Consider the following 284,500-nt stretch of genomic DNA (forward strand, 5'->3'; position numbering starts at 1 on the left):
TTCAGGCTTGAAGACTCCATAATTCCTTTCCAATAACCTATTCAATTACAAACTACCACCCCCAAGAGGCAAAATAATGCATAGGTTCAGTAGGAATAACACCCATTCAAATATTTGGCAAAATGTTGCTGTTTATCTGCAGGGACATGATAAGAACATGGAGCTTCATGATACCGCCCTGCTTTGGTGTAAGTTTGAAAATTTCCCTAGTAAAATGTAAAAGAAAGATTTTCTTGAAGAAGTTTCCAAATTGCCACTTGAATCACTCTGAAACTATAATTGTTTCTCCTACCTCTTACCTCTTACTATCTCCAAAACATGTCACTTTACCCCAACTCATATTCTCTATTCTGACCAGCAAAATTGTTTACCTTCCCATGTAAATGACGCAATTGACTTCTCTGTAGAGTTTACACACACTCTTTCCCATTTGCATGGCATACTGCCCAGTTTCCTGTCCAATGAATCGAACTAGTTTTATCCTGAACACTGTGGCTGTTTCTTCCATAAAGGGTTTTAACTGGGTCCTATGGATTGAGTCTATCTCTGTGCAACCACATTGCAGAAGGAGGTGCCCAGGGTTTCTATGACAGCCTTTTAGTTCTTTGTTTTTCCAATGCGGTTGGTTCCACCTTTACAAGTCTTAAGCACCTCAAGAACAAGAACAAAGATGTTTTCCACTTCCTCAATAGTTTGCCACAAAATCAAATGCAATGTCTTTTGCAATGTGAGCCCTCAGGACATGTGAATCAAAAAGTATTTTTTATGTTTGAAGATCTTAAAACGTCTATGACTTCTCTAGGAAACCAATGTGACAAATTTCATATCATTAAGATAGGGCATAAGTGATGTTGGGGGTCTGATGCCTAGACAGCTTAGATGAGAAAGGACCTTTTCTGACTTCACCCTTCTTTTCGCTTTAAGTGTGGGTATTGATTTTTGGTCCTCTCTTATTACAGCAGTCATCCCTTGTTCCTTCCTTTTGTCTCCCACTGATGTTGCAGCCACTTTAATAGCTGTTAACAGAGAAAAGGAGGGAAATATCTAACATAAGCTACTAACACCTTGGAGCTGCTTAAAAAGTATTTGTTAAGCAAAGAATTGAATTACCATCACCACTGCTCCAGCCAAAGATCATTTTTTTTCTTTGAGGCAAAGTAAGAGGCTTGTGAAACGGCATTGAGAGGTAAAGTCATGTTTTATGTGTTGATTATAGAGAGAAAAACATTCTCTTGAGGGGGCAGGAAGCAGTAGACATATTTTTTAAAAAGGAAAGAAAGAAAACTGCTCCTTCTCAAGGTTCCTGCTTCCTGCTTCATACCTAGTCAACTGGAAAAGCAACATTTCTGATGAACCCTGAAATCTCTAAGACTTTGATCCTAGAAACCCAGGCAGAAAGGACCAGACTAGAACAGTACCAAGAGACTATTCAAGTAAAAAACTCTGACGCTAACATTTTTGGTATTAAAAAATGTATATATTTCTGTAATTTTTCTTTTAATTAAGCAGGAAGGAAGGAAAGAGACAGAAGAAGGAAAGAGCAGATGGAGAAAGAAACAAGGAAAGGATTAAATGAAAGAGAAAGAAATAACCAAAAAGCAATAAAGAGAAATTGGCTTCCTCGTTAAACAGAAAAAGAAAGAGAGACAAAAAGAGAGAGAGAGGAAAAGAAACGAACAAACGAACGAATGGAGGGAAGGAGGGAGGGTTGTGTTTTGGATAAAGGAAGAAAGGAAGGAAGACAGAAAGAAAAAGAAAGAAAGAAGGAAGGAGGGAAGGTAGGAAGGAAAGAAAATCTGCTTGAGTGATGATTTAAGGTTTAATTAATTAAATAATTTTAAAAATTATGTTCATGTGGCTCCACCTATAGGCAGAAAGATTGTATTCCAGATTCTCAGTCACTGAAGCCATTCAAGGTGCTGTTGGTTTCTGGCTATTGGTTCCTGACCGTTCGTTTCTGGAGCGGAGCTGAGACGGTTATATTCTTCCGGGAAAATGTGTTCCACTCTGCCCTGAATAATGAGATGAACCACTTAGCTTATAAATATTGGAGATCTGCAAAAATCACTATTGATTTTATTTTAAGAGCTACATTAAAGAACGTTGCATTATTGAGACACGGTAATAAAAGTGTAACAAGACCATAGCCCCTGGAGGCCATATCAAGATACAATTTTTGTTATGATTGCTTTGGTGTCCATTTTCAACTGAGCTGAAAATAACCAATAATTATAAATATTTACTACAAAATTGTATCTTTTATAGAATGATGATCTGATGAAGCCATTTTTTTACTAGTTAATCCTTTGAGTAGGGCAGAATTAAAACAGCAGCTAGATTTCAAATGGATACTTGTCAAAACCAAGACACAAAAAGAGATCATTGTGCTAATTTGAATGCAAATTAGTGGCTGGGGTTCAGGTACCACATTGACATGGAGCTAAAGAATTTGCAATTCAAGAATCAATCCCTCTTAGAGTTGCAAGAGAAGGCCTGAAATGTTTTTCTCTCATTTCTGCCTCTGAAAATTATGAAACATTATCTCATGTAAATTACAGCCTTTCCATCAGGTTTCCCTGATTTTCAGACTCAAGAAGTAACATTTTTCGAGTCTATATTCCTATCACACTTTAGCTATGTTTTATGATCCTTTTAATATTTATGTGTGATAATTATTGAATTTATATCCATACTGTGATCTCCTCATGGGCAAGAGCCATACATTCTTATTTCTATACTGTCCCATGTTTTCACTGGGATGAAGAAGAGTATAATTAACTAACTGTATGTTGTAAAAACACATAGTGCCTAGCATAGCATTTTAAAATCCCAAATAAGTGTTTGGGATAAATGAATTGAATTAAACAGCTACTGATGAATGAAGAAACAAACCCATGAAGGATTGGATTCAGCAAAGTTCAAATACAAAGGGATTTAAGACTCCTGGAAAGCAACATAGGTCAAAGCAATATTGTATAAACTAAGTAGAACTCAGGGTTTAAGGAACAGAGCGAAAGTGTGACAAAAGTAGGTTTGGGTCTATTCAAAGAGTAGGTCAGATTTGAGCCAGGATGTGAGTGCTCTGGGCCAGTAGGCACATTCTTTTGCTCAAGCACCACACAGTATGACCCCATCTTTTTGTCATAAACCTAAAACTGCTCTAAAAAATAAAGTCTTAAAAAAAAAGCCGCTCTCTACCACTGAGTGAGTCGGTAGTATAGTGGCAGTCTGCTTTAGTCTTGGATCAACACTTGGAGTCAAAATATTTCCTCTTGGTATCTAATAAATATCTCCATATTAACAGGTCTCAAACCAAACTCTTGATTTCCCATGCCTCAAATCTGTTTCTCTTCTATTTTTCTTATCAGTAAATTATATCACCATAGACTCAGTTGCTCAAACCTGAAATCTACAGATCCTCTCTTCCTCTTGCTCTCTTTTTCTGATTAATCCTCAGGTCCTGCTAGTTCTTATCTCCAAATCCATCTACTTCTATTTCCACTACCATCATCTCAGTCCGGGCTACCATCATCTTATGCCCGAACAAATGTCGTCTTCTCCTAACTGGTCTCCCAACTTTCAGTTTGTCCATCTCCAGTGTATTTATTGTTTATATAAATCAGTTATCTTTCTCAAATTAAATCATATTTGTCATTCTCCTGCTTAAAATTTTTCAGCGTTTTCCAAAGACGCTAGAGTACAATCTGGACTTCTTGAAATGTGGCCTATATTTTTGTTCTTTGAGTATGTCGAGCCCTTTCCCCATCCTAAGCTTCTTCATTTACCTAGAGCACTTCCTCCAAAATGTTGTATATATGTCTCTCCTTGTTTTTGGCTTTCAAGTCTTCAGTTAGTTCATTAACAAAGTGGATAATAAACTCATGTTTTGCGTTTTCCTCTTTGCTTGTTTGTTCATGCTGTTGTTCAGACTCTCTGGGGTGGGGAAGCGGGGAAAGGGGAGGGACAGAGAGGGAGGGAGAGAAATTTACAGGAATTAGCTCATGTAATTATAGGGGCTGGCAAGTTTGAATGAGGTATGACAGGTCAGAAAGCTGGAAAATCAGGCCGATTTCCTACGTTACAGTCTTGTGGCAGAATTCCTTCTTCTTCAGGAAATCTCAGCTTTTGCTTTTAAGCCCTTCAACTGACTGGAGGAGGCCCACCCATGTTATCAAGAGTAATTTCTCTTAAAATCAACTGATTGTAAAAGTTAATCCCATCGACAAAATACCCTTGCACAAGCATCTTGACTAGTGTTTGACCTAATAACTGGGCACCACAGCCTAGCCTAGCTGACACATATGATTAGCTATGATATCTACCTTTTCTCAGACTCTGGTTTTAGAAGAACCCAGGCTCAGACTGTGGTCACAGATATAAAGAGAAACCAACTATCCTGGGTTATGTGATTTTTCTCCAGAAACAGGAGGTCAGGGAATTGGCAAATGAGAATATGGAATGTCTACTTGAATATTGAGGACATCAGGGATAAATTTTAACTATATTGAAAGACAGAATAAATATTAGATAAGAGCATCGGCTCTGACACTAGACTACAAGGGATCACACGTCAGCTTTGCCAGTTACAAGCTGTGAGACCTGAAACAAGGGGCTAACTTTGGTCTGAATGTTTTTTTCTTTTCAAAATGGGGATAATAGTGAAACCCTCATGGGGTTTTGTGGGGACTGCATCAAAATATGTTAAATGCTTATGAGAGTATCTGTTATATACCAAGTGCTACATGTGTTTTCTGTGACAGTAATGATAAGAATGAACATGATGGTGATGACGATGATGATAATTATGAGTAGAGTAAAGATGGAAAAGGGCAGAGCAATTCAGAAGATAAAGTTTTCAATGAATAAGGCCAGGAGATGGTAGCCTTGTGGAAGCCTTGTGGAAGCCTTGTGAATTACACAGCCAAATGGTATGAGCCTGAGAGGAGCTGGGACTTCTGAGGAAGAAATGAGAAATCTTTAAGTTATATTTTTTAAGGGGAGGCAGGGAAAACACAGGTGTTCACTCGTGTTTCCTAGAAAACAGATCCTGAGAAAATACCTTAGGGTTGAGGTGAATAGGAATGTGAGATATGTTGAAATTAGTCCTGATTATTTTTCAGAAAGACAGATATTAGATCAAATCCTTAGCATAAAGATTTCAGAATGATTGCTCTTATTCAAAGAGCAATCTTATTCTAATTGTTCTGTGGCAATTAGAGAAGGTAAAGATATGGGATAGGATGGTACGGAACAGGACGTCAGTGTTGGGGGGGGGGTGTGTATATGTGAGAGAGAGAAAGAGAAATCCGCATATATGGTAACATAAAGTAATGACTCTCTCCTCATTTGTCTCAAGTAATTGGTTACTGTCATTATTATATTTTAAAAATAAAATTGAAATAATTTTATTTTCGATTTAAATCTTGACTTTTTCACTAACATTATGTTCTGATAATTTCACTATGTTATTAAATGTTCTTTAAATTTATGATTTTATTGGGGATGCAATGTTATATTACACCAATATTTCATAATATCTTTAAACAATTTAGATATTTTCCCATTTTAAATCTTATAATTGACGAAAAATAAATTCCATTGTTTAAATTCTGATCACATTTACAGAATAATTTTCTTCAATTCTAGTTTAAATTGTTTCCAATGTTTTGGGTTGAAAAGTATTTTGTCATTTTTATTGAATTTTGATTATTAGGCAGATTGGGATTTTGCTTCATAGACTTAATTGATAATTCATATTTCTTTTTGTGAATTTGTGTCTTTTGCTTATTCAGTTGGAGCGTTAAGAGTATTTCTTATTGATATGAAAGAGCTGTTTGTATGTTGATTATATTAACATACCATCTGTTGGATGCATTGTGAATATTCATTCTCAGGCTGTGTTTTTCTTTTGAATATCCTCTATGAAGTCTTGATACCAATATTTCAATTATCCATCCCAATTTAGTGATATTTTTATTTGCTAATTTGTCACTTTCATGTTTGGTACACCCTCCTCTATCCTGTGAGAGTAAAGGCAGAAGTAATTTTGAAAGATGAGTAAAGATAATTTTTAAGATATATTTTAAAGGTATCATGATTAGAAGAGTGTGATAATTTTACAAGAAAAAACAAATAGATCAATGAAATACAATAGAGAGGTCAGAAAAAGGACTCATTGACTGGCATTTTAAATAAGTGGGGAAAATGTGAAGTATTCAAAAAACTGATTATCTTTGTGGGAAAAAAGAGATTCATACTTAGTTTAGTATTCAAAAACAAATTCCAGGTGGAAACAATACCCAAATGGCAATAACAAAAAAAGATCCAAATTATAAGAAGAAATCACAGTGAAATTTATCGTAGCCCTAAGGCAGAAAAATTTTCCTAAACAGGGACAAAAATAAATGCATTAAAGAAGGGATTGATATTTGCCTCAAAATTTAGAACTTGGATATAGAAAAAAGACAAACTATAAATTGCCATATTTTCTCTCTCAGCTTTTACTTTTTCTTTGTAGCTTTCTATTGGATTAATCTAGTGTTCCTTTTCATTTTTCTTTAAGTTTTTAAAGATGAATGTTCTATTTTTTATCTTCTAGTAACTAATCTTAAATATTTGACATATACATTTAAAATCATTTAAACAAAATCTTACTTATCACTAGCTTTATTCAGCTCCCATGCTGATTAAATCTAAGTTTACTTCTCCCTTATCATTTAAAGCTAATTTTTAATCAAAGTGTACTTAGATTTACTAACCTCATTTACTGATTTATTTGCTTATGATTCATTCTTGCATCTCAGTATTTACTATTAATTTTTATTCTTGGTAGACTACATCTATTACTAACCCTTTCAGAGAGGATCAATGGATCATAAACTTTATAAATCCTTACATGTCTAAAATTATTTACCTAGCTAATATTGGTTAGCTGGGTATAGAATTCTATTCAAGATTATTTTATCTTAATAATGTGAAGATATTCCTACTTTGTCTTCTTGAATACAGTATTACTGATATCTCTCATTCCTTTGTGGTTGTTTTTCTTCTCTATATAAAGTTTCTCATCAGAAGTTAATTTCTTTCCATTATTTTCTTAGGTTTCACTTTGTTGTTTCTAGTTATGGGTGTTTGTTCTCACGTTTGCATTTTAATCTTGCTTGGCAATTAGAGGACCCTTTAATCTTAGGAGTTAGGTATTTCTCCATTTTTGAAAAACTCTTGGCCGTATGTCTTCAAATATTTTCTTCCCTTCATTCTCTCTATTTTTTCCTTCTGGAATTTCTTTTAGCTGCGTGATAGGATTCTGGACCTATTCTTGACCTTTAATTTTTCTTTAATGTTTTCAGTGTTTTTGGACATATTCAGGGAAGTTTCTCAACTGAGTTTTCCAGCACATTTTTTTAGTCCCTCCAGTGAGTTTTTTAAATTAAAATACACTTTTTAATCTCTAGAATTCTTAATTTGTTCTTCTTCATAAGCACTTGTTCTTTATCATAATGTTTGGTTCTTGCTTTGTGAAGTAAATTTTGGGAAGAAGTTACTTCCTTTGACTCTCCAAGATTATTAAATATATCACTTTAAAATTCTTCTTAGGTTGCATTATTATCTCTACTTCCTTGGTTATAGCTTCTTTTGGTGGTTGAGTTTGTTGTGTTTCTGTAAAGATGTTGGTATTACTTAGCTGTTTTGTGATTCCTGATTGTTCGCAGAGGAATTCTTTCCACATCTTGTGATGGAATTTCTCTTCGTGAAGTGTCTTCACATTTGTGCAGATACTAACCTTGAAGACGGGTTAACAGTAGACTTGTCTGCTAGGCAGAGGAGCCTCAGAATTTGCTTCTAAGCATCACAGCCCTAGTTCCAGCTTCGTGACAATAAGGCAGCAGACTCCATGGTGGTGTTCAGTTTGCTTTACCCTTTTAGAAATGTCTCTCCAGTTCTGGTTCATCAAGAGTTCTCTTACTTGTTTTGGAGTGTGGCTAAGAATTTCTTCATCAAAAAATATAGAGAGAGCTGGTCTGGTGGTGTAATGTTTAAGTTTGCAAGCTCCATTTGGCTCATTAGTTTGGATCCCAGGCATGGACCTGTGCACCGCTTATCAAGCCATGCTGTGGCAGGTGTCTCACATATAAAGTAGAGGAAGATGGGCACAGATATTTACTCAGGGCTAATCTTCCTATAAAAGAAAAAAAAAATATATATATATATATACAAAATTTTAATGAGTTTTCTGTGGAGGGAGATACTTTATGATATTTTCCATCTGACATCTGGAACTTGAGAAGAATTGCTTAGATTTCTATTTTTATAGAAGATTTTATCAGAAATAAGAATTATATTTAACATATATCCTTTCAGCAACAGTTGAGGTGCATATTATTTCATCCTCGGTTAAACTGACATGACATATTATATCAGCGCTCTCCAAAGAGATGTATGAGCACCTCAGTAGCTGTTTTCCTGCTTTATGTTGAAGAATATTGCTATGGTTCTTGTGGGGTGCTTCCTTATTTTTTGTTTTGTTTTGTTTTCTGCTTCCTCATTCTTCTTTGAAGTGAGGTCCACTGAAATATGGTTAAATAATTTGTATAATATGAGTGGATTTCCCTACATCTATTTTTCTCTCCAATTGATTGCTGGAAAGATATTTCCATGACCTTAATATTTTATTCAGACCTTAGTCTGAAGAGCTGATTGGTATGTAAAACACTTAGTTAAATTTTTAGTATTCATTTGTCATATATCGACGTTTTTTCCTCTAAATTTTCTGGCTTCTCCTGTTGGGTCATTTCTCTTTGTGTAGGGAAATATATTCATGGAAAATTTGAAATTGCTCATTATGTTTCAATTGAGTAATGCAGCATTTTTTTCTTAAGAAAAATTGTGGACTATTTTTGACATGGACCACATCTGTTGGTCTATGGGTTCTAGATTTACTGATGGTATATTTATTCACAACTGTCTCTGAAATACTAGATTTCTGTATGGATAGGCCTGAAATAAATGTGGAAAATATGGTACTAATTAAGTACCTAGAATATTGTCCTAACACTACACGACATAAAGCTTCGTAGCAATTTCTTTATAAGCAGAAATGGCTTTATTGCTTCAGCAATAATCAGCAAAAGTTCCATATCTCTGAGGGAGGCATGGAGAAAGGCACTGAAATCTCTTACCATTGTCCTGCTTGACTCTGTTATTTGATTTCATTGATAGTGTTTTAACTGCTACAGCTGCTAATACGCAATACCAAAAGCACTGTAGAACTCAAACACAAAACTTTTCTCTGCTTTTGTAAATTTCCATTTTGCTTTCACTTTGATAAATGTGCACACGTGATCACATGCCCATGTCATAAAAATAACCATTCTCCTTTTCCTTGACAGATATGTCTGTTGAGATGCCTCTCTCTTGTATTTTTTTCAAAGATTTCAAGAACTAGCCAAGGGTTACTTAAAATGATCTTTAAGAAACTTTCTAAAATATGATTTAATAAGTTATATCTAAGCAACTAAAGAAGGAATGTCCAATTCAGGCTTTTTTAAAAACCTTTTAAATCTCAAATATCATAATATGCTATTAGAAGAGCTGTTGGTTAACTATTCAAGTTACCCATGGTTCTTCACGCTGCTGGATCAACATTTATAAACTAATGGGCACAGTGTCTGCGTCTGTGCATTTAGAAAGATGTTTTCTGTTTTTAGAAAGACAGAAGTGGGGTTCTACTTCTCTATGTGTAAGCCGAGTTTATATTCTACCCATGGTTCTTCACCACAAAATGGGGAAGAAAAATGAGATAATGTCTGTAAGGGTGTTAAATGTCTATTAACTTACTGTCCCATCTGTATAGAAAAGATCACTAGGCATGCAAGATAAAACACAAATTTGTTTTTAAATTAATAAGACAAGAGAGCAAGGAGACAGACTATTCACTTCTGTTCATTTAGTCATTCATTAATTCATTCAAAATGTCATTGAAAGCTCACCATATCCCAGCATTGCGTAAGGTGGGGAATTGCAAAGTTGAAAATGGTATAGTCTTTTAAGGAATATACCATCTAGCAAGGGAAACAGATACGGGCACAGAGAAGTGTAACAGTGCACACGTGGTCATGAAGGCTAAAAGTGACTGTCAAGGGTATAGGATAGGAAAATCTCAGTGTAAGAAGGGAAGAGGAAGTAGAAATTTGTAGTAACTAACTTTTATTTTTGTAAAGCTATTGGTAATATTCTATAGCATTTACAAACTGCTCTAAGAAAAAATTTTAAGGTTATATCAGCATTACAATATCAGAGTCTGTTAGTGTTTTTCTTAATTAATCCTAATTAATTTTTCGTAACTAACATATAAAATTTGTAAAAAGTAATTTAAGTACATAACGTTAGCTGAGCAAAATGTGAATCTCTGATTCCATGTCTCCCAACCGCCACTGCTCTGTCACTCCTCAGAGGTCCCCATCGTTAATGGGGTTGCATGCGTTCTTGCAGTCTTCTTCTATGAATTGACACACGTACTCAAGTAAATTAAATACATATTTCAGAGACAAATGTGAGGCAATGTTATTCAACTTGCTTTTTTCAATTAAAATTATTTCTTAGAAATTTCTGCATCATTTCATGTGAGTATGCTTCTTTTTTAAACGACTAATTACTATTACATAGAATTCCACAGCATAATTTATCTTTGGAATGGGGTATGAGTGCCTGAGCACCCAGGCCTGCTCATAGACTTTCCAGGAACATGTGGGAATGGAGGAAAGAATTGATTTCCCGATCTTCAACTTTCAAATGAACTTTTCACTAAAATTGCTTTGCCTGAGCGTGTTCCTGTGGTCTGATCGGTCTCCTTTCCTCCTACCACTTTCACAGTCACTCAATCATCATTCTCCTATTTAACAGCAACAAAATATACCTGTCATCAATCCTTATTATTTTTGTTGTTATTGCCATTGAGTGGATTCTGACTCCTAGCAACCCAGGGTGCAGCAGAGCAGAACACTGCCAGGACTTTTTGTGGCATCCTCTCAGCTTCCGGTGCTATATCAGACAATTCTCCATTGCTATTCATAGGATTTTCATGGCCAATTTTTTGGGAACTGGTGGCTAGTTCTTCCTTCCTAATCTGTCTAGTCCGGAAGCTCTGCTGAAACCTGTCCACAGTGGGTGACCCTGCTGATATTAGAAATACCAGTGGCATAGCTTTCAGCATCACAGCAACACACAGCTGCCACAGTGTGACAACTGACAGATAGGTGGTATGTTTTCCTGACTGAGAAACAAACCTGGTCAGTGAGAGCCAGAATATTACCCACTAGATCACCAGGTCTGGCTCCCTATTATTTACTATAATGCAATTACTCAAGATATAAAAGATTTTGAGGTACAAATCAAAACACAGTGGGAGAATGCGTAGTTTCTGGGGGAAAAGGACAGGAAGAATAAGGCACAGGAAGTTTTAACATATTGAGAGGTAACTGATTTCATTTGAGCAATTGGAATGCATAGAATCGGAGTTCAGAAGTGAGATATTTGTCCTTGGAACAGGTGTTTATACATCTATTTGAATTGAAAGTGAGGTCAAATATTTTTGACACAGATATATGAACTATCTTTGCTATTGGATTATATGGCAGACATTTTCCACAAATTGAGTGAGTAAAATCTACAGCACCTAGATTTGGATGAAAATATATTTAAAGCATGTACACAATATGGAAAACATCAAAAATCATATCTTTTGCAATAAAACATTGTGATTAAAATAAAGTTGATGTCATATTTCTCAAAATTCTTTTGAGGACTACTTTAGCAAAAATTTTAAAGATCCTTGTCTTATAATACTCTCCTGTTGATGGACCTCCATCATTCCTTCAAGCAGCAAATACTGATCACCTACTGTGTGCCAGACAACTATTTTAAGAGCTGGAGGTACATCGGTGAAAAATAATAAACAAAATCATCCAACTAACCTAACAAAAAACCAAGTCAAAAAAAATCCAGTTGGAGGAGGCAGAAAATAAATATACACATTCATAAAACATAAAATATACACTACGTCAGAGGGTAATGATGAGGTGTGCAATTTTAAATAGGCTGGTGAGGAAAGGGTCAATAGGAGACGGCATCTGAATGAAGGCTTGAAACAGGTGAGGGAACAAGCAATGAACTTCAGGCAAGGGGAACAATAAGGGCATGGGCCCTATGCCAAGGTTTTGTCTCAGAAAGTTTAAAGATTTGAAAGGATAGTAGGGTACCTTAAGCAGAGTGAGCCAGGAGAGGGTATTGATAGGTGAAGTGAGAAAGGTAAAGGGAGGGAGCAATGGGAGGAGAGAAGTGAGGAGTGAAAATTACGTTAAGCTTTAAAAGTTATTGTAAAAATGCTCACTTTTACTATGAGGGAGATGGAATGCCAGTGTAGAATCCTCACCAGGATAGACACCAGATCTGACTTTGATTTTACAAGAATCATTCTAACTGCTAATGAAAGCAGACCACAGGGGGATGCAGGTGGAAGTCAAGTCGGGAGACCAGTTAAGAGGCTGTTTCTGTCATTCAGGTAAGAGATGACCGTAGCTTAGGCCAGAGCAGTAAGAGTGGAGGAGGTGAGAGACGATTGCATTCTTCATCTATCTTGAAAGTCCAGCCAATAATAGAGCTGTAGGAGTTGCTGACAAGTTGGATGGAGGATATGAGAGAAAGTGATTTCAAATATAACTTGTAGGATTTTGGCCTGATCTACTGCAATGGTGAAGTTTCTGTTTACTGAGATCTAGAAGATGAAGGTGAGAACGGGTTTGGAAGAGAAGATCAAAAGTTTGTTTTTCAGGCCGGCCCAGTGGCCAAGTGAAGTTTGCATGCCCCGCTTTGGCAGCCCAGGGTTTCACCAGTTGGGATCCTGGGTGTGGAGATGGCACTGCTCCTCAGGCCATGCTGAGGCGGCATCCCACATAGCACAAGCAGAAGGACCTACAACTAGAATATACAACTATGTACTGGGGAGCTTTGGGGAGAAGAAGAAGAAAAAAGAAAGAAAATTGGCAACAGATGTTAACTCAGAGCCAATGTTAAAAAAAAGGAAAAAAAGTTTATTTTTCAAATTACGTGTGAGACGCGTATAAGATGTAGAAAAGGAGGTGTCAACAGCAGGTAGATACATGAGTCTGGAGGTCAGAGGAGGAATCTGATCTAGAAATATACATTGTCAAGTGGAGAGCAGCGGGTGTGAAATCAGGGCACCAAGAGACCCGAGGAGGTTATCAAGAAAGTGAATATAGATGGAGAAGAGATCTGAGGGCTGAGTCCTAGGGAACTGCTACATGAGGAGGTGGGGGAGATGAGGAGGGACCCAGGAAGAAGATCCAGGCTGAGCTGCCATTGAGGGAAGGAGAAAGCCGGGAGAGCGTGATGTTTCGGAAAATAAGTGAAGAAAGTTATTTGCCTTTATCGTGTTTCCCATTTTTCACTCTTATTTTCAAAAATGAAGCAACGAACACATATCTTTGTGCATATGTAAATATTTCCTGAGGACTGATTCCAGAAGTAGAATTGCTATGTCAAAAATATGTGTGTTTAAAACTTTTATAGATTCTGCCAAACTGCCTTCCAAAACTCCTTCACCAATTTATCACTCTTCAAGAGTGTTTGAGAGTGCCTGTTTCTCCACGTTATTACACAGTCTTGATATTCTCAAACTTAAGAAAAAATATAAAAATATCTTATTCTGATTTTAATTTGCATTCTTCTGATCAGTGTTAAGTTTGAGCTTCTTTCTAACGGTTTATTGGCCATTTGTATTTCTTCAAGTGAATCCTGGTCCAAATCATTTGCCCGTATTCTATTGTCTTGTTTTCTTATTGACGTGTAGGTATAGAAACACTTTTATGTTCTGAATGTAATTTCCAGTCTGTCACTTCCTATTTAACTTTGTTTATGGTGACTTTCATCACAGAGAAATTGAAATTTTTTTTTTTTAATTGATCACATGTCCCTTTATTCATCGATGCACACATGCAGGGAGAGGGGAGTCAGAAGGAGGAAATCAGGAGGCTTGAACTCCCTTGGAAGGGCTTGTGGTGTTTTCATTGTCTTAAGGAGAGTTGACGGACCAGCTCCGTGGCCAAGTGGTTGAGTTCGCGCCCTCTGCTTCGGTGGCCTGGGGCTTGCCGGTTCAGATCCTGGGTGCAGACGTGGCACCACTCATTGGGCCAGGCTGGGGTGGTGTCCCATATAGCACGACCAGAAGTACCTGCACCTGGAGTGTACAGCTGTGTCCTGGGGAGCGCTTTGGGGAGAAGAAGAAAAGAAAAAAAGGAAAAGGAAGATTGGCAACAGATGTTAGCTCAGGTACCAATCTTAAAAAAAAAAAAAGATTAAAAAAAGAAAAATTTGGGAGCTGGAAATATTTGAGTGGTCAAAGTTATAAGGAGATGGCTGGGAAGGTGACTGAAAAATAGAAAGTAGAAAAAAATAAGCCAAATCTCCACTTACTGACAGTGACTAAACCTGAATGATACTGGAGAAAAAAAATAAAATCATAACAAAGAAGCAGGAAAAAGAAAAAAGATACTGCCCATACTGGTCTCTTAGATCTACCACATGGGCAGCCGCTAATCTGTTTTTTGGCGCTGTGGTATTTCCTGCTCCAGGAATGCATATAAATGGAATTATATAGTATGTTGCCTTTCGTGTCTTTTTTTCTTTCATTCAACACAATGTTGAAACGCATCCATGTTGTGTATATCTTGTGTTCCTTCCTTTTTATGGCTGAAAAGCATTCTCGTGTGTGGGAATCATTACAAATCATTCCACCACGTGACTTTTTGTGTCTGGGTCCTCTCACTGACAAGATCTTGGTGGTGATGAAGAGCAGAAGGAATTAGCGCTGATGCTCGTGGAAAGAACTTGGGATTCCAGAGTGGGAGAGAGGCAGTATATGTTAGGGTCTCGGCAGCAGCCGAAATGAACTATTTTGTGGCCAACAAAGTGGTCTGTGTCAGCATTAAAATTGGGGCACAGGCGGAGCTGGAAGGCAGGCGCTGGATGCTCTGTATAAACCAGGGATGCGGGGAGGGCCCCGCGAGGGGATCTGGGAGGTGTATCCGCGCCTGTCTTGGAAGAGCTGGCCTTGCCTCCTGCCTCAGCTAATTGCTGCTGTTGAGCCTCTTGTTGTTTTTGCTGAATAGGCTTGTATTTGGCTCTCTTGAGTTTTGCTCTGTGGTTCTTGAACCAAACCTTCACGACTGTTGGATGTATCTCCATTTTTGAGGCCATTTCTCTCTGAAGGCTGGAGGTCGGGTATGGGTTCTCATTGAACAGGAGCCGCAAATCCGCCAGTTGTTTCTGAGTGAATATGGTTCTTTTCCTTTGTGGATACTTCTGGGGCTTTCCTTTAGGAAGATCCCCTGGGTCAGACATTGTGGATGTGTTCCTATGCTCTGGTCCAGTGACCGAGAAATTGAAAATTTTTATGTAGTCAAGGGTGTCAGATCTTTTCTTGATGACTCTGGCTGGGGTTGTGTTTTGCTTAGACTTTCCCAACCATATGGTTATAAAAATCATCCTGCGTTTTCTCCTTAACGTTTTTACGGTTTTCGTTTTTACATTTACCTCTCGAAGCCATAAGGAATTTGTACTGGTATATGGCTTGAAGTTGAAAAGAACTATTTTTTCCCAAATGCATAACACATTTTGGCAACACCATTCATTGAATACTTGCTCTCCTTTTTCCCTACCAGTTTGTGAAATGTCACTTTAATCCAGCTGAATTTCAATATTTGTAATGATTCTCTTTCTGGCCTCTGTGTGCTATTCAGTTGGCCTACATATCTATTTCTGCATAATTTTACATCTTTTAATGATTATTATCTTAAGATTTTTTACATCTTAAGTCCTTTTATGTTAGCTCTTTTTTTTGGTTATTGTTTCACATTTTCTATTTAATTTAAATATCAGAACCAATTTTTAATGTTCCAAACAAATATACAAACAATATACCAACAAATATACCCTTTTGGAATTTTGCCTGGGATTTTATTGAATTTACAGCTTAATTTAGGAAGAGTATGCATATTTATAATAATGAATCTTCCTTCAATAAGCACAGTCTACTTTTTCATTCTTCTGTGTTGCTTGGTAGGTTATATAATTTTCTTCATAAATGTCTGGTTCATTTCTTGTTAGACTTATTTCTAATTAATTTATGATTTTTCCTAGAATTTTATGAAAAGGAATATTTTGAAAAGGTGCCCAATCTCAACTTTAAGGGAAAGGCCTACTTCAGATTTTGATATTTCCAGCTCTAGTGACTGGCCATCAATATTCACATAGCGTGTACAATAATTAAAATGTGTCTTGGAGCAAATTTTACTTTGTTTTTTTTTTTTTTTTCCCCAGCCAGGTACTTGTCCTGTTACAGTTGATAGCATAATAAGACAGACCACTAGATGGCAGAATAAGCCATCTTTCCTCGACTTGAGTACGCAGTTTTAGACAAGAAACTGATTCACAGCTCTGCTAAGAACAAATTATTTTATAGTCCACAACACACCAGTATACACTGGCAATAACATTGATCTGAAAGAAAGTCGATATAAAATAAATCAATGATCTCTGACTCCAAAACAATTGTCATAAATTATGCTTTATTAAAGTCCTCATATAAACATATGTTTTTTGTTCTTTCTCTAATTCCTCTTCCTTACTGCACTGCATAACTGTAGCATTCAATTTTTTTATCTTCTACTTTTTTCTGTTATTTTTGTTTTTCTCCCTCTAAAAAACTTGTCTACTTCAGGATTTCAACTATCATCTCTGTAACCAGAACCCCCAAACTGCATTGATGACTCTGAACTCACTTTCATCCTCAAGGCTCATATTCTTAATAATGGACCAACATGTCCCATAGGCTCCCTGAGTAATTCTCTTCCTCTAGGGCACATCGGTTGCTAGCATTTATCTCCCCCGGGGATCTCTTGGCCAACACTTTTCAAGCAAAAAGTTGTATCCCATTAATGGGTTGTGAAACCAATTTAGTTAATTCTATCCAGCAATATAAAAAATGAAATGTAATGTAGTGGAAAAATGGCAGAGTGCAATGTCCATAGTAAGAGCAAATATTCCTTCCATGAGATATCTGTGTCAGCTAAATGGATGCATCTCTATGAATATTGCTCTGGGTTGTCATAAAAATGTATTTTTTACTGTGGGTCACAGCTAAAAGAGTTTGAAGAAGAAACAAGAAATCGTGCTGGAATCTCTCAGACTCCATCTTACCTAATATAATACAGGATCTCAAGGCTTCGCTCTCTGAAATACACCATGTCACTTCATCCACTATCTTCTCAGTCTTTGCACAAATATTGAACTCCTACACTACATTTCTAGGTGGATGGAACCGTAAATCTACCTAGAGGTCTCCCTAATGTCTTAGAAGTCCTAGCATCTCTATAGGTGCTTAGGAACGTCAAGTTCTCTCATCTCACCAACCGTAATTAGCTTCAGAGTTCCTCCATGCTGTCTTCTAAGCCCTGCCTTGGGCCATATCTTTGCCTGACTTTTAGCAAAAGCGAATCTAACCCTTTCCATGCTAAAATCCCATTGGATGTCCATTTATATGTCTTACCATCACTTAAAATGAATGCGTTTGAATCTTAACTCATTTTTTTTGTCTGAAATCAGCTCCTATCTTGATTTTTATGGTGTTATCAATTTCACCTATTACTTAGGCTCGAGATCTTAAAATGAGTATTAGATTAGACGTTTAAGAGCATTAAATTTCGACTCAGAAGAACCTGCCTTTGAGTATCAGCTTTACCACTTTTCCTCTGTGTGTTTTTATGCAAGTTACTTAGCATTTCTAATTCTCAGACTTTCTCATCTATAAAATGCAAATGAGGATAAGCCTACATCAAAGAGTCATTGAGAAAATTAATGATGTAACAATTTCAAAGCACTTAAGACATTGTCCAAGAAATAGGAAGACCACAAAATATGTGAATCATTGTTTTGAATAGTCAGAGAGGTAACACCAGCAACAATTCTGAAAGAAATCAACAGAATTTGCTGAGCTTTTCACTCACTTTGGTATCATCTGGATTCTTTTGAGTTTTTAACCTCCAGAGTACCACTGCTAGTTCTAGAAAGGATTTTAGGCCATCTAATCTTATTGCTTCATTTGCTAGATGAGTAAACTGAGGCACAGAAAGGAAACTATCTTTCCCAAGTTCCCACAGCAAGTTAATAACTGCAATGGAACTACATTCCCGCTATCTTAGCACAACACAAGATCGTTTTTTTTCTTGCTCCTCCTCCTTCCCCTTTTCCTCTCCCCCCCTCCTCTCCCCTTCTCTCCCTCCCTTTACTCTACCAGGCAGCTTTCCAAAGCTGGAGTCAGATGATCATTGGCCAAGAGGGACCCTCCAGAGAAGACAGAAAGCCAGCAGGCAAAGTTAAGACACAGCATCTGTTAATGTTTTATTCTCATGTTAAACACCAGCTAGAGACTTAGGAAGAGCTCTCTGGGGTGGCCCGAGTTGTGCAGCTCACGTGTGACACATGCATCCACTCTGGCCTTTGAAACTGGAGCACGGATGGGCATCGAGGGGGAAATGCAATAGTCGACAGTTAAACAAAAGGCAAATCTGTGGTGTCAATGAGAAATTGGGCCTCTCTTCTGAGCAATCACATTGTGGAATCTAACTGGCCCCGCTTCTCCATATGTCACTGGCACCCGTGTTCAATAAATATTTAGTCCTTGCATTCGTTAAGTATTTAGGTATTCCTAAATACTTAACAAATTAAATATTTAAGTATTTTCATTACCTATTTTTTCAAAGTATTTCATATTTACTTGTATTTATGTCTATTATTTTAATTACGTGACCCTAAGTAATATGTTAAAAAATGTTTTTATGCATAACAATTGTTTATTAAGTAATTATTTCTGTTCATTTAAAAATTTATGTTCTTGTAATTGCATTCATCTTTTAACTGAAGTATGTTTTGTTTATTTAACCAGCTCCCTTCTCAGATTTTCTTTTAGAAAAATATCAACATCTGGTAAAAAGATGTTTGTAAAAAAAGAAAAAAGTAGAGTTGACATCATCTTTAAATTTTGTTTTCTATTTTAAAATAATCAACAAATTGTCATACTTTTAATTGATTTTGAATGAATAGATAAAACCGGAACCATCTTTTTGAGAATTTTTAATATTATTAGGAACTAAAATTTGTCTGACCCAGGGAAGTGGAATTAATTTTATCTAAAAATGTCAGTCACTCATTCATTCAATTCATTGTTTCTTGAGCATTCCCTACTTTCCAGGTCCATGCTAGCACATTTCTTGCTGTATTACTTGTTACAAAAGGGCTTCAGAGTAGGTATTATTGGCCCCATATTCCAGATGAGTAAACTGACTGACATTTAAAGAGGCCCAAGTCACATAACTAGTGAGAGGCCAGGCTGGGATTGAAATCCACAGTATTTTGAGCTTCTTTTCTTGTCCCGTGAAGTCTCAATAAACTTATAATATTTAACATTTATTTAGCAGTGGTAATGTGCTAGATGTCATTATAGATATTGTCTGTTTTTCTCACACTGCCTAGTACACGGGTAGATATTATAGCAATCAGAAACAGAACCTCAGAAAGTCCAAATTTACTTAGTGCAGAGAGAGAACGCTATTTGAATCTCACTCAGATTCTAACTCTTATACTTTCTAGAGATTCTTAATCAGAGATGTGGGGATAGAATTCAAGGGATCTATCAATGTAGATCAGAAAATATTGTCATTTTCATACGAATCTTTATCTAAAACAGCATTTTCTTCAACTATGAATGATGACAAAAAATCACAGAAGTACTGGAGGTTCAAGACAGCCAATGGTGTCCGGTGTCCAGCATATAAAAAAGATTAAGATTCCAAAACTTCCATGCTCCCTCTCAAAAACGTCACTAAATTCCTACCATGTGCCAGTACTGGATTTCATAAATCAACAGAAAAAATTACCCCTAGTGAGCTCAGAGGTTGTGACGGAAATGGACGTGTGCACATTAAATATGTATACAGCATTTAAAGGCCATAATGGAGGTGGTGAGACCACAGATAAAATCACCAGTTTTACCCCAGACAACTCCTCAGGCACAAAGGCAACCAGGAGACAGTTCTTGAAAGAAGAGCTACTTGAGTTATATCCTTAGGAAGAATAGCAAATCACCTTACAACAACAATTCAGGGAATGAGTGAGAAATCTTGGCAAAAAGAACAACTTCTGCAAAAGCACTAAAACTCGAGAGGCAAGGTGCATTAGGAGAACTCAAAACAGTGCAGGAGGTGGGCTGCGAGGTGCATGTGAGGCCAGGTCATGAAGATGTCTCTGCCGCAATATAGTGCCGAGGTCCTGGAAGTAACCACCTCTCAGGAGAATGAGCAGCATGTTTCACAAATAAGTGATCAGGGCTGATCTCTACACACCTCATTTTCCCCTGCCTATCAGGCTGCTTTGCCTCAAACTGCCTTCAGTATCCGGTGCTTGATTTCTCAGAGGTGCAGAGAGAGTGGAGGTTGACGAGGTGCCCCTCAGGCTGAGAAGGAGCCTCTTAGTGTGGGGTCCTGGGCTCTGGAGTTTTAACCAGATGTTCCGACAGAGCCCCAGTTTGTTTTCCTTCTGAGTGTAGTTCTCACTTTATCCCGTTCACTCAGACGTACAGCTGGGAACAGAGGCTGGAAATCAGAGGGCTTGCATGGGTTCTAGGAGACATGAAAGGAGGGAGATGAAAGCGTTGGCACTCCAAATCTTGACTTCTGTTCCAGAGATTAAGTGCAGAACTCCCCACACTGCTGGAGAGTCCCAGCTTCAGCTGGAAAAAATAAATGACGTTTTCCAAAACGTTTGAGCAGCACTCGTACGACTAAATTTGCCTTAAGATGGGCTTGGGTACCAAGAGGGGCTAGAGATAAAATTTATTGCAATAACAGCCCTTCGTGTGTCAAGCCCTATGCTAAACATTTTACAAACATTAGCTCATTTTTTCCTGGCGGCAATCCCATGAGGTAGGGATTACGTCTCCTATTTTACAGATTAGAAAGCTGTGTTTATCGGGGTTAAGCAGTTTCTCAGACTTCATCCTACGGTCCACCAGTTTTAAGAGCCAAGAATTATACCCAGGTCTGGCTGACTCAAAACTCATGCTCTATAAAGAGGAAGTTTTATGTAGTGGCAAGAGCACTTTTTAAGGGGTCATTCTGGATCTAACTTCTCACTCTACCATTTAATTTGCTACAAAATCTGGGTTAAGTCATCCACTCTCTCTGTCTCTTGGTTTCCATATATGAAAAATGAGATTAATAATAATTTGATTTGCTGCAGATATTGGTTGTGGAAATCAAGTGAATTCACGTATATAAAAGCGTTTTTGATGTCAAATTCTATTTAAAAGGATTTACATGTTTTTATTTCTTTCAAAGCTTAAGATTTTTGGTCTATAAATTTGGGATAATATTGGTCCTGCACAGCTCACATGGATGTTGGAAGAAATAACCAAGATGCTCTATGAGGAAATACTTTATAAACTGTAAAGTATTGTACAAATGAGGTAATGTGTAAGCCATCACCTTATAATTCTAATGGGCTGTAAAGGATTATAGTGATTACTGTCAGTTCCTCTGAGACTAATAACATGTATCACTAGTTAACATTCTTTCACTTTATTAGGTTCCTTCTATTGCTGTGGCATATATTTTCCAAGTAACTTGGCATGGAACTTTCTCCTATCCCATTTTCCCCCTCCCAGCCCCTCTGCCACTATAAAACAAGATGACGCCATTATGAAACTAGCAGCATGTTCTTTGAATGACCTGCCCAAGTCAGAGCCTCATGCATTACATATCCGAAGAGCTGCACATGCATTAATACTATAAAAGAGGTTTTGTGAGAGAGACAAATACAAACACCATGAGGTCACTTCTTCCAGAGTATAACAGGATGCAGACTCTTGGAAGAAAATAGTATAAATGTCCTTTTGGAAAATTTTGTCTCTGAGACGGAACACATTATAAATTTTTCCAGAGCTCTCCAACATACAGTACATCAAACAGTGTGCCTTTTCTTTTCTTTCCTTTATTTCTCTCTCTCTCTCTCTAAGTAGTTCTATTTTCAGAGAAAAGAGGAAAAGCTGGGAGGAGCTTTCAGTTACTAATGATTTCCAACATCAATTTCTGCTCTTAGGGTCCCAGTCTGTTTGCAGAGAGCAGTGTAATCAGTCCAGAATCAAGATCCCAATCCCACTTTCCCAGCTGGGTGAATAATTCAGTTTTTCAGCCATCTTCCTCCTCCAAAGAGGATAGTATGACATGCAGTTACATAAACACTGAGGTGGAAATCAGGAGACCTGGGCTCTATTAAATAAAATTAACTGTAGCATGACAAAATAACTACTTTTTTTTTTTTTTTTTTGCTGAGGAAGATTTGCCCTGAACTAATGTCCATGCCAATCTTCCTCTACTTTTTTTTAGTATGTAGGCTGCCAGCACAGCATGGCCACTAACAGAGCAGTGTAGGTCCGTGCCCAGGAACCAAACCCAGGCAGCCGAAGCTGAGCAAGCCAAATTTAACCACTAGGCCACTGGGGCTGGCCCCAAAGTAACTACTTTTAATGATGTCCTGTAAGTCCCCGGCACCACTTGGCAGAAGTTCAGTAAACAGTTGTTGAATGATGAATATATATATATATATAATAGTATATATATTTTATATACTCAGTATTTATATAGTCAGTACCATGCTCAATATGGTATTTTATATACTCAGTAGCCAGTTGGCAAAGTTTTAGTGGAGGCATTCTTCTTATTGTACTTCTAGACTTCTGGTAGTGCTGGCTGTAGTGTGCAACTTGTTCTTAGAACAAAAGGATGACTCCAGAAGAGGTGTAAGAGCTCTCAGTTGAACTAGGTCTGTTGCCTCCATTACACTATGCTGCCTCCTACAGTGAGTGAATTGCCCTCTCTGAGCCTCAGTTTCCCCATCTATAAATGAAGTAATTAGACTAGATAATCCCTAAGATCACTTCAGGCTCCATGGGTCTACTTCTATAATGCAGTACATAACAATGTCAGAACCCTAGACTTAGGAAGAATTTTCAGTAAATACTCAAAGCTAAGACCCCAGCCCAAGAAGAATGATATCAAACACACAAGAAGTTATACAGTCTCTTCATACAGACAGTAGTGCCATAATTTCCTTTGATGTCTTATTCAAGAGTTTGACTACTTGATTATCTGTTGACTCCACATCCAGAAACACCAAGTGGCTAGTTGGCATCTTTTACTCTCATCCCATACCCTAGGTAATTAATTGTAGTTTACTAAAAGCCTCAAAGATTGCAACTGTTGATTGCCAGTCTTTTCTTTAGACCACTGGTTTTCATTCATGACTGTGCATTAATGCCATCTGTTCAGCTTTTAAAACATAAGGTTGTCTAGGCCCTGTTCTCTGAGATTCTGATTTAATTGGGGTGGAGTCCAACCATCATGTCTTTTAAGCTATTCAGATGATTCTACTATGTAATCAGGGTTGAGAACTATTGCCTAGAGCAGCGTCTCTTAAGTTGTAATTTGTAAATGAACCACCTGGGGATCTTGATCAAATGAAGATTCTGATTCAGCAGGTCTTCGGCCAGGTCTGAGATTCTATATTTCTTTTTTTTTTGGTAAGGAAGATTGCCCCTGAGCTAACATCTATGGCAATCTCCCTCTATTTTATGTGGGGGATGCCACAACAGCATGGCTCAATGAGTGGTGTGTAGGTCTGCTCCCAGGATCTAAACCCGCATATCCCAGACTGCTGAAGCAGAGTACACAAATGTAACCACTATGCCATGAGGCTGGCCCCTAGATTCTATATTTCTAATAAACTCCCAGGTGATGTTGATGCTCTGACCTTTGCCACTGGAAGTGTGGTCCATGGACCAGCAACATCAGCATCAGCTGGGAGGTTGTTAGGGTGAAAATTAATAAACAGAAGCATCATTTAAAATGGAATCTGGAGGCCAGACGGGAGAGCTCTCATGCCCTGTGACAATGGCAGAGCCCAATGGGACAAAGAAAGACTTCTTCTTGCCCAGCAAGAGCTCAGCCAACAACACTGTCAGAACTCAGCCAATGAAAAGCCACTACACTTGGGACTTTCAGTGCCTCCAGTGGGCTCTGTTTACAGTAGCCCTCTCAACTTGCTCTCCCTCTCTGTAAAATAGTTTCTTCTCCCCTTGTTGTCAGAAGTTGCACGTGGCTCACCATGGTTGCAGATCCTGAACTGCAATTCTTCATTGATCCTGAATAAACCCATCTTTGATGGAGAAATAACTGGCTATCTATTTGTTTACAATCAATATCAGAAGGCGGAATCTGAGGCCCCACCCCACAGCTACTGTTTTAGTCAGCATTCTCCAGAGAAACAGAACCAATAGGAGATATATACATATAAAGAGATTTGTTATAAGAAAGTGGCTCATGCCATTATGGAGACTAAGTCCCAAGATATGCAGTGGACAAGCTGGAGATCTATGAGAGCCATTGGTGTAGTTCCAGTCTAAGTCTGAAGGGCTGAGAACCAGAAAAGCTGAAGATATAATTGAGGTCTCAATGCTAGCAGGCTTGAGATTCAGAAGAGCCAATGTTTCTGTTCAAGTCAGAAGGTGGGAAAAAAACCAACATCCCAGTTCAAGGCAGCCAGGCTGGAGGAATTCCTGTGTTCTAAGGAGGGTCAGTCTTCTTGGTCCTTTGCAGCCTTCAAGTGTTGGATGGAGCCTACTCACATTAGGCAGGGCAATCTACTTTACTCAGTCTATGGATTCAAATGTTAATCTCATGCAGAAACACTCTCACAGACACATCCAGGACAATGTTCAACCAAATGCCTGAGCACCCCATGGCCCAGTCAAGGTGACCCATAAAATTAACCATTATCCCTACTGAATCCAAAAATATGTTTTAATGTATTATATGTATATATAGATTTAAAACACAAATTAAAGTATGAGAAGCACTGCACTACAATAATGATTCTCAAACTTTTTGGTCTGTTGACCCCTTTACACTCGGAAAAGTTATCGAGAATCCCAAAGTGCTTTTGTTTATTTGGGTTATATCTACTGATATTTCCTATATTAGAAATGAAAACCAAGGGCTTTCAAAATTATTTATTTATTAATTACTTTTAAGTAACAATAACAAATCCATTATATATTAACAAAAATAACATATTTTCATTAAAAATAACCATAGTTTTAAAGAACAAAAAATTGTAAGGAGAGAGGCATTTTATACATTTTTGCAAACCTCTTTAATGCCTGGTTTATAGAAAGCAGCTTGATACTCATACTTGCTTCTCAATTTAATATCTTGTATTATCGAACGTCATGTAGACTCTGGAAAACTCCATTTTACTCTCATAAGACAATGAGTGAAAAAGGCAAATATCTTAATATTATTGTAAAAATGACTTTAACCTTGAATATCCCCTGAAAATGTCTCCAGAACCTCCAGGGGTCCCAGGACCATCCTTTGAGATTGCTGTTCTAGAGACAATCTAGAGAATCTATATAACTCCTTCCAAAACAGTCGATGTAGGGTCTCACCAGAAAACTTGCCACAATTCTGCTGAAATTTGGGGCAATTACAGCACTTTCTAGAGGATGCCACCCGTTTTGTCCACCAACAAGTTATGCAGTACTGCCAACAGTTTCAAAGACGAATGATTAGAATGCCAGTTTGAAAGTCTACTAATGCCTTGCTGTACACCAAGGTTTCTCGGCCTCAGCACTATTGATACCTTGGGTGAACAATTCTTTGTTATGGGAGCTGTCCTGTGCATTGTAAGATGTTTAGCAGCATCCTTGTCCTCTACCTACTAGATGCTAAACCCTCTTCCCATTGTGACAACGAAAAATGTCTCCAGACATCACCAAATGTCCTCTAGAAGACAAAATTATGCTTAAGTGAGAAGGACTGCTATAGACTAAGGAAAGCATTGAGAGTGGCGAGGGTAGGAGACAAGGGTTCTGGCTCTGACTGGGTCTTTTGCGTGGATGGTGGTACCTTTAACTGGAATAGAGAATAAAGGGGGAAGAAATGTCTTGAGAGGAAAGACAATGAATTCAAGTTTGTGGTGTTGATTCTGAAATATCCAAGGGCTCTCTCTGCAAGGTTAGAACATGGATAGAGTTATCAGAGGAACGCTACCAAAAGACTAGAAGCAGAGTTACTGCAGAATCACACTGTGACTCTGAGACCACGTCATGGAATTGGATGTCAGAAAGAAATTCTTTTCGTTTGTTTATTTTGTTCCAAGCACTTCATAAGATCTCTTATAAATAGCTGTTATTCTAGCTAGTATGACTCTTTTACTGATGAGAAACTGTAGACCGAGAGAAGTTGAGTAAATATCCAAAGTCAGAAACCTCCTAAATGGCTAAGTTTGGTCTGACTCTAGAGTCTAAGGGTTTTCTATAACCTTTTTCTTTTTTTCTTTCCTTTTCTTTTTTCTCTGTTTTCTTTGTTTAATTTATTAAATATTAATGACTACCACGCACGAGGAGATATGTATGGTGCTGGTACACATTAAAGGATACAGTGTTTGGCCTTTATGGAGCTTTCAATCTAACAGCAAAGAGAGAAAATTTGAAAAGGAATAAAAAAATGTGTTAACTGCTATTATCAAGAAATCACAGTGCCACAGGATCCCATGACAAGGCCATTTATTCCAGTCTTGAAAGGGAAAGTCAGAAAAGGTTCTGTATGGGAAGTGACATTTAATCTAAGATCTTAATAATGGATAAGAATTAGGAAAAGAGGAAGGCAAAGAATGTTTTAGGCAGAGGAAATACTATGTGTGAAGGACGCCTCTCTCTATTTCTTGCTGTTCTTAAATGTCTAAATTCTTTTATTTTCTGTAATCTTTTATCCCAATGATATTTATATTAGTTTGTTAATATATAATCTCATTAGACCACATAAATATGTGACCATATTTACTGAAAGAATCTTTCTGTGAGTTTCAATTAAATCGTGCCAAGAGAGGCAATATGGCACGGTGAGGCTTTGAAGACTAGATTCAAATCCCAGACCTGTAACTTTCTAGAAGTGAAACATTCAGTAAGGTATTTCCCTCCTGAATTTTCTTGTTTTTTCACTTACAAAATGTCAACGGGCTATTGTAAAGACCATGTAAAATAATATATATGGAGATGATTATGCAAATGTAGGCTTTTACTAGCAACTGGACTATTCTGCCAGGTCAAAGACTTGGCATGAGTAGAGTCACGAAATGTGAACAGAAATGGCATGTTTGAAAAAAAGGAATTTGTATTAGCTGGACCTTTGAGATCTGATACAAGGGACTGAAAAGCAAGTTTAAGCAGCATGGTGGTGGATCTTAAATACCACAGCGAGGAGTTTACCGAATTTAGTAGGCAATTCATCCCATGTAAATTGTCACTCTTCATTGCTTGACGCCAGAGCAAAAGCCAATACTCTCAGGGGAATTCTATAGCATCTGGCAACATCTATGAAGCTTTTATAAGTAACAATATATTATATGTTGTCACTTTCACAACCAGTTCAGAAGCAGCTTAAATATTTCTTCAGTTTCCAAGTACAGATGGTCCCTGACTTACGATGTTTTGACTTAACGATTTTTCAACTTTACGGTGTTGCAAAAGCGACATGCATTCTGTAGAAACTCTGCTTTGAATTTTGAATTTTGATCTTTTCCTGGGCAAGCAATATGCTGTAGGATACTGTCTCACGAGGCTGGGCAGCAGCTCCCAGTCAACCATGCAATCATGAGGGTAAATAGCTGATACACTTACAACCATTCTGTACCCACATAATCATAGTTTGTCACATTCAGCACAGTATTCAATAAATTACATGAGATATTCAATACTTTATTATAAAATAGGCTTTGTGTTAGATGATTTTGCCCAACTGTAGGCTAATGTAAGTTTTCTGAGCACATTTAAGGTAGGTTAGGCTAAGCTATGATGTTTAGTAGGTTAAGTGTATTAAATATATTTTCAGCTTATGATATTTTCAATGTATGATGGATCTATCAGGATGTAACCCCCACATAAGTCAGGAAAGATGTGTATGCCTGATTTGAAGTTGGGCTCCAGAAAGCTGCTTAGTACATGCAATGACATTTCTAGGATATAGAAGAGAAATATAAATATTAGGCTAAATTTAGAAAGATCTCAGGGCTTGCCAGACTATGATATATAGTTGTCCAGCCAAGAATCTTGTGGGTGCACAGGGAGCGTGAGAAGGTCATAACAACAAGAGAGATGCCTCAAGGACCAGAATGTGGCCTTGGTGAAGTTGCACTGATGTAGGACAGGACCTTGATGTGAAAATGGGTGAGGATCTTGCGAAAGCAACTGTGAATCAAGGGTCTGTGGAGAGAGGACTCCTACAGGCCCTTGAGTGTTCTGGTCTCAGACACAGATAGAGGGTCCACTGAGAAGACCTCTTGAAAACATGTATAATCCAGGCAGGAAACATTGCCAAGGGTTCTGGAGTAGATCTTCTCCTGGAGACCAGGAAGCCATCTGGTGTTATACAAAGAGCTTGGGTCCTAGAGGCAGAAGATGTGGTTCTGAGGCCCAGTTAGGAACTGTTAGCTGAAATCTTCTATAAGTCACTTCACCACTCTGAGACTCGATTTCATTATCTGTAAAATAGAATAAAGTTAGAGCCTTGTTCATAAGATTGTTGTTAGAAATAAACAATATTACATTTTAAAAAACTTTTATAAAATTTAAAGTATTATATAAAAGATAATACATAAAATATAAGTATCAGACCAAAGAACTCAGTAAAAAATGTTATTAAGAAAAGGAAATGATTAATTTTGTTTTACCATTTTTTTTCTCCTTGATGAGGGAGACTGGCCCTGAGCTGACGTCCGTTGCCAATCTTACTTTTTTTGCTTGAGGAAGATGGTCCCTGAACCAACAGCTGTGCCAGTCTTCCTCTATCTTGTATGTGGGATGCTGCCAAAGTATGCCTTGATGAGTAGTATGTTAAGTCCACGCCCAGGATCCAAACCTGTGAACTCCGAGCCACCAAAGTGGAGTGTGCGAACTTAACCACTATGCCACCCGGCCAGCCCCTGTTTTATGTTTTTAACACTATACATGTATTTGTGGTATTTGGAGCACATTGGTTTTTCTTAGGCTCTAAGCTACTCAAATTTTTATCTTAAATACCTATAACTTCTTTTTAATAAAATTAAAAGAAAATCCCCATTTGAAAAGCAAGGTAGATCTCAAAAACATAATTTACTAATTTTTAAAAAAGAAAAAAGCATAAGTTAATGGCATCACACTAACGTTCAGATTGACCCAAACATGGAGTTAAAAATGCCCAATGTATGGTTTTTACATAAAGTGTGGTTTAGAATTTGGGATTCTGTTGCCAGTGAGAGAAAGGAAGAGCCTAGAGAGTATTTAAAATTAACTTAAAAAGGTCTTTCATCCCAGGGATGTATACACATTGCTTCACCTCCTTCATTGTGAAACTTCTGAAATTGGGGCCAAAATAATTTCCATCTAAAAGCCAAATGTCTTGAAGTGAATTTCCCAAGACAAATGGTATGAAAGACTTTTTAAAGTTTTACATGCATAGTCACCCTGCTCCCTAGAAAGATCTGACTATTTTAAATTTGCACTAGTAGTCCTAGAGAATGTCCATTTCATCACTTCTTTGCCAACATGGGGTATTAAAATTTTTCTTTAAAATTTAAAAATCTGCTATAGTATAAACAGTATCTTACTATTATATTTTGTATTTCTTTGAAAAATAGTGAAATTGAGTTTTGGTCCTAAGAATTTTGCTCAATATTTTGATTAAAACTGCTCGATCAATGGTTATCACATTCTTCATTTATAAGATATTTACAAATATTTCCCTACCCCTTTGCAAATGATGTGAAAATGTCTTTTCTTGCATCCTGAGTATAACATATTTTTCAACCTTCACTTCAGATTTTCAAAGGAAAATCTTATAAGCAAAAATGATTTAATTTATTTTATCAATAGGTATTTGAATAAAATTTGGATGAACATTTAAAAAAAATAGCTTACAAGAAATAAGAAAGGAGAGAATTAGACTATCTGTGGAATGAATTAATGTCTATGGTAGGTAGGGCAAAGGTAAAGATAGATGGAAAGCTAAAGCTGGATTCAAAAGTCGGAACTCTTTTTAAACCAAGATAGAGATAAAATAATTTACAAGAAGCAGAATTAAGAAAATACAAAAAGCAGAATTAGGAAAAAAATAAAACTGACCATATACAATTCATTCCATATGGCCTAAACCAATAAAAGAAAGGTACAATACTCCAGTAGTGGATTGCAGGCCTTTCCTCCTTTCCTGATCTTGTGCCATGCCACTTTCCATCCTGCACTGAACCCTTGATTTCATCCCCATCACGTGGCCTTCCTTCTGCCCTTGGACTTGGCTTGGGTACCAGGATTCCTTGGCTTTGAACCTTGTTGACCACTGAAGACTTTGACTCATATTCCTCTTTCCAGTTCATTGCTCTTGGATTCCTTGTGTCATATCCTCTGGGTCATAACATTGCCCTTATTTCAGACCACAGTGTCCATGAGCAGCTCTTACACTGGGGTGTTACAAGGGCATACTTGGATAGTTCGAGTAAGAGAGGTAATGATGGGTAATGGTATGGGCCTTGTTGATGGAAAAGATTAGAATCTTGCATCTTTCTTTTCGGTCGTACTCATACGTATAGATAACAACGATTCAACATAAATAATTAACTCATAATCCACAAGCATGACCCTGTGTCTTTATTATATGCTACTCCAAATGCAAAAAAAGGTTTTCAACCACCTATTTACTAAACCCCATCCTTTAAGATATAGCTCTAATATTTCCTCACTTAGGAAACCTTTCTTGATTTGCCAAGGCCATTAGTTGTTTTGTTCTTTGTCCTTCTGTAGTCATTTGAAGAAATGAACAGTAAATGCCAGGTTGTTTTGTAATGTTTCCAAAATATGCATCTCCCCAGCCATGCTATGCATTCCCTCTGCTTCACCAAACCTAGCAAACTGCAAAGTACACAGTAAGTCCTAAGTAAATCCTTCCTAAATAAATGTTTAGTCATGTCAGTGAGGAATGCAAAGCAAGAACTATAACCTGCTTTCCATAGAATTGATGAAGTAATTGAGGCTTAAGAGACAAGGAGCCCTGCCCAAGAGTTAGCCAACTAGGTAATATCAAAGCTGGGACTAAGGTTCAAATTATCTGAAAATAATCATGGGAGTTTTTTCCCTTCAAAATATCATCTTCGAATTGAAATGAGATAATAGAACACTTAAACAGGATAGTCATAAAGAACTGGTGGCCAAAAGCTTAGACATGAAGCAGTAGTGCATGCAAAGTGTCCTGGGTTTCTAATCCAAAAGCAAAAGTTTCTAAGGTTAAGGTTTTTTTTTTTTTTTTTTGGTGAGGAAGATTGGCCCTGAGCTAACATCTGTTGCCAATCTTCCTCTTTTTTTTCCCTCCTGAAAGCCCCCCAGTACATAGTTTTATCCCCTAGTTGTATGTCCTTCTAGTTCTTCTATGTGGGATGCTGCCTCAGCATGGCTTGATGAGCAGTACTAGGTCCGTGCCCAGGGTTCCAACTGGTGAACCCCAAGCCACTGAAATTAAGCATGAGAATTTAATCACTCAGCCATGGGGCTGATCCCAAAAGGTTAACATTTTACTTGCTTTTAATTACATAAGAGGAAATATTATAATCTCCCTGATCTTATGCTGAGGGATGGAGTAGTAAACACTCAGTTTATAAAACTCAGGACTTGTGGCTTCAAAGAAGTTCCAGACTTACTGGTAAAACGTTTTACAGATTAGGATTCTCTTTGTTGTTGTTTTGTTTTTAAAGGCTGTTGTTCTGTATTTATGGCCATATTTTTGTACAATATTTTATATTTAAGTGAAAATGCCTTAGGGCAGCTGTGCAAAGTAGATTAATATAATATTTCTCTCGCTTCACAAATTAAAAAACGAAAATACAGAGGTTATAGAGAAACTCAGGGGTAGTCTTTGGCCTTCAGACTTTTCCTTGGCTCACTGAACTGGATGATGAGACAAAGAGCTGTCTTATGGCTAAGCCTCCTCTTCAATCCAGGGTGCTCAGCAGACCGTGTTCTGTGCAGTGGAGCATATTGATTCAGAAATATCTGTGAAACATTCAGAACAGTGCTGGTGGTCTCACAGTGTGCCTTTGAAGAGCAACAGATTTCCAGCTTTCAAAAGACATCCCATATTGAGATTAAAGCTTCATCATCGCTCTCTCTCAACTAGTGCTGCCCAGCCCCCGATTCCCCCATCCCAATGCAATTCTTAAATTCCCTGTCTCAGTGAATCCATAACCACGGCTTGTCCCAAGACCGAATTTAGGTACCATCTTAGACCTGTTTACCACCCCACATCCAATAGTACATCAAGCCTGTTGCTTCTTAACACTTAACCTCTTGAAGCCATCCTTTCTTCCTTTCCCATCGTGACTTGGTTCAGGTCGCAATACTTCCATTGGGCCTCTCTGCCTCCAGTCTTGCCCCATTCCAATCAGTCATACACAGTTGAGCCAGATGAGTCTTCTAAAACAGAAATTAGACTGTGGCTACTTCGATGATTCAAACCCCTTCATTTCTTTCTGGCTAACTCTCACCTCCTCTAACTCTCACCTCCTCTCCTCCCCCGACTCATGCTAATTTCATTCTTTAGGGTAAAGTTCAAACGCTTTAATATAGCCTTGGAGGCCTTCATGATTTGTCCTTGTGTCTCAACACCCTCATACTTCCTCACCCCTTTTTGTTCTCTATGCTCCATCCAGTCCCATGAAGCCACCTTGTTGCTGTTCCCACCTTGTTTTCTGGCCCATGCAAATGCAATTTCCTTTACTTGAAACATCCTTTTACCTTATTCCCCACTCCATCCCTTTTCCTTGCACCCTTAGCCTGGATAACTCCTACTTGTGCTCCTGGCCTCAGCCAACATACCAATTCCTTCAAGAAGCCTCCCTGAGCCCTTGAAGCTGGATTACGGCCCGTGTGTGGGTCTGGTTGACAGCTGGTGTTTACTCCTAGTTAATACAAACGGCATGGTTTTGAAATCACACATTTATTGTGTGTTTCCTTTATTATACTGTCAGCAATTCGAGTACAAAGACTGTGCCTTTTAATTCCCTAATGCCACAATTATTAGCATAATGATTACATATGGTAGGCCCCTAGTAAACAATAGTTGAAAGAATAGATGATCTAATTAGTGAATAAAGGATTGGTATGATGGAGGTCTCTGTAAATTAAAGTTGTATCATCTAAGAGGATGAGCATACTAACACCTCTCTCACCTTTGCCTCACACATCAACATTTTAGTATAGGGGAGCTTGATCACATAATGTATCCTTGGCAAGTGTTTGTTTTTGCTCTTTTTCCTTGGACGAAGAGCTAAAGACAACAGTGGAGCTATGATAAGCAAAGAAGCTCAGAAAATTTCTTGGCATTTGTCTCAACTCTCTCAATGCTCAGGCTTTGTTCTGGCTTTTTCTTTAGATTTTATCAACTAGCGAAATCCCTGGCCAAAGTGTTTTGGCACTGGTTAAATAACCGCATTTTTATTAAATGAAAAATGAGTCAGAGTCTATAAATTAGATTCTGGTAATGATTTAGGGACATGCTGCTCAAACTTTAGCATGTATAAGAATTTTGGAGAAGTCCGGAAATTCCTTAGTCCCCACCCTCAAAGATACTTGAGACATGTCTCAAGAGTTTGCATTTCTAATAAGCTCCCAGGTGAAGCTGAATGGTGTGGTTCCAGTTCACAGACCATTGCCTAACTCTGGTTAGGCAACAATCACCAGTTATTTATTGAGAGCTTGCCATATGAGAGACACAATGGCTAGAGAAATATCCTACCAAAAGGGGATCCAATCATCACAAATACTTAGAGTGCCTACTGAGCCACAAAGTGCTGGCTTATACACCAGGATTCAGACATAAATAAGAAAAATTTGTACATGCTTTTGTTTTCCATGGAAAAAAAAGATTTTTTTTAAAAGGGAAAGACATTAATAGTTTCTCAGAAAACTGACAGCAATTCCTGATAGCAATTTGCATGGTTATAGGGATGGACTGAGAATGGAGATGGAGAGACTGGCGAGGAGGTGCTTACTGTCACTCCAGCAAATAGTAATAGGAGCATAAAGTGGGGAGTAACGGTAAAGTTGCAATTTTAATACAAATACATAGCCCCGTTCAGGCACAGCAAGAGAACCCCTGGGACTTTCTTACTCCTCAGGAATGTTTAAGGCCCGGACTTATAAACCAATTTCTTGGCTCTTTCTTCATGTTGAAATAAAGGGAGAAATCAAGTCTGTTTTGTCTATTAATGTATTTATAGCATGTAATAAAGTTCCTGGCATACAGTAGGTGCTAAACAAATATATGGAGAGATCGATCGCCAAGCTGGAAAGTATCATCTAAGCTTATCCTTTCATTATTTGTTCATAAATAGGGAAACTGAGACCAAACAAGAGGAATTGACTAAACTCATACATCTGGTTACTAGTAAAACTAAGACTAGAACCCACGTATCCTGACTTCCAGTCCAGTGTTTTTTTAACATGACACCAAGCACCAATCAGGCTTCTATTAAGATTGTTATTGTGTTAGGGCTAATGAGCCACTTCTGCACGACCTCATTGTTTTCTGTTTGTCTGCCACATGCTGGGGTCTAGCAGATAGCAACTCATTTCAGTCATCTTCTTCCAGCCATTGGCATCCTTGACTAAGATAATACAAGGCGTTTTTCTCCAATCTGTATCCCACTTCAAATGGTTTGTTTTTCTCTACTCCATATTCCACTACAAGTCAATTGCAGCTTAATTTCACAAGCCTCTCAAATGGAGAAAAAGTGATTTAACGATTTCTAACTGCTGAGAGATAGTAAATCCTCAAGCCACATCTTCCGTTCAAAAAAAAAAGTATCACGTGGAAAATGCAGCAGGGTCTCTTGGCCAAACCTTGTAAAATGTCTCAGTTATGAATGGTCCTGGCCATGTCCCCAGTAAAGCATCTCAATAAACCTGTTGTCTTGGCTTCAAAATGTGTGTTCTGGAGAGAACAAAAAGGAGGAAACAGTAGTACTGGAACTCCCAAAGGGAAATTGGCCAGGTTCTTAGCATTTGCAGTTCTCCATCTGTGCAATGCCTTGGTGTTAAATATGCTTCACAGTCATACAGAGTTTCTTGTGTCTAAGATAAGAAAGAACATTGGATTATAATTCCAAAGTCAGAGATGTTGGTCACTACTCACCATTATTGGAGTGTGTAGGCTCAAATCAGCTTTAATTTTCCAGTTTCATTTCCTCATATGTTAAAGGAAACAGTAATATCTTACCGATTCATTAAGAGTATTTGGGGGCCAGCCCCAGTGGCCTAGTGGTAAAGTGCATCGGTAGCTTGAGTTCTGTTCCTGGGAGCGAACCTATACCACTCATCTGTCAGTGACCATGCTGTGGCAGAGGCTCACATACAAAAAGACGAAGATTGGAAATAGATGTTAGCTCAGGCTGAATCTTCCCATAAAAAAAAAAATAGAAAAAAAAGAAGTACTTTGGGAGAAAAACGTGTATTGAAGTACTTGGAAATTTCTGACACAGTCATGTGTTTAAACAGTTATTAAGAAAAATCAATATCCACCTGGATCATTTCTATATGGTTTTATAACCATAATGTAGGGCATAAAGGTGGACAGTCTTTGTTAACAATGTTGTTACTGCACAAAAATGGAGTTCTCCTATCCAGTGCACACAAAAAAAGGCCAATTAATTATGGCATCAGCTTTTAGGAAAAGAAAACAGCTTTATTGCTAGATCGGTCTGCAAGGAGACAGGGTGATGTGCCCACAGATCTGTCTTCCAGGTTCAGGATTTGGGGTGAAATTTAAGAGATTGGGGAGAAGAGGCTGGCATGCAGAAATGTTGGGGGCTTCAAGCATTTATGTTAAGGTTCTAAACATTTAGAGGTAAAATTCTAAACATTTATGGTAAGGTTTTAAACATTTATGGTAAGGTTTTAAATATTTATGGTTAGGTGGGGAAAGAATTTTAGCACTGGATCTTCTTGGATGACAGACCCCTTGCTTCTGATAAGAGTCTGACTTTTAAGTTCTGGTCATTTCCTGGTCCTTTGGTTCTGTAAGGAGGAGAACCTTTGGATCTGTGGTCATTTCAGGTCAAGATTTCTTCTTCTGCACATGCTCTGGATATGTATCTCTGCAAATTTTCTGAAAGAAAATTCTTAATCACTCTGTTGATAAGAGACAGGGTCTGTTTGGACTGGCTCTAGTGGGCTTGTGATTACAACATGTCCAAGGCTTCTTAGCATCACCAACTCATATGTTTATTTCCTTCTAGTATAGGTGTTTAGTGCTATAAAATTCCCTTTAAATATTGCTTTGGTGGCATCTTGCAAATTTTGAGGATCTTTTGTTTTCATTCACTTCAGTATACTTTCTAATTTCCTCTATGCAATCTTTTTTGACTCATATAGGCTATTTAGAAGTGAGTTAGTTTCCAAATATGAAGGACTTTTCCAGATAGCTTTCATTGATTAATATCAAATTTAATTCCATTGTGGACAGAGAACATACACTGTAAGACCTGAATCCTTTTAAATTTGTTGATATTTGTCTTATGACCCAGAATATAGTCTATCTTGGTAAATTTTCTGTGTACACTTAAAAATAATGTGCATTCTGTCCTTGTTAGGTAGAGTGTACCATAAATGGCAATTAGATCAAGTAGGTTGATAGTGTTGTTTAAGTCTTTGCTAGCTTTCTGTCTACTTATTCTACAATTATTGAAATAGAGATATTAAAATCTTCAACCAAACATGAATTTGTCTATTTTTCCTTGTATTTCTATCAGTTTTTTCTTCTTTCATTTTATAGCTCTGTTTTTAGGTGCATAAATATATAGAATTGTTATGTCCTCTTGATTAATTGAGCCCTTTATCTTTATGAAATGACCCTCATTTTCCCTGGTAATATTCTTTGCTCTGAAATCTACTTTGTCTGATGTTTATACAGCCATTACAACTTTATTCAGATTAAGTATTAGTTGTTATAACTTTTTCTATTTTATTTTTCCTATGTCTTGATATTTAAAGTGGGTTTCTTTAAGGCAGCATATAGTTGACAGGATTTTTTTTATCCAATTTGACAATCTCTGCCTTTTAATTGATATGTTTAAACTATTTGCATTTAATGTGATTGCTGATATGTTTAGGTTTAAATTGTCCATTTTGTGTTTTGTTTCCTATTTGTCTCCTCTCTTCTTTCTTCTCTTCCTTCCATTTTTTCTGCCTTCTTCTTTTGGTATTTATCATGATTCCATTTTATCTCCTTTGTTGGCTTATTAGCTACAACTCTTCGTTTTATTATTTCAAAAGTTTCTTTTCCTTATCACAGTCTATATCTCCTGGTGATATTATGCCACTTTATATATAAGAACTTTACAAGAGTTTATCTTCCATTTCTCCTCTCCTGGCCTCTATGTTATTGTTGTCATGCACATTACTTATACATATATTATAAACACCAAGCTATGTTAGTACTATTTTTGTTTAAACAGCAAATTATTTTTAAATAGACTCAAGAGTTAATTTTACGAAATCATATGTATTTACCTGGCATAGTTACCATTTCTAGGCTCCTTAATTCCTTTCTTTTCATTTGGTATCACCTTTCTCTCTGCCTGAAGGATTCCTTCAACATTCCTTGGGCTAGCGGGCTGACAATGAATTCTTCAGTCTTTTGTATGTTTCAAAAGCCAAAAAGACTTTATTTTGCCTTCATTTTGAAAGATATTTTCACTGGGTATAGAAGTTTAGATTGACAATGCTTTTGTCTGTAGATTCTTACAAGATATTGCATCATTGTTTTCCCTTTGCATTGTCCCCTACAAGAAATTTTCTGTTATATTTCTTTGTTCCTCTTTACATAGCCTGTCTTTTTTCTCTGGATTTTTAGAAAATTTTCTTTTTATTACTGGTTTTGAGCAATTCTATTATTATATGTCTTGGGATAACTGTCTTCATGATTCTTATGTTTGAAGTTAACTGAGTTTATTGAACCTATAAGTTTATAGTTTTCATCAAATTTGATAAAGTTTGGTTATTATTTCTGAAAATATTATCTTTTATCCTTTCTATTCTCGTTACATGTAAATTCAGTGCCCTGATATTTTCCTACAGCTCACTGATGCTTTGTCAATTATTTTTAGTCTTTTTTCTTTTTGCATTTCATTTTGATAGTCTCTATTCTTATGCCTTCAATTCACTAATCTTTCCTTCTGCTGTATCTTATCTCTTATTAATCTAGATAATGTATTTTTCATCTCAGAAATTGTAATTTTTATCCCTAGAAATTCAATTTTGGTTTTTAAAAAATATCTTCCATGTTTCCACCTGATATAACCAACATTTTCTCTAGCTTTTTGAACACATAAAGTACAATTATGATAACTATTTTAATGTCCTTTCTAATAATTCTAAAATCTGTGTGAGTTCTGCGTTGGTTTTGCTGATGAGTTTTGCTCTCATGGTGGAGCGTATTTTCCATTCCAGGTAATTTTTGATGAGATGCCAGACATTGTGAATTTTACATTGTTGAATGCTTGTTATGGATTGAATTACCTTACCCCTCCCCAACTAAATATTTTGAAGTCCTAGCCCCTACTACCTCAGAATATGACCTTATTTGGAAAAAATATTTACAGAGGCAATCAAGTTAAAATGAGGTTATTAGAGTGGGCCTTAATACAATGTGACTGGTGTCCTTATAAAAAGAGGAAATTTGGACACAGAAGAAAGACACTGTGAAGATGGACAAGAAGAAGACAATATGAAGATGGAAGATTGGAGTGATACATCTGCAAGACAAGGAACATACAAGGCTACCAGAAGTGAAGAGAGAGGCATGGAATAGTTTCTTCTCTAGAACCTTCAAAGGGAGTATGGGGGGCCAACCCAGTGGCACAGTGGTTAAGTTCACACATTCTGCTTCAGTGGCCTGGGATTCGCTAGTTTGGAGCCTGGGTGTGGACATGGCACCACTTGTCAAGCCATGTTGTGGTAGGCATCCCACATATAAAGTAGAGGAAGACGGGCATGGATGTTAGCTCAGGGTCAGTCAGCCTCAGCAAAAAGAGGAGGATTGGTGGCAGATGTTAGCTCAGGGCTGATTTTCCTCAAAAAAAAAAAAAAGGAGTATGACCCTGCTGACACTTCGATTTCAGACTCTGGCTTCTAGAACTGTGAGACAATAAATTTCTGTTGTTTTAAGCCACATAGTTTTTGATACTTTGTTATGGCAGCTCTAGGAAATGAATAAAGTGCTGGATATTTTTGTATTCTTATAAAGATTCTTGAGCTTTGTTCTGGATGCTGTTAAGCTGCTTGTAAACTGTTTCATTCTTTTGAGTCTTGCTTTTAAGCTTTTCTAAGACAGAGTAGAGCAGTATTTATTCTGGGGCTAATTTTTCCCTACTACTCAGATAAGAACCTTCTTCAGGGCATTCGACCCAATGATCTGTAAATAAGGAGTTTTCCTAGTCTGGCTGTGTAGGAAGACGCGCTCTTCTTGACCTTCTGTGACCTCCAAGTACTGTTATTGCTAATTCTTTCAGGTGGCTCTTTCTCTGGCCTCAGGTAGCTTTCTCATAACTGTTCATTTATCAATACTCTGTTGCATACTTGAGAGAGACTCTTTGCAGATCTCTGTGTACAGCTGTCAGCTCTCTGGCATGCTGCCATGTGAACACTAGCTGCCTATGTCTTCCCAGACCTTCAGTTTGGTCTCCACAATAACTGAGTCTCTGGGCTGCTCCTGTGTCACAGCCTGGGAACTCTCTCAGGCAGTAAGCTGGGGCAATTGGCGTGCTTGTTTGCTGCTTCTCTCAGGGATTGCTCCCTTTGTTGCCCAATGGCCAGAGTGTTAAAAACCATTGTTTCACATTTTTTGTCATTTTGCCTAGATTTTCAGTTATTTCAGATGTGTATGGTATGGGGAGGCAAAGTAAATCCAGCCCCTTAACTCCACTGGCCAAGAAGCAAAATGCAATCTTTGCTTTAGTATGATTATCCAAGTTTATTTTCCTTATTGAATTTTAAAAACTTTCTTTCAACTTTATAATTCAGTATTGGATATGTCATACACAAGAACTATTCAAATGCTTTTGAAATTGCCTGATATGTTGTACTGAGTTACATAATTGAATGATCAAATCATTACTCTATTACATGTACTGACTTGTTGATAGAAAAATGTAGAAGGAACAGTTTTTTCTTCAAGCCACTGGGTCAAAGGCAGTTTTGCACACTGTTTCACCTGGAAGCTCAAGACTTGTCAAGGCAAGGTGAAGTAGATATGCTAAGACACGATCTCATATGTTGGGATATATAAGACATGAATATCCACTCACTAGGTAGCGAATGTACCACATAGTACATAGCAAGATGTACTTGCTATTGTAGTGTTGCTACAGATTTATGCCACTAAACACAAATGTTATGACACATTCTATTTTGCAAAGTTCCTAACCAAATTTTAAGGAAGGATGATGTTTATAATTGTATACCCTGCAATATTAAGCTTATTTCTATAGAGATTTCCTTTTGATCAGATGTTGATGAGAACTTAAATGAATGTTTATAGATCACACATATGATGTTTGGAAGATTTTCCTGCTCACTGTCTCCCGGATCAATGCATACCAAACCTTGTTTGCCTTCCACTACCATAAATTTTGTGTGCTGGGTGTTATCACAGCGGCCTCTGGCCCAGCATCTTCTTGACACATTGCTGGATGGGTGGACAGAATGGCTGTAGGACTATTCCTGAAAATTATTCCTAGGAGAATGTTAGCCCTAGCCTATTTTTTTAAAAAAAGCTTTTAATTTAGAAATAACTTTAAACTTACAGAGAAGTTTCAAAAACAAAAATGGTTGAAGAACAATTGCATATATCCTTTTCCTAGATTCCCCTATTATTAATATTTTACCTCATTTTCTTTATTATTTTCCATGCTTTTTTCCTCCAATTATTTACTTGCTTCTTTATTATCATGTGGACTCATGAATTTCTATTTATTCAATTCTTTATAATTAATTACCGGATTTCATTATTTTGGTCATATTGTCCCATATGTGGTCATTGGGAGCCTCTTCATGCTGGCTCCTGTGTCCTTCTACATGCCCCTATACTTTTTTGAGCATTTTACTTTCTGGACTAACAAGTTGTTCAGCAGTCTCACCTTGACCTGCACCAACACTTGTACCATCCGTAACTTTAGGAGACCTGATTCCTGTCAGTAGAGACAGTATCAGAGACCAAGATCTGGATGCTAGGTGTGCTCATTGCTACTGGAGTGTAGCATTTCAGTACTTTTAACTTCAGTAATTGCATGCCACAATAATATATTCCAATAAACCCAAACTAAATGTGTCCCCAACTCAACTTCCCTGTGGCAACTTCAAGGTCACACTTTATGGAAGTGTGACAAAAGGAAGTGGAAGTGAAAAGAAAAAGAAAATTTTGTAAAGTTTTTAACAACATAAGACCATAGGGTTGCAATGCAAGGGCCACTCCCAGGCCTCAAGAAGAGTCTGTAGAAAGTTTACCTTCATTAGCTCCATGGTAAATATGCCTTGGTCTGCTGAAAAGTTGATTTTATCCCTCGTTATATGGAGGAGGAAGGTGTCAAGAACAAGAAGCTTTTGAAAAATCAACAAAATTAGGCTAATAAATTGGGATTTTGTGAAAGTTTTTTTGTTCCACATTTGTGAATTTCTTTAAGCAATTCAGCAGCTTCTTATTGTTCACCATCTTGACTTTTCTCAATGGGTCACTTTTCATCCCAGTGTTTTATTGACTCTTGTGTGTTAAATTACTAAGAGAAGACAGATGGCTTGAAATTATTTCATATCAACCCCATTAAGTAAAAATATGTTTTTCTGGCGTTTCTGGTGTCAAGAGCACAGGCTTTGGGACCAAACAGGGCTTTGAATAACTGTTGAATAACTATAGCTAATTGGAAGTAAGTAGCTCAAGGCCTAGGATACCTGGCTAAGACGTCCATCACTTTGCCCTCTACAGCCTTCAAGGTGATAGGTGTTGCCATTGTTATGGAACTAGAAGAGAATCCATTCTTCTGTAACAGGAAGGTATTGGCTGTTGGAATCAAGTGGTCCCTAGTTTAATTCAGGATGAAGCAGGTTTATTCTTGCTTCCCTAGGATTCCGTGTACATTAAAATAATTAACACACAGCTAAAAATGACTGTAAATTGCTAACATTCTGCTAAGAAAGTATTATAATCCAAGAATCTTATATATAAAGTAAATCTATTTAATAGTTTGGGCAATTTGAAATAATTTATAGAATTTTTCCTATGAGAAATTACAAAATAGATTAGAAAAACCCCACCTAGAAATTGATATTTTTATCATTAAAATATCAATGCATTGATAAATTAGAAACCAACTGAATATTTATACCATATATAATTTTATAATTTTATGAACATACGTTAAAATGCGCACAATATTGTTAACTCAATTATTCTCATCTAGCAATCAGTAACATGTAGACCAAGATAAAATTTAAGATCTAGAGAGTTTGACTGTATTATCTAAGAGTTTGCACATTTTCAACATACGGATTTATCTACGGAGATTTTTTTTTTATCTTCTTCTGTGAGTTCTTTGTGACACATCAAAATTATCAAGGTTAGTTAGGTAGTCTATTCCATAAGGAAAATTTACTTAGGGAGGCAAAAATAAGTGTCATCAGTTTGAATATCAGTCTGCATCCAGAAGAAAAAACACGCACAAATCACATGGACTTGCTATGTTTTGAACTCCTAGATAAAGTTAAACATTAAAATGGTTACATTCAACTTAATTATTTAGCAAAGCTAATACTTCTAATTTTTAAAATAAAGATATAAAACCTACATTAAAAGTTTTCATAGCCTTTCTTCTCTGTCAAAACAGTTTCTGAGGAAAATGTCAAAGAACCCAACTCTTAAGTGTTTTGGAATTTATATAAAAGTGAAACATTTTTTAAATCAATTTGAACTCTGGTGGTAATTCACACAGATGTCTGAATTGCACGGGTGTCTTCTAAGAACTCCTTATATCCTCATTCAGAGTTACTAGCAGAGGCAGCACACTCTCCTACCAAGGGTGTTGGGTTATGCGTCATAGATCATGACATCAGATCCTTACCCCGGTACCAACAGTCTCTGTGATCTTGAGTCAGTTCTCCTCCAGGAGTCTCAGAAATATTATGTATAGAATGAGAGAAGTCAACTATGTTAGTGCCGCTCATTATATGACCCTCAGTCTAGTGCCAATTCTGAAAATTTTTGTTGCTGGTCTGAGATGAGATGAGCACAGAAATTGAGAGCAAAGGTTCAAAAACATTGCACAACATTTGACTCAGTAATTTTATTTTTTATGGAGATCTGCTAAAACACAGGACCTATATTTTGTCTATATTTTTTCTAGTAATTCATTTCAATTTTATTTTTCTAAAAGTACCAATATTTGAAAGATGAGTGGTAGGGTGAAATAACCAAAAACCTGTCTTTTCCACAGAAACACAGGACCAAATGATCCCTAAAGAACTTTTTTTGTTCTAATATTTCTGCCATTTTATGATTCTAAGAAGGTTCTTTATAAAAACAGCAATTGTCCAACTTTCACTTCCCTCTAAACTAAGCAATTTATAAGAGCACAGGAAAACACAGCTTTCGCCAAAGTTCTTGTTGTTTGCCAACCAATTTTGATTATGAAAAGCTGTCTGGGTTAGTCATGTAGTAGCTAATTTGGACTTGTCCAGACAAAATCAGAAAAGGAATTATGAGGCTCGCTTAGTAGAAAGCGATGAATAGAACATGTGCTATGTTTCCAGTTGTTTCAGGAGAAAACTGTCTTTAATTCTAATTCAGGAAGCAGTGCCAAAGTTCCAAAGGAATCTACTCGTTAGTGTTTAATGCAGAAATAGTAGAAAGATATTCTTGACTAAATATGAGACCTTGATGCTCACGTGCGTTAGCATTCAGGAAACTAAAAATAAACCTATAGATATTTATACACTTATGGTGCCTACTCTGAAGTCCATAAAAAATAATCTTATAACTAGAAATAGTGTGTAGACTTCTAGTCGCCTCAGGTATTATTTAACAGGAAAGTCACCAGACTGGAAACCAGAAGACAATTCTAACTATTTCTGCCAATGATACTTCATCACTTACCTCTCCCAAAGACAGGGGAAACATATGTTAAATGAGGAAATTAAACAGATAAATCTAAAGTCCTCCATTTCTAATGATCTGTGTTCCACAATAGTCTTATTTTGAGCTTCTAAAAGGGAACATTTTATCCTCATTTTTATGAGGCATTAGCAAGTGGTTGACCTATAAGCCATTAGAAAACCAGCGATTGTTTAATATAACAACAAAAAAATAGTTTAGTGATTCTAGTTTTAAATATTTCTAAACTTTGAAGCTCAAAATAAACATTCCTAAAAGTAGTCCATTTGGGGGAGTAATGGTGATGTTACTAACCAGTTCTCACAGCTTGCCTGCTCTTTCTCACAGTAAAAATGAGTTTGGGCTGATCCGGTTATATTTCCTCACTTCTTTCCTTTTTGTTATCAACAGTTTGGACCCACTCAGACAGGGGGTAAAAATGGAGCAAAACCACCTATGCTGGAAAAGAGGATTTACCCCCAACTTGGATCTGTTGAGCAAGGTGCTTGATATCATTGGACAAAAACTCTGGGTCTTGGAATAGAAGGTGCTGGAATGTGTTTTTTCCTACCATTCTGATTACTGCTATTACTCTCTGAATGATGACATCCTTTCTAGAAAATTCTGAAGGGGACCTATATCACGATCCTCAAATATTGAAATTAAGAAAGCAATAATGACAACATTCATTCGTTTTATATAAATTTATCCTTTTAAATGGTTTATTCTATCTCTTTATTGGAAAGAACTACGAGGGCTTTTAACACATTTTCAAATTGGCAAATGTCTGTAAACTGTCTGCATCAGAATTCCTTGGTGAAAATTTTAGAAAATATAGATTCCTTCACTCTGCAATCTCTTTCTCTCAATTTTTTAGATTTTTATTCAGTAGAATCAAGAACTGGGGTCTAGAAATCTGTATTTTTAAAAAGCTACCCAAATTATACTGAGATCACTGGTTTATGGAACCTCTAATCTAGTCCAACCACTCATCTGCAGATTGAAGTCCTTATGAGACCCACTCGCCAATGGATGTTCAGTATGAAGTGGGCCTTTACCTCTGCTTGAATACTTCTACTGATGGAGAATGCTTGTGTATTTAGCACTGGGTCTGTTAGAGAGTAGATGCTCAGCAAACGTGTGACAAATGACTGAATACACCAAGGAAGGAAGGAAGAAAGGAAGGAAGAAAGCTAAGAAGGGAGAAAGGAAAGAAGGAAGGAAAGGAGAAAGGGAGAAAGGATTAATGGAATAGAATGAAACTATCTCAAACCAGACTGAACCATCTTTGGGTTTGGACACCTCTTTGTGTGTTAGGGGGTTCTTTTTGCGGGGAGTACTCCATAATTTTCACTCATTATTCCTACCAAACGCAAAAAATACTTTAAAAATGAATGACGTAAAATTTTGCTTTTTCAAATACTGCTTTTGTATGACTTATCATGCCAAAACATCATAAAGAAATATGCACATTTTACAGAAGAGGAAACGGAGGCTTCTCAAAGAGATTAAAATATATTGCCCAACATCATATATAATCAGAGAGTAGTAGGTAGTCACATACTGAGCACAGCTAAGATCAGAAGACTAGTGCTCTCTCCACTAATAATTAGAAGTAATGTACACCTAGTGTTTACTACATAACAGGCAGTTTTTTAAGGTTTTTACTTATTAACTCCATGAATCTTCAAGGTAACCCCATGAGATGAAGGCACCATTATTATTCCTCCCTTTACCTGTCAAAAAATTGAGACACAATGAGGTTAATTATCTTTCCAGATGTCACTCAACAGCTAGTGAGTGACCTACTCTATATTATTAACTTCTGAGCATACTATGTTGTTTCCCAAAACACACTTATGTTGCCTGAGATGTACGGATAAGAACGTGTTGAAAAGACAGTCAACTAAACTATAATTAGCAATAAAATCCTAGCTATTATATTAGCATTTGTTAATATCTCTTTCTTAACTGCTTTCAATTCTCTTAAGACTATTTTGCCATTCTCCATCACCTGATATTCTGGTCAAGGACAATTAACACAGAATGATTCTTCTGTCAAGTACTGACTATATGGGGAATTTGGACATTTAGTTCTAGTTAATAAATATATAACTGCTCCTTTGCTCTCTGGAAACCAAGAACATATTACATCAGTGATCTATTGCTGCATAACAAATTACTCACAAAAATAGTGGCTTAAAATAATGATAACTTTTATTTTTCATGATCCTGTGATTGAGTGGGTGGTTATTGTGCCCATCTCATCTGGGCTCACTTTGTAGCTATATGCAGCTGGCAGGATAGTTAGCATATAGACAGCTGAAACAGCGGCGATGCTTGGCCCCTCTTTCCGCATGGTCATTCCTTCCAGGCTTCTTTACACCATGGTAAAGGATTACAAGAAGTGAGCCCCAGTGCATGATCCTTTTTCAAGTCTCTGCTTTGTCATATTTGCTGTTTTCTTATTGCCCAAGAAAGGCACATGGAACCCAGAGTTAACGTGGCAGAGGACAACACGAGGGCACAGTTACCTAGAGGCAGTATTCAGGGGGGCCTATTATTGTAATAGTCCCTGTGAAAATTCCTGTCCCTCCTATGTGCAAATTATACTCAACCATCCCTAGATCCCCAAATATCATACAAACACATCAGGCTCAAAGTTAAATCTTGTGATCTGCATCAGTTTTGGAAATGAATGAAGCTTGTCAGTAGTGGATGAAGCTCTAATCCAGGGAGTTATTAAAAAAGAGAAGCTATCCAACAATATAATTACAAGGCTGGGAAAACAGCTATAGACACCCAAGTGAAAATGGAGATGTACGGGGAGCCACATAGCAATCATTGGAAATCTGAAATCCAACTAGCACATGATGTCAGAACACTGTATTCCAAGCAGGGAATTTTTCTTATTTAAATTTCTTTCTTTATTTTTAGTTTTTTGGTGAGGAAGATTTACCCTGAGCTAACATTTGTTGCCAGTCTTCCTCTTTTTTTGCTTTAGGAAGCTTGGCCCTAAGCTAACATCTGTGCCAATCCTCTTCTATTTTGTGTATGTGGGAAGCCTCCACAGCATGGCTGAGTGGAGCAGGTCTGTGCCTGGGATACCAACCTGTGAACCTGGTCCATTAGAAGTAGAGCGTGAGGAACTTTAACCACTCTGCCATGGGGCCAGCCCTTAAACTAAATTTCTTAATCCAATGCTTTCAATCCCATCAAAGCTGTTCTTTAATCCACTATTTCTCTCTTTCTCAGTTCCACTCTCTAAGATTTCTTTCCTTCTCATCAAAAAATGGCCCATGTTGGAGCCAGTCCACTGGTGTAGTGGTTAAGTTTGCATGCTCTGCCTCGGTGGCCTGGGGTTCACCAGTTCGGATCCCAGGCATGGACCTACACACCACTCATCAAGCCATGCTGTGGTGGCATCTGACATACAAAGTAGAGGAAGATTGGCACAGATGTTAGCTCAGGGCCAATCTTCCTCAAGCAAAAAAAAGAGGCCTATGTTTACAGCTGAGAATTTTCTCAGCCTATTACCTGCCTATGGAAATTTAGAGGCTCAAAGGCATTTTTATTTTTTGAACTCCATCAGTCTCTCTTAATCAAAGCTGGTGGTGTTTTTCTCTGTACAAGTCTCTTAAACTTTATGCATTTCCCATGAAACTAATTGGACATCATTGCCTACCCAAAAAGCCACATCTACAAATTTTTTTTAAAAAGTCTCTATTTTCATTTACATATGAAGCTGCTATAGAACAATGCCCTTCATAAACTTAGAATCCCTTTTGTCTAACCAAGAAGGTACTGAAAACCAAATGTATGTTGAAAAGGAACAATCAACTCTTGTAATGATATTTCTAAGTTAAATAATATAAAGACAGAGAACTGAGGATTGAATTTGGTTTCTGAAGCTCGTTGGTGGCTTGACGAGTCATTTCAGGGGAGAGGTGGAATGGGTTCCTGGTTAGAGTATATTTAGGAGAAGCAGGAGGAAAGAGGTTAGGACACTGAGTATAGACTAATTTCTGAAAAGCAGAAAACATGGGATCTATAAAGATTTCTTTGCTGTTGTCGTAAGATAAAACATATTATGGCAGGTCTCTGTTGATAGGGATAATTAGGCAGAAAGTATAAAATTTATAACGTAGGAGTAAAGTCCTTGAGAAGTTAAGACGAAATGGGATTCAGTGCACAAGTGGAAATTCTGACTTTAAATAGAAATAGGGATAGTTCATCACTTTAACAGAAAGGATGAATATGGATTCTGATGCAGCTCAGCTGTAGTCTGTTGGAAGGAGGATGGCAAAGCTCTACTTTGATGGTTTCTTTTTTTTCAGGTGAATATGGAAAGCAAAGTCGTATGCATCAGTAAAGAGGTAAGAGAGATTTTCAGACACCAGAAAAGGTGTAATATAGGTGTCTGAAGAGAGGAGAAGGGCGTATTGATTCATGTCATGTAGTTGGACTGCTCAGTAGCCCTGAGGTCACATCTGAGATTTATGTTGCAAATGTAAAGGGAGTCTGTGGTACAGTTATCTGTTCTTCTCCAGTCATGTTTGACTCCTCAGGTGCTGACACGGAGTAATCAGAAAGTTGCTTTTTACCCACAAAGATCAATGGAAAGAAAGAGGTATAGAGAAGTTCGGACAGATGCATTGGTTTGTGAGGCAGGACAACAGTCAACAGTACTGTAGCCAGATGAGGAGGAGATCAGTAAGTGAGAAAGTAAAACCACCATCTCACCCCCCGCTTCTATCACACCCTCAACCACTGTAACCTACTCATAATAACATCATTCTTGATATTAAAAATGAAACCAAAAAAATTACTTACAAACATAAAACTTTGAAATTCAAGGTCGGTGCTAGAAAGCAACAGCATTTTTTTCTTGGTTGATTATACTGAGTAGAATAGTACCTTGAACTAGTATGTACTGAACACCTCCTCTGCTCTAAGATCTCTAACATGAGTCTTCTCCTTTAAGTGACCACCATAAACATTTTTATAAGTTGTCATTGTGTCTCTGATTTTAATTATAAATAAATTTAAGATCTTAGGAGGGAAATAATGTTTCCAAAGTTTCACAGCTAGTAAAAGACCTTTATCAAAACTTTTTCTACACTGTCCCCCATTTCCCAAGTCTAGAGCTGAAAGCCCTTGGCAAGATTAAGAATATTTGTTTTGAAACAGCATTTAGGTTACCCGTTCCAAATTCCTTCTTCACCAGTGAAGCACAGATCTTTTTGAATTCCCTAACAAAACTCTGAGGTGGAAGATGGGTAAGAACTTCAACTTCATCATAAGAGAAAGGAAGATTCTCTGATTGGGCCAGATATTAGAAACAGAAACAAGAACATAAAAATAGTCCAAAGAAGCAGCCAAACACATAAATTGCCCCTGAAGGAGTTTTCCAGAAAGCCTGAGAAGGCCAGAGTCCACCCACACACTGATGGAAGAGTCACCTGGTGCCAAGCTCTCAGATCTTTTTGGATCAGTTGAATTACACCCGTCTTCATCTGGTTGGGCCTTGAACACTACTGCTCTGTGCCTAATCCTCTGTAGATTGGGGACCACATTTGGATCATCACTCCCCTCAAAGGCTAGAAGGCATACAGGAATGTTTTTGAGACACTTCAAAAACATTACACTCCCTAGCTTGAATTAGTGGAAGAGATTTGAAGAAGGACACTGAATCAGCAAGTTATGCCAAGCTACTGAGTAATATGGTTATCATATTTCATGTTCCCAGACCAAAAAGCAATTAGTTGAGAGAAATAAAAATTTATTTTCAGAGGAAAGCCCTGGAACCCAGAGAGGTGAAGTAACTTTATAAATAGCTCATGGGATGAAAGAATGTAACTAAGTCAAGCTCAAAGACCTCTGACATCCAGAGCAGGCTCCTTTCTACAGTGTGGGGAGAGTAGGGTGGGGGCCAAAGAAAGAATTCTGTCTCAGCCAGAATGTTACTCCAACAAGTACCAATATCACTCAAACAAGTGCTTTCAGGGTCTTTGATGGTTTACTGCAAATTCTCAATTTTCCTGTGGAGGAGCCAGTCTGTGTTACTCCTTCACCCAAGGTGACCCACCCTTTGGCAGGTTTGCCAGAATCTTGAGGGTGCAGTTACAAAGGGCTCCTGTTTACAGTAGAACCATTCAAGAAAGCTAGTTTTGCTTCACAAATAAATAAAACTCTTCACCTTTAGAGTGTTGATTATATATTTATTTATTCTTTAAATGAGAAATAGCCAACAGAAAGCTTTCTTTCCTGAATGAAGAGCAACTTTGTGTTCTACTTTTCCAGTTATTTTGAGCCTGGGGTTACCACAAGCAGGCTAAACCTTCCAGCTGTGACCTTCAGTTGACCTCTGAAGTTTCGAGGCTATAATATTTGTAGTGGCTGACATGGAAATGACTCCATCTAAATATTGTTCATCATCTAGTAATGTATGATCTATTATCTACTACTATTTAATTATCTATTATTTATTACTTGGATTCTTACAATCCTTCTTCCAGATTAACATCAATTCAATCCATCTTCCAAATCACCAAAAGCATTATTTTACCAAAATGTGCTCTCATACCCCAAACTTCTGAATATGGCATTCTATACTTTTCCCTAATTAGCCTCAATTTCTAGGACCCTTACCTCTACAACCCATATGATACAATCACACAGTACTAAGTGTTGTTATTAAAAATATCTTCACGCTTTATATCTCTATGCCTTTTTACTCATGTGGTTCCCCCTTCCTGAACACCATTTCTTCCTTTACCTGCTATACAAACTACTTTTCCTAGTGGCCAATCTAAAATGTTCTGTTCACATTGTAGTTTTTTTACTCCTCCTCCTTAACAAAAATTATCTTCTTTTATGTGTTTCCATAAAAGTTTATGCTTACCTTTACAATTGTGTGTGTGTTTTCTTTAGAACTGTGTGTGTACTCTTTAAATTTTGTGAGCTCCGTGGGAGCATGGACTAAATCTTGCTGTCCTTGGCATCCTCAATGCCCTATGTGGTACTTGATAAATCGAATTAATAAAATTTACCAAATATTGTGAACAGTATCTTGTGATTGAGCTTTACGCTGTTAGTATATTTACTTTTGGTTGGTTTGTTTTCAGATGGGTCAAACCAAAAGAAAATATAAACAACATTCATGAGCCTACCAAACTTATAATAACATGTCATATAAGCTTCAGACTTTTAGAAATAAAATATTACACATCAAGTTGTGACCATTCCAAACCTCAATTCTCTCTCCAGAGGCAACTGTTCTCATAGATTTGGTGCATATGCAACCTATATTTTTATATCTTTTCTAAATGTATGTATGTATGTACGTATCAATAAGTGCAATGTATTACTCTTCTATATGTTTTTAAAAGTATGTAAACACTACCACACTGCATGTATCCTTTTTCAACTTGCTTTTTCCCTTATTATATATAGATGTCAATTCTTATAATCTAAGTTATTTATTTTAATTGACATATGGTATTCCCTCATATAAATGTTATCATAATTAATTTATCATTCTTCAACCAGTGGGACTATTTCTAGTTCTTTGCTTTACAATTCACATTTTAAGGAGCTTCCTTGTAAATGTCTTTTTGTGTACATATGTAAGAATTTCTCTAGGAGATATGCCTAGAAGTGGAGATGTTAGGTCATTTTCTGAGGCCAAATTGCTTTTCAAGGGGATTTTGTAAACTAGCAGTATATGACATAGTTATGTCTTTATAATCTTGCCACACCAGCATTTGCCTTATTATTATTATTATTATTAGTCTATATTGTGGCTACTTATCTTCCCTTCTAATTTTCCTGGCCCATAAGTAGTAACTCCATGGATCTGGTGCTACCAGATTCCCCCTGAGAACAATGACTCTCCGAGGTATTATTTATTCATTTGGTATCAACAAGTTTCGTTTCTGTTTTTTGTCTGGGTAACATTGGGGAAAACACTGAAGGATTGTCCCTTCTCATTTTCTGCAACTAATCCTCTTCTCCCTGCTTGCCATGGTTGGTCATTGTATATGATCCTTACAGTTCTACCCTTGTCAGGTAGCCCGACATCAAAGCACCCCCAGCAGCTATCCTTAGACCGGATTCTTTTTCTTCTCTGCTAATGTGACCAGATTCTGATGCTCTCCCTAGTGCCTTATTTCCAGTTCCTACTCAGCTTGCCCTCCCTCACCAAGAATGCCATGGGATACTAGTCTAAATTCCTGCCAAACCCTTTCTCTGCCCTAACAGGCCTCTAGCCATTCTCCCACTTCTCGATTCCCCTGATGTTTCCCACAGCCTTTTCCTGACCATGATCTGGCACTGTCACACTGATTAGCTGATTCATCATCTTTTCCGTGTCTGTTCCTTGGAGCCTCTGGGCCATGGCCCAGGAACAGCAAGAGTCCCTCTGCTGCCTCCACCCACTTTTAGTCATCAACAGCAGCCATGGCACCTGGTGCATCCAGCCTACACAGACTCCTGACACACTCATGTCCTGGCAGTTTAAACCCCTATGACTTCCAGGGGTGTTGGCCTTTTAACACCTGGATGAAAAATGTGGGCAGAGTGCACATACTGTGGTTCATCTCAGACCAGGCACTCCCTAGAGATGATAAATACCTAATAGACAAGTTTCCAGTTACCCGCCACACCCATGGTCCCTGGAAGAAGCAATCTTATATTTCACATGTCCCAGCTGCCACCTCCACCACCACAAATGGCTATCTCATCAATATGGCAAAATCACTGGGGTGGTCAGATATATATGACTTATGTAGCCTGGTTTCAAAAGATGATCTAGGTGATTGGTTTACTACCCTAGCTAAACATTAGAATCACCTGGGAAAATTTACCAATGCCCAAACACCTCCCTTAAAGACACATATTTAATGTCCCAATGTGGGATGAGGTATATTTTTTAATGCCCTCCCTCCTCCAAGTGATTCTACTAACAGCCAGCATTGAGAATTGAGAACAGAAAACCATCTAAAACACAGAGCTTACTGTCTAAATTAACATGACTTTAGGAAACTGTAGCCCAGAAAGATGAGGTTCCAAACGACTTTATTGTTTGTTTCAAGAATCATCCCCAAAATCCATTTTTTAAACAACAGACTACTAAACTAGCTCTCCTTACTCCTTCTTAGCACAATAGGTAACTTCAGTGGGCTCATCAGAAGACAGTTAATTCAAGACTCTTAGGAACCCTTGATTCTCCATGTCCACCAACTCTAAAGCGTTATGTCACAAACTTGTCCAATCTCAAATTGGCTCCAGCATTGAAAGACTTACCTTAAACTAGACCTATAAAACCTCATATATAACTCCCCCTAGCCATCCCTGTCTTTCGATATGCTATTAAGACTATCAAGATATTGGTTTTCCTTATTGCATTAAGCAATAAACTCTGCTTTCCTTAATAAACAGATTATCTTAGTAGTATTTCCAGGGGGTTGACAGCAGATAGAAGTAATTTGGGTGAATCTAATTGTCCTTCTGATCTAAGAGACCCTGAGACTGTTGCTAGCTGAAGGTAGGTGCCAGACCTAAGATGTCGTGATGTTTAGCCAGGGATCAAGGTCCTACTGGATTATGTGCACGATGAAAAAACTGAGGAATCTGGATAATAAAGAGGAGAATGGAGCAAAATTATGCAGAGAGAAAGAGCAGTGGGAAAAATGGTGTGGCCATGGAGACGTCAGCACCTGGCATGCTGCTGTCTGTGGGGCTTGAGTGTAGTACTTCATTTCCTCACTTGGAGATCCGGTTGAGTGCCTTGCTATTGTGACAGGACAGGGAAACTGCCTTTGCTTTGGGCTTTTATGTATTTACTTATTTTTGCTGCTTTATCAAGAAGCCCTATTGTCAGCTGTTGATGTGTCAAGAAGGAAATAAATCACTCTCCCTTCCCCACAGATGGCAAAGAGCAGCTGTTGTGTTCTAGTGATTTGACCTCATACATTCAATGTGGGTATAAGTTGTATTTTGTGTTGCTAAGTCATGAGGCTCCATCTGATTGTCCATTAAACTCTTTCTGATTAGTGTTTAAGCCCATGCAGGATAAAAAAACTGACGGAGAACTTCTGAAAAAGAAAACCTGAAGAAGAAGGGTCATGAAAGCAAAAAGGGGGTAAGATGTTTTGTGGGCTCCATCCTTTGGAGTGGCCTATGGCGGGTGGGGGTCAATGGTCCTAGAGAAGGACCATTCAAGTTCTGCTTTTGACAGAGCTGACTCAGCACCTTGACTAGCTTTTGGTCACTTAGGAAAATCTGCCCTTGTATAAAGGAGAACGTGGTCCTGCCTATACTTCAAAATCTATTGCTAGAATAATCTTATTGCTATAGGGTGTGTAGAAATTTCTGAGACACTTAATAAAGATTGGCCTTAAGCTTTAAAATAACTCTGGGAAGTAAATATACTCACTCTAATTCACCAATAATTAAACAGATGTCCCATTTTATAACTACAGCTGAACTTGAATAACTTGCCCAAAGTCAGATGGCAAAGTATAGGCAGAATGAGTCTAACCCATTCCACATTCCCCATATTAACATCTGGACTTTTCCAAGGCTGTTTATCTTACCAGGACTGAAGTAAGCAGGAAAATAGTTCCACAAGAGAACACATGCAAAGTTCCAGCATAGCTTTCACAGCAGTTCTTAAAACCATGCTAGGGAGAGGAATTCATGGAGAATTATGAAGGTTAATACCACTTTATTTTTCACAGCTCAAAACATTCCCAAAAGTGACGTATGTGATGGAATTAAATAAATGGAGCATTTTGGCTTAAAAAGAAAAAACAAATAAAAAAGCAAAAAACTTCTTCACTATTATTTTTTTCTTAAAGATTACTAATGTTGTTAGCAGCTGCCTTCTACAACTGTAGAAAGTATCCATTTGAGAAAAATTAAACTGTTTTTGAATGTCAAGGAAATCAATTTTTTTGTTTGGGTGCCTTTCAGTCCCAATTAACCTTATGCTATTATTTTTATTTTACTTTATTTTTTTTGCTGAGGAAGATTAGCCCTGAGCTAACATCTGTTGCCAATCTTCCTCTGCTTTATATGTTGGTCGCTGCCACAGTGTGGCTGACGAGTGGTGTACGTCCGTAGCTGGGATCCGAACCTGTGAATCTGGGCCACAGAAGAGGAGTGCATTGAACTTTAACCACTACTCCAAGGGGCTGGCCCCAACTTATATTATTTTTAAAGAATTAATTTAATACTAAAACGTCTTTGTGAATTAAAAGAAAAAATAATGTAATTGTACTATGTTTAACTCTATATTTATTGCAGTCTTTTATGCATAGTCATTATAAGTACAAAGTAGTTATAATTAAAAATTATATCTAATTTTATCACACTGTTCAATGTTAACAGTCAACAGTTTCATCATCTAGCTAATCTGATCAGTAATGAATTTCCATTTTCTCTCTTTGAGGTTTAGAGATTAACAAACATCTAAAATTACCCAATAGCAATGGGGAACAATGGCTATCTCCATTTTTCAGACTGATAGTCTTTATTTTTATTTATTTATTTTTTAATGAGGTCACATTGGTCTACTACATTATATAAATTTCAGGTGTATATCATTATATTTCGACTTCTGTATAGACTACATCATGTTCACCAACAAAAATCTAGTTGCCATTAGACTGATATTCTTTAAATAAATTACCCAAATGGGAAGATTACCAAGATATTTGCTCTCCCTCCTGAACACAGCCCAGTATCATTAAACATCTAGTAGAATGCAATGCTTCCTTAGTCTGTTTTTGTTACAAATTCTTATGGCTTTAATAGGAAAACATTGGCACAGTCCTGTGTAAGCTGTGCATATTTCTGTGCTCTTTGAGAGCTTTCAGAGGTTTTTTTGCTATTCTGACTTTAATCACTCATTCACCTACCTCAGCAAAGTGGATCATCTGCTGACGCTATCAAGCAAATGGATCTATTTATTTCTGAGTGTCTAGCCATCTTATCTGTCCTGTCCATTTGTTCATCCATCAAATATGCTTGGGAAACAAAAACAAATAGATCAAAGTTCCTGGCTTGAAGGGGTAAAGGGAAAGACAGACATAAAAACACAATTTGTAGGAATATGATACATGAATTTGAAACCACAAAGAGACAGAACTCACCTGAGGCAGTTTGGGAACACAGAGAAAGGCATGCTGAACACTGACAGGCTAAATTAAGAAGAGTTTGTTAGGGAAATGTCAGTTGGGTTGAATTTTTTTTTAGTTCCTTATTTTTTTTGAGGTGCAATTGACATATAACATCATGTCAGGTTCAGGTGTACAGCAAAATGACTCAATATTTTCAAATTGCAAAATGATCACAATTTAAGTCTAGTTAACATCCACCACCATATATCCTTACAAAATGTTTTTTCTTGTGATGAGATCTTTTAAGATCTACTCTCTTAGCAGCTTTCAAATATGCAATACAGTAGTACTAACTACTGTCACCATGCTGTACATTATAACCCCATGAGTGATTGATCTTATAACTGGAAGTTTGAAATATAAATAATAACAACTAACATTTACAAAGTTCTTACTACAAGCCAGACATGTTTTAAGCCTATACAATGTATTAACTCATTTAATCATCACAACAACCCTATGAATTAAGTACTATTATTATCCCATTACCTCATTTAATCCTCCTTTTAAACGTGGGGAAATTGCAGAATGGTTAAATAATTAGCCGTGTGTCACTTGGTCAGGTAACACAGGAAATTAGAATGGAACTTTCCCTGATTCATTTTCACCGAGGGGCCAATAAGAGAAATATTAGTCACCAAAGTGTAAAACAAACCCCTTCCTATCAGTACATTGTTTTCCGGTGAAATGATACCTGGACTATGGACTCTCTCAGACAGATCAAGAATAAAAACAGAGGCTGGAGGAGAAGGTGTGGTCAGGGGATTTGCAGTAAGTTGTCTCTGGAAACAGGTTATGCTCTAAATCTTCCTCCCATCCATTTAGGGAAGGGAGGCTGGTAACTCCTTACCCCAAACAGGGAGATGGTTTCAAGGCAGTAACTGTAGGAACTTTGAAATGTGTTCTCAAAAATTGAGTGACACCAAGTGCTGTGCCTGTGTCTGTCCTGAGAAAGCTTTATCAGGCCGTAAACTAGGAATTCTGAGGACAAAAGCAGGCCCGGCTCTAGGGGAAGAGCCTGAAGACAGCTTCTGCATTGGATTCTGTCACTCCCTGCTGGCTAGGGGATGCTTGAATTTTTCCAAAGGTCAGGTAAGGGTCATACGAGAGAAAGCCAGCAAAGGGTCTTCTTGGTCCTGTCTAAAAGGGTTGTCTGGAGAAGGGAGGGGCAAGAAGACCTCACAGAAAGAGATTGTCTGTGTAATTTTGATAACCAGGTGCCGAGGAAAGAATTACAAAGAGCCCCCTGGAATAGAGGTGTCCAGGAAATTGAAGTGAGAAATCCAGCAAAAAACCTCCACAGAACTCACAAAACTTCACCAAGAGAAAGATTCGGCTCTTGTCGTTCCTATCTATGGAGCAGAAATGTCTTACCCTTTATCTTTCCTTCTTTTCCTGCTTAGACTCTGGGAGAGAAAACAGCTAGTGAGTGGGTGAAAAAGAAAGCAGGAAGGGAGCAGAGGGCAGAAGGGCCTCGCCACCTTCAGCCCACTCCCTTTCCCACTGCAGGCCTCCAGCCTCAAGTAGACCCAAACTTGGCCTGGGAAGAAGTTAACTGCTATGTCAGGTTCAGGAATTTGGCTAGGATTTTGGACAGAACATTATATTGTCTAAACTCAGATTGTCTTAAAGTAACCAGAAGACTATAGCCTAAGAATTGAAGCCAAAGGGTCTGTGGGTACATCACCCAGGGCCTGGGAAGACTTACTGTCACTGATTAAAAGTTAAAGGACAGTGGGACATGCACAAACACATTTCATTGGTGTCATGAGTTCAACATATGAGTTATACTAGTAGAAATTAAAGTCATAGTTTCTAACTCTCTTGGTCCCTCAAAAAAAGATAAATCTCCAGATGTTCTCTAGAGCATCATTAATTGTTAGCTAAAGATGAATTTCTATGTTTCGATAAGCCTGGCTTTTCTATGTAAAAACGCTTTTTATTGGAAAAGAAATATTGAACAGTGAACTAAGATTAGAATAATTTCAGTTAAGCTTCTTGTCACACATCTTGGTAACATACTTACCATTTCATCTGTGAAGTAGGATAAAAATCCTGCCTTGCCCAGCCTACAGAACTATTTTGAAGAGCAAATGACAATGAAATTTGGTAGTTTACACAACAGAATGATGTGTGTGTGTGCATATGTACAAACATGGATAGAACTTAAAACATAATATTGAATTTAAAAAAACAAGGCAGAATAATATGTACAGGATAAAATTATATAGAATTTAAAATAGCTCCCCCACATATCACAAACGAATACTATATATCGTCATGAGGAGATATGTGTATACACATGTATGTAAATGCATTTGAGACACACATGTGAATGTGAGTCGGGGAAACAGCTCAAGGGGACTTCAATTTTAGGCAGAGGATATTTATTTTTTTTAATAAAAAGGGAAGAATGTTAACAGTTATTAATACCAGGTTGTGAAAACTCAGAAATTCATGTTATTCTTTGTACATTTTTGCATTTCTTCGAGACTTTATTTTTATAAAATCCCAAAGCACAGATACACACATGAAGAGAAAATTAGAAAAAGATGTGACAGCACTGGGCAAATTGTAAAAAGCTATATAAACCTAAGATAATGTTCCAACTGTATCATAACCTTTAATTTTGAGATTTAAACAGTGTCTAAGGCTATTTTTACATTCTATTATAATAAATGACAAATAATAACAAATACCCTGAAATGTATGCTTAAGTGAGTCAACAATTGCTGGATGAAAAGTATTTAGTTAGAAAGTCTAACAAATGGTCTGTGATTTTGTCGAGTCTGGGAATCTGGGCCATGCAAATATTAGTCCAAATTTTGAAGCGTGGGCCTCTATTTTGAATAGCTCTTTTCTGAGCTAAAATAATTGAAAGGATCTCAAATTTTAAAATTAAATAGCATGCACTTTTTTGCTTATAATAATAGTACGTGATTTGTGGAAGATTTATAAAACATGAGTTGAAGTTTTAAAAAATTGAAAGAACCCATAATTTTACTTTCCAGAGAAAATCATTTCCTTCAAGTATTTTTTTTAATATAAATAAACTGTTGGTATTATTGCTTCATGTATGCTTATGTGTTTTGCTCTTACCTCAACTCCAGCATCTGCCATCCAATTTCCTTGATGGTATCCCAACATATGTCAACACCATTGTTTATCTTATACTCTCCTATTCATGAATATACAGGCTGTTTTCAATTTCTTACTATTAGGTATACACTCTGATGGATATCCCTACTTATAAATATTTCTGCATGTTACTACTTTTCCTTAGAATAAATTCTGAAAGGTATTATTATTAGATCAAAGATAGAATCTTTCTAAGACACTACATATATACTGACAAATTGCCTTCCTTCCCAAAATTAAAATCCAAGTCCATAATCCTTTATCCTCAGAATCATGTATGTTTGGAATTTAGAAAACTTTGAGTTTTACAAATATAATATGCTGCATTTACCATATATTAAGTAATATCCTTCTTTATGTGTGGGGAAACATATCCAACCAAACGCATTAAAATTTCCTTAGAAGAATGTATTAATATTGTAAGTAGAATAAATAAAAACTATGAATAGCTTCATATCAGTTCAAGTCTGGTTTCACTACCGAATCAGCTGCGAAAAACCTTTGACCTTTGGAAGTGTGGTTAAAGGATTCCCTATCCATACCAATTTGTAGTCCTTCTCATCCCATAGTGAATGAGAATAGTAACTCATAGAATTTTAAGCCATTATTCTTTTTAAATTTTGCCAATTTGATGAGTGAAAATGGAATATTTCAAAAATCTTAACTTTTTTTATATGTTATTCATTTGTATTTTCTTTCTTTTGGCATCTCTATTATGTCTTTTGCTCTTTTACAGTTGAAGCAAATCATCTTATTTATTTATAAGAACTCTTTGTTAAAGTTAATAGTCCTTTGGATGTAATATATGTTGAAATTTTTTGAAGGTTGATTATTTATATTTAATTTTAATATTTAAAAAATCTATGCATGATCATCTCAATAGATGCAGAGAAAGCATTTAAGAAGATCCAACAGCCATTTATGATAAAAACTCTGAACAAAATGGGCATAGAAGGGAACTACCTCAACATAATAAAGGCCATATATGACAAACCCACAGCCAACATCATACTCAATGGGCAAAAACTGAGCGCCATCCCCTTGAAAACAGGAATCAGACAAGGATGCCCTCTATCACCACTCTTATCTGACGTAGTACTGGAGGTCCTGGCCAGAACAATCAGACGAGAAAAAGGAATAAAAAAGGAATCCAAATAGGGAGGGAAGAAGTGAAACTCTCACTGTTTGCAGATGACATGATCTTATATATAGAAAACCCCAAAGAATCCATGGAAAACTCTTAGAAGTAATCAACATCTACAGCAAAGTTGCAGGGTATAAAATCAATTTGCATAAATCAGTAGCATTTCTATATTCTAATAACGAACTAACAGAAAAAGAACTGAAGAACACAATACCATTCACAATCGCGACAAAAAGAATAAAACACCTCGTGGTAAATTTAACTAAGGAAGTGAAGGACCTATATAATGAAAATTGCAAGGCCTTTCTGAGAGAATTGGACGACGACATAAGGAGATGGAAAGACATTCCATGTACATGGATTGGAAGAGTAAACATAGTTAAAATGTCCGTTCTACCTAAAGCAATCTACAGATTCAATGCTATCCCAATCAGAATCCCAATGACATTCTTTATAGAATTAGAACAAAGAATCCTAAAATTCATATTGGGCAACAAAAGACCCTGAATTGCTAAAGGAATCCTGAGAGAAAAGAACAAAACGGAAGGCATCACAATCCCTAAATTCAAAACATACTACAAAGCTACAGTAATCAAAACAGCATAGTACTGGTACAAAAACAGGTGCACAGGTCAATGGAACAGAATTGAAAGCCCAGAAATAAAACCACACATCTATGGACAGCTTATCTTCGACAAAGGAGCTGAGGGCATACAATGGAGAAAAGAAAGTCTTTTCAACAAATGGTGCTGGTAAAACTGGAAAGCCATATGTAAAAGAATGAAAATCGACCATTCTTTTTCACCATTCACCAAAATAAACTCAAAATGGATCAAAGACCTAAAGGTGAGACCTGAAACCATAAGGCTTCTAGAAGAAAACGTAGGCAGCAAACTCTTTGACATCAGTATTAAAAGGATCTTTTCAGACACCATGTCTTCTCAGAGAAGGGAAACAATAGAAAGAATAAACAAATGGGACTTCATCAGACTAAAGAGCTTCTTCAAGGCAAATGAAAACAGGATTGAAATGAAAAAACAACCCACAAACTGGGAAAAAATATTTGCAAGTCAAATATCTGACAAAGGCTTAATATCCATAATATATAAAGAACTCACACAGCTCAACAACAAAAAATCAAACAACCCGATCAAAAAATGGGCTGGAGACATGAACAGACATTTCTCCAAAGAAGATATACGGATGGCCAATAGGCACATGAAAAGATGCTCATCATGGCTGATCATCAGGGAAATGCAAATCAAAACTACACTAAGATATCACCTTACACCCATTAGAATGACAAAAATACCTAAAACTAATAGTAACGAATGTTGGAGAGGTTGTGGAGGAAAAGGAACCCTCATACACTGCTGGTGGGAATGCAAACTGGTGCAGCCACTATGGAAAACAGTATGGAGATTCCTCAAAAAATTAAAAATAGAACTACCATACGATCCGGCCATTCCACTACTGGGTATCTATCCAAAGAGCTTGAAGTCAGCAATCCCAAAAGTCCTATGCACCCCAATGTTCATTGCAGCATTATTTACAATAGCCAAGACGTGGAAGCAACCTAAGTGCCCATCAACAGATGAATGGATAAAGACGATGTGGTACATATATACAATGGAATACTACTCAGCTGCAAAACAGAACAAAATCATTCCATTTGCAATAACATGGATGGACCTTGAGGGAATTATGTTAAGTGAAATAAGCCAGTTAGAGAAGGATAATCTCTGTATGACTCCACTCATATGAGGAATTTAAAAATGTGGACAAAGACAACAGATTAGTGGCTACCAGGGGAAAAAGAGGTGGGGGGTCACAAAGGGTGAAGTGGTGCACCTACAACACGACTGACAAACATTAATGTACAACTGAAATTTCACAAGATTGTAACCTATCATTAAGTCAATAAAAAAAATTTTGAAAAAAACAATCTATGCAGCTAAATCTATTAATCCCTTACTTTGTAACTTAGTTATTTGCTTTTATGTTTTAGAAATCCCTCCCCCACTCATAGATCAAAGACTGACTTTTCTTTTTCTGTTACCCTATGGCTACAGACTTTACATCTAACTTTGATTCTGCTGAAATTTTATTTGGTATATGTTTAATAAAAGTGAGGCATTTTATTTTCTTATTTCCTCTGTTAAAAATGGAGCCATTTCAGAGGAGCTTTGGAATTCAGTCTTGAGCTGTATTGGTATGTGTGTAAACCACAGCCCTCAGGTGCTTTGATTTTTAATCAGCTTGATGGAAAAAGAATGTTTAATAACAAAATTTGAATATGCAGATGTAAAATATTTGCTAATGTAAAATTCTCACAATTTGGGATCAATTACAAATATTTTTTACCTTATCAATTCATATTATACTTTATGTTTTGCACAGATTTCATTCAGCTAAGTAGGGATAGTAATAAAAATCCCAACTCAACTCAAAATGCCAAAAATCAATGTTGAACCTCTCCTTCTAGCACCTACTCTCAACTTGCCCTAATTTTGGTGTTTTCTATTATTATTAATATCATCTGACTTAGGTTGAGTTTTCCTAGAAACAGACTCTGAATCAAGGATGTGAGCGCAAGCAGCATATTTGGGAGGTGGTTCCAGGAAGAACTGGAAGGGAAGTAGAGAAGGGAAACAGAAAGGGGAAGGAAGCCAAGTAAAGAATGTGTTGTGGAGCATATTACTGCTGTGGGCAATGGAGGCTCAATTCCACCAGAGAAATCTCACGGAATGTAGAACATACCTTTTTATTTTTATCACAGCCAAGGACTAACTTTGCTCCTCTTTCCATTCCCACATCCTAGTTTTGTCCATAGTACCATTTACTCAGACAATTGCAGTTTCCATCTCACTGATCTCCCCTCGTCCAGGGGTACAGGGGCTCCCTACCTAATACAATTGTTTCTCTTGCCCCAGTCTTACCTTTTGAATGTACGATTGTCATGTGCAGAAAAGCTTCAATAGATTGTTGTTCTCTATAAACAGAATCTAAACCTTGGGACTCAATGATCTCCAAAAATTGCTGTCATCCCTCCTTTTCAGCTATATCTTTCTGCTTCTCATAACACATGCTCCAGGAAAACTAGGCTCCTTCCTGTTTCCAAAATATGCACCTTGTTTTCCAAACACGTGCATCCTATCATAGTCTTTTCTCTCCCTGGAATGCTGTTCTCTCTCACCATAGCACTGTGTTGAAGTCCTACCTTATCCTACAAAGTTCAAATCAAATAATACCTCTTCCGTGAAGTTCTCTGACCACTTCCAAGTCAGAAGTAATATGTTATTTTGAAATTTCTTATAACACAAGTCACCTATTACTTTGAATTCTGTTTAATGTCCCCTAGATTGTTTGTTTCTGTGACCTCTAGATTGCTCTCCTTGAGGACAGGCTCTGTTATCTATTCTTATATGCTTCATTAAATTAAGCAAGACCCTTGCACGTAACAAACACTTAGAGATATGTGTTAAATCCATGTAATTATTATGAATCTTAACAGAAAGAAAAGAATTCAGAAATGACAAGAGTTGTTTTCAAATATCTGAGAGTTCAAGTGAACGGATTTAACTTTTTTAAATTGTTTTCACAGGGGATGATGAAAACAAATTGATGGAAGTTGCAGGGGCCATGAAAGTTGAAAAAGAGGCTTTCTCTAAGTTTTTCAGGGTTTGTATCAGCCAAATAATTATCTTTCTATTTCCTTCATTTACTCATTCACTGATTCAATTAATTAGTCAACTGACAGTATGTCAAGCACTGTTCTAGTTGCTGGGTACACAGTGGTAAACAAAACACCTGATTCTTGCCTTTATGGAGCTTATAATTTATTAAAGGAGAAAGACAAAATCCAAACACAAGTGGGGCTGGCCCGGTGATGCAGAGGTTGAGTTCACACGTTCAGCTCCCGCAGCCCAGGGTTTGCCCGTTTGGATCCCAGGTGTGGACCTACGCACCACCACTTGTCAAGCCATGCGGTGGCAGGCATCCCACATATAAAGCAGAGGAAGATGGGCACAGACGTTGGCTCAGGGCAAGACTTCTTCAGCAAAAAAAAGAGGAGGATTGGCGGCAGATGTTAGCTCAGGGCTAACCTTCCTCAGAAAACAAAACAAAACACAAGTAATTACATACATTGTAGTCAGTGCCATGAAGAAAAATGACAATGTACTGTGCAATAGATTATCACAAGGATTTAGTATTAATAGGGTAAGAACAATCCATCTGAGAAAGTAACATTTAGGTTGGTACCTGAAAGGTGGATAAGAATTCCAAAAAGAGAGACTATCATGTGGAAAGGATCTGAGATGTGAAAAATATCTGGGCAAGCTTAAGAAAATGAAAGGTGTCGAGTAAAAGTAAAGAGTAATAAGCAGGAAGAAATGTTCAAGGGATAAGTCTGGGTTTGGCACTGGCTAGATTATGCATTACCTGGTAGAAAAATTAAAGATTGCGTATTTTATCTCAACTGCAGTGGGAAATCATTGAAGAATATTAAGCTGGGGAATGACACGATCATATTTATGATATTTTAATAGGTCATTTTGGCTGTTGTATGGAGAACAAATTGGAGGGGACAAGAATGGAAGCTGGGAGACCAGAAAGAAGGCTTTGCAGTTAACCGAGTGAGAGATTATGGTGCTTTGCTCTAAGTGGTTGCCTTGATTAGAGAGAAAGGGGATGGATTAGAGATATATTTTTAATTTTGAATAGAGAAGGCTGAGAGATTAGTTATTGAGTACAAGGAAAAGTAGACCTCAAAAATAATTTTAAGTTTTTTGGCTGGAGCAACCAGGTGGATCTTGGTGGGTTTAATGATGTGGGGAAGACTAGAGGAGGACAAACGAGATTGAAGGGAGAAACTCGAGATAAAGTCACACTCCCTCTTGTCTCTGGTGTTCCAAGAGCAATTCGGTTGGATCTAACTAGTGACTCTGTCTTTGTTGTCTCAAGTTTTTTCAACTTGCCTTTTGGATGTAAAATTATTGTTCAGAGTCCCTCCCTGATCCCTCATTGACTTTCTACGGTTTAGATCCATCTTTAGACTCGAGATCTGCTGGATTCAGATTCAGATCTGCTGATCATAGTAGCTCCGTTTGTTTTCTTGGTCATCTTGACCTGTATCCTAGAAGCAAATAACATCCTCTTCCATAGAAATCTGAGGACACCACAGATGCAATGGAAAGTAAAAACAAAAGCAAATTATAAAGTCTTGTTCAGATGAATAATATTGATCTTTTCAACTTTGGACCCTTGAGAAATTTTCTACATGTTTTCTTTGTCCTCAGGAATGTCTTCTTCCCAGATCCTGCCTAGACTTTTTTGAGGATGTGTTGGTTAGAAGTGTGGCATATTTGAAATGAAGGCTTTTCAAAGTTTCAAAGCTTCAGTAATATTTTTTTCTACCACATTATATGCAAATAAAATACACGAACTCTGGCTGAAGTGAGAGCAGAAGTTCTAAAAGGCTTCAGAGACTCTAAGGCACCTCTAAGAATCTCATAGATTACAGTCTAACAATAATTTGAAGGAAATCAGCAAGGAAGAGTTCCAAACTCCCTCGTGATAAAGTCATTCTCCCAAGAAAAAAGCTTTGTCTACAAAAGCGTGATTTTCATGCTAGTTCAGCCAATCAATGACTGTATGCTTGTATGTTAACAAGTCACTTTCCAAACTAGGCCTGGAGGTCATCAGCTGAATCAAGGATCTGCACTAGATGATAAAAAGTTCTCTCATCCTAGAACATCCTTTGAGTTTAACTATTCAAGCTTGTCTCTGTTTAAGATTCATGCTCATGAGAAACTCTTCAACTTTCCCTTTGAAATGCAAGCCAGTGTGCAGTTGTAGTGTGAAGGGAAAGTAGTGGGAAGTTTGGATAAGCATGGTGGTAGGAGGCTGTGTGATTCGGCTAACCATCATCAGAAAGCTAGTGACCAAATCTCATTCATTGACTTAGTTCCTGGCTCACTGTGGGATTAGGATAAGACAAATCCTTGGGTTCTGATCTGTTTCATTATCAAGAAAATTGGAGAAGTTTTGATCTATACTCATGGGAAAAAGAACAGAGATTATGAATAAATACATAATTTGGCCTCATTGTTCTGTTCTGAAAATGTCAGATGACAGACCCTCTTAAGAGGAATGTCAGTGAAGAAAAATGAAAAAAGGAAAAATTTATCTCTGGCTTTTAATGTCCTTAAGTCTTGTCAGAAAACCTGAGTCAATTACAGCAAATCTTCCAAGGAAAGGGTTATGTTTTGCCAATTAAAATGAGGCAGCAAGTATAATACAAGGATAAGCTCCTGTTTTCATCTGTTTTTTTCTGTTATCCTTCAATAATACAGAAACAGATCCCCAGAGAATTTCAAATTTTGTTTGTTAGAATCTGAGGTCTGGCAGTCTTTCAGATGCAGAGTTAGACTTGTTTTCTTGTGGGTATATCAGGAATGAAATGAGGGGAAAAAATAAAGGAAAGGGACATTCAACAGTAACTCATATGTCCCCAAATTTGCAAATCAGTTTGGTTAAGTTTCTCTCTTAAAGGGCAGCAACATCTCCAGAAAGTGAATTATACTGGTTTTAATAAAATTGTTTCTCTCCCAGCTGAAGTTTTCAATAATGAGGTAGATCTGATGGGGTTGTGGAAAAAGAGGAGGGTCCTATTATTTTGGAGTATCCATTCCTTGGGTGTGAGTGACCACATTATCTTCGGTTTGCAAAAAGCAGTGCTAGCGGGTGAGCAAGATTTAGAATTTCCTCTGCTTTGCAATACAACTTAAAGCCTTGTGTAGGGAATGCCCAGGACACCAGATCAGCTTGGGAGATAGCATTTATCATCTTACATGTGTAGAAGGGCTTTGAAAATGATCAAGTACTAAGAAAATTAAAGTAATGTTATTTTTTAAAAAACAGTGATTATTATTATATATAAAATGATTATTCATGAATCAAAAGGAAAGCCTCTGACTCCTTAGAAAATTGGCTTCAGTCACTGCAATATTTTTAGAGTGATTCTTTATCTTTGGAAAGTGCACTTGACTCCAGGAAACATCTAAACGTCATCTGAAGTTGATTCTGGAAAATAAGTTAACAAAGAGCTGTTTTGGTAACAATTTAGTTTTTATTATAAAATAATATGCAAAATTTCTCTACAGGTCCTTCCCAAAGCACTGGTATCACAAATGAGATCAGCATATGGCTCCCAGGCTGTCTACTTTGAAGGAAGTTGACTATACAATTTCTTCTATGTTTCTTCTACGTTTATTTTAACAAATCAACTTACGATTACATTTTGTGTGGTAGAACCCGAGGCCTGGCAGTCTTTCAGATGCAGAATGCCAAGTTAGTGACCCATGTTTTCTAGTGGGTATACTGGGACTGAAGTGGGAAAAAACAGAAATTTATTTATACAACTTGCAAAGGATTTTATTTATATGACTTGTAACTTACTTTCTCATGAAAGTAAGAGCAAGAAGTTGTCTAAAATGTTTCTAAGCACATATATGTATATTTTTACAGTATCTTAAAAGTAACGATTAAAATTACACAATGTTATAAACCATTATGATCACAATAAAATCACAGGAAAAAAACATTTGAAAGTGGTTTGGAGATTAAGTTAATTTTTAAATAGAAATTGTCCCATCCCCTAAATGTAAATTGGCTCAAATTGGTTTACTACTTACATTCTGAATTCTTTCAAAGGGTAAGGTGGTAAGGGGGTCAGGTTCAATGGAAGAGAGGAGTTAAGATATTGGCTTGGCCAATTATTTATTGTTTTTTCAGTTGAGCCACTTCATCACTGCATTTGGGTCTCACTTTCTCCACTTATCAAGGCGGGTGGGAAAGTATGGTAACTGTAATTCTAATCATTCTTTTCCCTAAATTCTGGATTTTCTTTATGATTCTTTCCTGTGGGTAAAGGCAGAGAGACAGAAGGAGAATACACAAACTGGACAGACTGAAGCGGGAAGGTTCCCCAGGGAGCTGGGGCATCTGGATCAATTCCGCAGTGCCTGGAATTGTTTCTATGCTGCCACTTGCCTCAAAACAATAATGACAGTCTCCAGCTCTACTGGCTGAGGCTGGCTGATATTTCTAGACAAAACCAACAAGCTCTGAGTAAGCTGAAACTGTTAATGACCCCAGAGGGAACGTGAAAATTTGCTTGAGAACCAAAGTCTCACTTAATCCCAGAGATAGATGTAGTGAGAGGAGGAGAAATGCTTGGGGGGACCACCAGGAATTTGGTAACATTATATTGTTAAAATGAAAGAGTCCGAGGATACTTAGAGCTGGAAAGGATCTCAGAAGTCTAATTCCACACCTTCCTTTAATGATGGGAATAAAGGAGGCTCAGAGGGAAGTGACTTGCCTAAGGCATCACAACTAGTTTTGGCAGAGCCAGAACCAGATCTGAGGGATTCTGATCTCCTGTCCAGGGTTATTTTATGTGCTTGTCTATTTTGAAATACAAATTCATTTCATTCACTCATCCAAATACCATTTTCTAGAACACAGACACAGTGTTGAGATTTAGTAAATCTCTTTCTGCCCAAGAGGTTAAGAGGATGATGATGATGAGTTTACCTTTTTGAAAAAGTTTCCATTTGAGCAGTCTGCACATGGTCAGCTACTGCTAATGAAAGGTAATTTGGAAGTGGACACAGCAGGAGTGGGCTGCTGTTTGGGGCAGCATGGTTGAAGAAACCACAGGCAGACACCATGCCAGGCTGCTGAGGAACAGGTGGCCACGTAAATCAGGAAGCTGGAATCGATTTTCAGGGGAGACAAAATGAGTCTTGAAGTCAGAATCTAAAGTTTCCAGGTATGATGAGTGACAAGGTCTCCAGCAGAGCCACAATCGTGAGTTTTATGGGTTCTGCCAACGTTTTTGTTTGAATGAATTCCTCAACATCACTATGATAAGCAAAATATTTCATTTTAAAGACATATATTTTTGGTACTTTAGCGCTGATAATTTTATTTTGATCACTAAGGTTTATTGAACCGTTGGAAAATTTCTGTGGAGGACACTTTTCTTTATTCAAAAGGAAAACAAAACTGTTTCTCTTTCCTCCCAGCCTTTTTCTCTCATACAAATATATAGATTCAGTTGGCTCTTCATCTAATTTCCTTTTATTCTTCAGTTGATATTAAATCATATGAGCTATTAATCTTTGTGTCTACAAGTCAGATTTTGGTAAAAGATGAGGCACTGGTGTTTTATATATATTTAAAATTAAAAATTATATATTATACCATTTTATTACCTTGAAAGCAATTTATCCTAGGTTTGCCACTGACAAGGCTGTTAGTTAACGAGATGCTTGATTTCTGGGGCCAGAAGGATTATAATCTCCTTGAGACTTGGAAGTGCCTCATCCTCCAGCAGGTTAGGTGGGCTGCTAGTACCTATCGGACACTAGAGCACAGAATAGGGGAGGAGGCTCAACAGTCCTGGCAGAGGCACATCTAGATGCTATCCAAAGGGCAAGGATGTCAGTGTGCAGGGTACCACAGGTCTGACCATTCATAATGTGGATGTTGTTGGAGATGTCCAAAAAGAGGGAAATGGTGATAAGAATAGACAAAGCAGACTAGAATAATGAGAGAGGCAGGCGCCTAGCACTAGAATTCAGGGGGTCTTAGTAACTGAGGCTTTATTGCCCTAACATTTGACTCTTTTTACTTCCCTGTGATGCCATCAGAAGATGAATCTGAAGGCTACCAGAAGGCTGAAGAGGTTGGCTAGAATAAAGCCTCTGCTGGAAGGTGCTGAAAGGAATTCTTGTCTGGAGACCCTAACAGGAGAAGGAAGAGATCTTTGGTAAAGTGGGCTCTGAATTCAGAGTCAAGTCTTGACTCCCTAACCATTTGCTCTGTGAACCTTTTAAAAAAATTTTTTCTACTCAAATTTGTTTGTGAAATTTGTATAACAATATATCCTTAATTTCTCCCCAATGCCCAAACCCAAGGATCAAATAAAATCACAAAATGTTTCCAGCTCAGAATCCTCACTTAGTGTTAGTTGAAACTGAACGAAGATGAAAGTTTAATGCTATGAGGGAATTTAAGGTAAATTCTCCACCAGCCAAGTAATATCTTTATATTTCTTCTTGTGCTTTCTATACCTGGTTTTCCATCTAGGTCCCCCCAAAAATGTGGAAATTGCAGCAGCCTATGTTTTTGCTGGAAATGGGTACCAGATACGATTCATTTTGAAGTGGTCTTCTTCATTGTTTCCCCATGAAGCTGAGGCTGGAGAGATGAGAACATCAATGGCACTGCTGTAGTCTGGACAGGCCCCAGTGCAGAGTATCAGCATGGGGGCCAGCCAGAAGCAGGGTAGACCAGATGTAAAAGGAAGGTACAAACAACTGGTTAGAAACACTTTGGTGGGCCAGACTTAGGGACACAGAATCAGCAAGCAAGGGAATGAAAATCAGCCAGATGCCCAATAGCAAAGCAACCAGGATCAGGGGTGGCTATAAGATGAGACAGAGGGTGTCACAGCAGAGAGGTGAAGCTCCGTCCCAAGGAAGCTGTCAGCAAGAACTAGGTGCTGGTTCAGGCAGGTTACTGATGTTAGTGATGTTTGCCAGCTGGGAACAGGGGCTTAATTTAGGAACAATTTCAGTTAGAGAGAGCAGGCTCAAGGCAGGGGCCACATTTCAGGGGAAGAGGAGTGATAATTATTCTACTTAGATAAGTAGAATGTTGGAGGAGCGCTCCTGTTTTCCTTATGTGTGTCTTGATGAGGGACCTTCTAGAGTAATGCTGCAAAGGTTCCCTAGCTTGGCCTGAGAGTAGGCAGGTAAGTTTGGCTGGAGGGTGTGGGTGGAAGAAATACTAATAGAAAGACCATTTACTGCATATTAAAACCCATATTCTCTAAACCTGCTTTTCAGCAATAAAGGTAATGTTTGGGTACTTATTATTGATTCCATTTCTAGACCTACTCAAGTGGTTCTAAAACTGAAGTTGAAAAAAAAGTGATTAATTATCAACCCTAATATTCCCAAACAGGAGAAGACAAGGGTTCAGTTTCTAAACCAGAGTTCAAGGGCAGAGCAGGCCAGTAGGACAACAGCGGAGCTGACTTTGCTGTGGAAGAAAGCCTTGTACTACTGGGTGACTAGGGCCAGACTCAGTCTTGATAGCTTACAGCAGGGCTGAGCCTGAAATGTGGGGCTGGGGAGGCCCTGCTATGAAGAATTCAGAGATGGAGATGGGAAGAGGGATTCAAAGATAGGTGGGGCATGAGGGTAATCTCAGACTGATGGATCATCCCTGCGTACAGAGCAATTTTCTCTCCTGGGATTTCTGATAGGTAAGGTTTTTCTTTGCATCCTTGCACAGCGACCTGGCATCTCTTATGTGGAATGAATTAAGACCTATTTACTCTCATGGTCGTGACTGGTTCTACATGCTTTCTGTCACCTATCAAGTTGAGTTCACAGTCATGTTAGACTGTGATCATCTGTCCAATACATATGGTTTTACACACCCACATATCCCTTGGCCATATTTATTCTGCAAAAAATTCTATGAGTCTATGACTCTAGCAGAATGAGGAACATAAAACAAAGTCAGTGACGAAAGAAAAAAATGTGGTCAAAATTCAAAGCAGAATTTTGACAGGTGCTATGAAGACAGGTTAGGCCTAGAAAGAGGCAGGCTAGTGCAATGGGAAAAGCACTAAAAAGGCTTCAGTCTTGGCCCTGTAATTTGCAAACTGACCTTTGGCCAAGTCTTTTCTCTTTTATAAGCCTCGGCTTTCTCACTGGTGATATGACAGTACTAACGCTTTACTCAAAGAGACCCTTGCAAGTTAAATGACTAAACGTTTGTAAAAAAAACAAAAGCTAGCATAATACCCAACACATAGGATATTCTCAATTCTCTGGATTTCAATCTGAATAGTGTTTTTTAGCTTAAAGTATTTTGGAAATACTTAGCATTCTTTATTTCACTTTTTTTCTTGTTCAGCTAAAATCTGAGGCTCCCAAGGAATGACGTTAGAATGCCTCCATGACAGGGGTGTGGGGACACGATGTTTGCAGAGTTTTGTTTGATTTGGAATTTTAAAGCTCAGTAAGGAATTAAGGTAAGTGCAAGGATAGAGCTATTAAGGAAATTGAAAAGGAACAGAAAGTTCTGGAATGTGGCAGCTCCTATTTGATTTTAAATGTAAGTTAAATATTAATTTTTCTAAAAAAACCTTCTCCAGGGAGTCCTTTTTCTCTCTCTCTCTTATGTTGACAGATTGCTGGTGGCTTGCCTTTCACACTAATTTATTTGGAGGGAAAAAAAAGTCTGCAGATGATTCTATCTGCGTAACAAAAAAAGTCTTCAAAACAGCTCCCTTGTCGCCAGCATCAACAGCAGCTGAACAGGGCTGGGCTCTTGCATAGTGAGAATTATTCCTTTCATTTCAAACAAATCAAAGATGTCCTAGGCAAGCAAGAGCCCTGGTTACACGTGATCAAAATAAACTAGTATTAGACTTGCCTATCGAAAGTAACGATTAAGTCTACCGCTGAAGTCTGAGTACACTTTTTATTGTTCCATAAGGATTTTGCAGGAAAGAGAGAAGTCAGCTTTCAAAAAGCTAAGCTAATACGGGGAAAACAAGAAGCATCTGAAGATCTTCTCTTCTCTGAATTCTTTCCTGCTGGAGGTTCCCTCAAGCAAATAGGTGCGATGATGCTGTTGACTTGTAAACAGAAGTCAAAAGGAAATTCAAGCTTCTGTTATGATTTATTCCAAATATAATAAAAAAGGGAGTGATTGAATCCCTTTTAAAACTTTTGGATGGATTCTCTTGTGTTTTGGCTATTCTCTGAATCTGTAAGGAATGGGGAACAAAAGTGAAATTGCAGGCTCTCAGTTCATACCTATCTTAGCAGACATTTCAACATCTTATGCTTCCAATGTCTTCTTTTCTCAAATCATCATTTCTTTCTTTCTTACTTTCAGGCATTTTTGTTTTCTTTCCCTTTTAAAAAAATTCACAAAGCTACTATGGTCCAGTGCTCCATGACATTTAGCGCACATGCTTTATATTTTGATACATAAAATTAAGTATATATTCTTGCCACTGCTTATCTATGTGAGCTGTGGGCCTCAATTTCCTCATTTGTAAAATACGGGAATTGGACAAGACTTGCAGTGCTCAAATTATGTTCTATCGCAGGGTTCCTCAATTTGGGCACTGTTGATACTATAGGCTGGATAATTCTTTGCTGTGGGAGGCTGTCCTGTGCATTGAGGGATAGTTGACACCATCCCCAGCCTCCATCTATTAGATACCAGCAGAATGTCTGTACTCCGCTCTTCAAGTTGTGACAAACAACGAAGTCTCCAGACATTGTCAGACGTCTCCCGGGGGTGAATTACTAATTGAAGCAGTGGTTCTCAAACTTTGTTGAGTATCAGAATCCTTAGGGGAACCTGATAAAAACATAAAGGCCCAGACTTGGTCCTACTTCAAAAGCCAGGGCCTCTGTTTTTGTTTATTAGTTTTTTCATACACAATAAAGTTTGAGAACCACTGTTTATAAGGAATTGTATTGATGAAGAGGTTCTCAAAGTATGATTCTTACACCAAGAGCCTGAGCATCACCAAGGAACTTGTTAGGAATGCACATTTTGGGGCTACATCCCAGACTTAGTGAATCAGAAACTCTGAGCTGGGATCCAGTTGTCTAAGAAATGGCCCAGATAAAGAAGAAGGGCATTCCTGGTATACCCAGCAAGATGTTCAGGAGTACGAGAGACCCAAGGAAGACTGTCACTCTCAACACAGAGTTGACATCATTGGGCACAGCATTGTCTGGAATCAACTTCTCCACCCTGTATGGCTCTTATCATAATATAGTCATAAACTTTTGTTCTGATCCAGCCTTAAAAAGCAGATCAGATTGGGGCTGGCCCCATGGCCGAGTGGTTAAGTTCGCGCGCTCCGCTGCAGGTGGCCCAGTGTTTCGTTAGTTCGAATCCTGGGTGCGGACATGGCACTGCTCATCAGACCACGCTGAGGCAGCGTCCCACATGCCACAACTAGAAGAACCCACAACGAAGAATACACAACTATGTACCGGGGGGGCTTTGGGGAGATAAAGGAAAAAATAAAATCTTAAAAAAAAAAAAAAAAAGCAGATCAGATTGTCCTTCTTGGGGAGGTGAGATCTGAGGGATGGTACATCTGACTCATGAATTCTCCATAGCACCTGGAGCCCTGACTCATAGATTTATCCTTTGGGCTGTGGCATTGACTCTACATGAGTGGTTCTCAATCTTGGCTTCATATTAGAAGCACTTAGACAACTTTAAAAAGTCTCAATGCTCAGGCCATACCCAAGACCAATTAAGTCAGAACCTCTCAGAGTGAGAGCCAGATATCAGTATTTTTACCTTCTCAGGTGATTCCAATGATCAAGCAAATTTAAGATGTCAACTGAATGCTTTCTGCAAAGTCAGAGGGACATAAGGTAGTAGGACATGTAGAAGATTTGAAAGCACATGGCAAGTTTGAGGATGAGCGGGAATTCTGGTGTGGATACAGCCTGTGAGCTTTCACTCTGTGCCAATGCCAATTCTTCCCCTAAGTTTCCAGGATCCTTCCATCAGAAGCCATCTTTGCAGGCTCTGTATTTCCATAGCACTTTGAATCTAATCTAACACCTACCACATTCTACCTTGTATTATAGTTCTGTACATCATATTTGTCTTCTATACAACATTGTGAACTCCCAGGGATAAAGACCCTGGCTTATTCATCTCTTCTATCCCCCAGAATACCTACTTTGAGAGTAAGTATCCAAAGATAAGAATTTAATTGACATATATTAAACGATATGAAAATGTCACGGAATATACCACAGCATCCTGGCACTTTGTCCTTACTCCTACAGCAGGACTTCCTAGCCTAGTAGGCTTCAAAACCTTCCACAAGTGGATTGATAACTCTGGACCCCAAAGTCTTTATCTGAAAATAGAGACAATCCCCAGAGGAAAAATCTGGGAAGAGACCCAAGTGCAAATTCTGGAACACTGAACATCCAAGGCATTCAGTACACAGTCAGCCCTAAACTAGAGCTTTTCCATCAGTGGTATGAGCCAAATGAGTGAGGTTTGCTGGAGAAAAATAATAAGAGCATGATTCTTTGGTGTCCCTTTGAGTTATACAGCCAGGGCTGTTCACAGTCAGAGTGGTCAAACCCAACAAAATGAATGAAGGAATGAGAAGGAAACTCTGGCAGCCTCTTCGATGTAGTGGTGATTCCATACAAAAGCCTTCATTGGGAACTTCATATCAACTAGACGATACATGTGGTTCTTCCCAATTCCCCTTCCTTCTCGCTCACCATCTCAGTGGCCAGGGAGACTTTGGTGAAATTGCCACAGGCAATAGGAGACCACAGGAATGCCTCCAGGAGGCAGGCTGGAGTCGAGGGTCCAGTGTGTAAGCTCTCAGGAATCCTTGGGAGAGCGTGGAGCCAAGGAATAGGAAAGAGGGAACACCTTGGCTCAAAATGTATTTTTGAGAGAGGAGATGCAGAGGAACAGGAAAGCCTCCAGCTAGTCCATTGAAGTCTGGCAGCCATTTCTGTCAGCTTTCCCATTCCTAGATTGATGCTTACTGCTTAAGTCCTGGGGGTACTGGATTTATTAAATGGCCTCGTTGTTCAACTCTTACAATAAGAATTTATATCTGAAAACCATTGGACGTGTTGGAACGTTTGGCTGTTGTAGATGAGGAAACTGAGGCTCAAGTTGCACAGGGTCACATGGTTGGCAAACCGAGGGAGGCAGAACTGTAAGAAGAGTCGCTCCTTCCTCCAACACTTCTCTGGGTCCTATAATACCGCTGTCTGCACAGAAAGGCGGGCTATTTATTGCTCCTCGCAAGTGCCTACCCCCTGTTCCAATGCACAGACCCACACCCATACAAAGTAGGATGAGAAGGCAAGGGAGAGACCATCCCCGAGGGAGGGAACAATAAGCTTTGACTCCATAGCTCAGGCGTGAGTCCTTCCTTTGCCTTTTCGCAGTTCTGTAAACTTGGACTAAGCACTTTTCTCCTCAAGCTTCCGTAGCTGAGCTGATCGGCCCTCCAGTGCTTTCCTCACAGCCTGATTGAGCTTCAGCGCTTCCTCTGAAGGTGAAGGGCTCTGCAAACTGCGAGGTCATGGACGAAATCTAGAAAATGACTAGGGCCCTAACCCCACTAAGCTGGATTTTCTTTCTCTCTCAAAAAGGAGTAATCATATCCACTCTACAACCTAGAGGGATCCCCACGTGCAAAGCTCTACGCCCCCCGTGGCCTCCAGCGGCGCTCGCTCTCTGGCTGGCTCGTGGGTGTGCAGCCCTTGGCAGCCCGGCGGCTGCGGTCGGGAGCCTGCAGGGCGCGCGCTGAGCGCCAGCGAGCGGCTCGCGGAGCCCTGGCAGCAGGAGGAGCGTGTGAGCTGTGGGCGTCCCTTTAAGAGCGGCCGGCGGACCCGGCCTCCGCCTCTCAGTGCGCGGAGCGCGCGGTCACCTGAGGCTCGCAGGGCAGCCGGATCGCGGCGGGGCTGGCGCTCTCGCCCACGGAGGTGGCAGACGGGGCCCGGCCGCCAGGTGCCCGGAGCCTACTGGGAGCGTGGCCGTCCCGCGCTTCTCCCGGCGGAGGATGCGGGAGCGCATCTGGGCGCCGCTGCCGCTGCTGCTGCTGCTGCTGCTACCGCAGCCGCTGTGGGGCGGGCCCCCGGCGCTGGAGCCCGGGCCTCTGCAGCCCTTCGACCTGCTCTACGCCAGCGGCGTGGCCGCCTACTACAGCGGGGATTACGAGCTAGCCGTGCGCGACCTGGAAGCGGCGCTGCGCAGCCACCGGCGCCTGCAGGAGATCCGCGCCCGCTGCGCCCGCCACTGCGCCGCGCGTCGCCCGCTCGCGCCCCCCGGCGCCGGGCCCGGGGCCGAGCTGCCCTTTTTCCGCGCCGTGCTCGAGCGGGCGCACTGCTACCGCAGCTGCGAGTCCCAGCGCCTCGGGGGACCCGCGTCCCGCCACCGCGTCAGCGAGGATGTGCGCAGCGACTTCCAGCGCAGAGTGCCCTACAACTACCTGCAGCGGGCCTACATCAAGGTACCCCGAGCGCACACCTAAGGCTCCCTGGGGTCCCGGGATGCTCTCTGCAGCCCTCACCACCGCTCCTGTCTCCTTGCCTTCGCTCTGCTCGTTAGCCTTTCAGATCGGGTCTCCTTTATCGTTTCTGCCTCGTGTTTGTAGATCTAGATATCTGGTGGCCCGAGCTCTGTAACTAACACTAGATGACCCTGGGCAAGCCGTTAGCTCTTTCTGCAGCAGCTTCTCTCTCAAACAGAAGACTGTACCGAAAAGATGATGTTTAAAGTACCCGTTCGGCACTAATTTCTGAGACCTTGGAGGAACTGAGTCCAGTATAAGGTCTTCTCTTGCTTCAGTTCTTGGTCTAGCCTCACCCGCATTTCTCTTCCGCTTCCACTCCCTCATCCTCCCTATACCCTGCCTACAAAAAAGTAAAGATCAAAGGTGAAAGAGAAGGTATGTGTGGAAGAAGTGACTGTGTGAGGCAATCTCGCTAAAAGTATCTACCCAAAGCGCTGACCTTTTCTCCTCTGATAGAAGGCATCCAATTTCTGGAGGTGAGCTTTGGACCAGGTTAGTCGACTTCAGACACCCAGTACTCTCCTTCTCATTTTATTTTTGTGTATTCAGATTGCCTGAAGTTAGTGTCAGGAGTGTATATTGGCGTTTTCCCGACTTCCACAATTTGAAGATCTATCTGGACGCATCAGCAGATTAGCCTGTGTTCCTCAATTCCCCCCCCTCTCACTTGCCCATGGTGCTCTGAACTTACACTTTCTTCCCCCTCTGCCTTTCTATGTCAGTATATCAATGTCTCTTCTACAGCTGTTGGAGAAGTAGCTGCTTTGGGAGTTGGTTGGTAGTGCCAGCCAACAGAGCAGGCTGCATTTCTGGAGTGGCGAAAAGACACAGCATGTGCAGATGTCCAGATGCCTTCTGCGGCTCATCCCACAAGGTCTTTGCCCTCACAGGTGCTAGGGCTCTCTGGAGATTTGTGGTTGTTGATAGAGTTCAAGAAATCATAGCTGAGACAAACTCTTAACTCCCAGTGCTGGGGCTAGGGTGCTGGAGTTCACTAGACTAGTATCTTGGGCAAGAAATAAGGAGAAAGCCTGAATCCTTTCCAGAATGTGTCTTCTACTTGCTTGTGCCTCCTCATGGATTTGCTAAGGCATGTATTAAGTGTAAATCATATTTCTTTTAAATGAGTGGCACAGTTTTTGGTGGTCTTGCAGAAATCAGTCAATAGTAGGCAGAAAGGGAACCTTGAGTACCTGACAGATGTCCTAAGCTGGTTCCCAGAGGAGAGCGTGAGTAGTTGAGTTTGGTTCCTGTAGCACAGTTTTCCTGGGCGTCTCAGATGTCAGGTTGGCAGTCCTGCTGATAGTTCTGTCTCACATCTTGGGTAGATTTTCCTTTCTTAGGTCTGGAGAAGGAATGCATATTCATGTTCAGTCCTATAAAAATAAATAACCATGAGGTAGCTCTCAAAATGTGGGTTTCTTTGTGTAATTAAGCTCACTTCAATGTCAATGTTAATGTTTATTAGTCATTCTCCTGCTCCTGTCCCCTGGTTGGAGGTCAAAGAAGGTGAAGCTGTTGGTTTAACATACCTCAAATTTTTGCAGTGAATTGATTACAGGAATTCGTCACTCCTAGGCACCTCTGTGGGTGAACTACTGGGTGTGGTCAGATGAACGGATGGAGTTTAAAAAGTCCTTTCAAAAATATGTGAATTCATGTGCTAATTTCTGTTTTACCAGCAGTGTTTCTGAGAGCAGAACAAGTCTTGCATCTTCTCCCTATTCACCTCTCTTCCAACAGGCGAAGTTTTTTGATCTAGGTAGGATAATCTCTTAAGGGGGAAGTATTGTTATCCCTTTGGAAATTCATTTTTGGTGGTTGGAGTTTGCAGGAGTGTCTTTGTGAACAACTGTTAAGATACATCGTGGTTCCTCCCTCCTTTTCCCCACGAACTCCACAATTTTAGTCTCTGCTTGGCTTCCTGGTAGTTTTACTCATAAACACACGCACACACAGGCTTGCAGACTCCATCCTTTAAAAGCAAAACAAAACTCTCACATAATAACAAAGCATCCTCGGTCTCTGACAGGTGTGGATGTTAAAGTGTTCATTACCTGATGCTAGAATGAGGAGTTCCCTGTGTGGGCCTGGATATGATATTGTCCTTTGTGTTGTTGAGTTACTTTTGACGTCAGTGATCCAGTTTGTACTTGAGCAGGATAATCCTGGGCCAGATTGAATTTGTTGAGGACTTTGCAGCCAGGATTTGAGAATTGTGCATCCTCTAATACAATCAGCACTAGCAGGCTTCCTAGAGATAAGGGGCTACAGTTATTCTCAGCTCAGGGTTTACAAACTGTAGAAGCTCTCGGGAGATGCTGCTCCTCCACCCGCTCCTGGTTAGTGAGCCACTGATGGAAGCGCATCCTTTATGTTGATGTGTTGGAGGGGAAGAAGGATTGAGAATTACGAAATCCAAGTCCTAGTGAGTTCAATTTCTCATTTCACAGATGAGGGAAGGGAGATCCGGAGAGGGACAAGGGCTTGCCCAGTGTCACATATTTAGAGGCAGAACCAACTTGATTAGATAAGATGAGCTTAGGGAGTTAGAAGTCTGGGCTCTGCCTACTTGCCCCTGCCTGTGTGTGCCCACTGCCCCACGGGGTTACCTCGGGTCTCAGGGAAGGCTGCAGTCCTCAGGGCTATCCTTATGCCAGATTTGGACAGCTCCAGGTTTGAGCAGGTCCTTGTCCTGTGGGGTAATAGACACTCACTACATTTATCTGAAGATATGTTCTGTAGAATCTTCCTTAAGGACTGGTGTGTTGAAAATTCATCTGGACAGCTATGGGGCTGTATTCTACTTAGCTCCTACCCATACTTTTTTGTTTAAAGGCAGGACGAGACTCTTCAAACTTTGATTTTTATCATTTAGGATTGTAGACTTAACTCATGATTCACAACCTAAAACCTAAGATAGAGTTCTATCGGAGTATTCTTTGCTTAGAACCTTCAGTGGTTTCCCCTTGCTACCATATAAAGCCAAATAGTTTAATGCTTCATCCACAGCCTGGCTCCCCTTTCACCTTCCCACCCTATCTTCCCCCACTCTGCCAGCTTGCAGCCAAAGGGAACAATGGATGCTTGGTCTCATGAGGCTGACTCTTTTGCACATCTGGGCTTTGTTTATTTTTCTTTGGGGGGCATGCAGGCTCTGGAATGGGGTAGATCTGGGGTTGAACTTTAGCTCTTCGATCTCTAGCTGTGTGACTATAAGCAAATTAAACTTTCTGAGCTTTAGTTTCCCCATCCGCAAAATGGGGAAATAGCAGGACCTACCTGATTGGTTTAGATTAGGTTTAAGAGAGCCTTTACATAAAGTGCCCAGGACAGGGCCTATTTCTCAATAAACACTGGAGATGTGTTTCTTCTTACTATTAGTCACAATAATAGATTTTTCCTCCTGCTTCTGTCACATTCAAATGTTAGCTATACTAACACAAATACACCTATTTCTGTGAGGCCCTCTTTCACTCCCTCTGCAGCTGCCAACAGTCCATCATTTCTCCCGCCTCTGAATGCCCACAGCAAGGAATTCGTTCCTCTCACATCATATTTCATTTTTAACCTTGTTTCGGAGAAATTCATATATTTGCCTATCACTTGTTTGGGCTCCTTGAAATCAAGAACTGTCTTAGTCATTTTTGCATCTCCTAAAGTAAGAGTTTCCAGATCTGGATGATTATTAGATAGATGATTATTACTAATCATCTGGAGCATTAAAAAGTATGATTTAAAATTAGAGATTTAGGTTCACTATGTCTGAGTTGGGTCCTCAGCTTCTATATTCCCCTGAAATAGCTAAAACAGGGGGCAGTAGCAGTAAATGCTCAGTATATGTTTGTTGAGTGAATAATAAGTTGGTTCTTTGTGTAGGAAGTATTGGGGAGAAAGATTTCTGTGTGGTGGCAGGACGTTTCCCACATTAGGTATTTGATTTCCTGCCTGGTCAGTTGGGGGAGAAAGTTGCAGAAGGACTGTAGATTGCCTGACTTCTCACTTTTTTCTACTTGCAAGTTCTGGCTAATGTTGCAAACCTCCTTTCCCTTCTCCACCTTTTTTCCTAATTTAATTCTTATTATGGAAAATGATGCTTCAGAAAATCCTTGACACATTGTACCTGCTTTCTGTACATTTGTTGAATTTAAACAAACGTAAGAGAGTTTTTTCTTCTTATCTGTGTGTTTTATAATCAGGAATACTCTGGCAGTATCTGTTTTTGTCCCACTGTTCCCAGCCATTTAAGGAAAAAAAAAACCCAAAAAACTAGTGCTGTTTATTTTCTTTTCCTTAAAATGAGCTTGCCCCTGTGTGTTTTGTTTCTGAGTTGGTGCTTTGTGCCATTTGACCTTTGTTTTTCTTCTCAAGAGTAAACGGGGAGAAACGGAAATGTAATTAAGTTAGGCATCCTTCTCCCCGCTAGTCATCCCCCTAAACTCCCATTTTCTTGACCATAATCTATTTTATTAGTGGTTTCTAGAAAAAAAAAAAAGGGTAAGTTCAAGGAATTTTCTCTCTCTTCTTCTGCTTTATCAACTTCTTTCTCTTTCTAGAATGAATGCCTGAACAAAAATAAAATTGAAATCCTAGGCCACAACTGCATGATATAGATCCTGTTAGTTCAGAGTAAAACCTCTCCCCAATCCCGTATTTAAATTTTTTTACCTGTGTGTAGGCTATGTACATTTTGTCTCCAAATTGTTTCAAATAAGAAGTTGATTTTATGTCTTGAAATAGTTGTTCTGACATTGTCCTTGTGGTTATTTCCTCAGCGGATGAGGCTTTTTTTTTTCTTCCTACAGTTGGGCCTTTTTTTGTGCTTGAATCATCAAAATCCACTGGTCACTGTCTTTCCGTTCCACTCCTTAGGAAGGAAACCTGGGAGATTCGTTGTCTAGCCAGCTCTTAGGTCCTGTGTGCTAAGGAGTTAGAATCTCAATTGTTTCCTCATAGGAGGTTGTCCATTTGAAGGCCCTGTCAGCTCTCTTTATCAGTCATCCATTTCCACTACAAACAGTAAGTGCCACAGAGGCTTAAAATTCAATTAGATGAGGATAGCAACTGCTTACAAGTTTTCTCCTATCTCAGTCTGGTGAATCAGGAATTCCCTTCAGGTTTTAATAAAGGAAAGTAATGAACTGCTTGTCTCTCTTCACAGGTCCCATCTCTGAGAATCAAATGTGTTCTGTCACTAATTAATCATTTGCTCACTGATAAACTCCAAAGGGATAGCTATGAGGAATTCTTTTGGGAATGTTTGATAAAATGTCAGCTTGCTTTATGGGTCAGGCTTGAAAAATTCTGAAAGGTGGATGGGTTCACCTAACATTAAAATTTATCAGATTTGGTATAATAATGATTCTTTTGTATGGCTAAGGAATTGAGTCAACTGTGGATTTCTTAGAATCATAGATCTTAGAGCTGGAAGGTGCTCCAAGAGAGCATCTTGTTCAACTCATTCTCTTCGAGTAAAATGATTGGTTTGGGGCAGTGAAGTAGGGGTGAGAGAGGGAGGGATAAGTATTTGCTCAAGAAATGTGGTCTAGCAAGTGTCAGGAGCGATGATTGTTGGAACTATAAAAATGCTACAGCTTGAGGGACCCATGGAGATCATGAAGAAGTCTATCCTTGTCACTTAATAGCCAATGACACAGGCCTCAGAGGTTCCATGACAAATCAGGTTGGGTCAGCAAGTGGAGCTGGTCCCACAATGTAGCAATCCTAGGTCACAGTCCAGTGCTGGTTGCTGTCTCAGGTCATGGGCATGGCTGTCCCCTGAGGGGTAGTGTGGTGAATCAGCGGTGCTGCTGAGACCTGCAGTGGACCAGTAGCCTTCAGAGACAGAGCAGACACAAGGCGGAGCCTCCTGGACTGCCTCACCCACCTTGCATTTTCATTCACATGATACATAGGCCACTCGGCCAAGAGTCATAGTCGTCTGGTGGAAAGTTTTGCATTTCTCATTAGGAAAAATCATTTCTCTTGTCTTTTTTTCCATTCAGTTTTTATCCTGTAATTCTTTTTCTGTCCTTGTATTCATCCCTCCTTTCCCGTCTGACTTCCTAGCTATGTAATTTCCATGAAACGTGGCCCTTGTTTGCCAAATGGCCCAAACACATCTTTAAAAAATGACGTGGAGTCAGCCCTCTGAGTATGCTTTAGTGCTGTGTGCATGATTTTCGGTTTTTAGAAGTGAAGACAACTGCTGACCATTGTCAGAGGAAGCTGATTTCACTTGACCATGCCTCTTTCTTCCTTACTTTGTTTTCTATACTCTTTTCTCACTTTCTCCCTCTCCTCTCCATTCCTTGTCATCTTGGTGATTTACAAAGTAAATTACATCTGAAAAGGAGAGCATGGAGGGGATCAATAGAGGGAAGAGAAAAACAGTCTGGGTAGAGGCCATGTCAGGTTTCTGACTCTAACACAATGAAGGCCATAGAGCCTCTTATTTCATCTGATGCACAGACCTGGGCATCTACTTCTAGGAAACTCATTTTCTGTCCCTTTTCCCTATATGCTTTGTGCAAGCGTTGGGCTTGTGTTGAGAAAGATGTTCTCCTCCCCTCGCAGCTCCCCATCTTTCTGCAACTGCTCCCTGCCATGTTCATGGAACATTAGTGTTTCAACCATCCCATTTTACAGATGGGAAAATAAAGTCCAAAAGAGAATCAAGTTGTCCAAATTTATTCAGCAATTTAATGGGAAAGCCAGGATTAGAGTCCAAGAACCCTGAGTCCCACCTCTATGACATTGCCGATGACCATTATTTGTAAGACCCATCCTGAAATGATAACCTTGACAAAATTAAAATGAAACACATAGCGTGCCACTTAAATTATTCACTAAATGGAAGAGACCCTGCAAATAAAAGTTACCTTATGCAGTGTTATTCCTCACGCTACTATTCTGACTACTTCTGGAAAAAATTCAGAAACGAGAGCCTGGGTTAATACTGTTCTCCAAAAAAGCCTAATGAAAATGAATGAGGCAAGGAATCTTCCTTGGAAGAGAAATGAAGGAATAAGAGCCAGAAGGAGAGAGATCCAACATGTCAGATTTTCCAGAAGTTTGGTGCTATCAGAATGATCCTGCTGGAATTCATTATCTGCAAATGATGGATTCAGTTTTTGTGCAAGTAACGGGACACTGCTGAAGATTACAGTGTAATTATGCTGGAATTCTAGGAAGGAATGGAGAAAGGCAAAAGATATAATAAAATAAATAAACCCAAAACAAAACAGAGAAACTGTTAACAAACCCTGTATCACAAGAAGTTAATTGAGCCAATTTTGATTTGTTCTTCTTGCTTGAATGCTAAATTTTTAGCTTTCACTCTGCCAAGATCAATAGGCTTGCATGAAGAAATCAACACATAATTAGGACTCCAGACACAGTGAATCACCTTAAAACCAGATTTGGCTATTTTTAAAAATGATCTCAAATTATAGTATCAAAGAATAATCTAGAAGAGTGTACTAATTATTTCCCCACCGAAGCAAGAGATATGTCTTAATAATATTTTTCAGATTGAATCCAGGATCAATAGTGAATATTTGATTCTTGCACATGACATTGAGAAATGCCACTAGGGAGACAAACTTTTGCAATCAATCATTATTTCTATAGGATTACCAAGAGCTCAGTTACACAGTGGAGTCGGCAAGTTTTCAGCTTAATAGGCATTAACTGGAGCTTCTCAACCTTGGCTTGTTGATATTTGAGGATGAATAATTCTTTGTTGTGGTGGACTGTTCTGTGCATTTTAGGGTGGTTAGCCACATCCCTGGGCTTTCCCTACTACATAGCAGCAGCAACATATCCCACCCACCTCTAAGCTGTGACAACAAAAAATGTCTCCATACGTTGCAAAATGTCTCTTGGGGGTAATCACCCCTCATTGAGAACCACTGATTTAGGCATTTAGCCATATTTAAGATAACTGACATTAAGGTTAGACAAGTACAAATGAAGTTTTTGACAATCTATGCTAGATGACAATGTGCCCACTGATGAATCATGGTATTTATAAAAAAGTTTGGCTATAGTTTAACACCTTTTATGAGGGGAAATCCATTGGAAATAGGGCCTCTTTCTCCAAGATGCAAATCACTGGACTTACATCCCATAGTTGGTCCTCCCTTGTGGCTGCACTAGATGAGCTTGTAAGAAAGACCAGAGGATCCGGCTTCTCTCTACTTGTTCGAACGTGACAGGACAGGTTGCTTTAGCAATATAAACTAACACCTTTCAGTTGTGAACTCCAGACTCCAGAATTAATATATTTCTCATTCAGCTGGGAAAGTACCCAAACCCAATCATTTAAAAGTTATCCACCGTGACTCTTAGCTTTCTTGGAGTTTGCTCTGTATCACATATATTCATGGAAAGTGGCTTGACTCAAACCCCAAATGTCACCTTATAGAAGGCTGGAAAGTGGAGAAAATAAGAGGGGGTCAGGGGAAAGAGGAAATGACGTGGAGATTGAGAGAGAGAGTCAGAAGGTGTCTCAGTCCTTTCTGGCTGCTGTAACAGAGTACCATAAACTGAGTGGCTTGTAAAGAACAAACATTTGTTTCTCACAGTTCGGAAGGCTGGGAGGCCAGGATCATGGTACTGGCAGATTTGTGTCTGGTGAAGGCCACCTTTCGAGATAGCTATCTTTTTGCTATAACTTCGCATGTGGGAAGGGGCCAGGAAGCTTTCTGGGGCCTCTTTTATAAGAGCACTAATTCCATTCATGAGGACTCTGCCTTCATGATCTAATCACTTCTCGAAGGCCCTACCTCCTAGTACTGTCATCTTGCAGGCTAGGTTTCAGCAAATGAATATTGGGGGTGACACAAGCATTCAGATCACAGCCGAGGGAGATACAGAAATAGAGGGAGAAGGATGGAGAGGTGATAGCAAAATTGAAGTAAAGGAAAGCAAGAGCAATGAAATCAAAGTCCAGGCAGGGCCGCGTGCGTGAAAGGAGGCTGCACGAACTAAATGTGTGTGTTGCACACTCTGATATCCAGCTCCCTGTAATAAAACCAATCATTCCAAGGCAGATAATGTCTTAATATCTTATTAGCCACTATTTTTTTGGCATAACTCCTGTAACACCACAGGCCCCTAGTCTACTGTGACATTTCTGCCTTGATGAAGCCTAGGGTAGAAGAGCTGGTCAGTTTCCTCAGTGAAACACAGAAGGAAGGAATCTTTTGCGGGAGATTTCACATGTGCAGCACTGAATATTTACCAAATAATATTATGCCCCCCAGGTAAATGAATGTATGGCACAGGAAACCAAAATAAAGATTCCTAAAAAAAATGTTCACAATTAATTTGCATTAGTTATATTGCTTTCCCAATCAACACTTAAAGAATTTACTGAGTCCTTTTAGGGGTACCATTCTCTGTTAGGCCCTGGGGATATGAAGATGATATAACACTTCCTCTCCTGCAGATCAATCACAGTCCATTGAGAGAAACTCGTGCATATAGTTATAATGTTAATCCTTCAAATGAGAAACAGAAGAATAACTGTATACTCCTATGTGATTATGTGGTGGCAATTCAGGATGTTCTGCAGCCAAGCAATGGAATTAGATATGGAAAGAACACAGCTTAAAGATTTATAGTAAATGAGAAATGCTGTTTAGAAATGCTGGTAATTTTTAACTTTTAGATAGGAAAAAAGGATTATAAAAGAAAAATTATTGAAAGCAAAGATAATGGAAAATTTAGAGAATTAATTTCATCAGGAGTACAGGCTATTTTAAGAATAAATTTGATTGATCATATTCTTAGACAAATATGTACTATTCTGAGACTTGAAAAAAATCGATATTATATGATAAGGTATGAAATGATACCTTTTAAGATATTAGTTATAAAATATACTGCCTCAAGGCTAAGTCCAAGTGAATTGTGGTTTCATTGACTTTTTTTGTTGTTTTTCTTTTTGGTGGGGAAGATTGGCCCTGAGCTAACATCTGTGCGCATCTTCCTCTAATTTTTTTGTACATGGGATGCCACCACAGTGTGGCTTGATGACTAGTGTATATGTCTGTGCCCGGGGTCTGAACCCACGAATCCCAGGCCACCAAAGTGGAGCTCATGAACTTAACCACTACACCACTGGGCTGGCCCCTCAGTGACTTTTTAAGTTTGTTAAGGGAAATGCCATTTTGCCATTTCAGCTTTCTTTGAATCCTAAGTGTAACTCAGCCTTCCCTTTTACACTTGGCCAAGTTGCTCACCCTCTTTGTGTCTCAGTTTCTATCTCTGTGAAAACTTAATAATAAAATCACCTAACCCACAGGGTCAATGGAAAGATAAAATGAGAAACGATTTGAGGAAGACATTTACGAGGGATAAGCATACATAAAAGATGAGGAATGAGGAAGAAGAGGAAGTAAAATTCTTATGGAAACTAAATCATGTACTCAACAACGCTATGAATGAACAACAAGGAGAAAATCATTTATCACTTCACACAATTCAACCATCTTAAAGAATTTTCCTACTTTATCAAAAGAACTTACTGAATTATTTTTAACCCAGAAGGTAAAAGCATCAAGAAAGGCATTAAACTAGTAAAAAGAATCTCTTCTGTATGTACGTGAAGAATCAGACAAAAATAAACACCCATATAGGACCATTGTTAGTTAAACTTTAAAAACAATATCATATTATCTTCTCCATACATTTTGTTTGCAAAACAGATTAGAAAGAAACCTGAAATGGCAAAATGACATTTCCCTTGACAGACTCAAAAAGTCATTGGACTTAGCTTTTAGGAAGTATGTTTTATAACTATTATTATTATTAATAATAGATATTATTTACTGACCATTACTGTGTTTCAGGTATTGTGCTAAAAGCTTTACATAATTTTTCCCGTCCAATTCTTGCAACAACACTAAGATAGAGATCTTAGTACAATCTTCATTTTTTCATAGGGACACTGAAGCTTAAAAGGTTGAAATGTCTGAGATCACACAGCTGGTAAGTAACACAATTAGAATCTCAATCCAGGTTTTTCTGGTGACAAAAGTGAGTTCTTATTTACTTCTCAAAGCCTGGGTTTTGACATCAAGCAGACCTATATTCAAAAATGTCCTGCCTTTTATTAGTTGTATGACTCTGGAAAAGCTTATTTACATGAACCTGCATTTCTTCTCTGGAAAATGGCGGTAATCATACTTGCTTCACTGGGTTCTTATGAGAATTTAATAAAAAAAGGTTGTGGGCTCACCTAGGTCCACACTGACCCAGAATTACTTGTTCTTCACCCTATAGCTTCTAGGCAGAGGGCAAACTTGTGAGGGAAGATGAAAGGCAAAAGAATAGGCAAATATATCTTGATAAACAGAAGATAATTTACACATGCAGTAGGTACAGAAATCTTGGAGACATATGAAACAAGAACTTGACCTGCTCAGTTTGAGCTATAGCATCAAGTTCAATTCTCTGTACATTGGAGTGCAGACCTACCAGCCTCCTTGCACCATCAGGCTAAAATAAAAATCATCCTCTTAATGAGAACTTGGGACTATTTTTTTGGGGGTGGTGAGAAAAGTCCTTTTACTCTCTTCCCCACTACAGTCTCCAACCCTCTGATTTCACAATTTCTTAGAGACTGTCGCCTCTTCTCTATATTTTTCAAAAAATGGACTCTGTTCAAACACATTCCAAACTTTTCTGTTTCCTATTAATAGACAGAATCTCTTCCCACACAGCAACACATCTTGGGAATTTTAAACCCCTTTAAGCCTCTTCCCCACCCTGATCTTGAGTACTCCTGGGAGATGGCCTAGGTTTCAGAATCAACAAACATCTTTTCATGACAGATACCAAAAATGAGACTGCTTCTTGTGTACAGCAGTCAGGTAAATGGGAGAATAGCTCAAATAAAAATGTAGAGAGTCATGAGTCTAGGAATTAAGCAATTTTGACTCCATCCCCATTTCTGTCACTAATGTTTCTCTCCAGGGCCTTGAAGTCTCCGTTTGGACAAGGGCAGCATTGGACCAGATGGTTTCTAAGAGGTCTTCTACCTCTGCCAGCATGAAATTCTAAAATACTTTAGTGGACTGGCACAGTGAGCCAACAGTCTACCTATGAAAAAGAAAAATGATGAGATAATAATGTAATGCAATACAAAGTAGAATGGAGATAAAAGGAGTTTGACAGGTCACAGGAAAGGAAGTACTTTCAATGTGTCTGATGCTAGTCCTCATCTTTGGACAGCCAATCCCTTTAAAGTAAAACTTTCAAGAAGAGCGCACTTGTATTTAACTGTGGTACTTTAAGAGGTACAAGATAAACTAGGACATGTTCAGAAAGGACAAAAAAATTCAAAACTATCTGAGAAACAGTTGAAATAGGGATGAGTAGACTAAACAAAAAAAGAGGTTTGAAAAAGATCATCATCTGAGACAGTTATTCTTGATCTTTATGGAACCGAGGATTTGAAGAACTCGGACCAAGTAACAAAAGTTACAGGGAACAAGATCTTGGCTCAAATATGAGACTTTCCTAACACTAGCAGCTGTTCAGATGTAATAAAGAGACCCAGAAGAAGGTGTTTGGACATGAGTTGGACAAATCCTTAATAGAGAGGTTACGTTTAAGGTTCAACCACTAAAGTGATGTTGCAATAGATAAGATTTAACATATTTTCCAATCCAGAGTCAATAAGACTTCGTGATCTTATGAAATGAAATTTGTCTTATCTCCACAGATGATGGATCATTACAGACTTTTTTCAGTGGAAAATCCTACAGCTCTCTCTCTATCCTGCTTCTTAATTCTCATTAATGTAGTCTTAGACCAGGGTCACCAGCACACAGGCTATAAATAACTTACATAACACAAAAAAGGAAAGAGAAAAAAACACTGCCAAGGTCTTAAAACATATAGGGGAACACACACTCATGGAATATTTAGCAGTAACAATATCCACATGTGTGATCTGCATGGGTCCTCTGATTTCTGGCTCAAGTGTCTCTTAGATAACATCTGAAAAGGATTTAGTTATGTTTACAGAGTACCAAGGAGAGTTTTAAATTAAATGTATAACAACCGATCAGAACATCCATGCTTGGGAATTGAAAGTGGGTACACCTCTCTTAGCAAGTACCTCACGGTATACTCAGAAAACCCAATTTCCTTCATAGAGCCTTTGCGGTGCTATTCTTTTTTTTTTTTTTTTCGCTTTTTTCTCCCCAAACCCCCCCAGTATGTAGTTGTATATTTTAGTTGTGGGTCCTTCTAGTTGTGGCATGTGGGATGCCGCCTCAGCGTGGCCTGATGAGCGGTGCCATGTCCGCGCCCAGGATCCGAACTGGCGAAACCCTGGGCCACCAAAGCAGAGCGCGCGAACTTAACCACTCAGCCGTGGGGCGGGCCCCAGCGGTGCTATTCTAAATTGCCTCATTTGTGGCTATCCAGAACCCAAACTGAAAACCTGGCCATATTCCACTCTGTAGTTCAGTCAGATCTCAGACCTTTTGCCGGTGTTAATTCTGGTGAGTTTCACATGTGGGTTGCTAGGGGTTCTGCCCAGGACTTCATATTTAAGAATATTTAAAGACGTCCTTTATCTGTCTCCCTCCTCTCTGCGGTTCCTCCCTTATTCTCTGGTTTGGAGGGGGAGGAGTGCTGCTACCCCTGGGTTAGCTTTGTTACCAATGCTTTACTGCAAAAAGCTATAGAAAAGCCTTTCTGATTTCTAATAAAAATTGCTAGTCAACTTTCTCTCAGCACCACTAAATCAAACCTAGTAGACCAACTGGACTGTGCTGTGGTTCATGCCAAGTTGTTAAGAGTATATTCTCTCCTACTCCTGCTTTAAGAGGTGTAAAAAATCCCAGCCCTCTTGCTGAGTTGCCGCCGGCCTGCCCTGTTGCTTATTTATAGGTCCCTAGAGGAGACCCCTCTGCAACACTGTGATTTAACTCTTCACGAATAAATAGTTGATCATTCCAGTCCATTTTCCCAGTAGGATACTTAACAAAGATTTACCTGCTATGTTATATATGGAAAACCAACTTAGTATTTAGAATAAAAAAAAAATGCTTCTAAGTAATGATTCGTTTGTCTTTTCCATTGTCCCAGAATAATTATGACAGTCCCTTAATCAATACCTCCTAAATTCCAGAGTATTATGTGTGAGTCTTTGATCTAAACATTCACACATGGCTGATGTCACTGTTTGAGTCTTTGCACTTTGTAGGAACTTGATACGTTTGTTGAATTTGAATTGTCAATTCTCCTAGGGCATGAGTTTGCCCCTATGATTCTTCTCGTAATTAAGCATTTAAAAGTGCCATTCTGTGCACTTGATCATAATTTTTTAAGAGAGCTATTTCTTGGGAGTACCAACTTTATAGGTTAGTTTAAGATTAATAACGTGAAGTTGCATGTGAGATGTTGGAAACAGCATTAGAGTAAGAAAGCAAGCTGTGCGTCTAATTATAACTATGCCACTAACTCTGATGACTTTATGATGATGAACTTCTTCTTCACCTCAGTTTCTTCATTTATAAAATGAGATGAATGGAATATATAATCTTGAAAGTCTCCACTAGCTTTAATATATTTTAATGTTTGGCAAAATGTTTCCACTGGTAAATAAAGTCATTAAATGTTACAAAACTGTGAAACTCTCAGCAACTGAATTGTTTGCTCCTCAATTTGATCTTAATAAATCCTAGTATCTTACCCTATGCATTAAAAATTTTGATATCTAGACACTAACATGGTAGGCTTAGACAATATAAAATACTGAACACATTGGAGAGGAAAGCCAAATGGTCAAGCCCTTCGCAATGGTAGAAATAGTCTTTTGTAGTGGTTTCAGTGTCCTTCAGTGTCCTGAAGAAATGTTTTGAGCTCATCACTCAATTCAAAAAGTCTCTCTCTCTTCTCTAACTTCAGTGATAGAAAAAGTATTATACTTACTGCACAGTTCTGCAGAATACTTTCTGAAATTTTGTAAGCTAATAGTTAAGATTCAATTTTATTCAAAATTTTCACTGTTTCCTGTAATGCTAAATCAAGATCAGGATATAAATTGTTAACACCAATAGTTCTCTATGAGTAAAGCAGTTTATGTATTGGCATTCAGGCAAGATCTTTTATTTGAAATGCACTTTTTTTGCTGCACAAAAACATCGGTGCTCTGTTAACCATTTTGATTTCAACACATCTTATTCCAACACACCTGTGTTCTGATTCACACAACATCGTGAATTAAACCATAACATTAAAGTCTTTTCTGTGATGCATGGACTTTTAGTGAGAAGTAACAAGTTATTCCCCACTTCTTTCTTGCATATGTACCACTTGTCCAGATATGAGTCTTCTCTAATGGATTATCCAACTATAAAGCAGAATGTTGTTATATCTAAACATGTGATAGTAATTGTCCTTCCCCATTATGTATTGTATTATATTATGTGATATCCTGCAGAGTCATTTGAAAATGGAATTTTACCAGAAGCTCATTCTTCTTTCTTTGCAGTCATAATATTTGTTATTAATTTTAAGACTTTTTATAAGCTTCTAGGCAATAATATTTAATGTAATTATTTTTGCTCTAAGGAGTGTAACTTTGCATGTCTTTTTTTTTTTTTACCAGCTGCGTTATTTTTAGTTCTAATGTTTGTTTCTGTTTTTATCTCTACTATCAGGCTTCAGTGAATCACTAAGGAACTATGTATCCATATTTTTTGTAAAATGGAGCTATATCAAAACACAGCAATGATCATAAAATTGAAAATTTAATGATGGTAAACAACATCATGTAAGTGACATAAAATAAGCAAGCATAAATACACCTTGATAACTGAATGGTAGCTGACAGGAAACACCTGGTGTAGTCCAGCAAAGAGCTTGTATGACTTTAAGAATGTCATAATTAATAAGACCATAATGAAACTTCTATGAAAACTGTAATTAAACCTACATTTCAAATTAGTGAAATATACCTGAACCAAATCACTTTGAAGTCTGAAACTGTTGGCAGTGTGTGTAAAAAGCCATGAATGATCGATATGTTGTGAGAAACACTTTTCTAGAAAGTAAATGAGATGGTTTTATGACCTTTTGAAAATTACTTAAAGTCTCTGTGAAGTGGGGTTAAGTCATAGGAGTGTTGTGAGGATTTCATGAATGAATACATGTCAGGCACCTAGAATAGCACCTGGCTTGTAGTATAAGGGCTCAGTAAATAGTAACTGTTGCTGATGCTATATTATCATTATTATTTCTCTAATGGGTTATCTGTTATCTATTATTCCATCTCACATCTTGCTTATATGAACTAAGAATTGTGGCAATGTCTTTTTCAGACTTCATCTCTCAATTTTAATTTTGTAGCGTGAAATTTACTCTACCGTAGTGTCATTTAAAACCTAAATGGTATATAGTCTGATTACAAACAGTAGACATATTCCACAGATCTCTTAAAAAGTCTTTAAATCCTTTGAAACTGTTTTCCTTACTGTCAAATGGGGATGCTACTCATATTTATCTATCTGTAGAACAAGTTTAATGTGAGCATTAAGTAAAGCATTTTGAAAATGTTCAAGTTCTATACAAATGTAACGTAAAAGCAAAGTAATTTTTTATTCACATAATATGTATAGTTTATAAAATTGTTTTACCTTATAAAGTTATGATTACTATATTAATAAAAGTTTTCTTTTTATTTTCCATCACATTAAATTGCTCATTTTTACTTGAACAGTGATAATATCCATACTGGCCGTAAAGTTCAATAATATGACCTAAAAATATTTTTCCAAATGCTTTCGAGCTTACATAAATCAAATATGGGTAGTGTAGACATGAGAGCATATGTAGAGATTTCTTTCTATCCTTGAAATTTTTAAGGCCTCTGACTTCCTTTAATACATTCCAGACCCAAGCGTGCCTTAACCCCTAGCGGGTGGGGAGTGGAAGCTGTTGCTTGGAACAACACTTGGAACAGGAAATGTTTGATAAGGCCAACGGTTAGAATATTCGTAGCTTCTTGTTTTGAATTCCTGTGATAACATCAGCTCCCAAAGATTATCTGGCATTTTGTGGGAAATCTAGCAGGAATAAAAATTGGGCCTTCAAATAAGACTTTCTAGATATGATGCATGAGGCAGAAGGAAATGAGGGAAATGTGAACATGTGAGGGAGGTCTGAGTTGGTCCCTTAGGATAGTAAGTGGAGGTCTCATTACTTTTCAAGTCATAACAGGCGTGATCATAGAGCTAAAGTATGTCAGTGCTGTGCCTTCTTAGGGGTGTTTTTTTTTTGTTTTTATCAGTAGCTTGTTTGTTTTATGAGTCAGTCTCTTATTGACCTCTCTGTTGAACTGTACATGAGAAGCCAGTACCATTATTTCTAATAGTCAAGTGTATGGAATGAATCAATGTTGGGAAAATCAGAGCAATTCTTCAAGTCAAGTGCCATATCAGTGACAGGGTCTGGAAATGCATAGTATGTCACTGCACTCAGCTTCATCAACTGGTTCTCTTTGCTTTTGAGTGGTGAGAATTACAATGGAAATGAAGATTATCACCTCGCATGTTTGCATCATTTGTGAACACGTCCTCACTTCCTCATGAGAGACCTATGAGAAAGCTGGGGTTCAATGGCTTGTCCAGTTGGTGACCAAGAGAATGGCAGAGCTGTGTCTCAGTGGAAGTTTTCTGGCTCCAAGGCCAGTGTGCTTGCCAACACATCATAGCTGCTGTCTGTTTGGTTTGAAGAGTTCTTTGTAGTCACAAAGCTATCAATTCTAGTAAGTGTCCATTTCAAGGCTGTCATGATGCCGCTCCTCTGTGTCTTTGTCTTTTATGGTATGTGGTATTTCCAAACTAAAGAGGTTATAATTCAGTCATTTGTCCCTTACTTTAATATATGGGCGCTTTGGGCCTGTGCTCACTGGTCTATGACAGCATGGGAGGGGCTGGCTGTGAGAATCCTGTTTCTAGCCAGCAACTAGCACAATGAGACAGCTGAATGTGGGATCACCCAAAAGCTTTTTCCATCTGAGGGGGAATCCATAACGCCCTCTTTCTTTCTTGAGCCCTTCAGGGTAATACTCCCAGTTGTCCATTTCACGTAAAGGAAATAAAAGTTGCATGGACCTAGATTACTGTCCAGTTCATGATGTATGTTTGTGTTCCATTTGTAAACATCCTATTTGTGCTCTGTCTAAACGCTGATGTAAGTGCTGGATTTCATTCTCTGATCAGCTAAAGGACTACACGCTTTTCATAATCTCAAATAGTACATTGGAAGAGATGGTTTACAATTAGACGCGTTTTTTGTTGTTTTGTTTCATTTTTGTTTTTGCCTTTTACGCTATGTTTACATGACTTCCCCTTGAGTTGTAGTGACTTAGAATTACAACTTGTTTTTGTGTTTCAGTTTTCCCACTTGGGTGACGTATCTTCCTGGACTTAGCTCTCTTGTTGTTGCTCACTATGTGGCCCAAGAGAAATTTCAATTAAATGTCTGCTCTTAAACTTTTGGATGAGATGTGTTGTTCTTCCACGTTGGGGAATTATAAGCAAAATGTTAACACTGTATCATTTTGAGGAGTGATTCTTCAAGTTTTATAGACTTTGAGAGAGTTTGGCTTTGAGACTTCAACTTCAAGGTCCTGCATATAGCTTTGTATCTTTGAGCAAGTTATTTAATATCTCTAAAAATCAATTTTAGCATCTTGAAAATGAGCATAATAATGCCTCAATTTTCCTGTCTGTAGAATGAGCAACTCCTAGAAGTATTATGAGGATTAACTGAACTAATTCATATATAGTGCTTAGATATGCCTGGCAAGTCATAAGCGTGAAACACGTTAACTTTTCTATTACAACTAATGGACTATGCTTTGGGAAATACTGATTCCATTCTTTAGTAAGTTTTCAAACTCATGATATTGATTAGGTTTCGCTTGGCTATGGCAGAATCTTGATATAACCAAACTATCATGGATGATCTGTCAGGAAATCTGGATAATTGTCCTGGTCATTCCCTTTCTAGCTGCATGACATTGGACAAGTCATTTTACATCCTTAAGTCTGATGTTTCTCAAGGTGAAGAAAAATGGCATATTTATACTTGGTCTCCTAACTTTGTAGGATTATAGGATTATAGGAGGGATATTTATTTATACTGACTGTATAAATACTTTGTAAATCACTAAGTACTATATACACGTAGCTTCCTATTATCCCAGCTTTATCAATTTCTATTTTGGGTTGGGCAGAATGTCAAGGGAACCCAGTGCTCTACTGTTGTTGGTATATTTTGCTCAGGCACAACCAAACTGTTACATTAGGGCTGTTAACCTTGAATCAGCCTTTCCAAGGCCACCATTGTCCCAATGCTTATGGAACCATGCCTGGGTTCAGTGGAAATTGGAGGGAAAATGTGAATCAGTGAGCTGTTTTACTTGGCTGCTAAATTTAGTTCACTGTTTCATAAATTAGACAAATCTGTCTAGAATGGCTCTTGTTGCCACCAGAAACCAGGGTCATAGATTTGAAGGACATCAGATATGCAAGAGAAATGGAAAATAACTTCCCACAGTAATGTCTTCTGCAAGAATCCCAAGGCTAGTTGCAGTGCTGAGGAAAGCTAAATAGGAAATGTAGCTCCAGGCTTGAGATTTCCTGCTTGTAACTCAAAACGCATGTGGATGTAGATGGGGCATGTGGTCCAAGATTTTACTTCCCTGGGTGGAAGGAATAGCATCGATATTAGATTGCTGATTAATGCTTTTGCAATGTATGTTGCCCCACAGTTGCCGGCAATACAACAGAGATTAATTTGTCAGATCAGCTCATTCTCAATTCTGGTTATACAGTGTATCAGATTGTTACCCATTGCCCTGTACCAATGTTTGTGCAATTCTCAGTATTAATCTAAATTACTTTAGTTTATGCTATCCAGCACCATTTTTTTCTTGGAAGTTATGGTAACAATGGAGTAATGGAGAAAGGATGTGACTTTTTCATCATCTAAAAGGAAAACTAAATAACTTCATTGGAATCTTTCACTGAACCGTGTAAATTTACAGCATTTAATCTTCAATTTTCATGGAATTTTCATAAAGATTAATGTAGTAAGTTTTGCCAAGCTTCAAAAAAAGCCAGCAACTTTTCAATTATTTGCAATATGTCTACTGCTAATCCTGGTGACAATGATATTAAACCAAACAAAACAAAGCAGACAAACATTGCTTGCTGTACAGTCACTTATTTTAATTCCCACAGCCTGTCAGATTGTTACCAGTGCCATCTACTGACCCCCTCCTGCCCCTTTGGACACCTTCCTTGATGACTTCAGCCTCTGGCTTGTGGTTTCATTATAGTCCTTGCTTTTGTCCAGCTTCTAACCTCTGTGAATTCAACAACCATGAGGACATTACTTTGAGTTTTCCTTTAATCTCAGATTTCTTTACCTGAATTTGCCGATTCTAGTTATCTAGTATTTCAGAACTTCCCTTGATGCCCTTCACTCCTATCTTTATTTGCCTTTCTGTCCAAACCAACCCCATGGCCAGCCTCCTTACCTATTCCCATGTATAGAGGCATATGAGCATTGGCTTTGCAAAAAAGAGTACGATCACCCTTTTCCTTAACTTTCCATCTTGTCGAGCTTTGCAGTGCTCTGCCTCTGTTCACCGAACATTGCAGACAAATGTCACATAACCACGCCTTTGAGGTCTACCAGTTATTGTCACTGTGTACACACAGCTAGGGTTTTAGTGTTGTTTAGCAGTTTTCTGCTGTTATTGCTCAATATTTTTTCTCAGAGTTGATGTTCAGAATCGTTTAAAGTCCCCAAATCTGTAATCCTTCATTTTCTGCATAAATCTATCTCCCATATTACTAACGCAAGCTTTAATAAGGGACAGAATTTAGGGTGGTGTGCTGGGAAAAGAGAAGAGAGAACACGTGTGTGAGGCACTAAAAAGGTGAACGAAATAGGGATTTCTATCTTTTTTATGCATAGGAAAGGAAAGGTAAAAAAGAAAGGGATCAGAAATGACCCGGAGATTTGGAGCCGGCGTGACAGATGGATTGTGATTCCACGAACAAAATCAAGAAATAGAATGAAAAAAAGTAGAGTAGGGAGGAGGAATGTGATTTTCCCTTGCCACTTCTGTTCCTCTTTGCCCCTTTTAAAAATCTAATTATTTATGCTTAATTACCTTAAATAAAACAGAAAAAATTATTGTTTGAAATGAATGAGCTTTCAAAATAAAAGGGCACATACCAGAAAGACTAAAAAGAGTTCAGCTCCTGGCTTCTAGAAAGAATAATCCTCTTAATAAGTCAGATTTAAGCTCTCTAATGTTAGATAACTAGGACACAATTCTGCCTTTGGAAAAATGCCACAAGTCCGTTGCCCTTTCTCTTATTATAAAAAATATCTGTGTGAGTGAGATGCAGCTCTTAATGGGAATATTTTCTAGATTTTATGTCTTGCCTTAATCACCAGCTATTTTGCTTAAGCCAACTGTCTCCTCAGATGGTTTTGCAAATCAAAGATTGACAGAGTTGCTGAGGAAGTGACACATGGCATGGGGTTATTTTAGTAGCAACTTGCCCTGAGTATCTACATGGCACTTGTTTACTATTTCAGCTGAAACATTTCCTCTTTGATAGAAATCTAGTGTGGCTAAGACCTACTGGAAAATATTTTTAGTCACTAACGTGGCCACACTAACATGGTCATACATCTTCAGTGACACGTTAGTGGAACGTGGGATCCAGGTTGTTCCTACCATAAAGCTCAGATTAGGTTCTTTCTTTCCTTATCTATAGCATTTTCTTTAAGATCCCAGCCTCTTTGTATCCGACCTTCCTCACTTCACAGAGAACGTCAAAACATAAGAAACAGATAGTGAGTTTCCAACATTTTTTGCTCTCTTACCATCAGAATGCTGTTTTCCTCTGCCAACCTAGGCAGTCTTTGAAAACTTCATTTGGCAACATTCTTTCCATAATTATTCAAGTCTATTTGTTAGGGGTCTGGTTTCTGCTCTTTTTTATTTTAAACTTATAGATTTGTATTTGTAAAAACCTCTCTGACATAGGTATATATAACAGTGACAAATACTCGTTTATAGTCATTGACGTGCATCTTTTCCCGACCTAAATTGTCATTTGTGTTGCACATAGGTTGTAATAACACCTCCTTTCTTTCCTTAGTTAGACTAGGAAATAGCTGGGACAGCCTATTATCTCATTTCATTAACTATGAATTTGGGAGATGCATGACATTGAAAGTATGTATTCATTAAATTAAGTTACTGTTAAGGTGTTCGTTTTGTGTTTTCACGTGGCAAATGTGACTCTTAGAACCACTTCCATCAGTCTGAATGCTTAAATCAGATCAGAAGTCATTCAGCAAATATGAGCTTAACGTCCCTTGGCAAACATTACCTAGAAGGTAAATTTGTCTCCTCAGATCAGAGTTAATACTAAAGCCAACACACGTCATTTTTGGATGACTTCCTTTTTGGTTTATTCCTGGATGATACTTCTGTTCATTTGTACAATAAAAAAACAGCTTTAATATTCATTTATAGAACAAGCATTATAAACTATTGTGACGGAATCCCTGACTCATAGTTTTGGGAGGGTCAGGCAGACACATATCTCAGTATTAAAAATAGTATTTGAGAAGGTCTGTGAGAGTACTGATGAGGGAGCAGATAACACTGGGTGAGTCAAAGAAAACTTCCCTGGGAAGTTGACATTGGAGTTATGCCTTTAAAATGAGTGAGAGGTCCAGACAGAGGAAACAGGGTTGGGCCCTCCAGATAAGAGATGTAACCTATACAAAGACTTGGAGGTGTCAAGTGCTGGATGAGGAATTCTATTCCGTATACAGTCAATTTTCTAATGTAATAGGTGGTGAAGATTTTTTGAGCCAGTAGGCTACCTAATGAGAACTGCAAAAATTATATCTATAAAATGTTTGTCTATTTACCAGATGAATATTGTTTTTTCAATAAGCATTTTACTCAACATGTTTATTTAGTGCCTATGATCTGGCTGACCCCAGGAAGAAAAATAAATGAAAAGGAGACAAATGCTATCTTTAAAGAAATTACCAATTATTTGAGGGCATAGCCATGTTTATTTAGGTAAGAAACATGTTTGAGCTGATGTATAATGAGGAATGGAAAGATGCTGCTGTAGGGGCACAAAGGAGGGAGCAGTTCTGAAGGCTTACCCACAAGGCTCTAGAAAAATCTACCTACAGAGAGGATTCATTGACTTCATATTCTTTCCACTTTATGGCACAGACGCCAGACCACAAGTCCTTTACCTCACCAACCACTGAGACTTTGCCAGGCCCAGAAAGCTTTACCCACAAAGGCCCCCATTCATCATTTCTTCACTCTGTGACTGAAATGTGATGTGGTAGCAGGCAATACTAGAGCTAAATATGGGATTGAAAACCCCAATTGCACCAGGGTGGTAGCTTTGTGGTATCCAAGTCTTTTTTAACAGACCTCATAAGTTGGACACCCATCTTGTCCTGTCCAGATTATTATGACTCCATGGGGCTGGGAAGCCCCGAGCATGACAACCAGCACTTGTCTCCCAGTTTCCGACGTGCTTCCCCTCACGTGTCTCAAAGGCCTCCACGGCTCATTCTATCCCTGCTTCACCCCTGTGCTGACAAGATACAGAAAGAGGGGAGGTGGAGGATCGGGTATAGTGGAAGCATTTGTGACCACCCTCTAGTGTCAGGACAGACCATCCATCTAGTCCTGCCTCTGATCTGGAGGGTAGGAGCAACAGGTCACAAGGTGAGATTAAGCTGTTCTTGGTAATCTGGCCTCAGGGCATGGGGGTCCATCCTGTGTTGCTGGTGTTTCAAACGACTACTTTGAAATTTTTAATTAACTTCACCTTCTGATTCACTCAGTTGGAATCTTCCTTGGTCATTTTTCATGAATGGTGGTGCCAGGGCTCCTAGGAGACAAAGGGGTAGAGCATATGGTGTGATTGTGGAGCTCCTAGTATCAGCCTGGGGACACTGTAGAGGCCTCCAGGAAGACATCTGACAAAACTAGGTCTAGTTGTTTTTCCCTCTGGCTCTCATGCCCTCGTTGTACCCGGATGGTATAAGTGTGGGGGAGTTGAAGGGTGGTATAGCAGAGGGTCAAACACTGCACGGCCCATGGAGGGAAGGAGGTTCATTCCTGCACATCCCCAGATATCACACGGACTGTTTTTGTAGCAGTCATATACATAAAAATTCTGTCTAAAGTTTTTCATTTTAATAAAAACGAATTTCACTAATAAAGTTTCTTATTTTACTCTTTTAGTTTCTTTTTTATTTTTTTTAAGGAAGCCTGGCCCTGAGCTAACATCCATGCCCATCTTCCTCCACTTTATATGTGGGACGCCTACCACAGCATGGCTTGCCAAGCAGTGCCATGTCCACACCTGGGATCCAAGCCAGCGAACCCCCAGACGCTGAAGCGGAACATGCATGCTTAATCGCTGCACCACTGGGCCGGCCCCATAGTATCTCAGTTTTTAAAAACTGAGAAAAGATCTGAGCATCGGGAACTTTATTTTCAGTCTTTGACATTCTCATAAGTCCATAACTGTTACTCAGGGAAGAAAAACTGATTTTCATTTACCGTTCTGATCTGGTCTCATGTGTTGTGTTAGTTTTTACTCCAATACTGCAGTTGTCGAGTATGAGTCAAGAGAAGGGTATGATATTAGACAGAGTTTTTATCCTTCCATCCCCAGCTCTGACTCATTTTGTTGACAATCAGTCCTGTCACAAGAGAGACCACGTTTTCTTTCCACATCAGCAGTGTGGAAAGAAGCGCAGACTTAGTTCACACTTACCACTTTCTTTCTTTTGAATATTTTATTTTTCCTTTTTCTCCCCAAAGCCCCCGGTACATAGTTGTGTATTTTTAGTTGTGGGTCCTTCTAGTTGTGGCCTGAGGGATGCCGCCTCAGCATGGCTTGGTGAGCGGTGCCATGTCCGGGCCCAGGATTTGAATCAGCGAAACCCTGGGCCACCGAAGCAGACTAGCGAATTTAACCATTTGGCCACGGGGCTGGCCCCGAGAATGCTCGTTTTAAGGACCAAAGAAGGAACTCCTTTAAAAATGACTTTAACTTTTATGCTTATCTTCAAGTGAGACTTCAGATCTGTTGAAAGAAAGATTATTTCCATGTGTTCCTCATGAAATTTCATGTTTGGGCTCTGTTAAACTTAGCTTGAATAAAGTCAGATTGCAAATCTAGCACCTAAGTTTTGATAAGAAAAACTTTCACAGTTTAATTCATGGGTTGAAGAGTCAGAAGACAATCACTTTTAAAAGCTTGTTAAAAACTCGGACTGATGTCTTTATTTCTAATATTTGTTAATGTATGAAATATTAATAAAGCATCTTTCAGATTAGTTATCTGTGAAGCTGTGGCTTTAATTTATAGTAATCCAGACAATGTTTGCCTTTGTCTTCTTTCTTCCACTTTTCTGCCCTTTCTTTCTCACTCATTCCCTACCCAGGAATCAGCATCAAAAACAAAACTAACAAAAACCCACAAGAAATGGGAGCATTATTGAATTGTATAGATCTGAATTTGGAATTACTAATCTATTCTTTATCAAATATTGAGTTCCTACAGTGTACTAGATCTTTAATTTGTATTGAAGGACAGTGTAGATTGATAAGACGTTGACCTTTCCCTGAAGGATTCTAATTAAAGCAAGTGATACAGATGTTTAAACACCAGTGATAGAATTTGAAAAGTATTTTTTTAATTGAGATGTAACTGACATATACCGTTATGTTAGTTTCAGGCATACAACATAATGGTTTGATGTTTGTATGTATTGAGACATGATCACCACAATAAATCTGGTTACCATCCATCACCTTCATAGTTACAAAAATTTTTTTTCTTGTAATGAGGACTTTTAAGATTTACTCGCTTAGCCACTTTCAAATATGCAATACAGTATTATTAACTATAGTCACCATGCTGTACATTACATCACCATGATTTACTTATTTTGTAATTGGGAGTTTGTACCTTTTGATTCCCTTCACCCATTTTGCCCACTCCCTGCCTCTGGCAACTACCATCCTGTTTTCTGTATCTGTGAAGTTAGTTTTTCTGGTTGTTGTTGTTTTTTAAATTCCACATATAAGTTAAATCATATGGTATTTGTCTTTCTCTGTCTGACTTGTTTCTCTTAGCATAATGCCCTCAGGGTCCATCCATGTTGTCTCAAGTGGCAAGATTTCATTCCTCTTTATGGCTGAATAGTATTTGTGTGTGTGTGTGTATATGTTTGTGTGTGTGGGTGTGGGTGTATCACATCTTCTTTATTCATTCATCCATCAATGGACATTTAACTTGTTTCCATATCTTGGCTATTGTAAATAATTCTGCAATGAGCAAGTGCATGTATTGAATTAGTATTTTCGTTTTCTTCAGATAAATACTCAGAAGTGGAATTGCTGGATCATTGGGAACCTTCCTACTGTTTTCCACAATGGCTGCACCAATTTACGTTCCCACCAATGGTGCACAGTGTTCCCTTTGCTCCACATCCTCGCCAACACTAGTTATTTCTTGTCCTTTTTGTTTTGTTTTGTTTTTGTTTGTTTTTTTTTAATTTTTATTTTTTTCGGATGTACATCATATTTCAAATTCTGGATACATTACATCATGTTCAGCACCCGAACACTAATTATAGTGCATCCCCTCACATGTGACCCTAATCACCCCTTTTGCCCTCCCCCTTCCCCTCGTCCTCAATGGTAACCACCAGTCCAATCTCCAATGCTATGTGGTTTTTTTTTTTGTCGTTTTTATCTTCTACTTATGAGTGAGATCATATGGTATTTGACTTTCTCCCTCTGACTTATTTCACTCAGCATAATACCCTCAAGGTCCATCCATGTTGTCACAAATGGCTGGATTTCGTCATTTCTTATGGCTGAGTAGTAGTCCATCGTGTATAAATACCACATCTTCTTTATCCATTCGTCCCTTGATGGGCACCTAGGTTGCTTCCAAGTCTTGGCTATTGTGTATAATGCCACAATGAACATAGGGGTGCAAGTATCTTTATGCCTTTGTGTTTTCAAGTTCTTTGGATAAATACCCAGCAGTGGAATAGCTGGATCATATGGTAGATCTATCCTTAATTTTCTGAGGATACTCCAAACTGCTTTCTGTAGTGGCTGCACCAGTTTGCACTGCCACCAGCAGTGAACAGGGGTTCCCTTTTCTCCACACCCTCTCCAACATTTGTTGTTTCCTGTCTTGTTAATTATAGCCGTTCTGACCGGAGTGAGGTGATACCTCATTGTAGTTTTGATTTGCATTTCCCTGATAGCTAATGATGTTGAGCATCTTTTCATATGCCTGTTGGCCATCTCTATATCTTCTTTGGAGAAATCTCTGTTCAGATCTTTTGCCCATTTTCTAATTGGATTGTTGGTTTTTTTGTTGTTGAGTTGTATGAGTTCTTTGTATATTTTGGATATTAACCCCTTATCTGATATGTGGTTTGCAAATATCTTCTCCCAATTGTTAGGTTGTCTTTTCGTTTTGTTGATGGTTTCCTTTGTTGTGCAGAAGCTTTTTAGTTTGACGTAGTCCCATTTGTTCATTTTTTCTTTTGTTTCCCTTGCCCGGTCAGACATGGGACTTGAAAATATGCTGCTCAGACCAATGTCATAGAGCGTACTACCTATGTTTTCTTCTAGAAGTCTCATGGTTTCGGGTCTTACATTCAAGTCTTTAATCCATTTTGAGTTGATTTTTGTGCATGGTGTAAGGGAATGGTCTACTTTCATTCTTTTGCATGTGGCTGTCCAGTTTTCCCAACACCATTTATTGAAGAGACTCTCCTTTCTCCATTGTATGCTCTTGGCTCCCTTGTCGAATATTAGCTGTCCATAAACGTGTGGGTTTACTTCTGGGCTCTCAATTTTGTTCCATTGATCTGTGTGTCTGTTTTTGTGCCAGTACCATGCCGTTTTGGTTACTATGGCTTTGTAGCATAATTTGAAATCGGGGAGTGTGATAGCTCCAGCTTTGTTCTTTTTTCTCAGGAATCCTTTGGCTATTCTAGGTCTTCTGTTGTTCCATATAAATTTTAGGATTCTTTGTTCTATTTCTGTAAAAAGTGTTGTTGGAACTTTGATAGGGATTGCGTTGAATCTGTAGATTGCTTTAGGAAGTATGGACATTTTAACAATGTTAATTCTTCCAATCCAAGAGCACGGAATATCTTTCCATTTCTTTGTGTCTTCTTCGATTTCTTTCAACAATGTTTTATAGTTTTTGGTGTACAGATCTTTCACCTCTTTCGTTAAGTTTATTCCTAGGTATTTTATTCTTTTTGTTGCAATTGTCAATGGGATTGTATTCTTAATTTCTCTCTCTGCTACTTCGTTGTTAGTGTAATAGCCATTCTAACAGATGTGAGGTGATATCACATAGTGCTTTTGATTTGCATTTCCTTGATGATTAGTGATGTTGAGACCTGTAGGCTGTCTGTATGCCCTCTTTGGAAAAATATCTGTTTAGATCCTTTGCCCATTTTTGATTGAACTCTTTGGATTTTTTTGCTATTGAGTTGTATGAGTTATTTATATATTTTGGATATTAATTCCTTATCAGATATATAATTTGAAAATGTTTTCTCCCATTCGGTAGTTGTCTGTTTTTGTTGTGGAAAAATATTTTTATAGCGGTAAATGCAGAGTGTTGTAGAATATGTGTAGGAAGGAATTTGTTCTACCTGGTGGCATTTATAAAGCTGTGACCTTATAAGAGGAGGTGACTTTAACTGGGTCTGAGTAGATGGGTAAGAGTTGGCAGGGTTTTTAGGATAGAGTCAATAGCATGGATTAACATATAGGGGTTGCAGATTTACTTGCTACTACTCATATGTGCAAATAAGTTAAAGCTTATGCTCCCTGACAGATCTAATCTCCCTCACAAGCTTCTGTCCTACTGATCAGTGGGCCAGTGGCTGGGCTGTGGAGAGCAACTTTAACTTGCCAATTAATGACATCTCATCCCCTTCTGGTTTTGTCTGTTTTGAATGGCTCAATCTTTTTGGGAACATGCTGTCTTTCAGATTTCTTCTCTTTTCTTCCTGCTCCTTTCTAAGATAGTAGAATTTCTTTCTGGGTATTTTGAGAGGGTTTATGTGACTTCTTGGTAGCAGGGAAGATTTGTCCAGATCCTCATGGAGTCGTCTGGGTCTGGCGCCTGAACTGGCATCCACTGAGATGGAATTAGTCCACTTGACCTTTTGGGGAGAAGAATTCAGATTCATGATTCCCCTAGTCCTAACCATTTATGAAACTGTGAAATCTTACGCTCTGCAATCTCATTGCATGACCTAAGCCCTCTGCACAAGCATGATTGTATTAATTCTGAAGTTTCTCCTGTGTAAGCAGGAGTACTGGATTCCCTTCAGGCTATGTGCAGGCAGAGGAAACCAGGAGGGCTGCTGCAGGTTGGGAGGTAGAAAGAAGGGCTAGGTATTTGGAGGCCGGCAGTGCCCCCAGGGGACACCCAGGGAAGCCCACACCTCAGGCTATGGTACTTAGATTCTTTCGTGTAGATATCTAGTTCTTTCTTTCTCCAGAAGGGTCCACTCTGAGCTGCCCATCCTCTTTACTCATCCAGGGAGGGATTATTCAGTGACACCAATTAGGAGACTCTGTGTGAGAGATAATGAAGTGCTAAAATAAAACAGTGACTTCGAGGAATAAGAGGAGACAGTGGTTTCAAGATGTGTTAGGAAGGTTCGAGTCAAACAGCTTTAGTTTGAATTGGGGCATGTGTAGTTGAAGATGACGTCAATATTTGTTGCTTGGATGATGGTGTAGTTAGTGAGGCCATCAGTCAAAATAAGCGGTATAGAGTTATGAGTTTGGGAATGAATTTAGTGAGGCCGGTTTTGGTAATTGTCTTAGTCCATTCAAACCACTGTAACAGAATACCATAGACTGATCGACTTATAAGCAACAGAAATTTGTGTCTCACAGTTCTGGAGGCTGGGAAGTCCAAGATCAAGGCACTGGCAGATTCTGAGTCTGGTAAGAGCTTGCTTCCGGGTTCTCACACGACTGTCTTTTTGCTATGTCCACACATCGTGGAAGTAGTGAGGGAGTTCTCTGGAATCTCTTTTGTAAGAGCATTAATCCCATTCACGAGGGTTCCACTCTCATGATGTAATCACTTCCCAAAGGCCTTTCCTTCAAATATCATCATATTGGGGATTAGGTTTCAACATATGAATTTTCTTTGGAGACACATTCAGTCTTCAGCAGTAATGAAGAATTAATTTTATTTCAATCATTTTAGTATACTTTGCTGTGCTCAATAGAACATTCTCATCTCTCTTTGCCTGTCCAGTGAAAGGTGTCACTGTGGAAATTTAAGAATCAGACCATTACATATTATTAATTTTGTGAAATTAGTAGGAATACATGAAAGTGTAGATTTTCAAATTTGAGACCTAAGTAAGGTAAGGAGGAAGTTATCAACAAAGTTAAAATACACCACATTTTCATGGTCTATGTTAATGAGTGGAGGGGGACATTCACAAACATATTAAACATGTCAATAATTCAAAACTCAATTTTGTACATAAATATTAGTATTTTCTCTCTCTAGGTTTTCTAATCTGTTTCAAACAAAAGGTTAAAAGTAATTGCTGTTGAACAATGAAAAATATGCTACAACAGGGAAGAATGTAGTCAGCTCCAATAAGAGTAAGAATTCTAAAGAGTCATTCATTTACAAGAAGTGTGTTTAATCTGTTAGACTGTGTGGAGCTGCAAGTGATTAGGTAATTTGTGCAGGCACTCGTCTAGCAATTGGGAAGTCAGTCATTTTCCTGCTGTGACAACACTTCTCCATTGAAAAGGTTGTATATTTAACCACATATATCCACAGACTTGTAGCATCTCATGGGGTTAGCTATCTTTAAGTATGTCTGTATCAACTAACATAGGCATGTCATCATTTTCGTCTTGGTTATCATACATACACTAAAATCCCTCAACAGGAACAGCAGACATCACAAATGACTGCGTCACTCAACAATGCTGTGCAGCAGAAAGAGCACCAGGTTCTAGCTCCTTCTCCTCCCCTTGATTTACTGTGACCCCGATAAAGTCATGGTGCTTCTCTGGGCCTCAGTTGTTACATCTGTGAAATGAGAGTTTCACCAGGAGCTCCATAAGAATAATCCATATCTACTTCCCAAACAAAGGTCCTTAAATCAAGCCTGCCTACACTCTCTAATTCAAGATCTGAGATTAATGTAATTCTAATTTTTTCTCCAAAAACTCCATAGGTTTTTTTTTTAATCTCAATAAAAACTGAGATAGGTATTGAGTCTGTCATAGGATTGAGGAGACCGCAGCTCAGAAAGTTCAATTGAGAGAAGATTGGAGCTGAGGTTTGTCTGACCCCAAAGCTTGTGTGTTTTGCATTGTTTCATATTGTCTCATTAAAGGAAAAATAAAGAAATAGAATAAAGGCATTTCATAGAGTTGGCATATTTTTATATATTAATTTATTTTAACATTTGATAGGATTTTGAAACTGCAAGACCATTTGATCAGAATCACAATTTTACTTTTAGCCTCTATGATTTACTCTTTTATTACATTGGCATTTGGCTTTTATAGAGTCTTCACAGTTGGGCTTCTCTCCTTGCCCAGTATACTTTAGGGCTTATAAATAATGTGAACAAAGATGAAAGGTATGTTTTCTGGCCAAGAGATGGAGAAAATTAAGACAACTTTCTGGATGATTTAGACACAAAATAATACTGTTTATGTTTTAGATGATGTAAAATGCTGTTAATGCTGTTTTAAATGATGGCAAAGGCTGGTTAAAAAAATCATCCCATTAATTGCCATTTGTATTCCCTTTGTTAGCAGAGACCTCTTATTTATGTCATCTTCGTATTTTGAAGCTTGTTAGCTGCAAACATATTGAGGAGGTTTTGGGGTAGGTAAAGGATAAAGGAAGTGAATGGGCAAGAGTTATTCAAGAATTCTAGCTGTGCGTACAGTATGCATGGTGTACACCATCAGCTCATTTGAGTCCTGACCTCATGGATTGATTCAAATCCTGATTCTGCCTTTTATTAGATGTTTGACCTGAGCTGAGTCACTGAGGGAACATGTCACTCCTCAAATCACCTTCTCATTGACAACTCAAGTTGCTTTGACAAATATCTTTTGAATTTGAGACGATTACTTTTTTTCAAAATAATGAGTATGGAGCACATTAAACAGGCTCTTAACCTATTAATTTTTGCTACAATGAAACATCCAAATTCCCATTTTAAAAATCCAACCAAGTTTGTGATTATTGTTTATTTGTTCGTTTTTGAATAAGCTAGTTACTTTAGCTGAACACAGCTGCAGGCCCAGTCGGAGCCACAAGGAAGGATTCTCTTGTATGGAGCTCACCGTTGCTCTTGGGTGCAACTGGCAAAAGGGAAAAAGGTGTGATGTTAATAGGAAATGTTTCTGAAGGGCTATGTATGATTTGAGAATGGGTTAGATGTCTATGGGTTCCTAGGGATTTTTTACACTCAGTTAATTTTGGAAAGAACTTTTATTTAGAGCCACTCTTATGCCTGTGATGGGGCAGGCTACACCACAATTACACATTTTTAGAAGGCAGGATTCTTTGACGACAGATGTAATTTCTACCCCTCATTTTTCCCCAGTTAAGAGATTGCCATTTCAAATCCTTTGAAAATGGTTTGATTCTTTTTGCACATGCATATTTTGTTCAGTTTTGAGGAAATTTATGTAGGCTGTAGTTTTTAGTGGAAAAGAACACACCAGGGAGTTAAGTCCTTTTCCTTATCCAAAATAGAAAGGGCGTTGGTTTTTTTCCTTTGATGTGGATCAGACACACCTCCTCCCTGACACTTCTGGTGACTCGTGTTCCCTGCTGTTCAGACTTCACCAAGAGCGTGCATCCTTTTCCCTGTCTTTCCCTTAAAATAGATAAGATATTTTACATTTCTCAGGTCAAATGTGATCTTGGATACATCATGTTGAAGGAGGAAGACTGCAAATTATTTTCATAATTGAGTTTTCAAAACTTCAGAAAATAAATTTTATCATAAGAGAAAGAGCTGGACACCCTTATTAGCTGCTTGGTTTTTTTTTTTTTTTTTTTTGAAGATTTGCCCTGAGCTAACAAATGTTTCCAGTCTTCCTCCTTTTTTTCCCCTCCCTGAAGCCCCAGTACACAGCTGTATATCCAAGTTGTAGGTCATTCTAGTTCCTCCTTGTGGGATGCTGCCACAGCATGGTTTGGTGAGCAATGCGTAGGTCTGCGCCCAACACCCAAACCTGTGAACCCCGGGCCAGCAAAGCGGGCACGCAAACTTAACCTCTCAGCCATGGAGCTGGCCCCAAGCTGCTTGGTTTTGATGACTTTGGGGGAATGCAGATCAATTTCATGATTCTCTGCATTATGGGATTCTGGTTATATGTATGCATTTACTGATTTAAACTTGGGGTATTATGTTCTTTAACTAAAATAAGATGATAATAAAATTTTAATTTTCATTAAAAAATACGTACATGTGTGTAATCTCTTCCGGAAAGTGATTTTCCATTTTCCCTTATTATTGATAATAGTGGTAATTAATCATTCTTGAGCATTTACTCTATGCAAAGCGCTCTGCTAAGCACATCTCCTCCTTCAGAAATTCATTTGTTCTTCATAAGAATCCTGAGATAGGCATTATTATTATCATTATTATTCTCTTTTTATAGATGAAGAAACCAAGACTACCTCTGCGTATTCATTCAATTAGAAGAAGGCAAATTCAGCACTCTCATCCAGGTTCATCTCACAAGGTCAATGTTTCGGCCAGTAATTTGTTTAGCTTTGTCAGTTGAATGCCTTGAGTCTCACGTCTCAGAAAATATTAGCAATTTGGAACATTTTTGTACCTATGAACTGTAGTTTTGTTAGAATGAGTAGCTGAATATTGTCATATTGTTCTTCCTACTGTCCCAATCCTACGATTGACTCTTTGAGTCACTTCACCTTTTCTGCATTTCATATTATAACTTAGTGTATGTTCTAAAGTTGTTAGTTTAAAGTAAATTTCTCATTTTAATATTTTGAGCAAAATAATGCAGTGGAAAGCGATGATACCTAGGTCAGACAGAGAAACAATGCTGGCAGGTGTATCATAGTGACTCTCTTGCAGATGAGACTGATGGGCTTAGAAAAGCATCCTTTGTTCTCCTTGTTCTCTCAAGGCCGAAGAGGAGAAAATGGCCAAACTGGATAGTAGTTCACTTTAGGAATCAGATTCATTTCTCTGAAAAAATTTGAAGGCCTTTCCCCTTTTTCAAATCACTCTTTTTCTTTCTGTTTATATTCAATTTCGGTTTTATAAAGATGTAACATACAACTCAATGTAGGAAGTCCTTATGTTATTCTACTTATTTTGGGGTCAATGGTAGAATGAAGCTATATTTTTTATGTATTAATGACACACTAAAGTAAGAAATATAAGTCAGATAAGAAAATTTTAACGACTTCCACTTAAATGTATATTATTACAATCTCTTTTTATTTCTAGTCTTTTATGTGTCAAAGTACTTTATATATATGAACTTATAATAATAATAAATGGTGTCCTAAAACATATAAAGGTTTTGTAGTTTACAGATTGATTTTTATTTATCACATTATTTGATAATTTCTATAGCTCTATGAAAAAGACTGGAATATTTAGGCTTTTCGTATTATTCAGGTGGAGAAACTGAGGCACAGAAGTGCCAACTGTTTGCTTGGAGTCACTGTAAGCATCAGACAGTCTAAATGGGTGTGAATGTTAGCCGCAGCTGTAAGCATGTAATCTAAATGCTGAACTTCTTTTGAAGTAAATTATTGTCTGTGTAAGAATGAAACATCAACCTGTTTCTTTTTATTTAATTAAGAGGTTCTAGAAGATGTCTATGTATTCAACAGATGGAAGGCCATTATTTTTACTTCATTCTCCCTTATTTATCCATCACAGAAGTTGCCTAGAAAGCGAGTCTTTTTGTTTTTTTAAAGTGATTTTCCCCTCAAGTTTTATAGAGACCACCAATAGTGGGGGTTAGGAAAATTGCTCAATTGTCATTCTTTTCCAGCTTAGCCAACAAAATCATCTGGGGACAATAAGATACAGACTAAAACTCTTGTCATGATACCCAAGGTCCTTCACACAATGTGGCCTTGCTTACTTTGCAACTTCATGCCCACTGCTTGTGCCCACATCTTATTCTCCAGCGCCAATCAAAATCTTCGTGTTACCTGAATTCGTCATGCTCGCTCACATATATGCAAGTTTATCCATGCTCTTCTTTTTGCCTGTCAGGCCTTAACACCTGAACTGATTCTTGAGACTGTGTACACACTTCCCTAACCTGTCCATGCCTTTGAATTCGCATACTACTTGTTTTTTCTGCCTTTGCTCTAAGTGTAATATATAACCTGCCTTTCCCTACTGTATTATAGTAACAGTGAAGTTATTTATTGAATAGTTTATAGTCTAAACACTGTCCTAATCACTTTTCATACATTATTTCAATGACCTATTATAAATCTCTGAAATTGATATTGATACCCTCCTCCACCCTTGGATGAGGAAACGGGGTACTAGTGGATTGGCTGTCTAGGTCATACACTTAGTAGATGACAGACACTCTTTTAAATTCAGACACATCTGCTTTAAAGCCAAGGCTTTTTACCGTTAAAACATACTTCCTCAAGTCAGTGAATGAAGAAAGGGGAGGTTCAATGTCTCATTCATTTCTGTATACCAGTTCCTAGCTCGATGTATGGTATTGCTGGATACTGAGTTAAGAAGATAGAAAGTGTGATGCAAACTGGGCAGTGTCTTTCTGGGTCTTTGGGACATTGAGTAGACTCTCAATCTCAGGAAGATCAGTTCTTAAGGTGTTATGAGCTATGGGCATATATCTAAAAGGATGCTGCCAAATAATTTCCTCCTAAAAATAAAATTTAAATTTATGTGTTGCTCATTTGTGCTTACATGTATTAACTCAGTTCTCACAATAGTCCTTTGTGGTAGGTACTATTATCCCCTACTTTACAAACATGATTTGTTGAGACACAGAGAGGTTAAGTTGATGTCCATAGTTACAAAGCTAGTGAATGCCTGAGCTAGGACTTGAGCATGGCAGACATTTGGGCTCCAGAGCCCATACCCCCAACCACTGTGCATACGGCCTCCAAGCAAACAGTCCTCTCATGCTCCTGCACCTGCACCTCTCAGCAAGGGACCCAATGAAGCTGTCTGAGCGCTCTTACACCCTTTGACTAGGAACATTAATACACAGATACTGGTTTCTTTGCTGCTTGCCTGGAAGACCAAAGTCTTAATTTGCAGGTAGAAAATGACGATTTTATAAAGAATAAATAAAAGAAAACAAATGAAAAGTTTGGGTATATAATCAGAGCTGAGGAAACTGAGCCTATTTTTTCTTATCTATGAAATTAAGAGTGAGAATAGTAACACTTGAAATTGCTATAGCCCTTTCTAGTTTGTGAAAACATATGCCATTTGGTCTTAATATATGCTTTCCTGTCTCATGGAGCTGTTGCTGCTTCTGTCTCCTTTGCTGGATTATAAAACTCCTTCTACATAATTCCCCCTAATCACTTGTCTTTCGCAGGTGGTAATGAATGATGGTTGAACTGGATAATACAAGAGGAAACAACAACAGCTCCATTTATTGAGATCCTATTAGGTGCCAAATGATTGTCACACATTTCCTAGTTTAATAGTAGTAATCATATTAGTTTTAATCAAACATCATAAATGCAATCAAAACTGCCAAAATGAGCAGCTTCATAGCCTTGACTACTGAATTTCTTCCATCTTTCAACAAGTGTTTATCTAAAGGTTGCCAAATTCTAGAACCTGTTCTAAGCAGTTAGATGCAATGATAATTTAATTTAAAAAACAAAACAAAACATGATCTCGGATTCATGGAGCTTACAGTCCAGGGACTTTGAGGGCTAGCATGTTCCTCTCCCCCTTAGGATTTATCCACCTTGCCTCCCTCCAAAATCCAGTTGTACTTTGTTATCTCTTGAGGAAGAGGATGGCGAGGATTTAGAGCAGCTGCCCATCAGTGCTTCCTTGTTATCTTGAACTACGTTGGAGCCGATTGGAAGGGCCCTTGATTGATTTGCCTTGGACCAACAGGAGCAGTTTGGAGCCATCTGAAAATTGTTAGATTTAATGACATTTTGCTTTTCCTGGTCTCATGTTCTCCATCGGTTGCAATCAGGACTCTCCTTAGGCCCCTGGAAGGCTCTGGTTAGACTTGAAATTTGGATGATGAAAAGTTCCAGTCCTGTCATGATAGGAGCTTTGATCTTAAGTGAATAATGACTGATTTTCTCTTCTTAAATATGTATCTAAAGGACATTTTCTCTGCTTATTGTTAAAATTAATACAGTTAATGTAATAACTAACATCTATGTAGCCGTTATTGTTTCAAAACCCTTTATCATTCATTGTATCTTTTGAGTCTCACAGTAACACTATGGGAGGGGGTGCCATCTCCCTTTTACATGGTGAGGTAAAGAGGCATTCCTAAATTCACCACTAGGTAAGAGGCAATCCATGCTTTTTGAACTAGAGAATATTGCCATTACTCAGGACAGATTTCAAGACCATTCTGTTTGTTGGTGAATGTGTGTGTGTGTGTATTTGTGTGAGAGACAGAGAAGACATTAGAGAAAAGGGGAGAGAGAAACCTAGGATGAGAGGGAAAAAATTCAATCTCAGTTGGTTTTCCAGATCTGAATCCAGACCTCCGACCCTTTGGATGGCATAGAAGGTTTTTGGTTTGTCTGGACAGAGGATGAGAGAAGGACAACCGTGAAAAAGAGCCAATTGCTACAGATGACTAGGCAGAGAAAATGTTCGGCGTTGCTAGGAGACCAGTTTTGCTGTCAGGCTCAGGAATGAGAACATGTCGGATGGAGGGCACTGGGCTGGAATTTGTGTTTGACACAAACTGTTGAATCACGCATGCCGGTGAGACTGAGTCAGAATCAAACAGAGCTAAAAACAGTCAAGAAAGTTTTCCTACCTCTTTTTTGTTTTCTTTCTTTTTTTATTTTTAATTTTTTTCACATACAAACTCCTAATTAAAGATTCAGTGGTGGATATGGGATGCTTAGAAATTTTTAGTACCACCCTGAAGTAGATGGTTTTAAACCACCATTCAGAATGAGAAACCCTTTCTCCAAAAATAGTAAGCCCAAGGGGAGTTTTAACTTGCTAGTCTTTAGAGTTCCTCTAAGGTAGTCAAAAGTATTGATCAAATGAATCATCATGACTGAGTTAAAGTCAAGATTCTTTGTACTGTTTACAAGAGAAAACAGAGTGGTGTGTCCTTACCTGGCCTCGAAAGACCTTATTACTGATCTCTGTGCTTGCACCGAGCAGCTGGTGCAGGCTTGGGCATGTCATTTTTCTCTATGGGTTTCCTTTTTCTCAGATAAATGAGGCCAGAATTATGGATTACAATACCTTGTGAAATACTCAGCTTTATTTGATTCCAGGACCACAGACAGGTGTCATCAAGCTGGATCGACTTGGGTCACAGGGTAAACCTGGAGAGGGAGGCTATGTGGCTCGGTATGCGGGCGCTCTAACTTTGCTGGAGCCGTGCTGGTAGCTGCCTCATCTTTGTATGATTAAGGTAGCACGTCACTCAATTTAAGAATCGCCCAGCATTCCATTTCCTAGAGCCAGGAAAGAGCTTCACAGAATTTTCTGGCTTTTGATACTTTATGGTCAAGCACATTCTCTTTCTTGTCAAGATTCCAGGAAGCAGGGAGCACTTGGCTCTTCAAATCCAGAGTGTGCTCCTGCCAAGGCAAATAAATATCTCAAAATTAAGGACACTTGTCCTTAATTGCTTCAGTCTTAAGATATATATATAATTTCACATCTTAAAATGGCCAGAAGCCAGCACTGCTGACAGTGAAGGTTGAGCCCAGGAAAAAACAGACCCGAAGTTGTCCCAAAAATATGACCTGAATAGATGAAATACAAATCTGCTCAGTTCACATCTAATACTTTACAGAGCAACAGTTTATGTTGCCATGAGCAGTACAAGGCAGAGCTGTGTTTAAATTTCCCTGGAGGATTGTCCTGGAGAGTTAGCTGATACATCTTCAGAAGAAGTACTTTAGGGAAGTTTGTGAATCATTCTCAGGTACAGATACTGTCTTATTCTTTAATATCAAATCTGTAATCGTTTCTATATGGGATAAAAAGTCTGATTGCCTTAGCATGGAATTCAAGGCTTTTAGGATCTGATCTGTCTTATATTTCAGCCTGATCCTTTCTAGGTACCATAAGTTGCAACCAAATCTCTCTCCTACTTCTCTCTTTCTTGGTACCTTTCCCCTTCATCTCCATGTCTAAATCCTACCCTTTTGCCAACGACCTTCTCCAATATTCTATCTTTCAGGAAGCTTTCTCTGGCCCCCGTGGTTTGGAAGACTCCTCTCCCTACCCAGAAATCCTCTGAGGTTTTGTGCGCATCCCTCTTAGTACATTTGTTGTGTTCTGACTTGCTTGAAGCTACTTGTTTCGAGTTCTAGTCTTCTCTTCATGACTAGGCTAAGAGCTCCTTGAGAACAGGGTTCCTGTCTGTTTTATCTCTGTGTTAGTTACAGCATCACCCACATTACCTACTAATAAGGGATAGTGGAGACGAATAACGATAACTGAAGGCAGGGGTTTGTCAGGTGTCCTCCTTCAGAGCAAGTGGAGAGCAGCACTACGCAAATAGAGGGCACATCCCCTCTAACCAAGAGGGAATGTTTGAAAAGGAAGTGAGTATAGGCAGAGGTGTTCTGTTTGTCCAAGGGTTTGAATGTCTGTGCATACTCCTCTGTCTATTGGGCTTTCAGATCTTTCCTTTCTTTACTTTATTTTTATAATGGATTAAAGGGAACTGAGAGGATGCATGAGGAATGAGATAAAAAAAACATGAAACAAATAGTTGATAACCGAAAGAGATTACATTGTGTTTCAAAAAATTAAGAGATCTCTTTCTCTTTACAGAGAAGCCTTTAGTGTAAGATTATAAATTTGGAATCATAGTGTCTTAGATTTTGATTCAGACTCATTGAAATAAATGAGATTTTAAGGTTAAGTGGCCCAATTGCACTTTACTAATGAATAAATTGAGACAGTACAAGATCAAATTATTTAGAGTCACATAGCTTTTCATGAAGACTCAAGAGTAAAATCCAGGTGTCCTGACTTGTAGATCAAATGTCCTGTCTTTTGATCATGCAAGAGTCTTGCTTAATCTAATGATAAATCATGCGCTTCATGATCTGCTTTCATAGCTGATCCTTTTGCAAGAAAGTCAACTGCCCTCAAAAGCATTCTTTGTAAGTCTTGTTTATCATTTAAAAAATTCAGGCAAAGTACATACAGCTGCAGACATGATTCACCAAACAGTCTTATTTGTAGCTTATTTGAGGTATGGCCTTATTTCAAAAAGATCAAAAGTCTTTGGTTGCACTCGAACTGTCAGTTTTCATTATTGCAAGCTTTTCTTCCTTCAGCACACATTTACTGGGTATCCAGACACCACTGCACTACTGGCTTTGAAAAAGAAATTCAGTTGCCATCAGCCAAGCCTTAGAAATGCTGGCCCTATTTGTATTCATCCTGCTTTCCCACTTCCATTGACCACCCTGCAGTTTCTGGGCACACTGCTGTCATCGTCCTTCAGTCATGCTCACCAGAGCTACTGTGGCAGCCATAGTTTCCAGGTCACATGTCAGAAAGCATTCTAGGCCTTCTTGGTTGATGATCCTCATACCATATGTGCTCCAGCATGCCTGTTGCTGATAAGCTCAGACTTGCCTGGAAGTTAAAACAGGCAGATATTTTGTGGTTCATTGTGAGAAATAAGGTTTTATTGGGGCTTCCCAACAGTGAAATGATGTCCGACCCGTTGTATTTCTTATCCGTAGCTCTAAAGAAGTGGGGTTTGGCGAGAGTTTGGAGTAAATGATTTCTCGGGTTTCCTTCTAGCTTTGTTGCCAATCTGTAACAAGCAAGATAGGGGTCAATGGCTGGACTTGTTTTTAATCTTTTTTAATTGAAGTATAGCATACCTACAGAAAAGTGCAACAAAAAAGTGCAATAAAAAAGTGCATAGCTTATAAGTCATAAAATGTGCATCCATTTAATGAAGACTATTTACTATCACCTGCCATCCATTCAAAACTCCAAATGAGATATATCTGTTCATTAGTGCCAAATTCTGATGATCAATGTTTTCATAAGGTTGATTACAAGCTACTGTTTATATTATCTACGTATATATCATGTGATTTTGTTTTTACTATTTGCAGAGTGATATAAATGCAGTTTAAAAATAGTGTGGGAAGATATTAACTCTGATATGAAATTGTTACAATAATGGTTCAAGAATAATATTTACTTTTTCTGGAATAATACTTGTCCATTGTATATAATTTGCAAGTACAGAGAAGAAATCTAAGTAATCAATACTCAGTCAGCATCACCACCAGACCTAACCATTCATAACAGCTTAATGTTTACCATTTCAGATACATAAATGCCACTTGTACATGTATATTTAAACAACATTTGGATCATATTGTGCATTTGTTCTGTAACTTTTTAAATTAAAAATATATAAAATGAAGCCTCTTACAATTTTAAATGGCTGTAGTGTAACTGTTCTATGAATGTCTTGTAATCTATTTAACAAATACCTGCTGTAGTTATTTGAGCTGTGTAAAGTGTTACACTCTCGTATATATTGCTCAATGCTCATTATTGTATTTAAATACTTATTTCTTATCATTTCATTAAAGTATATTTCTAGGAATAGAATTGCTGGATCAAATAGTATGCACACTTTAAGACATTTGATGTATATTGCCGAATCATCCTTTAGAAAGTCGGTACCACTTAATGCTCTAAACAGCAGTGGCTGATAATCTGTTTTCTAGAACCACTGCCAACTTTCTAGATTATGCTTCAAAAAAGGAAACAATTACAATTTGATGGATAAAAAGAATTCATCTTGCCTTAATAATTCATTTTTGATTAACAGTATGAGAAATATTTAAAAATGTTTATTGATCATTGTTCATGTCTTTTGTCCATTTTACTGAGATATTGATTATTTTTTATTGCTATATAGGATTTACTGTATAAGGATATTAATCCTGCACGTGTTTTTTCCTAGTCATCGTTGTCCCTTAAATTATCACCCAAACCCAGATCTCGGATCAGCAGATTTACCCCGAACTAATTTGAAATAAATCCTAAATACTAGAAAAGTAAATTCTCTTTTTCATCACTCTCAGATGACTCTTTCACATGTGCAGCTGTTTCTTTTTGAGTTCAACATGTGTACGTCTAGAAAGCCCCGTGATTCGTACAAGAAGATGGTGACTATGATCTTTCCTGGAATGCAAAGTAGTGAAACAGCCCAATGGTGCTTTTAAAATTCTCACTGGAATAATTTGGAACAAATGAAATTATCCTATTTTTAACTTTTCTAATAAAAATTCATAGGGCTATCTACCAATACTTGCTCATTGATTAATATAATGCAGAATTAATTAGGAATTATAGAAGTAGACTGGATTTACATGTCCCCTAGAACTACAAGCAGATCTAACTGGTTTGCCAGGAAAGAACTTAGTGAATATTTTAAGTTTAATTCAATGCATGTGCTAGATGACAGATTCCTATTAGAGACTGGTACTGAAAAGCCTGTTTATTGTGGTTTTTAATAGGAGATTTCAAAATCAATGTAGGCACTTTGAAGGATACTTATTTCAGCAATCATCTAATAAACATTTAGATACTGTCTGAATGCTTAAAACAAACCATGGCATGGGACTTTGCTTGGTTCATCAATTTCAGGGCAAATATGTCATCCTGGAACATGTTGTCATTTATTGAGAAATTTAGGTACTTCAGATTTGATGGCTCTCTTGGAAGCTAGTGGAAAAATGTTCTAGAAGCCAGAATTGAAGCCAAGATTATCTTGCTTTCTAAACTTTCTCTAATAAATTATTTTCCATGATTTAATCTATCCTGCTTTTAGATCAGTCAAAAAGACCTTTTGGGGGGCCCATCCTGTGGCCAAGTGGTTAAAGTTTTGCACGCTCTGCTTTGGCGGCCCAGGGTTCACTGGTTTGGATCCCCAGGGGAGACCTACTCCACTCAATCAGCCATGCTGTGGAGCCATCCCATATACAAAGTAGAGGAAAATTGGCACAGATATAAGCTCAGCATTAATCTTCCTCAAGCAAAAAAAAAAGAAAAGAAGAAGAAAGGAGGATTGGCAACGGATCTTAGCTCAGGGTGAATCATCCTCACAAAAAGAAAAAAAAAGAAAAAAAGACCTTTTAAATCATTTAAAAAGTCTATGCATGGTATGGTTATGATGTTCTGCTCTGGTCAGCTTAAAGATGAACATTTTGGACCCAATTAACAGGAGTTAATGAAGTGAGAGCAACACATAAGCGTGAAACATGAAGCTGTAGCAAGACGCTGGAATTTGAGGCTAGTTTGAGGTAATGGAAATTTCTGCTTCAGGCAGACAATGTGCTTTTACTAAAGATAGCTTTTTGAGAAGACTGGCTGCTAATATGGATTGTTAGTGCTTAGAGTGTTTAATGTGGGAAGGGGAAATGGCTATATAGACAGTTGAGATTTATTGTCCTATGAGCTCTTGCCTCCTTGCTGTAACTGTAAGCACTCCTTCCTTGAGTGGGGTGTTCCTCATTACAGCTCTTAATTTTTCTGGACAAGAAAAGAACGGGCAGCATGACTAAGAGAAGTCCCTGCATAGTCTTTCAGAGGACACATTCAATTTTTGTACCGTCAGGAACACACTTGCCAATCCTAGAATTCAGCTACCCCAAATGCAAGACAAGAAAGTTGAACCAGATACTTTCTAGAATCCCTTCTCCATCTTTTGATGTACTATTACTTCTCAGGAAATGAGGTAGATGTCATCAGATGAAAACAATCTCATCTTCTCACCATCAATTCCACTAACCCACTAGCTTCTCTAGGTAACTAGATACTGCTGCTTCTCTCCTATCTCAATGATAATAATAATAATGATATTGGTATTATATGAAATAAAATATATCTCTATGTAAGATCAACATGAGATCAAGATTTTTGACTGGTACTGTGGATCTAGCCTGTTTCCTCTAGCCTTCCAAATAATTTCATGCTTGCAATTATCCTTTTGTTCTCCTGCATCGTCAGTTTCTCCATAGCTATTGGATGATTGCCATCAGCTTACAAACATACTTTATTGCACCCATCTTAAAACAAGCAAGACACCTTTGGCCTCACTTTTCCTCCATTATCACAACTTTAAAACTTGTCTGTACCTGGTGTCTCTACTCCTCTCCCCCGATTTTCTCCACAACTCATACAAATTGGATTTCCTTCTACACCACTGCCCTGAAATGATACTCTTGAATGTCCCTGGTGGTTTGCACCTTGCTTGGACCAATGATCAGTTCTCTGCCTTCAGCATTCTTGCCCTCTCAACAGTATTCCACTCTCATGACATTGTGTCTTTGAACCCTTCCTTCTCTAGGGGTCCTTTCCCTCATTCTTGCTAGATTTCCTTCTATTTAACTAGCTGTTTTCTATCTCCTTTGTTAGTTCTTCTTCTTCTACTGGACCTCTGAATGTTGGAGTGCCTGGACATTTTAGTCACTGAAGAGACAGGGAGAATTGTAACACAGGAGGATGAAGACTGTGAGGAGGATTGGGAAAGGAGGGAAAGTGAACATGTTATAAATTTCACAAAGGAGTTCCGTTTGGCTGGAACTTAGGATAGATGAAGAGGAGATTTATTTATGGAAGGAGCTTAAAATGTCCTATCAGATATATATTATTTGCTCTGAGACTATGAAAGATTTCTAGGGATTGTGAACGCTCAGTTTTTTCTAGCCCTGAAATTGGTGAAAAGTCAAAAGAGTCAGTGAGGTCGGTGAGCTAATTAGGCCTCATATTGAAGGTAGCAATTTCCTTTTATTGGAAACCAAAATTTTAGCAGTGTCCCAGAAGGGAAACCAAGAGTGTGTCACCATAGACTTTCTTGTTCTTCTTGGTATGCTTTCTCCAAAGGGTGCTCTAGGGTCTGGAGCCAAACCACATGGAGGCTGACATTCATTCCTTAAATTCTAAAATATTCAGGGAGCTTCTACTGTGTGGAAGGCACTGATGGGCGAGGCTGTCCTGGATAAATATGACGGAGAATAGAATTTTTGTTGGAACTGATTAAATGCCAACTATGAAGATACTGACCTCATTAATATGAAGTGTTGTTTTCCATGGTTTCTCAGGATACCACTGGGCATGGGATGGTATATGTAGCAAGAGTTTAGAGAGTCATAATAGGGGATTAAATCTGGTTGTGCTTTTGTATTTTAATATTTGCAACTTTATAAAATAAAAGTCTTAGAAATTATACTTTAATTTCAACTTTCTGGATGCAAAAGCATCAATATGTAGGAGAACTGGAAATTACTCCAAAAGAAGAAAATATACAGTATGTAGATCAATAAATAGTCTCTCCACTGAGCAGAATAGGTGACCTGTGTAAGTGATAAGCGTTTTCACTCAGGAAATTGCAACTTTGGCTTTTATAAAACTGCCCTGTCTACACCTGCATCTTCATTCAGGAATATTGCATTGGTAAATTGAGCAAGCAGTAGTTTTTGAAAGAAAACTAATCTCCTAGATAGGGTTACCCTAAGTGTCTTCGCCAGGTCCTTAAGAATGTTGAAAAATAGGAAACTGTTCAGTTTTGACGTCACTTAGACTTTGGAGTGACCCAATTTATCAAATCTGGAATTTTTAAGACCCAACAACTTTTGTATTAGAAATAGAGAGGGAGAGAACATCTCACCAATATCTATATGTGTCCAGTGGGCTGAGAACACCCCCATTGGCTAGACCACTAGGGGATCTACAGAGTGACCTTTGGGGTCAAGGTATCTGGAGTCTGGATTAATATAACTCTGGCTGTTGTAAAAGAGGAACTCCTAAAGCTCAGTGAAACAATAAAATGTATTTCTCATATAAAGTCCAAGTGGTGATGGGTGGTGGGGGGGTGTACTGCTCTCCTGCCATCTTCAACAAATAGCTTCCAAGGTCATCCTGAGTATTAACATTGGTCAGCTGTTTGTAGAGGAGGGAAGTGAGAGAGAGTGCAGGATTTCATGGGAGGTTATGGGCCAGGCCTTGAAATGGCATATAGCACCTACATCCATATTCTATTATCTATTTCAGTCTTGCAGTCACAGTTAATGCATAGGGGCTGGGAAATATGCTCTAGTTCTGTGCCCAGGATGAAAGGGAAGCAGGATTACTGGACAATCAGTCTCTGAAATACTGACAATGCCTGCACTGATCCTGGGAGAGACTTGATTCCTCAGTGGGGACTGTGCGCTCCTCGAGACCCTGGGCATTTTGCATTCTGGCACAAGCGGCTTTTAGGCAGAGAGTGCTCCAATCCCAGGGAGTCAGCCTACCAGAAACCAGAGCCCAGACTCTCTATACAAAAGCAGGCTTGACTTTGACGATGCAATTAGCTGGACAGCCCAGTCTTCTGTTTGTGCCTAATGAGCCTGCATTACATTTTGGATTTGTTCTGTGTCCAAAGCTTTGGTCTGTATCTGAAGCCTGGCTGGCACAAAACAGGAAGGCTTACCTTATGTCCTTTGACAGGTCATCCTGTTCCTTCCTGCTTCCAGGAACATGCTCAAGACACCGTGTTAATTTAGGGGGGATTTACAAAACTATACAGAATTATCAAATTTTATCATTTTAAAGTGTGGGAATCTTTGTTTTTATAAATATATACATTTAGTTGATCACCACAATGAAGCCTGGGGCTGTGCCAGTTATTGCTCTGTACCTGTTCCTGGTGCCCATCAGAGTGCCTAACATACTCCGAGTCTACATAAAAGTAGGTTAAATAAGGGGCTGGCCCAGTGGCGTAGCAGTTGAGTTCAAACGTTCCACTTTGGCGGCCTGGGGTTCGCTGGTTTGGAACCTGGGCATACACCTGTGCACTGCTTATCAAGTCATGCTGTGGCAGGCGTCCCACATATAAAATAAAGGAAGATGGGCACAGATGTTAGCTCAGGGCCAGTCTTCCTCAGCAAAAAGAGGATTGGTGGCAGATGTTAGCACAGGGCTAATCTTCCTCAAAACAAACAAACAAAAGGTTAAATAAATAAATACATAGGTGAGTGCAGAGAGACTGGAAATGTATATGAGATGTTAATTGTATTTATATCAAGTTACAAAATATCCCCCTGCTTGAACCTGTCAGCTCTAACCTATCAATATTCTTATCCTCATCATCCAGTAGGTCCACCCTGCATTACCCTGTCTCCTGACTCACTCCTCAGAAAGGATGCAAAACAAAATGACCTAATTGTGTCCTAGAATTTTGTTATTGAGAATGCTTATTCTAAAATTATTTTGTTTTAATTTTTTATTTAGGGTTGATTTAAATTTAACTGTTTAATTAGACATTTAGTTAACTCTAACATCTTAAATCTAACTCATCACAAAAAGAGAATGGAGGCGCCTCAATTTCTCTCCTTATAGAAAACAGTTCAGAAATTAGCTGCTTGTTTTAAGGTCTCTGCCTCTGTCTTCCCTTTTCTTTCCTTGCAGATCTTGGGTGACGGCTTGAGTTCCAGAGGCAGCTCAGTGAGTCTCTGCTGGTCATCACACAGGCTTCCCTCCAAGAATAATATGAGCTGTAATATCAACAAGCATGACAGTGAGTGGGAGGGGACTTGGACACATTTGTATGTGGCTGAGCACCATGAGTGGAAACTTAATTGGAGCACTGGTATTTGAATCTCTGACAAAGCACATACCTGGTATTTAATAGAACATTAAATATGCAAACAGAGCCTTTCAAATTTAAAAATGCAGAACGGCAGTCTGGCAACAACTGCAGATAGGACTTTTAAAAATAATTTTTTTACCAAGCAGTGTGTGGTGCAGTTGTTCTGTTTACAGAGAACCATTAGTCCTGCAATCTGTATCTAATATGATCGCCAATGCATTGACCAGAGCAAGAGTTTGGTGAAATGCCTCTGTCCCAAGAACATTTGCTTGTGCCTTTGGCATCCTGGCAAGTAGGGTTCTGTGCTCAGGCATGGAAGTGATTAATTCCGAGTTTCTCCATGTCAAACTTACTGTTTACATTTTAATAATCCCCGGCTCATGCTATCTGCAGACTATTCATCACTGACTAACTAGAAGCAGCCTGTCCTCTCCCAGTAGCTGCATTCCACACGTGGCCCATTTTTCAAAGATTATGAAGCAATTTGTAAAGGTAGAACTGTTAACTTTAAAGTAAAACATCTAAGGAACCATTTGTTGGAGAATTTGGTTTGGGCCAATACACTGGCTTGCTAGAAGAATAGCTTGGCATAGCTTCTTGAAATAAGTAAAGAATTTGGTAATGGAAGCTCAGAACTAAACATAAACAAAGTTGTCTAAGAGGGTTTGTACATGGCTCCTAACTACTGCCTGCCTCCACACTCTTACTCTTGCATCTAATTCTGGTGTTATCTCTGGTATTCTCTTCTCATCAGGTCACTACTTCAGGGATTTGCTCCCAGTTGAAGTCCTTGGTGACGATTGGTGCAGATATAAGAGATATTTGTATTGATGGGGGAAGAAAGCGCTTACTTTGAAGCAAGATGTTATTACTAGCCCCATTTTACAGATGTTAAAACCAGGGGCACAGAGAGATTAACTTGCCCAAGGCCACATAGCTAGTAACTGGGAGAGCTGGGATTTTAATACAAGCAGTCTAGCTTTGCTTTTAAAGTGCACTATTCATACATGATAATAGTGCTGGGGTTATTATTAATCAATAAGTATTGATTAGAAACCTGTTAAGCCCATAACATACAAGTATAGATACTCTACGTTCAGTGATAGAGCAATGGGTCCATGGGGTTTCAGTTATTAGAGCTGGTTCTTGAGAGTGAGACATTATTTTATTTATTTATTCAATTTGAATTTGCTAAATGGGGCTATTCCATGCAAGGCACTTTGAGACTGGAGAGTTCAATAAAACAATGTTTTCATCAAGGATTATGGCAGGAAGGGATATGATGTGTCTTATACATCTGATTATGGCATAAGGCACAGAATTAGTAAGTGCCAAAAGACGAGTAAACATAAGGAGCTATGAGATTCACAAGGAAAGAGGTGGGTTGCAGGGAACAGAGAAGGGTTTGAGATCAAAGAGATAGTATTCTAGTTGAATTTTGAAGGCTGAGTGGCACGATTGATGTAGGATGTCTGTGATGAGGGATGAAGGACATTGCAGGCAGCTGGGGGAGAATCTTGGAGGAAAGAGTATAATTCTGCTTGTTACACATTGAGGGTTAGAGGTATGCTGAGATTGGAAAAGGAAGTTGGCATATCACAGAGGACTTTGAGGAGAAAGAAAGCCCATCTGTCATTTATTAAATACCTGATATATACCAGGCATTTTATATGCTTTCTCTCGTGTAATTCTCACAACTGCAAATTGTTGTTTTCTTTGTTCTACCGTAGAAAAAACTGAAACCTAGACAGACTAAGGAACTTGCCCAAGGTCAACTGGAAATATACTAGGATTTGAATCCAAGCTTGCATGGATCCTAACATATGTTTTTTCCTTTCCATCATGCTCTGTTTTTTCTGAAGGCAATGAAGAATGCTTAAGGATTTCTTGGACAATACGTTGTAAGTGGCACCAATTTGCCAGATGAGTGGGAAGCAGGCAAGACTAAGAGGTGCTGATAGCCTCAAGCAGAGCACTGCTAGGGGAATGGAGAATAAGAAATGGTTGACAGGACGCTGTGGAATTAAACTCTGAGAGGTTTAGTATCATTTAGGGTTTGCCACAGTGTGGAAGGAGGAGTTGGTAAACACAAACCAGGGGACCTATTTCTATCTCTGAATTTTGTGGTTAAACTCACATTCATCCCCATCATCCTGCTGCTGATCTTTGTAATTCCTGACCTTTCTTGAGCCATTGTCCTCACTTCTACTTTTTCACCAGAGTTTTTATTAAAAACATAGAACCATATGCACTGAATAAAATCTAGCCATAAGCTCCTGGCATCCACCTTTTAATGGAATGTGTGTTCTTATGGGACATTGGTTTTCCCTCAGTTGAGACTAGTACGCCATAAATTCCCAACGCACGTGCTCCGTGAATGCTGTCTTGAGGCCCGGGGGAAAGAAACTGGAGGAGCATTCTCAGGCAGACAGTTGCGGGGGAAGTAAGAAGAAGGAGAGGAGGGAGAGAAGATGTTTTAATTTTGTTTTTGATTCCAGCTCAATCTTACTTTATAAATGCCCCATGGTCAGAAACAATAGCATTAACTGTGCCAAGAGCCCTAAGGTCAGGAATGAAGCAGGCTCTTTGTGTTCCATAAGGGTAATCACGATAAAGTAAACCATGTAGTCATTCCTGCTATTCTTACTCTCCTTTTCCCTACGTTTCTATCATGCTAATAGTGGATTTTGGTTTACAATCCACTCTTATTTCTCTAAGGTTTTTATTATCAGATTCACCCGTTTATGAGACAGTGGAACAAAATAGCACCAAATTATAGTTTGATGTGAAATCTTTGCTTTGTCCCTTGGGGATATGCTTCATCTCAGGAAGTAGAGATCATAGTCTAAGTTAGGCTATTGTGACTAAGATACAGTATATCGTTCAGTTACTTAAAAACAGAGAAGTGATGACTTGATCAAAAGCATGGTCAACTACTGAAAAAAATGTATCTATACCAGTTGGAATTAGAGCAAGTGAGAGGGAAATACTTCCATGAGTCACTGACTGTTTAAAATATCCAGGAAATTTTTCGCTTAAGTTTGATTTGGCATTCATGGTCCTTCTAATTCCCACAAAATTATTATGTGAGCTTGAATAGATTTTGTGTTCACTAGTAACTTTTAGAAACTTGGCAGCTTTGGCTGTTGAGTGAGTTACAAGTTAGATATAAACTTCCTTACAAATCTTAAGCGTAATTTAAAAATAGATGCCCTAGGTTAGGATTTGGCAATATACTTTATTAGTAGTGGGTAGATACTGTATTTTTCTTATAGTGACTTCTTTCCCTTAGCCTCCAGGCATTTTAGGAACCTCTAAAACAGTGGATTTTAGTAAATTTGTTGCCTCCCTCTAAAGGCTGCTTAAGGGCAAAATTTCCAGCTATTTGTTGCAAAACCCAGGTATTTCTCAGGCATTGGATTAAATTTTTAAAAATCTTCAAATAAATATGTTTGAAATTTTTAAGTGACTTATATAAAGCCAGTTTTTTAAAAGAAAATTAAGATTATTTCTTGAATTTCTGCTTCATTAACCTGTCATATCTGATAAAAATTTCTTATCTTTTCTCTTAAAAATGGAACAATACCTATTACGGTTTCCCAGTGTAACTTACTTCGAATCATCATGGTGCTCCTTGGCCTTGCAAAATCTCAGATTTTGAGCAGAAAGCTCACTTCTACAGTCATTGTGAAAAACAAGAAGTGAGTTAGGCTTGTGAGCAAGAGTGTGCTATGAAGAGAGCATGACTAGGACTCTTCTAGGATACTAAGGAAAGTTCAAGAATATATTTGTTCTTGTCCCTTAGTTGGCATTCAGTTTTTCTTTCACATCCTAAAAAGCTACCAGAACAAGGAGGCCAGCATTAGTGGAAGGTGGCAAGAGTCATTGGAGGGTGTGGGCAGATCCAGTGGCTGTGAATAGTCTGGAGGTGGAGTAGAGCAGTGAACTAAGGATATAATGACGGATAGGAAAATATCACTTTTCCCGATTCTCAAAATTCATAGTTTTCTCATTCCCTTGGTCTTTGCTTCTTTCAAGATGACAGTATGGCTAGGGATGCAGGGGAGGGAAGGGCCTCCATGACTGAAGCCAGTGCTTTCCAATTTTCCATCCTCCAGTGTTGGATGACAATTATATGCTTTTCATGCTGCCTGGTGCAGCTGTGCTGGGAGTGCCGCTGTCCAGTCCAGCTGCTTTGGGAGTCCATTGCTTGTGAAGATTGTCTTTCTGCAATACATTTGCCAAACACATACTGAGCACCTACTATGTGCACCAGATTTATAAAAGTGTAGAGTACACCGACCTGCTGCTCAAGGGAGGCACAATCAGTGGGGAAGACAGACATGAATAGATAATTGTGCTATTGTGGCACAGGTTGGGGGATAATAGAGGCGTGCCCACAGGGCTACAGAAACACATGGTAGGGAGCCACTGCAGCCTTGCCAGCTGCCATGAAGCAGGAGCTGCCTGTCTGAGCCTGCTTCCTCTCTGGCCCAGCCTTTGTCCAAGAGAAGTCCTGGGTACCGGGAGGCAATCCAGAAAGGTGGTTGTCACAGCAGAACTTCCAGAATTGGATGTGTCTTGTTGGTAGCTAGTAAGAATGACCTCCTTCCCCAATCCATTAAGCTAATAGGACAGCAGGGGAAGAAGGAAGCCGCGCTTGTCACTACAAAGATTCTCCAGCAATAGCCAGTTGATTTCTGAACGAAATCTGGCCTCTGTTGGTGAGTTTCTTTTGTGTGGGCGCCTTCTCTGGTCTTTTCCCAACATCCATTTGATGTCAGGGACAGGACCCTGTGATCCTTTGCACAGGGTTAAAATAACAGCTGTAGCTCAAGTGAAGGTTGAATTTCCTAACCTTTTTGCATCCTCCATATAACTTGCTCTTTGCATCAACAAAGCAGGGGGCCTTTCTCCTCCAGCTTCCAGCATGTTGTTGAACCTGTCAAGGCAATTCAGTCTTTTTTGCTCTTTAAGTTGATAGAAACATGTCACCCTTTCCATTTTTGGGCATTCCCCTTCTTCCTGTCACTCTCCCTCTGTTATCAAGTTGTTTCTAGCATTCCTGCGACCATGTACTCCCCATTCCATCTCAGAACTTTGACCCATGTTTGAAACTCCAAGCTTGTGTCTCTTGCACTTCCTGTGGATCCCAGCAGTTTTTGCCTTGTTTCAGGGTATACACTTACCTCTTGGGAGGTCATCAGTACCCATTATCTTAACTGGGAGGTTAAAAAATTGATCCATAAGAAATTTGATAAATGCTACTTACCTGTACACAGGAGAGTATAGCTTATCGCCCTCTTATTGGAAAAGGACTAGGTCTTCAACAAGCCAGTTAACAGACATGGACTAAAATCTTCTCTGTACAAGGCATTGTGCTGGCCCCTTAAGGATACATATAGAAGAATATGCACTCTTCCATATTACGTTAACTCAGGAGCTACTGAGGTGATCTTGGGAATTTCCATTCTGCCTCTTGCACTCTTTGTTTGGTGGGGGGTGGAGGGAGCCTGAGGGGACAGCCTTTCATCCTGTTTTTGATCTGCCCCAGCTGCTTCTCAGTCTCTGCTACCCCCATCTTCCACAGCCTGTTCCCAAATTCTTTTTTCATTTCCGGTTATTTCAGGCTGAAGGTCAACTATGCTTTAGTGCTGGCAGTGACTAAGAAAGAGAAGGGAAGAGGAGAGAGGAACCCCTAATGGTGACCCTCCTCATCTTCTTTCCACTCAGAAAGTAGGTTTGTACCACCAAATACTTTTTCCATTCCTTCATCTTTCTCTTCACCCTCATGTTTCTGTGGGAAGATGCTTTTAGTAGCCAAAGTTTATTTTTTTACTGAAATATTGATGAATTTAAAATTCTGCCTAAGACAAAGACCTCAAACCACACTATCTCTATGTGTCCCACCATCTGGCAACTTTCTTTGAATGTTGTTTCCTACAGGAGGATCCTGTGAGGTAAAGTATGGGAGTTTCTTTCTTCCTTCTCAGGCTCCACATCGTTAACCTAGATACATACCTACACGAAACCCCTAAAGGACCGAGTGCTTGCTTCAGATGGAGGAGTGATGCAGACCTCTGTTCTTAGGGAACAAGAGAAGGGAATAGCCCTGACGGAAGGGAGACCTCAGGAAAGAGCTGTGAGAGGGAGAAAAGAGTTCATCTGGGTCTGACTAGGGATCAGAATTAGTGGGTTTCAGATATTTCCCCAGGGACTTAGCTTCCTCTGGCTCTTACCTCTAACCCTGAAAACCAATGCTTCTCAAATTTCCATGTGCATACAAATCACCTGGGCAATTTTATTAAAATATGGTTTCAATCAGTAGGTCAGGGGTGGATCCTGAGATTAGCATTTCTAACAAGTTCCCAGGTGATGCCTTTGCTTCTGGTCTGAGGATCACACTTTGTGTAACAAGACTCTGAACTACCCATCACTGTGTAAAGGGAAACAGGATAAGAAGATACTTCATGTTAAACTTTACAGATTTCTCAAAATTGATTTATAGGTAGTGCTAAATTCCATCTCTTTTTCTTCCAGTTCCCCTCTTCCCCCTCCTCCCTTGTCTGAACGTTGGCAGCAGCTTCATCAGTCCTCTCTGCTATAAATGAACCCAAGTTACCCTGGGATGAGGTCACATTTTCCAAAGACTTGTTTCTAGTCTGTGGTGAAGGGGGAGGGTCTGTCTGAGCAGTTGAGGCCTGGGAAGTGTAGCTTGTGTAAGACAGAGCAGAGTCCAGGCAGAGCGTGGATTTGAGGACATTCCCTAGGCAGAGGAAGTGGGGAGGCCTGAACAGCTGCGTGTGCTTTTCTAATCCAGGCTCCCAGACTTATGGAAATGGACAGCCCTGGCATGTTTAAGACATCCTAGTGAGCTGCAGCTAGGAAAAAGTCTCTATCATTTCTCTTGGTACTGAGAAGCTTAATTAGAGTTGAAGACTCTTAAAGAAGGATGAATTAACCGAGATTATTATCCACACCTTCTTGAAATTGAGTTCCCTATAGATACAGCCTTTCAGAAATAGAGTCCCAATATCAAATATACTGAAGAAAATGAGAATGAGTAAAGATTTCCCAAAATTTATTTGCAAAGATTCTAGTTGATATTACATATTTTTTCATATTTATTAAACACCATCATTATGACCTTGTTTGATGTTAGTTGCCTTCTTAGAGAACCCATCTCCAAACATAGCCACACTGGGGTTAGGCCTTCAACGTTTGATTTTGGGGAGGGGGAGCATGAACGTTCAGTCCACAACACAGGTAAACACACAAATAATACCCAATTACGAAGTGCGGTACATGCCAAGAAAGAAGAAGGTAGGGGCTCCTTTTAGGGCTATATTCCATGGAATTGCTTTATAAAGATTGGTTTTATTATTTTCCGAAAATATAAATTGGTAAAGCCAGGAGAATAAAATTGAGAATGATATTGTGTTCTGTATTCCCTTTTGGAACACAGAGTCTATTTTATTCATACTTGCTTCAATGCCCACATAATAATTTTTGTCTTTCTTCAAGAGAATATGATCGTTTTGTGAAATATAACTATGACCATTGCCTGACTCTTGAAATGTAATTAGTAGATGCCTTACATACCTAAGTACTGGGCCTTCTAGTATTTAGTGAAACTAGAGAAAGGGAAAAACAACGCTTCGTATCTGGCAAGAGTTCCTATCCCAGAATTTTTGCTTACATTTTGTTTGGCATCTACAGATCCTTGTTACATGAATTGAAAACCTTTTTGTTATTGTGATTGTTATTAAAGGAGAAGATGTATAATTAAAAACACATTAATGGGAATTCAATTTTTCAAATTTAGGTTTGCAAATTAAATATAACGTCACTCTTTGGCAGAAGAAAAATCAACCTAAAATTTTTAAGTTTTAATCCAAACCAAAACAGACTTGGACAAGTAAGAAGGAGACTACTGAATATGAGACTGTATATTATGTGCACCTTGTTATTATACCTACCTCTTAAATGCACTGTTGCAGCTTGTTTATGAGCACAGAGGTTAGTGGTCTCCTTACCTTGTAATGCTGTGTCACACATCCCTGTTTTTGAGAAACATGGGAGAGTGCCCTGATTGATTGATGCTCCTCCTTCAGGCAGCAAGAAAGGTTATTATCCCACTCTGACTACTGAGGAAGGGGAAAGGGCCTAGGGAAGCCTAACGAACATGGAAGTTGACTTCCTCACTGTACTTCTGGTAGGACCATTTTTGGAGAACTGTGTTCAGTTTTAGGCTAACAATTTAAGGATGTTGTTTAACAAGAGCTATTCAAGTTGGTAAGGGGGCATACAACTCTATTATGTGAAGAAGGGGGAATACTAAGCTTAGTTCCCTTAGTTTCCACCCATAAGACCAGATGGGGTGGGGAAATGAGGGCAGTACCTGAGAGTGTCTTCCTATGCCTGATGGCCAGGCAAGAAGAATCCATGTGAGGCTGTAAAACTTGGATTAATAGGTGAGAGTGTCAGCATCATAGAATTTGCACAGCGTGAGAAAGGGAAGTATCCATAGATGAATGGGCTGCCTTGGGTAGGGGAGGAAGAGATGTTGACCTCTCTATAGGAGTCCAATCAAAGCTTGGTAACTGAGTAAAGATATTATGTATGATAAATATGATCCAGGTGTCAAACAGCTGAACTACAAGCCCAGTAGTGTCTCTCCCAGTGCTGAGATTCTATGATCTTAACCCCCACACACATTCCAAAGATAAGACAAAGCTGTATGTCTCTTCTGATGTGAGTTCCCAGGTCAGTCTGAGTAGCAGGTGATGACTTTACCAGATCCTCAGAGATCAGGCAAGTCTACCTACAGATTAGTCAAAATGTAGGTTCCTCAGACTATGATCTTCTCTTGAATACCATAATTATGTAAGCTAGAAACTGTCATTGCCTAAATTGCTTTATTGATGATAAATTAGGCATTTAGAAACTAAAGTATGGGTGGGGATGGGGAGTTCTGATTAAGCAGTATTTCCGAGACCTCACTGTTACACTAGTGATCTCACAGTGTAATGCAGTGTAGTGCTTAAGAACATAAAAAAATAGAGTCCATTTATACACCCCCACGGATATAGTCAATTTATTTTCAACTAAGTTACCGTGGTAATTCAATGGAGAAAGAATAATTTTTTCAGCAAATGGTCATGGAAAAATTGGATAGCCATGTGCAAAATAAATGAATCTTTCTCCTTATCTCATACTATATATAAAAATTAACTCTAGTGGATTATTGACCTAAGTATAGGAATTATAAGTATAAAACTTCTATGAGAAAACAGGAGAAAAATCTTAGTAACTTTGGATTTGGTGATTATTTCTTAGATAGGGAATTAAATGCACAAACTATAAAAGAAAAAAATCAAGAAATCAGACCCCATCAAAATTGAAAGGATTGCTCTTCAAAAGACACTGTTATAAAAATGAAAAGGCAGCCAGGGACTGGGGAAAAGTCTTTGCAAAATGTGTATCTGACAAAGGACATGTATCTAGAATATATAAAGAACCCTTGCAACTCAATAATAAGAAGACAACCTAATTTAAAAAACAGGAAAAAATTGAGCAGACGCTTCCCCAAAGATGATATATAGATGGCTAATAAGTACTTGAAAAGATGCTCAACATCATTAGAGAAATTAAAGACTTGTCCCTGAATGTGTTTGGTAGCTTTATCTGTAATTGTTAAAAATTGGAAACAAAAATCTATCAACAAGCAGATGGCAAAACAAATTGTGGTATTACCATAGCATGGAATGCTATTTAGCAATAAAAAGGAATAAACTATTGATATGTACAGCAACATGATTGAATCTCAGACTGTTTTTGCTGATTGAAAGAAGCCAGAGGAAAAAATATATGCTGTATAATTCATTTATATAAAAATCTTAGAAAATGCAAACTAACCTATAGGATAGAAAGCAGATCACTAGTTGCCTCAGAATGAACAAAGGGAAAGAGAGGGATTACAAAGAGGTGCAAGGAAGCTTTTAGGGGTGGTGGACATATTCATTATCTTGATTATGATATACTTTCATGGTCGAATAGGTATGTTAAAATTCATTAAGTTGTATTCTTTAGTTGCACTTTATTGGTCAGTTATTCCTCAGTAAAGATTATATGTACGTATGTGTATGCACACATGCATGCACATGTATACACACACTCACATATATGTATTTACACACATAGACATATACTTACATACACACAGCAATGTGCTCTTAGTCAAATTTATAACCTCTCTTCCCTCAATTTATGTTTGTCTAAAGCGGTGATCTAACACTTCCTTCCAGGAGAACAGTAGTGCTGACCACAGAGCAAGGTCTCAATAAATGTTCGCTAAAATTATTACCCTCTAGTGATAACTCACTTCCTTTTAAACCTTATTAATTTGTTTATTCTGCCTCTTTGTTTTTCCCTTATTTTTGAGAGCATCTGTTATCAGGGTTGAAATCATGTTCCCTCTAGAACTATTTTCTAGAGTTTTCTTTTGGTTGCAAGATCTGACTCTTGTGGAAGCGTGAATAGAACAAATGGGTGAGGAGCCTTTCACAATGACATTTCCAGACCCGAGAGGGGAAAAGCTTGTGCTTAGAAACTTTCCATCCTCCTCCACAGCTGAAATGCCTCCCTCAGCATTTCTGTTTTGAACTCCCTTTCTTGGGGGATCCTAACCCAGCTGCAAGAATTCACTGTGGGTTGAAACCTGGCAGATTAAATCTTGGGGAGGGAAAGTGACTTGAAAGTAATATTTGTTCTTAAAATGACAAACAAGTATTGCAGATTTTTATTATTTTCTTTGTTCCAATTAAATTGTTGGAGATTTTGCAAGTCAGCGACAAGAAGACACTTGAAGTTGCTAAATGGCAGATTTCCTTTGCTTCTTTTAATTCTTTTAAAAGAAAGTAGACCAAGCTCTAACTTTTGAGAATCGGCTCTTCTCTAAGTAAAATCTTATTATTGTAGCTACTAAATGCTCAAGATTTGTATCTATTTTTTTTTTAACTGAAGAGTCTAGTGGTATTTAAGTGAAAAGTCTAGAAGGTTGAGTAAATTATTTAACCTTTTTCATATTAAATTGCATTGTTTGAGCAAAGACTGAAATGACATTGTTTATTTTAAAGCCATAAAATGCTATGTCACCTCTGTTACTATTACTATTTTTTTACAGAGAAAAAACAAGCCTTGCTGTGTACTGGTTGCCATCATCATGACTGTAGTGATTTTTTCCTTCCCATGCCTCCTCATTCAAAGAGGTCATTCAAAATGACCTCTGGCCTATTGACAGCTTACTTCAGATCCTAACTGCACCTACTTCAATTGCAATTAACATTGTCCTATTTCCACAATATTCGTAACATATCAAATTACACGACAGTACTGTTATTCATGTCATAGATGGAGAGTTAATAAGAACTGTATTATATACAACTGTGAAACTGGCTACTTGAGTTTGCATATCGGGAAATTGCTAGAGATTAATATGTCAGTGTCAAAAGGCATTTGACAATGTCTTTTATTATTCTTATATTCATGACCAGCTAGAGAAATGTTTACTGATTGGTATTACGTGGCTTTGTAACTGCTGGAAAGGATTTATGTGATGTCAAATAATGAATTAGTATTAAACTGGAAGGAGGACTCTGGTAGTAAGCTTCAGGGTACTACACCCTATTCTCTTAAAATTTGCATGAAACTGTCATAAGATAACTTTATAAGATAACTGAGAAAAAGAGAACTAATTTGTTGTACAGAGGAGTCGCTATGATGAAGGGCAAATGAAATCTAGTGGACTTCTGTTTTCCTCACATTTCTCAAAAAACTCATATGTACACACACTTAGCTGTGAAACTTATGAGGAAGACTTTACAGTTTTAGTAAATTAGTGGGAATCAGTGATAAGACATGTCTGCCAGACAAAAGCTGCTGAGATCTAGGACTGTGTCTATAGAAGCACGTCTGAATTTCTATGTTCATTTCTGGGTGTCTTCTGTTAAAGAAGACATTCAAATAGGGAGGATTAGAGCATGTAATTTGACACATTCATTTAAAAACTGGAGATTTTCTTTCTGCAAAATAGAAGACCGTGTGGGACTATAATTGTTGCCTTCAAATATCTGAAGAGGTATCACAGGAAAAAGGGATTACTTTACGCTTGTTTTTGTTCTTCCAAAGTACAAACCCAGGAAGAGTGGTGAAAGTTATAGGGAAGCGGATTATGGTTCAATGTTAGAAAAATTATGTTTCACTTAGATCTTTTGTAGGACAGAATGTACTTTTTTGGAAAGTTGTGATTTTCTTCACACAGGGAAAATTCTACCAAAGACTGGACAAATACCTTGGGTTAATTTAGATGAGGATTTCTCACAGTGTACCCTGCAGATAACTACGCTCATAAGATATTCCACAAGACCGAATCAGCGAGCTTTGAGAGAGAATATATTGCTCACTTGAATATCCACAGTGTGCTTCAGCGTATTAGAGTCTCTACAGTCACAATAAAGAAATCTCTTGAACTTTGTGTAACCCAGCATTTTTCAAATTTATTTAAATCCTAAAACTTTCCACATATTGTGGGACAAGTATGCTTCAGAACACATGTTGAGAAATGCAATTAAAGGAGGCGGATCTGATGACTTTGATTCCATGAAACCATTCTGTCCATATTTAACACATTTACATGTTAATTAACGTGTTGTGTGTGTGTGTGTGTGTGTATTAGAGGGTGGGTTTTAAGGCATGTTTGTATATAACTGACAATTTTGAAGTGTAGTTTTTGTGAGGGTTAATAGATTGATGGCATGATGAATAAATAATCCTTTAAGAATTCCAACTGCCTCAAGAAAACTGCAATTTTTAACTTTCCCTCAGAGAGGTCAGGAAAGCCAAATGTATTCACCACACATCATCAACTGCTCATCAACAGAAAAGTAAGGCTATAACCCCAGAACTATTATTTTCTCTTCTCCTCTTCCCTCCCCTGCCATTTAGGCAAAAAGCCAATTTCTTGAAAGTGGCGGAGGGCGGGGGAGCACAGGAGTAGATGTGAGAGAATCCAGGGTTGAACCACATCTTAAACATCTGGTTTTATTTATGTGCAAGCACCATGCACAGAACTTAATTAATATGATTGAAAATAACCATATGTCTTTTGAAACTTATGTAGGCCTTATGTATGTGTATTTCTCTTTCCTGAACACTCTGGTCCTGTGTTCCTTACACACTGTCAAGAGTTAGTTATGAGCAGGACTTATGAACGTGCATAGCAGTTTCTTTTCTTCTACTCTCTTCTGACTTTCTGTTTTTCTTTTCCTGTAGTTTTCTTTCTAGAAAACTACTACTTTGGCAAGGATTGAGGACTGAGTCATGGACGTGCCCTTACTCACATCTTCTGTAATCTGAAGCCAGAATCTGAAGCAATTCCAACACAACTGTGACAGGCAGCCGTTTAGTTCTTGAAATGCAATCCACACACATATGCACACACCTGCAAAGCTGTTTTTTCTGTTCCTCTGAAAGGTTCTAGGTCTGGGAGACCATGTAGATGGGAAACAGTAATGAGAATCCCTTCCTGTCTCTTATAGAACTTCTCTTTTTTAGACTTGTGAATGACATGATACCGGTCAAGAAGAAACATTGCTTCCAGAATGTGTTGCAACCAATCTCCAGCTGTTGTCTCTATAATCCTATCAGACACTAAAAGTCTTCAAATCTGATAAACTGCTCCAGGAGAATATTTATGTGACTATTTTATGTAAATATTACATACTTCAAACAATTAACCAAAGAGATGGAAAATAATAGCTTTGTAATAATCCAGAGACAGGATATCAAGCTTAAATTTTAGCTTTCTTTGTCTCTTACTCTCTGTCTTTTTAATGTTCTTAGTTATTAACATCAGAGTCCACCAGTAACCTACTAGGTAGAAAGAATCTCTAATGAAAGAAAGCAAAATCTAGTGTCTTTATTTTTGAGCCATTTCTCTTGAATTAGCAGAAGCCATTTTTCAAATAAAAACTCTTAAATGATCGTGATTAAAAAAAGAGAAAAGTAGCAATAAATGAAGAAAGTTGTGTTGGTGAAACTGTGCCTCTTTTGTGTCCTATAGTTCTTGAGACGCCTCTGAGGTACCTCCAGGAACTCGATGTGACAAGCACTGCTCTAGAAATATGGGAAATCAGAAGACTTGTGTGCATCAGGAAGGATAAAATGAGCTCTCTGTGATGAAGTGTTTGGCAAATCTAGATGAGAACCAAAAAAATTACCTCTCGATTCTGAATAATGTGGCTAGCATATATTTTGTTTTTCTCATTGTCATTGCATCCAAACCAGGGAAACATAAAAATGTATTCTTAGGTCAGATTTCCCAGGCAGCACTACCTCAGGATCATCTAGAGCTTTTTAAAACACAAGTTTCTGGCTCACAGCCCCGGGGCCTCTGAATTGGTAGGTCTTATGTTTGGCTCCAACATCTGCATCTAAAAAATTAAAATACATTAGTTAATAAAACCTCCCAAGGTGAATCTTTTGTGCCCACAGGTTTAGGAAGTACTTCTCTAGGTTACTTTTCTTCCTCCTCACAAAAAGATAGAATCTTACACTTACTAGATCTTCAGTCCGATACAGTCAGTGCTTTTGACTGCTAGCATGATGCTGATGCTGGAGGAACAAAGATGGAAAATCTAGTCTATCGTTTTATTCTTAATGTCTACGATCTTTTTCTTTCACATTCTAGGCGATTTCAGTTCTGTCGACTGCTTATTGAGTGTCTACTTTAAGAAAAATACTTATGAAGTTAAAAAATGAATAAGGTAAAATCTTGCTCTGAAGAGGAAGATGGATTCAACCATCTAGTGTATAAAACAAGCTGTGTTAAGTACCATAGTAGAGTGAAGACATGATTCTATGAAAGCTCAATGGGATTAACTGTGATTAAAAGTATTAGAGGGATCTGGAATAAGTGATAATTGAGTTCTTCCTTGGAATCTGAGTAGACTTCTGTGTCAAAAAAAGGAGTCTAAAGCAGAGGGGGCCTAATGAGTATGGGATATGGAAGTTCTTAGCATGTTAGCAGGTGATGAGTAGGCTGATATGCCTCCTTCTTAGAAAAGAAGCAGAGAAGACCCTTAAGGATGACTGTAGTCAGGTGTGGGTTCTTCTCGAATGTCTCAGACAGAAACACCATTGTGTGGTAAGCATTTGGGAATCAAAGTAAACTGATAAGTAAGGAACATGAATGGGGTGTGGCTGTGTTAGACATGATGGGAGGAAGATTTGTATTCATGTTGAAAGAGTCTGGGAACAGGAGAACAGATGCAGTTGGGATGAAGATACTTAATTGACATTGAGCTGGTGAAGCTGGAGCAGACCGGGAAGACTGACGATGCTGTGGGTGTGAGAAAGTGTATGGTAGACACAGGCTTAGACTGATGGTTCTGATAGGTCGGAACATGGCTGGATGATGTGACAGGGACATAAATACTGACTCTTAGACACAATGATTTTTAACTTCAAACAATGCGTATTTGTTTTAAAATGAAACATATCTTTTGACTATTTGTTTCTTAAAATAACTTGGACAGTTTTTATTCTTCTGAGAAATAATATGCATTCATTGCCAAAGAAAAAAATGAGAAGATAGAGATAGGTGAAAAGAAGAAAACGAAAATCATCAGATAATCTCAATGCCCAACGATAATCATTGATAACATGATGAGATATCTATCCAGTCTTTTCCCCCCCTTGCTTATGAGTATTTATTTCAAAACTGGTATCACTTGGTTGATAATATTTGTAATCCATATTTTCTATCTCCAATATATCATAAAGTTTTTCAACATTCTTAAATATCCTTCTATTACACTAATTAGAATGGCTTAATAGGGTTTCATAATGTGAATTACCAAAAATGTCTTTAATTCACACTAATGATGGGCATTTGGTTAATTTAATCCTTTTTTATTCAATTACAAATTTTATTGGGGAACATCCCTTTGTGTCAATTTTTGTATTCATATCTTACTGTTTCTGTAAGTAAATTCTCAACTGTGAGGTTATTGTGTTGAAGCATTTATTTTTGATTCCTTGCCATTCCTGGTCACTATGATAAACTATTTCAGCAATAGTATCCCTGACCAGAGTGGCCCACACATCCAAAATACGTGAGGGTCTGGAGCTCTGATCCCGTCTCATCATCATCTACCATGAATTTCTTTGGCCAGAACAATGGGATTTGGCCACATTATACCTGAGTCTACTATTCTTCCTTTCACCATCTTCCACATAATTAAATCCATGTTGTGTGGTCACAGAACTGAAGGAATTATGTTGATCTTTACTCCTTTGGTGTTTGGCGCAGGTTATCTTTAAGACATTACTTCTAAATTAGTGGGACATATTGTATCAGTCAGTTTCAACCAGAAAAATAGGAACAGATGTATATTAAGAGATTTACTGCAAGGAAATGGCTTACATAATTGGGGGGCTTGCTAAGCAAGTCTAAAATGCATTGGACAGGCCATCAGAAAGGCCAGTCTTGAACTCTTGGCCATGAGCTGAAGCTGCTGTCTACAGAGGAATTTATTTTTCCTTAGGGAAGAAGAAATTCTCTTTTTGAGGCCTTTCAATTGATTGAATCAGGCCAACTCAGATTATCTAGGATAATCTCCTTTACTTAAAACAAACTAATCGTGGACTTTAATCACATCTACAAAATACCTTCACAGCAGCATCTTGGGTGGGTGTTTGATTGGAAACTGTAGCTTAGCCACGTTGACGTGTAACATAACCATCACACTTCTGTAGTTAGTGCTCATTCTCTCTCCCTCTCTCTTTCTGCCATAATTAGGACTGGGATTTATGAGGGAATTTGGGGGGAGGGAAGGACAAGAATAAAATCCAGTAAACAGGAATGCAGGATAACGGGAAGAGGAAATTTTGACTTCATTTCTTTTTTTCAGATGTCTTTTTTACAATGGCAGCCTATTTTTCCTTGCTAAAGGAGAAGCAAGCTTAGAGATCTTAGCTGTCAGGAAGCTCAGCTCTAAGTGTAAAGCTCAGTTACATTAATTGTGTCATCATTTAGAAGTAAATCTAAGCTCCTTACCGTGGCCTACAATGCCTTGGATGATCTGGGCCTTGCTCGCTTTTCCAGCTTTACCATATATTATTAGGTTCCAGACAAGCTAGTGTGTTTTTCTTTTCCTCAAAGACGCCAAAGAGCATCTTCTCCCAAGAGCCTTTGCACTTTTCTCTTTGCCTTGAATACCTTCCTCCAAGTCTTCTCCCTCCTGGTCTTCTTATTGAGGTCTCCGCTCAAGCATTGTCTCCTCAGAGAGGCCTTCCTGCCGCCCTATCTAAAGGAGTCCCCTCCTCCCTGAGTTATTCTATCCCACTATCCAGTTTTAATTTTTATAGTCAAAAGTCATGTCGATTATCATCTTAGTGACTTACCAGTTTTCTTAGTTATTATATATTTCCACTTTATCTGCGTCTTTGAGAACAGAGACTCTCTTTTTGTTTTCCAGTAATAACAGTGACAAGACCCTTTCCTGACACTTATTAAGGCTTTACTCCATGCTTATGGAATGAATGAATGCATCCCAATTTACTTTGCAGGTACATTAAACACTCTTCTCTAAGTGGTTTTTCTTTGTCCTTCCCTCTTAACACTATATTTTCCTGTTATATACATTTTTATTACAAGCTACCTTACAATATTATTTTTGGAAGTTATAGGTATATAATCAATTGAGAAATGTGTGCTTTGGCAGAAGTAATCAAATGTCCCTGGTGAGGTGTCTCATGCTCCAGTCCTGAGGAGAATATAATATATCAACGTCTTAGAATTCCTCTTGGGACCACAAGGGAGGCAAATGTGAGAACTGTGTGCTGTGTGTGATGCATTCTAGGAAGAGATGTGGCAACTGTAAGGGAGTTGGGAGCCGAGGGAATGTGCCTTGGCTGAAATTTTCTGCATCATTCCACCACGCTGACTTCTCTGTACTGTAAAATTTCTTCCATTTGGCATCTGGCTCAGCAGAAACTAATATGTCATGTGTTGGGATTATGAAGTGTGGTGAGAAAGTGGTGAGTGTCGGGGAATAGCTTCCACTTCTAACGTGTTCTGAAGAAGGATTGGCTGATGATTTTCAAACTATCTCAGGAATGAAGTTGGGCACCTATTCATTCCCTTGTTGGTGCTTTTGTTTTGTTTTTATTTTTAAAAACACTTGTTTAACAGATGTGCAATATGCTAACTAAAAACAAAGTAAAATGTAAACAACTTTCGTTTTGATTTCATACTTATTTGAGAAGTGTTATCATTACTGGGAAATCCAGTATAGCAAGATATGGCTGTTGTTAGTTTTAATTTAATTTCTTTCTGGATTTCATCCAGATAACATTTCAAAACTCCTATTTTAGTAACAAAGACTTGATTTTTAGGCAGATTTGCTAGAAAAGTTTTTTTTTTAGGTATTTTTTACTCTGCTATGAGTGTGTTCAAAAAATAGCACCATTTTATGAGGAGATTATAATTTCAAAGTTTGAATATCATAGCTAGCATGTATTTTTTTTCTTTTGAGGAAGATTAGCCCTGAGCTAACATCCATGCCCATCTTCCTCTACTTTATATGCTGGACGCCTACCACAGCGTGGCTTGCCAAGGTGTGCCATGTCCGCACCCAGGATCTGAACCAGTGAACCCCAGGCCGCCAAAGCAGAACGTGCAAACTTAACCACTGCGCCGCCAGGCCAGCCCCTAGCTAGCACATATTTTATGACAAATGTTGTACTCTATTTTTTTTGTCACCTACATTGTTCTCTGGTAGGAGGGACATGAGCTTATGTAGATTATGAGGATCTCATTAGGGCAGTTTTTGGTGATGGGTTAATGGTTATGTCCTCTCTAAGAATTTCTGAGTTGGAAATGTGCTGCATAGAACTTCACTAACTCCTACTCTGACAGTCATAAAAGGATGCACAACAGGACAGGCAATAGATACCAAGCATAGCAGAACTCCAAAGAGACAATGATGTTTCCCATAATTATCAAAAAGCAATACTTGTCATTTAGGATTGCTTTTCTGCAGTTGTGAGTGTTCTAGATTCAGTGGGAGAAAGTTTCCCCAAATGTCATTTGCTTTTGTGAAGTTATTCTTGCAAAAATGTAATTTTCTGTCTGTATCTCAATGCACTAAGCCCACCTATATTGTCAGTATTATTTGAATTATTGAAATAATTCAGCTGACTGGATTTAGTTTTTTCTGGAAAATTTGACCGGCATAGATAAAAGCAAACAACTCATATTTATTTACAGATGCTTACTAAGTGGTTGACCTTGACCCATAGTCAGTAGCTTTGCTAATGTTCATAAATTACAAACAGAGTATCTTCTATAGCTGAAATTAGTTTAGTAATTGTACACCTCAAATAGTGACTGAGAGGAATCCTGCAAATGGGGGTCCAAATTGCAGCATGTTTTTGATACAAATTTTTGGATCACCTTTGGGCAGGATGCAAAACTGTTATCAAATGTCTACCCTTGGGCCACCTGGTGACGCAGTGGTTAAGTTTACACGTTCTGCTTCCATGGCCTGGGGTTCACTGGTTCGGATCCCAGGTGCAGACATGGCACCGCTTGGTAAGCCATGCCGTGGTAGGCGTCCCACATATAAAGTGGAGGAAGATGGGCACGGATGTTAGCTCAGGCCAGTCTTCCTCAGCAAAAGGAGGAGTATTGGTGGCAGATGTTAGCTCAGGGCTAATCTTCCTCAAAAAAGAAAAACATTACTACCCTCCACATATCCTGACTCAGTGGTTAGGTGGGGTTCTGAATTGGCTTTGCATCATCCATGGCATGTCCTAGTCCTACACTGAACACTAAACACATCATCATAGTTGTCAATGAGAAAAAAGACAGGGAAATCATTTAGCTCTAAGAAATGGGAAGGTTTAACTTGGAGGAAAGGCAGCATAGGGATTTGAGAGCTGGCTTCAAGTTCTGTAATGATTGTAAGGTGGAAATGAGATGGGACTTCTTAGACATGGCTGGAGAAGTCAGAACCAGTACAAATGGAAGGATTTTACAGGGTTATAGCTCAACATGGTCAAATCTAATCCGGTGAGCTCCTCATCCCTGAAAGAGTTCGCACAGAGCCTGGGCAGTCCAGTGGCAGTGTGGGTGCAAACACATGTGAGGAAATTGATTGGAGTATTGGTTTTAAGCCTTCACACCTCCCTCAGGCACTGCCACTTACTGAATATTTACTAAATGCACATATCGTCCTAGGAACCAGGAACGGAATATGTGCATATACTATATCCTCGTTAAACTTTAGATAAGTCAGTAAGGATCAGAGAGGCATAGTTTTTTGCCCAGTTGTTGATAAAACTGGGATTCAAAGAGAGGCCTTATTGGCTTCAAAGCTTATTTTGTTGGTTTTAATTTTTGTTTTTTCCTCTTCTGTCAAAATGAACTTACTGATTTAGCGGTCAAATTAATTAGCTCTCCTTATCTCCTCTCTCTTCCTGCAGTTCCTGGAGAACCAAAGAGAGACTGTGAGTGCAGAGGAAACATTTTACTGAGGGTCAGAAAACTTGAGTTTGAGCTCTGATTCTGCTATTGACTCTCCAGAAGCTTGAACAAGCCTCCCACCCTTACCCCATTCATCTCTGAGCTGCAGTGTGCCCACCAGAAGTTCAGACTGGGTGGCCTCTGTGCTTCCTTTCACTGCAGCTTCAGGCTCTTCCACTTAACTCTGGGAGACACAAGGGAGAACTTGTGGAACATGCTGGCTCAGGGTTGATTATCGTTATTCTTATTATCATTTCTAATCATGATATATAAATATTTGGTTGATATCAGGGACAGTATAAGGGCTTGCTAGAAGTATAATATTTTCCTAATAAGATCAATTCTTTGATAATGAACTTGTGTCAAGCTCTCATAGGCTACCTACATTTTCCCATCCTCCTTTCCACCAGTATAAAGTTCTACTTCAAGAAGAAGAAGATTCTGACAGCTGTGAATTACCCATAGCAAATCAGTACTCTTTCCACTCATCATTCTGCAGCCTCATCATCTCCATTCATCAGTGGGCTTCACACGGCCTTCTGGATATTAGAGATGCTGATTCCTTAATTTTGATAGTTTGATTTGGTTTTTAGAGGATGAAAATTACCTGCATTTCCATGAATGCATATAAAAAGCCTGATACTATAATTAACCAGAAATGCAATAAATATAATGCTCCATCTTAACAGACACACACACACAGACTTCTATTCTTTTATAAAAGTTATAATATAAAAGTGATTTGGGAATTCTGTTTCATTCCATTGTATTTCCAAGCATTTTCCTATACTTACTCTCTCACATAGGCCATATATCTGGCTCTATTCTATTACTGGAGATTGTTTTAGGAAAAAAATGTAATGACCATCTTTAATGGTTACATTTCAAATGAAAGTTATCTGCCTTCATTTTCAGCATTAGAATCAATTAGCCTTCTTTCCTACTCTGGCTTCACACCAAAGTGTTCTTTTAATTGAAAGAAAAACAAACAAGGGCTCACCAGTTCTCTCTAGAATGTGGAGCTCTGGGGACAAATTTTCACTGCCTCTTGTTACTAAGAACAGTCAGTATGCCAGAATCCCACTTACCCTTAAAAGGGAACAGCAACTGCACCAATGTAAAATAGGAACCATTCCTTTGAATTCAGGCCAAAAGCTTTAGTGTAGGGATTGGAAAAGATGCAAAATAGAAAGTACAGTATTTTTATCCATAAGTTGTTCTGAAGGAAGACGCTACCTCAATTTTTAAAATCTTTCCTCTCATATATAATAATCTCCTACATTGCTATATAGCTTTCGAGTTTGTAATCTAATTTGATATGCTTTTATATGTGCCATGAAATTCTGTGAGATAGATGGTCAGGATAGTTATATATATATATATATATATATATATATATATATTTTATCTTACAAGACAAATTCATAAAGTGTCCTGACCACGGACACACAAAGTAAACAAGTAAAATTTTCTAATTCCTGATACTGCACTCTTTCTGCTGTCCACACTGCAATTTCATGGACACTTGGAACAAACTTTATGGACTGGATCAGTTTTAAAAAAGTATCAAATATACCAATGATCCCCAGCCCCCTACACGGTTAAGAATCTGAGATTTCTATTCATGTGTATTAGATCAGTTACACATCAGGGTATCCTCCTCCAGATAGGTCTTGGACAAAATAAATACCTTTCTTCCTCTCTGGCCCTCCACTCCTCTACCATCGCATTCAGACCATAGGGCCCAGTGAGGGTATTTAGAGCAGCTAATTGCCAGATGACAATGCAGCAATTACAGACTTTAATCATTAAGATATCTCCCTTTGGGGAATGTATTTTACATGTGTATGTGATTCTAAACTGTAAAAACTAGGTAAGAAAAATGAAGTAATTACTTTCTTAAATGTTGAGAAATTTCAAAAAGTTGAACTTCCCATGATCATGAATTTTTAAGTTCTGTTTGCAATATTCCTTTCCACTTAACAATTAAAAATTGTCCTTGTGGGCAATAAAGGCAGATTGTGTCTCTCCCTGTCCTTGGGGACATATAAAGTCATATAAAAGCAATTGAGAGAAATTATTTAATTAAGTTTTAAAATGTTAATAGAGAGCAAATAATGACCAGGCCAGATGTTGAGCTTTTGACCTAGATCTATGGGGCCTTTCAGGTTGCGGAATAGCTATTACTCCCTTTAAGCCTTTGCAAGGCAGGCATGGAAACTTTTAAGCAGGCCCTGACAAAAGTGCAAGCTTTCATTCTGTAATTGCACTAAGTAGAAGCCAGCTGGGAGCCTCCGAGGACCCCTTATTGGACTGAGACTCGAACATTTTGCTGATTAGGCAGCAAAGTTTTCTTCTCTTCACTCCCACCCTTTTTGTGAAAATGCACTCTTAATAAGCTTAAAGGAAACAGGATATGAAAATAATAAATGAAGAACTTGTGTTGCACATAGATTTTAGTGCTTACCTAAAGATCTCACAACAGACCATATGGAACTTAATTTATAACTATTACATATTAGCTTTGTAGAAGATGCTCAATAAATATTTATTGAATGAATCACATGTGGGTCAGCTCAGTTTTTGTGTGTAGTGTAATAGAAATGTATCCAATCTATCTGCAAGGCCAGTAATTTTCCACAATAATAATTCAATTTGTCCTAAGTCAGGGCCACTTCGTGTGAGGCCAACAAACTAAAAGATGTGGATTACTTAAGTCAAAACCATGACCATTCCTGGAAAAATACTACTTTGTATATTCATGATCATGAAGATGAAAGCATTGCCTTCATAGGTGATGGATATGAATTAGGTGATGAAGGTGACTTTTGGAAAGTATCTAAATATGGGGCCTGGTTGCCAGGTGACCCAACTTTGACTGGAGGGTTGGAACTTTCAGTCCCAACCCCTGATTTCTTGGGATGGGAGAGTGGCTCGAGGTTGAATCAATCACCAGTGACTAATAATTTCATTAATCATGCCTATGTAATGAAGCCTCCATAAAAACCCAAAGGGTGGGGTTCAGAGAGCTTCCAGATGGGTGAACATGTAGACGTGGCATGCTTGGAGAAAGCACGGAAGCTCTGCATCCCTTCCCCATACCTTGCCCTATGCATCTCTTCCATCCAGCTGTTCCTGAGTTGTATCCTTTTATAATAAATCAGTGACCTAGTAAGTAAAATGTTTCTCTGAGTTCTGTAAGCTTCTTGAGCAAATTAATTAAACCTGAGGAGTGGGTTGTTGGAAACTTGAATCTATAGCTGGTTGGTCAGAAGCACAAGTGACAACTTGGACCTGTGATTGGCATCTGAAGTGGGTGGGGGGTAAGGAGGGGTCTTGTGGGATTGAGCCTTTAATCTGTGGGACCTTATGCTATCTCCAGGTAGATAGTGTCAGAATTGAGTTGAATTGTAGGACATTCTGCTGGTGTCAGAGCATTGCTTGTTGGTGTGGGGACCCCCCCCCCAACATACACACATACATTGTAATCGGAGTCAGAATGGTTACCGTGTCTTACGAAAAGATGTTCCATGTTGTGCCTTGGCTCATTTTCCAAAGACATTCTGCAAGTGGCAGATTCAGTAACGATTAGTCGGCATTCTTTCTTACAAACCTGAAGTATCCCTTTTTGCACACAGGTTTGTGGACTACATGAGCAGCATAATCATTTATAGACCCAATAAAAACTACTTAAGTGTTCTGGCAGTGCTTTGCAAGCATCCCCATTCCAGATCTTTGAAATCTCCCCTAGAATCTATACTACGAAATGTGCAATTGTCCTGTAACTGGTGGTCTCCTGCATGCCATGTGATAAAGTGTAAGACAAATTTCTGTGGTGCCAGTTACTATGGACATTATGACACACATGATGAATCATTATGTAAAAAGAGATTAAAAGGCTGAATATCCCTTTAGGAAATATCTAATGCAACTGTAGTCACCATTCTCATTTATCCATAGTCCAGTGAGTTTTTGTTCTGTTCCTTATTCCTAGAGTATATAATAATCATTTTAGCTATATAATATAAAGGAAATACAGGAAACATACAACTTAATGTATTCACATTATTTATTCCTTCCAACACGTGCTGAGCATCTACAGAGCGTTCTAGGCTCCATAGGGAGACAAGAATGAATAAGAGCCATTTTCTACCCTTGACAAGTTCCCTATCAGAAAATCAACTCAAATAACTTTTTATATTGATTCCTCACTCCTATGACTCCTATGCCATTTGGGAAGGCTTTTGGGGGATTTACCATGCTCCATCTTTGGAGTCTTATGTGTATTTCTTGTGTGCTCCTTGGAACTCCTGGACAGCAATGACCTATGTCTTCCTCATCTTTCTATCCCTGATTCCCAGTATTGTTCTTAGTACATATTGTGAGCTTAACACGTTTTTAAAATGAATGAGTGACCTGATGTTTTGCCACTAACAATCTGTAAAACTTTGAGGTACTTATCTAGTATCTCTGGGTCCTATTTCCTCATCCGTAAGTGAAAGAGTGAAGACAATACATGCTACATCTTACAAAGTTATGATGTCAGAATTAGATGCATTAAATTTTCCAAACTGTGAAGCACCATACCAATGTATAGGATCACTCTTATTGAAATTGAATATGTGCTTTTGTTTAACTGTGAGTTGCTGGTTAACTAGATTTGGCAATGATGTTTGAAGGAATCTGAGGGGCCTTACTGTTAATGGAGAACTCAGCCAATATATGTCCCATAAAATCTTCCTTCCTTATGGTTGTCAATTGTTAAAAAAAATTAAAAAGTAAGTTCTAATGAAGCATGCTAAGTCTAGTTTATTCTTCAAAACTTTTAACCTCTGTCTTGTCCATAAAATGTGAATTATTGTGGCATATGGTTCTACTCAGGGTATAATAAATACTGCATGTACTTTGGGAAGGAAACTATAAGGTATGTTTCTGGCTAGTCTTGAGGAAGAAATAAATGGCCTATTCAGTCATTTCCGTTTCTGGTTTTAGTGATTAACACATCCTAGAGGAACAACTTTCTTTAAGCTACAATGCCAGTTTCTATCCTTATTTCATCCCTGGAATTTTTGATGGAATGTGAATGGAAAAAAAACTCAGCTCTTATTTTAGATGACTCTTTTTCCTTCCACTCCTGCTTGTGTCTTTCATATATATATATATATATATATATATATATATGTGAAAATATATGTATTTTCATTCTGGAATGAGTTCTTCTTCTTGTTCATCTCTAGGTTTTTATCTAGGAGGACACCAGATGTGATCAAGATAAGGCAGGGTTGTGTCCAGGGTTTGGAGGTAGAGTGGATGCTCAGGAGGCCAGGAGGGACCTCAGCAGCTCTACTACCAACAGCTTCTGTGTGTCTTACCATGTTGCTCATTCACAGCTTCCAGGAGGCTCTGGACCAATCAGGATTCCATGTTAGTCCCAAGTCTTGACTTGTGCCATTAGGTGCAGAGGGTGAGCATCCTGTGACACTGTTTGAGTGTGTTCTGTATTCTTTCATGAGATGGTTAGTCGGGTACAGCCATAAAAGTGGACATGGGAGGGGTTCAGGAAAACAAAGTTTATTATATTTGACAGGTATGAGAGAGAGAGAGAGTCACCACATACAATGAGGGGGGCAAGTGGTGGGAGTGCCAAGGGAGGCAGCTCAACCAAGCAGCTGGAGAACTGAGAGAACGAGAGAGAGAGAGGACTCAAGGGCAAGTGCCTTTATTGGGGAGGTCAAGGCGGAGTACATAAGCAAAAGTACGAAGGTATTTCACTGGTGAGTTTGAATGTCACTAGGTCATAATCAGGGAGCCCAAGAAGGGAAACTTGTGACAAGGGCCAGCCTTATCGCACTGGGGCACCTGACCACCTGGGCAAGTGCTCAAAGCCTCTTTATGGGGATGTTGAGGCAGCAGGAAAATATGAAGCTTTAAAATTCATAATATGGAGTGGGTATCAACAAAGATTTACTCTTGGATTTAGAAATATCTCATTACCAACTCTAATTCAGTTTTATTTTTCTTATTTCCCAAAAGGATAGTTTGCATCACCAGTGCAAACTAGCTATTCTCAGGTATCTTCTTAGATTTTAGAGATCTCTGAGATCAGTGAAGAAGTATAAATTTAGCACAGCCTGGAAAATGGCTTTGTTATGAAAATCAATGTTGGTAATAACTTATAGCTAATATTATTTGAAGCCACATTTGATACTTACACTGCCATAGGAATCATCAATTGTCTTATTTTTTTTAATTATGGTTTTGTTTAACAAATATTGTGTCTGCAGTATTTGACACTAAAAGAGATGCAAAAAATTTTAGACACAGTATCTGTAGTTAAATTGCTTATGATTTGATTTTATCAAAATGCCTTAATCAATATTCATATTTCAAATGATTAATGTGCATCAGTAATTTAAAATAACCTTAAAAAGCATGCTGATTAATAACCATATGAAGAAAGCAATACCATGCAAATGGCATGCATTGATGTGGGAGAGTGAGGTATTGATACTGAGGGAAGAGGATTGATAGAAAGCAAAAAAGTCTGTTTGCTAAAATCTGAGATCATGGCATCTTTTTAGTTTCTACTCTCTCCAGAACAGTGACTCTTCTTTGGAATCCATATTTTTGTTGAGGCTCAGGGATCTAAGAAGCCCATAAAATTGCATGCAAAATTGTGTATATATGAGCATCTTTCTGGGGAGGAATCTAAACCTAATCCTAGATTCTAAAAGTAATAATCTAGTAATATTAAGTATCACTAATGCAGATTTTGACTTATAATTTACTTCTCCTTTTAGAGAAGACTGTATTTGGTGGAAGGATCCTAGAATTGGGGTTGAAAGGCATAAATTGTAGTTCTTAATTCTCTCCTTTCTCGCTCTGTGACCTCAAGAAATGACTCAAGTACAATATCTTTATCTCTAAAATGGGAGGATACGCCCTTCCCTTCTGAGAGTCAAATGAGATGGGCTATGTGACTGGCCAGAATAAAAAGTAAAAGCTATTTTATTATCCCTAAAGATATTTATTATGCAAATGTAGGGACTATTAAAATTGTCTTAAATTGTTTGGGCTTCTGCTAATGACAATCCGTGATACTCTTCTTCATTAGTTGAAAATTTTATTCCATTGCCGAGTGAGTATATCCTTCCTATCTTGCCAGTGTTTTCAACTTAGATTTTCAAAGATTGATTATTCAATTCATAGATTTCCCATGCCTTTAGAGGCCTTTGTTTTGAAATGAATTGATGTAAGTATCTAATACACCATGATCTTTGCCTGGACAACATCGTAGTGGGAGTTGGGCAAGGGAACCACTGCTCTGGGGCAGAGCAGAGAATCCCTGGCCTGTGTCGGATTCTACAAAGGCACCTTGGGGGAACTGATTTTGTTTTCTTTCAATAAAGGTCAAAGTTAGGTTGGGTGAGTGAGATTGAGGAAGAAATAAAAAGAACAGAAATGAATGTGATTTGTTGTTCGATTATGAGTTGAATTCCCTCCTTTGTCTCCATGCAGCCATAAGTTAAATTCTTTCTGAGATTCAATGTTACTGGTTTTAAAATGGAGATAAAAAATAATGATTTCACAAGATTATCTTAAGCATGAACTAATTCTTTCTGTAGGATGCAGCTTGTCAACTATGAAGTGATATACTACTTTAAATGTTATTAGTCATTAAGCAATAATCATTTCAACACAATTGCAAAGTGCAAAATAATTGGATCACTCCCTTGGAGTTTGTTCTGATGGGATTTCACTAGTATTTTATTTATTCACATATATATATACATATGTATATACATACACACACACACAGAGTCTGTGTGTATGTATTATTTACTATTTGTTTGGGGACATGGAATATGTAGGATGTATCATTAGTTAAGAGGAAACTTCTCAAATGAGAAATCAGAGACAAAACAAAATGATAATTTGGAAGAAAAGGGAGAGTCATGTGGTGAAAAAGACAGAAACTACCACCTAATATTAGAGGACAAAAGAGATAGGAAAGAGGTAGTGGTGCAACTTAGCAGTAAATTTTGTTCTGAATGTAGAAAAATGGGAAGCCAAATGATGCAGAAGTAGGTACAGGCAGTGATTACAACAGAATAAAAGAATTAGTAGGAAATATTCGTCCAGCTGATAGTTTGCAGGGGTTCTGCTCTGCTGTTTGCTATGTATGACTTAAACTAAACAACTTAACAATCGGGGACAACTGGGCACCAATCCTGTTTGTACCTCTTATTCTCTGCCCCTGCTCCAAATCTCACTGCTAATTAGCAGCGTATGTTGAGGGAAAAAGTCCAATAAGACATTCCAACAAGAGATCTGGGTTTGCTTCAATTCCCCAAATCCCCTCAAGCTCAACAGATGGTTCTTGGCCATTTGCCTTTTGTTTAAATGAAAATAACTTTGAGTTATCAAGAGTGCAGAACTCCCACTCTGCTGTCTTTTAGCGTAAATTAAGGCAAGGGGCATGATAACAGTATCAATCAAATAGCAGAAGTAAAAGGGAAACCCATAGGATCTTTGATGGGTAACGGAGAATTGATATATGGGTCATTCCTGGTGGATCAAAGGGAATGACAAAGAGGTTGTCTGGAAAAATTGAATCAAGTGTTCTAAACAAAGAAAAAATTCTTGGGGCCAGCCCTGTGGCTGAGTAGTTAAGTTCAAGAGCTTGGCTTCTGCGGCCTAGGGTTTGCTGGTTCGTATCCTGGTGTGGACCTACGTATGGCTCATCAGGCCATACTGTGGTGGCATCCCACGTAGAAGAACTAGAATGACCTACAACTGGGACATACAACTATGTGCTGGGGCTTTCGGGATAAAAAAAAAAGAGGAGGATTGGCAGTAGATGTTAGCTCAGAGCCAATCTTCCTCACCAAAAAGCATACTTAAAAAAAAAAAATGAAAAAAGTTCTTTGAGGATTTAAGACTCTGATCTTTAGGGAGTTAAAACTTTTTATATCCGTTTAATAAGCTTTATATTCATATAAAATTTAATTATTTTAATAGGATGTTATAGATTAACTCACTCAATTCCAAAATACAGTGGGGTGTGAGATTTCAATTATCCTCATAACCATTTTATATATAATGAACCAGAGAAGTTAAAATGTTTTTCTAAAGTCCTGCAATAAATAACGTAGGAGTTAAGGCCCAAATGCTGGTCTTCTGTTGCCAAATCTTTTGTTTTACCAACTGTTCCTAATTGCCAAAGAAGCAAATTAAAAACAAGGAAAAAGAAAAAAAATAGTCATTTCAGCCCAATATATTGAAATATTTAAAATGTATTTATTTTTAATTTGCATACTGCAAATTTACTCTTTTAGTGTATGGTACTATTACTTTTGACGAAGGCAAAGAGTCGTGTCACAACCACCACCAAAATTAAGATACAAAGCAGTTCCATCACCCCCAAGATTTCCTCATGCTGCCCTTTTAGAGTCAGTCCCTCCCTTGCCCCCAGTCCCTGACAACCATTGATCTCTTCTTTGTTCCTCAAGTTTTGCAGATTCCAGAATGTCTGTAATTGGCATCACACAGTATGAAGCCTTTTGAACTGGCTTCTTTCTGTTTTCAAATATTTTACATAAATGACTGGAATCACTTGGAAAATATGTGATTATTTTCCTATTTTTTTCCTTATATCTGGAACTGTGCAGTCTTGTAGAAACTGCTGGATTCCTATGTTTATTGTGAAACCTTGTGTCCAAATTCTGAGGCAAATCGTTATTCAAATTATACCACTTAAAGGCAATACCTAATATACCTAAAGGAATACTACCACCAAAAATAGAAGTCTGGCTGTCACTTTCTTTGAGTGTCTCCATCGTTACTAAATATGACTTTTGATTGAGACTATAGGGAATAATTATTGATATGTGATTAGGTATATCAACTACTTCTTTAGTCAGCTCTCTGCACAATTTTATTTATAAAAGAGCTCTATGCAAAATTTTCCAGATGCCTTCACATCCTGCCGAGTCTTATATTGCCCCTCATTGGGGAACCATATTAAATCCTTTTAGAACATTGTGTTCAGTTTGAATATTGCTTTAGAAAGTATTTTGTAACATGAGCTTGAAATTGTAGGGAGTCCTATGCTAGGAAAGTAAATAAATTCCAAAAGCAGAAAATATGAGGTTCACTGGTTGCCAAGGGAACCATTGTATGCAAATTTCTGTTTATTGAATGTTTGACTATAAATGAACAAAACTGTTGAAAGGGGAGAACCTTTTCATCTTGAGTGATAGAATGTGAACATTACTCCCTTCTGCTTGGAAAAATAAACAAAGACTGGAATTCCTGGCTAGATGGGCTTCTACAGTCTTGTAAATTGTTTAAGCCATGAGGATTAAAGGCAGGAAAATAAACTGTGGGTAAGTCGATAAGAATAGCCTTTCTTCCTTGGGAGCTTCCTTGGGAGTTAGAGCCAAGTGTAGAGGATCAGCCACATCCAGATAGCACAGACTGACAGACGGATGGCTTGCAGATGAAAACTGAAATGTTCCTACCAGAACAAGACACGATGGATGCTGAGCAGGTAAAGAAGTAGACAAGTACGAACAACACCACAGCAACTCATGAAGGAAAGCATCTAAGATTTTCTCTTTGCAGTCATAAATAGCAAAAAAAGGTTTAAAGCAACAGCAACAAAAACTAGACGATTTACTGTCAAGGAGTATGAACAACGTACCAAGTTGGACCAGATATTTTCCTTAATAGATTCCTCTGTATCCATGTATAATTTTTAATATTAATTTTTAATATTAAAGTATTAATTAATATTAATGCCTTTATTAATTTTTAATAAAGATTTATATTCTGGTTGTTTTAATTAGTAAAAGGCAAGCATCGCAATATTGCTAGCCCAGTTAAATCACACCTACAAAGAAAGTCAAAAATTAATACTCTGTCTTGGTGATTAGGTACCTTCAGTAATCTAGTGACAATTGCTGTAATTGTAGAAAATGTTTCTGGGAGGAAATAAGAAGCCTCAAATTCTGATCTTGCAAATGGCAGGCTCGAAAAGTACCATGCAAATGTTAATGTTATGCTGCTCTTTTCTTATGGCTTCTGAGTCAGTGTTCAGTCTTTACTTTTCTGTGTTTGAGCCAACCTACTTTCCTTCCTTCCTTCCTTCTTCTTTTTTTTTTTTTTCGTATTGTTACCAAAACTTTAACATTGAATTTTTATTCTGAATTTCTTGAGGCTAAATCACAGAAATTATGGAACTGAAATCTTCATATGTTGCTTTAGGACAAAGAATTTAGAATCTCCTCAGAATCTTAAGGTAGTCCATGTATTAAATCAGGTACTCAAGCAGATCAATCAGCATTTTGACACCACACCACAGAATAATAGTGACTTGAATTATTTTATTCTTGAGAATGAACAATGTGGACCACGGTGTTCTGCTATAGACATTTGTGGAGTTGGAGAGCTAACAATAATTTAGAAAAATCCACTTTAAAGCCTGCTGCTGGTGCAGCGGCTAAGTGCGCACATTCTGCTTTGGTGGCCCAGGTTCGTCAGTTCAGATCCCGGGTGCAGACACGGTACCGCTTGGCAAGTCATACTGTGGTAGGCGTCCCACATATAAAGTAGAGGAAGATGGGCATGCATGTTAGCTCGGGGCCAGTCTTCCTCAGCAAAAAGAGGAGGATTGGCAGTAGTTAGCTCAGGGCTAATCTTCCTCAAAAAAAAAAAAAAATCCACTTTAAACTAGAATGTGGGAAAGAAGTAAATTCTCTATCACTTTGGATGTGGGTTTCTGGGCCATCAGCTAATGTCAATTAAACACTGTGTTATTTCCTCAAGGACAGGGAACTTGTCTTAACCGTTCTTGTATCCCCAGGTATAGAAGTAGGTCTGGTATTTAATAGGCACTCAGTGAATGTTTTTAAACAAACTAACAAAAGACAGAGGGGCCGCCTGGTGGTGTCATGCTTAAGTTGGAGCACTCCGCTTCAGTGGCCTGGGGTTCACAGGTTTGGATGCGGAGCTCGGACCTACACACCACTCATCAAACCATGCTGTAGCGGTGTCCCATATACAAGACAGCGGAAGATTGGCACAGTTGTTGGCTCAGGGACAATCTACCTCATAAGAAAAAAGAGAGACAAGGAAAAAGCACAAACGTAGAAAAAAGAAGAAAAAGAAAGGCAAAGTATGGCAAATGATCTATTTTACCAGCTTGTTAACACAAGATACTTAAATTCCAGTTTGATCACACTAACTCCTTCTGAGATTCAATATATAGCCACTGAATTTCTGAGCTTTCTTATCTGCAAAAGCAGAGTTTTCAAAAAAATTTCTTCTTTATTTTGTTAAAATTTTCTTATGTTTTTTGTAACTGTCACATTTCATTTTAATGTTTAATCTGTTCAGTTAAATGCATTTCCTCTGTTCAGTTAAACAGGGCATCCTCTTCTTGACCCACACAATGATGGCACACTGTTGATAGAAGTCTTTTATGCTGTTCTAGAAAAGTAATAAGCTTGCATTAGTACTTCTTGGGGTTTCAGAATTAGCATTTGTCCTTATACCTTGAAAAGTTATAAAATGTTTCTCCCAATATTTTGCAACTTCTTCCTCATCCTCTTGAAAAATATATTAACACTTTTTTTCTGCCTATAGAAATAATATTGGTTCTTTGTTTTTAAAAAAAGTGAAAAAACAGATAATCCTTGTTCATGTTTCTGAGGCATTCATTTATAGTTTGTTTGTAATTCTTTGATTCTTACGTAATTGAGCTACTTTTTTTCCTAAGAAAAACTTTGCAGTTTAATATTTTATTGATAAAATATAACAATTTTATTATACTTTCCTTTTTTCCTTTTAGTCACATGGTGATTTAATTTTTTAACTTTTTATTTTGAAAATAAAATGGAAATCTTGCAAAAATAGGATGCCTTTTACCTAGTTTCTCTTATGGTATCAACTTATATGACTATGGTACAATGGTCAAAACTAGGAAATTAACATGTGGTGCCTTGCTATACTAAACTACTTACTGAAATTTCACCAACTTTTCCACTATTGTCATTTTTCTGCTCCAAGATCCAGTCCAGGATCCCACATTGCACTTAGTTGTGACCCCTTAGTCTCCTTGAGTCTGACAATTTCTCAGTCAATACTTGTCTTCCATGACCTTGGCACTTTTAATGAGTACTGATGAGTTATTTCTAGTTGCACTTTTAAAATATGTTTGTCACAAATCTTAGCTGAATTTTTAGATTTTTTTTGCAAATCTGCATTTATTCCTTTGTGAATTATCTGATTATATCTGTTAAAATTTTAGTGATTTTTGCTTTAAAGTTACAAAACTTCCTTATATATTAAGATACTAACATAAATTACGTTTGTTTAAAAATATTTCTCCCAACATGTTTATGTCATTTGATGTATGAAAGGGTTTATTTTGGTTTTATTTTTCTGAGTTTATGTATGTTTACATTGGCAAACTTTTTCACTGTGATGTCTTCCATCATTTTAAACATAAGGAATTCTCTCTTATCCAGAAATCAAAAGATATCAACATATATTTTCCTCTAGTTGCTTTATACTTTGATTATTTTAGAGCAGTTAGTATTTTAATTGATTAGTTTACTTGTGGTGTCTTCCATCACTTCTAAGCATAAGAAAACACCCTTACACAGGTATCAGAAATATTCACATGTATTTTATTCTAGTTTTAAAAAATATGTAATTTGAAAAACAATTGTAGTGCATGTAACTCTTTAAGCCAACTGTAGTTTATGTTTATATGATATCAGGCTAAGAGCAAAGTGATGTTTTCTAAATAGCTAACCAATTTTTCTGACATTATTTGTTGATTTCATGTACTGTTCTCATGGATTGGTATCGCCCTATTTTTCCTATAGTAAGTTCCTTTCTATTTGTAAGATCTGTTTACAGGCTATCTAGTTTGTTTTATCGATTTTCTGTCCATTTTTCTTTTCCACTAATAGATTATTTTAATTATTGTGGCTTTATTATAGCAAATTTACCCTCATTACTTTTGATTTTCAAATTGCTATCTTTTTTGCTTTTTCATTTTCCCTGAACATCAGAATCATTTGGTAAAGTTCTTAGAGAATCTCATTGTTTTTCTAATTATTTAGATCTTTTCTATCTCTTAGTGAACTTTTATAGTTTATGTAACTGTAACACGTAACTTATAAAGGCCATTGTTTTAAAGTTTTGTCGATTTAATCTATAGATGTTATTTTTCCCATTATATATCTAAATTGTTTATTAAAGGAATATAGGAAAGCTAACCATTTTAATGTAATTATCTATTTTTATACAGCTACTTAATTCAACTCTTAAGTCTAATAATTCAGCAAATTTTCTTGGTTTCCTCAAATAATGATAAATTTTACCTCTTTCTTTTCTATATTTTTTGTCAGACCTTTTTTATGGATCAAACTTCCAGAACAGGGTTAAATAACAGTGGATAAGGATTTCTCTAATGTTTTGTCGTTAAGTATGATTTTGAGTCAGAAGTTATGTTGAATGTAAAGCACAGATCAGGTATTTTAATGAAAAAAGGAAAAAAACGGAAGCTCACCAATTTCCTTTTGCCTATTGACATTTCTAGAGGTTTATCAGTTGTGAGAGACTGACTACAACTTGACCCGTGAGTGTACAGTTCTCACCAGATGAAACAGTCAACCTGGGGATATTTAAAAATAAATGTGGGTAACAGTATTTAAAAATACCTGGATTTCTCTGATCTCCCTAAGACTTTTTACTCTGTGATTATCAGCAAGCGATTAAGGGGTATACCTCTGGTATAAGGACTTCATGGTGAATTGAATCAAAGATCTCAGCTGCAGGGATCACCGGCTTCTATTCAGATATCGAGAGCTCCATTAAATCAAATAATATACGTGACATGCCAGCAGGATACCAAATTCACAGTGGACACTCAGTAAATATTAACCATCCCCACTTCAGGTCTTAAGAGATAATCAAATATTTACTTAAGAAATGCAGACTGGCACTTAGGAGCTGGCAAGAGCCTAAAAGAAATCAAAAAGGTCCGTAATTGACTGTCTGAGTTACTTGTAACTTCAGGCTTTCTACCTCCATCTTGGCCTCCTGGAAATTTCTCCCTTGCTTCCCTCACTCTCCTCTTCCTAGACGTGCTTAGCCAAGGTCCAGAGACATCATCATTTTCTTCTCTTACATCAGCAGAGATATGTTTGGGCTTAAAGAATAGACTTTGTAAGGAAACTGAGGAAAAAAACAAACAAAAGTAAAAATAATGATAAAATCATAGTAGAACACAGGGTCCCCATTCTAAGAATGACCGAGTTTCAATTAATCCCAGCAGCCTTTCCTGAGTGCCAAACTATGTGGGGCCCTACAAAGATTAAGCCAAGACATCTGTGGGCCAAAAGAACTTTGGTCTACGCTGTGGCTACTGATCTGGGTGCACCAGTGGGAGAGCATCTCAACATGGAAACTCCTGGCAAAGCACATCCCCCTTCAAGGGTGTCAATTGGAAAAAAGAAATGGCAGATTTCTGGACTCCAGAGCTTGGCTGGAATAGCTCTTCAAACATGAATTTCCTTGTACTTCCAAACCCTGACTTCACCTTGACTTTGCACTGTGCCAGAGAAGGAGTCAAAGGGACCAATCACTTTTTTCACTTTGGGGCCTCCTGGGTGAGATAGCTTTTTTATTCCTCCTGCTAGATATGGTTATTCCCCCTTTAAGGAGGGGGTAACATTTATTATGTGTCTTTTATTGGGCATGGTATATAAATTTGGGTTCCAGATCATGGAAATTGTGAGAATTATCAGTCACTCTTCTAGAAATGTGTGAAAATAGAGGGAACTGTTGACAAGAATAGAAAAGCCACCTCAAATGAAAGGCCAAGGAACAGTGTATGCCGAGAAGGTGGCAGAAGCCTGGCCTTAGAACAGATTCTGTGATGGCAAAGAGGAGGATGGATGCTCAGACCCAGCACAGAGAACCTCCTGTGTGCAAAATACATGGACCAGCATGGGGGGTGGTGCAGGCAGGGGAGAGCAGCGAAGTGAAATCCTGAGCAGGGAATAATGAATGGAAATTAATAGAATTTAGTCTTTATGCATTTATGATTCATTAAATATTGACAGTATCTACTTAATTTAGATATCTATCATATTTTACGTTAGTGAAAATATCACTAATATTTACAAGCACTTTTGTAGGTTAAATAATGACCTCCTTCCCTATAACTTGATGTTTCATTATAAGGTCATGATTCTTCAGGGTGAATTCTTTTATGCTAAGATTTTTCAGGTACCCAACCACTCTCCATCACAATGGTTAAGGATGGGTTACTGTATTTTACATAGTGGTGGAATTCGCTGGTTGGGATACTCTTTTCTGGTTGCCTTTATGGATAGAACCTGGAAGCATAATACCACAAATACCACAAGGCAAGTTTATGTCATTCCTAGTTCATTGTAAGGTATTATCTGTTTTGGGGTTTCTCTCTCCAGAGCTAAATGGCAAGGGTTTAGTTAGGCACCATAGCTTAAAATCATGTGCCTCAGAGCCAAACTGCCCACTGCCCAAGTTTGAGTTATGTTCTCTGTTATTTCTAATCCCATTAGTTTGGGGAAAATTCCTTTTACTTCTCAGTGCCTGTTTCCATTTATATATATATATATGAGAATGACAGTAGTACCCACTTTAGAAGATTGCTATGTGGATTAAATGAGTTCATGCTTGTAAATCACCTAAAACAGTAGGAAGTACTGATGTTTCAAATGCAATTTAAAGATTCTCTCTATCCTAAACTTTTTCATTTTGTAGCTTCATGCACCCAGCAAATATTCATTCAGCTCCTGATAACAACCATGCATTTCACTAACTGAAAAACCAGACTCAGGGAATAGAACAACTAACATCTATATGATATGTTCAGTTCACAAAGCTCATTTCATTTTAGGTTAAATATTACAATAATACCATGAGGAAGGCATTGTAAGAATTCTCAAGAATCTCATTTTTAAGTAACTAGACTAAGAGAAGGGAAGCCAATGAATAGTTGGATCAACGGAAGGATAGACGGAGGGATGGATGGATAGATGGATGGGCAAACAGATAGATAGGTGAATAGGCATCTGTTGATATGAATATTCCAAATTTATGCAATGTAACCTTTAAGTATGAACTTTATTTTTAAAAACTGGATGGCAAAGAGTTTACGTAATCTAGAAATAAAATATGTGCAGAGAAGAGAAAGTTACTTTTGTTTTTAGAAATGACCTTTTTTTTCCTGGGACATAGTCACGCTGAGCTAACATCTGTTGCCAATATTCTTCTCTTTTTGTCCTCTTTTTCCTCCCCAAAGCCCCAGTACATAGTTGTATATCCTAGTTGTATGTCTTTCTGATTCTTCTATGTGAGCCACCACCACAGCATAGCTACTGACAAATGAGTGGTGTGGTTCTGTGCCTGGGAACTGAACTTGGGCCACTGAAGCAGAATGCCCCAAACTTTAGCCACTAGGCCATCAGGGCTGGCTCGAGAAAGTTGCTTTTTTAATAAAGGAAATAATGAAAGAAAAAAATATGTTTTGTTTGGACTTAGGCATTATAATAGTGTTGAAAATCTAATTGTTATAAAACCAAAAAATCAAAAGAGGAAGAATTTAAAAACAAAGCAAAATAGGCCACTTGAGCATCATTTTTCCAGGCTTAAGAAATGCCAAAAAGTAAACAGAGACAAAGGCAAATTATTATTTTAATGAGATACAATGATGCGTAAGAAAGGGAACCACTTTTGTCTTCCCCATTGTGTTTATTTCTCCACTAAATTAAAACATTTACATGAATGATGTGAAATCTCTGAAGTCACCCAAATATTTTTTATTTATTTTTCAATATAAATTTATGATTATTTGAAAATATTTTATGTTGAGTGTTGGGTAAACATAGATTTCCAGATGTCTGCAGTTTGGCATTATTTGCACTAAACATCTGGAAAACTGTAGCCTTGTAAGGCAAAGATGGTTTGTTAGCTTTGTTTCTGAGGGACTGAGGTTTCCCAGGTGACTTTGGGAAATTATTTCCCCTTTCTGGGTCTCAGATTCTTCTTTTATAAAATCGAGGGATTTGGACTAAAGTATGCCTGAAAGCTCTTTGAAGCTCTGTAACCAGCCAATTTTCACTCCAGCATTTTAACTGGGATTTTGTAGACATTGGTTCCCTTTGTTTTACTTTTTTGACTGAGTCCATACCTCCTTGGAAAATGACTCCTTAGGAAGCCTTTCTGAAAGGCCAGTTAGGCTTCAGGCACTTCAGCGAGCTTAAAATAATCAACATGTGTCTGTGGCAGCCGCCCAGCCAGACCACGCACAGGAAAATTCACCCCACCCCTGGATGGGCTTCACACTGGAGACCCACACTTAACTATGACCCTGTTTAACTTTGCTGTGTATCTGGGACTGATCAGACATAGGAGGCTTTCATGAAAGGGGAAAGCTCTGACTTTTAAGATGAGACCTGGAGGTCAAGCCTGTCCTGCCATAAAAAAAATGCTTATGAGGGAAAGTCCTTGAAGGACTCATCGTGGCTTCTTTGAATCTACCATTGATGCTGTATTTGGGGATCCAGTAAGCTGCTTAAATAAAAAAAGAAGGAAAAAGAGAAAGGTTGGATTAAGATGGAAAAGAAGAGGCAAACTTGGCGATCGGGAAAGTTTTTCCAGTTTCCCCAAACGGAATATTTCACTTGGTTTTACTTTTTCCTGAATCTCTTTGACTTTTACTTTATCAAGATGACACATTTGTGTGCTGACTTCGTGTCCAGTGCTGTCAAGATATCTCATGCAACTTTCTTGAATCACTACATTTGTTTTCACAAGAAACCTGGTGTTGAATTCCTTAGCCTTTCTGAAGGTGGCAGCTACCACAGGTAATGGAAGAAACTGAACTAGTTTGACAGCTTCCTAGTTTATTACAGAAGTAGGCCAACTATGAAACTTTCTAATGAAAGTCCTCACACTTGTGCCACCTCCTGCCAGTGATCACGACTACTGGCAGAATCACGTCCACTGGACAAGGCATGTTGAATTTCATTCCCATTAACATCCACTGAATGCCTACCCTTCTTAAACACTCACTAGGTAACAAGAAACATATGACAAGTTCTTGTCATCACATTGGAGAGAAGACATACTTAAAAAGAAATAATCACAGCAACATCAATTGTGAGTTTGTGAGTGTATTTTTTTGTGTTGTATGTCTTGTCACGTACATTTTTCCATTTGTTCTTCACAGCAACCCCTTGAGGTAGACAGAGCAGGGATTGTCGTTGCTAACTCATTAATGAGATTACTCAAACTAGGGGGGCGTTTCAGAGACTTTCCACAAATGGAGGACAGGTCCAGTCATCTGTCTGCTTCCTGTTAAGAAGTGCCAAATTAATGGTATTGGAAATGACAGTGAGCATTCTGACATGTAGGATTGTAGGGGTAGAGGGACAGTCTCACGTAAGAATAAATCAATAAGTGACTGAACCAATACCGTTGAGCATTTTGAGCCTTCCTCAGTTCTGGAAACTAAGCTTAACCTCCCCAGGTATTCTGAATATGAAGCCCTCACATTGTACTTCTGGATTGGAAAGAAATACCTTACATTTTGGCATAAAAATAGGCATTTCTTCTAGAGGGAACTGTGGTTAAAAGTAACGTCAGTAGCATTAATCTCCAGTGCCTGAGAGGAGTTTGTGTTCACAGACACCGAAAGGGCCAGTCTCCCTTGGATTTTCCTCCCCTGTGTTTGTCTAACAAGCCTTTCCTTCAATGCCAGGTCAAAGAAGTGACTGTATTGAATCTTCCCAGTTGTTGAAATGAATGGCAATTCTCTTGGCTTTCTCAAGGGAGGCCTTGGTCAAAGTGTTTTCCAAGTCTCCCATGTGTGTTTTGGATAGGGATGAATGGTATAGAATCCAGTAGTTTCTTCCTACAGCAGTCACAGTGGCGCTAAGATCTCCAAATCTGTTTCCATAATAGTTTGGCCCATTACCACACAGGGAGTTTGCAGACATTTGCATTAGTAGCAAAGATAGAAATATTTACTCTGACCTAAAGTAGTGAAACAGTTTAAAGAGAGAAGTGCAACAATACCAGGGCACGTGTGCAGAAATAGAGCCTCAACCACTTATAGTTCATTCCCTCCTATGCCTGCATGAAAATAAACCAGCAGCATGAAGTAGTGGAGTTAGAAAGACCTGAAGTGTTTAACTTACCTAAGTCTTGGCTTTCTCACCTGTAAAATGGGACTTTAACACCCTTCTTAAAGTGATGTTAAGGAGACTAAATATGATAATGTATTTATAAATAAAGGGCTTAGCACGGTGGTACAATACATGGCAACTTATTATTATTACTTTGCAGAAATATGCATCTGTATGCAAGGGAGACTGAACTGGTAAGAAAGTGTGAATAATTAGTCTAGCAAGCAGACCACAATGACTGAGACAATAACTTAAAGTAGATGTCCTCTTATTAGAAATTATCTTTGCTGAGTAGAACAACACTTCCTTAAAATGTTTCATATAATTCTTGAGTGGCTGCATGTAACTGTTTTCATAATGAAAGGATGAATTTATAAGGAACTATGGTGTTACTCATTATGTCTTTACTCACCTGACAATTCATGGGAAAGATAAGCTAAACACGTTTATTTTCACTGGCGTGTTCAAATCTATAACACTGAGGTTAATATGTATGTGTACATATAGGAGTGTATGTGTCCATGGCATTAACAAGTTTTCTCTGACATTAAAGCATTTTTCTGCCCTCTTGGGGCCAATTTTCACCATTCCAACATCCTGAGTAATTTGGCTTTAAACGCAAAGACCAGATCATTCAAGTCAAGGAGAGAAACCTTTCAGGAAATAGATTGTGGAGAGATGCAAGTTCATCTGTTTGCTTGTGAACCACAAACAGAGCTTTCCTCCTCTTCCAAGACTAATGAAGGCTGCAGCATCGGCAGTGCTCAATACCTCTCACCACATGTATAATGCATTGTGGCTCAGGGGTGTGGCTCAGTGGCAAAAACATCACTGTGTACTGCTGGCGGTGAATGTGCTAAGGAGAAATCCAGAGGAGAATTTCTTTTTAAATCCATTTCCCACTATCCAAGCTGTCTTTGAGACTTGTTTTGGTTATTGGCAGAAGTCAGATATATTTACCATGCTATTGCTGGCTCCATAGAGTCAACAAATCTTTTGCATCCCATGTGTGTGCTATTTAGCCTCTGGAAACAATATCTCCTTTTGAAATATTTTTGGGGATGAATCCCAAACTTTTGTAACTGGAGAACCAACAGTAAAATAGTTTTTTGTTTTTTTTCTTTCTTGAGAGAGCAGCTGAGGTGGTTTAAATTTATACTACTAAGTAGAATTTCACCACTCGAGTCATAGCTGTCTGATTTATGAAGGAAAAAGAAATGACATTGCCTTATGATACACTGCTTCCTTGAAAAAAATCCTTTAGGATATGGGGAGACAACTCTTGACTGACAGGGCAGCTGGAAAGGCACTAAGGAACAAACCTAAGGGACTACAGAGAGAGAAAATGGGGCAAGTTCCATGAGAGAGTGCTGCTACCTATCTGGCTTCAGATCTAAGATATCGGTAGCCCATGTTAAAAGCATTCTTAAAGGAACAGTATTTTCTACTGAAAGGACTCATTGATTCAGTGTACTCACATTTGAAGGGCTACTTTAGACCTATTTGGAATGGCTGTGACCAGTGGATTGAAGACCAGTTGGTAGAAATTCCAAGACAGGCTCTAGTAAGCATGACAGGACGTTGGAATGGCCAAAGCTGGAATGGACTGTATTGGAAGATTGCTAATTTCCTGTCCCAGCAGGTATTCAAGGAGGTGATGATTATACTATTTGTGCCTTTCGTTCTTGAAATTTATATAATCTAAGTATGTAAACATAGAAAGCTTGAGGTCATTTTACAGGTAATCTGGCCCAACCCCTTCATTTTACAGATGAAGTAGCAGATTCAGATATATTGATTTGCTTGCTTAAGGTTTCTCAGCAAGTTGCCAGCAGAGCCAGAACTACAATCTGTGTCTTTTGTGTCCTGATCTCACATTTTTCTCATTACCTGAGTACCTCCTTTCTCACAAGTCTAGTAAAGAAATTTCTGCAGCTCTGAAGACGTCAACTTGAGAGAACGATGCTGTCTATTGGGAAGAGTGATATAGATCAGATGATAGATAAAGAAGGCTCCGATACTAAGGCCAAGGCACTGGAGAAGCCACAAGACCCCCAGCAATGTCAGAGAAGACAAAGAGCCTCTCATTTTGACTCGAGCCACAGAAAATGTTGTGGGCTAAGGGTTGGTGTCTATGTTCATTTGAGTACATTCACAATGTAAATCTCTCCTCCAGCCTAATTTCCCACTCTCCCCAATTATCAGCCTCAGCTGCAGCCAATTGGAATTCTTTTCCTGGTCCATATTAGGGCAACCCATTAGCGCACCCTGCTGTTGTCAGTTACAGTTCCTTCACCTAGAATACCTGTTTCTACACATCTTCAGCTGTCCAACCCTATCGTCTGTTAAGGTTGATCTCAAGTGTCCCCTCCTTTATGGAATCTTACTTCTCTTCCCCAATGAAAGACTTTCTGTTGGTCCCCTGTCTACTTTTCTTTCAGAAAGAATAAAAATTATTTGGATGAAAATTGAAGAAAGTAATTTCAATGACAAGTAAACACAAGAAATTCTCCAATTTCGTAAAGACCTGAAATAGGTATTCATTCTTTCATTCAGTCTCTTATTTTAACAAACCTTTGTGACCACCCATTCCTCATATCCAAATCACATCTTTTCCTCAAAGACCAGCACAAGCATTATATTATTCATGAATCTCTCCCTAATTCCTTACCTGTAAGTAATAAATGCTTCTCATAAATCAGCTATTTATTGTCTATATTTTGCCACCAAAAGTTGTTTCCCCTATTAGACAGTAAATTCCCAGAGAAGTATTTTCTCTTGGAGAAAAATAGCAAGAAAAAGTAACACATTTTTTTTCCTATTTTTTAAAAATGGAATCAAATCAGAGATTTATTGATATCCTACCCACCCCAAATTCTTAGTCTTAGTGCAATACTTCATATGCAAAAATTATGAGGTGATGATTTAATTGACTCTTAATTTTTTTTTTCTCATAGAGGGTTTTTAAGCCATAAGCATTTGGCAGCCAGAATCATTCCATTTACCCTCTGGTTCTGGAAAAGATATTTGAAAACCCAGCAGCATGCAAAGCCAGGGTTGTTAAAATCATCATTTCCCCAAAGGATGTCAGAAGTCCTAAGGGAAAATATTTGCAAGGAAAATCTGTTTTCTCTTTAGAATTTACAGATTTTATTTGTCTATTTTTCTCTTCTTACATGTCTCACCCTTGCTTCATCCCACGTGGCAAGAAGGCAGATCTGCTTGTCTTTCCACGGATAAACCCATCATCAGTAGCTGGCTGAAGTCTATGTCTACTTAAGTAAATATCTTACAGTTAATCAAAGTTTGCTAACAGATCCTCAACATTATCATTAGTTTATTTTTATTATTTTTTTAATGCTTAGGAATGACTTACTAGTTCCAGCTTAACCAAACTCTTTTTGAAAACAACTATCTAGAGAGTGCTTTAATTTTTAACCAGCTATCATAATTTTAAAAACTTGGTGGTATAATAAATGCCACCCATTTTGGGTTGTGTTCCTTTTGTGTGTTCCCACATCACTCTCCTTGGCACTGAACTCACTCTCTGACCATGGTCTATGGATTTACTTGCTGTAGCCCTCACAATGCTGTAATCTTTTATTACATTGGTATTGATAGATACTGAGAGACAGTCTCATGTACCGTGTGCCTGTCAGGTATAATGGGTGACCAGGCCACAATGGGACATCAAGGGCTCTCAGTAACTGTTTGATAAGTGGACAAGTATATGAACAGCCTTTCATCACATTCTGACTGAGAACCCAAGATGTGCCCAGGAGGGTTGGTCACCAGGAATACAACAGCCAATTAGAGAGACATAGAGACACAGCTTTTTGTGAGTTGAGTAACGTAGACCTTTAAATTAAAAGAGAGAAAATAGTTCTGTTTTGTTTTTGTACAAATGAGTTAATTTTCTTTTTTAATTTGCAAAATCTCCTAGTCTTCTGTATACTGGTAAACAACAGAACCGTGCCCCTAGAGAACCAATGGAGAACTCAGACATGTCAATGGATGATTGTAATACTCCGAGGGGAGTCACTATGAGGGGAAGTTCGGGGGTCTATTCTAGCATGTGGAATTTGGCTGTTCATGGCAGACACAGCAGAGGAAATGATGTCTAAGCAAACCACTAAAGATGAGTAAGAAATAATCAGGCAAAGATTTGGACAGAAAATTTTCCAAGAAAAGGAACACTACAAACTCAGAGAGGAGAGAGTGAATGGACCTGAGACAGAATTCAATAGGACCACAGTTTAGAAAGCAACAGAGAAGAGTGAGAAGTGAGAGTGGGCAGGTAAACTAGAACCAGGCAGGCAGGAGCTTGTGAGTCACTTTAAGGAATTTGAACTTTATCCTCAGACCTGTGGGGAACCTTTGAAAGTTTAAATCAGGGAGGGATAAGATCAGATTTGCATTTTAGAAAGATCATTCTGGCTTTAATGTGGTAAATAGATTAAAGGGAGGAGGAATTCACAAGAAAGTCCCCCACAGTTATTTCCCTTGTGCATTTAAGTATGGTGCCCTTTAAGTGCACACACCCACTCCTGCACACACACACACACACACACACACACACCCCTACACACACATAGCTTTTCAGAATTTTACCTGTCTTATTTAAATTAAATTAAATTCGCTGGTGGCATTAACAGACCTTCTTCCAAGTTTAAGCCTTTCCTTGCCTGAAATATTTTATTCAGGAAATCATGATAAACCTTGACTTTTGTTTACTTTCTCATTCTGCTTCCGTTTCTGTTTCTCCATAACACACATTTACCACGTTTCTTTTTGAAAATTGGAAAACAAGATAAAAAATAACAGTTAATTATTGAGTCCTAAATGAAGTCCCATGCCTCCATTCAAACATGGCTATTAACATTTGCTGTATAAAATTTTTCTTATGGATTTATATTATATAAAGGGATTCATTCTATGCATAGTGTTATACAGTCTGCTTTTTTCTTTTGAGAGAGTATCGTGAGCATCTTTGCGTGTCTCGTTATTCTCAGTGGGTGTATAATATTCTACCATATGATTGTGGTGTAATTTAGTCCATCCCTGTTATTAGAAACTTCACTTTCAATTTGATCAGACCGGAGTTTATATGAAGTCTCAGAAATTCTGCTTCACAAAATTAAGATGGCATTTCCCAGGCAGACTTCTCTGTCTGGTTCTCTGGAATTCTGGGTTTTCAGCATTTTTCAGGAACTTCATCAGCTAATTAAAATAATACCAGGCAAGTATCTTCCCTTTGGGAGTTTTCTGCATTAGAGAAAGTTTTTACTTACAATAAAATGAAAGGAGATGCTTAGAGGAAGAGAGTCTTCATCAAACTCTTTTCCAGAATAAAAAAAAATGGGAGGTTTAACTATCATAAATAAAAACATATGTCCCACTCCAGAATGCCTAGAAGAGAAGATTCATTTGCCATGAAATTTTTAGTTTTATCCTGAGATGTTGTAAAGGAAACTGTTACTGCATCAGGTTTGTTTTTGCTCACTGCTCAGAAAGCCAAATGCTGAGATGATGAGATTCAAGCAGAAAGAGGGTTTTAATCACAAGGCAGCCATGTGAGGAAGCGAGAGAACGAGTCTCAAATCCACTTCCCTGAAAATGGGGACTCAGAGATATTTATGGAATAGAGGGGCAAGGTGGTCTGAAGTGTGGAGATAGATGCTTGGAGGTGAGGATAGGTCAGGTAATTGATGATCTGTGCAAACGTAGTCAGGCTCCATGCCTCTTCATAGGATGTATGCTCACAAAATGGCAGCATGGGCATGATCTGAGGGTGGAGTTTTTAGCTTCTTGATGTGAAAAGGTTGCTTATTGGACAACTGCATGGGCCCAGTTGATGAGTTGGTGGTCTCAACCAACCTGAAGTGGACAGGGGTTCTAATTCCTGAAAAAACAGCTCACACACCCATTACCCTGGTGATCTAGGCTCCAGGGAGATGTTATCTGTAGGAACCTAGTGGGAGTCAGCATATTGCCTTAGCAGCACAGTTAACAATGGGTGGGTTAAACAGCTAAAAGCTATAATCAGTAATTGCAAAAAGGAAAAAAAAAAGCACTTTAGTTCCCAGCTAGTTAATCAATGGCTAACTGTTTGCCGGTTTCAATCTCCCTAGTCTTTGGTCATTCCTCATTCTTGAGGGATTTGGGGTGACAACCAATCTAGCTACTTCCTGCTGAATTGGGGTGTAGATCTGGGTTAGAGGAATGAAACTGTTTAGGACTCATTTGGAAATATTCTCTTGTTCCTGGCTTCAGGTTGACATTTGGCATTATTAGAATTTTGTACCTTGCTCAACAGTTTTGGAACAACATCTAAAGGCACATTTTATAATCAAGTATTGGACCAGAAGGTAAGAAGTATAGACAACCCAAATTTTAACAGTCCCTGAAAAATAGACCTAATCCCAGTGGGGCTTCTATCTTATCTCCAGGTGAGGGCTGACATCTGGTCTTAGTTCCGGATAGTTTTTTGTTTTATAGGATATGCATCAGAGATCAGAGCAATGCCCTATACTCAGATCTTTCAGTTGTCATTGATGATGGCTGTTACCATACACTCTCTGCCTGGGGGTCATCACATTCCTAGTGAACTCAAAAGAACAAAGTTATCAACTTATAGCAGCTGGGAGGGGCCATAAAATGTCCAGAGAATGTCTGGGTTAGTTAACCAGAGGTCATTCAAAGTTACAGTATGGTTTCTTTTCTACAGTATGCCTTCCCTTATGTCATGTTCTTATGGGCAAGAAGAGTAGAGGTGGCAACTCCCAGATGGAAGGCCATGTTCATTTTAATGACTTGGCTGTGATTTCTCTCTAGTTTAAAATTGGACTTGCTATGAAGTCTTTAAAATATAAAAGACTTTAGATTAACAGAAAGTAGGTCTTCCAGAAATGGGAAATGTGGTAATTTAGTACTTTATTAGCATGCCCAACCATCTGTACTTTTGGAGTATGAGTATGTGGCCTGATTCCCTGATCCTCAGGATTCAAGTCCTGATTGGAGGGGGTAGGGTGTACTGGCACCTAGAGCTCACTGGGATTGATCTAATCTGCCTGTCTCACTACGGATCATCCTATGTTACTAGTGTAACCTAGTAAGCTAGACTTACTCCTCTCCAATAAGATGGAGATGTTTCTAGAAATGAGTTTCAAAAGATTCAAGTTACTCCATTGAGCTAAAATGTTCATGTCCTCCTCCAAGTATGACACAATATGTGCTTGGCTTCAAATCCACACCACTTTGGCCCAAACTTCCTTTTCCAGTATTTTATGCTACACTAAACCCCACTTTTAACACTTGTACTCCCAATAAACTAATCCTCACACGTGGATGACAGTTTTCCTCAGTGTCTTACCCATGGTGAAATGCCCTTCCTGGCATTTCTGCCTGCTGAAATCCCATCCATCCTTCAGGGTCCCTTATAAATGCCATATTCATAATAAGATCTTTAATAAGTCTTTCCAGATCCAAATCCACCTATTCAGAAGTGCTTTGTCTTACTTTGAACCCTTACAGTATTTGCTTTTATTTCTCTTATGATAATTTACTCAACCTTGAATTTTAGGTATTTGTGTGATTTTCCAGCCCATCCCCCAGAGTAGCTACTAAAAAGGAGGAATTATCTCAACTTTCTCCCCACCATCCCTGCCCACCCAATACCCAGTGCAGGACCCTCATTGAATGTTGGTCAGGTTGAATTGATGTAGAGTAGACTGAGCCTCAGAGCCCCTAGAAATACTGAGCTTATAATACCCTATGCAGGCAAAGTGGGAACCGTTGACTCCATATGTGGAAGTTCATAATAGCAATCTTTTCTTGGTACAGACCAAACATGCAGCTGCTAAACTCTGCCACAATATAACATTTCAAGGGGAAGGAGGCCAATGTAAACCCACAGTATGTGCAAAGTCGAAATCAGAAACCCTTAGTTTTTTCAAACACTGAATATAATTTCACAGTCTATTTGATATGATTTTTCTAGGCTGTGGCTCAAGGCAAACCAGTCTCTTCATTTGAACACAATCCTATAATTCTCTTCTATATTCGTTAGCACTTACTTTGCAACTTTAATTTAGTTTATTCTGGGTGGCATGGAGAAAGCTATTTCTCTCTGACTTTTGGAGGAATATATTTTGGGTAGAACTTTTTTATATACACTTGTTCAAAATGGTGCCTTCTTCATCTTCCTGTTGAATAAGGAGATTGGCCACTTAGTCAGACACAATGAAGTATACTAGAAAAATCATTAACTTTGGAATTAGAAGCCCAGGTTGGGGTCCAGCACTTCTATTAGGATCCATGTGGCTCTGAGAATAATTTCTCACTCTATATGTTATCTTATTTATGTAAGTAGAGTAGAGGAGAGAGACTTACACCAAATGATCTCTAAGGACCATTTCAGTCTTTGCATTTTGGGACTCTGGAATCACTCAGGTGATGATTTTACAATTAAAGCCATTCTTTCATCAAAGTTAGTGGAGTTTACCCAAACTGCAGATTGATATATGTCTGTATGTGTGTGTGTGTATACTAACAAAGTAGATTCTCAGAAAGCTTATTAATTTTCCGAGCCATTCTGAAGTGGGAAGGATGGTTCTTTGGTAGAGTTTGAAAAATGTGGAATATAAAATCTCATTCATGGAAATTAACTATCACAGTAGCATATTAAATCTTCTAAAAGTCTTACCCTAAATAAACATTTAGTTTTTAATACAGTTTATCTTATACTTTATTAACTATAAAAACATTTTTTTATGTCTTATGAACATTCAGGGGAATACACTTTTTAGCAAGATAAGGACTAACTAAAAACCTAAAGACATTTTTTCCTGTCTTTCTGGGTTGCTCTGAGTCATTTATAATAATTGATTGTTCCCTCATTCTGGAAACTCTTCTCTTTGGCTTTCTTTGGGCCAAAGACTCCAACTGTGCCTCTAGTGAAAACCTTGCTCAACATTCAGTCTTAGCAATACTACTAAGAAGATGTATTCCTTTGCATGCCTTCCCATTATATCAAACACAACCTGGCTCAAAATGAAATGATTATTTTCTCCAACCCCAAACCAAAATTTGGAACCACCTGAAGAATATTGTTAGTCATCGCTGTTTCCATCATATTCCTAATCGACTGGCTTTGAAATTTGAGGAGTGTCCTTACTTTTACATTTCCTTTGACTAATGCTATGAACTAAATTGTGTCCCCCCCCCCACCCCCAGATTGATATGTTGAAGCTTGAACTCTCAAGGTGATGGTATTTGGAGATGGAGTCTTTGAAAGGTAATTAGGTTTAGATGAGGTCATTGGGGTGTGGCCCTCAGGAGAGGGTTTAGTACCCTGATAAGAAGAAATATCAGAGAGCTTGCTCACTCTCTCTCTGCCCTGTGAGGACACAGTGAGAAGGCAGCCATTTGCAAATCAGGAAGAGTGCTCCCCAGAACCTGACCATGCCGGCACCCTAATCTCAGACATCCAGCCTCCAGAACTGTGAGAAAATAAATATGTGTTGTGTAAGCCACCCAATCAATGGCATTTCATTATGGCACCCAAGCTGACTAAGACAATCAACTTGCTTCTTCTTCTTTACCTAAGAAAAAGGATTACAGTGTTTCCCAAGAACTTTGCTTCTTCTCTGGTCTTTCCTTGCTCTCAGTTTACCCTACAATAACCAAGCTAATCTTTCCATAAGTGAGAGGATATCATCAAGTTGATAATATGCCTCCATTCTCATACCTTTCACCCTGTTGAGGAGTCTTCTAGACTTCTGGTTTCCAGGTCTACCTGTAAGGAGCTTGGATTTCATCATTCCATCCTAGCAACAGGTAAAAAGCTGAACAGACTGAAAAATTAACAACCCTTTTAGTATCTGTAAAAGAGGTGAGGACACAGGGCAAACTGCTGCCCCCAAGATTGGAGAGAGAGACAGGTGAATACTGGGAGTCATGGCTTACAGAGCAGGGACTGATGAGCAGAAACCACTGCAGGAACCAGTGCTAGGGTAGGAAAACTTGAACCTGACAAATAGCTGGAGACTCAATTTGGACAACTCTGAGATTTAAAAACTCAGGGGACTCAGTCATAAAGGTCCTCCTCAATTTGGTGGGATTTACCTCTAGGAACTTGACTAGGTTCTCATGGTAAATATCAGAGAAAAATCCCTTCATGCATCTGGCAGAGGGAGGGAAAAAGGAACCATTTTGAAATATGCCACTGTGTTCTTCTTTTTTTCTTTCTTAAAGATTGGAACCTGAGCTACCATCTGTTGCCAGTCTTCTTCTTCTTTTTTTTTTCTTCTTCCCCTCAAAGTCCCCCAGTAGATAGTTGTACATTCTAGTTGTAGGTCCTTCTGATTGTGCTATGTGAGACAACACCTCAGCATGACCTGATGATCAGTGCTAGGTCCACACCCAGGATTTGAACTGGTGCTGCTGAAGTGGAGCATGCAACCTTAACCACTTAGCCACAGGGCCAGCCCCCACTGTGTTCTTCTTAACAAGACTTTCCCTCAGGAGAAACTAGTTTTTCAGAGCCTAACCTGTCAGAATATAATCAGAGCCTAACCGACCTAGGGGAAGGGTAGTACCCAACTCCAGTTAGCTCTAGCCTTCCATGTGGGAAAAGGAAAATATCCAGTTCTAGCCCACACTAGTCATTCTCCATTCTCCCCTACCTAACAGAAGAGAAGAAAAAGAAAAAACTGAGAAATACTTTTTTTTTTTTTTGCTTGAGAAGATTACCCCTCAACTAACATCTGTGCCAGTCTTCCTCTATTTTATATGTGGGTCACTGCCACAACATGGCTTGACAAGTGGTGTCGGTCCATGTCCAGGATCTGAACCTGCGAACCTGGACCACCAAAGTAGAATGCACCAGACTTAATCACTACACCACAGGACCAGCCCCTGAGAAATACTTTTGAAATTCACAGTCCAAAGGCATAGTCTCAATAAAAGATTGGGACCTAATCATGGGACTATAGAATGTTTCCCCTCTCCTCACACCTCACCACTATATTGCTAAAAGCTTATTTACAGTGGTTCCTTTTAATTGGTACATAGTTTCTGATTACCAAGAAAAAATTATAAGGCATAACAAAAGGCAAAAAATACAATTCAAAGAGATAATACTCAGGCAGACGTGGCAGGGATACTGGAACTATCAGACCAGAGGTTTAAAACAACTGTGACTAATATGCTAAGAGTTTTAAAGGATAAAGTAGACTGCATGGAAGAACAGATGACAATGTAAGCAGAGACATAGAAGTCCTAAGAAAATAAAAAAGAAATGTTAGAGATCAAAAACATAGTAACGAGAATGAAGAATGCCTTTATAGGCATATTAGTAGGTGGAAAAGGCTGAGAGAAGAATCTCTGAGCTTGAAGATATCTCAATAGAAACCTCCCAAGTTTAAAAGAAAAGAGAACAGAGTGAAAAAAAATTAAAGAATATCCAAGGACTGCAGGACACTATGAAAGGTGTAACATACATGTAATGGGAATACCAGAAGGCAAAGAGACAAAGGAACAGAAGAAAGATTTAAAACAATAATGACAGAGAATTTCCTCAGATTAGTGACAGACACCAAACCACAGATCATGGAAGCTCAGAGGACGCCAAGCAGGAAGAATGCCTCAAAAAACTACACCTAGTGTATTATTTTCAAACTATAGAAAATCAAAGATAAAGAAGAAAGCTTGAAAGAATCCCGAAGAGAAAAAACACACTAGCTGTAAAGGAACAAAGAAGAGAATTACATCCAACATCTCCTCAGAAACCATGAAAGCAAGAAAAGAATGGAGTAAAATATTTAAAGTGTTTAGAGATAAAAAATCATCAACCTAAAATTCTGTACCCTTCAAAATTATCCTTCAAAAGTAAAGGAAAATGGCCAGCCCTGTGGCCCAGTGGTTAAGTTTGTGTGCTCTGCTTCAGTGGCCCAGGGTTTGCTGGTTCAGATTCTGGGCATGAACCTACACAACACTCATCAGGCCATGCTGTGGTGGCATGCTAGCTAAAAGAATTAGAATGACTTACAATTAGGATATATAACTACGTACTGGGGCTTTGGGGGTAAAAAATTAAAAAAGGAAGATTGGCCACAGATGTTAGCTCAGGGTCAATCTTCCTCACCAAAAAAAAAAAAAAGGAAAGAAAAGAAAGGAAAGAAAGAAAAGAAAATTAAAAAAAGAAAATATCCAGGGAGTTAAAAAAAAACGGGAAAGAGAAATAAAGACTTTCTCAGAAAACCAAAAATTGAGATAATTTGTTGCCAGTAGACCTGACTTGCAAGAAATGTTAAAAGACGTTCTTCAGAGAGGAGGAAAATGTAGGTCAGAAACTCAGATCTACATGAAGTAAGGAAGAACATAGAAGAAGGAATAAGTGAAATTAAAGTAAAACTTTTGTTTTTCTTCTTCTCAATTGATCTACCAGATAACAGTTTGCTCACAGTAGCAATAGCAACAATGTGTTCCATTATGGATGCTTCTGTGTGTGTGTATTCAATTATGAATGCTTATATATAAGTGAAATGAATGACAGCAGTAATACAAGGGACCAGAGGAAGAATTTCAGATTATTTTGTTATTATAAGGTACTCACATTCCTTGTGTAGTGGTACAGCGTTATTTGGAAGTGGACTTAGATTTGTTATAAACGTATATTGCAAACTCTAGGGCAACCACTAAAAGCATAAAAAAAAAATATAAGTGATATACTAAGAAAAGAGAGACCATAGATTCATATAAAATGTTCAGTTAAAATAAAAATGACAAAAAGAGTGGAAAACGAAAATAAGAACAAAGAACAAGGGCGACAAATATAAAGCATTAACAAATATTAATCAACCTATATAAATAGTCACTTTCAACTTCAATCGTCTAAATGCACCAATTAAAAGATCAACAGAGTGAATCAAAAAAGAAGATCCAACTACGTGTTGTCTACAAGAAATACACTTTAAATATAAATGTACATATAGACTAAAAGTAAATGGATAGAGAAAAGTATACCATGCTAATGCTAGTCAAAAGAAAGCAGGAGTAGCTGTAATAATTTCAGACCAGACTTCAAAGCAAGGAAAATTATCGAGAATAAAGAAGGGCATTAAATAATGGTAATGTATGCTCAAGAAGATGTAACAATCCTTAAAGTGTATGTACCTAACAATGGAGCATAAAACTCATAAGCCCAACACTGATAGATCTACAAGGAGAAATAGATGAATCCACTATCATAGTTGGAGACTTCAACACCCTTGTATGAGAAATGGACAGATGCAGCAGGTAGAAAATCAGTGAAGACATAGTTGAACTCAATAACACAATAGATGAACTAAATATAATGGAGGTCTATAGACCACTTCATCCAACACCGCAGAATACACATTTTTCACAAGCTCCTGTTCACCAAGATGTGATTCACCAACATGGATCGCATTCTGGGCCATAAAACACACCTACACAAATTAAAAACACAAAAAACCAAGAAAGAAATTATACAACGTCTGCTCTCAGACCATAGTGGAATTAAACTAGAAATCAATAACAGAAAGGTAAGAAGAAAATCTCAAAATATGTGGAGATTAAACAGCACATTTCTAAATAATACAAGAGTCAAAGAAGAAATCTCAAATTAAAAATTATTTCAAATTAAATAAAATTGAAAACACAAGTTAAATCAAAATTTGTGGGATGCGGTGAAAGCAGTGCTTAGAGGGAAATTTATATCATTTGATGCATATATTAGAAAAGAAGAAAGATTGAAAATCAATAATCTAAGTTTCCGACTTAAGAAATTAAGAAAAGAAGTGCAAATTAAATCCAAAGTAAGCATAATAAAAGAAATATTAAGAATTAAAGCAGAAATTAGTGAAACTGAAGACAAGAAGTCAACAGAGAAAATCAATAAAATCAAAAGCTGGTTCTCTGAAAAGGTCAATAAAAACAATAATTAGCTCTAGCCACACTAACTAAGAAAAGAGAGGACACAAATTACCCATATCAGAAACGAAAGGAGGGATATCACCACAGATCCCAGGGACATTAAAAGGTTAATAAAGCAATACTATGAACATCTTTGTCTCCACAAATTTTATAAGCTAGATGAAATTGACCAATTCCTTGAAAAATACAATTTGCCAAATCTTACACAAGATGCACACAAGAAGAAATAGACTATCTGATTAGGCCTATATCTATCAAAGAAATTGAAATAATTAATAACTTTCCAAAAGAGAAAGCATCAGACCCAGAAGGAATCACTGGTGAATTCTATCAAACATTTAAGATAGAATTATACCAGGGCCAGCCCAGTGGTGCAGCAGTTAATTGCACACCTTCTGTTGGTGGCCCAGGGTTTGCTAGTTTGGATCCCAGGCTCAGACCTACACACCACTTATCAAGCCATGCTGTGGCAGGCATCCCACAATAAAATAGAGGATGATGGGCATGGATGTTAGCTCAGGGCCAATCTTCCTCAGCAAAAAGAGGGGGATTGGCAGTGAATGCTACCTCAGGGCTAATCTTTTTCAAAAAATAAAATAAAAAATAAAAATTTTTTAAAAAACATAGAATTATACCAAATCTTTAGTCTCTTTTAGAGGATAGAAGCAGAGGGACTACTTCCTAACTCATTCTATGAGGGCATCACTACCCTACTACCAAAAGCAAACAATATATTACAAGGAAAGCAAACTGTAGGCCAATCTCTCTCATGAATGTAATTGTAACAAAATATTAGTAAATTGAATCCAACAATGTGTAAAAAGAATTATACATGATAACCAAGTGGGAATTATCCCAGGTATGCAAGGCTGGTTCAACAATCAAAAATCAGTTGATGTAGGGCCTGGCCCCTTGTCCCAGTGGTTAAAGTTCTGCATGCTCTGCTTCAGCAGCCCAGGTTCGTGGGTTTGGATCCCAGGTGCAGACTTACTCCATTCATCAGCCACACTGCGGAGATGTCCCAACTACAAAAACAACAGAGGAAGATTGGCACAGATGTTAGCTCAGGGCTAATCCTCCTCAAGCAAAAAAAGAGGAAGATTGGCAATGGTTGTTAGCTTAGGGTAAATCTTCCTCACAAAATTAAGTAAATAAATAAATAAATGAAGTAATGTAATCCATCATGTTAACAGGCCAAAAAGTAAATTAAATCATATGATCATATCAATAGATGCTGAAAAAGCATTTGACAAAATCCAAAACCTATTCATGACAAAAGTTCTGCAACTTGATAAAGAATATGCACCAAAATCCTACAGCTAACATCATACTTAATGGTGACAAACTTGAAGCTTTCCCACTAAGATCAGGTACAGGGCAAGGATGTCTCTCTCACCATTCCTTTTTAATATCATACTGGAAGTTTGTACTAACGCAATAAGGCAATAAAAGGAAATAAAAGGTAGAAAGATTGGGAAAGAAGAAATGAAAACTCTCTGTTCATGGATGACGTGATCATCTCTGTAGAAAATCTGAAAGAATTGACCAGAAAACTCCCTGTAACTAATAAGCAATTATAGCAAGGTTGCAGAATACAAAGATAATATACAAAATTTGATCACTTTTCTATATATCAGCAATGAATAAGTGGAATTTGAAGTTAAAAACACAATAACATTTACATTAGCATGCCCTCAAAATAAAATACTTTGGTATAAATCTAACAAAATATGTACAAGATCTGTATGAGGAAAACTCTGATGAATGAAATCAAAAAAGAACTAAATAGATATTCCATATTCATAGGAAAGGAAGATCAATATTGACAAGATGTCAGTTCTTCCCAACTTGATCTATAGATTCAAGGCAATCCCAATCAAAATCCCAGCATTTTATTTCATGCATATTCACAAACTGATTCTAAAGTTTATGTGGAGAGACAAAAGAGCCAGAATAACCAATACAGTATTGGTGGAGAAGAACAAAGTGGGAGAACTGACACTACCTAACCTCGAGGCTTATTGTAAAGCTATAGTGTTCAAGACAGTGTGATATTAGTGAAAGAACAGACAAATAGATTAATGGAACAGAATAAAGAACCCAGAAATAGACCCACATAAATATGGTGAACTGATTTTTGACAAAGGAGCAAAGGCAATACAATGGAGCAAAGATAGTCTTTTTAACAAATTGTGTTGGAACAACTGGACATCCACATGCAAAAAAATGATCCACATAGAGACTTCAGAAAAATTAACTAAAAATTGCTCATAGACCTAAATGTAAAACTATAAAACTTCTGGAAGATAGCATAGATGACCTTCTGTATGCAATAGCTTTTTAGATACAACACCAAAGGCACAATCTATGAAAGAAATAATTGATAAGCTGTACTTCATTAAAATTAAAAATTTCTCTTCTGCAAAAGACAATGTCAAGAGAATTAGAAGATAGACTATTGACTATAGACTAGGAAAAAAATATTTGCAAAAGACATATCTAGTAAAGTATTGTTATCCAAAATATACCAAGAACTCTTAAAACTCAACAATAAGAAAACAAACAACCCAATTAAAAAGTGGGCCAAAGACCTTAACAGACACCTTACCAAAGAAGATATCCATATGGCAAATAAGTGTATGAAAAGATGCTCCACATTATGTGTCGTCAGGGAAATGCAAATTAAAACAACAATAAGATACCACTGCACACCTGTTAGAATGGCAAAAATCCAGAACACTGACAACATCAAATGCTGGCAAGGATGTGGAGGAACAAGAACTCTTACTCATTGCTAATGACAATACAAAATGGTGAGGCTACTCCAGAAGACAGTTTGGCGGTTTCTTAGAAAAATAATGTTTTTTTCATACCATCCAGCAATAGTGCTCCTTGTTATTTACCCAAAGGAGTGGAAAACTTCCGTCCACACAATAACCTGCACATGAATGTTTATAGCAGCCTTATCTGTAATTGCCAAAACCTGGAAGCAGCCAAGGCATCCTTCAGGAGGTGAATGGATAAGTAAACTGTGGTACATCCAGACAATGGACTATTATTCAGTGCCAAAAAGAAATGAGCTGGCAAGCCATGAAAAGACACGGAGGAACCTTAAATGCATGTTACTAAGTGAAAGAAGCCAATCTGAGAAGGCTACGTACTGTATGATTCCAGCTATACGGCATTCTGGAAAAGGCAAAACTATAGAAACAGTCAAAAGATCAGTGATTTCCAGAGGTTGGGCTAGGGAGGGAAGAATAGACAGGGAAGAGAGGAATTTTAGGGCAGTAAAAATGCTCTGTATGATACTATAATGATGGAAACCTGTCATTATACATTTCTTCAAACCCATAGAATGTACGACACCAAGAATGAACTCTGTGGACTTTGGGTGATTATGATGTGTTGATGTAGGTTCCTCATTTGTAACAAATGTATCACTCGGGTGGGGGATGTTGGTATGGTGAGGCTATGCCTATGGAGGGGCAGGGGTATGTGAGAAATCTCTGTTCTTTCCTCTCAATTTTACTGTGAACCTAAAATTGCTCCCTTAAAATAAAGTCTTTAAAAGTTTTTTCCATGGCTACCTCAAATATTGTAGTCTTTATGTTTTCAAATTTTTTGCAACGAGGCAGGGGAGTTTTTTACAACTACACTCACATACATGCACATGTAGATACATCTGTTTCTCTTTTTCCAAGAATAAAAATCAAAACACCTCAGTGTGGTGTTCAAAGATCCCCATAATCCTGCCCCTGTTCAAGCTTGCTTCTCGCTACTCTGCAGTCTAGACCTTCCACGTGAGCCAGGTCAGCCAAATTACTATTCTATAAAAACATCTGAGTCACTCCTATTTCTCCATGCTCACCCTGTTCTGCATCAGAGACATCACATGCTTTCTGTTTTTCAAGACCCAGCCTCAGTCCCATTTTCTCAATGAGGCCTTCCCTGAACCTTCCAGGTTACTATAATTTCAAATTTCTCTCAATTTCTACAGCACTGTACTGCCTGTTATCCATTCTCTCTGCCTTCTAACCCTGTAGAAAGTTAGTTCTTGATATTAATAGCCTGTGTATGTCTCCTTGCCCTACTGGACTGTGTTTAATAAAAGGTCAAGAACCCTATAATTTATATCCTCAGAGAACATCTATTACATTTATTTCTATGGCAGAGGTGATAGCAAACATTCGTTACATGGGCCAGATGTGCATGAACTCAACTCTACTTTGAAATAATAGGGACTAAAATCCCAGATGTGTGTTGTGAATGTTTTAATAAAAGATGTAGATTCTAACCATAGTCTTGTCACTAATTTTCTGTGCAAATCCTTTCTCCACCTGCCAAATGAAACAGTGATACTAAATGTTAAAGGGCCTTTCTAGCCCTTTATATCTATGGTTAATTGAAGTTAGTATCCATAAGACCAATGCAAGCGCCACAAAAGTAACAGAAGAATTCAGACTACCTGATATGTTCAGTAAGTAAGTGGATTTTCTCGAAGCTTTAACGTCCTCAGAAATTCAGATGAACTGGAACTGCTTTCCAGTGCAGTCTGTTGGCTGAGGTACAGAGAAAATGTTTGGGTTTATGTTTAACCTGTGCGTATGGCAGGGATATTTAATTCACAATACAGCCTGAAGGTTATTGCTGTGGCCGAATACTTTTAAAAGTGCAGGTATGATGCCAGAGGAGCTTAAGAAACATTGAAAGAATTCTATCATCAAGACCACGTCTTTAGTAAGACCATGTGGCCTGTCAGGTTAGGAGCACCCATTAGCCGGCTTCCTGGGTTAACTACCTGAAATGACCTTAGTCTCTTCTTGAAGTCCTCTCCAAGAGGGGTCTTTGGAGTGAAACTCTTTGGCTAACAGCCATGGTGCATTACTTTACATGAGCTGCACTGAATGCTTTGAAATACTTTTTGAAGTAAATCTCTCCACCCTTACAGGAGCAAGAGAGAGTTTGTATTCCACAGAGGAATGTAGCATATTTATATCAAAAAGGTACAAGTGGAAAAGCTTTTGATTTGCTTGTTTGCTTTTCTTATATTTCTCACAGTGGAGTGGTTTGGTGGAATGTTAAATTTGTTTCATAAACACAGATGGGAAGGGAGATCAAAATGGAAGGGAAACGTTAGAGATTGTAATGACAGCATTTTTCTATATCCTTACTAAACCCTAAAGCCCTCCCCCAGTCATCAATTTTGCCGGGCTATCTCCAATGTTATCCTAACATTCTTACAACTTTTAAGAAGGTGAGATGCAATTTGTTACATCTTTTCCCTGACCTCTGTGCCTCCATTAGCGGTCCACTCAGGAAACATGGGTCCTTATGACAGAAACAGGAAATTAATCTGAATTTTGATTCTCAGTCCTCAGACGTCTCATTCTTTCTCATCTGTGACAAACATTTTATGCCCATCACTTTGTTATGTCACAAAACAATGTTGCAGGCACAAAAAATTTTTGAAAATTTTTTTCATATTCTCAAGAGCAGAAAAAATCAGTGCCCGGTCTATATGAAACCATTTCATTGCTGATTTTTAAAGGATATCTTAGAAGCAGAAAGCCCATTGCTATTCTGCAATCATGTTTGACAAATAAATTCAAATGATTGCAACTTTGTATCATTTGGGGGAAAAATGTTGTCTGGCTTCTGATGGTGGCAGAGACATAACTCTGGTAGTGAGCAGTTAGGGAGCTGGCTGTCGGCTGTAGGAAAGTGATGGCCAGCTAGGACTTTTTAAATGGGTCACTAGGGAAAGACAACACTTTTCTCCATTTATTATAATGAAAACCACACAGAAGCAAAGCATGAGTTAGAACAACAAAATTTGTTTTTATACCATGACTTCATTAAGGGCAACTCAGTCTGTCCCAGCGCTAGCTTCTACTTGGTGTTATAGCTGATGGTTTCCAGCATCATGTGTCCTTGTAAACAAAGATCAACTGCTTCTGCACTGGGCCTGAGGTGAGGTAAGAGTTCATCGGTCAGCTTTTTAAAGAATTTCACAATAGGAATTGAGTAGACCCTCAATAAGTGACCATTTTTATTACTTTTATTTTTGTTAGTAGTATTGAAAGTGCTTGGCAAACTGTACAACAATATGCAAGGGTAAATTCTTATTAACAACCTCATGAACAACGTGGTGCTTACCACGATGGGTGTCACAAAGGACAGGAGGACAATTTGGGCTCGCAAAAAATGGACAGTAGATTTCTATTTATTTATTTTTCAAAATCACACAGATAAGATTTTTAAACACATTAAAGTGATGACTACTACAATAGTCGTGGGACGTTGGCAAAACTGGAGTATGAAATGAATGACATCTACCTTCCAAAGAAAGTTTTGAAGAGGATTAAAGCTGTGTTTCCAAAAACAGTAGCAGGAAGCAAATGTCAGAGAGGTCTTGGCCCAAAGCTTCTTTTCGGTAACCATTAGTCATCCTCTGACACCTCAGGGGAGACTTCTGGACAACACCGCAGAGATTAAGATGCCTGCCCAGTTGTTCAATCTTACCCTGCCCCCGTGTTTAGAACCAAAAACAACAGTCACATACCAATAAGCCACACACGCTCATTTCCTTTGATCCGTGGCAGATATGACTTGCCCATATTCCTTCACTAAGATAGTACTCTCGCCTCCTTACGCAGCAGGCATCCAAGTCTTGGCTGTTCTCTTGTTAGGAAGTTAGACAATACACAGATGGCTTGAGGGATTTTTTCCAATTAAGCATGCACTTATTTTTTGGCTAATACTTTGAGTTGTCTTTTTTTTCTAAAAACGTCAAAGACTTTTTGTTTTAAATAGTCTCTAATCTGAAATAGCATGTTTAAAAGTTCTGTTTCTTCACTTTAGTGTTTTCCTTACCCTGAAAGATGGTTTTTATTTAGATAAAAAGCCTGCTTGCAAACTTAGCTGATAGAATCTGCTGTTCTACTGAGCTCACAAGGGTAACTTCATTTGACAGTGGCTATTCACCATGTGTGTTTAACATTAAGTTGTAAACATCAGATTAAAACTTCACTAGAGTGTTTAGAAAGGACAGGAGTCTATTAATCAGGCTCAGGACCATAAGTAATTGAAAGAAAGAGCATAAGCAATTTGGCAAAAGAAAATGCGTTAATAAGACATATTCTTCCTTTCCAACTTACTCCACAGAGAAAATGTTATTCTTTAGAAATGTCATTTCCCATTGAATCCTTACCAAATAGCATTTTGAAAGCTATAAATATTTACTTATAACCATGACTACGTTTTAGACTAACATTCCATAAATCCAAAGATAAGTTGTTTTCTACATTAGCATGAACACCTACCTTGTGAATTAGTATGTGTTCTTTAAAGCCAAAAGTTTTCTAAATTTTCTACATTGAAATGTAGGAAAGAATTTAATTACTAGAAATTTTCCTTAATACAGGAGTTTATATTTTGAATAAATTATACCTTTCCTGTGTCCAAAAGGGCTTTGAGTTACCCTGGTAAAGCAATTATTTGGAGAATTAGATTTTTGAAGTGGAAACAAAAACAAAAACTCAAAGAAAAAATGGAACTATACCAGCTTCAGTTTGATATACTAGAAACCCAGCACAAAACAGTTACTGTAAATGTGAATAAATTTCATTTCTGAGCTTCCTCATAGCCAAGGCAAAAAGAACAACATAGTATATTATGTAGTCTTCAATGTCTGGTAAAATTAATTTTATAAATTTGTCAAGGGAAACAAACAGTTGTTTCCTATAACTGAATTATGAAAATATTCAATATATGGATCTTTTTACAAGATATATTTACAAGATATATTAACAACATAAAGGATTTATCACCAGGAATTGTGAAATAAGAATGCAAAGTTGTTTCTCATATGGCTATTTTTTTTCTTTGATTCTGTAAAGGTCGGACACCATTATTTGGAAATGTTTAGGAATTTCCTAAAATAAAGATTGAATTCTCATACAAAAAAGGTCTGGTATTTACATTTGAAACACTGTAATTTATAGGATTTAGTTTAATTCAGTAGTTGAAACAGTTTCCAAATTTTGTTTCAAAATATGAGGGGTCTTTATTTTAAGGGTATTCTTTTAATATGTTGTTCAATTTTTTTTTTTTTTAGTGATTGGCACTTGAGCTAACATCTTTTTTCTTTTTCTTTCTTCTTCTTCTCCCCAAAGCCCTCCAGTACATAGTTGTATATTCTAGTTGTAGGTCCTTCTTGTTATGCTTCAATTTTTTTTTAATTTATTTATGTATTTATTTGGTTTTGTGAAGGAAAATTATCTTTGGGTTGGCAAAAATTTCAGGTAAATTTGGAGATGTTAGCAAGTGCTGAAATATGTACAAAAATGTGTTGTTACCGTTATTAAAAAAGAAATCTTACTGCTCCGTAAAAGGAAGAATAAAGTTTTTAACCAATGAATTGTTAGCGTTTAGCACAATGTACATGCTGTAATCTGGTGACTTCCTTTCTCTCCAGCTATTGTGTGGATGCTGCTAACTAGAACTTAAAAATTCTGCAGTGACTTAGAAACGAGATATCTTCAGTGCGTACTTATATGCTTGTCGCTTGGTAAGAAGCCTCCTCTGGGGTTAAACATTTTATAAAGTTGCTATGTTGTGAAATTTAATTAAAGAGCCAAGGCAAAAAAAAAATATAGCACTCATCGAAATGTAATGCATGATTTTGGATGAATTCCCAAAGTTAGGGTGGTGAAAGTAGAGAAGGAATTCCCTTGTTTATTGAAAATGTGATGTTTGAGTAGAAGAATGGAAATTACTTATTTTGGGTGTGATGTTTTACCCTGATGGTATAAAAAGGCTTCAGAAGATCGAAAGTAATCCTAAATATTCTATTTCAGAAGTACACAGTGTTCTTTACGTGGTTTAATGTGCTTTAGAATTAGTCCCTTTCTTTCTTGCATGTGTCTTACAAACTGTTCTAAATTTCATATTTAAAATATTTGAGCTTCATATTTCCCTTAATTCAGAAGAGAGAGAATTTGTGTATTTTCCCTAAAACATGTTTGGAAATTTTAGAATTGATTCCTTTCATGCTATGTGTCCACCTTCTGAGTTGAGAACCATGCTTCAGCAAAGATGGGCAAAATGGAGAGGAAGAGAAAAGAATGGTAGGGAGAGGGGAAAAGAGAGGGGGGCTGAGCTATGCTGTCCTATTTTTATTTTGCAAAGTAAAAGCATTACCTCTGACCTGAATTACTGCAGTGTTCTCCTGCCTGCTACCAAAGGTCTATTCTCTGCATAGCAGTCTGAGTTATCATTTGACAATGTGTATCAGATACTGTTTAAAATTCTTTAATGGTTTCCTCTGGCACTTAGAATAATATTCAAACTTCTTACTGTAGCCTACAAGTGATCTGTCCTTCTCCAACTTCTCCATTCTCTCTTTCCTTCATCTCTACTCTGCTTTTAAAACAGGTCAAGATGTTTCCACTTCAGGGCCCTTTCACTTGGCTTTCTTTTTCCTAGAATGCTCTTCCTCCTGTTCTGCTCACCACTGGCTTCTCAACATTTAGGACTCAGCTCAAAAATCCCATTGCAGAGAGACTTTCCTTGACTAATTTATCCAAAGGAATCCCTCTTCCACTTCAAGCTCAGAGAGCTCCCACAGTATTGTTTGTTCATGTATCTCTTCATAGCACTTAGCACAATCTGAAATTATTTTCATAAGTGACTTATTTACTTGAGACTCGTCCCCTTCTTTAAGACTGTAAGCATCTAGAAAGCAGGATCTTTGTTTTGGCCATGTAGGTCTTCTCATCAACTATCATAGTGTCTGGCACAGATTTGATGCAAAATAAATTTACTGAATAAGTGAATGATTGAAATAAAGAATTTGAGTGTAACTGGAGTAGTGGGCCTGAGTGTGATCTCTTGAATAAAGGGATTGTAAATTTAAAACTTCTAAAAGTTCTTCTAGAACTTTTCTGGGAAAAGTGTGCATAATGGCAGATAGGAGGAAATTATGCTAGAAAGACAGGGCAGGGGCCAAATCCTGGAGGTTCTTGAATGTCATGGCACGTAGCTTCTGGAACCTCTTTTGTGGTCAGTGGTTAGCTACTGAAGGTTTTTAAGTAGTCAATGTGTACTTTTGAAGTACTCCTTTGTTACTAGTATGGAGAACCATTTGTGAACCAGAAGAGTCTGATTCACTCCCCAGTGGACAGAGTAACTTCTGAATGTCAGCAGGGTGTTGATTTAATCAGTGTTCGTTTCTTTTTCCATGCAGCATGACTGCCACATACGTCGTGCTTCTGGGCTGGCAGGAGAAAATGCTGGCCTTGGTTCTTCACAGCCTGAGATGAAATGACCCAATGCTTCTTGAAGGCATTTCCTCCCAGTATTTCTCATATCTCAGGGGAGCAGTGGGGATCCCTTAAAAGTCTGATACTGTCTTCTTGTCAAATCATTCCCCTTTCCTCAGTTGTTCTTTATGTTGCAATTTATTTTTCTAATGGGTAGAGTTACCTTCACGTTACAGTTACTCTCTCCTATGGTTTGTTATATTTTGGTCTTGAAGTCCAGTTTGGAGCCTTTAAATGCAGCTTGCTTTTTGTTCGCTTCAATGGAGTAATTGGTAGATGGTTCCTTAGCTGAAAACCAGTACTTACAAGTCCTCGTAGTAATCTCCATCCAACAACATGGCGTTGGATGCAGCACTTGTGTTCAGCTGGACTTTTCCTCCCACTTCAGATCTGTGTATCTCGTTTCTAAAATGGAGTACAAAGATATCAAATTTTCAGTTAAAATAATGGCCAGTTTTATAGACACTGGCAGCCAATTCCAGTTTCCTAAAGTGGTTCATAATAATTTGAAAGCCATGACCAGTTCATGAATAAGTTTCACGGTTTAACCTTAAGTCTTGGAATCGTCTTTGTATTTATATCAGTGAAGGTAGTGTTATTTTCAATACTGGGCTATAAATGGGGAAAGCACCAAATAAACAAAAAACCAACGTGGTCAAATTTAAGAAAAGGAACCGGTTTATCACCATTGGCTGACAGTTTTTAAGAGCTACTGAATCCACATGCGTCGGTGATTTTAGTATTGGAAGCTCTCAGTGTGAATGATCACTTCAGAGCGGTTGTTGTTAAACTTACATCCTTTTAGTATATTACACCTTATGAAGCACACTCATGTTTAATATACTTTTGATTTGTATGGCAAACATTTACAGGTTAGAAAATTTTTTCTCTCTTAGACATATCATAGACATCATCTATATGTAAAGTAGGTGGAAAACAAAAAGATAAGTCAGTCATATGGTCCCTCTCCTCAGAGAGCTCTACTAGGCAAAACAAATGTACTCAGGTAGCTGCATATGGCTGAGTGTGATACATTCCAGTAGAGGAAGAAGGATCAGGTAATATTGCAGTTCTTGACCATAGCTAAAGGGTTGAGAAAGGATCTCTTAGTGAAGGAAGGATTTAAGTTTAGGCTTATAGGATATGTCAGATTTCAATAAGAAAAAATCCAAGGGACAAAGGATCTCTAGGTCAGTGGGACAGCCCGAGCGACACAAGAAGGCAGAAAAGTAAAAAACATAAATATTTATTTATGTTCCATCAACCTTAATGGCAGGTGCTATAGAACCAGAGTATGTCAGTGCTGATCTGTTTTGTTCATAACTTACAGTTTGACTCTTAACTGGAGGCAGTTTCCACCAACCACAGGTACCTTACTATGTCCTCATAAATTATGTGTCGGGCCGGCCCGGTGGTGCAGTGGTTAAGTCTACATGTTCCGCTTCTTGGAGGCCCGGGTTCGCCACTTCACATCCCGGGTGTGGACATGGCACCGCATGGCGCACTATGCTGTGGTAGGCATCCCATGTATAAAATAGAGGAAGATGGGCACGGATGTTAGCTCAGGGCCAGCCTTCCTCAGCAGAAAGAGGTGGATTGGCAGTAGTTAGCTCAGGGCTAATCTTCCTCAAAAAAAAAAAAATTATGTGTCCATGGGAGTTACAGACTGTACCCATCATTAATGAGAGCATATTTACATTCTTGAAACTGATAGATCATTTATAAATTGTGTTCTATTGTTTATCTTTTTTAGAGTTTTAGTGATTTCTGAAGCACATTCAAATATATTGCACGATTAAATCCTTCCAAAATTCTGTGTAGTAGATGGTGGCATGGGGATTTTGTGAGCATTTTTTCCTAGAGGAGAACTGAGGCACATATGTCTAAATGATTTCTTTGAGGTTGAGTTGATCAGTAAGTACAGACACACACCAAATTTGGAACCTATTCTTTTTCCTCTATACCTAAACACTTGTCACTATGTAGATGTCTATACAGTTCATATTTATGTGTGTTGGTATGTGAGAAATTGAGAAAGTTTAAATTAAGAAAGAAACCAGGTCCAAAATTAGTGACTTTGACAGCCAAAATAATTCTGGGAGCACAAAGTTGAGAAGAAAGATAAAAGTGACAGAGAAAGCTGATTTCAGGCAAGACTTGATGGAAGGAAGGCCAGTAGTTGAGTATGCAAATTAAAGGGAAAAAGGGAAGGTTTTACTATAATTAGACAAAGTTAAGGGTGTCAGGTCTTGAAGTAGGACAGTTTATGTTTTCTGTGATGAGGGCTAAGATTCCTTATCTATCATAAGATGGCAGTGAGTGAGGACTTGGGAACCCACTGCTTCTTTCTATTTCTTACTAATACTTGAGAAGCCAGGCTGTCAAAAGCAGACTCAGTTGAATCTCTTATACCGTCCCATGGTTTTTTATTTACTTGTTCAATAACAATGAGTTTTCATTTCTTCATACTTCAAAATAGATCAAACATAATTTTACCATGAAAAAGACTACTAATGTGAATATTCATTTTTCTGAGATAGGGCAAATAGATCTGTCTGTAAACATTCTCCATGACTAAAGCCTAGGGCAAAATGTCTTAAACTGGATAAATTTAATTCCATTTTATTAAAAAATGCATCATTGTGTGTTATATGGAGAGCAGTATATAAAATGGTTTAGGTGCAGATTTATGTTGTCTATGTAGTGATTATTAAGGATTCTTCCTTTTGTATTAATGAAAATCAAAGTTGTAAGTTTGGAATCAAATACCTCAATCAGGGGAGGGTGGTAGACCATTTTATGTGCTGTCTATAGCATCTCTTGTGCATTGGAATAATTTGCTTCTTTTAACTTTGTATCCTTCACATTCTAAAGGCTAATAAAAATTTTTCTGGAGTGGGAGGTACATACAGTCACATCCTTTGGAAAATCATAGGTTTGTTTATCCTTTCATTGTCCAGGTTAAAGGCCGAAGGAACAAAATGAAGAGAAGAGAAAATAAAAGACAAAAATGTTCAGAATGTGAATTAGAGGTGGCACAGCGTTGAAAGGTTTTATTTTGATTAATCATAAAACAAACAGAAGCATATAGATTGAATTTCCCAGAAAACACAGATGGCTTAGAAAAGAGGGGGAAGAGAATAAACTTGGAACAAAATACACTTATCCGTTTTCACCAAAGCCAAAATGTCTGCATATCATTTTAGGATCACTTTCTATTAAACTCCTCCTCCAAGTTTGGAAGTTGAGTTGAGTGCATGTGAACTGGGACACTTTCAATCTCTGAGACCTTCGACTAATACTGAGCCTATTTTAGAAATATTGCCTTCAGTTGGTCCTTTTTTTTCTCCATAGCTTAACCAGCTGGAAAAGGCGGTGGAAGCAGCCCACACGTTTTTCATGGCCAACCCTGAGCACATGGAAATGCAGCAGAACATTGAGAATTACAGAACGATGGCCGGCGTTGAAGCGCTCCATTTGGTCGATAGAGAAGCCAAACCACACCTGGTGAGCTCTAGGAATCCTTGCCCCAACCAGAAGGAGCTAAGTACTCCTAGGTCTCATTTGACTCAAAGCAGATTCCTATGAATGGATATCTCAAATTGATTCCCGATTTCCAATAGAATAGCACTTTTATACTTTCTGAGTTCTTAGATAAAATCTTGTAATTATCGGAGTTGAAAAAATTGAAATTGAAAGAAAATGAAAATTAACTTAGAAAATCAGTATGATATGGTGAAAAGTAGAACATGCTGTAACCATGATGCTTCAGCCCACCCCTACACTTTAATTTTACACATAAGAGTTGAAACTGGTGTGAATTGCTCAGGGTCACACTGGATTCCCAGCTCCCAGCCCAGTGGTTGGTTTTTCCACTATACCTATACTTTTCAAATTCTTGTTTTTGAAGCTACATAATTATTTATTTAAATGAAGTCTTACTTGAAATCACAATATGTTGGCAGGGCTTCTTTTTCAATTGGAGATGTCACCATTCTCAATGTATGGCCTCCAAGATGATTGAAGAAAAGGATAAGAAAGGAAGATTTTAGAGGGAAGCCTTTTTTTTTAATTGGGCCAGGACGGGAAATGGATGTCATGTCCACTTGCATCAGTCTTTCTGCCCTTTAATGCATGGCCCTACCTACAATTCAGAGGGGTTTGAAAAAACAGTCTTGAGTACTCAGGAAGAAAATGAAATTGATTGGTGCCACAGCAGTCAGCTTGCTAAGTACGTACTTCCCCTCTACAATCAGGTGAAGCCAGGGAAGTTATACTTGTTCTCCCAGGGCAATCCTTCTTTATCCTTCCACAGCACAAGAGTCTAATACACCACCTACCTGAATGAGCCTGCTTCTGCCAAATCCTGCTGTTCAGGTGCCCCTGGAGTGCTCTTTGATAAAAACACCTTTTTTGTTTCTTTGCAGGAGAGTTACAGTGCAGGAGTTAAACATTATGAGGCTGATGACTTTGAGCTAGCTATCAAGTGCTTTGAACAAGCTTTAAGAGAATATTTCAGCGAAGATATGGAGTGCAGAGCCCTGTGTGGGGGGCCTCAGAGATTTGAAGAGTACGAGTATTTAGGGTATAAAGCTGGTCTCTATGAAGCCATTGCAGGTAAAGGTTATTTTTTCCCTTTGTTTATTTCCTGATTATAGAAATACAGCATGTGATCTGTAAAAATATTCCAACAATACAGAAGTATATATGGTAAAAAGTGAAAGATTGTTGTATGTCTATTTCATCCTAGCCCCTGTATATAAATTTACCTAGTTTAAATTTTGGTAAGTATACTCCCAAACTTTTTCAGATGCATATGTAAATATTTATATATTTATTTATAATTATTTTATTTTTGATAAAAAAGACAATGCTATAAATACTGATTTTCAGCATTTTTTTTTAATTTTATGCTTAACAATATATTGTGGATTTCTTCTCATGTAAGTACATGTAGATCCAGCTTATTATATCTAATGGCTACATTATATGGGGAAAGCATACTTTATTTGACCAGTTCTTTACTGCTGAATATTAAGGAAGTTGAGATTTTTTATTATCATAAAAAATGTAGTAGTGGATATTTTTGTATAGACTTCTTTAATTACTTAAAAGAGAGTTTTATTATATATGGGAATTTAATATATTACAAAGTGGCATTTAAAATAGTAGATAATGTGTATTGTACATTAATTGGGTAGATTGGCTAGTTAACTATGGTGGGAAAAGAGTTCTCTGCTGCATATGAAAAACTACACAAAAATAAATTCTATTTATATTAATAAGTGTAAAAAATAAAACTATTAGAAGAAAACGCAAGAGAATATTTGTATAATTGTAAGAGAGGAAAAGCTCTTAGAATGACAAAAGACAAGAAATATGAAGAGAAAGACTACGTGAGATTTGTAAATACAAAAGATACAATAAATCAAGCTTATTTAAAATAAGTGGAAAATTTGCAAAATATTTACAAGCAAACACTTATCTTTAATATTTGACAGAGCCTATAAATTATTATTATTAGTAATTTATATCTTGTTTATTGCTAGTAATAAGAAGAAGAATCACTTATGTAGCAATTACGACATACAAAGCATCTTACATATTTATATCTTTTTGTGTGTGTGAGGAAGATTGGCCCTGAGCTAACATTTGTTGGCCAGTCTTCCTCTAGTTTGTATTTGGGACACTGCCACAGCATGGCCTGATGAGCAATGTGTAAGTCCAGGCCCAGGATCCAAACTCGCAAACCCCAGGCCACTAAAGAGGAGCACATGAACTTGATCACTATGCCACCAGGCTGGCCCCTATTTATATCTCTTTAATCCTCTAAACAACTCCTTGTAGGCTGTAAAGCCCATGCTTTTAAGGTCTACACAATTGAAAAATGGGCAAAGGGGAATTTATGCAGTGATAAATATTTAACAAATACTTGTTGAGTGCATGTTGTGTTCCAGGTTATAAGTATATGAAAAACAGTGTTCAACTTCACATATACTCATAGAAATACAAATTAATGAAGTCAATTTGCCCTCCCCAACTTCCAGTGTTTTTTGTCTCCATGAAAAGCATCACTCACCTCGTAGCTCAAACCAGATCCCAAGAAGTTAACTTTCTTTTTTCTTTTTTGAGGAAGATCAGCCCTGAGCTAACATCTGCTGCTAATCCTCCTCTTTTTGCTGAGGAAGACTGACCCTGAGCTAACATCCGTGCCCATCTTCCTCTGCTTTATATGTGGGATGCCTACCACAGCAAGGCTTGCCGAGCGGCGCCACGTCTGCACCCAAGATCTGAACCAGCGAACGCAGGGCCGCCAAAGCAGAATGTGTGCACTTAACCGCTGCACCACCAGGCCAGCCCCAAGAAGTTAACTTTCAATCCAACATTGCCCTCAGTTCCTACTCCCCTCTGACTGGTTACCACACTTTGATGGCTGCCACCTCTGAATAGCACTTAAGATTTCCTGCTTCTCTCCACTCCTTTTGCTCCCACCCTGGTTCAAAGCAACGGTATAGTTGAACTAAACTGTTGTGACAGCCTCCTTGCTGGTCCTCATGTCCCGATCAGGTTTTACTCTGTAGGCAGAAAGAACAGACTTCTAAAAAAATGAAAATCTGCTCACAGCCATGCTGAAAGCCCCCAGTGGCTTCCACTGCACTTCGAATAAAACGCAGCACCCCTAACAAGGACTTTCATGACAGTGCACTTGTGTATGTTTTTATCCTCCCTCTTTTTCTGTCTCTTTGATCCATTCCTACTACTCTTCTTTTAATTCCTTGGATATGCCATGCTCATTTCCACTTACAGACCTTGAAAATGTTGTTTTCCTCTAACTTGGCTAATGCCCTGTCTTGTTAAGGGCTTAATCCTCAGTGCCTAAGTATAGTGGCTGGTCAATAGTAGGTGCTTAGTAAATATTTGTTAAATGAATGAGTTGAGGGAATGAACGCAGGAAGGAGATGACACATCCATCAATCACATTGCAGAGATTAAAAGTGTCAATAGTCCATGTTTGTGAAAATGTAGGTCATAAATTGTTACTGTCTTTTAGGTGGACAATTAGGGAATAGCTATCCAAATTTAGGCTAGGAGGTAGACCAAAAGTCAGTTTGTCAAATGACCTATTTGCCACACACTCAGTTACCTAAAATCAACTCACTTCACCTAAAATAAATGCAAGTATCTGAATTATTGAGGATTTTTTCCCCAAAGATCTTGTTTTGCCAAGCCTCCATGAGAGCCATTTGCCTGCATTTTTGTGAGCACTGCTCATTTGAATGTCAGTTTTATGTGTGTTTCCCATTTCAATTGCTGAGTATCTCTTTAATCTTTTATTTTGAGACTCGGCAGTGTTTTCCTTTATTAGAGTTGACTAACCTGTGGTTTTGCAAGCTGCGTACCCTGCCTCCACCCCCACATTCGCCTTTACACCTGCCTCTACCAAGGCCAGTAAACAACTTTGGCAAGTGTCCGAGATCTATCTGGTTGAGAAAAACTGACTGACAGATTCACACAGATTAACATTCAGTGACTTGCTCGAGGTCACCACAGCATGTTGGTTGCTGGAAAAGAACAGAGGTCTTCTAATTCAGGCTCTTAATACTTAACACAGCTACCACTATCATCACCCCCACTTCCAATAAAGAAAAGTGATTAAAAAAATCATAATCCCTCAAGTTCAACTAAATATTATATATTACAGAAATATGGTAAGTCTCCTTGGGAATTTGAAGCATATCTAATTTGTTACGAGAAGAAAATTTTAAAAAGTATTCTTACACAAGTGTCTTGCATCTCAAACTTATTAGAACATATTAATTGTACAGTAACATTTGATATGAAATGGAGGCAGGGAATAAAACTATGAAAAAGTGATATCATAACTCCATGTAAATTCTTGTATGGTTCAATACTGTCCTAAATTAGGAGTAATAGTGGCTCTTAAAATACAGAATGTATTTGGAAAGCCAGAATACTGGAATTTCAGACTTAGAAGAACATTAAAAATTGCAGAAAAACACAAGTGGCTTCTGAATGCAGTTATTTATCACTAGCCATGGTTGTTGAAGTTCTAAATGATATCATTTTGTCACTCTTATTTTGCCGTTATTTATATCTTGCTTTGAAAAGTACTTTCATTTAGATTTGGGGTTCTTATGGGGTGTGTTTCCCTCCTTTCCTTTTGCTTGTCATTTGGAATTAGGAGGAGTGTGCATTAGAAGGTAAGGAGGAATGCAAATGGCCAGCTGACTAGGAGAAAACAGTTGAGGCTTGTTTGTTGTTTTCTTAAGAAATAAAACAGCTGGCCATTTATTTCCAACATGCTAATCAAATAAACAGAACTCATTCTTCCCCTTACGTCCTCCAACTGCAGTTAACAGCCAACGGACAGCAGAGATTCTATTAGCTGTGCTATATAGGATTGAGTTAGACAGGTTATGCGATAACTGGCACATTTTCTTATACACAGGAACAAGTTTTCCTTCCTGTTGTGTTTTGGAGTCTCTCTTCAATATCATGGAGATAACAAGCCAAACTCTGCCTAATACAGAGCCTTTTTTTTTTTTTCGGTGAGGAAGATTTACTCTGAGCTAGCATCTCTTGCAAATCTTCCTCTTTTTGCTTGATGAAGATTAGCCCTAAGCTAACATCTGTGCCAGTCTCCCTCTATTTTGTATGTGGGTCGCCACCACAGCATGACTTGAGGAGTGGTGTAGGTCTGTGCCTGGGATCCAAACCTGTAAACTTGGGCTGCCAAAGCAGAGCACTCCAGACTTAACCACTGCACCATGGGACCAGCCCCCAGAGAACTTTTTGAAGGGAGGAAGTTGTGGTAAATTAAACTGTATAATCTTGAAGTCAGATGGATTTATCGTCATTCCCAGAGAACCTGCTTTACACAAGCATGAATGAACTCTTCTCTTTGTGGAAAAGACTACCTCCATCTTCATTGTAAAACTCAAACTCGGGGGTTGGCCCCGTGGCTGAATGGTTAAAATTCCATGTGCTCTGCTTCAGCAGCCCAGGTTCGCTGGTTTGGATCCCAGGCGTGGACATACTCCACTCATCAGCCACGCTGTGTAGGCATTCCACATAAGAGCTAAAGAGTGAGAAGTGAGAGTGCAAGTGAGAAGAGTGGGAACAAAGAGGACAGCCAGAAAGATGTAAAGTATTTATTCAAATTCTTTAACTTTCATTCTTCTCCTGTTTTACCAGTCCTGCAATATTAGGATTTACAATGTCCGGGTGATGCACTCATTTGTAACTGGGTGGAAAAGGTTCCTGATCAGTAGATGTAAAGGAATATTGTTTTTATTGCTCCCTTAGGAAATGTTACTTGAAACTGTTAACAAGGAAAAAGAGCCTTCTTGCTTTGCTTCTCTGCACGAACTCCCCACCTACCTGGCAGTTCCTTTCTCTCAACCGGTCGTTAGCATAACCAGATATGAACTCCGAGCCAGACTCCAGGACACTTTAGGCCATCTAAAGTATCCACAGAGAACCCCGAAGTTGTTAAATAAGAAAGTCGTCTATTCAGCTGGCATGGGTGGGGTGAGATGTCACTTTCAGGAGAGGTGGAACAAAGGATACACAGAAGGGAAGAGTGCAGTACGGGGAAAAGACCAGGAGCCAGAAGATTTGGCATCTACTGTTCATTACTCTAGGGATCACTGATTAGGGGCCTTGGCAAGTCACTTCCTGCCTTTGTGAAAAAGTTTTCTGGTCCTGAAGTGAGGATTATGACACTGATCGCAGACTGTGGTGTGGTGAGGAATGTCTTGTGTAACCATGGCTCTGACTTGTAGTCTGCACGTTCAGCAGACTGGGGGGACCCACTGCTCGGCTCTTGTCTTCCAGATCACTACATGCAGGTGCTGGTTTGTCAGCATGAATGCGTGAGGGAACTTGCCACCCGCCCTGGCCGCCTCTCACCAATTGAGAACTTTCTTCCCCTGCATTATGACTACCTACAGTTTGCCTACTATCGAGGTAAAGCGTGGATCATCCGTGAAGCCAGTCGGGAGAAGGGAGTGTTTCTCAACATCACAGACATCACATGTTTGTGATTTCCTCCTCTGTGTGCCTCAGTTTACCATTGAATCAATGGGGATTTATGCATTTTCTGTCTCATCTCATGTCACTGCAGCTCAGGAAAAAAAGAGCAGAACTGAAACTATAAGTGGGCAAATGCTGTGATAATGTCCTGAAACTTACACTAGACTGACGTTTTATATGATTTTTAAATTTAATTTTTTCAACTTAATATTAACAGGTAATATATTTACACGTTCAAAGACCAAATGTCACAAAAGCCTCCCTCTCTTCCTTTTCCCCACAACCCAATTTCATTCTCCACCACCCACAGTTTCTTATTTATCCTTCTGAAATTTTATATAGAAACAACACACATGCATACCCTGACTTATTTCCGCCTCTCATACACAGAAGATGACATGTTATCAACACTATTCTCTATATTGTTTTATTAATAACACATCAGTTTTTTTTTTACTGGGTCAGACTATGAAATTGCCATTTGTTTAGGTCAGAAATGGTCAAATTTTGATAATTTTATATGGTTCAACCTAGTTGTATCAGTACACAGAGCTCTTTCTCACTCATTTTTCTTATATCTGCCTGTCGTTGTACTATAATTTATTTCGTATGTCTGCTTACTGATTGGGCATTGCATTGTTTTATAATCTTTTGCTCTTACAATCAATGATCAAATGAATAACACTTTATGTATGTCATTTCACATCTGCACATGAATATCTACAGGATAAATTTCTAGAAGTACAATTGCTGCGTCAAATGGTTTATTCATTTGTAATTTTGATAGATGTTGCCACATTTTCCTCCATATGGAGTACATTTTTTATTGCTCATCAACAGAATATATTATCAAATTTATTCCCTAATCCATTAGATGGAAACTGTTGTCTCAATATAGTTTTAGTTTCCATTTATCTCATTGAGAAAGAGAGAGATCGAGCATCTTTTCTTATGTTTGAAAGCAGTTAATAGAATTTGGATTGCTGAAATTGGTCTTAGACATCATGTTGTCAAATGCAGTACAGAAACCAGAATTAAATCCCAAAATTCTGTTCTGTTTACCTGTATTAAATAATGTAAATTGTCAAGAAACAAACAAAAGTGGAAACTTTTGATAATTTATCAAAAACAACTAGCACCATAGCAGACCAAAGGATAGTACCTTTAAAATACCTGAAATGGTGTCCTTCCTTTTATCTGCAGCTATCTCTGCTTACTCTACTCAGCGCCATCCTATCTTCCTTCTTGTTGATGTTTACTGCTGACCTCTCATAGACATGTTGAAATATCTCTTAGAAATCCTTTAGGCTGACCTAGACGGACTCTAATCCTGCAACTCCTCGGTCTTTCAGTTGGTGAATATGTGAAAGCCTTGGAGTGTGCCAAGGCCTATCTTCTCCTCCATCCAGATGATGAGGATGTCCTAGTCAATGTGGATTACTATGAGAGTCTGTTGGATGACAGCGTTGACCCAGCGTCCATTGAGGCCAGGGAGGTGAGACCAATGTCCTGAGAAGAAACTGCATTCTGCTAGGTCCTCTGAGGAGAGTTGGTGCAAATGCAACACTTCTCTTAAAGTTATCTAACAATTTAGTAAAGGTTCTAGAATTCAGTTCTTTCCAACTTTAATTATTAATGCCAGAAGCACATTTTTGTGAAATTCTGTTGAGATGGAGACATTTTTTGGAGCTCTGAATTGTTTTGAACTCGTTTGTTGCTGTCTAATGAAAAATATTTCTACTTGAACATTGATCATATCTCTTAACTGTTATTTAAATATAAATTTTCTCTCCTTTTTTTTTCTGTAGGATTTGGCAATGTTTGTGAAGCGTCATAAACTGGAATCGGAACTAATAAAATCAGCTGCAGAGGGTCTGGGATTTTCATACACTGAGCCGGTAAGAGCAAAGAGGAAAGAGGAAATGTTTTTTTAAAAGAACTATTCAGTGGAATTCTTTTTAAGATTTTATTCTCCAGCCCCATTTGTGAAGATTCTAATCTCCTGCCTTGGGCTACCAAAAACCGGGCAAGGGGGAGCATATTTACTCTATAGATGTGTTGAACTTCAAAAGACTTTTATAGATTTCCTTATCACGGAGGTCCAAAGTCAAAAGCAAATATATTTGGATAGAAGAGAAGTATTTTATACATGATGTATTTGCCTCAGGATTGTTTTACTTCCTAGATTCTGGATGCAACATTTTCTATTTTCTCTGAAACATTTTAAACATTAGAAAGACTTCAAAAAGAACAAAATCAAATCAATCACAATTGTACTACTCGTCACGCTGACTTTTCTCCAGTTGTCCATGTTTCCTTTTAATCAGTCTTCATGTGAAGACATACCTTTTGCAGAACTAGTACCATGATATAGATAGATTTCTGTTCTGATATCATAAGCAATTTCTATATTTTTACAGCTTTTAAAAATTATTTTTAGCTATATCTATAGAGTTGATGCTCAATAAATAAATTAGCTCTTCTTCTGCTGAACATTTATTTCTGATTTTTTTTATCATACTTAATGCATTAAGCATTTTTCTCTCTATTGAACTATATCCTTAAAAGAAATTTCTAGGAGTGGGATTACTCTGCCATCAAAGGATATGAGAAGCTTTAAAGTTCTTAAAATTGCTTTTTTAAGCGAGTTTTCTGACACGTTTACTGCTCCTAGCAAATGCAGAAGAGTACAGTTTATCACAAACATCTCAGCACTGAGAAATAACATTTTTAAATCATTAATATTATTCATATATTATTTACAAAATGATACATCATTGTTGTTTTAATCTGTATTCCTTTGATGACCAGCAAAAATTAACTTTTCACATATGATTATTATTGTTTTCCCTCTCATCTGAATTATCTGGACATGAGTTTTGTTCATTTGTCTGTTGGTTACTATATAAGTTCTTTATGTGACATACATGTCATATGTTTATAAAAATCACTATTTGTAAAATAGCACATTTGTAACATTTTTCATTTCTGTCTTAGTTATATCTTTTATCAGTATATTTTAAAAATTAGGATAATTTTAATATGCTATTTGTAATGTAACATTTCTAATATGTTTGTATTCAGTCCTACTTACTATTTTTTAAAATTGAGTTATCCCAAGAGACCCCAGAGAAAATCGCTTATTCACCTTATGATCCTGTGCAGAGGATTAACCAAGCTATACTTTTTTGTTTGTTTTATTCAAAAAAAGTAAAGGCATTGGACTGAATGCTCTTTTAAGTGTCTTCCTGCCACCAAATTCTAAATCACTTTCTTGGAGAAAAGGATAGATACCCAGGCTAATGCTATGCTGTTTATTTCTATCCATTTGTGCATCATTTTGTCTTTGCCAAAGTTGCATCAACCTTAGCCTTCCTTTTTATTAAATTTTTTAAAATAAAAACTATGTTGTATCTTGATATAATATGCAAGTTTTCTAATATTTTGAGTCTTTTGAATGTTTTAAGTGTATATTTTATTTTAGTTCTGTAAATAGTGTTTTAGTGACAAAACTACTGAGTTTTTTAAAATTTTAAACAGAATTATTGGATCCGATATGGAGGACGGCAGGACGAGAATCGGTGAGTCCTCCATTCAGAACACAAACTGTTTATTTTTGATGAGAAGAGTTAGTTAGAGTCAGATCTATTATGAGGAACCTAACTCTATGAGATATGCAAACAAATATAATTAAAAGAGTTCCAAACTAGGAATTAGGAGCTCTGCATTTTGGTCCCAACTCTTCCCGTCACGTATGTGTGACCTTGAGTAATTTATCTTCCCCTCTGGATCTCAAGTCTTTCTTCAAATTAAGGGGTTGGATCAGGTGATCTCTGAGGGCTAAACATTCTGTGATTCTAAATCAGAGAAAATTGGATGCTGTTTTTGATTTATTAATAGAATAAAACTATGTAATTTTCTTGTTCATGCTGAATTCCCTTACTGCATTTATTTGAAAGCAAGAAGCTCAGAAGGTTTTATTGCAAGCTAAAATATGAAGTGTCATAAATTCGATCAAAAATGAAGAGAATTCATTTTTTTGAATGAAAGAAGTCAAAAGTCAATTTATATGTTATGAGCAGTTCAGGAATCATAGAATGTTGGAGTTACGTGTTTGAGATCGCATAGTCTAGACTGTCCATTTTCAAATGCAGAAACTGAGGCCCTGACAAGGCAAAGGATCCTCTTAGAGTCTCACCATGAGGGACTGGCAGATCCAGATTTTCTTATTCAGCATCTTGTTGTCTTTGGTTAGACTTCAAGGACTCAACCTCTGGGTGCCTAAAATGATTGCAAGAGATTCAAGAGTGTATATGCACATTTGGATTTGTTCAATCTGTGTATATTGAAAGGACTTCATGCTATCATTTCTGTCTTTGCAAAGTTTGACACAAACCTGTGTCTTCTTTCTTGGAATAGTCGAGAACCACTGCACTAGGGCACCATTTATTTCAATTCAACTGTTGTTCAGTGATGTACTCTATGTTCAAGATTATAGTACAACACTCTGTGCGTTATAAAAGTGGACATAATCATTTATAATTTTTCACTGATTTATTTATCATTTTTTCCTTACCAATTTATCATTGTTTCCATAATCATTTATCATTTTTTCCTTCTCTGTTGGGACTGAAAGTCTAATCTCAAAGAGGTTAGGTTAATTAACTGTAGTAAAGTTTGCTAAGAAGATTTAGGGAAGTGAACTAGAGCATACTCACTGAGGAAATAGAGAAGAACCTCATGAAGGCAGTGACATTTCATTTGATCTTGAAAGATAGGTGGACTTGCATACAACAAAACTATATAGTATGGAGTCATAGACTACGTGGGTAATATATCCTTTGCCTTTGAACATCTTTATTCATTGAGAAATTGCTATTTCAACTTTTTTGAATGAGCAGAATCCCTTCAGGAGTGAATGTAGAGGGGGCAGAAGTCCATGGATTGTCAATGGGGAAAAAATCACCCAAGATAGACCGAGACCTAAGAGAGGGTAAGTACCTGTGCACTTTTACTGTTAGAAGGATGGGGAGGAGAGGGTGGGACTTGACCTGGGCTTATCCAGATCAAAGCAGAACCCACTTTCTCTGGAAAATGAAAAATGAGACTAAGCTACTACGTTCACAAAATTCTGAAAGCAAGGCTCGAAAACAAGAATATCTCAGATTTGTATTTCATTACCTTTGGTTTCCCACCAAAGTGCTTCCAATTCACCCTCTCATCTATTTCCCATAGGAAGCGTGGGAGCTAGGCAGGGGCTGGACGATTATAGCCATCCTCAGTTGAGTGGCTGAGGCTTGGAGAGGTTACGTGGCTTACTTCTGTCACATAGTAAATGAGTGAGGGCTAGATAGTGTGGAATCGACTGTATATCAGAGGAACTTGAAGGGACAGGTCACATGAGATATTAGATTAGTTAACCTAAGGTGTTTGAGGCACATATATCTGAGCAGGGCTTTTAGAGATAAGTCGAATTTAAGTTGAATTGACAGAGGCGTGAAGGGAGCCATTCTAGTGGACAAAACAAATGGAACAAAGGCACAGAGATGGAGAGAGCAGAACATTAGATGCCTCCTTACGTAAGATCAAAGCTAGTGGAGACATACGGGTAGCGTTGCCAACAGTAGATTTTAAATAGAGCCAGACATTGTTATAATAATAAATTATTAGCAGTAGTAGTACTAATAGCAATAGTAGTCTTTGACAATTATTATTATTTCTGTGTTTTATATTTTTTCAAGCAAATTTATGCACAATTCATGTTAAAACTGACAGAATCTCATGTGAGATGTGTCCCTATTTCACAGGCAAGAAAACTGAGGCTCGCAGAGATTTACTGACTTGTCCAAAGTCTCATAGCTTATAATAGGTTGAGCAGGCGTTTGAATCCAGGCTTTTGAATCTGAGTCCCATTTTCTCTTCTTCACCTCATGACGGAGTATAGAAGTGTCTAGATACCCAAAATGTATCCCCTATTGATTAAATAATTGCAAGACAAGAAGAGGTTTTCAAAAACCTGCATTGAGAAGAAGTACAGGACTCCTTTCCGCAACAAGGGAGCTCGTCAGCACATTCCTCTAGCTGATGTGAAAACTTCTGGCTCTCTACAGCTCTCGCGTTTCCCAGCCCTTTCCTTGCTTAGCTTCCAAGTCCATTTGAGGCAGTAAACAGGATAATAGGCTTATCTAATCTGACCTAGACCCTCAGTTTGTAGCCACAAAGCCCAAGCTGTTTTATAAGTGCCAGAGAGCTTCATGGTCAGCGAGAGTTCATGTTGCTTTTTAAGCCAAGAAATCACCCAGGAAGTACATGCCAATAAGCCAGCACTTTGCTGTAAAGGTTCGGGAAACTCTAGGAGAGTTGCCAAATTTCAAAGCATACTTTTTTTTCTGGCTACCAGGGAATCTGATGTCCAGCAACTGATTTGGAAGGCTAATGGGAAGGATAGAACAGAAGACCACACGGGATGGAGAAAGATCATGATTGGCTGGGTTACCAAATTTTATCGATTCTGCAGAATTTGCTTAGTTGAATGGGCTAATGAATCTTAGAATGTTTTCTGGGAACGCGCTGGAAAACCTTCTCTACAGTCACTAGAGATCTAAATAGGGTCTAAATTAAGAATAGCGTTAGACAGAGGCAAAGTTCTCAACCAGAAAACACTTTCATATCTTGGTCTGGATGAAAGCAGATGTCAGGGATGCAAGAAAGGATGCATGCTTCACTGAGTAGAATATATTTCAGCTTTTCTTATCTTTCACAAGGCGATTGTCATCTACTCTGGTTACCTAACAGTATTTAGTAGTATTGATATTGGGTGGCTCCCAAGCATTAAGATGGGAGTGACCTGGGGCCACATCCCAGGATGACTCCAGTCCATGGGACATGCATGTCAACTTACTAAAAAATCTGTCACTTATCCATTCTCCTTTCAACCCCCAGTTTTCCAAAGGTCCTGCTCAATAATAATCCCAGAGTCAGTGAGGGTATGGTAGAAATAATTTTGAACTTGGAATCAGAGGCCTAGTTTGCAGGGTTATCTTAGTCTGATTTACTCTTCAGTGATGGATAACTAGAGACTCTATCTCTCTGGGCCCGATGATCCTCATCTGTAAAAGAAGGATAACAACTTTTCGGAGAGGATGAATGTGCAGTCTTTTGTAAACTGTAAAGGGCCGTGCTCATATAAGGGCTTGTGAGTCTGCACCCCCTTGTCCTGACTTGTATGACATTGTGATCTATATGGTAAAATGATTCTTCTCGCCATGAGCCACAGACAGTGAGCACAAAGGAGTATTTTCCTAGATGATCCCTCTTTATTGCATCTGGGAAGTTAGAACCAGGCACATATTTTATGAATGAGAGAAGAATTAAGTTGTTTAACTAAATCTCCTTGGGCTGTGGTTAAAAGTTGGCTGAAGCTATCAAATCAGGCCCCAGGAACCACAACTTATTGGAATACAGTTTTATTTTTATTTTAATGTTTTCTCTGTCTGGTGTGCTACTAGTCATTTGCAAGCTGGTAGACTTGCGTTTTTGAATGGCAGGGTTTATTTTTCCCCTTTTTGGTTAGTGAGTGGGTAGTTGGTTATTTTTGTTAAATGTATGTGTGAGAAACCTCTGTATAAAACTCTTTGCTTAGTGGTGATTGTGTTAGCTACATGAAAGGCAGATTTCTACGACAGATTCTGCCTATACCTGTTAGAGTTTAGATGTTTAAGACCCCATGTTGCATGCTGTCCCTTCACCTGATCTTTGTGTGTTACTTGTGGTATGGCTGGGGGAGTTGTCAATATCCCAGTAGCCCTCTTTTAAATGTACCCCATTGGGGCTGGCCCCGTGGCCGAGTGGTTAAGTTCGCGCCATCTGCTGCAGGCGGCCCAGTGTTTCGTTGGTTCGAATCCTGGGCGCAGACATGGCACTGCTCATCAAACCATGCTGAGGTGGTGTCCCACATGCCACAACTAGAAGGACCCACAACGAAGAATATACAACTATGTACTGGGGGGCTTTGGGGAGAAGAAGGAAAAAAAATAAAATCTTAAAAAAATATATATATACCCCATTATGCTCTATGCTCATTCAAGATGTCTCTGTCAGTACCTAACACAATATACCAGGAGTATTTTACTGATTTAGTAATAGTCATAATAATGATAGCAAATACTTATACAGGCTTAAGAATGGTAGGCATTTTTCTAAATATTTTAGTTTTAGTAACTTTTAAAGTCATGTTTTGAAAATAAGCTAATTATATTCGAAGTTATACATTCTCAATATAGAAAATGAGAAAAACATGGCAAAGCACAAACTGACCTAGTTCACTGAATCCTTAGTCTGTCTTCAATTTCTATTTGAGTTTTATGTTAGAAAATGCTTTTCAGTGAACCTGCAAGTATCTTGTCTCTCTTGTTGAAGAAACATCTCTTTTTATATTTCTAAGTGGGAGTAGAATGTGCAGTTCACTTTTCTAATATTGAGGGGCTGCCTTAATTTGGCTATGAATCTTAATCAACTATATAGATCACAGCAACTTCTCCCAAACTAACTGTGTTTTGTCTTAAGAGGTTCCATGGGTGAGGGAGTCTACAGGTTTTTCAATGCTGTGAAAAAATTAGCACTAACGTAGCAGCTTACAATAACATACATTTACTATCTCACAGTTTCTGTGGGTCAGGAGTCTGGGGATAGCTTAACTGGGTCCATTGCTTCAGGGTCTGCCGCAAGGCTTCCGTCAAGTTTTTGATGAAGGCTGAGGTCTCTTCTAAGGCTTTGCTGGGTCACTGTCTTCTTCCAGGCTCAGATGACACAATTCACTTCCTAAAGGCTTATTGGACTGTAGTCCTCAGTTCCTACTTGGTTGTTGGCTGGAGGGTACCTTCAATTCCTTGCCAAGTGAGCCTGTCCAAAACAGCCACTTTCTTCATCAAACTGCAAGTTGAGAAGGCAATAGACTGAGTCTGCTAGGAAGATAGAAGTTTCAGTCTTATGTAATGCAATCACAGATGTGACATCCCATCACCTTTGGCAAATTCTGTTGGTTAGAAACAAGTTCCAGGACCCACCCACACTTGAGGGAAGCAAATTACACAAGCCTTTGAATACCAGGAGGCAGTGATCATTAGGGGCTATCTTAGAGTTTCTCTGCCACAGGAAAGACGGAAGGGAGGGAGGGAGGAATGGAAGGAGAGAGAGAGAGAGAAGGGTATTATGCTCCATTAAGGGTGAGAACAGCTGCATACTATATCAGTACTTAGGATACTCATAATGCCTGCTGACATATTAAAAGTTCCAAGAAGTCCTCTTAAATTTTCTTGAACCCAGTACTTCCCAAACACATTTGATCAAGAAACTCTTTTTTCCTCACAAACTTTTCTGCAGAACAAAGATTGGGAAACATTAAATTGTAGAAAAATATATATATTGTCTTCTGTTCATCCAAAAGATAGTGAAACTGGGACCTTGTGGATATATTCCTGGAATCTGAGAAATTCTGTATTTATAAATTTTGATGACACTTTAAAAAAATTAAGAGGGGCAACTAGTGCGTCATCTGAATGACCACCTTATAGCCAAGTATTGCCATGAGATTTTGGACCTACCTCAGTGGGTATCTGTGCAGTTTTACCATCACATTGACACCAGTTAATAATACTTCAATGATTGAAGACTAGCAGGAAATGATGTAGGATGAACTTATAAATAATGTATTAGGACCAGGTGAAGGCTAAAATTCATCGCGATATCCTAAGGTTTTGTAGTAGTTTCAACAGAGAAAAGTTGTGGTAGAATGAATGAGTCATTACACACTGAGAGCATCGTGCGGAATGCTGGCTCCGAAGTACCTGGGCCAGATTAGTTAGTAGAATATTCATGTGGAATGTAGCTTTTTAGTTTCCACAAAATAACATTATCCGTTTCATTAATAGTGTTCATTTGAATCTAGTTGGTTTTATGGTCTTGCTTTTATTTAATCTTGTAAATTAGATTGGGTATTATAGTTGGAGGGAACTAAAAAATAAATACTGTGCTCATAGTTTTATGATTGCAAATGTGAAAATAAAATCACAGTCAAAATAATTTGTTAGCACTGGCTCTCCTTAGGGAACTTATGCTTTAACAGATAATCATACATTACTCAAGATTGAGAAACACTGTCTCATCATTTTAATATTCCATTAATTGTGGACGATAGTGACTTTTTTATTTCAGCTGGACTAATAAACAATTAGTATGTTCCCTAGTTTGACATTTTAAAGAGATAGAGTAGACACCAATTTCAACTGTCTCTTCCTCTTGCGACCCATGTGTCTTAGACCAGTGTGTCGGTGACCTTTGCTCTACTGGGAGGATGAAGGAAGTTGCGCCCTCCCCCCAACTCCCTCCATGGGGAGCTGCTGTTATTGACAGGCACATAGCAAGTCCCTTAGGAGTAGTATAAAGGGTAGAAAAACAGTGTTTTTCTTTTCCGTTCAGTTTTCTGGCTCAAGATGGTTGCACTCTGCTAATCTGAAGATTTCCTCACCCTTGGAGGCCTTGTCCTTCAGTCCTGCTCTCTGTGAGGAAAGGATTGTGTGAGGTCTAGATTTTGTAATTTCACCATCAAAATGTGGCCGCTAAGCATCACCCTCTGAAAAGCCCATATGGGGCTAATTTCACAACGTTATGGGCTCTGTCCAGGGAGACAGTAGGTGCCTACGGGAAACCCTCCTGTAAAAAAAAATAACATGAAGATTTTGCCCAGCGGGCAGAGAAAATAAATATTCCAAAAGCAAGACCATCTAGAGTCGGGTAGGCGGTGGGAAGAAGACTGGGAAGGGGTCTTGTAACTTGGGTGTGACTGTCCTGATGGTGCCTTTACTACCTGAGCTTCCTGGTAAAGGCATTGCTCTGCATACCACTGACACCGAGGTGTGGATGTCGTGCCTGGGGACACAAACATGTAATCAAGTCATTGCACGTGATGTTGTAACAGAGGTAGGAACCAAGGGCTGTGGAGAAAGGTGGGTCTAATTGCTGAGAGAATTCTGGAAAGTCTTCTCAGAGGAGAGTCCTATGAAAGTCCCAGTATGCTTTGTAGGATCATCACTGGAATCAAATGGAAAGATAGTTTATCAAACCCAAAATACTATACAAATATAATTTATTATTGCAACATTATTGAGAAACCAAATGACATTATGAGAAACCAAATTTGCAATTTGTCTTTGCATTCCTGAATATTCACAAGGAAATTGACTCCCCTCAAGTGCATGTGGAAAGCTGTTGAGTGTTCTGTGCTTCTCTTCTTGGGGACAGAGGTAACAGAGAAGACAATGTGCTCTGTCCCTTCAGGTGGCCCCCTGCTCTATGAGAACATCACGTTTGTCTATAACTCGGAGCAGCTGAACGGGACTCAGCGGGTTCTCCTGGATAACGTCCTGTCGGAAGAACAGTGTCGGGAGCTCCATAGCGTGGCCAGTGTGAGGACCAGAGATGGAGGGGAGCCTGATGTGCCGGCCTAGCGCAAGCTGGAAGTGCTTCGGTCCTAGTCTCATGGGAGTCAGGCAATCAGGCCTGAAATGTCACTTTCTTTAGGAGAAGGATGTTGCTTGTGGAGGCACTTTCATAGCCTGTGGGCTGGGATAATTTTAGTTTTGTCCAGATCTGGACATAGCTAGTGAATCTGGAATAGTTAGTGGCTTAATTTCCGGCCAACAGCCATCCAGCATGTGCCCTGCCTACCATATAAAATCACTGGGAAAATTCCTTTATTTTAATCCATAACTAACCAGTGTATTAATCATTTATATTCTACCTATTTCTACAAAAAGTGGTGGTATTTTATAATGAAAATGTGGGGTGATGGTTAAATACAGAGATCTCTTTTGATTGGAAAACTTAATGATACCAGGATCCTGGAACAAAATGGGGAAGGTCTGAGGGTTCTAGGGAGTTTCCTTGCAAGCATATTTACTGCAGACATCTTTGCCATAAGCATTTTCATCACAAATATTTTTGCTACGTAACTGATTGGCCATAAGGCAATTTTACTGTAAAAGATTAAATCACAAGAGCCAGCCCTTATGGCCTAATGGTTAAAATTTGGTGCTCACTGCTTTGGCTGTCCAGTTTCGCTTCCCAGTTGCGGAACCACATCACCCGTCTGTTAGTTGCCATGCTATGGCAGCAGCTCAAATAGAAGATGTAGAAGAACTGACAGCTAGGATACGACCATGTGCTGGGGCTTTGGGGAGGGGGAAAAAAAGAGGAAAATTGGCAACCGATGTTCGCTCAAGGCAAATCTTTCCCTGCCAAAAAAAAAAGAAGATAAAATCACGAAAAATAAAAGAGGGACATTAATTTAAAAGGACATCATAAGCGTGAATAAGTGAATAACAAAATTAAAAAGACTTTATAGGGAAATACAAAATATTTGAATATGTTTAAATTGTGTATATGTAGATTCATGGCAATACTGCACAAAGAACTGATTTGTGTGTGTCTGTGTGTGTGGGTGTGTGGATTGTACCAAACTAAGCACTTTTGATTGTTCTCTGGGAAATGTGGGTTCAACTCTGTGCCCTCAAAGAAGAGGCCCTCAGCCCTCTTTCTCTTCCAACATAATGTGTTTCAAAACAAGAAACCAATTCTTGGGGCAAATCATCTTCATCTGTCAGCTCAATAAAGCCATCAATAAAATGTCACTAACTGTAAGAACTGCTAAATATTTTAATACTGCCATGTCTGCTCATCACCATATAGACCATTGTGAGAGCTAGCTAAGATTTATATCGTATAAAAATGGGAGTAACTGTGAGAACTTCATCAATGGAGAAATGAAATGACAAAAAAAACACACATAAATCTGTCAAACAGTTATTTTATCTTTTACACTAAAATTGCCTTACAGCCAATTAGTTATGCAGCAAAAATGTTTGCAGGGAAAATGCTTTTAGCAAAGATGTCTACAGCAAAGATACTTGCAGTGAAACTATAGGACACGGGTTCTAAGTGTTGACTTTCGTTCTTAGCCCTTCTGGCAGTCAAGGCAGAAAGGGAGACCAGATGAATTCATAGTTATCGTTAATAAAGCATCTTTTATATTTTGCTTCCAGGGCATCATGCTTGTTGGTGATGGATACAGAGGAAAGACTTCACCTCATACACCCAATGAGAAGTTTGAAGGTGCAACTGTCCTGAAAGCACTCAAAGTAAAGTCTGAACTTCTTTTGGGTTTGGGTTTCTGAGTGTCAACCTAGGACCTTCTGTGAATGGCAGATACAGGAAACAGAAGAGTTTAGAATATGGACCTATCAGGGCAGTTGAAAGGCACAAGTATGAAATGGCACCTTCATTGTTGTTGGGTTTTTTTTTTTTTTTTTTTTTTGCTGAGGAAGATTTGCCCTGATCTAACATACCCTGCCAATCTTCCTCTTTTTGTATCTGAGCTGCTGCCACAGAATGGCCACTGACAGAGGAGTGGTATGGGTCTGTGCCCGGGAACCAAACCCGAGCTGCCAAAGCAGATCACACTGAACTTAACCACTAGGCCACAGGGGCTGGCCCTCCTTGATTGTTTTTAATCATTCTTGCATTCTTCCATTCAGCCATCAATTTATCAAACTGTGTATTTCCTAAATTCATATTTGACAAATGTACAATCCCCCTGTCCTCAAGAAGCTCATGGTCTGGTGGTGAAAACATACCCAAATAAGTAATTATTCTGTGACTGCAAGAAGTGTTGTTGGAGAGGAATGAGGAAAGCATCACAAGAGAAGAGAAGAGGGAGTGATTAGTTTCAAATGTGCCATCTCTAATTAGGAAGGGCTTATTTCAATGGCTTATTTTCCTAAAAATCCATAAGTGTGCCTTAGTATTCTCACTGGCCAACGCAGAGATGACCATCCTATACTGGCTTACTGAAACCCAGCATCTGTTTTTCTCAAGCCCTCCCATCAATCCAGTGGTATCTAATGTTCTTCTTTTTCTTCAGTTTGGTTATGAAGGCCGAGTCCCACTGAAGAGTGCCCGTCTGTTTTATGACATCAGCGAGAAGGCTCGAAAGATTGTAGAATCCTATTTCATGCTGAACTCAACCCTGTATTTTTCCTATACGCACATGGTCTGCCGAACAGCCCTGTCTGGTGAGATTCCAGAGTCTGAACTTGTTACCTTCTAGCCACAGTGAAATGAGAAAGAAAACAATGCAAAGCAAAGCTCTATTACATTTGACACTAAGGGTTTAGAAGAGCTCTAACGTTCTAAAACAAAAGAAGCTTACGAACTCTTATTTTTCCCTTCCCTCTTTTTCTCCGTTTTGGTGCCCTGAAGTTCCAGAAGACCATTGCTCTGCCTATTTTCCCTTTCAAAGTTGTCTCTACTGCCTCCTTAAGTCACACGGAAAAATGCTTTTCGGCTCTAGGTTTCACTTTTCTGGGATCCAGGAACCTGGAAATTACAGTCCCCATTATGTCCACAAGCACTGAGTGGAAGCACGAAGATGAAGGGATTGTTGAAAGATCTGTTCTTGAAAAGGCAGAGAGCTCCTGACTCCCTGCCGTCAGTATTTCTTCTCTAGATCTCTTCTCCACCCTCCTGAAGAGGGGGCAGGAATAATGTCACAGGAGTAGACTTTTCCACTGGTGAACTTTCAGCTGAATCAAATCTTTTTTTTTTACATTTCATTTCATCCTCTCCCTTTTATGCCCCCACGTGAAATATAACCTAGGAAATGCGTGGAATTTCTATATGTATATTTATATCAAAGAACTTTTATAGTTGAAGAGGCAGGTGTGAATTGTCTGTGGTTTCACATCAAGTTCATATCAAAGCAGGACCAGAGTCTCTTGCCTGCTCATCCAGTGTTCTTTCATCAGTTCTGCTGTCTTCTGTCTTCTCAGATTTACAAAGGTCACCAGCAATGGGAGGAGACAGTCAGATTGTCAGTTTTGCTGTTGGAGGTTACTACATTCCATCTCTCATTCTTCCCTGTTCTCTTTTCTGGTAGGTCAACAGGACAGAAGAAATGACCTCAGTCATCCGATCCATGCTGACAACTGTCTATTGGATCCAGAGGCCAATGAATGCTGGAAGGAACCTCCTGCTTACACATTTCGGGACTATAGGTACAGCCAGCACCTGCTTCAAAAACAAGCTTTTGCCCAACAGCTATCAAAAACCCCTGGGTATTGTGAATAATGCTGCAATGAACATAGGGGTGCATGTATCTTCCAAATTAGTGTTTTCATGTTCTTTGGATAAATACTCAAAAAGTGGAATTGCTGGTCATATGGTAGTTCTATTTTTAATTTTCTGAGGAGTCTCTGTACTGTTTTGCGTAGTGGCTGCACCAGTTTACATTCCCACCAGCAGTGTATGGAGGTTCCCTTTTCTCCACATCCTTTCGAACACTTGTTATTTCTTTTCCTTTTAATCATAGCCGTTCTGGCAGGTGTGAGGTGATATCTCATTGTGGTTTGGATTTGCATTCCCTAGTAATTAGTGGTGTTGAACATCTATTCATGTGCCTGTTGACCATCTGTATGTCTTCTTTGGAACAGCGTCTGTTCATGTCCTCTGCCTATTTTTTAATTGGGTTGTGCCTTTGTTGTTGTTGAGTTGTGTGAATTCTTTACATATTTGGGATATTAACCTCTTATCAGATATATGATTTGCAAATATCTTCTCCCAGTTGGTATGTTGTCTTTTTGTTTTGCTGATATTTTCCTTTGCAGAAGCTTTTTAGTTTGATGTAGTCTCCTTTGTTTATTTTTTCTTTTGTTTCCCTTGCCTGAGGAGACGTGGTATTCAAAAAGATACTGCTAACACTGATGTCAAAGAGTGTACTGCCTTGGTTTTCTTCTAGGAGTTTTATACTTTCAAGTCTTAGATTCAAGTCTTTAATCCATTTTGAGTTAATTTTTGTGTATAGTGTAAGATAGTGTTCTACTTTCATTCAGCATTATTTACAATAGCCAAGACAGGGAAACAACCTAAGTGCCCATTAACACATGATGGATAAAGAAGATGTAGTATATGTATACAATAGAATACTACTCAGCCATAAAAAAGATGAAATCCTGCTATTTGTGACACCAGGCATGGACCTTGAGGGTATTATGCTAAGTGAAATAAGTAAGACAAAGAAAGACAATTACCATATGATTTCACTCATATGTAGAAGTTAAACAACAAACACATAGATACAGAGAACAGATTGGTGGTTACGGCGGGGGGGAAGAGGGAGAGAGGGGAGGGCGAAAGTAGTAAAGGGACACACGTCAGCCGTGACAGATGGCAACTAGACTTTTGGTGGGGAACACGATGTAGTCTATACAGAAGGTAAAATATAATGAGGTACAGCTGAAATTTATACAATGTTACAGTCAATATTACCTGATAAAAAAAGAAAAAAGAAAGAAGTATCTAGGAGTTTTCCTATAGGGATCATTGTTACTGTCAACTTATGCTCACAAGGAAACTAAAATAGAGTTATGCATTTAAGAATATATGGGGGAGGGAGCCAGCCCCGTGGCACAGCGGTTAAGTTCTTAACGTTCCGCTTCTCAGCGGCCCGGGGTTTGCTGGTTCAGATCCTGGGTGCAGACACGGTACTGCTTGGCAAGCCATGCTGTGGTAAGCATCTCACGTAAAGTAGAGGAAGATGGGCACGGATGTTAGCTCAGGGCCAGGCTTCCTCAGCAAAATAGAGGAGGACTGGCAGTAGTTAGCCTAGTGCTAATCTTCCTCAAAAAAAGAAAGAAAGAAAGAAAAAAAAATCCTCAAAAAAAAAAAAGAATATATGGGGGAGAAAAAGGAAACTAGAAAGCTGACCTGTTTTGCTTATCATATTCATCTCTATGAAGCAGTGATTCTCAAATAATCTCCTAAAGCAGCTGCCACAACCAAGAAGCAACTTTAGCATCTTGTATTTTTATCTTAAAAACCCATGCACATTTTGTTGCATCCTTTCCACAAAGTGTCCATTTTGTTTTACTACAAAAAGTAAAGTTTATAGGCTTTTTTTTTTATTACGTGTCTTTCACTGAAACATATCCTTGTAGTATGTATATCTCAGTCTGAGAACACAAGGGTCTGGGGTCTCAACACACATCAGGATCTTATCATATCACTTATCTATGTTTACATTTTGTGAATTGGAAACTGGAAACTCAGGAGAAAAAAGATGTTTTCTCTTATTAAGATATTTCAATGTGTAAAGAGAAGAGTCAGGAGTGGTAGTCACCAGGTATGTAATAGTGTGTTAATTGTTACTACACTGTGCACCATACAAAAACATTGAGCGCCCCCTATCTGCAAGGCTGGGCTACAACCCCTTGGAGCTCTCCAGCTAGTTGGGGGAAAAAATACATCATTTAGAGTTACTAGTATAGAAGAGAAGAAGAGAGTTGTAAGTAGTGTGGGTGGGTTCAAAGGACTAGGTTAAATCTAGTTGGGTTTCTTGGAAATAAGTGAAATGTGAGATGAGGTTTGAAATATAATTAAAAATTTAACAATAGTGGGATAAATAAAGGCTTCAGGGCTATAACCCAAGCTACATTTGATCCTACTCTTGAGGGTTAAGAGGCTCAGTTATTTCAATGTCTACTTCAAAGGAAATTTGCTAATCAGGCTGGTCAGTTCATCACTAGTTTTCAATGTTCTGTGGTACTGTTGTTGTAAGCATATAACAGAGCAGATGGTTCTGCTTTTCCTTGTGTAGTGCTCTCCTGTATATGAATGATGACTTTGAAGGAGGAGAATTCATATTCACTGAGATGGATGCCAAGACTGTGACTGTGAGTAAACCTATTCTGGAAAATTTATTGAGCGTTTTTTATCTCAGTTTTGCCATTTTCCAAGGACTCATAGACTGTTGGATTTCAAATATTTCTGAGCTCAGGAGTTCAAGAGGTGGAGAGAGTCCTGGTAAACTTATAGATCATAACATGTTAGAAAGAGAACCATCAATAAAAATCTTCTAGTCCGTTTTACAGATGAGTAAACTAAAGAATAGAGATATTAAGGATCTGCTCATCACCATATAGCTAGTTAAGTTAAACTTGGAACCAGAACCTGGGTCTTCTCATTCTTTGTCAAGTAATCTGATGGAAAAGTGATAACACCAGTTCCTAAATCACCCAAGCCTAGGACAAGTCAAATGATTCTACAGATTGGCTTTTAAGTAACCTGGTGTTCTATATGCGTGGATTGAGGATTGGCTTCCAGATGCCTAGTTATCAAGGTTAATGTATATGTGTGCATGTATGAGTGTGTATGTATGTACATATATGTGAATGTGTGTGTGTGTGCACAAGCTTTGGATGAGATTCTAAATATGCCTTTATAGGTAAAAGTCAAAAGTTAAATTCAACCACCATCTTCCTAAGCAAACCAATGCTTTTGGAAAAGCAGCCTACTTAGCACTTATAGACCATATAGCCAGCATCCTTTGGTCTTTAAGCCAAAGAGCAGACACCAGGGTAGAAGAGCAGGTTGTCTAATTGAGGAGGTAATCGAATTATAAATAGGTTACGAGATATCTGTTTCCTCCATACAAAATCTAAATAGTTGGGGCATGTATGTGATAAACTTCAAGGATTTTGCATTATATAGGTGATTAACACAACTTTTTCTGAGATTTTTGGTTTTCCCTTCATATTTTGCAGCTTTTTCTCAATAGTGAAACACCCGTATATTATTCATGACATACCACTGGAGCAGGAGCAGATGGTATTCAAAAACTATATGTTATTGGGTTTAAAGGGGAACCCTGTGGGGATTCTGGTTAAAATTGTCCAAAAACTTTGTCATAATTAAGAATAATAATTCATGCAATTTAGTACAATAATATATATTTAAAAAGTCATGATGCCTCACACGTTTTTGTAAAAAGCTTTTAATATTTCATGCTTCATGATCTGGAAAATTAAATCAAGATTGATAATCCGGGTTGGAATTTAAAATCCTCATACAGGGCCGGCCCGGTGGCTCAGTGGTTAGGTGCACAGTTCTGCTTCAGTGGCTCCGGATTCTCTGGTTCGGATCCCAGGTGCGGACATGGCACTGCTTGACAAGCCATGCTGTGGTAGGCGTCCCACATATAAAGTAGAAGAGGATGGGCATGGATGTTAGCTCAGGGCCAGTCCTCCTCGGCAAAAAGAGGAGGATTGGCAGCAGTTAGCTCAGGGCTAATCTTCCTCAAATAAGTAAATAAGTAAAATCCTTATACAAAATTCTCATTTTTTGAAGAGCTATGTGCAGAAAGCGTTTGCTTTCTGAGCTCTGCTAACATTGAAACTATGGTTCAAAAATGCTTGCATCTCATACAATTGGAAGGAAAATCAGACAGGTGGTCAAAAAGATTTCTTTGCTTCTTCTCCATCTAGTGGCCAAATTTGGAAATGCTCAGTGTTTGAAAAGAAGTGATGCCTGGAATACTATGTATGAATCAGTAATTCATTAATTGTTGAATGCAAGTTAACTGGAATTCTGCTTTTTAAAGATGGGAAGGCAAATAATATTCTCCTTTAATAAATCTATACTTTTAAGAGGAAAGTGCAACTATTTTAAAAAATACGGAATCTAACCACCCCTCTCCCAAAAAAAGTAAAACAAAAATCGATTTAAACAATGTTTAAATTCAAGTTGAGAGATATATTTTGCCAAATTAGTTCTACTTCATATTAATGCATATGGCAGAGCTCTTAGAGCATTTTGTAGATAATTAAAATTCTTAGGTCACCAGTCCCAATAAAAAAGAGAAATGGATTGGTCTGGCCCCGTGGCCGAGTGGTTAAGTTCACGTGCCGGATCCGCTGCAGGCAGCCCAGTGTTTCGTTGGTTCAAATCCTGGGCGCGGACATGGCACTGCTCATCAAACCACGCTGAGGAAGCGTCCCACATGCCACAACTAGAAGGACCCACAACGAAGAATATGCAACTATGTACCGGGGGACTTTGGGGAGAAAAAGGAAGAAAAAAATAAAATCTTTAAAAAAGAGAAATGGATAGTTTTCCCTTCTCTGTCTCTGGAGGGACAAATGAAGCAGAAATTACCCTAATTTGGGGATACACCAAGGAATAAAAGCCTTCTAAGTCCTTTACTTCGGAAAAATCTCTAAATTGTATAATTAACTGAATGGCAGCTGAAACTTTACCTTTATTCAAGACAAGTACAGTACAAAGGCGTTTCTGACTTTTAATCATCTCTTACATGGAAAACAAAAGGAATTTTATCATATTTGGAAGATACGCGATTATTTCCACAGCAGCATTTATTTGTGAAACATGAGTATTTAGGGATTTTTGGTTTCTCTGCACAAGTTTGAAAAAGATAAAATTTCATGAGTTCCATTTGCTTCATGAAAAATTAAATTCGATAGAATGGAGCTGTGTTCCAAAAGTATGTCTACAATCATTTATCTATTCTTCAGAACATATTTTCCTGTAGAAGCCAAGTCATAAATGGAGCTTATGTGTTCCTCTGTCTGCTTTATAGCACGTGATGCTATAATTTGATAAGATTAGGCCTGAGATGCTTGTGAACCCACACACCGGTAATCAATTCCACCTGCTTCAGGCACTTGATGGCTTCTTCTCCTAAATATCCCAAAGTTCTTCACGTAAAAATAGTTTTTATGCTTCCAATTCCATCCGAGAGAAAACATTAAATTGTCCCCACACCCTTTCTTTAGTACTGTTAGATGTTGTTGCCAAGTCTTGGTAACCACAGAGACGCAGTGGGAGCCGCGTGAGGTTACGTGAGTCCTGCCCAGCACCAGGGGGTGAGCAGCCCAGAAAACTTGACCCTCTAGATCCTGAAGCCACGTATAGGAAGGCTTCCAGTCCTACTTCATATGCTTCAAGTGTCATTTATTTTGCTGTTTCTATGTGGAAATGTACAAATTCCTTCTCCAGAAAAAGGAAATTAGATTGATTCTGAGGACACTAATAACTAGTGAAATTTCTAGATTTATATCAGAAAAGTCACTTTGGTAAAGCTATTTAAGAAAAGAAACTCTAGCAAAGACAAATCACTCTTCAGTTATTGTAAATAGAGTAACTAGACACTGACTGCTTTTCTCCACTCTTTCTTTTAACACACACCGCGCACACACACACACACACACACCCTTGGGTCTCAGACTTTTTGACTCCATGTACCTTTGACCTTCTACATGTAGGTCACACAGTCTGGGCATACCTATGTGAGGTAGCATCCAAGGGCTTCAGGAAATTTTCCAAATGTTCCTCCTGAATCTGGCAGTGAAAAACTGAGCCATCCCATTTTATGGTGAAGGAAACTAATGGGCCTGTATCAAACTCGAGTCCATTCAGAAAATAGCTAGTTATAACGGGCCCATCCTATCAAACAGTGAAATGATGGGTACCACTGTTTTGCTTGTACTTTACTTTTCTAAGCTCTACTAGGGAATGAATAAGGTTTCTGTTTCTCAAGAAAGAAAAATGAGCTCTCCTTACATCAGACACTTCTTTAAACATGGAAGCAAGACCTAATATTGAGTTGCTTAACCTTGCTCACCTTGGAGAGCCTACACATCTGATCCAATCCCCTGGCTCAGGGCCCCCAGCAGTTGTTTCCTTCTACCCTTTTCTACCTAAGTATTAGTGGACAGCTCCACCTGAGCAATGCACAAGCTTGGAAGGACTGTGTCAGTCATCTCAGAGCCCTGGAGGCCATGGAATGGGTCACCCCAAGGGGTAGTGTGTTCTCATCATTGGAGGTAATAAGTATTGTCTGAGGACCAGGAAGATTGTAATGGCAATTAAAGTATCATATGGGATTAGACTGGACTTTTTAAATCTTCGTATTGTGAACAGTTCACAAACCATAAGTGTAACATTAAGGAATTAGAAAGGGTGTACCCATGGAACCACTACCTAGATCAATAATAAAAATTTACCAGCACTCTAGATGTCCCCGTGATTTGTTTTTGTCACTCCACAAATATTAAATGTACATCTTCCTTATGCCAGATTCTGTGCTAATGCTAAAGTTAGAGAAGTGAATTAAAAAAGAGAGCCTTTGCTTCCGTGGAATTTGCCAGCTATCAACAGAACATATATTGAGCAATTACCATGCGCCATGGACTGTGCCAACCATTTTACCTGAATAATTTTATTTTCTGAATTAGATATTATTTTGACCTTAACCTTGTTTTACAGATGAGGAAATTGAGACAATCTGTATGTTCTTCAACCCCAGGATTCTATTATTCTTTGATTAAAAACTTGACCCAAATAATCCCACAGAAGGATAGAGAAGGAAGAGGGATTGTAGAGATGTTCATGATATGGGAATTTAGGGTCTAATTTTCACTTTCTTTCTTAGGCCTCTATAAAACCAAAGTGTGGGCGTATGATCAGCTTCTCATCTGGAGGAGAGAACCCGCATGGGGTGAAGGCAGTCACCAAGGGCCAGAGGTGTGCTGTGGCTCTCTGGTTTACCTTGGACCCGCTCTACAGAGAACTGGTGAGTGTCTGACCCCCCACCCCCACCCCAGCAAACCAATTAGGTGCCCCATAGGACTGCTTCATAAACTGATTTATCCGAAAAGTCCTTTAAGTTGTTCTATAACCTTTCAGGGACCTTACGGATCATGAAAAAAAATTGTTACAGAGTCCTTTCTCCCTCGTTTCCAACCCTGGCTGTTTTCTAAGCAGGAACAAATTTTCCTCATCAGATCCATGACCTAGCGATTACACATCTAATACTTTGTAGTGTGAGTTTGAGGGAAAGAAGAGAGGCCATGAAGGCAATTCTTAATCAGATGGTTCTAATAAGGGCCTGTGTTTGCAGAAATAGATACGTCATCTTTGGCAGTCTCTAACTAGTCTTGAGCTTATTAACAAACTGTAGCATCAGGAGAGAAGAAACACTTTCTATGGGTCCCCAGGAAGACTGATTTGTTTTCTCAACACATCATTAAAAAGAGCACTGAATAATTTATGAAACATATGTAGAAGAAGGTGAGGGAACCTGATAACTTATTGTTATTTGTTATTATTAAATTAAATGTTAAAATATTATTATTATATTAGAAGTAGCTGAGGACACTTGGCCTGGATAAGAGACCATGATCTCCTCCTTCTGGATGCCCTCGGGCTGAGGTTATAGTCTCTATCTGTGGAGCTGCAGACAGATGAATGAAGACCAATGAGGAGAAGGCCTGGGAGGAAAATTTGGTTTCACCGTAATGAATAACTTTCAAATCGTCACTGCAGTTCCGTGGGGTTGTCTGCTCCGCAAGCAGTGAGTTCCTCATCCCTGGAGGACTCCAGTCAAAGCCTCGGCTGAGATTGAAAGGAACCTTCATAGCAAGGCTGACATGGATGACTTCAGAGTCTCCTCCAGCCCCAAGTATGGATGAAGCTATGAAATTCTAGTCTTTAAAATGACATTCCACCCAATTTTCCTCTTTAGATCCCTGAATTGAAGCCAATTTCGTCAGAAACCGTTAAAAGTTAACTCCTCTTTGTCATAAACTTTTTGCCATCGAACCTAACTCATGCAATTTTTTAGGCCCACATTCTTTCATATATTTAACAGGTGTTTACGGGAGACCTACTATGTGGTGCCTGGAAACTCTGCCAGGTAGACCCTGGGGGTTCAAGGGTGCTTGACCGCGAGAGGAGCTTGGAGAGCTCAATGAGGAAATAGACAGTGAGAAGACAGCAGTAGGCATTTTGTAGGGGATCAAGGAAGATATATATAAGCTCAGTCCTAAAAGAGGGGAAGATGATAGCCAGGCATAGAAAGAGGGAAGAATGGTCCTGACAGAGGGAACAAGGCACACAGAGTTCTGAAAACCTCAAGGGCCCTAGGCAACCTCCTTCACCTGTAATTCCGTTCTTTCCTTGTGCTTCTTCACCTCCAAAATGTCAGCATCCCCGCACAGATTCCTTCTGTACTAAAGAACCTGGGTAAATGAGAAGACTGTGAAGACAACAGGCTGTTGAAAAATTGCCTCACCATTTTCTCTCTTTAGTGTTCAATTCCGCAAACAGTTAATCTATTTCATTATTCAGTATCCCAGTCCTCTCTTCCAAGATATTTTCTACCAAGATACACTAACACAAGGTAAGTTCTCTTTGCTGCTTTCTAACCAAGAAACATCAATGCTAATATCCCTCCTCTGAAGGGAAAGTTTTAGGAAACTTCTCCAGTCTCCAGGCAGTAGCGGCATCTAGTGGCCACAGAAGAAAATGACCAGAGCCTCTTCAGCAAGTACTACAAAATCTATTCTACACTGTGATTCTCAGACCTTGCTAGACACTGGAATCACATAGGGGTCTTTACAGACTACTGATATCTCGTTCCCACCTTCAGAAATTCTGGTTTAACTGATACCGGATGTGTTTTGGAATCAGAAATTTTAAAAGCTCCCAGGTGATTCTAATATGCAGCAAAGTTTAGGAGTCCCTGTTTTAGGCACCTTTTATCAGATTGAATCCCTCAGCCTATGTAGAAGTCATTAGACCTGGCAGATTTCTGCCCTTGTTATAGGGCAATTCTCAATTCTCAGGGAGTATTTAGCACTGTAAACTCTTAATTATGCACCATATTAGAAGCCTCAATTCCTTGTAGACAGAATTCCAGCTCTTGAACTTCTTCCATTCAGAAGAGATGTGGTCGCAATAGTCTCTTGTGGCAGTCAGATCTGAAAGTTTTATACGTATGGCATTTTGTTAAGCAGCAAGTTGTTCTCCTCATATTCATAAAGTAGGACTTGGGAATTTTATTTAGACATCATGACAGCAATTTAGTATATTTGGTTCTTTCGGTTGCCTTATGTTGACATCATTTTCAATTACAAGCTCTTGAATGAAAGGGGCTTTGTTTTCAAGTCATAAAGTACGTAGTTATTTTTATAACTTATTGTGCTAGGGACTGACTACCTGTAGGGAATACAAACCAGGTAAGACATAATCCCTATTTTTAAGGAGTTTGAAGTCAAAGTGGAGAGATAGTAAGAGATCTGAGTAATTAAAACACAAGGCAAAATTTGGTAAGAATTACAAGGGGCAAATGTACAATGTTCAAGGGATATAAAGAAGGAACCAGGAAAGGCTTTACTGAGAAAATGGCAGTTGACATGAGCCTTAAAGGATGAGTAGGATTTCTATAGAGACATTTTAGACAGAGAGAACCCTTCATCCATTTATGCATTTATTCATCAAATACAATGCAGCTCTTGCCAAATGTCAAATGCTTTTCTGGTCACTGGAAATACAGCAGTGACCAAAAAAGACAAGATTCCTTGCTTTTATGGAGCTTTCCTCTAGGGGAAGAAGAAAGACAACAAATAAGTAAGAAGATAAATAACTGGAAATTTTCAGATAGTAATCAGTGATGTGTGGCAAAGGGAACAAGGTAACCAGTTTGAGAATAAAGGAGTGGGGCTGGCAAACTGTCAGAGCTCTCTGGACAAGTGACAAGTGAGTTGCCACTGGAGTGACAAGAAGAAGCTAGCTGTGATAAAGGCCTTGGGAAGGGTATTCCAGGCTGAGAACAGGCTGCAAAGGCCCAGAGAGAAGATGCAGCTTGGAGCGCTCAAGAAACAAAGAGAGCCAGAGCGGCTGGAACATGGTATGCAAGATGGAGAGTGGTCTGAAAAGAGCACACAGAGGAGGTAGGGGTCAGACTTGATAGCTGGTTAAGAAATATGAATTCTATGCTAACTGTGGTGGGAAGCCATGTGCCTTCCCCCAATGTCCCCCAGTCCTGGGGAATTACAAGATATGAAAGATGGCTTTAGCTAACATGTTGTAGACTAGAGTAGTAAAAGAGGTGAAAAAACGTGGAAGGTTTGAGATGCCATTTGGAGGTAGACCAGCTGGAACTGCTGATGGAGTGACGTAGCGGGCGAGAGAAAGCGTAGGATATGGAAGCCTCCAGAGGGACGTTCAGCTAGGACTGGGGAATTCTTCTGAGAGTGCTGTATTCAGAGACTTTGAGGGGAGTAGGAAGCTGCCGTGTAAGCTGAGGTGAGAGAAGACCAGGTAAGCTCAAGAAGAGACAAAGGTCTAAATCAGACAATTCCTTGTAAGCATACCCAGAAGATCAGACCTGGAACTTCAAGCAATAGGAACCCATGCAAGGGTTGTGAGCAGTCAGCAAGAAGGTGATGTGATCACGATTCAGGTGCAAAGGGTCCCTCAGAAGCCTGTGGGAATGGAGTGTGACACAGGCAGACCAATTTGAAGTTGTTGCCGCAATCAAGTTAAGAGATTCGTGAGCCTAAACCAGTGGTTCTGAAGCAAGAGCACTGTTGCCTCCAAGGGCACATTTGGCAATGTGTGGAGACATTTTTAGCTGTCGCCACTTGAGGGGAGGCTGCCTGTGATAGGTAGAGGCCTGGGATGCTGCTGAACATCCTACAATGCACAGGACAGACCCCAAAACAAGGAATGTCTGGTGTAAAATGTCACTAGTGCAAAGGTTGAGAAACCGTGGCCTAATGAAGTCAACAGTAATGTGCACTGAAGAGAAAGGGGCAAAAACAGGAGATAGCACAGAGAGGACTAGGTGATTTATCAGATGCAGGAAACCATGGTTAGGCTTTTAGGGCAAATGCGTGAGCAGTGTCAGTCCCTACTGAGAGAGCAAATTTGTGAAGGGGAACAGAGCATGTTTGTCAGGGAGAATATGGTGAATTCAGCTTGAACACTGAATTGGAGAACTGAGTGGGAGATGTCTATGAGACCACAAAGTAGAAAGGGTAGTGGCAGTTGAATATACAAGACTTTTTCACAAGAGAGAAATCTTGGAAAGTACTTGCTTCGGACATAGGGAGGTCAGGAGAAGGCACTGTGTAGGGATGAAGATGAGGTTCAATCCTTAACTGGATTTCACACCAATCCACGAACATTTGGATACCTGGAAGTGTTTGGGAAGCATCTGCCGCTGGGGCTGATTATTATGCTTGTGACAGACATGTGTAAATTGTCTTTTTTGCAGGAGCGGATACAGGCTGATGAAGTGATCGCAATCTTGGATCAAGAACAGCAAGGGAAGCATGAACTGAGTATCAACCCCAAAGATGAGCTATAAAAATGAGAAAGAATGTTCTATGAGATATTTATTTAAATTGTTAATCTTATGAGAACCTTTTTATTTTTGTACAGAGCCATAGTATAAATTAACAGGTTAATATGAGTCACAGATCTCCCTTCTCTTCCTAAGGATGCTTGCTTTGCCTCTCTCAGTCTGTCGGTCTTGATTTTTCATCACTTCATCTCTCAAAGTCTAGTCACCCACTGCCCACCACGCACACACACACACATGCACACACACACACACACACACACAATTCATTTGCTGCAGATCCAAAAGCTCCAGCAGAAAGAATAAGCCCGTTCTTGGCAAAACTACAGCTCTCATGCGTGCTCCAGTTCTAAAGTTAGCATGTGACTTGGACTCAGAAGGCCTTTCTGGCTCTGTGCCTTCCAGCACATCCTCTCACAGTGCTGACAGCCATGAGTTTGAATCTGAGGATCCCTTGGCGGGGTCCACACTGTCTCACGGATCACTGGCCTGAGAGTCCCCAGCCTCTGAGAAGGAACTGCTCGGAGGAGTTCTGCGTGAGATGGAGGGCCCCAGCCTTCCAGGGCCTTGGTGGAGTCTTTGGCTCTGGTATTTTCACCAGAGAACAAACTTACACTGGAAGCTTCGATTCACTCTCCGCAGTGCTCCAGAAAGGACTGCCCTATGAGTTGTGTCTTTAAAACAGTTGTATGTGGTGGAAGAAGAAAGGCTCTTCACCCCAATGCCTTTGGAAGGAAGTCTTTAATCCCTCCTGGACCAGGGCGCCATTGCCCCCGTGCCTGAGAGTGGGGTCCACTGGTGAGAAGGGGCGCTTTGTTCTTAAGTACGAAGAATGGATTTCTGATTGATTCCAGTCTTCATCTGCATATATTTTGGTGGCCTCTCCTCTTTGTGGCTGTCCAGCACACGGATTCTTGCTTGTGTCTGATTTTAAATAAAGGGAGCCTTATTTTAATATCTGGCATTTATTTTTCTTCTCTCAGATGTTTGGTTTATCTTCAGGTAATGGTTTTGTAGTCCCACAGGAGCTTTTGGGACAGCCCAGGGGCAATGTTGGGCCATGACTAGTCTTGCTGAAAGGTGCTCGAAGGCCATCAAGAAGGTGGTAGAATTGCTTTTGAAGAAATAGAAATGGTTAGGAAACAGAGGTGTTAAACCAGGGAACATCTGGTCCCTGGTGCCGATTCTAAGGAAGACATTTCAAAGACATTGTTTGGGATGGGCTGGCGCGGTTCTAGCCTAGGGAAGTCTACTCCACTAACCATTGGGCTCACCTGCCTCTGGGATGGGCAGTGGTAGAGGTAGCAGCCCCTAAGAAAACCAGCAAATTAAAACATTTTCTAAAAGTCACATTTACTTTCTGCCCCTTATGGCCTTGCTTAGTGGTAAAAACATTCATCCTTTGAGACTCAAAAATTGAGTCATAGTGATTTATGTGCCATCTGCTTCCAGTTGCATTTTCATCATGGGGGAGTGGAAAGAACATTGCATTATAATCCCAGCCCTGCTGTGTGACCTGGAGCTAATCTCTTTCCCTCTCTGGGCTTTGGTTTCCTTCTCTGAAAACGACATAATTAGTTGTACCTATTTCCAAAAGCCCTCCCTTTTACTCTAAATACAAAATAAAGCAAATAAAAAACAAAAACAGGGGACCGGCCCCATGGCCCAGTGGTTGAAGTTCTGTGCGTTCCGGTTCACAGGTTTGGATCCTGGGTGTGGGCTTACTCCGCTCATCTGTCATGCTGTGGTGTCATCCACATACAAAATAGAGTAAGATTGGCACAGATGTTAGCTCAGGGCTAATCTTCCTCAAGCAAAAAAAAAAAAAAAAAGAAGAGGATTGGCAATGAAAGTTAGCTCAGGACGAATCTTCCTCACAAAAATAAAAAAACTGATTTAAAAAAATATTCACAAATACAACCAAATTTACTTCTATTAACATTTTGAGAATTGTGAATGGGTTCATTGTGTGTACATGTGATTTTAAAATTTTAAACCTAATTTAATTTTAGGGCTAAAAGTTCCTGAGCTTTGCAAAGATCGCTTCCTATTTGTTTGCTGTCTCACCGAGAAGTAGTTGCTGGCACTCAGATTTGCTGATAGAAGGATCTGGGCAAGGATCTGATTTCTGTTTTCTGGCAACAGGCATCAACAAGGAAACCAGTCTTTGGCTCCTTGCAGCTCCCGCTTCCTGGGTGCTGTGGGCACTTGGGGAGAGGCAGGGACCTCAGCCCTGATTCTGATGTCCAGCCGCATGGAAAGTGAGTGGAGGCCTCATAGATATCATGGTGTTAGATCCACATCTGGTGCCGCTGCTGACAACGTGGAGTAGTTACTCCTGTTTTGCAGGTTGTCCGTGTTGCTTTATACCTGAGACATCATGTATATGCTAAAGCATTTATTTTGTAATCTGCTCCACATCAAACCTTACCTAATTTCATTTAAATAGTTAGGGAGTGTCATCAGATGACTTTCAAAAAAGTGGAGCTCAGAAATTGCAGTCTCTGTGCTATATGGTCCCTTGTATGGAAGGTTAGAGAAGCCCAATCGAATTTTTGTAGGTTTTAGAACTGAAGGAGTCTCTTTTAGTGTTGAAGTTTAGAGTTTTTGAGTTGAAGGATCAATTCTGAAGAATTAATCACAAATCAGTTCCATCCTTCTGGGAGGAAACTGAAGCTCAGAGATAGGAAAGAGGATTCCATGATTGCGGAATTTGAGCAGGCAGAGCCGGGGCTGCTGGACTCAGTTCTACGAGAACACCTGGCCGGGGTACGTGGGCGCTGGAATCCTGGCACGGGGCACCGTCCACTAGAGGAAGCAGCGCCTTTTTCTATTTGGCCAAAGATGGTGCTTGCTCACCAATCTATGCATCTGCACGGCTTCGTCTGTCTACAAGGGGTGCCTTTTTCTAATTCACTCAAAAGTGATGTGTGTGAGGCAGCCTGGGATAAAAAGCCCAATGTTTATAACTTCAAGTCTGAGACTCCTCATCTATGCCACTTGTCTCGATGCCTATCCCGCCCTTGTGTTAAAAGCCTGCAGTTTTACAAAGCTTTTATTTTCACCTGTATTATTGCATTGCATGCTTACAACACAGAGCATGTTCACAGGCTAGGAACCCCAGGAGGTATTCTGGGCATGGATTATGATACCCATTTTGCAGAAGAGGAAATGGAGAGCCGTGAAGGGAGGTGACAGCCTACGGTCACTGAGCTCGGAGTGTCCATGTCTGAGGTGGAAAGCACAGTCTTTTGAACAGGAGGGGAGAAAAAAAGCACCAAAGTGGTTTGCTCCCTCGGCCACGCTTCCAGGCATATTAAATATAAAATAATACATTAATGCAAAGAAAACCTAGATTTTTACGAAATCTAAACATTTTCTCCTATTTTTCTGCTGAGTCATGTGTGAAGGTGTATTTCCCCTTCTCTCCTCTGAGATATATTGACTATGGGTTGCATCATTCAATTAGACAAGCCCCATTTTGGAGCAAATACTGTGTGCCACGGACTCCTTTCATGAGGCTCACAAAAGGGAAGAGGATTCTAGTCAGGTGTCGTTGTCCTCTCCCTCCAAGGCAGAATGAGTCTTGAACCTAAATTTCTTGCTGAGAAAACACTGACACAGGGTAGAGTGATATTCTTGGATGTGCGAGGTACTTTCTTCAGAGCACTAAATGTAAATTGTTTGACAAGGAAATTTTAGTTTTAATGCAGTCTTCATCACCACTGTGCACTTAGCAATTTTTGGCACTTACTCAGCTGAAGAGAAGCCATGGAATGAGTCAGTACCATTTAATAATATATACCTATGAATTTTAATTGAAGTACAAATGCTGAATTATTTCACATAAGACAGCCACAGGGAACAACTCCCTCACTGACGTCAAGAAAGGCGGTAATGGGGGCCACCTCACCAGTTCCGTCTGCCAAAGAATTAAACATTCTGAGGTGACTGACGATGGTATGGCTGAGAAGTGGGAAAAAGCTGAATTGTTCCCACATCCAGAACTCTTCAGAGAAACAGGAGCCATCTGGCAAAAAAGTCCAAACCACAAGTTAGACTGGGCCCAGGGTTACAATCCCTCTCCAGCTCCTGCCAGGAAGCCTGTGATGTGACCTCCTCACCTAGTCCCACAGCCCACCCACAAATCCTATACTCCCGGATAATTTGGTGTTTCCAGCGTGAGATGTAAGGGCCCGTTTTGTTTGGGACCTGATTGATTTCTTCAGACACATTGAGACAGGTAACGTCAACCACTCTTTGAGCTCACCGCTGGGTTGGACCTGCAGACTCATGCTGTCAGAGCTCCCCCCTGTTCACCTCCCCCAGGTACATCACGATGTTTTCTGTGCCCGCCTTTGACCTCTGAGGCCAGGATGACATCAAGTCTGGAACAATCTGATCATCGATCTTGGCTTGCTCTACAATGGATGGCATCAGCCATGTGAATCACCTCTGCCTTCAAAGATCTTGTTAAGGACCCACAAGAAAAATAACCAAACAAAATGATCCTGCCCTCTCTTTTCCTGACACATTGCTAGGGAGGAAAATCTGAATGCTCTGTTCTTTCAATGTACAACACACCTTTTCTGGCCACTTTATATGATCCATCTAGGGGGAGAGGGGGATAAAAGATGAACAAGACAAATCTTGCCCTCCCTTTCCTTGGTAGGCCACCACAGAAGAGGTCGAGGATAGAGTGTAGTTTGACAACCTTTCCACCTTAACAGTCCTTCTAGGTCACCTGCTCTGGAAAGACTGACCCCTGCTTTCTTCATCTGAGTCTCCACTTCGCCAGTGAATTGGAGGTCATCCGTCTATCTGGGACTCTTTCCTTTGGCCCCTCTTGTCAGATTTAGACGCCTTCCTTCTTGACGGCAGAGTGATGGCATAGCCCCTGGAAATCCTCTCTAGACTTTAGTTAAACTCTCCTTCCCCTTCCCAGTTGATGTTTTACCCCTGAATTGCTATCTGATGGTGGGTGGAGATAGAAATGGGGAGCAGGCAAGAAACATTACGTGCTGTGTCTCATCTTTTTCCACTTGTAAATCATATGCCCCATTGTTTCAAAGGGTTGTAATCATGGTTGGCATTTATAAAGCATTTTTATGGTTGAGGCTCTTGGCAGTCATACGTAACTACACAATTATCTTGAGAGACACATCGGTGCAGACTTCCTTTTGTAAACAGGGAAAATGAACGGTTACGGGGAAAGTGGTATAGTAAAGCTCTGGTCATTCATGAATTTATAACTCAGACAGTGTTTGAGTGGCTATTCAGTAGTAAGTTTAGGGAGGTATTCAAAAAGAAATAAGATTCCATCCTTTCTTTTAAGGAATTCAAAGTGAAGTGGAAAAATAGATGTAACAAATGAAAAATATAAAACAAGGTAAGTGCTGTGACAGAAGAATTATGATAGAGGCGGGTACAAAAAAAAACATGTGAGTTCAGAGAAGGGAGTGGTTGGGAACGGGGAAGGCTTTACAGAGAAGGTGGCAGTTAAGCTGGGTCTTGGGTGCTGGTTCTGACACCGATAAGCAGAAATGAGCCAAGTGACCTTTCATTTCACCACAGTGTTCTCCACTGAAAGACTGTTGAGTTTGAACTGGGTGTTTTCTTGGGTTCTAAAATAGAAGCTTTCAGAAAGGGGGGGAGCATTCACATTTAAAGTTGGTGTTTTGGAGGTGGAGTGGAACGGGATCTCTTCTACAGAGTCTCCTGGGAAAGCACTTTAATGAGTGTTGGGAAAATCCAAATAAATACCAGCTTAAAAGGAAGTTTTATTTTATTCCCTTGTGAGGAGGTGTATTTAAGTGGGTGGGGTGAAGCTGTCAAGGACCATGCTTCTTACTGAAAAGCAGAGGAGCAGCTGGTGTCAGAGAAAGCTGAGGTGAACCCTACCGGTCAGACTAAAGTCAACGAGCTCTCCCTGGGCATTTCTCTCTGCCAGTGAGTCCAAGAAACTGTTTGTCCTCTGTGCACTGGAGCCAGTTCACTCACTCCAATCCTTACACTTTCATCTCAGAAATGGCAATAATGAAGATATTCCAGCCTACCTGAGGATATTCAGGTGTGTTGTCTGAAAAGCCTAAAGCATTTGGTAAAATCAGTCAAGCTTTTAGTAAAACCAGAAAGTTATGCAATGCTGTAGTAAGGACATCTCTTTCAACGTCAAACAGGGAACAGAGTTTCAGAAGCTTTGGGAATTCTTGGGAGCAAACCATCTCTCCAACAGGAGTTAACAGGGCCTGTGTGCCTCATTTAAAACCAAAGAGCTGAATAGGATGTCATGCAATGTATCCGATCCTACTTATTGTGTTTGTCCTCTGTACCTGATTTTGGCTTGTTAAATTTTGCAAAGGCCTTTGAAGGTCTTTAAGCAATCATACTGCTTAGATTTAGAATAAATTGCAGAGTCCCTGAGGCTTAGAAACCAACTTCAAGGCTTCTGGTCACAGAGCAATCTTCTAGGCTTTCATGATATTTCAGTGTTTATCAATGTTTCCTGGAACAAACACTGGTATTTTTATTGTATTTGAAGTTCAGAGTTTCAGGACATGTTTTTCTCACAAGATACTATGAATTAGAATTATACTTCTTTGAAGTTAATATTGGTAATGTAATAAAAACTGTTTAGTTTTTTTCCCCTCAAAGTCCAAGATAAAGGTGTCACGAGATCTTTCAGCACAATTGGGTTGTGAGTAGTCTTAATTTGCAATGTTTTCCACCTTTAGCTACTTCGTACCAAGTGAAGAACAGACACGAAGGCCTTATTGGACCTCCCTTGACTAGATGGAATCAAGATTTCTGGGAGAATGTTCCATTTTCTTTCATTGTTTAGCCTTGTGGTCACTAAGCATTTCACAACATCTCCACAGACTGGACCATTATTCACATGTAGGGAAAAAGAAACCCAGAGTAGATGAACCATTTGACCTAAGTCAAAGTCATAGTAGATGTCAGTTTCCGAGTAAATCTAAGTGATTGTACTCTTTAAGGACATTTTGCAGTTCTAACCCTTTTTTATGAATAGCTTGGAGGCAGGAGGATTTATTATGAGCTTATCTAACCCAGGTCTCACCCCTCCTCCACACCCCAGTGGAAATCCAGAAGGAGGCTACTGTCTTTGGGAAGATGGTCGCTACCGCCGCTTTGAGTGTGCCAGGTCTGATTGCAGCTCTGCTCAAACATGCTCTCGTTTCCTCACGGGGAGCTCTTTGAGCCTCCTCTGAACTTCCAGGCCGCAGGGCTGAGCACAGGGGACAGATTTTTCTTCCAGACATTTGGCTTCTGAGTAATATTTTTTGTCTCTCAGGGTAATAAAAGTGCATCAGATGTTGCTCCCTGTACCATGAACTTTGTTTTGAAGGCCCAGTGAGCTACTTCAAAGGCTCGGCACCACACAGAGATGCTGTTCCTGGGGACCCTGCTCTATCGAGGTGTCCCATCAACTTGGGACACGTTGCCCACCAAGGCACTTACCAACTAAAGACTGGTTATCAGTTATGTCAAATATAACAAATTGGCATACTGAAAACTTCAAACCGCCCTGCTTTCAGAATCAGTGTAGAGTATACATCATGCTTTGAACTCTGTGGGGAAAAGAAAACCCATTGTTTACCTGCAGAATGATTTACAAGTTAAATAGAACCCTATCTGAATAGCCTTCAAAGCTCAGCATAGAGTGCCTTTGGTCATTGTTTATCTGAAGTCAACATTGAACTGTCCGGAGCTGGTTAGACCAGGAAGGTCGAGCCGTGGCGGACAGTCAGAGAGAATCATAGTCACAATAAGTCTTTGTATTTATAGTTCAGTGCATGAAGCAACTGCAAATAACAGACTCCAAGCTGGAAGGGGCTTTAGAGAGCATCTGGTCCTATATTTCTTCTTTTAGAGTTGGGAAAACTGAGGCCCAGAGAGGAAATTTATTTACCCAACGTTACTACAAAAGTTACTGGTAGAATCTGGACTTAAACCCACATCGCCTGACTCCTGGACCAGAGCTCCAGCACAGTGTCAGAGTAGAATGGCAGAGAAGAGGCCAAGCTTTGTGCCACCCAGACCTGGAACCCTCGCTGCCTTCTACTCTCCTGTTGTGAACACATTTCTTATCCTCTCATATTCAATGTCTTCATCTGTAAAAGGGCTGGTAATATCTACCTAATGAGTTATCATGAGATTTAATTGAGACAATAAGAAGAAAATGCCAAATACATACCAGACACTCACTAAAAAGCAATTGCTATATTTACTGTATCAGAACAGCTAGAAAGAAGGAAAATGAATAGGACTATGATTTTTCTAGCAATGCATCTAGAATGTTCCAGTTCTCATGACTTTTTTTTTAAATGAAGCATCTTGGAATCTTCAAAATTAATTTTCAGACAATTAGATTTAAAAATCATCTCTGGCCATAAACAGCACACTTATTGCTGGGGCAGGAGCACAGAGGAAGAGAAATTTGTTACACAAAATTGAAAGGACATTTTAATTCCAAACTGGTTGTCAATTGCCAGACTAGAGATGCCCGGCTTTCCTGTAGCCACCTTGTCTGGCCTTTCTGACTTCCCAGCTTTCTCTGTCTCCGGCTTCTCCTGGTCCTCCCTGTCCCAGCACTTTGAGAAACAACAGTGTTTACCTGTTCCCTTTACTAAGCGTTCTCTCACTTGCTTTTCCACAGAATCGTTGCTTAGCAGCAGAGGGCACTATCAGCATATTTTGCTTTAAGGGGTAAAAAAAGAGATGCCTGTATGCATTCATTCATTCAGTCAGTCCTTCATTTTGATCAGCCTTGATTTAACATCAGTTGTATGTTCAGCATTGAGAGGGATGCTAAACCAGTGTAAGAGGTGGCACGTACAGTCCAGGTAGGAAGACTGCACAATATAAGATGATATGCATGGTACCTGGGTAAACACAAAGGGTGTATATTTTGGAGGTCGTTTAAGAGAGCAGAGTTCAGGGCGGGCTTAAATAGTGAGGGAAGAAATTTTGAGGAAGTCAGTCTAGAGCTGTTCCTTAAATGAGGAGTCAGATGTGGAAGGGCAAGGATGAGAGGGGTAAAAGATAAAATAGACAGAAAAAGCCAAGAGTCTTTCACTGCCATGAACATCAACGTGAGAACCGTGACAAGCACTACTCTGACAAGTGTAACTATCATCACGGCTCACGTGAGTGGACGCTTTCACAACCGTGATCTCATTTGGCCCTTACTGCCATGCTGTGACTTCAGCTCTACAGGTATCATTATCCTAATTTGCCTACTGAGAACATGGAGGCCCTTAGAGGAATAGTGACTTGCTTAAGGTCACACAAGCCGTCTCTAGTAGTCTGGGATCCCAAACTAGTTTTCCTCTGAGCAAATGCAATAGGAAACCGTGGCTCTTGTGACAGACTCTCATCCCAAAGAGGGTTTGGGATACAGAGTAATAGGCTAAGTTTCAGCTGTTAGTGTGGCTTCGCGTTACTGAGGGCTTGACCAAAAGCTGGACTGTGGTGTTGGGACCTGATCCTGTAAACCTCAGGAAGGATTCTGAGGTTTGGGGAAGCTAGAGATGGGGGGTTATACGCTGCAGCTGCATAGCAAAGTTGGCATATGAGGGATCGGAAGAAAAAGGACAGGAATCAGGGAGACCAATGAAGAAAGTGTTGAAGGATTCGAGGCTGGGGGTGGGAGTAAGTGGGAGAGGTCTCCTCCAGAGCGCAGGAGATTTTATCATTGTCGTTAATTGCTGACACATGGAATAGTGCAAAGCAGACAGACTTTAAATCGACTGGTTTTGAATTCTCTACAGACAAAACACCCCCTTATTGCCTGCACCAGGGAGGTCTAATCCCACCCCTGTTCCCCTCCAAACCCCCCAACACTTGCCCCTTAATCCGCCACTGCAAGGCACAACATGGGGACAGCCTGAATCAGGCTGGCAGTGGTGGGACGTGCAAAAGACTAAGGACAGACACTTTGAAGCAAAAAGAAATCAGGATTTGGTGGCTGACAGAATCACTAAGGAAAGAAGATAAAAATGATGAGTATGAGATTTGGCGCCTAGGAGAATAATGATGTCATTAATGCTAATAGGGAAATAAGGAAGAAAATAAACTAGTGTCAGAGGGAAGGTGACCTTATTGCATACGAAGTCTTCCAAGTGTGGACTGAACACTCAACTGGAATGATTGGAAGCAAACTTATTCTCTACGCTGTTTATTGATTTCTTGCTTTTCACTTTTCATCTGAAACTTAGAAATGATGGCAGTTGTTTATAGCTCTTTTATAAGTAAGGAAACTGAGACAATGGGTAAAATTGCCAAGTTATGCGTGTTACCACTCCTTGCTTAAAATCCTTCCCCTGACATCAGAACAAATTCCAGTGTCCTTATGGCTTATAGCACCGTGCACCCTGGAGCCCTGTCTGCCTCCTCCATCCTACATGTTGCCACTCTCCTCCCCTTTACCCCCTGCCCCCAGCATTGCCCTCTCTTGTCTCTCAGAGGTTTACATTCTGTTCTCTCTGCCCAGAACACCCTCATCCTCCCACCACCTCTCCAGCTTCACCAGGAAACACTCATAGTAAGATGGCCAACCATCCAGGTTTCCCCAAGGACTGAGGAGCATTAAAACGAGGATAGTCCCATGCAAACCTGGGCAGTTGGTCACCCTACATCAGTTTTCTTCTTGGATACCTCTTCCTCCAGGAAGCCTTCCCCGACCAACTACAGCCTTAGGCTAAGTTTGATTTCCCTGTTGAGTAGTTCAGCTCCACCCTGCATTCCCTTCCATGAGCCTTGTCACTCTCCTAATTACTGAGTTTGTGTCCACCCTCCTCGCTATCCACAGTCTTTGTGCCAGCTCCACTGTCCCCACTCTGGTCCAAGCAACCATCGTCTCTGCTGAATCACTGCAGTAGCCTCCTAACTTCTCACCTTGCTTCCACCCTTGTCCCCTTTCAGAGTATTCTCAACACAAAAGCCAGAGTCATCCTTTTAAAACCTGAGTCAGATCACATCACTCCTTTGCTCACAATCTTTCACTGGTTTTCATCTCACTGGCTGAGTCATTACAAGGCCTCACAAGGTCTGAGCCACTTACCTCTCTGCTCATACTTTTTGTATATTCCCCATTTATTTCACCAGTTCCACTGGCACTGGCCTCCTTACTGTTTCTAGAACACATCCAGCATACTCCTGCCTCAGAGCTTTTGCATTTACTGTTGTTTCTACCTGAACCATTCTTCCCTCACGTGTCCACATGTCTCACTCCTCATGTCTAGCCCATCAAGATCAAAGCTCACCTTCTTGGGGAGGTCTTCCATGATCTCTCTTCACACTTGACCTCCTGCAGCTGACATTGTCACCCCCTCTCCACTTTATTTTTTCACAGCACTTCTCACCATCTAACTTTCTATTTACATTTTACCTAATTAATTTTGTTTATTGCCTGTCTCTCTCCACTCAGAACATGGTTTCTGGAGCAAAGATTTTATGCATTGCTATATTTACAGAGTTTAAAATAGTACATGGCACAGAATAGAAAGTCAGAAATATTTATTGACTGCACTTGTATATGATTAAATGATGGCGTGAACGAATACAGTGGGAAGGGCAATCAACTCAGAGCAACACGTTTTAGGCTCAGCTGCTCAGGATTTGGGTGACTTTGAGCAAATTACTTTTTCCTTCCAGTTCTGATTTTCTCCAACTGTAAACTGAAGGCTTTGGACTCAGTCATCTTTAAGGATACTACAAGCAGTGGTATTCTCAAAGTCCACCACTCAATGATAAGTAAGGACCAGAATCCAAAGGTGTTACTAAGCAGGGCTCTGAAGCAAGAAAACATTAACAAGAGAAAGAGAAGCATTGTGCAAGTTCCAAGAGACATGAGAATTCCGCACGTGAGGAAACGCAAAGAAGACAGATGACTGAGCCAAGCTGACAAGGACAACTCGTTATAAGGCTAGGACTGAACTCAGCCCAGGGACCAGTTACCCTAGCAGCTTAGAAAATGACACCAAGGGTGGGCCAAGCCCCATCTGATTACAAAGCCCTGCACTGATACAATTTGTGATTAGAATACTCCTTCGAAATCTTTCCTCACACCCGCCTAATGGCCCCCAGAGTGGGTGGATTCTCAAATTAGTCATATGAGAACAGAGAGCTGAACAGAAGAGAGATTCTAAGCTATTCTAGGCTGTTCCATTTGGAAAAGTGTTGCCCCTTCAGAAAAGGGAAGTAACACAAGGCGCACACAGCTTTCTGTCTATTGCCATGCTGCTCAGGTGGGAGAAAGGTATCAGCGCCACTATGTTGGAGAGGGTACTTGGAAAGAGGGTGGAAGGGGCTGGGTTAGTTAATTTAAAGGAGATATTTCAAGTGCTACAGCTGCCGCACCCTGAGAGCGAGGGACCAGACCGGTTATGCAACTTCTGTGTAGCTACTGTGTGGATCCGCACTTGAGGCCATAAAGGTCAGTGAGTTACTCTGAAGTAACCAAATCTGTGGTGTGGCCGTGATGATCACGGCAATCTCCCTCTGCATTTGTGGTCGAAGAGGATTTTGCTGTTGTTACCTCGTTTGGTAACACATCAATAGCAAGTGTTGCAAGTGTAATTGTTGCTGTTGAAATGTCCTCTTGGCAGTTCCTGGTGTGTGTGTGTGTGTGTATGCCCATGTTTATCATCCTGAGTCTTTTCAGAGCGGCTCTGGGAATTTGGGTTCCACCTCAAGGAAGTAACCATGGATTGGTTTTAGATCCAACTCATAGATATTAAACCCCTAATCCATGCCAGACATTGTATCAAATGCTTTGTTGTTCTCTAAGGCCTTGTGAGCTAGTACCATTGGTTCCTTTTCTACAGATAAGGAAACTGAAGCTCAAAGAGATTAAGCAGTCTAGTCAAGGCCCTAGTGAGAACAAGTTGCCAAGCGAGGATTTAAGGATTTTAAGATCTGTTCCCCAGACACAGAAACATTTCTCAAATAAAATCTTAGGAAGAATACCACTGTATAAAACAGGAAAAATCAGGGCTTCTTGGGTCGAAGCAGGAGTCAGGACTTTGGAGTCCTATCCCCTTGTCCCTCCCCATTGGCCTCTGCGGTCTCCCTAGAGCTTGTGGAACATTCCACAAAGCCTGCTGGGTGAACTCTAAGCTGCTCCCAGCTCCAAAGTGCTATGGATCTATGATTCTGAGACGTTCCTATGCACATCAGATGCAGACCATCAACTCCTTCTCCTGGACGAGTACTGGAACGAGCCAGACCTCGGATACAGGAATCTGAATTTCTTCACAGTTTACAGAATCATGAAATGTTAAAGGTGGAAGAGACTTGAGAAATCAAGTCCAAAAATTTCACAAGCCTAATAAAATAGCAATAATTTTAATTTTTACTAATAGAAGCCCAGAAAGAAGAAATGATTTGCTCAGGAAGTCACTTGGCCTCCGTATTCCAGAGCAGTGATATTTACAATAGATAACAACTAGTGTATTCTAACCAATCAGAACACATAAAGCACTGGGGTGGGGTCCTGGGGAGGCCCTCCGTGGTAAGCTTTACCCCATCTGTTGCCAGATTGTGAGAATGTCCCAGGGGTTCTGGAGGAGGGGCTGAGTTGGCTATGGCAGCAGGGGTTAGGGTCGTCCAGGGGCTGGGCTGGGGGAAGTGGCTATTCATAAATAGTCTGCAATTATTTAATAACTGGTATAGCCATCCTGGTGCATAGTAGTGGAATATCAGTCCTAGCCTTTAAGTATTCATTCAGCAGAATACCCCAAATTGCAGGGTTTCCTTGTAATGGCTATAACCCTTTTAAGGTAACTGGGGCTTCGTCCTACTGCAATGCTGCTTCCTGCTCAGGAGGGGAAAAAACGAGGCGGGGCGGAACAGAATTTCTGCCAGCCAAGTGTCACATCAAAGAATTCCACCCAGATCCACACAGGTGCAGACACCTAAGGGGCATCTCCGGGCAGATAGTGCTGTCTCCGGTAATTGGGTTGACATCACCTAGCAGCCCTAGAGGATTTGAATACCTTCCACGACTCCTGCCGCCTCTCATCTGGTGGTGAAAACCTCAGGTGGGAAGCTGGGTGATTATGCAAAAGCAAACGCCAGACAACCAAAGTTCACATTTCCAAGGGAGAGACTTTCCCCTAATTTCCCCTGGATACTGATCCAGATATCCAACAGGTAGAAGAGGACCAAGGCCCCAACTACCTACAAGTGGGTACAAAGAGGGTGACAAGGAGGGCCATAGAATTATATACTCATGAGATTCAAAGGCTCCCTAGGTCAGTTGGTCCAGGCCCCTGTCCAAGGCTTGAATCTTCAAAATGAACCATCCCTAACCCCAACCAGACTGAAAGACTCTCTGCTCCTGAATGTGCCTTGGTCTCCCTCACTTGCAGATCTTTCTACATATAGTTCCCTCAGCCTGCAGACCCTTCCTCTTTCCCTCTTTCTTCTTGTGCCCATCTCCTACTGGTCCTCCCAGTCTCATTTCAGAACATAGTCAAATAAGAGGCTGAATTAGGTGTCCTCTAGACGTGTTTCTTCAGCCACTGGAACTTCACACGTCTAGTTTCAGTACACTGATTTTTTCATCTCTGTCTCTCTTCCTGGGCTATGAGCTACATTAGAGGAGGGACTGGCTCTGTTATACTGACCCAGCAAGGCCTAATACAGGGCCTACCACAACAAAGGGATCCAAAAATGTGAATGAATGAAGGAACAAGTGAATTGATTGCTATATCTTGACTGCTGATAAAGTATTTACATTCATATTCTCATTCTCATTGCACCATGCTTATGAAGAAGACAAGACTTCTTATGCTTATAAGAAGTAAATATTTTTTAATTCCAATTTTGTAGATGGGGAAAACAGACTCAGAAGGAAAGGAAAAAAAAACCCTGATATGTATTTAGGATGTATATGGGCCACTCGTTGTGCTGGGAATTTTTAAACCTTTTATCATCTTTATCCTTATAACTGAACTTTGACAAGTTATTTGGATCACACTTGAAATTTATTTATTTTTTAAATTATGCACCCTTCTCAGTGTACAGTTCTATGAGTTGTGACAAATACATAGAATCCTGTGAGTACCACCACAATCATGCCACAGAATTGTCCCATCACCCCTATGTTGCCTTTTGTAGTCATTCCCTCCCCAACCCAGCTCCCTGCCAATAACTGGTTTGTTTTCTATCTCTATAGTTTGTATAATCATATTTTTAATAAATAAAAAACAAAGCCCATAGAGTTTAAGCAACTTGCTTAAGGTAAGTGGCTAATGGGTGGTTAGCTTTTGCCTTTGAACCCAGACTTCTGATTCTCTTCGAAGGTGGAAAATGGGAGTGTGGAGCTAAGCTGATCCATCCCCTTGCCTACCTCCTGCCTTCCACGGAGAGGGCCTTGCCCTTAGTCAGTGCTCTGTGAGAGGAAGGGCAAACACAGCCTCATTACCGAAGGCAAAATCTGATAAAGTTCCACCTCTGATCATTGACTAGGTGCTGAGGGAAGGCTGTGTTCCTACCCAATGGAACAATCTGAAAACCATTACTATCTGCAGGCTGCTTAGCAGACTATGGTGTAAGAGATTGGTCTTTGTCCAGTTCCCTCACTTATCTCCAAGACAAGAGGGTTCTGAGAGGAGGTCACTGCTAAACATTTAGCCTCTCAATTCGCCAGCTTCCCCACCAAGGCCCGGGGGCCCTTTTCCAGACATGGGTAAAACTGCAGGTGAGCCTTGCTTGCACAAGGCGAGTGCTGCTGCTAATTGGGTTGATGTAATTAACTGTCCCGGTTGTTCACCTGGGAAGCCAGCCATGGTCTCAGCATGAGCGGCCTCGCTGGGCCAGCCTGTGGCAGTGAGCACAGATCTTACTGGAGCTCCAAAAGCAAACAGATTTAGAGGCAGCTTCAAAAGTGGAGCACTGGGCTGCTGCTGGGAGAGGGCCATTTTCCTGGGAAGCGTTGGCTTCGTGGTCCATGAGGGATAGAGAAATGATTTTATCTTCATCCTGTTTTTAATCAGGGTGGTGAGACATTGGTGCCACCTTTGTTTAAAGATAATCTCTTTTCTGAGTTAAAAAAAAAACAACAAAGTGCTTGTTTGGGGCTGAAGGAAGATAAAAGAGCTGTGATCAGCCCTGACAGAAACAAAAATCAGCTATAGGCCTCTTGCATCTAGCCCTGACACCTTAAGCGCAGGAGTCTCCAGAGAACCCAGGCTGTGCATCCTCTCATTTTCTGCTGGGGGGCCGCAGCAGTGATAATGGACCAAACCCAAGGCTCCCACACAAAACTGGGGATAGCAAGTAGTAAAAGACAGTTCACAGGCTGTGACAACCCCACTGTCTGGCCCAGCTACTCACTAGCTGAGTGATCTTGGAAGAGTTGTTTACTTTCTTTGTGAACATGATCTTCCTTGTCTGTGCAATGGAATAAAGAATACCTATCTTACAGGGTTGTAGAGAGAACAATGCACGTGAAGTGGCATACAGAACACACTCAATAGCAGTAATTATGATCACCCCCATTATCGTCATCACCGTTACTCAACAGAGTTGCGTTGAAACAACAATCTTTGGGCATTTTTGTAAATTATACACCTAAAATGTTCTCTGCCTTTTGCTGTCAATCCATAATATGATACAGTACGAGGAATGCTCCAGCTAATGCCCAGTCTTTATTCCTGAATAGAACTTCTGCCCTGAGGGTCTCTTGTTTTTCACCTTAAACTGGGTTGTACACCAAGTAGCAGCTAGAAGGATCCTCTCTCTCCCTGAATCCAGAGCCCAAAGCCTGGAGCCCAGAGCCCAGAACTAAGCCCATGCTGCCAGCTTTGTCCTTTCTGTCCACATCCACCCTTGTCCCTCTGCTCCTTCAGAGTCAAAGTTGCCTCCTAAATAGAAGGCAACTTCCAGCCAAAATAAAGACATGGTAAAAAAAAGAAAACAAAACAAAACAACAACAACAACAACAAAAACCCTCAAGAGATCAGAGACCAGCAAAGCAAAAATAAAAACCTAGAATCCTTTACTTTTCCTACCCCAGCAGCTTTCCCCATCCTGGAGATGTATGTACTGAAGGTGGGTGCCATTCCTCTGACCAAGAGTGAACATTTTCCCATCTCCTTCGATTTTTGCCTATTTCACGTGGAGTTCCCTTGTCATGATGTGTGGGCATCAGAGGAGAGAATGTGAGGCCCACAGAACACGTATGTTGAAATCATAAGATGTGAGATCATTTGAATGCAGAAAAGTACCTTTTACACTACAGCTAACTTAACTACCCGTGCATGGCTGGTGGGCGCCACGATTCACTCATTGGCTATTTCCTGGATTGAAAAGGTAGCTGAACCCTCGTCTCACTGTCTTATGAGCTGCCTCATCCCCTTCCCTTCTTAGACCTTAAAGTTTGGAGCTGAATGAGAAAAGCTATGGATCAGCTACATAATTAATTCATAAGACAGATTTTTAATTCATGAGAATCCTGGCAGTGTGTCTGATTCTTAGCTGGTTAACTTAACTGGTGTCGTTGCCTATTAAATGTACATGAACTTTTCATCACACTAATTCTTGGAATTTAAAGGTCAACTTTCACCTCAGGGCTTTGACCTAGTATTGACATTGGCTCTGAATTCTCTTACCCTCTTGGGGGGCAAAATTAAGGATCAGGAGAAATTTTAAGATATACTCAAGATCATACAATAAATGACCAGACTATTGAAACTTTCCCATTCCTAAACTACTCGTCTAGGCACCTTATAGTCTTGGTTCCTCGACCATAAAATGAAGATCATAATTATCCCTTTCTTATGGTATGAGGAACTATGTTAAAAAAAAATATACAGTAGAAATACCTAAAAACAAGAGTAGTTATTTCTAAAAGGTGGTATTATAAGTAAACTTTTTTTTTGGTTTTCTTCCCATATTTTTCAATTTTTAACACAGAACAATTTATTTATTTTACCCTAAAGAGATATTTTTAATTACATATTTCATAAGGCTGTATGCAGTGACCTATGAAATTGCAAAACTTGTATACAAGTCTTTTAAATAGTCAAAATAACGTATATGAGTGTTATTGCTATTCAATTATTATTTGATCTCCCAACTGTTCTGTAAATTCTTAGGCCTTGTGGCACTCATTTGCTGGAGAGTAGTCCCAAACAAAGACCCTAGATTCAAAGGGTACTCAGTGAAGCATCCTCTTCCAGTCATTTAAAGACAAAGTCGCTTAAGCCTGTGCATTTCTGCACCACTGCAGAATGTGGCCAGTAGCTCAGTCAACAGAATCACATCACTCTATTGCACACTCTTGAGGTTCAGGCCCGGTAGAGTGAAGAGAGCTGACGGGTGAGGAAACCTGGGGTGGGGACTAGAGCACTGAGTCATTACATTCTCACCAGATGTTAACTATAAGGCTTCAGCCCACCCAATAGCCTTAGGCAAAGTCTCTTGGCTACTGTTTTCCCATCCATGGGCCTCAATGCTGACCAACCATCCCCTCTGGCACCTTATGAGGGAAAGCTAATTAGAAAACTCACCTTGCAAGAATGCTGCAGAGAGACCTTTCACAGGGGGAAGAACCACCACAGTGCCCGGAGGCACTGTGACTCAGTGGTGGAGCTGACTTCCAACACCCAGACCTGATCACTCTCCAGCCAAAAAATGGGGTGACTTACATAGCAAAGGCCAGGCAAATTCCCACGGGGCCAGCCATGAGGATAGAGCATGGGAGTGACAGGTCTTCAAAGTGCTCAAGAAAGCGCCAGCTACACCTATAGTGTCAGGAAGAGAAGGGAAGAGACCAACCAACTTATTTACTCACCTGTTTATTTTATTAGTTATATTGTCTGCCCCTCATGCATCAAGGGCTGCGTTATTTCCTCTAGGGAAAACGAAGATGAATCAGATAGCCCTGACCCTCAGGTCTAGTTAGAGTGAAAGATAGACCATAAGACATTAAATGCCTTATAATTTCTATAAGTGAAAATACATACAAAAAGCCATAGAATTACAAAGTCAGGAGTAGCTTTAGGCTGAGAAGGAAACTGAAAACTTCACATGGATTTAAATCTGAGTTGGGTCTTGAAGAATGACTAGGGGTTTGCCACACAGTGGAAAGCATGCCAGTCAGAGGGACAAATGTGCATAATTAAGTAAATAATAACAACGAGGAGGTAAATGATCCAGCTTTTGGAAGTTAATTTCATTTCCTAAATATTCCATAGATCTCCACAGCCATGTCATTTTCTAAAATTGTCGTGAAGGTTTCACCTCTGTACCTAAAACCCTCAGGGCAACTGATATTCCCAAAGCAGTTCAGTGAATCTAGAGAGAGAGAAAAGAAAAAGAGTAGGAGTTGAGCAATTTAAAGCATCCTCAAAAGATAAAAAATCCCATGTCCTTTCACTCAAGCCTCCAGGATGCTCCATCTTAGAAGCAGTCAGAGGCCCAGCCTATGCTGGCTCTGGGTTATTACTTCATCTGCCAACTTAATTATTTGATATAATTTTACACTAAGATGGCTGAGAACCACCCAACAGCCATCTGTGTGTATATTTATTTTTTAATGTTGTTATTCCTCGTGTTTTATCTTTTGCTTTGTTTTTATTTTTCTTATTTCCCAAGTCACCCTCAGCTTGGGTGTGTAAGGAGGTATAAACTTTCTTTTATGGCATCTTTGGGAGACAGTTATGTGCCTGTTACTATCTTGTCTGTGTTGTCTCTATTCCATTGATATTCTCCATTGTTCTTCCTCTCCTGAGAATAATCATCATGAGCAAAAGTTAAAATAACCACAAGCATAAATAATAATTGTAAGCAAAGCTATGATATCTTCTGCTCATTCCCCTGCTTCCCTCTTATTTTTTCAGCTTAAAGTGACATGAAATAAGGTACAAGAACAACTGCTGGGTTGAAAAGGAGCTGGATACTTAGGCCAGATGCCTTTCGTTTTCCTGGAAGCAGATATGAGCAGAGAGGTAGAGTCATTATACTAACGCACTTTCTGAGCGTGGACCTATTGCCACTCATGACTCTGCAGATGGCGGGGATGCTGAAGCCATACTCCTAAATAACTGTTATTTCATTCCCTAGAAAAAGTAGAGGAACTTCCAAATCAGGAGCTTTACAAATCTCAAGGTAGGCATTGAGAGACTGACCTTGCCTTTCCAGAATATTCTTCTCCAGTATCTTGGTTCCCTTCTCCAAGATCACAAACGTTGATGTATAGTCCATAGAGACAACCTTCAGCTTCTGTTCTTAGACTAGAACATGTCCACATGCACATTTATTCACTATTTTAAGTTAACATGGCAATACCTTTGCCACCAATTCCTTTCTGTAGTCCTCAATGACGCTACCACATCTATCTTTCTGAAAACACCACTCTGATAACATCATCCTTCTGTTTTTAAATCTTCGTTAGCCTCCATCTGCCTTTAAGACAAAATCCAAGTTTTACAGCCATGAACTTAAAGCCTCTAGACTCTCACCTAACTCTCCAACTTTATGTCTTGGTATTCCCAGACGCACATCCAACCCAGCTAGCCACAATAAAGTGCTTGAGGATCCAGTACACACACACCTGCTTGTCTCACTGGAGACTGTGACTCACCTGTTCCTTTCTGCTTGAATTGCACTTCTTTTGAATCTCCAAAAAAGAAAAGAAAGCAAAACAAATGGGACTATAATTTGTGGCTCACATTTCTTGACTCTCCCCAATCCAATGTTACTGTGAGTAACATTTTATCTGTATTTCTCATGGAGCTTCTCTCTCTCAGTACCATTAAATTCTTCCCCTGTTAGAATAGAAGTAACCTGGAGGCAGGAACTTTTGTCTGTTTGATTCAATGCTATATCCCAAGCATCTAGAACAGTGTCTGGCCAGTGCCAGATGCTCAATAAAGTATTATTGAAAGAGTACCTCCATTATGCTACACACTATGCTGGAGTTATCTATGTGCACACTTTATCTTTCCCTATTGACTATGTATTCCTCGAAGGCGTGGAGACCATGGTTTATTCATTTTTGATGTACCTAGCATAGGGCCCAGCACATACTAAACATAGTAACATTTCTTCAGTAAACAACATCATTAATGAAGGAATAACTTTGTTTCTTTCTTTTTTTTTTTTTTCCTTTTACTTCCCAAAGCCCCCAGGTACATAGTTGTATATTTTTCATTGTGGGTCCTTCTAGTTGTGGCGCATGGGACACTGCCTCAACGTGGTTTGATGAGCAGTGCCATGTCCGCGCCTGGGATTCGAACCAATGAAACACTGGGCCTCCTGCAGCAGAGCGCGCGAACTTAACCACTCGGCCACAGGGCCAGCCCCCCAAGGAATAACTTTATAGACCTCTAACCCCATCCAATCTCCTTTTAATTCTTAAATAACTTAAGCTTTTAATTAAATAAATTAAAAATTAATTAAATTAATTGAATAATTCTTAAATTACTTTCTTTCTGCCTCTGTTCTTCAGATCTTGTGTTGTCCTTGAATTGAAAAGCCAGTAATGCACAATTGTCCTACCTTTATTACTGCAAACATGTTTTGACTGTGTTTATTCACACTCTTAAGTATCCATTTCGTTGTTTACTATGGAGTTCAGATAAGTGTAAGTGGTGAAGGGAGGAGATTGGGGAGGAAAGACATCAACCGAATGATTAGAGTAAAAAAAAAAGGAAAATCCCACATCCACTCTCCCTACAAACTGCACTTTCTTACCCTTTTGTTTGCACAGTACATAAATATTTCATTTATAATTTGTGCTATTTGAGTACCCTAAATATATACTGGAAAACTTGCTTTTCACTACAGAGAATTAGCTTTCAAACACAGGATTCTTCTGTTTGACCCATTTTTACTGGTGCTCTGAATTTAGAGTAATTATCATATTTATAACAATTCTTAGCTATTGTGTCTCATGAAATATCTGGTGATATACACAAGAACAGAGTCCAGGTTTATTTTCCTTTGTGTCCCCATTTATTAGCCCAGTACCAGGCTCAGAGTAGGGTCCATCCAAGTGTACCTACTTAATTATAACATGATTAATCATTAAGTTGATCAATCAAATGAATGAATATTTATTCATGCATTGCTATATGCCAACCTACATTCTAGGATAATACAAAAATGAACATTATGGGATAATAAAAAAAAGTGACAATTACTGCTCCTAAATTGTTCACAGTCTAGTGAATAAATATAACCACAATGACTTGCAAATTACGGGAAACAGTTCCATGATGTTGTTACAAGTATGCTTTCAAATTCACAAACCAAAAGGTAGTTAACATTCCTGAACACAGATGTAAAAATCTTTAAGAAAATATTAGCAAATCAAATCCAAAAATGTGTAATGAAAATCATACACCAGGAACAAGTGGGATTTATTCTAGGTCTACAAGGCTGGTTCAACACTCAAAAAATTAATTAATGCAATCCATCACATCAACAGATTAAAGAAGGAAAATTATGTGCTGGTATCAATACATTCAGAAAAAGGCATTTGACAAAATCAAATGCCCATCATGATAAAAGCTCTCAGTAAGCTAGGAATAGAGGAGAACTACCTCAACTTGATAAAGAACATCTAAAAAACCTTCAATTGACAATATACTTAACAGTGAGAAACAAGATGGTTTCCTGCAAAGATTAGAAATAAGACAAGGATGTCTGCTTTCACCAACCCTATTCAACATTACACTATAAATTTCAGCTAATACTAAAAAAGAAAAGGAAATATAAGGTATACAGATTTAGAAGGAAGCAACAAAATTGTCTTTTCATAGGTAACATGATTATCTGTGTCGAAAACTCCAAAGAATCAATAACAAAAACTCTTCCTGGAACTAATAGGAAATTATTGCAAGGTTGCAGGAGATAGGATTAATATATAAAAATCAATTGCTTTCTTATATAACAGCAATGAACAATAGGAATTTGAAATGAAAAAACACAATACTATTAACATAAAACCAAAAAAATGAAATAATTATATATATATGATCTGTATGAGAAAAACTACAAAACTCTGATGAGAGAAATAAAAAATCTAAAGAAATGGAGAGTTATCCCATGTACAGGGATAAGAAAACTCAATATTGTCAAAATATCAGTTCTTCCCAACTTGATGTATAGAGTCAATGCAATTCCAATTAAAATCCTAGCAAATTAATTTGTGTATATTGACAAGCTGATTCTAGTTTATATGGAAAGGTGAAAGATCCAGAATAGTCAACACAATATTGAAGAAGAAGAACAAAGTTGGAGAAGATACCACTCAACTTCAAGACTTACTATAAAGCTATAGTAATCAAGACAGTGTGGTATTGGTGAAAGAATAGACAAGTAGATCAGTGGAACAGAATAAGAAGCCCAGAAAAGAACCCATGCAAATATAGTCAACACATCTTTGACAAAGGAGCAAAGGCAATACCATGTGAAAATAATCTTTTCAACAAATGGTGCTACAACAACTGTAAAACCATGTGTAAACATATATAAAAATGAATCTCTTGGGGCCAGCCTGGTGGTGCAGCAGTTAAGTTCGCATGTTCCACTTCGGTGGCCCAGGGTTCGCCGGTTCGGACCCTGGGTGCAGACCTACTTGACAGACTGCTTGTCAAGCTATGCTGTGGCAGGCATCCCACATATGAAGTAGAGGAAGATGGGCACAGATGTTAGCTCAGGGCCAGTGTTCCTCAGCAAAAAGAGGAGGATTGACAGCAGATGTTAGCTCAGGGATAAACATCCTCAAAAGAAAAAAGAATCTCGAGAGAGACCTTATACAGTTCACAACAAATAATTCCCCAGGGATCATAGTCTTGAATGTAAAATGAAGGTTATAAAACTCCTGGAAGATAACATAGGAGAAATCTTGGTGCTGGGGTTTGGCCATGACTTTTTAGATACAACACCAAAAGCACATCCATGAAGGAAAAAATTGATAAGTTGGATTTCATTAAAATTAAAAACTGCTGCATAAAAGACACTGCCCAGAGAGTAAAATCACAAGCCACAAATATGGAGAAAATATTTGCATAAGATGTATCTGATAAACATCTGGTATCCAAAATATACGAAGAACTCTTAAAAACTCAACAATAGGAAAACAAACAACTCAATTAAAAAATAGGCAAAATATATGAACAGTCACCTCACCAAAGAAGATCTACAGATGGCATATAACCATGTGAAAAGATGCTAAACATCATATGTCATTAGGGACTTATAAATTGAAGCAATAATGAGATACCACTACACGCCTATTAGAATCTCTAAAATGCAAAATAGTGATGACTTTAAATGCTGGCGAGGAAGTTGGACAATAGGAATTCTCATTTATTTTTGGGAATGGAAAATGGTACAGCCACTTTGGAAGACAGTTTGGCAGTTTCTTACAAAACTAAACATACTCTTCCCATAGGATCCAACAGTCACTCTCCTTGGTATTTATTTAAATAAGTCAAAAACTTATGTCCACACAAACACCTGCATACAAATGTTTATAGTAGTTTTATTCATAATTGCCCAAACTTGGAAGCAACGAAGATGTCTTTCAGTAGGTGAATGGATAAACAAATTGTGGTACATCCATACAATGGACTATTATTCAGCACCAAAAATAAATGAACTATCAAGCCATGAAAAGACACGAGAGAAACTTAAATGCATTTGCCAGGCAAAAGAAGCCGATCTGAAAAGGATACATACTGTATGATTCTAGCCAAATGACATTCTGGAAAAAGCAAAACTGTGGATACAGTTAAAAGTTCAGTGGTTGCCAAGAGTTTGGGGAAGAGTAAGGAATGAATAGACGGAGCAGACGGGCTTTTAAGGGCAGTGAAACTATTCTGTATGATACTGTAAGAGTGGATACAAGTCATTATACACTGTAAAGTCCTAGAGAATGCACAACACAAAGAGTGAACTCTAATATAAATTCTAATGTAGTTATTTAGTTAATAATAATGCAGTATTGGCTCATCAATTGTAACGAAAATGCTACACTAAAGCAAGGTGTTAGTAATAGAGGAAACTCATGAGTGGGAGGTGAGGCGGTACATGAGGACTCTGTATTTTCCACTCAATTTTTCCATAAACTTAAAACTGCCCCCAAAATAAAGTCTATTAATTTTTTAATAGGGGTTAACAGAGGGGAGCAGTAATTTTACTATGACAAATGCCATAAGAAATGCATGAGAGAAATGAAAGGTTATAAGCTATAAATTAAAATTTCTTCCTTAGAAATCTTTACATATAAAACAAAAATCATCCATAATTACCAAAAAAAATCTGTGCTATTTTTGTTAAGTAAGGGGTGGCACTTTTTTGACTGGAATGATTTTCTTATGCAGATATTAAAGCAAATGATCAATACCATCACCTTATATTATGGAATCCATGAAACAACAATGGGTCATAGGAGGTGTCTTCTTAGTAGACAGTGGAGGTAGATAAAGGGCAATAGGAAGAATAATATATGTTAAAAATGTCTCTGTCTGCTGAGAATGTTGTTATATCAGAAGTTGCTCAGAAATAGATGGTCTTAATTCTACAGATGAGATGATCCAGCATTGCATTTTCCATTGAATTAAATGTCACTCAGTTAACATTTTGTGGGCAACTAAAATATGTAATGGAATCAAGGATGCATGAGGTATGATCCTCCTTCCAGAGAACTCAAAATACAGTCATGAAAGCCTAAAATTGGTTAACCTTTGAGGGCTTAATGAAACTAGGATTGTTTCCAGGCAAGAGGAATCTGGAAGGCAGTCTTGGGAAGGCAAGAATTAAGTGGAGTCTTATCCAAGACAAAAGGGCAAAATGCATTTGTCAGAGTCAGGGAGAAGAGTTCAAGGTGAGGAGAAGATGGTGAGTAACAGCTTGGAGATGCGCAAGATGAAAATGCAATACGGAACTGAGGAAACAAATTGATTAGAGATGGACTTTGAGAACTCTGGTCTGATAGCACCGAAGTAGGATGAATAAGATAGAAAGACTCTGGAGGCGGGGAGATCTGACCTTGTACCTATACAGCAAGCTAGGAGAGAGATAGTGAAGTTATGAATTAAGTTTTTGTCAGGAAGAATGTAAAGGATAAAATATATCTGTGAAATATCATGAAGGAGACATTGTCAAATTTTGATGGCCACTTAAATTAAAGATGCATTTACAGACTGGAAAATTGTAGGTACAGTAACAGCACAACAGAAGGTAAAAAAAAGTTTGAGTGGGAGAAGATTTGGGCTTAGCCACCAAGTGGGTCATTTTATATTTTATTATTATTATTTTAGTGCTGATGGGTATTCCAGGAGATGTCTACCAGGGAATTGAAATTGTGGGAGTGGAAATGAAGAGAAATTAAAGTACTAAAGATGTAGATTTAGGAATTACTGGTGTAAAGCACAAGGACTGGCTGATGCTATACTCCTAATAAATGTGTGTTAGTCAAAACTATGAAATTGGATGAGCTCCTCTAATAGAAAAGTGTGGAAGGAGAAAAAACACAGTAAAAAGGGTAAAGAAAAAGGCTTGTGTTAAAAATTACTTTTAGGGAACAAAAAGAATGTCAGAGAAGAAGAGATTAATAGGGAAGATGGAGAATGATGAGTGTGTCTTGGAGGCAAGGGAAATAGAATCCTGGACTGGGTGCAGCAAAAGGTGTGCAAGTGAATCTGTATGGGGGTGGGATTGGAATGGTCCAAAAGCCATTGACTTTGACTCCATGCTACCCCATATGAGGATCCTGAAAGTTTAATATTCTATTCACTCATATCCAGATAGTTAAGATGATTATCCCACAGATTTGTCTAAAGATGCTTAACCAGCATCCTAACATTTAAGAACCATTACCCTGCAACATAACTTGACATTTTTATAGTTTTTAAAAGTTATTTATGAGCACTTTCACAGACATTTCCCCACATAAATCTATCAAGCCTTTGAGATAGGTCTTTTAATCCCCATTTTCACTGATGAGAAAATAGTAATTCAGGGAACTCAAATTACTAATAGCAATGATGAGAATAAACCACAGATCTTCTGACACTATCCAACACTCTTGAACCACAGCACACTAACTTCACCTTGCACAAGGAGGGGCCATAGAGTTTCAAACACAGAGGCATTCTGTTTCAGACCCTGACTCCCTGGGACCTTCTTAGGAGACAGGATGACAGAATGATATTCCAAATGAAGGGAGAAACTTCTTGGGTATCCTAGCTTTCTGAATAATTATAATAATAAACTCATTTGTAACAGTATTATAGTTTAGAAAGTTTCTTCTTCACATCAACATGACATTGAAAACTCTCAACACCTTATTGAATCAGAATTCCTATCTCCATTTTACAGATAAAGAAAATGAGACTCAGAAGTAATATGTAAACTACTAACAGTTATGTAGCTGGATTAAAGCTATACTCAAATACAGCTCTTCACATTCCTGGTATAGAACTAAATTTTTAGAGAGTATGGAAAAGAAAGCCACCATTTTGTGATGTTGTGATGAGAATTAACGGTGGGAGGAGTGGTAGAGTGAGGTTGGAGGTGATTTCAAGCTGCCAAAATAGTGAAGGGAGTGAACTGTAAGATTGACGCTCTGGTGCAGGTAAATATGAAGGACCTTGGAGCAATGTTGTAGGCCTTTGAAACTCTCAGAAGGCTGAGAGTGATAAGCAAATTCTTCTGCCAGGACATGTTGCTTCAACATTCTCCCTCAGTCACATGGTGCTTTTTCTTAATTTCAAGATAGCATTGGGGATTATGTATTGATCTCTATCAGAAACAAACCACTGCCACCTTTAAACTTAAGTGAATCTTTTATGAGGTAAAGGACCTTCTCTACACTAGTGATTGAATGATTTAATGGTTTTCTGAACTAGTTGTACCCAGAGGCGTGTGTGTTGAATAAAATGAGATAAGTTATTCTACCCTCAAGTTGGTAACACATCTCTTCTTTCCACCATCTTCTATTGCTGTCATCATTGTAGAAAAGTGACTCAGTCTCACCTGAAGGGAAATGGAACTAAGCGGTTGGTAAGACTGATGACAGGTGGATTGTGACTAAGCATTCCCAGAACTGAAGGTTTGATCTTTTCCCCTGTGGCAATGTACAGCATGGCGGCTGTTTTTCTGAGACTCCCCTGATTTGCTTGCCAATTTCCTTAATCAAAGCTCAGTTAGTACTAAAGCTGTGTTGAAGGACAATAAGAAAATGGCCTGTTTGGCAGGTCTGCTAAAGCCCATCATAAACATCACTGATTTATGGTGAGAATGGAGTTATCTCTGAGAATCCAATGAGTCGATTTTACAGCAGTAATTTATCAATGCTTGGTAATTTCTAATGAAACTGAGCCATTCAAGAAGGTAAAAATGCAAGGATTGAGCTAATCCACTGTTCTTGAACTTGGCTGCACTTTGAAATCTCCTGAGGAGTTTTAAAAAATTGTGAATGCCTAGGAATTCAAAATTTTGAAAAATTCCCAAGTTCTAAAATGGAGCAGAGTTTGAGAATTAATCTAATAAGTGCCCTTTTGTGTGGAAATTAGTTTTCAATGCTTTCTCACTTCTATTATCCAATTTTATTGCCATAACCATTGTATGCACTGGGCCAGGTAGATTGTTCTCAGAATTTTATCGAAGGTATCAAGCTTGCACAGCTAGTCAGCAGCCAATATCCTGATTCTAAGTTGATATCTTCTTCTATTTAAAAGCCAATATTCTCCTTGGGGTGAATGATGGACAACAGTTAGGCAGAAGTGTGCTTAAAAAGACATGATTATGTGGAAGTCGATCTTTGTTGAGGAGTACTTGGACTCTGAAGCCTTTTCACTGTTTTGTCAAACATCCCACATTAAAAAAAACAAAAACAAAACTGCAGGGCTGCAGAGAATTGTTTCTGAGTATCTGCATTAAATCCAGTTGGAGATCTTGATAAAATGCAGGTTCTAAACTCAAACCCAAGAGGATCTGATATGGTCAGTTAGAGATGGTGCTTGGTAATCTGCATTTTAAAGCTCTCTAAGGTGATTCTGATGTCCACAGAAGCTAGAGAACCATTGTGCAGCACAGTTTTAAAACAGTGCTGCCTACTGTCCCACTGCCAATCTAGTGATTCCTTGCACTGGGATTTAGAATAAGACTTAGCAATCTATGAAGCCCATTCTACCAATTCTGTTGCAAAGCAAGAACTTAGAGCACAAAATCCGCTAGTTGAGGCATTAGGAATATTCCTCCTGGAATTTCAATATTTCTGAGGGTCAGACAGAAAAACTTGGTAAAAATCAGAACTGCAGCAAAACCCAAATAATTTTTCTTTTTTGGAAGAAGGTTAGCCATGAGCTAACATCTGCCACCAATCCTCCTCTTTTTGTTCAGGAAGCCTGGCCCTGAGCTAACATCCATGCCCATCTTCCTCTACTTTATATGTGGGACACCTGCCACAGCATGGCTTGAGAAGTGGTGCATAGGTCCGCACCCGGGATCTGAACTGGCAAACCCAGGACGCCGAAGCAGAATGTGCAGCCTTAATTGCTACGCCACCAGGCTGGCCCCCCAAATAAGTTTTTATATTGATATACAGGTACAGGTTATTTACAGCCAACAAACACCTTATGCTTCTAATCCAAAAGCGTTAGTGGAGTTTTTCTTTCATTATAGAACAATATCGTGGGAGACCAAAAGATGTATTGGAAAGAGCATTGATTGAGTTGATTCTCAGAGGAATTGAACCATGTTACCATCACTAATTATCCACGTCACTTCAGGTAAGTTACTTTACTTCTCTGATCTCAGTATTTTCATTTCTAAAATGGGATTAACAACTGCCATGATAGTGTAATAAGGTTACCGTAAGTTTCAAGTGATATACTCAGTATGAAAGAACATTGTAAACTAATTACTTCCATACAAATATCATTTCACAGAAGACCCACTGGAGTCTTCTTTGGTAGACTTGGAGAATTAGAGACTTGCTTCCTGGTGGGCTCCTTTTTTTTTTTTTTTTCATGTAAAGAAAGATGTGTAAATCTTAAGAGAAAATTCCATTGATGATACTTATCAATATGGTGCAGTGAAATAAATCTGGGGAAAATACTATCTATATTTTTATCCTGGGGCCAGCATGATATATTTCACTATAGTTAGTCCTAATTTGTTTACTAACATATAATGAAATATTATGTAGTCACTTAGAAGTCACGTTTTCAAAGAATGTTTATAGACACACTCATAGCGATCAACAGGAAGGAAGCAGTATATAAATTGTATAGATAGTACTATGCCAATAGTATAAGATATATGAAATAAAAATTAATTCAACAAATATTTTTGAGCACCTGCTGTACATAATGGTGAAATTTTCCCACAGTCTTTGCTCATAAATATACTGTTAAGTGAAAAATATTCCGTTATATAGTTATACCATAATTTGTTTGACCGATCTCTCCTTAGTGGCTATTTTGGTTGCTAGCATTTGTTGTTGCTAATATTGTAGGGTGAGATCTCAGGAAAAATCGTCACTCTTCAGAGGATCTTCTCTGAGTCCTTTGAGACTATGACTGATATTAAGCAATGAGCAATGTTGTAAAATTTGTGCTGTAAAACATATAATATATTGCTTGGTATTATAAAATCATAAAGTCATTTTTAGTTAACAGACTGTGCATGTCTGTACACAACCTAAGATGATGGAAAGAAAAGCTTGGTTAAAAATGGAACCCGTGAAGTTAAGATAGTGCCTAGAGTCTAAAGAAGAGAGGCAGAGTAATCTCAAGAGCATATGGAGAGAAAGAATCCTAATTTTAGAGAAAGTCCAACTGGTAAACTCTAGAGATTAGCTTCTGGTTAGCACTTGTCACATCAATACTCTGCTGAATGGAATGGATGAAGACTTTGCTGAAGCTACTCCAAGATGGAGCAGTTTCATAGAAGATTGTTCTCCTGGAAACTCTCTGAAGAGCATAGATTTTGTTTTTTCCTGTTCATCTGCCTATGAGCTGTGCGCCTCCCTAGACCAGTCTTGCCACCCATAAGGAACTCCTTTCTTTGTCAGTTTAAAGACAGCTAACAGAATAGCTGAGTGCTTTTCGTTTCTCTTTATGAGAGGAGGAGGCACCAATTGAGTTCCTAGTTTTAGAGGTGAATTGTGTGCTTTAAGGAAAGTTAAGGAATCTTAACCATAGTTTTAAAGTTCAAGTTCACTACACGGTTCTATAAATAAAAATAAATTATTCAGTGAACTTTCTTTTACATAAATATTTACCTGTATCTTTGACAAGATTCTCTGGTAGATTCCAAGAAATGAAAATTCTGAGTCAAAGGGTATAATCATTTTAAAGCTCCATGAACATGTTGTCCAGCTGATTTCCTGAAAGATTACACTAATTTATATTCCCGCTGAAGTCAATAAAGTGCTCATTTGACCTTACTTGCAATAGAAGTTAGTTGTTGTCAATTCATAAGCAGGAATCAAAAAAATAGTTTTCTTCAAACTTTCTTGTGCAATCAGTGCAGTTTTGTCTGTTTCTCTTTTTACCATTAAGTACAAAGTTACCTTCTATTTCCATTGGATGTCCTTCATCAAGCTAAAGAAATTGCCTTCTATTCCTAATTTGAGAAGCATTTTTATCATGAATGGTACTGGATTTTGTCAAATGCTATCTCTGCAACTATTCAAATGATAATCTTTTCCATTTATTCTGTTATATTGTAAATTTCATTGATTAAATGTCTAATCTTCAACCAATCTTGCATTCCTGGGAAAAACCTCATTTGGTGAGGTGTATTATCATTTTTATGTATTGCTTGGTTCAAGTTACTAATATTTTGGTAAGAATCTTTGCATATGTGTTCCTGAAGAATATTGGTCTTTCAGATCCTTTATTTTTATGTTTTAGTCTGGTTTTGATATCAGTGTAATGCTGACTTCATAAAATGAGTAGGCACATCTTGGAAGTCTTCCCTCCTATTTTACAAAAAAGTTGGTGTAGAATTTTTTTTAAACATGTATTTGATGAGCTTTTCTAGTGAAGCCATCTGGGACCAGAGTTTTATGTGGATGAAGGTTTCAAATTACAAGGTCAATTTCTCTGGTAGACATTCCCCTATTCATATTTTCTATTTTTTGTGTGGTGGTTTTGATCTTTTGTGTCATTCAAGAAAGCTGTCTATGTCATCAGCTGACAGAGCAAGGAAATGTACTAACCAGTGTGTACATACATGTTTAAATGTTTCTATTTGTAACCATCTATATCTATAATTTAAGCTAAACAGGAGTTCATACCAATATCTCCAAATATAATCCATTACCACGTTGATTATTCTAATCTTCTCCTGCTTATCTGTAAACTCTCACTCTGGCAGTAAGAAACCGGGCTCCTACCATCCACCATCCGTTTACTTAATTGTTGTGTTCCAATATACACATAGAGTGCACAAGAATTGAGAACTGTTACCCCCACTGGAAACAACTTTATTAACTAGAGTACAGAGAAAGTTTGAACTATGTAACTAACAAACTTTGTCTAAATGTTTCAAAGTACTGAAATAATACAGAGTATGTTCACTAGAAAAATATACTACATAGTATACTTACAAAAATAATATAAAAATCTCCAACGTTTGCATTTTAATCAATATAATTCTAAAATAACTCGAGTCAATGAATAAATTACAGTGTAGATTACAAAATATTTTGAATGGCATACAATAAATATGGCATATTAAAACGTGGTATGCAGCTAAAATTGACATAAAAGAAAAACTTTTGGCTTTATGAGCATGTCTGTTTTCTTCTCGTTGATTTTTAAGAGATCTTTGTACATTTTAGATACAAGCCCTTTATCAGCTATGGGTTTTGCAAACATTTTATCCAAGTCTGTGGCTTCTATTTTTCTTATCATCTTCAACAGAGAAGTTTTTAATTTTAATAAAGCCCAATTGATCAATTTTTTAAAATTTCATGGGTTGTGCATTTGGTGTTATATGTGAAAATTCATTGCATGGATTTTTTCCTATTTTTTTCCAGAAGTTTTATAGTTTTGGATTTTATATTTGATCTATGATCAATTTTGGCAATTTTTGTGAAAGGTGTAAAATCTATCTAGGGTAATTTTTCTTTCTTTCTTTGTTTTTTTTTTGGGCATATGGACATCTAGTACCATTTATTGAAAAGCTATCCTTTTGCTACTGAGTTGGCTTTGTACCTTTGTCTGTTGACTACATTTGTACGGATCCATTTCTGGCCTCTCCAGTCCCTACCATTGATCTTAGTCCTCCAACTCTGTTCTTTTCCCTTGTTCTGAAGCCTGCTTTGTCTGCAATTAATATAGCTACTCCCACTTTCTTCTGATTAGAGTTAGCACACTATACTTTTAACTTGAGTCTTTATATTTAAAATATGTTTCTTGTAGACAACATATAGTTGGGTCACCTTTGCTTTTATTCATTCTGATGTTCTATCTTCTCCAGTGGTATTTAGACCATCCACATTTAAAGTGATTATCGACTCAATCAGGTTCAAATCTAGCCTGTTTTTGACTGCTTTCTATTTGTTGCATGTGTTCTTTGGGGTTTTTTTCCTCTTTTTATGACTTCTCTTAATTAATTATTTTATATGACTGACTAATCTCATCTCTTAGCAACTCTATTATACTTATTTAAAATTATTTAGTGATTGCACTATTGTTTGCAATATTCATTTCAAGTTAGTCAAAGTCTACCTTTTAAATGACACTACACCATTTCACATGGAGCGCAGGTCCCTTTTAACAGAGGAGTCTCAGCTCCTCTCTGCTGTTCCTGGTGACCTTGTTGTCATCCATTTCACTTACCCGTATGCTGTAGTTACCCAACATGTTGTTATTATTATTATGCTAAACAAAGTTATCTTTTAGATCAATTAAAAAGAAGAAGAAGAAAAGATATTGCTTTATGGTCATTTGTTTCTTCTGTGGTGCTCTTCCTTTTACAAATGTTTGGGAAAATTTACTTTTGAAGTCATCTGTGCCTGGAAAGGTTTTGTGAGATGTTTTAAGATTACAAACTCATTTTTAAAAATCAAGTGTTGGACTACTTAAATTTTCTCTTTCGTCTTGTGTCTGCTTCAATAAATTATGATTCTTATGAGTTTGTTTATTTTATTTAATTTAAAAATTTATTAGTAAAAAATATTCTTTGGGTCCAGTCTTGTGGCCAAGTGGTTAAGTTCGTGTGCTCTGCTTCAGTAGCCCAGGGCTTTGCCAGTTCAGATCCTTGGCACGGACCTAGTACCGCCCATCAAGCCATGCTGAGGCAGCATCCCACACAGTAGAGCCAGAGGACCTATGACTAGAATGTACAACTATGTCCTGGGGGACTTTGAGAGAAGAAGAAAAAAAAATGAGAAGATTGGCAGCAGATGTTAGCTCAGGTGGCAATCTTTAAAAAAAAAATATTTTTAACATTTTCTTATTATCTTTCTAATATCTGTATCAATAATGATGTCCCCTTTTTCTTCCTAGTATTGGTAATTTATACTTTTCTCTTCTATTTTCTTGATCAATCTTGTTAAAAGGTTTATCCATTTTATTAATTTTTTTTTTCAGAAACTAACTCTTGGCTTTTTAATATTCTCTATTCTACTTTTGTTTATTTTTCACTAATTTTACTTAACTTATTTTCTTCCTTTTTTAGTGTGTATTTACTTTAATGTTATCTTCCTAATACCTTAAGATGAAAACTTAAATCATGATATACAGCCTTTCTTCTTTTCCAGTACATGCTCATAAAGCCAAAAGTTTTTCTTTTATGTCAATTTTAGCTGCATACCACGTTTTAATATGCCACATTTATTGTATGCCATTCAAAATATTTTGTAATCTACACTGTAATTTATTCATTGACTCGAGTTATTTTAGAATTATATTGATTAAAATGCAAACGTTGGAGATTTTTATATTATTTTTGTAAGTATACTATGTAGTATATTTTACTGGTGAACATACAGAGTACATTTAGACAAAGTTCGTTAGTTACGTAGTTCAAACTTTCTCTGTTTCAATTGAGTTTTTCTGCTTATTCTATCACTTATTGAGAGAAAGTTTAAATTTCTCACCTTGATTGTAGTTGTGTCACATTTTACTCTCTATATATTGTGATTGTGTTATTATATACAGAGATTTATAATTGTTACCATTTTTAATTCTTATTATTTCTAATAATGCTTTTTGCCTTCAAACCCATTTTACCTGGTGTTGGTAGAGTAACACCAGGTAAATTTTGGTTAATGTTTGCTTAGCATATCTTTTTCATTTTTTTTATTTTTAACCTCTTTACATACTTATATTTAAGATGTGACTCATAAATTGAACGTGCATTTTTATCAAATCTGAAATATGCAGTCTGTTTACAGATAATTTATCATTGATATTTTTAAGTCTAAATCTACTATCTTGCTATTTGCTTTTTGTTTTCCCCATCTGTTCCTTTTTTCTCTTTTGTTACCATCTTTTGATTAATCACTTTTTCAATTATCATTCCATTTTTCTGTTTATTAGTTTATCACTTATAAATTATTTTTCTCTTTTTTTTAATGCTTACTAAGGATTACAACATGAACCTTTGAATTTTTAGTGCCTGCTCTAAGTATTTTGTTCATTTCTCAGAAAATACAAGGAATTGAGGACACAAATTCTATTTGCCTCAGTCAGCCTCTTCTGGCATTATTGTTGAGCATTTTAATTATATGTGTATTGTAAATTCCACTTTCTATTACCATTAATATTTTATACTATCAGTATTCATTTCTACTTATCTACATATTTACTCTTTCCAGTGATTTTTTTTTCCTATTTATATTTCTATCTAGGATAATTTCCTTCTTGGATTTCTGTTTAGGATCATTTTCCTTCTGCCCAAAGGACACCCTTTAGTATACCTCTTAGTGCATGTCTGCTGCCAATGAGTTCCCTCTCTATTTATTTGAAATTTTCTTTATTTTTGAAAGATATTTTTACTTGGTATATAATTTTAGATTGTTTTATTTTTCAATACTTTAACAATATCATTTCTTGTCTTCTAGCTTATGGGGTTCAGGGAAGGCCGCCCCAAGATGTGCCACTCTGGTATGCGGATTATTTTGAGCTGAAGACGATAAAGGTTCAGATTCAGCAAGACCATTCGACCTTTCCCCCCTAACTGCCTAAAAGAAATTTAAAATAAATGCTTGTCCCCAGGACAGGCCATCACCATAGATAACTTTGGGTCCTGGTAGACTGGGAGGATGCTCCCTAAGCCCACTCTTATTAAAGTTCTATTTACCAAACATTTGCTTTTCCACTTCCATGTGGGTTGCCTTCCTCCCCTTTGAAGACCCAAACCACTACCCCAAACGTCCTCCGTGTCTGTAGCTGAAAATACTTAAATAGGTAGCCTTGGCCAGTTGGCTGAGTTGCTCAGTTTGCCTGAGCCTCTCCCATGTATACAAGTTATAAAGCTTTGTTTAATTTTCTCCTATTATTCTGCCTCATGTGCATTTAATTTGTTGTCCAGCCAGAAGGACCCAGAGTGGGTAGAGGAAACGTCTTCCTCCTCTACATAGCTTTCATCATTTCCTTTGAAGAGCTATCCCATCAGTCTTTTACTTCTTTGAAAGAAAAGTGTCTGTTTCACTGGATGCTTTAACATTTTTCTCTCTGGGGGCCAGCCCAGTGGCACAGTGATTAAGTGTGCATGTTCCACTTTGGCGGCCCAGGGTTCACTGGTTCAGATCCCGGTTGTGGACATGGCACCACTTGGCAAGCCATGCTGTGGTAGGTGTCCCAAATATAAAGTAGAGGAAGATGGGCACGGATGTGAGCTCAGGGCCCGTCTTCCTCAGCAAAAAGAGGAGGATTGGCAGCTGATGTTAGCTCAGGGCTAACCTTCCTCAAAAAAAAATTTTTTTTCTGTTTTTGTTTTTTAAGCAATTTTCCCCTGATGCATCTAAGAGTGGTTTTGTTTGTGTTTATCCTGACTAAGCTACATACAGCTTTTTGAATCTGTGGTTTAATTTCGTTTGTCAGTTTGGGAAATACTTTTCTTCTTTTCTGTATGTGTTTCACTTGCTGGGCTATTTATAGTGGGTTTTTTTTCTCTTCATCATTTTATGTTATTCCTGGACTAACTAGTAATTTGGCATTGAATGCTTGATGTTGTATATAAAAATTGTTACATCTCTGTATATATTTTTTCTTTTGGAGGGATTTTGTTTTCTTTTAGCTCACAGATAGATTATCTCAAGTCTATAAGAATCATCTCAATTTTATGAGATTGTGATAATTTGAGGCTTCATTTCGATCTTTGTGAGGACTGATCCATTTCCAGTTTCTCCCTATTCTTAACCAAGTCATGCGAGTTATGTAATCTATCATTTCTCTTTTTATCATTGGCTGCCAGAAAGGTAATGCTAATTTTAATGCTCAAGTGCAATAACTATATTGACCTTGCTTTGCATGTTTACTTCTTATTCCTTTAACATCTATTTCTTTTATTTGTAATTTGTCTTATTGCCCTATATCTATTATTGTAAAGATTCTCAAATACTTTTTAGAATTAGTTCACTCATTTATTATCACCTGCTTACCCTATTTGGAGTGCCAAAGTAGGCTCTCAGTAGGCCTACGGGTTTGAATTCCACAAATCCTGACTTAGGCGGGCTTACAATCTAGTAACAGGAGAATAACAGACAAACAAAGGACTGGAATAAGAGAGTGGAAAGATGGTGTAATAATGTGTAAGCCATGTGCTGTAGAAATGTAGACAAAGAAATAATACAGTTTGCCTAGAATGATGAGAGAGAATATGAAGGTGGCATTTGAGTGGACACGCAAAGAATAAGTAGGATTCCTGGAGAGGGCCATTACTTTAGGCTAAGAAACGACATGAATTAAGGCATAAAAGGAGAAAAATAGGGGATTTGAGAGAAAAGTCTTCTGAAGGATGGGATGAATAACGTGGGGGATGTTGTGGGAGTGAGCCAGGGATGGGTAAGGCTGATTTAAAACCTAGTTTTTGAGATTCTTAAGCCGGTGATTCTGTTGCTAGAAATAGGACCAAGTGTTATTCTTTGGGGATCTTAAGATTTGTGCCAGTCCTTTAATTACCACCCAAGATACGTGTTTACTTGGTAAAAAACAAGAAACAATTGCTGCCTCTCGGGCTAAGAGTAACCAAGGAAAGAGAAACACACCTGCCTTTTTGGTCACCAATGCTAATATTTTACTTTCTTGGGTCTTGAATGGCAAGCTGAAGCCACGAGTTGGAACGGAATGCAGGCTGCTCTAGGGTGGTGATTCAGGCTGACTGCTAGACTTGCAAAACTGAATGTGGGTGGTTTTGTTGTGTAATCTTTTGCCTTAATCTTCCTGCCTGCCTTTAATGAAGTGCTTTGACTGTCTCTTTATATGTATGCCTGTTAGAAGTAGGACAGGCATGGAGTTTCTTAATGGAACCTCATCAAATTCAAAGTCATGATTGAAAAATTGTTTGCCTTAGGTTAAAAAAGTCCTCTTTAGTTATAGAAGAGAATGAAAGAAAAAGAAAAAAGGAAAGAAAAGGGAATACTAATAATTAAAGCCAGGCTAGGAAGTTGTTGTTATTTTATTTCGGGAATTTAGAAACCAGAGAATAAAATAATTTGGTCAACTTTGCTTCCTATTTCAAGTGAACTTTCGATCTGGAATTTAATGTACAGAGCTAGTGTTCATGTGCAGTGCTGAAGAGAAGATTTGGACATAAGAGGAAAAATAATCAGTTAAACAGTAATTAAATCCCAGATTGAATATTTTGTTTACCATTTTGAAAAATGAAAAACATCAAGCGTTTCCCCAAGCAGAATGCTGTCACTTCAACTGTTTCTCAATATTTCAGCCAACATTCTTTAACAAACATTTATTGAGCGTCTACTGTAATCCAGACACTCTGCTAGCCTCCAGAGACAGTGATGGGCAAAATGCAGGTACAATTCCTGAGTTTTCAGAGATTAGAGTTAGTCAGGATCATCAGACAGTTGTTAAATAATCACATATATGAAAGGATAATTCCAAATATGAGAAAAATGCTCTGAAAAAAAGAAGCACAATTCTATGAGAGCCAATAGTAAAGGAGATGTAAATAAGTACCTCTGTTCTTTGTGGGCCTCAGAGTGGATGGCGTATGGGGAAATGGTACTATGAGCTGCTTGGTGCTATGGACAGAGCAAGAGTCTGAGAGTTAGATTCTTGTCTCAAGACAGTTAGGGCTTTTCTATCATGTCCTGCAAGGCCAGAGGGTCCTGAAGTTAGGCTTTTCCTTCTCCTACCTAGACTAGCAACCTCACTAGTCCTTTGCGTTCCTCCAGTCCATTTCCACAGTGCTGCCAGGAAGACATTTATAACACTCAGCTCTGAGAGTGCCTCACTCTTCCCAACAGCTTCTGAAATTTCTCCTTTATAGGGTTGTATTTCTCTGCTCCATACACATGTAAAATAAAATTTTAAGTCCTGGCAGACAGGGTTTCCATGATCTTGCCAGACTTCAACCAGCTTTATCAGATTTGCTTTTCGTCATTCTTCTCCACACCCCATGCACCCCAATGTCCAGCCTCAGTTAATATTTTGTAGCAGAATCATTCACTTCCCTGAAACAGGCATGTGCTGTTTCCTTTTTCTGGGAAGCATTCCCTCCCTTCTTTGCCCGGAAAGTCCCACTCATTCCTCAACATCCAGGACACATACGACTTCCTCACTGACGCTTTCTCTTATCTCCCAAGGGAGAGTTATTCATTTCTTTCTTGGTGTTTCTTCAGCACTGTGTAACAGTTCTACACCTCATCACATAGCACTCTATTTGTTTTTGTGTTATTTCATAGAATAGATTGTGAACCTTCTGAGAGTGAGAGCTAGGTCTGGTGTGCCTCTATAACCTGACTTCAGATCCTTCCAGATAGGTACCCAATATAGTGTTTTGCATACATTAATGTATGATTGTTGAAGGAAAGAAGTTCCCTAATGTCTGCCTTTTTTATATGCAGCTAAATGATGGTCCTTGGTGTATCACTAAAGCCTAATGGAATAAATGAAATCAAGAGCTCAGGTATTTCTTAAAAGCAAAACTTTGAGGGCCAAATTAGAGAGCTCTTTAATAACTGAGGACAAAGAATGGCCCCTAGCCCATACGGCAGCTTTGTAAATTCTAAAATGTTGCCGTTTTCTCAAGACCCTTTACTTCCATCTGTTGGAAAATTGTCATTATAATGCTGGTTTTATTAGAACAAAACACTTTTGTTCAGCTCTCCACAATTGTCATCACAAATATACGAGAATTTGATGTCTGTGGTACAGGTCACAATTTTGGATTTTCTTCCCACATTCAGTGCTCAACCTGCATGACTATATGCAGTGAGCTTTTGGAAAGATAATATGTTCTCTATTATAAAGAACACCAGATTCTTGTTTTAGGGGGAAAAGAAAGAAAATTACAGCTTGATCTTCAAATGCACACTGTGATCATTATCATCATCAAAAACACATGCCTACTAAATATCTAGAATATGTAGTCACTTGAATGAGCCTTAGCGAAGACAAGAGACCGTAAGTTGGAATTCATTCCTTCTTCATCTGAAATTTAGCATACATTATCTCTTCTTCGCTTACAATTTATCCCTATTTACTTTGAATTTTTGTATTCGTTTATTCATTCTGCTTTTCTCAAGCAGAATCTTCTAGGGCTTAGTGTTACTATTGGACTTAATTTTAGGCCAAGGAATTATCATTGGTATTGGTTTTATGCACAAGACCAATGAATATAGGTAAAAAGAAGTCTAAACTGACTCCAAAATTGTTATATTAGGTAAATGAAAAGTAAAAGTTTATGCTCCTCACTTAAATAATAGTGATAGACTAACATTTTAAAGCCATGATCTTTATTTGGTTTCCTGCTCGTTTATCTATATGTTCACACAGCTGCCTGATCAAAACAGTAGTTCTTCTAGTCTTACTGCCTTAGGATAGAGAAATTTCAAGATAGAATTAGAAAATTATTTGCAAGTGTTTTCTTGGATTTTGGTTATAAATGTCTAAGGGTAACAGAGAATTTGGCAGAGACAAAATACTTGAAAGAAGAGGGAATTGACTTCCTCTGGGTCATAGAGATTTTCCTCACTCAGAGAGGAAGAGCCGAGATGTGGAAGAGATGAGAATATTGGCATTGATGGACACTGTAGAGAAGAGCCATGCTTATGCTCTAAGAACAGAGCCCTGGGAAAGTAGCAAAATGCCAATATTGACATAGCTGTGTGTGCATCTAGGTAAGTGAAGCCCTAAACAGTGTCAGAGCGATGCCATGCTTCTAAGCCTCAGGGAGATTACCACGCTGCTGCACCATGGAGAGAGCTGCAGCAGGCCTGGGGTGGCCCTTGGCATGGAAGGAAGAAACCTCTCAGAAATGACACTCATGGGTTGTTGACTAAGGCTCAGATGTGATCATGGAATGCTTAGCAGATATCTGAGTGGATGGATGACTGAATAGACCTGAGCCTCCACACAGCTGAGACTAAACTTCAGGCAAGAGAAGGAAAAGCATGAATTGACCGAGACTCTTTCCATATTGGCAAAAGGGGAGCTTGAAATAGAAATTGTCAAGGTTTAATAAAACTAAGGAAAGATAAATTTCATGCATGTTTAAGTTTGTGGACTGAGATTCATAGATGCTACAAAAAGAAAAAACAAAAGGAGTAGGTGTGCTGCGGATGGACAGAGGTGTGGACTCAGCATGATTGAACATTGATGAGTTTGATAAGAAAGTCAGGTGATACATGCAGAGTGCCTGCAATACAAAGACATGTGAGCTATGGTCCTGACCTTCAAGAAGTTCGCAGATGGCCTGTAGAGATCAATGGGTTCTTCAAAAGGTCAGTAATAATCCGAGCGATCATATAGCAAATGTAACAAGTACAGCAGTGGTTCAGATGAGGGAATAATCAGGAAGGTTTAGTTGTCAGGAAAGGCCCCACAATGGTGGGACTTGAACTTGGCCTTGAGAGTAGCATAACACTTAGGCAGATAGAAGAAATAAACAATGATGTGGCACTAAAATTGTGCGTGGTGTGTTTCAGAGACAGTGGAGACAAGCTGTATGATGGCAGATGATCCCCTTGTGTTAGAACACAGTTAGATAAGGGGCGTTGGAGAGGTCTGCCTGGTCCAGGGAAGAGGAGGTGTGGAACACTCAGCTCAAGTGTTGAACTTCAATCTGTAGTGGGTGAGGAGCCATCAGAGGTGTGTGAATGGAGGAACTGTCCATGAAATGGAATGTTAAAAAAATAATAATAATTCCCAACAGTGTGTAATTTTGCTTCTAGCAAATCAGGCAGGCTTGTTACATAAGATCAACCTAAAGCAGTTATGTTGATGGGAGACGCCAAAAAGCCAGAAAAACTAAAGATACTAATTGGAAACCAGCAAAATAAGGGAATCTAAGTATTAAAGATACTCTTTAGGGGCCAGCCCGGTGGCGCAGTGGTTAAGTTTGCACGTTCCGCTCCTCGGCGGCCCGGGGTTCGCCGGTTCGGATCCCGGGTGCAGACATGGCATCGCTTGGCATGCCATGCTGTGGTAGTCATCCCACATACAAAGTAGAGGAAGATGGGCACAGATGTTAGCTCAGGGCCAGGTTTCCTCAGCAAAAAGAGGAGGACTGGCAGTAGTTAGCTCAGGGCTAGTCTTCCTCAAAAAAAAAAAAAAACCAAAAAGATACTCTTTAACGCAGAGGGTGCATTTGCAACCTTATCTTTATATTATGGGTTACTTTTGTAGGTTTCCTTTGGAAATGTTAGAGATTACTATTATTGTCTGAAAGGCAATATAGTAAGATGAATGAGTGAGTAACCCAAGGTTTGCTCTTAGAGTTTACTTTGCCCGTTGAGCTTGGAGATTGTGTGAGATCTGAGGCTGTTCCTAGAAAGTGATTTTATAGATGCGCCTGTGCCCTATGGGGGCATAAGGAGAAAAGAGTAGTCTTTTAAAGTGTAACTCAGATTTGTCACTATCTGCTCAAAACTCTTTACTGATTTCCAGATTAAATACAATTCACACACCTTACCGTGGGTTACTTGGCTCTACATGATCTGGTCTGGTCCTTGCCACTGTCTCTGACTTTAACTCCTATTACTCTTAGCCTACTTCACTCCAGTGTAGCCAAACTGGAATCTTCCTGTTTCTTGAACATGCCAAGTGTATCTCCATCCAGAGCCTTTGCTCTTACTATGACCTCTTCCCGGAACACTACTCCTCAGATCTTTCTGTGGCTCACCCCTTACACTCATTCAGGTCTCTGCTCCATTGTTCTTCCCCAAGAGGCATTCTTTGACTATCACATCTAATAATGACTTCTATTTTCTAACCCGTCACTCTTCTTGATCTTTGCTTTGCTTCAGTTTTATTTATTGCATTTATCTGTAACTGACATTGTATGAGTTACTTATTTGTCCTTATTATTTCTCTCTCTTACTAGAATGTAGGATCTGTGAGGGCAGGGTCTTTGTCTAACATCTTTGTAATTCCTAGCCTAGAAGAAGCTCTGACACCTACTAGGTGCTTGATAAGTATTTGTCGCATAAACAAATAAATCAATGAAGAATAATATTATTATCAGTATCATCATCATTATTTATAACTAATATTTATTGAGACTTTACCCATATTCCGTGACAGGGTTTTTATATGTTGTACTTGGTTATTTTGTTTATTTCTAACGACCAGTTCCCTAATCCCTCGGTCACAGAGAGGTGAAGTAACTTGCTTAAAATTACTCAGCTAATGGGGCTGGCCCCGTGGCTGAATGGTTAAGTTCCCATACTCTGCTTCGGCTGCCCAGGGTTCTGCTGATTCAGATCCTGGGCATGGACATGGCACTGTTCATCAGGCCATGTTGAGGAGGCGTCCCACATTCCACAACTAGAAGGGCCCACAACTAAAATATACAACTATGTACTGGGGGGATTTGGAAAAAGCAGAAAGAAAAAGAAGATTGGCAACAGTTGTTAGCTCAGGTGCCAATCTTTAAAAAAAAAAAAATTTACTCAGCTAGTAAAAGGACGAACTGAGCTTCAAACCTGGGACTGCTAAGCTCCAATGGTCTTGATACAGCATATAGTACATATGGTAACCACCATGCTGTACCATGGAGTGTACAGGAAAGTACTAGCACAGTGCCTACAATAAACAAATAAAGGTTAACGCTCTTGAACCCAGATCTCCAAGTCAAAAGAACGCTTTGGGGAATGTAGTTGATAGAATGCTATTGGGTTAAGGTCTACATAACCTCAGAATAATGTTTTTTGTTTTTTTTGTTTGTTTACAGATTAAAAAAAATTTTTTTCTTAAGTATATGTCCCAGGTTTTGGTATATTTCACTTCCAATAGCCAGAAATTATGGTTCTTTTTTAGGACTGCTCCTGGGCTCCAGGAGCCCTTTTATTGGAAAACAGGGAAAGCTGGAGGTGACTGGGAATTTATATACTCCTTGGAAATCCCTTTTACAATGACTGATAGGTACAGGATTGTGAAAGCTCAACCCCCTGGCCTCAGGTTGAGACCTCTTTGAGGCAACTTGACATTCCACAGCTCACCTTCAAGTTCAAGCTGAAGCTGCTCTCTCCAGGACTTTGCCTGACACTGTACCCTTGCTTGGTGGCTGCCCTCCTTCCCCCACTCTCTTACTCTTTTCTCTTGGAGTGTTTTTTCAATAAGTCACTTGTACATTAAGAATTTTTGTTTCTGGGTCTGATAGTAGGGAATCTAACCTAAGATGACGAATCACCCAGTTCCCTGTTAGTGCAAATGAGAATGCTATGGCCACACCTCAATTGCTTTTTGCTAACATCCATGGCTTCCTCTTCATTCATGCTCTTCCTGGGCTTGTAAATGTGAGATTCTTAATCACTGGAGCCAAGTATTAGGGAAAACTTACTGTAAAGAAATAGCATTTTGTAGCAAAATCACCTTGGGCATGTACAGATCCTGGTTCTTTGCTTCATGGAGCTCAAGCATAGATTTGACCTAACTCATCTCCTCCCCACATTCCTGGCTGGTAGACAAGGGCAGGGAGGATGGAGGAGGTGAGTCACTAAGGTTTAATGCATTTGTCTATTTTCTGGCCCCTAGAGCTTGCTTTAGCTAAGGAAGCTTTCAGTGGAATTAACTTTGCTTCATAATAGTGTGCTGGTCTCCTTTCAAGACAGGCCTTTGGCTGTATTGGAGCAGTATGCATACTTAAAGCTTTTGAAGAATGCAGCTATTTTCTAACTTTGATGGGACTATCTCTCCCACTGGTCACACAGAAGTCGCCTTCCCCTGTGTCACCTCTGTCTCTGCAGTAGGAATCCTCTAGGAACAGCAGTATATCCGTGCAGTGGCACAAGCTAACTGCATCAGATGACTGGGAGAGGCCCTCTCCCCTGAGGCCCAGGTATCATTCCCAAACACTAGGGTGGTTTAGGGAACACCAGATTTGCCTCTTTACTGTGTAAGACCTAAGCAGTGAAAGCAGCTTGCAGGCCTCACCTAATATCCTAGGGCGTAATTTTCATTCTCACGATCTTGCTAGTGTACTATTGTTTGGCTCAAGCCAAACTGGAGCATGCTTTGCACAAGAAAATCAGACAAGCATTTAGGAAGGTTATTCCCATGGAGTGAGGGAAACAGTATTACAATGGATGTGAATAAGAGACCTGGGAAGTCACCCCAGATCAATCACTGACTAGCAGCATGACCTTAGGAGATGGACTCAAATTACTGGACAAAAGTGTGCCGATCCTTAGAATGAGATGATCCCTATGGACTCATTTTTGCTAGTATTCTATGATTTTGTCATTCTCTCAGTAGTATCCAGTGTTGCTATAGACATCAAATGGTTCCTGTATCAGCTAGCCTCAGCTCAGAAGACTGGGCAACTCCCCATAGGCTCTCGTCACAAGGCATTAAAGCTTTCCTGCTCCTCTCTTGACATCTTGGAAAATGTAAAAATCGCAAGTTACTCCAAGGGTAACTGAGCAACTGTCTGAATGTTCTGAGGAGTGGCTAGCCCCACTAGCAATTTTGAAATGCTTAACTGAGTTGTAGAACATTAGGAAAACAGACTTTTTCTAAAATTCTCTAGTCCTCTCAAAGTCAAAAATCTCTACAGTAGCTATAGTGGCCTCTTTTTTCTGGCCTTTAGTCATATACAAATGTGACACTGTAGGTTCCCATTCATGTCCTAGCTTACTGAAGCCACCTATTCACCTATTCACTGGCTCGCTTGTGATGGTCATCCTACAAGATAGTCCAAATACTCCTTCTTCTCTGACATTGCCTCAGAGCTCTCTAATCAAAAGCGTCTCTTCTTCCTCTAGACTTTCCCAAGTTAGTTCACACCACAGTCTCACTCAGAAAGGCCTTGGATATTTATTTATGCTTTGGTATCTTCCACAATCTTCATACCATATCTTAGAGCTTAAGGTATTCTGTTGACACTAAATCTTTTTTCCACAGTAGGAAGCATGTCTCTGGCAAGCCATTGGTCAATCAAGGAGAAGCTGGAGTAGATGTTAGTGGAGCTTCAGACTCCAGGAGGAAATCCAGATGAAGATGGAAAGAGTAGGTCAGATCTCTAATCCACGGGGTTATTTCCCAGCTAGGAATTGAGAGTCACCCACTGTCATAGCTCTTTCCCTTCTATAGCAGACAGGAGCCAAATCATAGCTGATGCTACATACAGCGTGATTGAAAAGGAAACCTTCAGGGAAAAAATGATATATGTGTACGAGGGCAATTTTGAATATGCCATCTAGTATCTCTTCAACATTTTCATTTCCTTACATTGAAAGCCATTCAGAGAAAGAAAAACATATTACCTCTTTTTCCTGTTTGCATGGTATTTATTATAACTTAAAAAAATAATCCATCAAAACTTTGTTAAACACTTAGTATGTCTTAAGCACTTTATTTAGGAGTTAGGATAGAAACCTGAATATTAAAGGGCCACTGTGGAGGAACTTTCAACAGATATGGCCACCACAAAAAACTCAGAATGTACACATTGACTAATCAGAATGGGTGCCTGTACTAAAAATTAACGTTTAGGTTTCTGAAGCAAGAATGATCTTTCTTGTGTCAAGGAGTACATGAGATTTTTAAAAGCCATTTTTAACAGATAGTAGTACAATTGGAAGTAGCTGAAGGATATATATATGTATATATATTTATTATTATACATATAAAACAGGCAAATGTTTTGTTTTCTTTTTCATTTTTTTCCCACAGAGAGTAATGGAAGTGTTGTTTACATTTTACATCATAACAGTTAAAAGGCTTATTAGCATCCAGAAGCAGAACCAATATAAAAAATAAAAAAATATTAAACTAAGTGGTAGAGGTCATCATAGTGTCTCACGGAAACAGGAATACAACCAAGTGCTACAGAGTCATTCCCATGGTGGATACTGAAAGAAAGTTTGTTGTGGAGGTGATGTTTGAGTTAATTCTTGAAAGATGGGTAGCCCTGAAAGATGCAGCTTGAGATGGGTGAAGATGGGGTCAAGGCATTCTATTGAAGAGAACAGCATAGCAAATACACAGAAGCATGGAAATTGAAGGATTGACTGTTCATTCTACAGATAGTTTGTGAGTGATGTCTACATTGGGATTCATCAGTGAACTACACAAAGAACCCTGCCTAGTGAAGATTACATTCTAGCAGGGAATGTTGAGTGGCCAGAATTGGTTGGATGATTTTAGTCTCAAAGAGTAAATCAGTGTAGGCTGCAGATGGGCTTCATCCAGTCGGCAATGGCAAGCCATTAAAGGGTCATCCCTTCGATAAAGGGCCTGGGTGCATTGGATGTACTCTGGGGCTGACAGATTCTGGAACTGCCCAACACAAGACCACAGGCTTCTGCCTCTTGGATGTGTGTGTGTTCAGCCCAAGGGGTGTGACCCACTGAAAAATTACTTGTTGATTTGGAGACAGTAGTACCATGAAAAAGAGCTCTGAACTAGAATAGAAAGACTGGGTGTGACTCCTGATTTTGCCACTAACTAGCTTTGTGAACTTGGGCGTGCATGTGATCTCTCAGAGGCTCAGCTTTCTCAAGTGTAAACTATAGCTGATGATATTTTTTCTGCTTACTTCACAGGGTTGTGGAAGTCAAAAGAGATAATTTGTAAAAAATTTATTAAAAACTGTGAATCAGTATATATGAAGAATATAAATATTTAATATTTATTTATGCAATTAATCTAAATCGTAAGGCCTTTTACCAGATTTTCTTTAGCTTTGTTTTTCTTGGTAGTATTTTTTTGTATGAATAATCTAGAAAATTGCCATTTCTTTTCCCTTGTGTTGACAGTGTCTCTTTTATTTTCTGAGAGATTAGAAGAGGATGTCCTGGCTGGGAAAGGCATGGTCTGAAGGGATATTGTCGTGGAGAATATCTATACCTGTTGCACAAATCTTTGCTTTTATACTGGCAATTCCCATCAGCACCTCCCACAGCTTTTCCCTAAATGGTATTAATTCCTATGGTCTCTTAATTTTAGCTATGTAGTGTCAGTATGTAGTCAAACCCTTGTTGTCTTCCTCAAATGGTGGGTCACCTCATGTAGAACTATACATTTCTAGAATACTAGCATTAGAAGAAAACTCAGAGCTCTTCCACCCTCTTCTCTTTCCTCTTAGAGATGGGGAAAGTTCAAGACCTTCATGTCCTGCCTAAGGAATCGTACGAGTTCATGACAGAGGAAGGATTAGGACCCAGGTTCTGAACTCTCCAGTCTCTGTCGCTCCCACTCCTTGTAGTACAACCCCTCTCATTTCTATCCCTACTCATTATCCCAGGTTTGGATTCCTGCCTCTCTGAACAGGAAATGGAGAAAGCCTAATATCTCTCTTCCAATGTGTGGAAGGGTCTTTCTCAGAGAAATTGCTTCTGCAAAACTTGGAGTTTAACCTAGTGGGTTCCCAGGATTCATCTAGGACAGAGATATAGGAATGTCTTCTTTAAAAACTAAAATAAAATGAAACAGACCCTTAGAGACTGTTCACTATGCTTTTGGCTTTTACAAACTGCTTTGAAGGTACTAACTCCTCTAGTTCTCGCAAGAAAGTTACAAAATACCACAACTATTCCCATTTTATGTATGAGGCAAAGAGAAGTTAGTTGACTTTTCCAAGGTCATCAGCTGGTGAATGGTGAAGTTGAGATGGGAATATAGGGGTCAGACTGCAGAACCCAAGCTGCCGTTCACCCTTTTAGTCAATAAATATTTCCTATACACACTTGCGATGCAATAACACTGACTTCCTTATAGTATGGGAGATGTGATATAAAATTAGGTTCAGGCATCCTCTGGCTTCAGATTGTCTAGCTGAGAAGGACACTTGCTCTTGTCCCTCTAAGGGGTGCTAGGCTTAAAGCAACAACGTTGTCTTTCTTATGTCAAGGAGCACCTAGGTGTTCCAAAGCAATTTTTTTGTAGACAATGGAACTGGCTACATACATGAATTTTTTCCTTAAAAAAAAAATCTATGTAGGCAGACATGTTGTTAATCCAGGCACCACAATGAACATTCTTTTTTGCATTCAAAAACAAAATAGAAAAGCCAAAAAGATCAAACCAAGTGGCAGAGGCAGCAAGAGGTGATTTGCATAGCACCAAGAATGTAAAAGCCATAATTGGTTCCAACCTCCCTATTGTGTGAATTCCATAGTGCTTCAGGCCAGGGGTGTTTGTGACTAAATAGCAACATGGGGGTGGAAAAACAGTAAATCAAACAGAGAGCTGGAGACAGATCCGCTTCTAAGCAGCACCCAAAACTATTCATTGTCAATTTCCATTGAGAAAGAGAGCAACAAGAACAAGGGCCTTGCTGTGGCGTGGAAAAAGAGACCTCTTCTAAGTAGAGGTTATGTCGCACTAAAGTGGGATAGGAAGGTGGGAACCAGCTGGCTTTTCCTTGCTGTTGGCTAGTTGGACATAAACTTGCTGTGAGATGCCGGGTAGTCCTATTTCCGCCTGGTCCTCAGTTCCCTAATCCATAAAATGAGGAGCTTAGACTAGATGATTTCTAAATTCCTTTTGGTCTGCACTTGTAAGATCATAGTGCTGTGTCTTTCTCAATTCTGAATTTCCCACAGTGCCTTGCACAGACCAGAGAGTATCAAGGGAAGCTGAGTAACCCTTTGGACAGGAAGCACAGGAAGCCTCATAGCACCAAAGTCCATGTGCCACCTCTGTGCAGACCTTTGCTGAGCTCAGCTTGCCCTGTCAGATTCTCACACCTCACCAAAGTTAACCATGTCTAGTTTCCTCACCATGAATGCACTGACCCACTCAACATGAGGAGGAGAGCCTGGTATTACACAAGAGTACCATGGAAATAATTGGAGTGGAGTTCATAAGAAAATAGTCTTTCAGTCAAGAGACAGGGGTGCTCTTTTCCTCAGGGATGGAAAGAACGCATTACAATCGTGGGAGAGAGGCAGACATTCACCACTCTTGCCACCCTTACCAAGGGAGGTCAAAGAGTTACAGAGGCTGTGATGATGAGCAAAGACTGTGGTATTGTACCCCAGGACAAGAAGTAATGAGGCTAAGGAGATGAAAGATGGAGGGAAAGGCAGCCAAGTTACATTCTCATGAATAGGATATTATACGAGGTAAGAAGAAGGGCAGTATCTGAGAAGACAGAACTCCCATTGATCGCCAAATCCTGATTAAATCCTAGCCAGCCATGGGACACTATGATGCCTTCTGCTGAGGCTAGGTGCGGCTACACTTAGACATGAATTTCTGCCCCACATGTGACTCTTGAAGGTATCTTGGGGCTGAGTGTGAGGTTCAGTAAGAATGAGGTGGCAGGTAACGACCTCCAAGGAATGGCTTGAAACTTCTGGCAAAGTGCAAATAACTATGGTGCTCTTTTCACCACAGAGGGAATTACCACTCAGCAAGGAACGTCAAGTTTGAGTGGAGAATGGAATACAATGTGCATGTCTTGGGCAGAGAGGAGGAGAGGGAAACAGGGAAGTGGGAATGTTCCAAAGAAAACTTTCATGGTTTACTGAGAGTTTGTGCTAGTTACAAGTAAATCACTTAGAATGAAATACCTCAAGGTCTCTGAAAAAGCAAAAGGCAAAGGAAAAGAATGTTGAAATGCCCATATTCCAAAAGTCGTAAAAGAAAGAAAATACACACACACACACACACACACACACACACACACACTTACCAGGGGACCTGAGAATCATTTTGGACACCAGGCGTCAGAAATATATTTCCTAGGGCTTCTCTTGCCTGGGTGAAATTCACATTTGTGATTTGTGGATCTCCTAGAACATTCTTTTACAACCTCTCTGTTGGATATTTATGAACACCAGGATTTGTTCTAATATACCCAAACTGCTAGTACCTTGATGCCACCATAACTTCAGAATTCTTGAGAACAAACATGCTGAACGTATCCAAAAAGTGTTTGGCAGGAGTCCCTGTAGAATGACACAGCAGAATTTTCTGTATTCATTTCACAACCCAGAATCTGACAATGGGTTATCTTTATAGTCTTTCTCCCTTCACTCTCATTTAAAATTCCAGCTTTTCTGTACCCTAAGTATTGTAAGTGCTTTCAAGTGCTTTCTCTAATTTTTACTCATTAATGGAGCAGAGTAGTATTGGGAAAGTATTGGTAAGTTGTAGAAAAATGGATACAGCTGATGCGAACTTAGCTAAAAAATATTAGGGCAGAATGATCAACTTACAGAAGGTGGTACCTAGAGTTTAGGAATATAAAACCATTATTTAAAATCATCATAATTTCCTTTCCAGATAAAATTGTGGTATTCCCAAAATTATAAAGCAAATGTTGGATGAGTTAAAGTGCCATAAAATTCTTAATTTACTATCTACTGTTCCCTATGCCAAACTCTCTTTGCTAGAAATTTCTTCTCAACCTGTATCTAACTTTTGTTCAAATTACAAAATGCTATACATCCCAGGTCTTAGGCCTAGAATTCTGATCAGAATCACAAAAGAGAAATTCACCTGCCGGTACTTGCCACCCACTTGGCACGTAGATTCAGGATTAGTGTGAGGAGTTACAAATCTCGTAAATTCCAAGCACACACCCAACATTGACTCTAAAACACCACTTTAAATTGATAAACTACTTATCTGAAAAAAAAATATTTATAAAGGTTTCTTGTTCTATGAAAAGTTTCTCTAGAGAAGGGCCAAGTGTCTTGATGTTTTTAAGTCAGCATTTAATGGCGATTACAACTTTGAGACTGTAATTTGTCTTAAAACGAGAACCTCATATCTATATTGGCAGAGTTGTTTTATGCCATCTTCCAGCTCTCTCCTAAAGGATATTACTGAAATAGTGACTAGTTAGGGGCTTACACCTCTCATTTTATAGATGCTGAAACTGAGGCACAGAGGATTAAGTATCTGGCCCCAACCACCGGGCTTCTTTCAGTCCACTGTTCTTTCCACTCTACCTCTTTCTATTTCCATGAAAATCTGTACCTCTGCATAACCATTTTTGGAATGAGTCTGAAGCACCAGGAAAAAAAGACAGTGTCTATTAAGTGCAGAAAAATAATAATGGACACTAGGGCTTTTACGGGTACAAAGGGGATGCTGGGAAATCTATACTCAAAGCTGGAAGTGTCCTGGGTTCTAGTTTACCTAGTAAGGTTCCTCCATGTCTTTTCATGGCTTAATAGCTCATTTCTTTTTAGCACTGAATAATTTTCCATTCTCTGGATGTATCAGTTTATCTGTCCATTCATCTACTGAAGGACATCTTGATTGCTTCCAAGTTTTGGCAATTATGAATAAAGTGACTATAAACATCTGTGTGCAAGGTTTTGTGTGGACATGTTTTCAACTCCTCTGGGTAAATACCAAGGAGTGCAATTGCTGGATTGTATGGTAAGAATATCTTTAGTTTTGTGAGAAACTGCCAAACTGTCTCCTGAAGTGGCTGTACCATCTTGCATCCCCATCAGCAGTGAATGACAGTTTCTGTTGCTTCACAGCTTTGCCAGCCTTTGATGTTGTCAGTGTTCTGGATTTTGACCTAATAGGTGTGTAGTGATATCTGGTTTTAATTCTCATTTCCCTGATGACATATGTGGAAAATCTTTTTCATGCTTATTTTTCATCTGTACATCTTTTTTAGTGAGATGTCGTTCAGGTCTTTGGCCCATTTTTTAAATAGCTTGTTTGTTCTCTTATTGCTGAGTTTTAAGAGTTCCAAAACTACTTTTTTACAAAGAATAAAATCTATTTCTTGCCATTATCATAGAGTCTGTTAGAACCTTTTATAAATCTAAAATGTGATATGGAAAATTAGTGATTTTGTTTTTCCATATCTTGAGACATTTCTCTTTTTACCATTCCAGGAATTACTTTATCCTTACTTACCAATGAATTCCAATGAGCCAAAAAACAAAAGACTAAAATTTTAAAAAAGGAGGAATGGTGTAATTGCCCAAAACTGTGCTAATATGGTAGTCCCAGCTGCATGTGACTACTGAACACTTGAAAGGTGGCTATTCAAAATTGAGATGTGCTGTAATTGCAAAATACACATTAGATTTCAGAGACTTAAAATAAAAATAAAGAATGTGAAATAGCTTGTTAATAATTTTTATATTGATTACACATTAAAAGATAATATTGCAGACAATAAAATCTATTACTAGAATTAATTTTGCCCATTTCTTTTTATATTTTATGTGCCTAATAGAAAATTTAAAATTATACAAGTGGCTTTCATTTTGGTTCTGTTGGACAACTGGCCTAGAAAGATGATGCAATAAGAAGCCTAGAAGGGTGATGAAATGAATTTACTATTGTGTAATTACCCAGGTTTCTTACCGTGTTGCCCAAAAGTATTGCATCATCTTTCAAGAAGATCTAGAGTAACATGAGACATTTATCTTTGTAGTCTGCTTTTAGTTTTTCATAAGAATTCAGAATTTTTCATTTTCTCTCCATAATGGCAGAGAGATTAAAATTGACAGAGGAAGATGTTTCCAAATTATTAAACCATAAGATGAATTAAAAGAGACAGTGCCACTTTGGACTCTAATGATGATGGTAAAGTGGATTGTCTAAGTTAAATCTCATCCTGAGTCTTCATGGAATGATATCCTAGGTGAATTTTCTCAAACAAAATACTCATTGGTTGAGTGATATAGTTCTAAGGAGAAAAAGGATATATGGTATTCTTACATAGCTAATTATTCAACAAGTAGAATTTTGCCATGTGAATTTTTGGGACAAGAACTTGGCCTTCCTATTTTTCTAAAATGACATATGACAGTATTCCTTAGCTCTAACGATTCTTGTGCACCAAAACTTACTTGGTATGCTTCACAAGTGACAAATGCTGAAGGTAGGTGTGTATCAAAGGTAATTGGAAGAAAATAGATGATGTAGAAACTTAACTCATTGAATTGATCATTCTAATTGGTGTTTATAAATGTAGAAATAGAAATATTTTTCAGTTTTGGAGCAAAGAATACAGTCATCCTCTCTTCAACAAAATCACGATCTATCATATGTTCCAAAATTTTTTCAAGTATTGCATTTTGATGGTGCCAATACAAGATGAAAAATCAGAAGTAATGATAAGCTGGGACATACCAGAGATGTATCTGAAATGACTACAAGATGGTTATGTCCCAGATTGCATGATAGTTCATGAGCAGTTAACTGCATTCAGAGGATATTTCCCATTTTGTGTATATAATCCTCTAAAATCATGAAAATAAAAATTTAGGTTTATTCTTCTCAAAATCTTAAAATTTCTGATGAGGGTGTTTTTCACTCTCTCTTTATTCCTCTGTATTTCATTCATAAAATTACTAAAATTTTTAAAAAATTATTAGACCTAGATGGTAACAGGCAATGACTTTTTTCCTGTTACATTGTTGCTTATTAGAATAATTTACCTAACATGAGTAGTTACAGAACACCAAATACTTAATGCCGATTAAACATTCTTGAATTATCTAAAATTTGCTGAGGCTATCTGAGACCCTATTTCTCTCCTTTTGGTTGCAGAGTCTGGATTATCTAGGATGGTAACCCAGAGATTTTAGTTGGTATACAACACACTCCTGAGAGCAAAATAAAAAGACAGAACAAGGGGCTGTACATGAATAGCGGGTACACATTGGAGCCTTCCTGACCCAGGGAAGATACCTTTAATCTTGAGTCAGGGCCCCCACAGACTGGCAGGAGGCAATGTTCATTCTCCTTTCAGCCTATCTTTCTCTTTGATATTCTACAGTTCTCTCTGCAAATTAAAACGAGATATCACTACACACCTATTAGAAAGGCCAAAATCCAGAACGCAGACAACATCAAAGGCTGGCAAAGCTGTGGAGCAACAGAAACTGTCATTCACTGCTGATGGGGATGCAAGATGGTACAGCCACTTCGGGAGACAGTTTGGCAGTTTCTCACAAAACTAAAGATATTGTTACCATACAATCCAGCAATTGCACTCCTTGGTATTTACCTAGAGGAGTTGAAAACATGTCCACACAAAACCTTGCACACAGATGTTTATAGTCACTTTATTCATAATTGCCAAAACTTGGAAGTAATCAAGATGTCCTTCAGTAGGTGAATGGACAGATACACTGATACATCCAGAGAATGGAAAATCATTCAGTGCTCAAAAGAAATGAGCTATTAAGCCATGGAAAGACACGGAAGAGCCTGAAAGAAGTCCACCTGGAAAGACTATCTTCTGTATGATTGTAGCTACGTGACATTCTGGAAAAGGCAAAACTGTGGAAACAGTAAAAGGACTGCTAGACAGTAAAGTCGTGGCTAGGAGTATTTGTGAGGGAGGGGTGAATAGGTGGAGTACATTTTTAGGGCAGTGAATTTACTCTGCATGATACTATAATGGAGGATACATGTCATTTTATACTTATCCAAACCTATAGAATGTACAGCACCAAGAGTGAACCCTAATGTAAACCATGGACTTTGGATGTGTCAATGTAGGTTTCCCAATTGTAGTAAATGCACCACTCCAGTGGCAGATGTTGATAATGAGGAAGGTTATGCATGT

General features: G+C 38.6%; 2 protein-coding genes across 2 annotated transcripts; one reads left to right on the forward strand and one right to left on the reverse strand.

Annotated features, from left to right (window-relative positions):
* Positions 1-14,838: 14,838 nt before the first annotated feature.
* On the reverse strand, positions 14,839-15,417 carry LOC106832589 (divergent paired-related homeobox-like). Its single transcript, XM_014843427.3, has one exon. The coding sequence runs from the start codon at positions 15,415-15,417 to the stop codon at positions 14,839-14,841; it is 579 nt and encodes a 192-aa protein (XP_014698913.1).
* A 61,827-nt stretch (positions 15,418-77,244) lies between these two features.
* Positions 77,245-229,310, forward strand: P3H2 (prolyl 3-hydroxylase 2). Its single transcript, XM_044771297.2, has 15 exons — positions 77,245-78,006; positions 194,602-194,754; positions 195,675-195,864; positions 201,106-201,237; positions 202,656-202,798; positions 203,112-203,201; positions 204,844-204,884; positions 206,205-206,296; positions 212,638-212,765; positions 214,401-214,496; positions 215,279-215,429; positions 216,293-216,410; positions 219,008-219,083; positions 223,640-223,780; positions 228,269-229,310. The coding sequence occupies exons 1-15, from the start codon at positions 77,557-77,559 to the stop codon at positions 228,359-228,361; spliced, it is 2,094 nt and encodes a 697-aa protein (XP_044627232.1). The 5' UTR covers positions 77,245-77,556; the 3' UTR covers positions 228,362-229,310.
* Positions 229,311-284,500: the final 55,190 nt, after the last annotated feature.

This window comes from Equus asinus, chromosome 5, assembly GCF_041296235.1.
Source record: "Equus asinus isolate D_3611 breed Donkey chromosome 5, EquAss-T2T_v2, whole genome shotgun sequence".
NCBI classification, from domain to species: domain Eukaryota; kingdom Metazoa; phylum Chordata; class Mammalia; order Perissodactyla; family Equidae; genus Equus; species Equus asinus.

Excerpts from the sequence above, each read along its gene's own strand:
- LOC106832589 (XM_014843427.3), bottom strand. The coding sequence starts at position 15,417 with ATGTCTGACCCAGGGGATCTTCCTAAAGGAAAGCCCCAGAAGTATCCA.
- P3H2 (XM_044771297.2), top strand. The coding sequence starts at position 77,557 with ATGCGGGAGCGCATCTGGGCGCCGCTGCCGCTGCTGCTGCTGCTGCTG. Across the intron at positions 195,865-201,105 it reads TCTCTATGAAGCCATTGCAG|ATCACTACATGCAGGTGCTG; the intron begins GTAAAGGTTATT and ends CTTGTCTTCCAG. Across the intron at positions 201,238-202,655 it reads ACAGTTTGCCTACTATCGAG|TTGGTGAATATGTGAAAGCC; the intron begins GTAAAGCGTGGA and ends TCGGTCTTTCAG.